The sequence below is a fragment of the Podarcis raffonei genome, chromosome 9, assembly GCF_027172205.1.
Source record: "Podarcis raffonei isolate rPodRaf1 chromosome 9, rPodRaf1.pri, whole genome shotgun sequence".
Lineage (NCBI taxonomy): Eukaryota > Metazoa > Chordata > Lepidosauria > Squamata > Lacertidae > Podarcis > Podarcis raffonei.
The window spans coordinates 33431307-33719664 of record NC_070610.1 but is presented as its reverse complement, the minus strand read 5'-3'; the positions used below and the strand labels follow the sequence as shown (position 1 = coordinate 33719664).

General features: G+C 40.9%; 1 protein-coding gene across 4 annotated transcripts; it reads right to left on the bottom strand.

Annotated features, from left to right (window-relative positions):
* Positions 1 to 110725: 110725 nt before the first annotated feature.
* On the bottom strand, positions 110726 to 282127 carry GPM6A (glycoprotein M6A). 4 transcript variants are annotated; one of them, XM_053402618.1, is made up of 8 exons: positions 282002 to 282110; positions 190386 to 190457; positions 143921 to 144113; positions 136315 to 136471; positions 120947 to 121100; positions 119097 to 119173; positions 116943 to 117008; positions 110726 to 112945 (listed from the first exon to the last, which is right to left on the bottom strand). In XM_053402618.1, exons 1-8 carry the CDS (start codon positions 282003 to 282005, stop codon positions 112793 to 112795), a joined length of 876 nt encoding a protein of 291 aa, XP_053258593.1. In that variant the 5' UTR covers positions 282006 to 282110; the 3' UTR covers positions 110726 to 112792. The 4 variants fall into 4 exon arrangements, with proteins under 4 accessions (XP_053258593.1, XP_053258592.1, XP_053258595.1 ...); XM_053402617.1 differs by lacking the exon at positions 282002 to 282110 and adding an exon at positions 221108 to 221592; XM_053402620.1 differs by lacking the exon at positions 190386 to 190457 and having other exon boundaries at positions 282002 to 282127.
* Between the last annotated feature and the right edge of the window lie 6231 nt (positions 282128 to 288358).

Genomic DNA, 288358 nt, shown 5'->3' with positions numbered 1-288358 from the left:
ATAATAAGCCCTGCAGGAATTAACATGGAAATTTAAAATATTGCTCCTGCATATATATATTTTTGGTATATTTCTCCAGGAGTAAACAATGCCCTGAAAAGCACCATCCACAAATCTGTTCTATGCATGTACATCAGATGGCATCTAATTAAATGTAATCTTTGCATTTTTGATCCCAAGGGCATTGTGAATAGCAGCAGTGGCTCAAACAGTTCCACCCACTCCAATTACGTTAGCCGAAAAACTCTACATACACAGTTCTTCCCCTCGCTATAATGATAAGCAGCCTAAAGGAACAGAGCCACAATGGTAGTGAACAAGAAACGCTTCAGAGTCTTCAGAGCTTGCATCCTGGCCAGGCCTGCATCTTTATCCCAATCCCCTGTCGATAAAGGAGGCATCTAGCTCCCAGTTTTCTTTGGCTGGGGTATGACTAGGGTGAGCCTGTGACCTGGATTCAGGAACTAAAGTATTAACCATCAATAAAGAATGGCCAGGCTGCCCAGGTAATGCAATCAGCGACCAGGTATCCTGGCAGACAGGATTTCTGCTGTAGACCGCCTCCTATGATGTATGTATGATGATTTTGGGGTTGTCCTTGGCTAAGGTGGTTGGGCAATATCAAAAATCTTTAAAGGTTCCTGCACACTTTTGTTCAGGGTCTCTCCCTCCTTAAAAGGAGGGGAGGGAACTCTATTAGAACAGAAAAATAAATACCTGCCTTGCTTTCCACTGGATCCAATCTCCACCCATTTTTCTCTGACTGATCATGGACTCAGGGGACTCAGAGACCCACTGGGGAGTTGGGCAGCAAAAGGCAAATCCCAATTTTCACATTGCTTATTTTTATTTTTGGACTGCTGTTTTGTGCAAGTGTGGTAGATCACAAAAGGTATATGTGCACATGTAAGCACCTATCCATGGATCTCAGCTTTCCTCGCTTGGAGCAGTGCACACACACACACACACACACACACACACACACACACACACCTGCTGTTTTGTGCAAATCTGGTAGATTGAGAAACTTGTAATTAAAAAAAATATATATTGATATTTGGGAGAGATCCTGCAAGCTCTTTCGGGGACACCAGTGCAGGCATTGCTTCTCCACAAGTGGTAAAGGTGACACAGCCGGTGGTACAGCTGCAGTGCCACCAGCAGGTGGCTCAGTGGTGATAAGTGTCCCACTGGTGGTGGTGGTGTGGTAGAGCAGGGTGGCACTTCAAGCGGCAAAATGGGACATACCACCCCTGACCTCAGGATTCCAGAACTAACAGCTGTCAGTTCGGAGGGAAAGAAGACAAGGACCCACAACTCAGGTGGGGCTTGCTAGCTTGGGGAGGAGTTGCCTGATTCCTTGGCTGGAGTAGGCTCAGGACAGGTGAGGCTCACATTCCTTGTCAACCCCAGAAGCTATAACAGGTCTGCATACTGGCCAGACCTGTGACTAAGACAGCCATTGCTTTACGCAACTTATATAAAAAATGTAGCTGTTTATTATATGTATTCAGATCTTTTCCTGTTTTGTAATCTACTTCAGCAACAGCTATGAAAAATCATATGTAAGCAGAACATTTCCTTCACTGTTGTCTTGACATTTATATAGTATAAATTGTCATTTGCATTTCCAGAGAAAGATATTCACTATTGGGGGAGATCAAGAAAGCTAGGCTGCTTGGGGTTTTTTCCAAAATGCTTTGTGGAAAGTCAAATCGCACCATTTAATAATGCTCAAGTACCATTTACTTAAAGTCAAGTATAGGTGGCAATTTGTGAGAGCAGTACTGGAGTTTCATGGATGTTTCCATGGCAATTACTGCCTTAGCAGTCCCATATGCCTAAAACAAACATTATGGATCTTAATAATAGGGACAATTGAGACCTCACTGTGAAATATAGAGGCAAGACACAAGGGCTGGGTGAATTGAGCCACATTTATATATGTATTTATTTAACCCAAACCAGATCTGTAAAAGGGAACCAACGGGTGTGATCTAACAAATAACCCCATTTGGGGCAAGTTCAAAATGTTCAACACTTTCAGGTGAGTAGAAAGGCATTCCTGCTCAAATCCCTCCTGGGGCAAGGAACTCCAGGCAGGTGTGATAGGTTGGCCCAAAATGTGCCTCCTAACCATGCCAGCGAGTCCCAAGGCCCTGGAGGTCTCAGGACAACATTTTTCATCTTTAAAGGTGCCTAAGGGTGCTCACCCTGTGGGAGGCAGTGGAAGACAGAAGTGCCTGGCGTGCTCTGGTCCATGGGGTCACAAAGAGTCGGACACGACTAAACGACTAAACAACAACAACAAGGGTGCTCACCAAACCTTAACCAGGGTATAACTTCCCATACCTACCTGCCAATGAAAATAGTTCTTTACACTATATAATTGAAACTGTTCTGTGTGGTACCTAGAAGCAGATGGTGCAGTGAAGCAGTGCTGCTCACCTGACCTCCAGTTGCTGCTTCTTACTGGGATGTGGAGGGGGAGGCACTGGTGGAACCAATCTGTTGCTCTTGCCAGTGCTTTTGCACCATGCTGATCTCACCACTTTGCTCTTCCCCCTCTACCTCTTGCTAAGCAGCAGCAACAGGGCCAAATGAAGCCTGCAGTCAAGTGCTATCTACTACTGGTAGTTGATGCTTGTACCTTAAGGAATTACTCTTCAGTGTGTGGTATTACAACAGATACATGTGTGGGTCAACCTTGAGGTTCACTGCTTTGTTTGATTTGCTATCCTTTTTCTTTTTCCTGATGACTCTCACAGAATAACTTTAAAAAGGAAAGGAAAGGAAATCTACCATAATGTATAAATTATACCTTACTAAGATGGGAAAATATTGTATGAACTGTAGGTCACAAATGGAAACCATGATTTTCTATCTTTGTTTCTCAGTTGGTTTTCCACAGTGTGGTGCTTAATTCCAGACATGCAGTGTAATGCATTGTGACTGATGCAAACTGATGGTACTCTTCACAACATGTTTCATAATGGATTATGTCATGAAGACATCCTTTTTTTCAGAAAGAGATAGCAAACAGAAACAAAGAGTTCCTCTGCTTTTGGCATAACAGAAAGACAATTTGGAGGAGCCTGGCCTTCTCCATTGGGCAACCCATATTAGGAAGCTTTCAGTATTTGCTTGGGAAGGAAGTCCAAAACTATAGACCAATATGATAAAAAAGGATAACCCATTGTCACCACACTGAATGAAATGTAATCTTTGACTTCAATCCACATTTATTTTAAATTTATTGAAAGTTTAGTTTGTTATTATGATTACCTCATTCCATTAACTTTAATGGAATTCAGCCATGATTAACTTTTTCTGGATTGGAACGTGTGTGTGTGTGTGTGTGCATTTGGACACCTCTTAAGATAACATGATCAAATATTGTGTGGTGGTTACTGAGATCAAGGAGCAGGGTTTTCCTCTGTGTTTGGATATCACTGGGTACCATTTTGAATCAAGATGGTGGAGCGAATCTTTCAAACCTGCACTCATTTCAGTGACTGATTTCCACAACACTGGGTACAAGGCTGCTAATAACCAATAATTCAGCCTTTAAAAGTGTCACAAGCCTCTCATTTTGCTGTTACAGATTAACATAGCTACTGCTGCGGAAGTTATAACATTTCATCAGAATCTCATTTTCTAAATAATGATCTTTCTTTCTTTCTTTCTTTCTTTCTTAGCAAAACACATTGAGTTTAATTCATCAGACACTACATGTGCTAAGGATCTTGTAAAAGTCAAGAGAGCAACACAGTGAACAAATGGTGCTTATGTTACACCTGCATTTAAAGAGAAATTATACGTTCCAACATACAAATATGAAGTGGAGGAAAGGAAAAGACTTAAGACAGGTAGTAGTACAATTCTCTTTTTTTTAAAATGATATTTATTAAAGTTTAACAATTACAGAAAAAAGAAAAGCAGACAATAATAATAAAAAAGGATTACAATACTTCAAAAAAAAAGAAAATACAATACTAAGAAGAAAAAAGAGAAAGAAAAAAAAACCCCAAAAACAGTACAGCTAAGCAATAAGAGTGGGGAAAAAAGAAAAGAAAACAAAAACATTTAAAAACACTAACATCCAGTATTTTCATATCTTTATCTTTCATTTACTTGTTTCCTTGACTTCCTCACGCCTCCCTTTTTGTATTCTAATTCAATTAGTTGTTTCAGCAAGTCCTTTCCCTCTTTCTCAGATTTTGTTCCATAATTTATCTTAACGCAATTTAACCTTAAAATTTACACTTTGACCCATTAACAATCCATTTTTACTTAATTCTTTATAACCTTTCTGCTAAAACCATGTAACTTCATTCCAGCGTCTTTCTAACATTCATTAATTTTACAATGTTTTTTTAAATATACTTTAAATTTTTTCCATTCTTCTTCCATCGACTCTTCTCCCTGGTCTCGGATTCTGCCAGTCATTTCCGCCATTTCCATGTAGTCCATCAGTTTCATCTGCCATTCTTCCCTGGTGGGTAGATCTTGCGTCTTCCAGTACTTTGCAATAAGTATTCTTGCTGCTGTTGTGGCATACATAAAAAAAGTTCTATCTTTCTTTGGCACCAATTGGCCAACCATGCCCAGAAGCAAGGCCTCTGGTTTCTTCAGAAAGGTATATTTAAATACCTTTTTCATTTCATTATAGATCATCTCCCAGAATGCCTTAATCTTTGGGCATGTCCACCAAAGGTGAAAGAAAGTACCTTCTGTCTCCTTACATTTCCAGCATTTATTATCAGGCAAATGGTAAATTTTTGCAAGCTTGACTGGTGTTATGTACCACCTATAGATCATTTTCATTAAATTCTCTTTTAAGGCATTGCATGCCGTAAATTTCATACCAGTGGTCCATAACTGTTCCTAGTCAGCCATCATAATATTGTGTCCAACATCTTGTGCCCATTTAATCATAGCAGATTTCACCGTTTCATCTTGAGTATTCCATTTCAACAGCAAGTTATACATTCTTGACAAAAAAGTAGTACAATTCTCAAAACAGCAAAAACATTTTCTTGAAATTCTCCCAGGTTATCAGCCAGCTACAAAATTCAGGCCTTTTTCTTTCTTTGGCCAGATTAGAACTCCAGTACTATATGCTTCAGTCTCACCCACCCAGGCAGGTGGACACAAATGTACATCAACTTGCCACCACATTCCAGTGGAGGATGGTCTTCTAACAACCTGCAGATCTGAAAAACTAAAAATTCAACTGGTAAACTTATACTGTTGCATAGGTCTTGGGAGACCATATAATTGCATGTTAACAGTGTGCTCTACTCTAACAGCAACCATTGTGTTCTGACAGTTACGGTTGTGGAATTCTGCAAACAAGTGCCAACAGAAAAGATCTTAGTTAATGGTTTCTTCAGTTGAAAGAGTGGAAGGCATGGCATGGTAGTATGTGCACTTTGCAGTCCTATCTTGATATGCGCATACATATCTGATGTCATAGGCTTCCTCTTATCTTCTTATCCTGCATCGCAGAAGGTATTAGTAGGGATACAATGCTTAGATGGTTTTGAGTGGAAAAGCTAACTGTAAATATTAACTTCAGGTAGGTAGCCGTGTTGGTTTGACACAGTCGAAATAAATAAAATATTTTTTAAAATGTCTAGTAGCACCTTAGAGACCAACTAAGTTTGTTCTGGGTATAAGCTTTCGTGTGCATGCACACTTCTTCAGATACACTGAAACAGAAGCCACCGGACCCTTATATATATAGTGGGAGGGTGGAGTGGGGGTTTTTTCTCAGAAGGGTCATAGGAGATGGGTGATTGACTCAATGGGTATGGTAAACCTGTTGACGACAGTTAACGACTGCAATTAGTCCTACAGGAAAAAGCAAGGGATAATAAGCAGATGACCAAAAATAGCTTTAGTATATGTAATGAGACAAGAATCCAATACCTCTATTCAGACCAGGTCTCTCCATAGTTTTCACTTTAGTAATAATTTAGCAACTTCTCTTTCAAGTCTAAATGTTAACCTTTGTCTACTGTTCCAAATGGAGATCTAAGTCCCAACAATCCATGGAGACCCATACTGAGAAAATGACACTGTAGGCACTGGAACTATTTGTCTCCTGTTTTTGGAAGGGAACTGGGATAGGAATGCCTTTAGCTTATTTCTGTGCAGTGATACAACATCCCTAAGCAGCCCTGATGTCTCTGCTCTGAATATGTTTGCAGGAGGAAGTTCTTATATGAACTGAGCTACTACAAGCCAGCAAGCACTTTGAATGTGGAGCAAGAAGTCCAAATTATGGCTCACAAAGTAGGACACAACAGAAAGGTTTACTTGTAAGGGAGAAGGATAGGGACCCATGTGAACTTACTGGCACCCTACCAGGTCTAGTTTCCATTCTCCTCCACTGTAACCAGGAGACAAATGCAATAGCAGATGGAACTCAGTGGCATATTGTCTCTGAACCTGGAGGCGGCATATCATCATTATAACTTTTAGCCATCAATAGACTTCTTCATGGATTTGTTTCATCCCCTTTAAAGCCACCCAACTTAGCAGCCCTATCAATTAATTATACTTGGTCCTTTCTTGAATCTCCAACCAATTAGTTTCATTGGTTGACCCCAAGTTCTAGTATTATTCTTCAGCACAGTAATAAAAAAATGTACATATATTTGATCCTGGGTAACACAAGACATTTTCTGCATTTGTGTCTCTTTGGTTGCACGGAGAGTAAAAAAGAGTGTAAGAGAGAGAGAGAGAGAGAGAGAGAGAGAGAGAGAGAGAATTTGTTCCAGATATGGAATAAGTTTTAATGTGATAGTTGTAGCTCCTGCTTCCTCTGAAACTTGTGGTTGATACCAAGGAAATGTTGCGTATCCCTGCTCTGGACTGTGATTGCCATAGAAACAAAGCATAAGCTCTACTGTTCTGAAAGGGAAAAGAGAAGGTGCAACATTTGTAAATGAAATACCTCTTCCATGGCATCAGTTGCAGCAAATTCATTTTGGGATTCTTTGTTTCAAATCACAATAACTCTAAAATCTTCTGCTAAAACAGTGTGATAAGCTGTCCAAGCTACAGTGTGCTTCTACAGGCACAAATGTCAAGGATTTGCATCAAACTCTAGTGGAATGGGTTATTTGAATCCAGCCCTGAATGTTCAATACTATAAAACTTGAGGAAGATACATTCAAAACAGGTATATCACATACTGATAAGATACCTGCATAAGTTTTCATATGGTCATTATCCCTACATTGTCTACTCAGAAGTCTTCTCCAGTTTACTAATTAGCATAATGTTTACAAGCAATGTAATTAATTAAATCTAAGCACATTTTGCTTGATGGGGTAATGAAAGGCCTGGTGGCTGCACTAGAAAAAATGTGCTTTCAGTCTAAATTCCAAATAGTTCCCTTTAAGTGGAATAATTACAGGAATTACCCTGTAACATCAGGATAGTGGTAATTAATCCTTTAAAATGTTACGCCACATGTTCTTTATTTACTTTCCAAACTTAAACCCAATTTCAAGGTTATTTATTTATTTATCTTTCTGAGTTTTAATTAAAATAGTAGCATTGGGGTCATGCAAACATTGCCCAGGACTGTATTCAAGCGTTTCAGCTAGCGCTAGCTATTTATTGATTCTCCACCGCCACACACATTGAGCTAACAATTAGGTCTCATGCTTTCAAATTGCTCTGTGTGGGTGGACTTCTGTGCTTCTGTACAGAGACACTGAAGTAATGAAATCCTGCGTGGGAGGGACAATGTTAGGATCTGGACGTGACTTCATTGTACATGCTTAAATCAGGATTCGGATCATTCAAGCATAATAACAGATTTTCTCCCTCGGGCAAATTACACTGACACGTTTTCTGTTTTAAACATAAATACAGTTATACCAGCACAGTCCAGAGATCCAAAGCCTATGAATCAGGGCATTTTTGCATACTGAAGAGCAAAAACTGACCCATTTGTTTTCCAAATGAAAAACAAACAGAGAGCTGTAGTTCATACGTTATAACCAATTTATATATTACGACCAGAAGCAAGCAAAGGAAGCCAAAAATTTGGTCTTCTGCCCTATCCTTGGATCATGTTGTTTTTATTTAAATTATCCCACTGTTTTCTTTTTACATTACTATGTGAGGGAGGGTGCCTGCAAAAAAAGGTGATACAAATGGCCCAAAACATTTTCCCGATTGAGACAAAGGACAAGAGGACACTCCAATTCCACACCCAGGCTAGACAGGCTGCTGGCTTTTATTTCAGTACTGGCAATAGAATGGTGTCTTCCACCATGCTTGTGAGTAACAGCTGCTGGGGAGCAGCCCCACAGTTGGAGGCAGCAATGCTGCTGAACATCAGTTCTGCCATAGGTTTCCCATAGGCATCTGGCTCACCACTGTGAGAACATGATGCTGGACTAGCTGGCCCATTGGCCTGAACCAACAGGTTATTCTTATGTTCTGTTCTCACAAGTGGGGGAGGTCCTGCTCTCAGGCTTCCCATAGGCAACTTGCTGGACACTGAGAACAGGATGTTGGACTAAGTGGATCTTTGGGCTGATCCAAGGCTCTTCTTATGTTATGGGTGTGATGGAAAGGTTGTGTGGCAGACACTACTTTGTCCTCCAATAGAAGGGTTCAAACCAGGGGACTCAGGAGGAGGAGCCAGAGACTGTTGGAGACAGTAGCCTCACACTTGTAGGGCCAGTCCTTAATGAAAATTTATGTTATAGCAATTCCCCCTCTTTTTACACATAATTTTTCCCACAATGTTCCTTTAAGCTATGACACTTTATAGCTTAAATATATATCTATTGAAAGCATCAGAGAATTCAGAACCTTTAAATTCATTTGCAATATATTTCTCCCATGTGCTTATTTACAGAAGTAACTTGTTTGCAAATTGTATTGCAGATGGTACTAATTAAAATCACTTAAAATAATTATAGGTCCAGATTAAATCAGATGTTTAGTCAAATACTGCAGTGCAACTGATTTAATTATAGTAGAAGTTTTAGCTTACTCCTAGGTGGAGGACAATAGAATAATGTTTAATCTCTGGCAGATTTATTGCAAGTTTAATGTCATTACAGCTTGTAACCTGTTAGCTTAATTTAATTCAGGTGCATCTTATCTGCATTACAGCCTCCATTTTGATAATGTAATTATAATGTCACTAACATAGCATAAAAGTTGTCTGGTATCAGGCTGTAGGAGGGCCAGTCCAATCTGCTTCATGTTTGCCACATAAATTCTTCATTTTTTATCATAAAGAGTCAATTTTTGGATTAAAGGTTGATTGGTCTAGAATAACAAGGAGAGACAAGGTTAAAGCGCATAAAAGTTTCAAAAACCATATTGTCAGAAAAGCACTGCTGAATGTCTGGGTTAAATATAAGGACTTGCTGGAAAATAAGACTCCAAGATGGTTATCACCAATGGAAGCTAAGGCAGTTAAAAAGCTAAATATGGAGTCGAAATGGCCAAGATATTGGGAAATCTTGGAAAAGGAAGGGGACAAACTGAGATTGCAGAGTTTTGAAAAATTAAAAGGGAAGGTGAGAGATTGGTTACATTATCACCAAATAAATGAAGTGTTTAAACTAGACAGAAAAATAGGCTTCCAGGTGGAAAAATCAAAATTAGAGACTGAACTGTTAGAATCCAGTACTAAGAATTTGTCAAAAATGTATGATCTGCTGCTGAAATGGAATACACAAGATGAAATGGTAAAATCAAGTATGATTAAATGGGCTCAGGACGTTGGTCATAACATCATGTTTGCTGATTGGGAAAAGTTGTGGACCACCGGGTTGAAGTTTACGGCGTGTAACGCCTTAAGAGAAAATATAATGAAAATGATTTATAGGTGGTACATAACCCCAGTCAAGCTTGCAAAGATCTATCACTTGCCTGATAATAAATGTTGGAAATGTAAAGAAAAGGAAGGTACATTCTTTCACCTCTGGTGGACGTGCCCGAAGATTAAGGCATTCTGGGAAATGATATATAACGAACTGAAAAAGGTATTTAAATATACTTTCCCCAAGAAACCAGAGGCCTTTCTCTTGGGTATTGTCGGCCAGGGGGTGTTAAAGACAGATACAACTTTTTTTATGTATGCTACAACAGCAGCTAGAATACTTATTGCAAAGTACTGGAAGACACAGGATCTACCCACACTGGAAGAATGGCAGATGAAGGTGATGGACTATATGAACTTGGCAGAGATGACGAGCAGAATCCGAGACCAGGGAAGAGAAGCGGCGGAAGAAGAATGGAAAAAGTTCAAGGACTACTTAAAGAAATATTATAAAATTGGAGACAATTAGAATGATGTTGGATTAAAACAAATGGTTACTATTAGTAATGGTTATGACAAAGAGAATAAGGGTGATTAGCATAAATTTATAATAAAATTAGGCAAGATTTCGCTGAATAACTGTAAGAATTTGGAATACAGAAACGGGAAGTAAGAGGAGGTCGAGGAAGTAAGGTTTAGAAATTGGGATACGAAATGGTACTTGTTTTATGTTTTATTATTGTTGAATGTTTGTTCATGTATGTTTTGTTTCTGTTATATAAAAAATTGTTCAATAAAAATATTATAAAAAAAAATAGAATAACAAGGAGGTAACCTGTAGTCCTTGAGAAAATGCCCTTAGACATAGAAAAAGGTAACACTTCATGAATATTACTCTTTCAAAGAAAGTTTACATCATAAAAAAAAACCCTCCTTCGATTGGATCCAGACTTAGGCATGCTTAAAGTAGACCCACTAAATTCAATTTGGCAAGTCCTGCTGATTTCATTGGGTCTGCTTTTATTATGACTCAGGCCCCAGCAGTATCATGCCATTTTAAACAGTCCTGGCTTTTCCCAAAGAAACCTGGAAACTATTTTTTTCCCTAATGCTGCTGAAAGATGTTAGGATATCCCTATTCCCCTCACAGAGTGAAAATTCCTCTGTTCTCTTCACAGAGCTGCAACGTTCAGAGTTCCCTGGGAAGAGGGATTGATTGATAAACTACTGTGAATCTGTAGCTCTGTGAGGGGAATAAGGGGCTCTTAACAGCTCTCAGCACCCTTAGCAAACTAGTTCTCAGGATTCTTTGGGGGAAGCAATGGTAGTTTAAAGTGGTATGATATTGCTGTTAATGTATAGGGTGGATGAGGTCTTAATTTGGATCTGACTCTCGGAGGTGCATGCTTGGGCTATGAGACTCTCCTCTCCTTTCCACCTCCAGCGGAGGTTCATATTCTAGATGTTCAGAAAAGATGCCCCCTCCCAGACATGTAGGAGTGGGGAGTGGAGGACTGACAGGTAAGGTTTCCACCACAATCACCTCCTCCATTCAGAAACAAAGCCTCCTGCTGCCACGTGTTTGAGACAGAAGGTGTACGGTACTTTCTTCTTTGACACTAACTGTGGGCACTCTATCTCCCAACCACAGGACACAAAGGAAGCAGCAATCACCAACAGACTGGTGAGTGAGCAGGAAGGTTTTTTTCAGGATTAGATCCACTGGTGTCCTAGAAGAAAGTGTTAATATAAAAAAACCAGCACATTCACAGTGCCTAGTTGAGGCCTGCTGTGAAATACAATAGTTTTTATGAATTAGATCAAGGCTAAATTAATCAACAGGACTTTGCCCAAACCTGTGTAATGTGTCTCTTACAAAATAAGATCATATCACATGGTTAAGTGAACAATTTTATGAATTAGAATAAATATATGGATGTTTATTTTGTTTCTTGTTTGCCCTCTCCATCACTTTGACAGAAAGATTAGAGTCCCCTTTCAGAAACAAGCTTTGCGCTATTCAGTGCATACTTATTTCTAATCTTCAGGTTGAGAGCCCTATTAGGAATATATTGCTAGAGTAGATAAAACCAGGAGCATTTTAGTTAACAACCATTTGATGAGAAATCTTTAAGGCTCATTAGTGTAGAAAATGTTTATAAGAATCAGGAAATGTACACTCATGAGTGGTTCCCAGAGGAGGATGCTTCATTACCCAGGCAGTGGATCATAACTACAAATTTTCATATCAAATGTTCATTTTAATTATGCAAGGGATTGGAAGCCTATCCATTGATGTACTGGTATGAGCTTTAATTGCACTTCACTGTATCTCTTAGTAGTTGAATGATTTATATTCATGTGTATTACACTAATTCACAACATAGATTTTCTTATTGCAGTGGTATATGCATGTTCTTTATTTTGTTAAAATAAAAGTATTTTTTATTAAGGTCCTGCATATGTTTCTCACTCTAAAGCTGTCCCAGTTTACCAATAACATTATCAAAAATGTACTGCCAATCCATACCTCAGGCTACAAATTCAGGGATGTACAGATGGGAATCATGCAACATTGGCACATTCATTCCCTTTATTTCCAATGTCCAGGCATGAGTACATTTGCTTGGGAGGATAAAATATTGCATGCACATGAGGCAGAATTCCATACCCTGCAACATTTCTTCAATGAAAATAGGGACATCCTAAAGAAAAGTGGGATATTCTGGGATCAGATCAGAAACTGGAATGGCTTCTGTAATCCGGGACTGTCCCTGGAAAAAAGGGGCACTTGGAGGGCCTGTAAACATTGTTTACCATTGTTGTTGTTTAGTCGTTTAGTTGTGTCCGACTCTTCATGACCCCATGGACCAGTGCACGCCAGGCACTTCTGTCTTCCACTGTCTCCCGCAGTTTGGTCAGACTCATGTTTGTAGCTTTGAGAACACTATCCAACCATCTCGTCCTCTGTTGTCCCCTTCTCCTTGTGCCCTCCATCTTTCCCAACATCAGGGTCTTTTCCAAGGAGTCTTCTCTTCTCATGAGGTGGCCAAAGTATTGGAGCCTCAGCTTCACGATCTGTCCTTCCAGTGAGCACTCAGGGCTAATTTCCTTAGGAATGGATGTGTTTGATCTTCTTGCAGTCCATGGGACTCTCAAGAGTCTACTCCAGCACCATAATTCAAAAGCATCAATTCTTCGGCGATCAGCCTTCTTTATGGTCCAGCTCTCACTTCCATACATCACTACTGGGAAAACCATGGCTTTGTCTATACGGACCTTTGTTGGCAAAGTGATGTCTCTGCTTTTTGCTTTTTTTGCTTTTTTTTGTTTGTTTACCATACATCCATGAAAAAATGCTTATGTAGGGAGAATGTGCTTAGCAAGAACATACCCTCCAACATTTCTCCAGTGAAGATAGGGACATCCTAAGGAAAAGTGGGACATTCAGGGATCAAATCAGAAACCAGAGTGGCTTCTCTAAATCAGGGACGTCCCTGGAAAATAGCAACACTTGAAGGGTCTGGAATGCTAGGTGGAATGAAACCAAAACTGTCTTAGCTTGATGGGGATGGAGGTTCCTCACTTGCAATAGAGCAAGTTCAGCAGACTGGATATGGCAGCAATAAAGATTAGGTTTCCTTTATCTTTTCACAAGCATGCTTAAAGTTTAATTGCATGGGAAGATTAGCTGTGACATGGCCATCTATCTTGATAGATGTTAAAATGCATGTTAACTTTTCAAAGTGATTAGCATCACCTTTCTAGGAACCTAGGAAGCTGACTTATACCAAATAAGACTATTGGTCCATCTAGTTCAGTATTGTCACACACTGACTGCAAAAGTAGATGCTTTGCTGCTGAGCTATGTTTCCCTAACCAAGAGAACAGAAAAGGTGCTGCAAAGTGCTGCTAAGCTTCTAACAGTGTTTAGCAGAAGTAGGATATTGTGTTTTTCTTTCTCATGTCACTGCTCTTTCACCAAAAATTGCTTCAATAAGGGCCAAAGCAGAGTTGATGGGCAAAGTGCTTCCATTTACAAGTGCACACTGTATGGCCGAATGCATTCACCACATGTAGCATTAGCACACCAGCAGAACAGCTGCCCATAAAAGCAATCATTTGCATACTAAGTGTACCTGTGAATGGGTTTTTAATTCCATGGTATCTTAAGCCAATCACTTTTAACGTATGTACGCTGCATGAGTTTTGTGGTTTTGACTTGCCCTGTATTCTACAGTTTAGCATACTTTGGACATTGGAAGTTATTCGCTCTATATTTTATTAATAATGCTCTTACAATCTGAACTCTGTGGCCCTTGCTTCCCACATGGTCATAGGCGCTTTCCTGTTACCAGGAAAATTGTGGAAGGTATGTGATTTTCACAGGCAAATTGTTCAGCATGGGTAAGTCAGTCTTTATACAATATGGGAGATTGTTTATTGAAATGTTAGAAGGAATTGTTAATGAAGAATTAGAATACTTTAGTTTTAGAAGGACATGATAACATATATGGCTGACACGTGTATTTGTGTTATGAAAAGGGATTTACAAACCATATAATTAGGAAAAATTTGTATAGAGTATGGGATAAATATAAAAATTTATTGGAGACCAAAATGCCACTATAACTTTCACCAGTAGAAGCTATAGCAGAGAAGAACATGATAGAAAACTGGATAACTTATAGAAATTAGTTAAAAGAAGAAGGTGGAGAACTTAAATTAAGAGTTTAAGGATTTATCAGGAATGTTAATGTGGACATAATATTATCATTTGAATGAAGTATTCAAAAAGGATAGGAAACGAGGGTTTAGGAAACAAGTATCTCAACTAAAGAGAGATTTGCTGAATAGTAATGTTAAAGTAATGTCTAAAATATATAAGATGTTATTGGAATGGGAGACAAAAGATGAACAAGTGAAATCTTCAGTGATACACGGGGCAATAGATATTGGTCATAACATAGAAATGGAGGCATGGGAAAGACTGTGGAACATGGACATAAAATTTGCAGCATGTTGTAGTTTAAGAGAAAACTATAAGAAAATGTTATACAGATGGTATGTAACACTAAGTAGATTTGCAAAAATGTATAAATCAAAATCGTGGATGTGTTGGAAATGCAAAAGGAAAGAGGGTACCTTTTTCCATATGTGGTGGTCATGTAACCAGGTTAAAGCTTACTGGGAAATGATATATAAGGAACTGAAAAAGATGTTTAAGACAACATTTGTACAACAAACAAACAAACAAACAAAACACCTGGAAACTATTCTTTTGGAAATTATGGGATCAGAGTGACCTAAACCATATAGAAATTTATTTATGTATGTAACTATTGCCACAAGAATGACATTCGCCCCAAAATGGAAATAAGTCCTGATGAAAGAAGAATGACTACAGAAATTAATGGACTATGCAGAAATGGCAAAACTACCAGAAAAATAAGAAATCAAGACAACAAACTTTTTTATTAAGGAATGGAAATTGTTTATTGAATATTTGCAAACAAATTAAGACATTAGCAGGATTATTGTAAAAATTTGGTGTTTCTAAGACATATTTGAAAGAGATGAGGAAAAGAATAAATATAGTTAATTGGTTTATGCAGAAGGTGGGGAAAGAGGGTAAATTCAGAGGGGAACCTCTGAAAGAGGGGAAGGGAATTCGAGGTTTGATATGTGAGAATTGATTAAATTTTTATTGCTGCAATGTTTGCTATAAATGAAAATTATAAATAAACTTATATAAAAAAAGAAGTGTTCGGAGTTAAGAGCATGTGTGGGAATGCAGGTGGCGGGAAGAAACTAATTCCATTGCAAGATCATCAGTGGCCATGTATAATAATCATTCTGCTACATCCTCCACCAACATGAAGAAACTGAAATTTATGTTTGACACACATGATTTGGACTCCTATTTTTGCCACCTTGACAATGCAGTTCTGCAAGTTTTCATCTTCACCTTAGAAGCTTTTGAACATGCCACAGTGTGTTATGTCATGTCTGTACCTTGTGCTGTTTTCTCAGGAGCCAAGACATTAATTATAGAGGAATATAAAAATATAAGTGCCTTAGAAAAATTCACAAACCATTAAACCACAAGCAGCTGGGTGATACAAAGTGACCGTCCTAGCACAAAGTAGGCTCCAGCACAATGTGTCTGTCATAAGCAAACACTGAGTATGAACTAAAAGCTAAACATTGTTTGTCAAATGGATTTGGCTAATACATTTTAGAGGTAAACATGACATTCAAAAGTTGTTTGCTCTTGTTTTAATGGATTCATATATGGGGAATTGTGTAAAAAAGAGAAAATCCTTGCCTTGAAATAGTAAAACAGCACTTTTATTGGGTTGTTTGATGTTAGATCTCTTTATTCACTTGAATTTGTTTCACAGAATTCCTTGTAATCCTGAATATAAAATATCAGTGTGTATAGCCATTGGCACCAGAAATATTCTATAATGATTTGCTGTCTCTGTTCACATATCTCTGTTCACAAATCTCTTTTCTAAAACTATCCAGAGAATGTTTAGTATGACCCCAGGCATATGAAGTATTCACATGAGTGGGCCCTCCCCACTGGCAAAAAGAGAGAGAGGGAATTTCCCTTTGATTTTACCATGATTTGTTGGGCCATCCCATTCCAGACACTCACCAAGCTACAATGACACAAGTCAAGAGCAGATGGAAAACAAACCAAGTTTTAGAGAAACAAGCCATGGCTTATTTGCTTGCCTGAGATGCACACATGGTTTGTTGAACAAACCATGGTTATTGTTGTGCGCTATATTAATTTAGGAAAATCCAAATGCTGCTAAATTATGAGCCTGATGATGACATGCATACTATGTCTCCCCCCTCATTTTTAATTTTTTTTTTTGTGCTTTCCTAAAAGTCAAGTGGTCTGCCCTAACAGGAACTTACATTTACCTTGGAATTTCACTCTATTTTTTTAAATGAAAACTTTATGTTAACTTTAACAGCATGTTTAAGTTACCCCTCAAACTGTATTTAAACAGCTTTAGAGAATTTTGTGTGGTAGACCAAAACCTAGCTCAGCTGGATCTGAGGTGAAAGCAGGACATTTGAAATTTCCCCTCAGAATGTGCATAGCTGGGGACCATAAAGCTCATCATTTGGACTCATGCTTCTGTACTTCAGCATTTAAATCCAATCATATATTCAGACATAAACCTAGTATAAAGTATTTAAAGCAAGTATGGGGGCTTCCAACATTGTGGAATGTTAAGGCTAATCTGGTCATACAGGAAATGTCAGGTTTCATTGGTCGCATTAACAAAAAGCCTAGGGTTGTAGGACACAGATGCATGCCATCTAGTACAAAAAAAAAGATAATTAGAAACAAAACAGGAAATCACAATGGGTCACTTACTATTCATCTAGATAGAGGAGCACATTTGCTAAGCTATTTTTGGCTCTCTTTGCCTCAGTTATGAGAATAATATAATTCAGCAATGGATAGTTAATTTCCAAAGGCCTACATGAGCTTGATAGACTCTGAAGTTCCACAATCCTTGGTGGCTGTTTTGAAGCACCCTCTGGACACATTGTGCTTCCAGGAGCTTGTATCACTTCTCACACATTGTCAACACCTGGGTCCACGGTGCCAGGATGGTTTTAAGTCTCTCTGATAACCAGGATATGACTCCCAGTCAGATGGCATCGAACCATAGTTCTCCAATTAGTGCTTATACATAGTGAGAACAGCTGCAAAGCAAGTCAAAACAATGCCCATCAGAAACATTGGTCTGGTTCATGTGTCACACTTACACAATGGCTTAGCTCTACTGCACAGGCCCACAGATAAGAGATCCTTTGCTCCTCCCCAGTCATTAAGCTGCTGTGCTGAGTGAAGCCATGGTTTGACTTAGTGTGTCATCCAAACCCAGGCTGATGGTTCTGGACAAACCATGAGTTGTAAACCATTACAGCTCATGTTACAACTTAGTTCACCTTGTTATATAAAGTGGAAGCTAGGTATGCAAGGTTTCTCAACAATCTCCCACTCTAGGTACTGAACAGAGGCAGTCCTTAAAAATAAACATGGGTGCGCCGTCTCCTCTCCCAAAAATAAAAGGAAAACAATAAGAGTCAATTTTGAGATAAGCCAAGAGGAGTTAGTGTTCTATGCATGGCTATCCTGAGCTGAAGGAATCAAGGCTAACCTAGATAGTGTCTGCCTATCTGTGGTGAGTGCAGATTTAATACTTGAAGGAGAGGAAGCTATCTGTTTCTTAGGGGCAGTGTCAGAAGAACCTTTGCTGCTGCTGCTGCTGCTAGGATTTTTATTTCTCCTGCTAAAATGGCTTAAGTTCATTCATAAGAAGCTGTGTCTGTGCTAGTGGAAGCCAGACAGCTCTCTATTACAATATCCATTTTACAACAAACCCAGAAAATACAGTGAGCTATTTGTGGAGGGAAGATTGGGCCAGGCATGACTGCTAAAGCATGAGATCTCTACAAAATTATGCAACCCAGTCTTGCACAGGGTGAATGTTCCAGCAGTAGCAGCTGTGTTCCAGGGAGATAGCAGACTTCTAATGAACTGATTTGGTGTACATGATGCAATGTTTGTGTGCTTCATCATACCAAACAATTTAAGTGACAGTCTGCAACCTTAAACCTATGTGGTAAACAGAGAATAAAATGAATACATAAAACCCAAGATTGCCACCATATTTTAGACACTATGTAGATGAATATACAGTACTGGGTGGATTTCAGTGTGCTATTACAAACATTCTGTTTGTGTGAGCACTGCAGCTTGCCCCATGGAATGATCACCCCTCTGAGGGCTCTCCTGACTCTCTCTCAAAGCCTATTTTGTGGGGACGGGGAGTATGGGGGGGGGAGAGGGAGGAAAGTCCCATTGCCGAAGTCATTGTGCAGGCCATGTTAAGTGAGTCCCACCCAGGGTCGTATATATAATTTGAATATTACTTCTAATCTTGGATAATATAAAGTCCTTTTTCATCACCATAGTCCTGCCTTTTGGAGGGTCTTAAATGGACATCCTCTGCACAAATTCACAATACTTGACATAGTTAGTAAAACATACGCCTGAATTTACAGACAGCTATTATTGCAAATAAAGTTGTATCTGGTGTTGTAAATGAGTTCATAATTGTTATTGCAGCTGCTGTAGCAATTATGCTGGTGATGCATCACAAGGAAATACTAAAGGTATGTTGAAAACTCACTTTGCCTACATGTTAAATCTGTTTTGCACTGCGAGTTAATGTTCTGTGAAGCTGAGTATAAATTTTATATATTCTAATTTACTACTCATAGCAACTGCCATATGGTCATTCTGTCCTTGACTGCAACTTTTACTACTGAAATACTACCATCTTCAGCCAAGCTATTTGATGAGTGACAGAAAAGGCACCAGGTGCTCTACCCTTCAGTTACTTTCCTCTTCCTTCAAACAGAATCTTAAGCATGTTTACCAAGTAGTCCCATGTCGTCCAGTTTTCTCCTGGAAAGCTGCATCAGAGGATCAGGGAATCCTCCTCAACAGTGTGGGATGGAGAAGAGGAGGCTGTTGGGGAAAGATATCATAAGAAAGTACATGGGAGAAAAAAATATTATCCAGTAGCAAACAGAAAATTGACAGATCCTTCCATCCCTACTCCCAGAGCTAAACATCATTGTGAAATCCTCAATTCCCAACCCTTGACTCTCCCCCAATTTTAGCCAAATCATCCACCCCCTTATTTCTAAAATCACTAGCTAAGGCTATCGCATAAAGATAAAGGGGAAAGGCTCCCTCTGAACCAGATCTAATTCAAGCACTTCATGTATATTGCAGCATGAATGGCCTTGTCCTTTAATGGGGCAATGCACTAAAGCAGTGGTTCTCAAATATTTTTCTTTGGGCCACATTTTCAGAATAAAAATTTGTTCACACCACACCTAATTTTTTTATTGATAAGAAATACATTGGGAGGAAAAACAACAACAAGCAGTGCTTGATTTATAATATAGAACACAACTACTTTATAATATGATCATGGGACATCTTATGCAACTACATAAGAACATGAATCATTCCCGAAATATCGTTATAAATGAGACTTCTCTGTTTGAATGGCGATTCTGGATCACAACGAGGATTGTCCTCAGTATCACTTGATGCTCCTGCTTTCATTTTGAAAAGGCATCTATCTATATTCTGCAGATTTAGAAAAGTTACTTTGATACTATACTATATTGAAATATTTAAATGTTTCTTTGATAGGCCTTAAATCTTCCTGCCATGCTTGCCATCCTCTCCTTCCACACCAGGGTGGCTCATAGCACCTTTTGACAATCACCGCATTAAAGCTTCCATCCAAAAGCCTGCCATTTAGTGATAATTTTGTGGGCAAGTAGAATAAAAACCTCTAAGTATCTCAGAGCTATTGAAGTTTTATGTCTAGCTTCACAGTGCCGCAGCTGAACTCTGCATCTTTTGAGATTTAACAATCCCTAATTTAAACCTACAAGAGTTTTCAAACCTCAAGAAATCATGACTTTGGGTTGTAGGTCACTCTTTGAGCCCCAGAGGTTTTCAAGAAAACCTGGCAGCCAAAGAGACTGAGGTGGTGTTGAAATCAAAGCTAGAGGCCAGACCGTGTATACATGCATAACACTGAATCATCTGAACTAACACACAGTTGGCAAGACAGGAGAGAAAACTACAGAGGAATAATAATAATGAAAAAGGAGCAGAAGTGAACTTGAGTTAGTATAAACCCAGTAGGGAAAAATAAATGTCAGAAGATACAGGATTCTACAAACAAGGATTAGAAAAAAGCTAGTATCTCATACTCTTGTTGAAAAAACATGACTTTCTACCAATAAAGCATTGTGACATAAAAGTGTGCAATTGGAATAATCTAGTGTGCATGTATATTGTAACATTATTAAGGTAGTGAATAGTATTCAGATATATTTAATCAATCATTTCCCCCCACCAATCTCTTCTGGAATTAAAGGTGGTGGGAACTTTAATGAGCACACAAACACCACAAACTCTAAGATCTACCACATGGGTGGAAGCTAACACTCAAAGACTTAGGAAAAATAGACTGTTAATTCGTGAAAGGAGGGAAAGTAAAACTATATTAGTTTCAAGATAATTTTACAGGACAATAATTTGAAAAGAGGGAAAGGATTTGCTGAAATGGATAATTGACCTAGAATACAAAAAAGGGAGGTGTGAGGAGGTCAGAGAAATAAGCCAATGAAAGATAAGCAATGGGAGGATTGATTTGTTTTTAATTGTTTTTATTTTTCAGTATTTTGTATTTTTTGTTTTATTTTTTTTCTTATTCTTGTAATTATTTGAAATTTCAATAAATATATTTTTTTTTTAAAAAAAGGAAGATAACACTCATCCTTTATTACCACATGCCAGTGTACTCATGTCATGAATGAAGGTGTGGTTTTCAGAATCATGGGCCTAGAGTCACAATCCATGACACACTATGGGAACTCTGCCTTGAATACCAGTTACAAGGGGGGAAATTACCAGAAGATCACAGAGCTGAAATTGGATGGAAATCAGAAGTATTGTTTATTACAAAACAGAAGGGTAGTTAATAAGTATAATACAGATGCAAAGATTGCACATCCTCTTACCTGGCTGGCTAGCTCTATGAAGGGACATAGTGAAAGGGCAGTAGGGAGTAGGCAGGGTGAGATGGAGGCCTAAGCACAGTGGGGCAACTTGGAACATAAATGACAACACCTTGGGCCACATAAGGATAGGAAACATAGTGAATCAGAAAAAATAGAAGTGAAAGATTCACTGAAGGGTTGAACAGCTAATAAGTACTGTTTCAAAGTAGGGAAAATGAGCAGGAGCTGCTTCTGGGTATTCACGGTGATTTGAGAGTCTAGAGTTAGGTACAAATTCCTGTGTGGTCAAATACCCTCAGGCTTCCAGACAAAGGGACACCTCTCATCATAGAGGCATCCAGGAAAAAAAGAGTATGATGGGGCAGTGGGGAACCAAAGTTACATAAGTTTTTGTAGGTTCCCATTGAGCCTTGCACAATGTAGGTCCCAAGGAAGCAACCTGGGTTCTTTTTGAGCCTTCCCAATCTGATAAAAGGGGGGGAAATGGCTTTAAGTGAGGGCAGAAGGTTTCCTATTTCCTAATTGTAACTGAAAATGAAGCAGAAATGAGGAAAGGGGGCCATGTAGAGGAAATGGAGGATGTGGGATAGCTAGGGAGAAATCTGTCCTAGGAGGGAATTCCATGAATAACTTGGTCTATACTCTAAATAAAAATAAATGCTGTTCACCTGTTTTGAAAGCCAAGCTTTTTGTGTAGCAGCTCCAGCACTCTGGAATCAACTAGCAGCGAAAATCAGAAAGATGACTATATTTAGGAATCGGCTGAAGACAATTTTGTTGAGGAAGGCTTTCCCTGAGGGGTAACCCAGTTATTTATGGAAGTTCAATTTTATATTTGAAGAAATTATTTTAATGTTTTTAGAGTTTGTATGAATAATCTATTTTTTTAATTTGTTGAATTTATTTTATTGTTCTTAATTGTGTCCTTGTATTTTAGCCTCTTTTTGCCCTATATACTGACTTTATGTTTTTTTTTAGCAGTTTATAAATTTGTTAAAGTAAATACATAGCAATAGGTGACTACATTGGTAACTCGGGTTACAGACGCTTCAAGTTACAGACGCTTCAGGTTACAAACTCCACTAACCCAGAAATAGTACCTTGGGTTAAGAACTTTGCTTCAGGATGAGAGCAGAAATCGCATGGTGGCAGTGCAGCGGCAGCAGGTGACCTCATTAGCTAAAGTGGTATCTCAGATTAAGAACAGTTTCAGGTTAAGAACGAACCTCCGGAACGAATTAAGCTCTTAACCTGAGGTACCACTGTATTCTCTATTTTGGTTCAGGACTGGGCTTGGAAAAAAATGAGATGTTTTTAAAATACATATTGGAAAATAGCCCAGTTAATTCCAAGTTGCATTTGGGTCCAGTCTGTTTTTCGGTGTCACAAAACAACGAACATTTTGACATAAAGAGTGAAACGGTGGCTGTTGCTGAGATTGAGAATAGATAATGTGGTCTGTACACAGCCCTGCCAAAGTTAAGCACCTTTAAGTCCCATTGATTTAAATGGGAGAGAGATTCACTTTTGTAAACAATTATGCTTGTTATTGCAAGCATAAGACTGGCAAAGAGCTGTGTCAATATAAGTACTATTTGTACTTCTGCAAGTGTTGAAAGCAATGTGGATTAAAAGTGAAAGCAAAATGAGTTCTCACCCATGCTGTAGAAGTGAAACAAATATCACTTTTCAAATCCACTAAGCCAGTTCAAGAGTTTATTTGCTCTGACAAATACTCAAATCACAGTTCACCCTCAAAATCTTTCCTCCAAAGAATTCTCTTTGGCATCCTCAACTTCACTTAATCTGCTTCAGCAACTTTTACTAAAGTAAAACAGACACATCAGCTGGCCCCTTGAAACTACTATTTCAGAGTAATCATCGATATGCAATACAGTGGTTTCCAAGTACTGTAAATTGTTTTTTGGATTTCCAGAGTAGGTGCATGGATTTATCTTGCCAGTGGCACTGGCAGTGGTTTGTGATTGGTAGCTGATAAAGTCACTTCCGGCCTGCCCAGGAGGTGGGGTTGCGGGCTTCACGCCCACCCCCACATGAGCGGGGGCTGGTTTCAGCCCCCGCGAGAGCAGGGGAATCCCGGCCGCATCTCCCCCCCCCCAGCCAGCCAATCGGCTGGCTGGGGGGTGGGGCCTGCCCTATTTAGGGGCGGTGCAGAGGGGGCTCCCCCTCTTTTCGCCGGCTTCGAAGCCTATGGAGGTGTGGGCCAAAGGCACGCCCCCGAGCGGTGACCCGGGGGAGCTCCTAGTTGATGTGCCTCAGCAGGAGACTCCCCCTCTATGGTGTTAACCCTTCCCGTGTCTCCAGCAAATGGGCTGGAGCCGGATAGTCGATAGGACCAATGCCTAAGCCAATGCCTCTCATTCCTGAATTCAATAAAGTTGTGGCCTAATTCGCCCATTTAACCCTAAATTATGGTGTCTTGTGTCTTTATTTATCCTGGTGGGGGGCGGGAACTCGCCACGCAACCAGCCATGGGTTACAAAATCCTCTACTATAGTTATAACAAGAAGAGGACTTTGCATAAGACAAAGGCACTAATGTAGTTTGTTTAACCCTGAGTGTTTTGCCAAAGGCAAGAAGGGTTCTTTGTTAAGGGGCTCTGAAGCAAACTCAAAACACAAATAGTGAAGGAGGTCTGGAATTTATTGAGCAGCTCATTTCTCATACACAAGGATACGTAATCCCTCTTTTACTCAAGAATAGACACAAGAATACCAGGCCCTGCTTTACACAAGGATACCAGGCAAACAACAAAGCCTCTTTTACACATGGATACAATGCCTCCTTTACACAAGGATATTAGGCAAACAAATGTATCATTTATGCAAAGATAGAACACTAACCAAATCCCACTGCTGCCACACTGCTGCCACGCGATTTCTGTTCTCATCCTGAAGCAAAGTTCTTAACCCGAGGTACTATTTCTGGGTTAGCAGCGTCTGTAACCTGAAGCGTCAGTAACCTGAAGAGTCTGTAACCTGAGGTACCACTGTATTCTTGTTGGTTTCTGCTGCCACATGCACGGCTGCACTACTGAAGACAGGAGAACACTATATCTACCCCCTGCCCTTTAATGTGAATATGACCTTTGAAAAGAACCCTTTTTCTGGCATCTTAAAAAAACAATAACCTGTTGCTGCTTATATAAATATGAAAAGCTTCTCTGTGAATTCTTCCTCTTTGTCTTCAAGAGCATCTCAGAGACACAAAATGAAAGATGTTAAGGACTCAGCTTTCAAGTGTTTGCTTTGCTCAAACTTCTTATACGAGGTTGGAGTATTATGTTGCTGAAACTTTCCTGCAGCCCTATGGGGAAATCTTCTAACAATGCATTTCAATTAGACAATCTAAATGAGGCCAAGTATCTTTCAGAAGTGTCCTCCCAAAGGAAAGGAAGTGAAATCCTACCGTCATTGCATTGTATTTTATTGTATGAGTATTAGCATGGGAAGGGCTGGGGGAGAACACAGTAGAGATGGTGTGTGTGCAAGAGAGAAAGAACTTGGTCGAGACTGTACATAAATGTGTTTGCATTGCATTGAGCTCAAGAAATGTCTAAGGCAGGTTTGGGGAGCCTGGTGCCCATCACATGTTTCAGCTCCTGTCATCCCTGACCACTGAACTTGCTGGCTGGAGCTGATGGGAGTTGCAGTCCACAGCATCTGGAGAGCTACGGATTTTTTACTCTGAGCTACAAAGGTCCGTATTGTTAAAGTTATGGTTTTCCCAGTAGTAATGTATGGAAGTGAGAGCTGGACCATAAAGAAGGCTGATCGCTGAAGAATTGATGCTTTTGAATTATGGTGCTGGAGGAGAATCTTGAGAGTCCCATGGACTGCAAGAAGATCAAACCTCTCCATTCCTAAGGAAATCAGCCCTGAGTGCTCACTGGAAGGACAGATCCTGAAGCTGAGGCTCCAATACTTTGGCCACATCATGAGAAGAGAAGACTCCCTGGAAAGGACCCTGATGCTGGGAAAGATTGAGGGCACAAGGAGAAGGGGACGACAGAGGACGAGATGGTTGGACAGTGTTCTCAAAGCTACCAGCATGAGTCTGACCAAACTGCGGGAGGCAGTGGAAGACAGGAGTGCCTGGCGTTCTCTGGTCCATGGGGTCACGAAGAGTCGGACATGACTAAACAACAACAACAACAATGGCATAATCACCCAGCCAAATTTAAAGCTTTTAAAGCTCCGGTTTCAGTGAGAGAGATTGTTTTAAGGTAGCCTATACAGTGATGCATGAAGAAAAAGCTTTGTATGAATTGTGTGGATAATATAGATTCTGAAGGTTTAAAGAGCCCTTCTGGGCCATTTTCACTCCATTTTAAAATGCATTATTGATTCAGATGCATCGTTCCTCTCACTCTTAGAAACATTTTTTAAAAAATAAAATAAAATAAAGCTGTCCATCGTTGAAATCATTAAAGCAGATTGTGGCTCATTCGAAACCTTTATATGGAAGTAACAGTCTTCCTTTTTGAAGAAGGTTTCAATAACATTCTGTAAAACTTAATATTGATCTGTTTTGTTCATTTTCTCATAGATTGCTTCTTTTGATCTCCCAGTGGAATTTTTATTTTTTACTCTTCCTAATTGAATATTGAGGAAAAGTTTTATTCTTCAGATTTCCTAGATTTTCCTCCGCCTCCCTGTTTTGGACATATCAACGTATTTATATTGCTTTAAAATAGCCGTGTGTGTGTTGAAACTTATGTGCTCCTATTTAACCAGATACATACAATTTTGTGGAGGGATATCCACCCCCCCAAAAAAAAATTACAGCGGTACCTCGGGTTAAGTACTTAATTCGTTCTGGAGGTCCGTTCTTAACCTGAAACTGTTCTTAACCTGAAGCACCACTTTAGCTAATGGGGCCTCCTGCTGCCACCGCACTGCCAGAGCACGATTTCCGTTCTTATCCTGAAGCAAAGTTCTTAACCTGAAGCACTATTTCTGGGTTAGCGGATCTGTAACCTGAAGCGTATGTAACCTGAAGCATCTGTAACCCAAGGTACCACTGTATTTGGTCAAATGACCAAAGCTACAACATCAGTTCATAGTGATGCTGGAAGATCTGCTCCTTCTGGAAGTCTACCAGTTCTGATTCCATATTAATTTGTAAATAAAACAAGTATTAAAAAAAGTATTGGGGGGGGTTGCATCAGGGGGAAACCCAGCCAGATGGGTGGGGTATATTATTATTGTTATTGTTATTGTTATTGTTATTGTTATTGTTATTGTTATTGTTATTGTTATTATTAATCTGCACCACAGCTGGAGGGGAAGAGTCCCCACCTATTGTGTTTCAAATGCTACTCACTTCCCTGAAGCTACTTACATGTTGATCAATTTCTAAAAGGCAAAAGCTAATACTCTTAACATGCCTACCTTTTCACACTCTAGAAAAATAAATAATAACAAGTATTCTGTGGCCAAATAGGTCGTGGCTTCTTCACTTGTAAGCATCATAAAAATGTGAACACTGTTGTATATTTTCCCCACTTCTTCTTAAGCATCCCACCACCTGATATACAAATACAAAGCCTGATACAAAGAATGTGTAAATCTAACCCAGAACTTATTAACATTCAGAAAAAGCTTTTTGATTCTACACTAATATATTAAGCTGCTTTGGTTCCTCTCATTTGAAAGACCAGACAGTTTAATTTAGTTGGAAATAGGGAAATAAAAAGCAGTATCTCATTTAATTTTGAAAACCAAAATCTTTGTTTGTTTTTCCTTTAGTTAAACTAATACTAATATGCTGTGTTTCTTTGGCATTAATGCAAAAGCATAACAAACAAGGATTTACAGTTATTTTCATGAATGTATCTATTTACAGTTTATCAGTTTAACCAGCAAAATGTAAATTATGTTGACAACATTTATTACATAGCTTTTCAACAATTGATGCTTGTAGGCAGCGTGCCGGGGCGGGGGGAGGCTCTGCACCAACTACTCCTAATATTATACAAACATTAGCCTGGTTCAGATCTTGTACAATATGAAGTCTCCATTTGTGGATCACATAACCACAGAAGGGATAGCTGTAGCTTGAGAAATTCTACTTATCACAACTTTTCCTGTAAAGTGTGCCAACTGCACACTCCTATTGCTGCAATTTTTCAAAAAAAGGAAGAAAACCTCCATACTATTGTTGCTCCATAATATTGTTGCCCCAGAAAGGAAGCAAATGAAATGAGGCAAAATTGATGGTGGATTGAGGAAGACTGAACACTTATTACACTCACTAGAGGGCAATGACTTGTTCTCTAATGCTGATTTTGTGTGTGTGTGTGTGTGTGTGTGTGTGTGTGTATAAAGTAGGAAATTGCCCAGAAATCTAACATAGTCACACATAATTTTGAAAGAAGGCACAGCTTTTTAAAAAAGAAAGGTGAGATATATCAAAAAGAAATTGAACAGGCATGTTATGAAGGCCAAATTTCCATGCATGGGTAGTATGGGATGTATCATACAGAATTCCAAAGAGCATAACTGGCCCTAAAAATTGAATTCTTTATTTATTTATGTAATTAAAAAGAATACATCTAAAGGTAAAGGTAAAGGGACCCCTGACTGTTAGGTCCAGTCGTGGACGACTCTGGGGTTGTGGTGCTCATCTCGTTTACTGGCTGAGGGAGCCGGCGTACAGCTTCCGGGTCATGTGGCCAGCATGACTAAGCCACTTCTGGTGAACTAGAGCAGTGCATGGAAACGCCGTTTACCTTCCCAACTGCTAGGTTGGCAGGAGCTGGGACCGAACAATGGGAGCTCACCCCGTCGCGGGGATTCAAACCACCAATCAAAAGTAGTCCCAAATTCAAGGTCCAGAAATGTGGCAAGCAAAGCTGAAGCCACCAGACCAATAACGCTGGGTAATCACCACCCTGACAACCAATAAGCAGGGGTGGGAAATCAGCTGAGTCAAAGTTCTCACCATATGTGGATAAAACAAAGCAGAGAAGGCAACACCACAAGATGTTATCCCATGCTCTGCTCCAGAAAAAAATCACCACCTCAACAATGGAGCCTCTTCTGTTCCAAGAAGGCTGAAGCAGAGTCCAAGTAAGCAGCACAAACTGGTGTGATGAGATAATGGGCCGTGGAGGGATCTATTTTTTATGATGCTGCTTTTCAAATGCATCAGTTGTCCTTAACCTTCTGCTGTAAAAGAAAGTGAGATACTCATGAATGCACTTTTCTGTGGAAATTGATTTTTTATATGCTGTTAGCAGTGTCCTTAACATTAGCCATGAGTCCTGGTTAATTTAGCACACATAAAAGACTGCAGTCCTTTCTTTCATATCTAGCCTTTTAAACCCGCAATTGAATTTGAAGATTATTTACAACTGGAAGGAAGTATCCCAGGAACACATTTCAGTTTTCCTAGCCTAATGAAAGCAACTTGCTTTGATTAATCAAACCACAGGTGAGCAAGCTGTGCCCCCCTGTCTCATTTTGTGCATGTGTTTCTCTATCCCTCCTGCCTTGTTCTTCTTTTCTACCAGAGTTCCTTCCTTCCTTCCTTCCTTCCTTCCTTCCTTCCTTCCTTCCTTCCTTTTCATTTCCTCTTCATTCTTCCTGCTGGCCTCGGCTCTTATGTTCTGATGGACTCAAAGTAGTAAAAACTGTTGCAGGGAGGTCCAGATCAGTTAATCCATAGCAACCTTGTCATCAGTCCTGGTTTCAACCACAGTCACCATATGCTGCCCTCTCAAAGGAATGCAGCCATCAACAGGTAAAAAAGGTTTATCACTCCTGCATTAGACCAATGAGAAAGCATGCTGCCTCCGTAACAATAGACAAATATCTGAAACCACTCAATCTATTCTAATTAGTTTCCAGTTCAGCGACCGTAATCCTGAAATTTGGACAGGTGGAAGTTTTGTATTTCAGAAAGTCAAATGCACATTGATTTTTCATGATGCACTTAGAGTCTCTCCTATGCATACAAAATAACAAGAAGCTCCTTTGAATTCAAAGAATGCATATTATAGTCGCTGGATTTCAGCTAGCAAATTTTCAGTTCCACTTAGCTCCTATATATTTTTCTACTATTATTCATTTTCATACAACGTGGTTCCAGTATAAATGAATTGCTGTAAAGTACCTCATTTCTCCAGGAACCTCTTGGATAACAGAGCACATCTTCCTCCTCGTTCCTTAATGCACTGCCATAACCTCTCTCGCCCTGACCTAGCCACTGTGATCCACGCGACGGTCACCTCCAGACTGGATTATTGTAACTTGCTCTACGTGGGGCTGCCCTTAAGACTGACTCAGAAACTCCAGCGGGTGCAGAATGCTGCAGCGAGACTCCTTACGGGGTCTTCGCTGCGAGATCACATTCATCCGGTGCTACATCAACTGCACTGGCTCCCGGTGGAGTACAGGATCAGGTTTAAGGTGCTGGTTTTAACCTTTAAAGCCCTATACGGCCTAGGACCCTCGTACCTACGGGACCGCCTCTCCTGGTATGCCCCACAGAGAAACTTACGGTCTTCAAATAAAAACATCTTGAAGGTCCCAGGCCACAGAGAAGTTAGGCTGGCCTCAACTAGAGCCAGGGCTTTTTCGGCTGTGGCTCCGACCTGGTGGAACACTCTGTCACAAGAGACTAGGGCCCTGCGGGACTTGACATCTTTCCGCAGGGCCTGCAAGACAGAGCTGTTCCGCCAGGCCTTTGGCCAGGGCACAGCCTGACTCCCTCCCTCGGCAATCTTCGCGGAGCTCTGGCCCAATGGTGGCCAGTGGCTTGAATTTAATTAATTTTATAATGAATGATTTTAGAGTGTTGTTTGTGTTGTACTTTTGTATTGTTTTATTGTTGTTAGCCGCCCTGAGCCCGGCTTCGGCTGGGGAGGGCGGGATATAAATAAAATAATTTTTTATTATTATTATTATTATTATTATTATTATTATTATTATTATTATTATAACATTAGTGAAAAGGAACTGAATTTGTTCCATTCCACCCTCTTATACATTTCCTAAATTTAATCCTTAAAAAGCCACAACCTAGAACTGCACTCTCCACTGTAATGCTTAAATCTCACACACTCTATATCATTTTTATTAGTATTAATTTCACATTGGTCACTTTTCTTTTAGAAAAGGTAACACAAATAGTGTAAAGATCTAAGTCTAAAACAAAAGCAGACTAAAAACCCAACAGTCATACATATCATTGAAAGGTCTGACACATCCCACCCACCGAAAGAAGCCACAAATTTCTAAAACCTTCCAAACTAAGACCAAAATCCTGAGCAAAGAGAAACATAGTGGATAGTAGATAGTGACGATGCCAAGTGTACCTACCTCCTTGAAAGGAGCATTGCATTATCAGGGAGCCATTACTAAAAAGGCCCCTTCTCATGCTGCCACCCACTAAACTTCCCTCGACGGAGTCACATGGAGAAGGACCTCGGATGCCAAACACAAGGTCCAGATGCAGGGAGAAACAGTCCTTGAGGCATTGGGGTCCTGACCTGCATAAGACTTGATAGGTCAAAACCAGTGCCTTGGAAACTACTGTATTTGCACGAATCTAATGCACCATCAAATCTAATGTGCACCTCAATTTTCAGAACCTTGAAACCAAAAAAGTATTTGCTAGGTCAGTGATGTTTTTCAAGTTTGCAGTTGAATCTTATGCACCATCAAATCTATTGCGTGTTGAGGTCCCCAAGACACCCCTACCCCAATAACTCACACATCACACAGAATTTTTGTTTAAGGTTTTTGGCATAATTTTTGGCCACAACTTTATTAACATACATGGGTGTGAGTGGTTGCTTAGTTATTGGTTAGGACTATCTGTTCCCCCGCCTTGGGGACAGAACTGACTTCTGGATTCCAGCGAAAGTCAGGGAGGGGAAACAATATTGAGGAGAACCGGAGCTGCGACACAGGCCCTCAGCTTCTCCCCGCATGCTCCCAGGGGCTTACGCGGCCCAAACCCAATTCCAGGGGTTTGGACGAAAGGATGGCAAGCCCCTGAATTCCTTTAACGGAATTCCCTTGCAGCAGCAGCATTGGAGGGGCAGGCCCAGCCAATCCTTACCCCTCCTCCAACCAATTTTATTCAATGCCTAACCGCAACCTTACAGGTTGTGACGATTTGCTATGCAGTAGGCAAAAACCAAATGACACCAGCCAATCAGCCAAATGGACAAAATTCCTACCAGGCCCCTGCCCCAATGGCAGACGACCCCATGACAGGCATAGCAAGGTCAACGCATAAGACCCAAATCAAGGGAGGGTGGGTGGGTGATCCGGTGCACACAGCGAAAGAGAAAGCAGATCGCTATGTGCACTGCTTAAAAAACCTCTGTTCCCACACCCAAATTGGCAACATCAAAATTACCCCAGCAACTCAGGCTATCAATCCCTGCCAGGGCCAACCATCCCAAACATGCCTAGCAACAGTGGGGTGTCTTGTCTGGCCCCCACCGCAACACATGCTCTCTTTTAATGAGAACACGCTATGTGCACCCTAAATTTCAGGACATAATTTGGCCAGAAAAGGTGTGCATTACATTCAAGTGAATACTGTAATTGGTAGTCAGTGCAGTCTTGCTAGAATTGGTTTTATATGCTTATACCATCTTTTCTTGGTAACAATCTGACCGCTGATTTCTAAACTGGCTGCAGTTTCTGAACTGTTTTCAGAGGCAGCCCCACTTACAACACATTGCAGTAATCTAGCCTGGTGGTAACCAGAGCATAGATGACAGGTGTCAGGCTGATCAGATGCCTCAAAACATGGATAAGTCAAGGGGTTTATCCTTCTCTGCAGCTGAGACCAGAAGTGTTCCCTTCATAACACTACCCATTATGCTGTCGTCTCCATCAATGCCTAACCATGGTTGCCTCCCTAGCAGATCTTCACTTGCAGTGCTTGAGTCCTGAAGATATACTTGTCCATAAGAGTGCTCACTCTTTCTCCTTGGATTCTCCCCCCCCCCACCGCCCAATTTGACGAATCCCTGCCGACTCTTCATTCTGTGATTCTATGACTCTAGCAGGGACTCATACAGAGAGGCAGCGTAGTGTTTTGTTTTTCTGGGGCACGATGGTCCAGAAGGTTGGTGATTTAAGCCCACCCAGGGATGGCTGTGGGCAGGATTCCTGCACTGCAGGGGGGTCAGACTAGATAATTCTCAGGGTCCCTTCCAACTCTATATTTCTATGATTCTAATACCTATACCTATGCAAAAGTTTGCTAGATGACTATTAACCTTTCTCCTGTATGAGAATCTTCATTTTGTCAAACGTCTTTGAACTCAAAACACAGTTTACAAAAACAAACCTAGAGCACCTGCATGCAGCTTGATTCTCAATAGCTTTCAACACTGGATGGATATAGGCAACAATTTCCTATGTGAGGTGCAGAACTGAGGGGCAAAAACTGCTGCCAATTTGTCCCTGGGCAGTGAGAAGCCCTGCTTTCAAAATAGCGCAAACCTATAGCTGCTTGTATGCATAGTTCTTCCCTGTATGGCTGTGTCCCTTCCTTGGAACCCGGCTCATTAATTTTTATTACCATTGTTAAGTGCAACTTTCTTTTTAGGCACAAACATCTACATTTGCTTTTATTGTAGCATCTTTGTATCTGCAGCAAGGCTGTGATTGCATGTCTGCGACTCGCTTTTTCGCTTTCTGCCAAACACGTTCTGACAGTCTGGTCCATCTTTCTTCATTAGATTTTTATTAGAAGCTTCAAAATATTCCTCCTACCAAGCCTTCCTTCTCCAGCTGATGAGAAGTGATGTCCTGCTCTTCTTTCTGTGAGTTCAGTGTTAAAAAGAGGGTTTTTATAATCTAAAAAAAAATAGAAATCAATCGCAGCTTTAACTCTCTTTAACATATTTTAATTGCGAAAAGAAAAGAAAAATCAAAGAAGAAATACATCAAATCAGTATGAGAGAAGCAAAGGCCAAGAAATGTACTTTACTGAGATTTGGGAGAAAGAACAGATGTGTATTCCTTTATTTATTTTTGATTTGTTGTCTACCCTTTATTTCTAAAGTACTAAGGGGAAGTTGGAGGAGAAAAATATAGTCTTGTTCTTAAAGGGCTCACAATCCAATTAATGGCAGAATGAAGGGTAAACAAAAAAAGTAATTTATATTATATTATTTATTTATATTCATCGCCTGATTTATGAACCACCTTTTACATGCATCTCAAGGTGATTTACAAACACTCCATAAAGAGCTACAGAAAGAGTTTTTAAAACTGTACAAAATAAGTACAAATTTTAAAGCAATAGAAAATGAACACCTAATGCAGAGACTTCTTCACCTGGAAAAGCTTCTTGAAGCAAAGATGTCTCCAGCTGTTTCCAGAAAGTACGGATTAGGAGATACCTGTCAGATCTCAATGGTAATGCTCTTGTTTCCACAAAACAGAAAAGCCACAGTGAAAGCTCTGCTCTGACTTACTATAGGGCAGGAGTCTAATGCTTTGGGGACTGTTCTGGTATTTTCGGGACCTGAGCAAGAAACCCCTCCAATATAGAAATATAGAAAGAAAACAGATCCATCTTTTAAAGGTAAAGGTACCCCTGCCCGTTCGGGCCAGTCTTGCCAGACTCTAGGGTTGTGCGCTCATCTCACTCAAGAGGCCGGGGGCCAGCGCTGTCCGCAGACACTTCCGGGTCACGTGGCCAGCGTGACAAGCTGCATCTGGCGAGCCAGCGCAGCACATGGAACGCCGTTTACCTTCCCGCTGGTAAGCGGTCCCTATTTATCTACTTGCACCCGGAGGTGCTTTCGAACTGCTAGGGTGGCAGGCGCTGGGACCGAACGACGGGAGCGCACCCCGCCGCGGGGATTCGAACCGCCGACCTTGCGATCGGCAAGTCCTAGGCGCTGAGGTTTTACCCACAGCGCCACCCGCGTCCATCTTTTAGCCACCTACATTTTATCCCTGCTTTTATTGTGAGGATGTGGAGGTATATGCAGAGGTGGTTTTCATTGGCCACCACTGAGATGCTGTGGGCTCTGGTTTGATCCAGTATGGCATGTTCTTCTTATGTTCATTTATTTCTTAAAAAAATAGACTTTGGGTTTTAAACATAAGTTAAGCCTCCAAAGTATAAAATCTCAAGAATTTAAAATCTAAAATAATAATAATAATGTTGATCTTCCAGTTTTCTTAATCCATTTCTCCAAGAATTGGTAATGCTATTGAAAATGCTTTCTTTTTTGCCTTTCAAATACGTCCAGAATTTGTTAATCTCAAATATATTTCATCAATCTATTTGATGAACGAACTTCAAGCAGTTGAAACTTTGGTTCAAGCCAATTATAGCTGTGCCATGCAAAGGAGTACAATCATTCAGCAGTTTTAAATCATTAGCAGTTCTGATTATGTTAAATAAACAGACACTGCGGGGAGAGAAAGTACTGCATTTTGAGATAAATGATAGATGTGAGTAGTGAGGGTTCATTATCTTTAATAAGATAAAGAAAATCTTCTCACCCACAGCCACCTTAGATCAGACACACACAAAAATATCATTTGTTGGAAAAGACCATTTCAGTCAGAGCTATTGAACTGACTTGAAAAACAGTCTAGATACCAATTAGTGTTCAATTCCTACATTAACAGTAGTGAGAATCACTCATTTCCCATTATCTGATAATTAGGCCTGTAAGGTAGCTATAACTAACTTGCTATAAAAGACATTACTGTGCAATGCCCTTGTTACAGAAAGCACTGTAAACTTCGCTAATGAGTCCCATGTTTTATCAGGTTAAGGATTGGAAGCAGGTAATTTACTGTATTTAATATTTGTACCCAGAAAGAAAAATGCAGGCCGTGTCTACTACTAACATTACCATTTCAAAATAATTTCAGAGCTTGCCGTCAAAAGACAACGAGAGAAAGAATTGAGATACTTTGTATAGCCATTAGTCTGCTATTAGCTACTACTTCAATGCTGTTGTATTGCAGGCCAGAGCCAATTTTTGGATCATGTCACAGTGCTGTTGTATGGCACTACGTCTAATTGTTGTAAACTGATCTGATTTTTTTAATGCATAACAGTATATAAATATTTTTATAAATAAACAAGATGCCAACATTTTACCACATCTCCTCTTGAAAACGCTTTTTTAAAAAAATCTATTTTTATTACTTGCTGACAGCTATGCCTAATTATTTGTTGTTGGTGCTGCTCATTTCTCTTGAGCAATATTTATGTGGTTGTTCTTTTAATATAATGGGTTTTCGAATGAAGTTGTTGGCTGCTTTGGGTGACTCTATTGTGGAGCTGAAATGAAAGACAGACATGTTTCTTTAAATTTATAAATTATAAATAAACACCATTAGCACTGGGTGCATTATTTAAAATGTGGTTTATTATTATGCAAAACTAATGTTCTTTTATTCAAAGACGCTTCTCATTTGTGTATTTTGTGGCTTACTTAAGCCACAGTTCTTCTGATCCTGGTAAATAAATGAAGACCCAGTTTTTAACACACAAACCCTCTCTCTGCATATGTTCTAGTCTTTCTTCTTCTCTGTTTCCCTCAGGAGATGCAATGGTGAGAAGCCTGCTCTTGGTCTTTCAGAGCTATGCCATCTACTACAAATTGTCAGTCAAATTGCAGGCTGGCTGAGCAAGAAGAATAACCCGTCACATGCCAGTTCTTGAGGCGCTTTTGCCAGTAGCTACCTCTTGAGGTAAATACGTTTCCGATTACTTTGCTCTCTGAAAATGCCCCCCAATTAGTAAACTCCAAAGTCAAAATGTATACCCTGACAGTTCATATCACTTCCTAGGCATTTATGAGCTGGTCAATACACCTTGGGTTTTCTTCACAAAGTTGTTCTTTTTGGCATTTTCAAATCTCCATAAACAACCATATTGTCAACAAAGCATACAATTTTTGAGAATTTACCTCTTCCATTCAAGTCCCTATGATTTGCAACCAGCTTGGGATCTGAATTTATTGCTGTACACAGAGTGATTTTCAGCAGAACCATAAAACATCTAGCTTAAAGCACAACAGGAAAACGGTCATTCATTTAAGGAATCAAATTGAGAAAGCATACTTGAAGACTTGTCACATGGCAGAGGACAAAGATTTGTTCTAATAGACTTAAGCTACGGGAAGGTTGAGTTTGGTTGAAGATTGTGGGGGAACGACACATTTTTTACCAATAAGAGCAGTTTGATAAGGGAACCAAGTACCTGAAGGAGTGGAGGCTGACCAGCCAGGGTTAGCAGCAGCTATGCCCAGCTAGGATTTTAAGGGCCTTTGGCTGTGGGCCTCCACTCAGCCATCAAACACACATAGCAATTTGTCTGATGGTTGCCCTGGGACTGGCACAAACCTTCTCATTCCCAAGCAAGGTGGGGAGTGGTCCCAGGCCTTAGCACAGTGGTAAAGTGCTTTCCTTGCATGCAGAAGGTACTAGGCTCACTCCCCAGCATCTCCAGATAGGGTTGGAAAAGACCACTGCCCCAAACTCCTGAGATATGCTGCCAAACAGTGAGGTCAGTTCTGAGGTAGATAGAATGAGTTGGGACACTGGTCCAAGGCAGCTTTCTTGTTCCTGTATTTCCGTTTATTCCTGTGTTCCTTTGAGACCATTGCCCACTACTACTACTACTACTACTACTACTACTACTTTATTATTTGTACCCCACCCATCTGGCTGGGTTTCCCCAGCCACTCTGGGCAACTTCCACAAAGACCAAAAATACACTAATATGTCATACATTAAAAACTTCCCTGAACAGGGCTGCCTTAAGATGTCTTCTGAATGTCAGGTAGTTGTTTATCTCTTTGACATCTGATGGGAGGGCGTTCCACAGGGAAGGCCACTACCGAGAAGGCCCTCTGCCTGGTTCCCTGTAGCTTTGCTTCTCGCAATGAGGGAACCGCCAGAAGGCCCTCTGCGCTGGACCTCAGCATCCGGGCAGAACGATGGGGGTGGAGACGCTCCTTCAGGTATACTGGGCCGAGGCCGTGTGGGTTTTAAAGGTCAACACCAGCACTTTGAATTGTGCTCGGAAACGTACTGGGAGCCAATGTAGGTCTTTCAAGGTGTTATGTGGCTTCAAGGCTTCAAGGTTTCGCATATTTACTGTGTCAGTACCTTCCAAGAAGAAGATGCGTCCAAAATTCAGGGTTGGGGGGGTGTTGGAGGAAGCCACCCCATTCTCCTTTCAGAACCAGATAGAAGGAAAGAGGTCCTAACAGGTAGCTCTCCCCTCCTCAGAAGTGGGCACCGCAGTCAGGACTAACCTGGGAAGTGCAGCTATCCTGCAAGGCTTGTGGCAAACCTTGCTTCAATTCCCTGAGAGGACAGGGCCGATGGCTATGGCTTGGCCTCAAAACCCCATACTTCCAGGTGTTGAGGTGGCAAGAAAATGACAGTTGTGGTCTAGTCACAATCATTCCCCTGCTCCCTGGGAAGTGGCCTTTGTGTCTACTGCACAATTTCTTGCCATAGGTTCCCTATACAAATTCAATAAATACTGTAGCAGTAGTAATAATAATAAGAATAACCAGGAAACCCTTAATCTTGGGATGACCAGGCTCTCACACTTCTAGTCTTTGTTACTTCCTTTCTTCCTAGTTGTAAACAAGAACCAGAATGGATAAAATAAAGACTTGGGGCAATATCTATACTCAAGAGTATAGTCTACTCTGAAAAAGCCAATGAACTTCTCAGATACATATACTGTATTAAATTCTGAAATGGAATTTTGCCCCTTATAGCAAAGTACAGTGAAATGTAGACAAAGGGCTAGGGCAAAATTCTCAGGACTTTATATGAAATATTCATGCATGCATGCATTTTTTATTTGCCTGAGTTATACAAATAGGACATATTTTGTATGTTGCATAGAGGAAACTATTGTACTAGCAGCATTGCTCGTAATCTTCTGTTGTAGGAATTGCAACAGTATTTAATGTGGTCGCTTCCAGCTGTGGCCATGAAAGCAGTGCAGTAAAACTATGGCAACCTCTAAAGCTGGTGTTACAGCAGCACATACACTGTCAAAATATAAGACATCTGATTGTTTGCATTTTCCTTCTCAAATGCATCCTGCTGGCAACCATCTTTTGAACAGATATTGCCAACGTCATCCTGGTGCTGCTGTTGTCAGCAGCTGATCCATCAGTAGAGAACCTGGAGTAGTGCCTTTAGTGGTGGGTGGTGGAGTGGATAATATAAGCCAAACTGAAGCAAAGTACTTTCATCCTGTTTCTCTACATGGTTCAAAGCTGCTAATTAGCAACAGATATGTTCCAGATGAAAGCAACCTAGAGGGCACTTGGATAACATGGCAATGATCACTTTTTAATTCCTAGGGACAGACAGCTGATCCACTGGTTCAAATTATGTATTCACATTTCCACTACATAGTCTCTTTTTCTGTAACAAAGTGAAAATCTCAGACTAAATTAAGGTTAGGAGTTATTGGGGGAGGGACCCTGTTCCGAGTCTACTTGAGGGATGTGAAACAGCCCTCAGAATTGGCAGTCGGGGTTTCTTTGGGGTGCCATTTGAGCAGATGTTGGAACCCCTCTTACAATCCTTCAAGTATGCTACTTTGCAGCCAGTTTTGCTAATGAGAAGAAAGCAGCAATGTGGTATTCTAGCAGTAGAATTTATATACCACATAATGCCAAAATAGGCTTCTAAGCCGTTTTATGCCTTGTTAAAACCAGTTACATGAACAATAAAAGATAAACAGCCATAACTAAAATGCACTAGAAAACAATCCCATTAAAACAGAATTGGGTCAAGCGAATGCCTGTATAAACAGATGTGTCATCAAAAGTTTGTGAACTACCAATACAGATGGTATCTGAAGATGGACTACCAATATGGATGGTATCTGGTATCTGAAGAAGTGTGCATGCACACGAGAGCTCATACCATGAACAAACTTTGTTGGTCTCTAAGGTGCTACTGGACAATTATATATATATATTTCTACTGCATCAGCCCAACACGGCTACCTACCTGAATCTAGTACCAATACAGATGAGCCTCTTCATGGATGAAGGAGGCATGACATACTAAAGATTGTGCTTCTTGATCCTTTCAGAGATCTAGTCTTATTGATAAATTCTATTTGTTGTTTTTGCTTGTATTGCTAACTCTGTTTCAAAATAGAATTGCACGAGAGGTATTCAGAGGAGTGGCATCAACTGATTAATGCCCTGAGAAGGTGAGAGCCCAAGGTGAGGTGCAGCATGGCAGAGGGAAGAGTATATGGACAAACTTAGAAGCTAGGAGGCCCACAGACTTATTCTGTTGTCCAGGGCTTCTAAGTTATTCCTTTCCAAGCATCCCCAGAGGCTTCACCCATGCACCATCCTTGTAGACTCCTCTCTGTGATATTTATTTTTAAAAATATTCTATATTATAATCTAGACACTAATGACACTCATTTGATGTCTTGGATCCAAATGCAAAGAACTCGCAAGAGAACAACTTTCACTGAAGGCTATCAGCCATTGACCCCTTACAGAAACAGGAGCATGAATACACTTGTCAGTGTTTCCACACTTGCATTCCTGTTCAGGAACAGTTTGCCAACTTCTACCACTGAAGTGAATGCAGAAATTTACATAAGGAACCTTTCGGATGGTATCAAATCCTGCCTGGGAATCTTCTGGAAAGATTGAGAGCACAATCCAGACAGAGCAAGAGTAATTTGATGCTCATGGTACTGGAGGGGAAAAGAAAGTGTGGGATTATCACAAGGGATGTGCCCACTGGCTTCCCCTTCCAGATATTGGCCAGTGGGCTGTGATCCACCTGTGTCTGAGGAGGGTTAGGAAGGAAAATAATTATTTGCCTTATCATAACCCAACCACTCCATGGGCATCCTTTGATTTTTATATTTATTAATTTCATGTGACCGAGTTTAAAAATAGAAAGACCATTTTTAATATTGTGTATTCTTTCTTCCTATAGGACCAAAAAATGTTTATTTTGTAAGACAAACCATAGTATAAAACTCTTTTGTATTAAAGTTACATCAGAGAATTATTTTACAAACTCAAATAAGAAGCATTGAGATAAAGTTGAAAAACCCTATAGTGTTAAAATGCATCTTTCCCTATTTAAGCTACATCAAAAGCAGTTAATAATTCTTTAACCTCTAAGCAAACTATCAAATCCTAAGTTCCTCCATCCCAAGATGCAAGTGTATTCTGTTCCTTATGGAAAGAGAAAGACCCAGCTTCTAATATCAATTCAGCTGTTACCAATTATGCTTAATTAGATAATAGACCTAAGGATTTTATGTTATAATCTTACCCTAGGGATACTTAGTACTAAAAGCAAGAGTGTTGCTATCTCATTTAAATGGGAATTATCAGGTGCTTTTCTATTTGATACTCAAAAGTATCTATTAGCATGGCATTTATTCTGTTGTTCTAGAAGCGCGGGGGGGGGGGAGTGAAGATCAAAACATGCATATTTAGGATGTTTCCCTTTTGACCACTTATTCATAGCAAGGTACCCCAGCAGAAATCTGTTTGGGCAGCTGCTTTGTTAGTGCAAACTGAAAAGGAACTCCCTCCAGCTAAACAGGAACAGATGTGGTTCACTCCAATTGGCTAAACACACACACACAAACAATTTTCTGTATTTCTTTTTAAAGATAGCTACAGTCGTTAAAGAGAGCGTTCCTGTAAAGAGGGAATGGACAGATTCCTTCTATTTTGCCTCACTGAAAGTCTAGTGCAAATGTTACACTCCCAGCAGAGAATCCTTTCTGTTCAGGAAGATTTCTGCAAAGTTGGGGCCACCACTGACTGGGCCAATTTTATTAGCCGCATTAGCGCATGTGCATGTTCCAAGCACAAAATGTTTTGAAGCCAGTTGTTGGGAATGCTGTTCCGCAGGATTATTCATTTATTTTAGGGCATCTGCTAGAGTGCTCAGTCAACAAAGTCCTCTGGGCAGTTCACATAGAGTTGGAGCAATATGCAATTTAAATACTAAAATATTAAAACATCAATGGAAATAACTTTAAATACGAATCGTTCAGTTTCCTGCCTGAAAGCCAGTGCAAGGAGCATAATAGCATTTAAAACACAGCATTGCTCTAGGGGCAAAAGCTATCATTCTAAGAAGCCTGGGAAAATGAACAGATCTTCATCTGATGCCAAAAGGCTTTTAATGTCCAGTTTGTTTGGGAGAGCATTCTATAGTCGGGGCACCACCACTAAAAAGATCCTCTCCTCACCTCTTTAAGAGACATTGTGAGGATCCCATCCCTCCTCCAGTACTATTTACTTACTTAGCCTTTCTGGAGGGGTGTCTTCCACTTTGTTGTATTCTTAAAGGATACTATATTTGTATTTTTACACATACAATAACCTCTTGCTCCCTTTTCAAGTCCTTTTGCCACACCAGCTCTGTACAGTGGAACCTCAGGTTGCAGACGTAATCCGTGACCGAGGCACATCCACAACCTGCAGTGTTCTCATCCTGAAGCGCCGCATCTGCACAGGTGGGATTCGGGGCTTTTGCGCATGCACAAAGTGTGATTTAGCGCTTCTGTGCATGCGCAAGCGGCGAAACCCGGAAGTTAACCTGTTCTGGTACTTCCGGGTTTCCTGCGGTCCATAACCCGAAAACACGTAACCTGAAGCATCCATAACATGAGGTATGACTGTATCTAAATACCAGGTCAATTTTATGCTTCAGTTTCCCTACAAGGAGGTATGGCTAACTGAGACAAAGCAGCACAGACTCAACTTCAAAGTGAAAAGCATAGTGAATTACATTTTATTTTACAGTACAGTCATACCTCGGGCTACAGACACTCCAGGTTATGTTTTTTCGGGTTACAGACTGCCGAAACACGGAATTACCAGGTCGCGCATGCACAGAAGCGCCAAATCGCAACCTGCATATGCGCAAACACACTGCTGCGGGTTGTAAATACTGCAGGCTGTGAATGTGCATCCCACACAGATCACATTCGCAACCTGAGCGACCACTGTATTATAAAACAGTGATGTTCACTTGTGTGGTTACTATATGTTGAACTTCACTTGGTTACTGTTTCTTTGGCTCAGAATGGTTACAGTTTCTTTAAGAAGACAGTTTCGAAGCATTCAGTTTATTCTCCTGTACATCTATAGCCATCTTCCCTAAGCTACTCCTACCCAGGTAACTCTCCTCCTGCTGACACACTAAGGTGTTGCGACACAGTGCTTGGAAAGTTCTGAGCTAGGGACTGAGGGCCACACTTGTATTCTTTTCTCAGTTATAGTCTGACCTCTTCCCTCTGGAAACTGCCAGGCTTCTATCAGGACCTCTGCTGCAACTTCTGCCCTGCTCCAGCAACCTCTGCTGTCTCAAGCACTCAGGAACCACACTTATTCCTGACTGCTAAACCCAAAGGTTCTTGTAGGCCTCCTCAGCTTCAGCCAGTGATTTCAGTTCTTCAGTGCCTCAATACCATCTGTTTGGCTCCAGCTGTTCCTTCAGCTGACTATTTCCTCCTCCTCCCATCCTCTTCTTCATTCACCGACCAATGCACTCTATTGCCTGTGGAGCCTCTATTTCAAACAATTACAGTGGTACCTCTGGTTGTGAATGGGATCTGTTCCAGAGGCCCATTCAAAACATGAGCGGAACGCAACCCACGTCTGCGCATGCGCGGGTCACGATTCACCACTTCTTCACATGCGCGTGATGTCATTTTGCGAGTCTACGCATGTGCGAGCAGTGAAACCCGGAAGTAACCCTTTCCAGTACTTCCGGGTCGCCGTGGGATGCAATCTGAAAACGCTCAACCTGAAGCAAACGCAACACGAGGTATGACTGTATGTATCTTGGAATGCTCTGGGCTGCTACAGAAGCTCCGTGCGGACCACAGTGGAATAATAAGGTAGCAAAACACATGGTCAGGTAGATAAGTCAGCTGTATAAACTCGAAAAAAGCACTGTGCTCATTCTGTAAGCCCTTACAGAATTGTGCCTTTCCCACTCTGTGCAGAAAAGTCAATGAAGGTGTGGGGGTCAGAAGTAAAGTCTACTGCAGTAATCCTGCCCAACCACGGTCTTTCCTGTTTCATTTGGTGAAAAGGGCAACCATCTCCAAAAGATGTAACATAATGCTCTTACAATGAGAAACAAGTTTGGTTTCTTTAGAAATAAGTATAGATATATTGTGTCTTTGGGGCGAAATAACCAGTTTTAAAATGCTGATTTTATATGCTTTTTGGGAAAGCATTTACCTTGAGGGTAGAAATTTCACTGTTCTAGTTAATGCTATAAAGTGATTAATTAACATTTTGCTCTGAGCAATTAGCAAAACCCAGAAAACATCATTATATAAACAAATTTAAACCATAATTGCGTGCTTGGAATTATTTTGGGGCTCATTATTTTCTTCAGTTGTCTACTCTTCGTCCTATGTTCTACCTCTCAAATAGTATTCCAGCATTGATCTGTCAGCCTGAGAAAGACTAATGCTCAGCTTCACATTACCCACAAAAATAGTTAAAGTTGACAGGTTTTGTGTTTGATCATCACATCCCAAGTTAGGAAAATGCAAAACAGCCATCAATTATAGTTTTCAGCTTGTGGCTAATGTACAGAAAACCTTATATATAGCGTATAATAACAGTATAAATTACTACCCTTAGAATACGTGAACAAATTCATTATTAAAGTCATCAAAAATCTTATGACCCAGAATTAGGTGTCCTGACAAAAAATTTTTTGCAAAAAGACAAATTCATGACATGTACGTAAGACATGAAGCGGGCCCCCAGACCAGAGAGGATGAGTAAGGCTATGATCCTCAGCTTACAGAGTTGGAAGAAAATCTTTTGAAATTGGTAGGAGTTGCTTCCAAAAGCATGTATTTAGAATCAGGCTGAGCATATTGGCATGACAGTTAATGCCATTGAAATTAATGGCCTTGGGTTTATTTCTCACAAAGAGCAGGTGCAGCCTTTGTATGAGCTGTGCCATATAAGATTGTCAGAGAGAGAGAGAGAGAGAGAGAGAGAGAGAGAGAGAGAGAGCGCACTGCAGAGACTGTCTTGGGAGCTGGAGGGGCTATCTTTTTCTAGATGTATTTAAACATAGGGATGAATGGTCATCTATCATGTTGCAGTTGCAAGATTTCTCCTGGGGTTTGTTTTTGTTCTCCATCAGTGAAGGAGAAGAGAAATTGTATTAGAAAATTATTAAAGGGGAGAGGATTTTTTGGTGAAGGGTTCTGTGGTTGCCAAGGAGTGTTTGTGAAAGCCCTTGGTTTCATTCTACAAATCATCTAACTAGCGATGTGAACGCAAATACACACATTCATATCTTTAATACAAATTAAAGGGTTAAATACTGAGATTCCAAGATCACAACAGTAGGTCATTCCACCCTTTTTTATAGCTAGTGGGTTAGCTCTCCAATCCTGCTCCCCACCCCCAAAAAACTACCTTGAGGAAGCCCTAATAAACTTCTGAAGAACCTATACTTGCCCAGGAAACCTTTTGAAAGCTGTTTGTATATCTTAATTGACAATGCTTAATATTTGTAGTATTTAATATCTGACAGTAATTAATAAATAACACCCAACAGTCTTTGGCATGTGACAAGTTTTTGATAGATAACATACAATGTTATTTAGTATTTTACAATAACCTTTTGAAAATTCGTATTTCAAGTTTTGATTCTGGTAATCTTTCCATGCAAGCATTCAAATTTCAGCTATTTTGAAATAAAACATTTGCATTCAAACTATGAATGTGAAACTTGTTCATAACTATGATCCAGGTTTTTTTGGTTGTTTGTTTCAAGTCTCACTTTAACTCCCCCCTGCCCAGCCTGCAATTCATATGCGTTAAACTGGACTATTACACGGACATCAGTCTAGCCCCCGGCAGGATACCTTTGCTGAGTCCTTAAGGTTTAATTTCACCAGTAACTTTCTATAAAGGTATCCCCCCCCCCACATTTTAAATCAGTAGAGTAGAAAATTGTAAGCGCTTAAACTTTTATGAGTAAAGATGTAGGGTCCCTATGGTTTCATAAAATATTCATGGCATGCAACATATTATTTTAAACTCTCCTTATAGTGCCCACTGTGCTTTGTTCAAGGACAGCAGAAGTACTTATTTTTGCACAGGAGAAAATACTTTATCATATATGTAACCATGCCATGCTTGCATAAGACACACACCCCTGTGAAAACCTGAATCAATTTCTGTGTTCAAAAGATAACTCCTTGGGAATGTCTAGGGAGTGTTGTCTTCCTCCTCTGTTCTCAACCCTAATTCTGTTACTGCCAGTTCTGAGATCTGAACTAGAAATTAGCATGAATTGCAAATTAGCTAAGTGAGAATAAGACTAGGTCTTTGATCTGGATATTGGAGCATCTTCACAGGATTCTGAAGAAGGCAAAGAAGGCCCATGACTTCAAATGGCTTTCTGGGTTATCTCAGAAGATGGAGGAGATTGAGGGAGGCAATAGGCTCCAGCCAAAGGCAGTTGGGTAGTTGTACCTAAGTGAGAGAGAGGAACAGTGGACATAACATAATAAGAGCTCTGCTGGAACAGGCCAAAGGCCCTTCTAATCCAGTCATCCATTTTGACAGTAGCCTACAAGCCGAACCTGAATGCAACTGTATTTTCCACATTTGTGACTCCTAGCAACCAGTATACAGTGACATACTGTCTTCAGCTGTGAAGATAGAACATAGCATCATATTTCCAGTCATATCCTTCACCAGTGGTGCAATAGGAGTGGGCCTTGGGGCAAATCCAGGGCTCCACACCTGAACCCTCCTGCCAATGACCACCCAGAGAATGGCAGATGAGGACAGTAATAAACAAGTCTCACATCAGCACCTGGACCAACATGGACATGTTAGGGCTTACTAGAAATGATGGTGTTGTCTTGAAACCTTCATCCAAATATTTTATAGTTAAGGTGGCAGCTGTCCAGGCATATACATGGTTACACCTGCTCATTTTATTGATTTCACTTTACAAACACATCATCTTTCCCCCCAACAAAATACTTATTTTAAAGTAAATGTGTTTAACATCAGGGCAACAGATGCAAACTCCTTTTTATTTGTATAGATATGATGGAGTTGAGATCATTTTAGTGATTTTAAAATGCGAAACTCCACATACATAAGTATTACTTTTTTAAAAATACTGGCGGCAAGCTGGTTTTGGTTTGCTGTTTTGCTCTGTGTTAGGAATTCAGAAGTTGTAAAACATGCATTTTACAATTGGGCAGGCAGGGAGAGAGAAAGAAGAGAGAAGAAATGCTGATTTTGTGTTTCACAACTGAGGCAAAACACATGACTATCTAAAGGGAGGCCCCTGTAAGACAATTAAGTCCAGGTTCTATAATTACTTAGCTGCATCAGTGGAGAGAAGGGGTTTTATTGCCTGTCATTTATCTGCTGAAACCATTAAAGCAAGGGACAGGGAGAGAAATCCTCAGTGGCAGGATAAAGATTGAAAGTGATGGGGAAGCCAGGCAGTTCCAGAGCTTTTGCTGGGCAACAACATAGGATGCATAGCTGTAAGGGTCAGCATCAAAGCCACTGGCTCCAAGCAACAAGGCAAGCAGAGGGTCTGCCTACGAATACTCCCAGAAAGTACACACAGCAGTTCAGAAAAAGAGGGGAACCAGGCACTCCTAGGCAGCAACATAGGTTCTGTTGGGCAGAACCAAGAGGATCGAGATGCCAAACAATCTTCAGGCTAGGTCCTTCAAAAGAGAGTTGTGAGCAATGTGGATGCCAGCAGGGTCAAACTTCAAAAAGCACTCTGCCTGAAGGCGCACTGATTTCAGGGGTCCAAAAGTAGTTGTTGTATTAGGAAACAAAAGCTAGGGTGGAAATGTTATGGCCAGCTTCTAAAAGAGGGGAAATAGTTGCTGAATTGGGGATTTTGTTTGTTTGCTTGCTTGCTTGCTGGCTTGGTGCAAAATCACAAAGGCGTTCAAGGCTGTTGATGCTGTCAATCAAAGAGTGGTAGATGGTGTCCCCATGACCATGCAGGGTTGCTAGGAAGTCATGGGGATATGGCCAATGAAGCTGCAAAAGTTTGGCCAGTTTTTCTGGTTTTCTCCCCAAAATCCTTCCTTGCAAAGGTACTTAAGCATTGCAATTGTACAAAGCACTTAAGTAAACTGAAAATGGTCTAACCCAGGGGTCAGCAAACTTTTTCAGCAGGGGGTCGGTCCACTGTCCCTCAGACCTTGTGGGAGGCTGGACTATATTTTGGGGGGGAAATATGAACAAACTCCTATGCCCCACAAAAATAACCCAGAGATGCATTTTGAATAAAAGCAGACACTCTACTCATGTAAAAACACGCTGAATCCCAGACCGTCCACAGGCCAGATTTAGAAGACGATTCAGGCAGATCCGGCCCCCGGGCCTTAGTTTGCCTACCTATGGTCTAACCTAAGGTTGCCAGATTTTTTTCAATGAATCCGGGGACACTTTTCAACTTCAGTGGACTTTGTATGAAGACTGATTTGTAAATCCGGGGACTGTCCCCAGGAAACGTGGATATCTGATAACCTTAGTCTAACCATTCAGAAGGCATCCTTGCAGCCTCAGCTGTTTCTCCGCTCAGATAAAAGTTGTGTGGCCTCCCCCTGTTCTGAGTCTTTCCCTATCCTCTCCCTTTGCAAAGAAACAGTGGACACCTTCAACACTGCAGGTGTCTAAATACTTAACACCTGACCTCAGCTGAGATTTGCTGTCACAACTTCTCGGGAGTGTTCCTGCCAAAGAAACTTTCACACACACATGATAAAATGTCAATATACAACATGTTAGAAATACTATTTTTAAATAGCTATTTTTTAAAAAAGGTGGAAGCAACAGAAACGCCGGCAAATTTTCATGCTATAACTATAACTATGCTAAGAAAATATTTAGGATAGTGAAACAGTATTACCTGTGCTAGAAGATTCACCATGGGGGCAGGGCAGAGGAGAAGACTAGGACTTCTTTGATATGTGTAAACATCTGCTACAGCAGCCTAATGAGGTAATTTAATATAAGTTGTATCTCAGCCCCTGAATTAAATGTGCTAATCATTTCATTGATTTTCACAGATTGCTGATAGAACTCTAGGTGAGATTTTGTAACATTATGCACACACCTGGAATGAAGGGTATTAATTCATCGTGGTAGCAAGGTCATTGCAGATCAGTGTCTTTTATCAATCAAATGTGTGGTTTTTGAAAGCAAGAATAAAAGGCTTTTTTGGTACACTGAAACATAAAAGGTATTTAAAAGCAAAAAACTTTCTCCTCTTGTTCCTTCATGGTGCAGAAAGTATCTTTTACATGCTAATTTAGTTCCACCCTCATAGGCAAATAAAATTTTGTGCTGCTCATTCTAACACATTTATCAGTGTAGGGAAGCAAAAATCCCACTACAGTAGTACCTCAGGTTACATACGCTTCAGGTTACATACGCTTCAGGTTACAGACTCCTCTACCCCAGAAATAGTACCTCGGGTTAAGAACTTTGCTTCAGGATGAGAACAGAAATCATGTTTCAGCGGTGCGGCGGCAGCAGGAGGCCCCATTAGCTAAAGGGGTGCTTCAGGTTAAGAACAGTTTCAGGTTAAGAACGGACCTCTGGAACGAATTAAGTACTTAACCCAAGGTACCACTGTATAACCAGTATTCAGCACGGTAACAAATGGGGTCCTTTGTAGGCCTTGGAAAGAAGATCAGATGGCTCAGGAGTGGACTGGTTCTTGGTGCTGCTGCCAGGGTGATCATGTTTCAGTCAAACTAGAAAGAGATGCTCATAGCTTGTTTGGTCTGAAAAAAAGTATTACTCATTGATAAGGTTATTTTCAGCTCTAAATCAGTTGCCACCCCAACCCATCACAGCAGATTTGACAGGGTGGGGAGAGCAGGAAAACTGGAGGTAGAGGACAAGACATAAAAGTAAATTCTGATCATATGAGCTGAACATAGTCCCATTCCAAAAGAAATGTTTGTGTCCAAGTGGGATTTATATTTCTGCTGTTGGGGGTTGCCTTCATGGTATTTGGTATTTTAACTCATGTAAGTTTGGACCCAAAGCCTTGTTTTCGGCCACTCTGACCTAAGGATTTTGGAAGGAGATTATCTGTGTGTGTGTGAGAGAGAGTCTACATAATAATGGAGAAAAGCTGGCAATCTTTTGCAGACTTGGTAAAGAATTTCATATATCATCCAGGCAAAGCCACTCTTCTGTTGTACTCCTGCATCCCAGAGTCTCATACCACAAATAACAACATATTGTCATCGATTAAGATTATCTTTTTATATAACAGTTATCTCATTGGTTTACATGCTATGTTAATTTATTTTATTTTTCAGTTGATGTATTTTCAAACTGCCTGGCCAACTAAACTAAGGTTACCAGATTTTTTTCAATGAATCCGGGGACACTTTTCACCTTCAATGGATTTTGTATAGGGACTGATTTGTAAATCCCGGGGACTGTCCCTGGGAAACGGGGACATCTGGTAACCTTAAACTAAACAGTCTTATTACTTGCATCTTATAGTGTGATTTGTTTTATTTTCTAAGTTTTGGAGCGGGCAGTGACTGTGCTCTGCATGTTCAAACTTCCTTTTAAAAATGTGGAGATGACCATAAATAGTTTTTGAACTATGTCTTGAAGTTTCATATCATATTTAAATGTTGCAGGGTATTTCCAACAAAAAGGATATTTCCTGCCAAACAGGTTGCTTCAACCAACAAGCTAGAAACTATAGCATTCTGGAGGAGCCATGGATTTCTATTGAATGCTCTGATCATTAATAATCTCTTTCCATTTCTTGATCAATTTGTGGTGTATTTATAACATTAAGCTGAACATACGAAATATCAGGAATTGTCATTGAGGAAATGGCAGCTCTTCATCAAAGAGGCATGTGGCAATATAGTTGGATATAAATACAACATTTGTTCTGGAACATTATATTCTTCTGTAACATTTCCCCAAAGAAACTATTTCCATATTCACCCAACACACATAGAAAGTATAAATACTACTGTTCATTTTCTCTCTTCATTATTGCAAAGCTTTCCAACGTTTATTTTATTAATTTCTTTATGACTAGCGGCTTGGTATAAATTTCTGCTTTTCCATCACCACTTTCTCTGCTATAACAATTTACAGTCATCATCCCTATTAATCCAAGGAATGTGAACTTTAGGCAGATTTTGTATTTCTTACTGCAGACTAGGGTCCTTGTTCCTTGACCTCCCAACCTCGTATTGGAAGAACATGCAAAGTTTTTTTCTTTTTTAAAAAAGAGTATCCAATTCTGGCACAGAGTTTGCTGAATTTCCAACTAAGTCTTGAATAGCAATGCTAAATGGTCTTATTCCTGTTAATGATGCTGTCAGTGCAGAAGCTGGGGGCAATGAATATTGCTGAGACAAGGACAATTGCGACACTTAGCAAATTATGTCAAACAGTGATCTGCCTTTCTGTTTCAGCTCTATGCTGAAACAGTGGTGCAGCGACTTGGTTGTTACATGCTGGATGATGATGATTATAATGGTGGTGGTGGTGGTGATAGAACACATGTATTTTTGCCAAGCACAACCTTACATCAGAATGGCTCTTCTACTGGCACACAGTGCACAGAGAGAGACCCATGAGGGAGAAATAAGAGTGGTTGAATGTGTGCTAAACATAGCCGCAACATTAATTGATTACAGATTGGGGTTTAGGCAAGGATCCATCCACTCTAGCCTGATATCTAGACCCAGCTGATCTACTGAGTAAGCTGAGTAAATTGTGAACAAGAAGCTCCCATGACAGTACAGGCTACTCTGGTGGGTTCTGCAGCAATCTGGGTATGAGGCATCTCATCCTCTGAGCTAAGACTTACCATGCTCAACCCAAGACATTTTATGAGGATCCACTCTAATGGATCTTGCTCAATGTCTTCCCTGGCAAAGAAAAAAAAGAAAAAAAGAACTGTCGTATAAATCCAGCCTTGCTATGAGGGAGGCAAAGATCTCATTATCCCAGGCTAGTTTGGACCATGAGTAAAATTCTTTTCTGGTCCGATTAACAAGCAACCATCACCCATCCACAGCAAAGGTGAAACTAAATCTTTGTCGGCTATTTTGCATGCCATTGGGGGTTGCAGTCATACCAAATAATACAAAAAGGCTAGCTACAATATTCCTTTTCCTAGACAAAATTCACCAGTTAACTTCCCCTCTTTCTCCCCAATTGATTCCTATAGAGGTTCACCAGTCTTAGTAGGTCTAAATAGCTTGTAAATCATCCACATCCCTGGGGATGCATGTGCTATTAATGTTCCACTGAGACTAAATCAAACTCAAGAGTCAGATAAACATCAGAGTGGGCAGTAATCAATGACTGAAAATATTCCACAGCAGTTCTTGATTTTCAGCATTAACTGCCAATATGAGAGACTAAACTTTATGAGACTGTGGGTTTTTGTTTTGTTTCGCATGGTTTTTTTGGTTTGTTTGTTTTTTTAAAAAAAATCTAAGTGTCATTAAATCGCTTTTACAAAACCCACATTAATTGAATTACTGTCACCTTTAAATGTCAGTCTTTATTAGCTGTAATTGGGCTTAGGTGGGGTTTTTTCAAGATGTTATCATTAAGTGGATTTCCTGATAAAGTGCTTTACCATTAAGTTGAACAGAGGGTACTTTAACATTCTCTCCACAAAAAGAAAAGAAACAAAACAAAAGAAAGCCTCATATTTCAGGCAGGAGGGAAAGTAGACCCAGTTCTGTTGCTCTTCCATCTTCTTCTGGGGTTATTTTGCCCTCCCACTCAAAACAATGAAGAAGGAAATAAACTACACCAGCACTGGGGCTCATATAGTCTCTTTCCCAATTTGGGGTGTATGGGTGTTGGCACTGGGAAAAGCATTGACTACACCGTTTACGTACCCCTAGCACACACACACACTCATATGACCATAATAGACACCTTTTTGGCTCTTCTGGCTTCGGTGCTCCATCATTGGTAGGGCAAGACTGCTGAAGTTTCCGTAGTAGGAAGGAAGAATCTGATATTTGATACCTGTCTCCAATCTGTTGCATCCTTTGGCCCCAGGCTGGGGATGTCAGAAGTCACCAGTTTTCATTCTGGCCCTTGTTTTTTGCATGCAGTGCTGTGTCCAGTCTGCTGCAGTTCATCCACTGCGGTGGAAGCTTACATAATAAATTAATTAGGTCATTATTACCTTATTCCACCTCCCTTATTTAATGCAAAGGTAACATAATGCAAACAGAAATTACTGAAAACCAAAGCAGTGAATACAGATTGCTGATGTCTGCTTATTCATTCCACGCCTAGAATGCAGTTTCCACACCCCTTTCCATTTCCACTGGAATTCTCCAGCAACTGAAGGTTTCGGATCGCAAAGTACATAAGGAAAATACTGGTGTCTGAATGCTCGTTTTCAAATGAATAATTTTAGGACATTATTGTGGCAGGAATTTAATCTCAGAAGGCAAATAAGAAGGGATTGAAAAGCAACATATACAAAGCACCAAAGGGAAATTCATCATTTCTAAACTGCCTTGGGGAAAATGTGCTTAATAATGCTAATATTTTCATGGGAGTCATTCAGCTATGAAAATTTGCCAATCCCCACAGTCCTCCTTAAATGACAAATGAATGTTTTATTAAATCTGCAAAGGCTGCTCCAGTTTTGGAAGGGATTAACTGATCTATCAGGTAAAACGATTTGCGCTTTTTTTGTTGTTGCTCGTGATCTAAGAATAAACAAACAACAAGCAGCTCCAGCTTATTAAAATCAAGAAAATCAGAACAGGTAAAAATAATCCTGGAGTTTTAGATTGCTGCCTTCTAATGCATTATTTGAAAAGTTAATCTAATGCTTTTATAAAGTAATAAGGAATTGGTTCTAGTTCAAGACATTGTGTGAATTATTTCTTTCAGGGCACCTTATTTGGTTGCCCATGGCAGTTTTAGCTTAAGAAATAGTTGTGATGAGCCAAAAAAAAAACAACTTTGCTGTTTTTATTTATTTATTATTTATATATTATTCATATAATGTGTTTTTCCCCCTTTTAAAGTGGTTTTTAGTATTTCCAATACAGTTTTTAATAGTTACTTATTTAATTGGTTTTAATATTTATATTGATAGTGTGTTTTAGCTTTGTTTGTCTTAATTCCTGCTGTGAGCCTCCTTGGGTCCTGACTTGGAGGAAGGCGGGATATAATATAAAATAATTAAATAAGCCAAGATATATAAATAAATAAGCCCTTTTTCTGTCATCTCCTTAGGTTGCTAAGCATGCTCTAGTAATATATGCAATAAACTAAACTTTCTATCTCCCTTGTTACTGTATATTCACATATACATATGTAAACACATATATAGATGGGGGGGAGAGAGAAGGAGAAAGATCACAGAGAGTTCATGCCATTCTCCCCCAGCTATTTCCTTCCTTGATGGCTGTCTAATACTAGCATCTCAGTCTTTTAGCACATTGGCGCGGGTGGCACTGTGGGTTAAACCACAGAGCCTAGAACTTGCCAATCAGAAGGTCGGCGGTTCGAATCCCCGTGATGGGGTGAGCTCCCGTTGTTCGGTCCCTGCTCCTGCCAACCTAGCAGTTCAAAGCACGTCAAAGTGCAAGTAGATAAATAGGTACCACTCCAGCGGGAAGGTAAACAGCGTTTCCGTGCGCTGCTCTGGTTCGCCAGAAGCGGCTTAGTCATGCTGGCCACATGACCCGGAAGCTGTACGCCGGCTCCCTCGGCCAATAAAGCGAGATGAGCGTCGCAACCCCAGAGTCTGCCACGACTGGACCTAATGGTCAGGGGTCCCTTTACCTTTCCCACAACAGCGCCCACCACTTCTCATATAAATAGGAAATTGCGTAGAAGCCTGACTGGGATTCCTTTGCGGAGCACCATCCTTACCTTGTGTGTCATCTGGAGCAATTACTCAGCTGGTGATCACAGCATCGTTTATATCCCTTTTGCAATTCATCATGGCCAAGTTAGCATGTAACTGTGGAATGGTAGATAGCAGTGAATGAAGGCAGAAGCTTAATCAAACAATAAAATAGACTGGAGGTCAACGAACCTTTCTGCATGTCTGCCTATAAATCACTGTGCTGTATTGGACTTGGATAAAGAGATAATTGATGTGGTTATTGTGCTGGTGTTAATTCACTGCTAGCTAACTTATGTATGCCACAGAAATTGCAAACAGGTTGCTGTGCTTTTTGTATCCCTTTCAACCCAGCAAACACGCTGGCAGCGCACACCCAGGGAGTCCAGATGGTGGCAAGTAGTACAATCCTATGCAACTCTACTCAGAAGTAAATCTAATTGAATGGCAGAGGTCTTAGGAAACCAGTGCAATTTACAGTGGGGTAAATTCCAAACTCCAAATGCACATTTAAAAACAGAGTTTGACTTACACCAACCTTTTTGTCAGTGTAACTTCTGCTGGGTTGCTAGAGCATGTGACGGAGAAGAACAAATTATGGAACAGGAGTCAGTCTCCCTCTGCCTCTTCCCACCCCTGCCATGACACACCATGCTCCTTTTTCAGAGATCTGACTATCCCAAACTCCACTCATCCCACAGATCATGGGTTTGGATTGCTCCTTAAGTGTGTGTAAGATGTGAGTCTAACTTCACAATGTTATGCATGTCTAATCAGAAGTAAGTCCCCCTAACTGAGTTCAACTGGCCTTAGGTAAAGGTAAAGGACCCCTGGACTGTTAAGTCCAGTCAAAGGCAACTATGGGGTTGCAGCACTCCTCTCGTTTTCAGACCAAGGGAGCCGGCAGGGGCGAACAAAGGTTAACCCACACCTGGGGCGGAGCAAACCGCTGGCCGTGCATGTGTGGCGCCACTGCGTACAATGCATGTGCGGCATCACTACATATTATGCATGTGCTGTATGCAGCGCCGCCGCACATGTGCCATACATAGCAGTTTGCTGCTGGCGCCGCTCGAGTGCCGTACGGACGGTGGCAGGATCCTCTGCTCACAGCTGCAGTGGTGGTGGAGGGATCCCACCACTGTCCATATGGCGCTTGAGTGGTGCCGGCGGCAAACCGCTATGTACAGTGCATGTGCGACATTGCTATGTACAGCGCACTTGTGTTGTACATAGCAGTTTGCCGCCCGCACCGCTCAAGCACCATATGGACAGTGGCGGGATCCTCTGCTTCCGGTTGCAGCCGTGAACGGAGGTTCCTCCACATGCGGCTGCAGCGGCGCAGTGGCTGCTCGTGCAGCCATGCCCAGGAGCAGCAGGACGAGTACTCCATGGGGTGCCTTCTTGCCACCACCCCCAGACATGGCACCCAGGGCACACACACCCCGCCCACCCCCTGTGATGCCACTGGGAGCCAGCATCTGTCCACAGACAGCTTTCCGGAACATGTGGCCAGCATGACTAAACCGCTTCTGGCGCAACAGGACACCATAATGGAAACCAGAGCGCACGGAAATGCTGTTTACCTTCCCACTGCAGCAGTACCTATTTATCTACTTGCACTGGCATGCTTTCGAACTGCTAAGTTGGCAGGAGCTGGGACGGAGCAATGGGAGCTCACCCCGTTGCGGGGATTCGAACCGCCAACCTTCTGATCGGCAAGACCAAGAGGTTCAGTGATTTAGACAACAGTGGCCTTACTCTCGTGTTGATGTGTATAGGAATTTCAGCCTTATTCCTACTGAATTGCTAAACACTTGTCAATGAAACCCAGCTGGTCAATATTTCTATTATGTTTGTATTAAAAAGAATGCTGTTGAGCACTTGGGAACAGATTAGTGTAAAATCAAACACTGGTTATGGAAGATGCAGCCCTATGATGAGCAAATCATAAAAAAGTGTCCCCAAACATCCTGATTCAAATCTTAAAGAGTATAGTGTTTTATCTTTAAAATAGCACTGAAGGCTAAATCCATACGATAGCTTTGATATATTTACTAGAATTTCATCAGGGATTAATTTAGCCTTATGGCTGTGTCTTCTTTTTCAGCTCACTGTAGGAAATGTGAAAATACAAATACATTTTGAAAAGCAAATAAGAGTTAAAAGAGAGGTTCCATTGTGCACCTTTTCAAGGTCTTATCAATTATGCTAAAAAGCGGGGGGTGGAAGGAGGGGGCTAATTAAACATTCTCCCATGAAGACTCTGGGATAGATAAATTTGTATGAAATGCAAATTATCAAATGAAGTGCTAAGTTAACAAGAAACCAAAATAGCCGACAGATTTTGATCGTTAAGATAAAATGTAACATGTTGCAGTCACAAACATCATGTAACTATTGACATTCCTTCCAGCAATTCTAATATGCCTTCCACATCTGGCTTTTTAAAAAACTTCGTGGAAGTTAAAGATGTTTAATAATTTAGAATACCAGTTCAAGCATTAGATGCCAGCAACAAATCTAATAGTAGTAGCCTAATCTCACAGGAAATAACATAAACTGGTGGAGAGATAGTAGTCTGCTGTTGCTGCAACTGTTCCATGGGATAACTGCCTAGCTGTTAGATTAGTATGCATAAGTATCCAGAGTTATACAAGTGACTGTAAGTGTTATCTGTGAGGATAAATACTTAACTATCTGCTGTGTGCATTCCTTTGGCTGGGAAACGCCCTTGACATTCGCATAGAAACAAGGCGATTTTTCAAAGAGGCTTTGAAGTCACTCTCCCTTAGAGTTGCATAATATTGATATTTGGGCTTCAGCCCACATTCAATGCAAATGAGTCTCTTGATCTGGGCTTGATATTTCCCCCTCAGATCTAAAGTCTTTGCTGGCTAGTTTAGATTATTACTGATTTTACCGAATTGCTTCAGGTCACTTTCAAACATTTCCCACAGTTTAGAATTACATATGGTTTGGTTGCTTATGGCTGAGACCCAAAAGAGCTGTTTTATTCATATATCTATCTGAACTTTAATATCCCGCCTTTCTAGGATAAAACCACATGGTGACTAACAAATAAAAATATAAATCATAATAAAACAGTTTTTAAAAGTAGGCAGGCCCAATAGCACAATCATGGAATTATATTTATCCTTTAAAAAATGAAATTCAGGACCTTTCGCCTGTATGAAAAAATGCTTTTGAAACTCCTCATTACATAAATCCCACTATGTTCAATAGGGCTTAGTCCCTAGTAACTTGGTTTAGAATGGCAGCAGAATCCTACACATGTCTACTGAGAAGTAAATCTCATTGAGTTGTATGCGGTACTGCAAGGCTGGGGAACCTTTCTTAGCCTGCAGTTAATGCTCCTCCTTAATTTTTAGCTGAAATAGTCATATAGGCCTAAGTGATCTGGTTATTAGACACACACACACACACACACACACCCCACAAACACACTGGAGTTGGGGGGGTTGCTTAAGTTGATATAGAAAATTCTCTCCTTTCAACCTGCCTGCAGTCCATTTATAGTCAATTGCTGCACAACGATCAATCAAGTTCCGTTTTTGAAGGAAGCCTGTTTGAACCAATTTTCTGCACAAGCATCAATTTGTGACAGCATGAAAGCTGTGGCAGCCTCCTTTTGTGATTGGTCTGTAACTCAGACGTCTGTCAAGATAAATCTTCCTGTGTCCTGGCAAGTGCCTTTAAATAATGGAGTAAAGAAACCATGGTGTGAAAAGTGCCAAAAAGGCCAACAATGCTTGAATGTAGTCATGACAAAACAACACTATTGCAAAATGATATTACACCTCAGAAATAGCAAATGAAGAGTGAGTCTCAGCTTCAGTTGCTCACAGATCTATAGAAGTTGTAGTGATGGTCATTCGCTTACACAGCTTTTAAAAGCCGGGATGGAGGAACCTATGGTCCCTCCAGATGCTGTTGAACTGGAATTCCCATCTTCCCTGGCTGAGGCTGGTGGAAGTTAAACCCCAGCAACATTTCAAGGGTCATTGGTTCCCCATCGCTGATTTAAAATACAAGTCTATGTGGAATAGAGTTGGAAGCGACCTCAAGGATCATCTGGTCCAACACCCTGCAAGGTCTATCTATGGTTATTTGGCATGATAATTAAATGGAACATCCATGTTTAAGAGTAGAATATCTCCAGGTACCAATGCTGAAGACATACAACAGAGTTGGGATGTTGCCTTCTTATTATGCTAAGAAGCCACCAGTGAAAACAAAGGCCAAAATCAAACCATACATATAAAGCACTATGATACCACTTTAAACAGTCCTAACGTCTCTGAAAGAACTTTGGGAACTGTTATTTGTGGGGAGGGCCCTATTCTCCTCATGGAGCAACAACTTCCAGAGTTCCCCAGGAGGAGAGATTGATTGTTAAACCCCTCCCAGAATTCCTAGGAGAAAGCCCTCTTTCAAGTGGTACCTTGGTGCTGCAAAGGTAGGTGTGAAGTGGCCAGAGTGTGGAAATAGTGGCACCCTTGGTTTGCTCTGATAGGAGTAGCGCTCCTTGTGTCTTGTTTTTCTTCAGGTAAAGCCATCAGTGTAAAGTACAATACTGATCCTCTACATGTCACATTTGCAACAGATATGGTTTGTGAGCAGGGGATAAGTAACAATGTGTGCATGTGTAATCTCGTTTTATTTTTCCACAGGAAAAAAATAATTTGAAAGAAAATAAAACAGCTATGCACATTTATATTACCCATTAATAAAACATTTTGACCTTTTCCTAAGACCACGGAGCAGAAACACACCATCTTGTTTTTCTTTAAAATCCCCAGTCTCAATACTTACTCACTCATCTTCATATGGAAGGGCTGTGTGTGGAGCACATGCATTGCATTCTAATGGTCCCAGGTTGAGTCTCTGGCATCTCCAGGTAGGTTGGAAAATATCCCCGTCCAGAAGCTTGCAGAGTTGCTGCCCAGCATAGACAAGCCTGAATTAGATGAACTCAACAGTCTGACTCAGAATGAAGTGGGTCTCTTTGCTCCAGTTTTCAGAATGCTAATGTGTTAAGTGATAAGAAGCTGTTTTCTAGTTAGAGTAGCTGGAAATGGTGCACCTAAGCACGTCAAAGGCTCAATTTCACTCAGAGGCAGTCAATGTTTGTTTATTGGCATCCATCCTGAAAACTGAAGACAATGCTGCTTGTGGATGAATGTACATGGACTTGGCTAATAATAATAATATTACTTATACCCCACCCATCTGGCTAGGTTTCCCCAGCCACTCTGGGCAGCTCCCAACAGAATATTAAAAACACAATAAAACATCAAACATTTAAAACATCCCTAAACAGGGCTGCCTTCAGATGTCTTCTAAAAGCAGATAGTTGTTTATTTCCTTGACGTCTGATGGGAAGGTGTTCCACAGTGTGGGTGCCACTACCAAGAAGGCCCTCTGCCTGGTTCCCTGTAGCTTCATGTGTCACAGTGAGGGAACTGCCCTCTGAGCTGGACCTCAGTGTCTGAGCTGAAAGATGGGAGTGGAGACACTCCTTCGGGTATACTGGGCTGAGGCCGCTTAGGGCTTTAAAGGCACATGCACAAACACTTCCTTGATTTCACTGAGAGTTTTGTCAGTGAAAGAATCAAAGCTATTAAACTGAGTGTGGACTGATTTTAGTAATTTCATAATGCATCTCCTTTTTGTTCAAACTACTTCAGCTGGGTTATTTCATAGGGTTCCTGAAGTTTTTAATGCTTTAACTGCAGGGGAAAACACACACACAAATGGATTCCATTAACCATAACAATAAATTTCTGCTATTTGTTGTGACTGCAGCATGCTGTGTTACACGGGAAAATGTGAAATTTGGAGCAAAACTCTACTCATAGCAGAAGCATACAGGAGCTCAAAACTATTTCTGTTTTCTTCCGCAAACAAATTACCCTTCTTTTCCTGGGTGAGATTACATGTCGCTGTTGCTTCTAAAGATGATTCTAATCTCCAGCATGGAAGTTTTGGCTCCCAGCACATTTCCACTTGACTATTTTTCTTACCGACAACATCTACAAAACACATTTCCTGGTTTCTATGCATAGGATTTGCTTGCATCTCTTTCTGATATTGCTATGCCTGTCCTAAGTAAAAAAAAAAAAATAGATGAAAGTGCCAAGGAGAGCAGTTTCCCTTAGCTTGAAATAAATAAACTATTTCTCCCCTAAAGCTTTTCGGCGATACAGTCTCTGGCCTAGTATAGATATCGATCAGGTACTCAAGAACGTCATTATCTCACTATATTTGTAGAGTTTGCAGCTGTCAGAATGGGAGCAGTTTGTTTCTAAAAATGGAAACAGGCGCTTTGGTCTACAGTAATTGCTACAACAACAAGAACAACAAATGGACAAAAGTCATTGCTATTGCTTTTTCTAAGCATTTTTAACATTCGCTCCATCTCATTTAGCTTTAGAGGTGGCCTTGGGGAGAGCTGCTGAGGAGGCAGCAGATTCGGCCTCAGAGGAGTGCGCCACAGCCTTCACTGCTATTGCAACAGCGGCGGCAGGCAACACATTCCTTGGAGGCGAGATTGATGCCCCTGTGGATCTTGCTGCCAGAAGTGGTTGCCTCAGCTTGCCTCATGAGTGGGCCATGCCTGGTCATTAAGAACTGAACATTACTTCACACATTTCAATGGGCTCTTCTTCTTTGTTTAAGTACTAAGCTTCTAGATCTCATGGTTGCAAGAAAAACAATATTTCAAATGTGTTCCATTTTTGGATGGTGGGATATTCTACTCTTGTGGTTTTTTATCCCACCTCAACAAGTTCCACAGTTTGGGCATCATATCCTTGTTAGGTTCTCAATTTTGTCATATGGATCACTTAACAGCAAGAAAAAAATTGTGCCAGATTTTTATATCAGGTCATTCTAAAGGATACTTGCTGAAGGGCAAAGCTTTCCATGGGTATGAGATAATTTCTGGCTTGACATCTATTAAAATTATGTTTTTGACAGAAATAAGGAAAGGAGCTATGTGCAGAATGGCTGGCTATGCCCTTGCAAATGTCACCCAATGCATTATCAAAGTGCTACTGAGGGTCAGAAGTAAAGCCATGAATTTCTGCTTTGCGATCAGAGAGTTTCTTTACTCCTTTCCATGAACTTGTTGTGGTGCTATGTGTGTTGTTGTTGTTGGCTGCATTTTTAAATCTATTTCAGAAATAAAATTCCATTCTGGGAAATACCATAATATCATTTTCTCTCAAACATCAAATGAAAGGATTGCTCATAGATCAAACATCAATGTAAATGTTGGTCTGGTGGACAAACCAGTATATTTAACGTCCAGCAATATCTATAGAGCCTGCTATGACCTAAAGCCTGTTTGTGGACAAATGCCGGCTCCCTCAGCCTCAAAGCAAGATGATTCCCACACCCCATAGTTGCCTTTGACTGGACATAAGCGTCCAGGGGTCCTTTACCTTACCTTTTTACCTTAAAGCTAGGCCAACAGGAAAGCCCTGTCCTGATTCATTCAGGTTTATTTTCTATAACATACAGGAAGAAACTATTAACCATAGTAATCCTAATTGTATTGGATTTTACTTGATTTGGCTATGCAGTTTTCAAATGCTCAACAAGGTATTTGCTCATCATTTTAGTGCTAAGCTGCATGCTTTAAAACAGGGATGGGGAACCTGACTCTCCGAATGTTTCTGGACTACAATTCCCATCATCCCTCACCATTGACCATGCTGGCTGGTACCGATGGGAGCTGGAGTCAACAACACTTCCTCCCACGATCGCCTTATGAACTATGTAGCAGAAGAAAGCAAACAAGAAGATGAATACTTCACTGTTGAAAATTCATCATCCTTAAGCTTGTAATTGTTTTTTTCTTGACATCTGTGGGCTGGTTCATAACATCCGTTATATCAGACATATTCCTGCAGAAGTTATTGATTGATAGCCCCTTCACACAACCAAGAACACCAGAATTTATTTCACATTTTTAGTGATAAACAGTGCCATTCTATACACGTCTGCTCAGAAGTAAGTTCCATTGAAGTGGGTATAAGATTGCAGGCTAACAGAAGTAAGTCTCACTGAACTCAATGGAATTTACTTCTGAGTAGACATGTCTAAAATTATGCTGTTAATCAGCTATTCCTAAGAGAAGAATCTTGACTTTTCACTGCCACCCTTGACTTGTCACTGCTAGCACAGATGTTCCTGTGCTCATTTTTCATCTGGTGGAATAGGGGAAACATGGTACATCTAAGATTAGGAAGAGAGCAGACAGGAACTTAAGAATGAAAGAGAAGGCAATAAAGCCCTTGTTGTCTTGATGAACTGCTTATGCTGTTCTTTTTTGAAAAAATATACTTCAAGACTTTGCTGTTAATGTACGTATGTTTCTCTCTTCAGTAGTTGCATTAAAGGTTCATCATCACAGAATCATAGAGTTGGAAGAGACCCTGAGGATCATCTACTCCAACCCCCTGCAATGCAGGAATATGCAGCTGTCCCATACGGGGATTGAACCTGCAACCTTGGCATAATCAGCACCACACACAAACTAATTGCTGTTTAAAAATGTTTGTTAGTTTGTTCTCATACTCTTGTTAATATTGTATGTCTCTATACAATACTCAGGGGCATAGGAGGGGGGGTGGTCTGCCCTGGGTGCCCTCACTGAGGGGCGTGACATTCAGCGCACTGCCTGCCCACGACTCCCAAGCCTACCCCAAGGCATCGGCGTAAGGGGGGAGCTGCACCACTTTGCTGGTGGTATTCCCACCCCCTTCCCCCTTTGTTTTGACAGCCTGGCAGAGCCTTGGAAGTCACGGGCGGGCAGCATGCCAAATGTCCACCATGGGTGGCTCGCTCCGCCCCTGTGGGTGTGTGTGCCTCTCCGAGCACCTGATTGGCTATCCCATGCCTGGGAGAGCACACTCCATGCCATGCCCCCCCCTTCAGGAGCGCACCTGTCCTGGGCAGTGTGGGCATATGCTCCGCCACTGATGATACTATATGGTTTTATGATTGTGCAGAATAGCGCTCTGGATATTTTTAGTAGAAGAGAACAGTATAAATTGTTTATGTATTCATCTATTACAGGTCTATCTTTTTTCCAGTCCAATTCCCGCTCCATCCATTGTAGGATGACCTCTGCTAGCCTTGCCAAAAAATAGGGATAGTTATGTTTGGTTTCTTAATTAGAGTTGATCCCAGTATTCACAAGAGCACATCGTGTGGTCCTTCATATGGTCATGTTGGTCAAAAACCCTTAATCTCAGGATTGTGGGTTCAAGCCCCACGTTGGGCAAAAGAGTCCTGCATTGCAGAGGGTAGGACCAGATGGACCTCATGGTCTCTTTCACCTCTACAACTCTATGATTCCATGAATCATATCTGTTGATCTGCTCACTTTTGCCTTTGGCCCTACCCACCACTCATATGTGGTTCCCTGGGAGGCTACCCATGAAGTCATGTGGTCCTCTAGCTAAAAAATTTCCCGTTCAATCGGTGTATACAATTGCAGCCTAAATTCGAACATTTTCAGGTTAAATATTTCATCAGCTGCAGTTTGTATGAATTAAGGGTAAAAGTTAAATTTTCATACCTTCCAACATTTCTCTGATGAAAATAGGGACGTCCTATTCTATTATTATTATTGTTGTTGTTGTTGTTGCGTGCTCATCTGACTGCATTCCCACAGCCACTCTAGGTGGCTTCCAACATATATAAAAGCATAATAAAACAATAAACATAGAAAATCTCCCTATACAAGACTGCTTTCAGATGGCTCAGGGGTCGAATAACTCCATACCCTCCAACATTTCTCCGATGAAAATAGGGACGTCCTACCATACCCTCCCCCAGTGGGACATTCTGGGGTCAAATCAGAAACTGGGATGGCTTCTGTAAATCTGTTACATTGTATACCCACCCCACAAAATTTGCATGAACAAGTCAGAATGAATGCTCAGAAAAAGGTCATCAAGAAGGGAATAGTATTTTCAAAATTATATTCTTTCAAGTAAGCCATTATTATCTATAAATCTTTTAGATATATTCAATCCACTTCTGTTAGTTCTTTTAGGAAAAGGACTTGGTGATAGTTTGCTATAGGTTCTCCATTGCCTTATGGGTCTTTCAAGAAAGAACTACTTGACATGATTGTCCCCAACAAATTGCTATGTAAGACAGACTGTCAGTATCATCAAACTTTACTTGAAGAAAGTGATCGATAGTAGACACTGGAGGGAAAATTCTCCTTATGCATGTGTTTACCTATAAATATAATGCAGAAAGCTGAGTGACTATACAGAAATTATTTTAATAGGGGGAAATGCTTATAAATTTAAAGTTTATATTTAGTTTCACATACCACTCTGTTGTGAAGTCTTAACATAAGAATATGCTATTGGTCAGAGTTCCAGCTGATACATGATCCTGTCAAAACATTCCCTGATAATGGCAATTCTAAACTATGATGTTCTGAACATTAGCCAGAAATGTTATAAATATGTATGACTCGAAGATCTAATACCATTTGAAATTTTGTTTACATATCTCTCAGAACCAGAGAGAGTAATTTAGCACTGCATACTTTATATATTATATGTCTGAGAGTCAAGACATTATAAACCACATGGGAAAGAAGATACAGAAAACACAGTGACAGGAAACTATTTTATTTAGTTGAAAGCGGCAGTTACATTCTTATCTTTTCACTCTTTGGAAGAGCAATTGTTAGAGAGTTGATTAAAATGGAAGAAAAATCTATTTCAAGGTAAGTAGGCTTTAAGTGGTGACTAGCTGAACTTCCAGTCAGCAAATAATTTTGCTAGTTTAAAATGACTTGTTTTCTTTCTCCTGCAAACATTACTCTCCAGTGAGATGTTAGTAGAAGAGAACTGCAAATTTGGTTTCTGAGTAGGTCTGAAGCTAACTGAATACTGCTTCAATATTAGATTTCAATTCCAGGAGGCAATTGTTCTGTTCAGCTCATTTAAAAGAAAACAGGTGGGTCCTGAAGGCAGAGACAGTCAGGTGTAGAGATGAGAAAATTGAGAAAGACAAAGAGGTAGAGTCAGAGGAAGGATGGAGAAGTAAGGAAACAGGATAACCAATTCTGCTCTGTCTCAAAATTGCCATGTCAAATCCATACAAGTCCATACAAAGGTACCATAAAGAAAAAGGAAGCAAGAATTGGTTGTGCAATATAGTTACTTTAATCTATGACTCTCAAGACAGCTAATTTTAGTTGACAGGTTTAGATAGAGTTGCAACAAATGTATTTAAGGAAGTGAACAATTTTTGAGAAGGACTTTCTGGACAGGGCAAAATTTTCACCTAGTTTCTTCCTCCTCGTGGTTCCCCCCCACACACCTCTTTGTTGCCTGTTTGTTTCTCTGAGCAATTATGTTTTTAAGAAGCAAAGCAATATAAAATTGTTGCTGAAATAAATGGTCCCAGCCAATCAGGATGCATGTTGTGAATGTTGCCATGTAGCCCTTCAGATTTGTCTTGCATCTGAGTAGAAAATCTAACCTAACCAATTTTCTCCCTTGATTGCAAATTTCAAAAAAAACAACAAACAAACTACTTGAAGGAAAACAAGATAACACTCCCATTTTCCCTCTTTCCTCATTTTTACCCCTCATAATGTTAGACACAAACAGTTGAAGATATCAAAGATTAGTATAACCCTGCTTATTCATAGCAGATACATGCTTGCCAATGACAAATGCCTAACCATTTGCATTTATTTCTCAATCATTCCTTTCATCCACATTTCTAATTACTTCTCAGAGTGAAAACTTCTCTATAGTACAGATATATTGCAACTGGGGTGAAAGTGTGGTGGGAATGTGGACTATGCAGCAGTGCTAAAGGCCTCCAAAATGAGATTGGGTCCCACTCGAGGATAAGTAGATCTCCTATATCAGCCTCGCAGTGCCTGTGTAAGATTGAGTTTCAGAATAATAATAAATAATGTGTCTAATATGCTGCCATATAGAGACTCTGAGATGTCAATGGTTAACTAAGAAAAGAACATAAAAGATATTTACAGATGGAATTCATTTCCTGTGTTTGTGTGAAATAATAGCAGGCTCTGCTAAAAATAGGGTAGTGGGTGGAAGGCTTATTATTGACTAGGATGTCTAACATAAGCCAGAAAATGAACACATGGACATTTCTCACCTTGAAAGGGCCTTTCAAAACTGGAGTGTATTATTTAAATGTTGCTCCCCCGATATGGTCTTTTGTTACCTCTACATTCATTTAAATTGCTCTTCTTAGGGAGTCAATCATTCCTCTCGTACAGCATGGCAGAGATGCATGCTATGAAACAACCATCTGAGGGGCTCACAAGTAATATGGACACTGATGTGTGCTACATATATCATTGACAGAAGCCTAGGGAAATGAGAGGAGAGAGAATGAGCTTATATTGGAATGATGACTTGCATAGGATGATATGGGAAATGTACAAGTTTCAAAGCTGACATTTAGTTCCAACCAAATCATAGTCTCAGCATGTGATGTAGAAGAAAGACATTTCGCAAGAAAGTGGAATTTTACCAGTGGTGGTGTTCTTTCAGGGAAGAAAACTTCACAGTCCCTGGAAAAGCACATTTACCGTATTTTTCGCTCTATAAGACGCACCAGACCACAAGACGCACCTAGTTTTTGGAGGAGGAAAACAAGAAAAAAAATATTCTGAATCTCAGAAGCCAGAACAGCAAGAGGGATCGCTGCACAGTGAAAGTAGCAATCCCTCTTGCTGTTCTGGCTTCTGTGATAGCTGCGCAGCCTGCATTTGCTCCACAACACACACAAACATTTCCCCTTACTTTTTAGGAGGGAAGAAGTGAGTCTTATAGAGCAAAAAATACGGTAATAATGGTAAGTGAGCAGCATCACAGCCCTGTTCTTGACACCATGTTGATGGTCTCATGCTCCTTACCCCAGAAGTGTTGGACCTATGACCAAGTTAAATACAGATCCTATGAGCCTCATTATATAAAAGACAGCTTCTTGACTTGGCAAAAGGCTGGCAATAGATGAAATTGAAAATGGCAATTGGAATGGTGGCAGTAGTGTATGATGATCATATGGAATGATGATTTCAGAAGTGCCTTTGGCATGTGGGAGAGAGCAGTCTTTGAGCAAGTTGGGCAGGTACAAAAGATTAAAAGTGCTGAAATCTACCAGTGGGAAACCTGCAAGCAGTACGTGAATGCAACAGAAGTCTCCCATCTTGCAGTTTGCAGCAACTGGTGTTCAGCAGTGTCTAGACAATGCAGCGTTGTTATGTTGACCACAATCCTTGCAGAAATGTATAATGCTAGTACAGGGAGGGAAGTTAAGTCTAAGGAGATGCATAAAAACAGAGCAAAATATGCCATGTTATTCTTATGCCCCATGGCGCTCATGAAAACTACTCAAGGTCTATCTATAGAAGAGAAATATGTTTGCTGTATATATTAGTGAAGAACAAAATAAAGGCCTCATGGTACCCAGCAATCCTCAAGCTATTTACCATTCCTAAAATATATATTTTAAAGTTTTCATCTAGGAAGTTCTGTTCCATTAAAACAAGTAAGCAAAACTACTTTTCTTCCCCAGCATTTCTCATGTTTACAGGCTACTGACGCAAACATAACCTCCTTTGCCCTTATCTCTAGCAACTGTATAACCTCTAGACCTGTTACAGGACGTGAACAAGGTTATAAAACCAGAACGCATGAAACGGTCCATCAATCTCTGTCTCGCTGCTTGCTCTGTACATGCCCCCTTTCCAATCCAAAATAACTATTGCTTACCTAAAAACAGTTGTCAGAATATAGAAATGGGAATTAGACAGATGCAAGTGATACTGAACAATGACAGAATGTGGATTAGCAGTAATGCATACCAGACATGTTTGAAGCCCATCTGCTTCAATGAAACTTAAGCTGCCTCTTTGAGACTGCAGCCTTAATACTACCTGCATTATTAAAAGTTAAGGGTGGAATTCACCCAACAAGCACCATCAGCCAAAACCTTGTGCTAGGACTTTCATTTGCACAATGTTGCTTTGCCCCCCTGTCCTTTTCCTGCATGCTCCCATGGCCCCCTTCATGGGGAAGGTCAGAGGAACCCCCAGAACAGTGCATAGGGGGATCATTGCATTTAGTGAGCTGAAATGCTTGCACAGATGGAGTGTTCATCATAGAGCAATGTTGAATTTCATTTTAAGTAGATTTGTGCTTCTGCCTTACCCTTATAGGTCAGCAGCTCATAGGCACAGGCATGTGATCAGCCCTGCCATGATAAACTTTGTCCACAAATCCCATTCACTGCAGTAGGGTTTGACTGGGAGATCATCCTGGTGGCTTGCGCCCATTGCTTATGTTCTTTGCTTGTGTCATAAGTGTGGGGAGGGAAGTGTATCATTGACAGGGAGGTACAATCCCTTGTTCTGTATGGCTTCATTAGGCTAATAGCAAAATGCACTTTCTCCAGGGTGATTGCAGCCATGGCTCAGCCAGTCGCTACCTTCTCATTATAGCTCAGACTAATAACAATTTGACTGATGCCTTTGGGTGATTATAAATGGGCTTGTTATCTCACAATTTCTTTTTCAAGGATGAAGACATCTGGGACATTTAATAATTCCCTGGGGTGGCTGTGGTTCAGGAGCTAGGTGGGGAAAGGAAATAGTCTGTATGTATTCAACTCAAGGGCCAAAACAGTGAATATGAAGAGTGTCTAGTCTGCAGGAGATTCTTTAGTAAGCTGCTAAAGCAGAACTAAATAAGAAAATACACTTGGCAAGGAGAATAAGGAAGCTCCTGTGACCAACTTTGCATTCTTAGGGATGGGGAAGAAATCCATTTTGATTCGCATTTTGATACAAGACTCCCTAAATCACATTTCTGGAACCAATGCCTATACTGAAATGTAGCTTTCCTTCAAAATTCATACTTATGTAAATTTTGTAATGCAGTCCTCCAACCAATTTTTTTAAACAAAAATGTGTATATTAGGGGAAAGTGTGCATTAAAATGCATATATTACTGAAAATAACAAACAAAAATACAGTATACCTACAAAATTGCATGGAAAAATTGTATAAGTATCAAACAAAGGCATACAAAATGTGCATATTAGAAGAAATTCATTCTGAAATGCTGATGAATTTTTGTGAGGACTTTTTTAAAAAAGCAATGCAAATTGATGTAGACATATAGGGAACTAAACTTAAAATTGCAGCTATGGGAAACAGAGAGAAACTGAAATTGCTGGGGGCCACCAGGTGGCGCATTGGAAGATGGCCGACAATAACATCTCTCCGACCCACACGAGGTAATTAAGAGGCTGCTATGGGAAGTATGCAGCCTTCCCGGGCCCCCCCCCAGGAGATGGGGGGGACTGCCTTGCCAGCGGTGTCCATAATTCACCCCCGGATTTGAAAGAAGGGGGTGCGGACACTTGGCACAAGCCCTCAGGTCTTCCTGACGCTGTCTCCAATCAGCGCACTGGTTCGCTTTAGCTCGAAATATATAATTAGAAATATATAACTGGAAAGAAGCTAAAGCACATACATCAAGCGAAGATCAGGAGTTAAGACTGCTGATTAATGGATCTCTGTGAGCGGAGCGACGGGCGGGACAAATAAATCAAGTGATGAATCACCATTAAAAGACTGGTATGTTTGGAGTGAAATGGAAAGGGGGTGGAGGAAAAAACTTTTCTTTTTTGCCTTATGTGAGTATTAATAACCCTCCACCCCAGAGAGAAGAATCGTTGCAATTTATTAATCGCAAGCAGGAATTCAAGAACTGTGTGGAGTGAATTATTGATCAAAGAGAGGATTGGTAAACATCGGAGAACGGAGGAAAGTTTTATGACGCAGTTTTAAATGGCGTCTCGCCAAGACAGGCTTGCCTAAGAAGGACGGGGGGGGAGGACCAGGGTCATCGGAATGTGAATGGTGATTGGAATGTGACCTAGACCTGGCAGAGCCCTCTGAGATATGCTTGGCAAGCCTTGGAAAATCAACGGACAGACTGAGGGAAAGTTCTTTACGGAGGTGTGAAATGGCGTCTGTCCTTGTGTGATATGATCTTTGGAGAGTGTAAAACCCACACAGAGGATGTTTGTTTTCAACCCGCTTGTGAAGATTATCAGAGATCGCAAAGAAAGGAATATATGATAACAACAAGAAGATGAGGAAAGTAACAAAGAGACTATCTGGACAGAACTGGATAGAACTGTCTAATTAAAGCAGCAATATAAGTGATGCTTGGACCCCTGTTCGGAGCTTGAAGTATGGGTATCCCCAACAAAAATTTAAAAATCTGGCTGTATAATTTGGAACTAATGTGATTTGGAAATAATGTGATTTGATTGGCCTGTTAATAAAAATTATATTAAAAAAAAAGAAACTGAAATTGCTGGATTTGTCTATCTCTAAGTACAATTAAGTTGTAATGCACAGAGACATACATCTGAGCCACAATTCACCTTCACTTTTATGCAGGTGAAAGTGCAAGCCATTTTTAGTTCTTCCAAAGACCCAGAATTAAATGAATTTGCCCAAAGCACGACCTTTCTCAACCTTGACCGATCCCTTATGAATAGAGAGACTTTGAAAAATAGATACAGAGGCTGATACATAGCATCTAACAAAAATGCCCTTAACAGATATTGCAAGAAATCTAGCTGCATGACAACAAACTCTATTGTGAATCAGGAATCTCAGCCTTCTATTCATCGGAGTTTTTCTTTCACTATGGTCAACAATCTCTATAGCTAAAAGAAAGAGGTTTCTGAAATTATACAAAGTTCTGCAGAATCATTTACCAGAGACAAAAGCGAATCAACATACCTGTAGCAATTCTTCTTCGAAATCAGCCTTGACTCTCTTGGTGCTGCAGGGGTGGGGAAGCTATTGTCTGACCACAGCTTAGTGCAGAATCTTAGGCCCAACCAGATGATGTATTCATGCCACAACCCTACACACTCTTACCACGGAATAACCCTCCATTGAAAATAATAAAACATACTTCTGAATTGACATAATAGGATCAGAAGCAGCCTGAGCTATTTCAAATCCTGACGTGAAATGCCGTGAGACAGCAAAGCTGGGTGGCAGAACACCTCCCCTCTCACTGACTTGATGTGTTCCTCAGTGCTTTGCCACCCATCCCTCTCTGTCCCTATGAGTGGAAGAGAAGCTGTGCAGTGGAACACTCTGCTGCTACTGCTGCCCCCCTTATTTAACTTGCTATGGCAGCAGGGGTGGGGCAGGCAGCTCACCCTTGGGGACACCACCTCTTTTGTTCCTGCTGCCTGAGGCAGCTGCTTCACCCTGCCTCATGGGGGTGCCAGATCTGGATAGGATTGTGCTGTGAATGCATAGAACATATCTCACGGATGCTACTTACAGTGGAATCTAACCACAGGTTGTATCCAACCCTGCTGTTCTGCTCACAGAGCATACTTCCACTTGTGCATCAATTCCCCTACCTCCCCTCCAGATGCCACCCCATGTGCCTCAAAATTTAATCCAGAGGACTGGTGGACCCTCTGAAGAAGGTTTTGGGGGCACATGATGATGGGGGAGAGGAAGGGGATGCAGCATTGGCTACGTGCCTTTCTCTACTCAGATATAAGTCCCGGAGAATTCAATGGGTCCCAGGTAAGTGGGGCTGGGAGTGCAACCTTATACAGCAGAATCGGGACAACAATGTATGGCTGAAACCTTTTCCATGTGCTGTAGTCCTGACAGAAACCTTCCCTTATATGGTATTTGCCCCAGGAAAGAAGCTAAAACTAGCACCAATTGCAGTCATCATTCCATTGGAAATAGCAGCTTTGAGGGGGGTTTTGGGGGGGAGGGGTTTGCCACATCCAGTACAGACATAAATCTCCCTCCCCAAGCAGTGTTCTGCAAGTTTTCTTCCCTTGTGCTGCATCCAGTACCCAAAGCATTTCCTTCAGCAGAAAAGGTTTATTTTGATGAAACTAGCAAAGACCATGTACATATTTTTATTTTCATTTCTTTAGTACATGTCTCTCCCACCTTTCCCCATCAGGGAACTCAACATGGCATACATGGTAGTTCCCAGTTGGTCTCCTATCTAACCACTGGCCAGACTCAGACCTCTTTTCAAATGTAACTCATGCGCTGAAGAAGTGAAATTTATTCATCCCCAGAACTGTGTGATCTGCTAGTGGTACAGTACATAGAGTTTTATTTCATGACCAATATGTTTCTTCTGTTGCATATTAATAGGCTTTTTAATGCAAGATATCAGCATTATTGATGCTGAGATCGTTTCTGTGTAACTGTGTCCTATTAACAATCCCATAGGAGACAATTAGCATTGTTATGGCACTGCATAATAAGCCAATAAAATTTACTGACGACGTAAGAAACCATCATTCACTTTTTTTTAATGCTCAGCTATTTAAGCAGTTGGTGCATATTTTTCTTGCTGTTAACTCATACTTCAAAGCATACCATGCTATCATGCTAGAGGTATATAGGATTTGCCGAAGAAACAGAACTGTGGAGTGCCTGTTTGCTAATGACCATACACACATCACAATTCCAGGATCAGGGGAAGTCTACGTGTGTTGAGGTCTATGCAGATGCCTTCAGATGCCTATGCTACTGTGAGGACAGTAGGGCTGGAGTGAGGACAGGGCGCTGAGCATCACTGAGGGGCCTGCAGCATCTTCCAACTCCACATTATCCATTCATGAAAGAAATGTATGAAAAGGGATTCACCAGGTTGTTGTAAAGACTGATTTGGGTGCTGAAGGAGAATCCTGAGATCCTTGGAGGTCTAAATGAAATAATTTATTTCTTTCTCTCTTTTTTTGTTGGCTGTTCAGTATCTAAAGATTCTGTCTCTATCTCTGTTTCTATTTTCCTCCAATTCAGTAGCAGTATGAAATACACAAGAAAACCCCTACAGACAAATGTTTGGTTCTGCTTCATGCCAATAATGAATTCTCATGAGAATACGCAAATGCTTACTGACAGTAGTTTGCAGGAGCTGCACACAAACAGTTCAGTTAAAAAATTCTCTCCAGTTTATATGGGATAAAAGAAAACCCACAGAGCCTTTACACCAATCTGCTGTGCACAAAGTCATAAAAGTATATTCCACCAATGCACTAGATGACCCTGGATGCTGTTAAAATATGCTTAATCCCAGCAAGAGATTTCCAGGTGCTTGAATATTCTGCACCTGCCAGCTCCAATGACAATGGGGTGCTGAGAGTTGGATCCTAAACTGGTCATGGATATACACAACTAGCTGGCAGGGAGCAAGAAGGATTTACATGTGATCCATGTCTCTCCCCCCCCCCAATAGATATTAGATATTCCATCACGTTCATATGAATGGGCCCTATATTTTGGAGAACATCAATCCCCCATCTAGCTTTATTAAAAATGGAGTTGTTCTTGACTGGCACACATTGGAATACATTTCTTATTGGAACCTGTCACTGAGTAGCACACAACAGTCTTTCAGCCTGATTCCCTATGCTACTAAATAATACTGTATGAGCAGGAACCTTCTTTTGAAACTTTAGGGCTCTGTATAAACCTGTGAATGGTGGCAGCCAGTGGCAGCTTTTCTCCCCATCATTCCTACATTAAAGTACACTTCTGTAACCTGCACCCACCCGTACAAATATCCAGTGTGCAGGCCAGGCTCCAGACAGTCAAGAACCCCCTCAAAATCAGGTACCCCCAAAGCACAGGCACATTGCAAGCCTGTGTTTCATTGTACAGAGAGCAGAGCCTACCATTGCCCATCATCTGCGTATTCATTTTTCATGTGGAAATGATCCCTAAGAGGTGAGGAGGCTTTATGCTTCTGCTTATAAAAAATGCCATCCTTGTGGCAACACACACACACCCTGTTAGAATTCCTGATCCATGATTGCAGTCATGGGACTTTTGTCTATCACATGACGCTAAATGTTTTGACTCCACAGAGTGGGAAGTGACAAAGACAGGATGTTTGCGTTACTGTGTTCTGTGAAGTGGGACTATTGTCCTTTGTTCTTTTTCTCTTTGCTGTCAGATGCTAGAGAGAGAGGGAGCTATGTTGCTGTGCTCCGTGTGTGTTTATATGTAAATAAAGTAGATTAGCCAAAATGCTGAGTTGCTGAGGTCTGTCACACGAGATGCAAAAACTCTGCGGATCCCTAAGTGTGCCAGTGCCAGTTGGCTTCAGTCGCTGTGATGTTCAGGCTGAAGAAAGCTTATGAAGCTCCTGAACGATCGACCAGGAGGGAGAGAACATGCCAGTCTGGCATGTGTCTCTTCCAGGGTCCTACTCGAGTGTAGGCTGAGCTCCTGGCACACCCCTCATCCTGGAATACCAATCACTTAGGTTTGTAGGAACTGGGAAAGTTATGTGCATGGGATGTGGGGCCAAGTAGTGTCATATGTGGTCAGGATTAGACCAGAGGAACAGCCAGACAACACCTTTGTACCCATACTGCCACTTTAGGCACTGGAGCAAATGCCCCAAGATCACTCAGTGAGCTCCCCAATTCCAATCCAATAGTCACCACTGCAGCACACCAAAAGAATATCTGAAAGCTCTCAGCAAATATATATCTGGAGGATAGCAACACCATGGCACTTATTGAGCACCTCAGCTCACATGCCCTGTGCTGCCAAAATGTTATGAGTCTGGCAGGCATTATAATTGGGATAATTTTTAAAGATTTTTTAAACTTTTTTTTTTAAAAAATAATGAATGGCAAGCTCAATCAATACAGCTGTGTGAAAGCCCTGATGAGAATTGCACTAATTTGATAAGCAGTCTTTCACTTAGTTCAAAATACTTGTTTCAAATCTTACTGTAGGCAAAATTTGTCTGCAGCTCTACCAAATGCCTTTCAGGCTATCAATAAAGGCCACCCTTCCAGGAAAAAATTGTTACAGCAATCACTAAAAAAAGTGGAAAAAATAACAATCCAATTGATTTTTCTCCCTTCAGCGTACCAAAAAAAGCCACATTATGATTCTCTTACCTACAATGATGGTCAAACACATTTAATTTAAATAATACTTATTTTCACTGAAGGTTCTGAAGATCAGTTGCCTCTCTTTGGGGAACCAAGAAAAACAAATAGTGGCTCCTAGCAACTAGAATTGATTGGCAGTTTCTTTTCTATCCTTTTTTTCAGTTTCTTCAAGAAGCATTTGTTCCTTGGTTTTAAAATGTTTCCCACAGACATAAACAAAAATAAATGTGTAAAACATGTATAGTATGCTTTAAAACTTCATGTATAAGGTATTAAAACACCAAAATAAACATGGATTCAGATTATTACACTTTAAAAAGCAGTGGAAATGAAACACTATCTGCATGATAATGGGAATATTATTCATTTATTGGCAATATGGCCACCATTTAGAAATTCTGACATATGTACACTGAAAGTATTCCCATGTTTAACAAAAGCCAGAGTTGATGAAAATGTTTCACAAGTCTTTGTACAACAATGCAAAGAAAGGTGGATTTTCAGTGTCTTTAATAATTGTGCCAGGGCTGTCAACCAACTAGGAGGAAACGGTCTATTTAGGCTGTTACAGAGAATTTGAAGAAAAGCACCAGTAGTGCCCAGGGTCATCATCAGGCAAAGTACTCTGATCACTTAGGAGTGCAGATCATCTGACGCTTCTGTTTTTGTTTAAAAATACAAAAATGAAAGATATCAAGCATACTGGGCACTACAACTGACAAGGAAGGACTGGTAGGTGGCTGCTGGATGCTCTCTGGTTGACACTGACCTATGACCTCCTACTTAAATATAACTCTTCCAAGCCATGCCTGTTTTCCCCCTCATATAAAGTAATGTTGAAAGAATAAGGTGATTGCTTTTTACCAGTATTATTTAATTAGTATTATTCTTATTATTTATCCATCTATGGTAATTTTCAGAGTTCTGTAAATAAATAATAGGTAAGAACTTAAAACACACAGGACTGCCAGTTGAACTAAATATGGAATTCTATAAAATTCTATATTAATATTTACTCAAATACGTAGAGGAAATTATTTCTGCATTCACAACGTATGGATGTTCCTTTCACTGCATCCTTGTCTGCTTTTAGCTGCAGAAGGTTTGAACAAGGCAGTTCCAATGTACGTTTTCCAGTATTATAAAAAACAAAAAACCAACAGCATATTTCTCCTGACAAATCTCCTACGGCAATATACACACTGATTACATGTTGTAGAAATCATTACTTTTGTTAGTTCTAAAAACTGTGGTCCTGTAATTTGCTTTAAAAGAATTGCTCAGAAAAGCCATCAGCCAAAGTAATGTAACCGATACCAGCAGGAGCCTCAACGAAGAACAAAGAAGTGGAACAAAGACTCCTGGCTTTAGAGAACCGCAAGTACAGCAGAACGTTTTGTATCTATTGGTGCACGTACAGAATCCCCTTTTGGGAGGGGCTGTGGCTCTGTGATAGGGCACATGGCTTCCATGCAAAAGGCCCCAGGTTCCAACACTGGCATCTCCAGGTAGTGATGGGAAAGGCTGGTGCCTGAAGCCTAGAGAAGCACTGCTAGTCAATGGCCAATCAAGGCCAGACCAAGACATTTGGCCACCTGATGCAATGGACAAGGTGGCACCCACACATCCTTAGTCCATAAGTCAACAACTGCCCATTTACTTATTCCTTTTGGTTATTTGTTTCATTTATGAGTCACTTGCCTCAGGAGACATTCCAAAACACTTGTTCATTTAAAAATCATAAGCAATAAAAGCCCATGTAAAAACCATCTCAAATTCAGATACATAGTAGGATAAGAATCTCCACTTACAAGGCCTATTGAAGAAAGAAGGTCCTCAGTAAGCACCAAAAAGACAATAGTTCAAACAGCACTGATTTGTAATGGGTGGAAGTTCCAAAGAGTATACACAGTCATGCTAAAGACCCAATACATGCCTCATAAGACCTCCTGTTGAGAAGGTGTCTGCAGGTAGCCCTCTCCAGAGGAGGATGGTAATTGGTTGAGTATATAATGGGTAAGGCTATTACCATTACCCCCCAATGAGCCTCTCCATGAATCATGGCCAGTTTTGCTTGCATTTTAGAGTTATGCAGAACACAAACTGCTGCTATATGTCATGATTTCTGACATCATTTGTACTTGAAGTCAGCAGCTCACCATGATTCATAATTTTTGCATGGCAAACATCTTCTAAAACATACCTTACAGCACGCTGTATGCCCACGATACCAGACTTGTTTCTGATATATTTTGGTGAGAGTCATTGCCTTGTAATGATATTTTGAAACCTGAGAGGGACGTGATGTTAATGCAGATATATGGCTCTAATCTGGGAAAGTGAGTAACTTCTAGTAATGAAAGTGACTAACTGGAAACCAGTGGTGTGGAATGTGTGAGATGAAAAAATATTTGCTAGTCATGTGAAGCTTTAGAAACCTTATCCTCATTGCTGTGAAGGTAGTGACATGATTACAAGTGCATGAACACTTCAGAGTCAATCAAATACGGCTTCTGCTTTTCCATTTTCTCCTACATTTTCCTGAGTGCTAAAGTCATTTTTGCAAGGTACAAAAATCAAAGAACCAGCACCTAAATGCATAAGGTGTAATAGTAAACAAAAAGTGAGTGGTTACAATCACTAGGCTGGCAGCAACATTCACAAAGACGAATGTAGAAAGCACTGCGCTCCTTGCAAATGTATTTGACAAATTATTTGTATTTGTTGATGCACTCAAGCTCTAGGGCATTAAGGCCTGGAATAAATAAGCAGAAGGCATAACAACAGCAGCAGTAGCAATAATAATTTTATTATTTATACCCCACCCATCTGGCCTGGCTTCCCCAGCCACTCTGGGCGGCTTACAACATAGCTAAAAACATAATACAGTGGTACCTCGGGTTAAGTACTTAATTTGTTCCGGAGGTCCATTCTTAACCTGAAACTGTTCTTAACCTGAAGCACCACTTTAGCTAATGGGGCCTCCTGCTGCCACTGCGCTGCCGGAGCCTGACTTTTGTTCTTATCCTGAAGCAAAGTTCTTAACCTGAAGCACTATTTCTGGGTTAGCGGAGTGTGTAGCCTGAAGCGTATGTAACCTGAAGCGTATGTAACCCGAGGTACCACTGTAAAAGCATCATTCCTTAAAAACTTCCCTAAACAGGGCTGCCTTCAGATGCCTTCTGAAAGTCAGATAGTTGTTTATTTCCTTGACATCTGAAGGGTCTGACATTTCACAGGGAGAAATCTGACATTTCACAGGGAGGGAGCTACTACCTAGAAGGCCCACTGCCTGGTTCCTGTAACTTCGCTTCTCACAGTGAGGGAACCAGCAGAATACCCTCGGAGGAGGACCTCAGTGTCCAGGCTGAGTGATGGGGGTGGAGATGCTCCTTCAGCTCCTTCAACTGGGCCAAGGCCGTTTAGGGCTTTAAAGGTCAGCACCAACACTTTGAATTGTGCTTGGAAACATACTGGCAATGGTGGGGGAAGGGGGGAAGGGGGGCAGTACACCCTGGGTGCCATCCCTGAGGTGGGGTGACATCATCATGCTGCCCCCCCAATGTTTGCCGCCACCCTGGACGCTTGCCATGCTGGCAGCTAGCAGCGCCCCCCCCCATTCTCGCCGCATGAACGGCAGATGGCTAGGGACACTCACCGCGCAGACAGCTAGGAGCGCCCCCACGCTAGGCCCCCCCATGCTAGCCCCGCCCTCACACCAGCCCCACCCCCATGCCGCTCCAGGTGCTGGAGCAGGTAGCTCTGCCTCTGCATACTGGGAGCCAATGTAGGTCTTTCAGGACTGATGTTATATGGTCTCAACAGCCACTCCTAGTCACCAGTCTAGCTGCCGCATTCTGGATTAGTTGCAGTTTCCAGGTCACCTTCAAATGTAGCCCCACGTAGAGTGCATTGCAGTAGTCCAAGCGGGAGATAACTAGAGCATGCACCACTCTGGCCAGACACTCCGCAGGCAGGTAGGATCTCAGCCTGCGTAACAGATATGGAGATAGTAAACAGCTGTCCTGGACACAGAATTGACCTGCTCCTCCATGGACAGCTGCGAGTGCAAAATGACTCCCAGGTTGCACACCTGGTCCTTCAGGGGTACAGTTACCCCATTCAGGACAAAGAATTCTCCCACTCCCACCTGCCCCCTGTCCCCAAAGAACAGTATTTATGTCTTGTCAGGATTCAACCTCAATCTGTTAGCCACCATCCATCCACCAACCGCCTCAAGACACTCACACTGGACCTTCACCACCCTCACTGGTTCTGATTTGAAGGAGAGGTAGAGATGGGTATCATCTGCATACTGGTGGACACCCAGCCGAATAAGCATGATCATTGATTGGTGGCAAGGATTTTGACCAAAAATTCATTTGTTATAAACTTCTCTACCCATGCGCAGAAACTCTTTCTTTTTCTTGTAAGCTGGAGAGCACTCACAGTGATAATTGCTCCCTTGCATTTGAGGTCAGCATTATGAAATGCCAAGATTCATATTTCTAAGTTGGGATATGCAAAGCTCAGTGACATCTTTAAATAGCATACTTCTCTCAAAGCAAAAAGGAGGTGAGAACTGGAAAGGAAGGAAGTTTTCTCCCTAACTTTCATGAACACCATGCTCCAGCTTCTGACAAAGAGACAAACCAATGTGTATCTAGCCAGCACATCAACATGAATTTCGAATTTGTGTTTGCTCCTTTTGTGAGATGTTTTGGGCTTCATTCATCTCTCTGATCTTGAACTTTGGTCTGGATATGTGAGATTGGGATTTTTGCTCCAATATGAATCACTTTACACTTTCTTACATTAAACTGCATTTGCCATTTGTGTGCCATTTGCATTAGAGTATTCGACCCAAAGCTGTTTGCTATCCCATTTTGGTTTTGCCAATCTAAATACCGTATTTTTCGCTCTATAAGACACACTTTTCCCCTCCTAAAAAGTAAGGGGAAATGTGTGTGCGTCTTATGGAGCGAATGCAGGCAGGAGGCTCTGCTCAGTGCTCCCTTTAAAGAGCCGCGTGGAGCGTGTGTGCGGCTCTTTAAAGGGAGTGCAGCTCTTAGGGGGAGCCTTAGCCGCGTGCAGCCTCTCCCGGGCAGGGGATGAAGGCTCCCCTTGCCCAGGAGAGGCTGTGCGCGGCTATCCCATAAGCCAGGACAGCCAGCGGGATCGCAGCGATCCCTTCTTCCTTAGCTGCGCAGCCATCCCATAAGCCAGGACAGCAAGCGGGATCGCTGCACAGTGATCCCGCTTGCTGTCCTGGCTTCTGGGATTCAGAAATTGCCAGATATATCTTTTTTTTTTCCTCTTCCAAAAACTAAGTGCATCTTATGGTCTGGTGCGTCTTATAGAACGAAAAATACGGTAAAATCCTGACATTTGATGTCAGGAAATCTGACCAGGTCATTGATCACCCCTATCAATCCTTCTTCACAGGAAACACTGAGAAGTGTAGCTCTTTGAGGAGAATAGATGTCCCCTAACAACTCTCAGCACTCCCAGGATTACTGGGGGGAAGCCATTACTGTTTATAGTGGTACTGCTTTAAATGTATAATGTGGATGTTGTTGTTGTTTATTTATACCCCAGCCACCCTGGGTGGCTTACAGCACATAAAAAATTGTAAAACATTAGACATTAAAAACTTCCCTAAACAGGGCTGCCTTCAGATGTCTTCTAAAAGTCAGATAGTTGTTTATTTCCTTGACATCTGATGGGAGGGCATTCCACAGGGTGAGCGCCAATACAAAGGAGGCCTTCTGCCTGGTTCCCTGTAACATCACCTCTTGCAGTGAAGGAACTGCCAAAAGGCCCTCAAAGCTGGACCTCAGTATCTAGGCTTAACGATGGCAGTGGAGACGCTCCTTTGGATGCAGCCAAAGACTGGCATGAGATCAGTGCTAGCTCCACAAGTCACAGAGCTCTATTCCTTTCTACACTTCCATCAGTCCCAGAGGAGTAATACCAACAGGAGTGCAGGAAGCTGTGAGAATGTTAGGAACCAAGTTACATTTTTCATATTAGCTGATTATAACTGTGGAGATTGAATAAGAAAGAAAGAATCACACTTGGAAAGATATTACCTTTTTGTACCTTATCTGTTAATATTTCTTGCCTTGTTTATATGTGGGCTGTTGAGGGGAAATGGCAAACTACGTTTCATTCACATAAAGAAAAATAATAATGTAAGAACTATTCCTATTGTCAAAAATAAATAAATATGGCACTCCGTTCCTATCAGCTAGTTTGAAATTGAAATTATTCTGGATACTTTTCAAAAAGAACTTTTCTGATTGCTGAACAATTGCTTTAAGTAAATATCACCATCTAGATATTTTCTTTGAATATGGAACGTGATGTGTGCCGAGAGGCTCAGCTCTAGCACGTAAGATTCATTCTTGGCTCTCTCCCTTGACCCAACTACACTATATAAATACTATTTTCTCATTATGGAATTTTAACTAAACACAGACTGGCACCTTGGTCCAAACATTTTAGTCAGTGGTGGATCCTGGAATGTTGGCATAATGGTCCTGAAACAGCTACTTAACATTATGATCCTAGGGCTGAAAGGTTTTAGTCATAAAAATCAGAAGAAGGAAAAGCACAAGGTGTTGAAAGAAATGTGCAGAAGAAAACAGGCTCTGCTCAGTGCTCAAAAATACCATTGGGACAGGTGAATCCATTTACACTGGATATGACACCATACACCTTGACTATGTGGGATCCCAGGATGTCACTTAATCCATTCCACACACTCTGTGTAAGCATACTACAGTAGTACCTCGGGTTACAAACACCTCGGGTTACAAACACTTCAGGTTACAGACTCCGCTAACATGGAAGCAGTACCTTGGGTTAAGAACTTTACCTCAGGATGAGAACAGAAATTGTGCAGTGGCGGTGTGGCGGCAGCGGGAGGCCCCATTAGCTAAAGTGGAACCTCAGGTTAAGAACAGTTTCAGGTTAAGAACGGACCTCCGGAATGGAGGTTCATAACCAGAGGTACCACTGTACTAAGTAGCCAACTGAAACAGTAGGTCTTATATACATGTATGCATACACAGTCATCCCAAAAACTATTTATCCTGTCCACTGAATATGATAACATTTGGATGGAAAATGCCTTCAGGTACCTTTATTCAACATGAACAAACATAAAGGAAAAACATCTCATTCATCAACACTGGTTGAGCAATAATAGTTGAAAAGCACATTCTTGTCAGGCAAAATGCTCAAGGAGGGCAGGGCACTCAGTGAAGTAGGACTTGAGAGGGACATGGCTGAAGAGAAACGAGGCCCCAAATGGCCGCTGGAAAGTGAGCCCACCCAGTCACCTGTGTGAGGAGGAGCCCGGCCAATGTCTCCCCCACCAGCTCTGCCTGCCCAGAAGTGTGACATAAGGATAGTCCCAAGGATAGAGGTCTGAAATAGCTGATAAATAAATATTTTCTGGTCATTCTCATAAATAACACAATAAAATAATACATAAAAATGTTTTCAACTGTCCTCCACCACCACAAAGAAAACTCTTAAGACAAGCAAATCAAATCAACGAAAAGTACAGGCAGGTGAAGAATTTATCTAATTCTTGGGCTTGTGATACAGCCACAGGCTATGGCTCTCCAGTAAAGGAAGGGAAGGAAATTACTCCCTCCTTGCTAGATGAGCCTTGGTTATGAACCCAACACACACACCAAGGCCCCAAATGCATTCAACCAAAATGTGCATGTCAGGCCTAAAGGGTATCCCTGCAAGTCCCACTGTGGTGCAGATCCCTAACGGGTGTCCTTAACCCAATAATGCCTCAGTAACTAAAGTTTCTCTCCTCAACTCCCTCACTTGCCTGGGCTCAATACCTCAAAGAGCAACTCAACCAATCCACTCAAAAATGCTAATCTAATTTATCCCAACAGTGTGAAGTAGGAAGGGCTTATACAGCCAATTAAGACCTCTCTCAAGAAACAGTCCTTCTAACAGGCAACTAGCAAGGAGGGGAGAGTACAGCAAAAAAGCACATGTAAGAAAGAAGAGCTCAGCAGAGGAGCAGGCTTACAAAGCCACACTCCAACACTCTTCCCATTAGCCATCAGGCCCCCACATCGTCATTCTCTCCACCTCTCCCTCTAAGATTTGAGCTCCTGAATCTTCTTACAGGAAATGTGCTCCTGCTACGAGAATAGGAACAATAGTATCTCTTCATTGTATTTATAATAATCTGTGATACAATGGATGACATGGTATTATTTATCTAATAATAATAATAATAATAATAATAATAATTTATTATTTGTACCCCGCCCATCTGGCTCGGTTTCAACAGCCACTCTGGGCAGCTTCCAACAAAGATTAAAAATACATTAAAATGTCACACATTAAAAACTTCCCTAAACAGGGCTGCCTTCAGATGTCTTCTAAATGTCAGGTAGTTGTTTATCTCTTTGACATCTGATGAGAGGGCATTCCACAGGGCGGGTGCCACTACCGAGAAGGCCCTTTGCCTGTTCCCTGTAGCTTTGCTTCTCGCAGTGAGAAAACCGCCAGAAGGCCCTCGGCATTGGACCTCAGTGTCTGGGCAGAACGATGGGGGTGGAGATGTTCCTTCAGGTATACTGGGCCAAGGCCGTTTAGGGCTTTAAAGGTCAGCACCAAGACTTTGAATTGTGCTCGGAAACGTACTGGGAGCTAATGTAGGTCTTTCAGGACTGGTGTTATATGGTCTTGACGGCTGCTCTCAGTCACCAGTCTAGCTGCTGCATTCTGGATTAGTTGTAGTTTCCAGGTCACCTTCAAAGGTAGCCCCACATAGAGCGCATTGCAATAGTCCAAGCGAGAGATAACTAGAGCATGCACCACTCTGGCGAAACAGTCCGCAGGCAGGTAGGGTCTCAGCCTGCAGACCAGATGGAGCTGGTACAGCCTGCAGACCTGGATACAGAACTGACCTGCGCCTCCATGGACAGATATGAGTCCAAAATGACTCCCAGGCTGTGCACCTGGTCCTTTGGGGCACAGTTACCCCATTCAGAACCAGGGAGTCCTCCACACCAGCCCGCCCCCTGTCCCCTAAGAACAGTACTTTTGTCTTGTCAGGATTCAGTCGCAATCCATTAGCCACCATCCATCCTCCAACCACCTCCAGGCACTCACAAAGGACCTTCACTGCCTTCACTGGTTCTGATTTAAAAGAGAGGTAGAGCTGGGTATCATCCGCATATTGATGGACACCCAGCCCAAACCCCCCAATGATCTCTCCCAGAGGTAGATGTTAAAAAGCATGGGGGAGAGGACGGAACCCTACAAGTGAGGGCCCAGGGGTCTGAATACTCATCCCCCACCACCACTTTCTGGACATGGCCCAGGAGGAAGGAGCGGAACCACTGTATAACAGTGCCCCCAGCTCCTCCAGACGGTCCAGAAGGATGTTATGATCAATTGCAGATGACATGTGTTCAGTAAATTGAGTAGCATTTCTAATTACCAAAATTATTTTGCTTTCTCCCCTCCCCCCACTATAAAATGAAAGTTTGTTTTATAATCTAGTGTTCTTTATTTGTTCCTTGAAATGCTAAAGCTTAACTTTGAATGTCATGTAATGTGCACCGTTGAGCTTAATGAATTGCCTTTATTGCACTCACACCCACACACTCACAAAAAGCCTCTGCTAAAAAACACATTAAATTTTATAGGAACATATGTTGGCTTCAAACGTTCTTTTCTTCTATTTGATTTGCTTTCAGTTTTCAGTCAACTCTTTATGGCATCCCAAGGATGCTGTTAAGCTGTAGTTACCAGTTGTATAATCATTCCTTTCAAACTCTGTAAAGTGACTTGAGTGAAATGAGGATCCTGTTCAAATCCAGGAATAAGTGTGTACATATCTTTTGATGGCTGAGGTATGTATATAATAGCACATGATGGACATGCATAAAAATATGTATTTCTGCATCAATGGATGGTGAAAGAGAAGAAAGACTTGTAAAAAAAAATAAAGCAATTGTAATGGAACAGAAAATACCAGGAATGAAATTGCAAATAAATGTCAGGATGGATTGAGGCCAGTTTGTCCATCATATAGTGTTAAACCATTCATGAAACTAACTCACAGCTATATCAGAAAAGTTGGTTCTAACTCATACATATGTTCTTTTGACCTACTGAAGCAATCTGCTGCAGTCTAGCCCTTTTGGCAAAAGTGCTGTGGAATTACAGATTGTGTTTGTTTTCTAAAGCCAGCAAGATATATGTAGGTAATGAATCCTTCATCTTGACATAGATGAATGTAAATCTTCATACTGAAGCTCCATGGATAGTTCAATGCTGCTCAATTTTTCTTTAGTGACAAGTACATTGTTTTGTGCGGAATGCATAATATTCTTGTCAAACACAATGTGGAACTGCACATACATTGTGCAAAAGCTTCCCCACTTTGAAAGTTAATGAGGAAGAAGGCAAAGGAAAGTCTGTGCTCTTTTACACTTCAGATAAGTAGCATATCAAAATGATATGCTGGTGCCATTATTGTTATGGCACATTGTCTATCATGTTCACAATTCATTACGCCATATAGAAGGAAATGTTTATGTTTATTTTCCTCATACAACACAATCTCTTCAAACTGGTAAAGTTGATGAAGAGAGATATTACTCAGTTTCTCAATGCAGCAGTTATGGTCCAAAAATAATGTGAACAAACAGACTCAGTTCAGGCAGCACCTCAGGCCACAGTTAACAAAGATTCACTATGGTTTAGTGTGGGGCCTCAACAAATATTGACATGAAATCAGTCAGCAAACCAGATCCAGGTGCACTGTATTGAAGCAGGGTTGTAAACCATGGTTTAGCATGATGTCTGAATTGACAAATGATCAAGTCCAGTGTTCAACTTACAGTGGCCACCACTCTTAGATACTGGAGTGGTGAGCAGAGGGGAAATTAACAAGCAGCTTTTAGCAATGGTTTGCTTGTATATTTGGAAATTCAAACCAAGGCTGGAGATATAAACTATGGAGAATTCAAACCACACCTTACAATTAGGTTAAACAACTGGTTGCTGTAGCTAGGTGGAGATGATGGGAGTTATAGTCAAATATCTGGAGACTCAAGACTGAAGAATCAATACTGGCACAATGACTGGCAGTGTATTTCCTGGGTTTCAGACAGTGGATGTTCTCAGCCTCACCAGCAGCTCATTGAACCTGAAACCTCTGCATCCGAAGCATGTGCTCTGTTCCTTCCTAATGCTGCACAATAGAGGAAGAAAGAGTAGACTTGTCCTCCAGGTTCCACCATGGTTCTATCCTCCTGGATACTGTTGATTCCTTCTAATCTGACCTGACTAGAAAGGTGAAGGCTTGGTCCTGGTAAAAAGTCATTTTTCAGCTTTGTGTAGTTTCCTAGTCTTCCTGTCTTCTTCATTCTGTCCCTTTCTGCCTGCCTACCTTCCAGCTTGCTACTTCCTTCATCCCTTTCCAGGCTACCTTGGCTTGGACCCTGACCTGTATGACTGTTTTTGAGCCACTGATCTACAGGATCTGTCCCAATGGTCCACCTCCATCTGAAATCCACTCCCAATCCTGCTGAGATGCATGCTTTGAGCTGTCCACCAACCAGTGCTGATGCTTGGTCAAAATACATTGATGTAAACTTCCCTAACATTTGGTAATGACCTTTTAAATTCAGATTACAACTGATAGGCAGAATAGCATTGTGGATTTCCCAAGCATGCAGTGCCCAGCATGATTACAACAAAAGGGATCCATAGGATGTGAGGTTTGGAATTGTAAACTGCCTGAAGCAAAGCCATTTGGACTGATAATGAGCCAACTAATATATGTGTTGTCTCCTCTCTGGCCAGGTAAATTGCAGCCTCTTTCAAACATTTCACTAGATGGCTCATTATTCTGCGAAGAGAAGCATATTGTATGCATTATTCATAAGAGATGGCAAATCTTCCATGTAACCACAGAGTATATACTATCAAGCTCTACTTAAAATTCTTTGCCTCCTTCCTCCATTTCTGCTAACTTCAGCTAAGGTTTAATCTCCATGTATAATGTAAAATCTCTGTCTAATCTCCGTCTAAATCAGGTATTGCTATGCAGAAGGAAAAAGACGTGATCTATCTTGCAACAACTGTGAAGAGATAAGTTTTTTTATTTCCATGTTTGCATTTTGAGTGCATGTCTGTGTCTTTTTGCCGAACATGTCACTGATATGCTTTGTTTTTGACAGGCACTTCTGATTTCTCAAATCTCTGGCTGTCTCCAATACTTATTTAAATGTATGTGTTTCATATCCCTAATTAGCTAGCGTGTGAAACTCCAGGAACATTTGAAAGTTTCCTTTGTTCCCTCTTTCTAATACAAATGCAGGTTGAGATCTCTTTACAAGATGACATGTATCATTTATATGCTCCCTTTCATCACAGGACTCCAGGGAAGGATACAGCAAGTAAAATGCATAACACATAAACTACTAGTTAAAAGTTAAAAACACAATGCACAGTTCAATAAAAACCATTCCATCTGGGCAATTTCCCCCAAAATATTCAAAAGGGCTAGGCAGAGCACTGAGTGGAGTGCTCCTTGTGAGCCATCTTTAATTATTCAACTCTGAAGACTAGGGGAATCCAACTAGCTGCCAGCCTTACTATTATCACCAGGATGATAAATCAATGGAATAAAAATGTTTCTCAAAGTCTTGACAAAGTTTTGCCTAGATACCACCTCTACCCAGCAATGACTTCTTAGTTTCCTCTATGACTCTGATATATGGATGAAGTTGCAGGTAGGGATGAGGTAGAAATTTGATTCAGTTTGCACTGAGGGGCAAACCTGTCAAATTCATTGAAACATTTTGTGAATTCATTGAAACATTTTGTGAACTAAAACACAGCTATCCTTCAAAATTCTCAATTCTTTCCATTTTGCAATGCAGTTCTCTAGTGATGTGTGCAAAAATGCATATACAGTATAAGCAAAATTATATTACATGTGGGGAAATTACATGTTCATCAGTCAAAATTACATACTGAAATGTTTATTGGGAGAAATTTGCACCAAAATGCTGACAATTTTTCATCAAGATGTTTTTTAATGTAAATAACTCAATCATCATAGAAAACTGAGACACTTAGAGAACCAAAATGGTCAAATTTGTACATTCCCTAGTCACAGGGAAGTTATCTGGAGTGCAGGTGGGAGCAATTGGGGCAAATCTTGTTGAGCAGAGCTTAGGACAGAGATTGAAAACCTGTGGCCCTCAAGATGTCGGTGGACTACAGCTCTCATCATCCTTGACCATTGGTCATGTTGACTAGAACGGATGAGATTGGAGCCCAACAACTGAAGGTTGCCCATCCCTGGCTGAGGGGAAGGGCATGTGTATTGCATGTAGAAATTCCCAGGTCCAATCCCTGCCGTCTCCAAATAGGGTTGGAAAAAATTCCTGTCAGAAACTCTGGAGTCAGTGGAGGTTATACGGATCTAGATACACCAATGGTTTGATTTGGTTTTCAAAATGTCATGGTTTGTTCAGTTGTAAAATTTGTGAGATTGCCAGTATAGAAGTTGTCACCAGAATTTCAGTCCCAAGAATTACTTGGGAAAATGATAGTCATACCAGCTTCGTGACTCATTAATACCAATAAAATGCACTGTGCAAGCCAATATTCAGTTCCTCGGTGAAAAGAAAATCCATATCCCAAGTAATTAAAAATATAATAATGCAGTATTCTAAAGTCATTCAAGTAAAACAAAAATATTGACTTGTCAAAGGCTTGAACAAAGTGCACTTAAACTAATGTCAGTTTTGTCTGTAGCTTACACAAAAAAGTCAAGAAACCCAGAGACATTATCAAATATGAAGCTATAGATCTGATGAAATTGATCTCAGTGGATCATAATAGGTCTCAATTCAGCTCAGTCTTCTTGCTAGCAGAAGCCAGTGCAGGGACTCATACTAGTATAAGGGGATTTCCCCCATCTTCTCTCCTTGCATGTCCACTATGCCTTCCCCAAATCCACTCTGGAGAGCAGAGGGAATGGCTGGAACAGTATGCAGGGGGCAGGGAGAGATAGTTTCACCTGGCAAGCAGAAATGCTGGTGAACGTGGAATGAGCATCATAGTGTGGACATTGAATTCCACCTTATAACTAATCAGGCCAGTGGTCCATCTTGCTCAATATGGTCTTCACTGATTGGCAGCAGTTCTCTGGGCTTGCAGACAGATGGCATTCCCAACTCTTCCTGCAGTTGCCAGGGATTGAACCCGGGACCTTCTGCATGCAAAGCAGATACCCTACCACTGAGCTATTGCCCTTCTCCATAGAACCCACTCCCGTCCATTGCACATTAGTCAGTAGTAGAAATATCAGAGTTAGCCAAAGACAAGTCTTGCTTAATGTCACTTTGTGAACTGGACACATTTGCTGCTCTCATTCAGCAGATACATATAGCAAGAAACTATTGTGAGCCTCTTTAGATCCCATTATAAAGTTAATTGTCTCAGAGATGAACCAGGCATTAAATCACTCTTCAAGTCCAGTTGTTGTTGTTTTTTTAAGAATAAATTAAAAACCCTGAATAAATTTGTCCATTCTACCCCTGGCCCATTCATGCCATCCTTACTATTGAAATCTTCCTCAAGAAATTGTTGCTGTTTTTCCCCACTTCCAGAGTTTGGGGCTTTATATTTATATAGTTAATGGGAGGGGTCTGTGGGAAAGTAGAGTTCAGAAACAAAATCCATGGGGTGGTGGAGGCAGGAGACAGAAACACAGGTGCAAAGGGCCTCCCACCTAGTCTCAAAAAGATAGCTGCCAACCTGCCCCCAACCTGGTGCCCACCACTGCCTGGGGATGATGGGAGGTTGTAGTCCAAAACATTTGGAGGTGGGAACTGCATTACAGTATATCATTTTTCCAGAACTCTGCATTTAAATATATTCATCCCTTACTTTTTGTTGAAATGTAGATCAGCGCATGAGACAGGATCAAGGGTGAAAACACACAATAAGGAAGGTGTCCAAGTGTATTGTGAATTTCAATCTCCTTGCAGGCCCCCTAACTTCACATGACATAAAAAGGCCACTCCTCAAATTGAGTTCTGTCAGCGTTCTGTCAGCATAAGACCTTTAGTACTATATCTAAGAAGAACAAGGCACAGTTCAGCATTTGTTCCAATCGGATCATGTTACATTCATTGCATTTCTACTATTTTTTTTTTGTGTGTGTGTGTCTTTGCATTCATTTTTTAAGATTACAGTGGTACCTCGGGTTAAGAACTTAATTCGTTCTGGAGATGCATAACCACACCTTCAAGCTCTCCTGAACAGGGCGTAGGAACTCCGAATTGGGTGGAGACAGAATCACATGTTTGCCTCCCTCTAAGAAAAGGATGAGATTGTGAATTCCACACAGCTGAGTAAACAGTGAATTTTCCCAAAGAAAGTGGTAGGATAAAACAGCAGCAGCAGCAGCACTGAGACACAGACCTCAAAAGCCCAGACCTGTGCCTGAAAGTGTGGATGTCTGGTTGAGCCCTTAAGAAGTTAGCTACCCTAGCAAAACCACTTCTTCACAATCCCTAAAACCAGAAAAGAACATTTTTCTTTTAAAAAACCAACTTTCCAAATTGACTACTCCAGCAGTTGCAAGGTGGATGGCTGAACTCTGAAGTACATTAAATAAATTTTATAGCCTTCTTGTTCTCAGAAAAGGGCATATGCATTTATAAAATGTCAAACCACTTACATATTAATTGTGCAAAATCAAAGGTAAGTCTGGGCTATTATCTGATAAATATTACATCTTGCTTAATACTAGATAAGAACACAGTAGATTCATGACAAAGGCAGTATTTTGTTATCCCCTTTTGTTTAAAAGTAAGTGGAAGCTGAAGCTGTAATAGCATACTTTTTCCAACCTGAACTACATCAGTGTGTGGATACCTTCAGATTGAATTTTCTAAGTGGCTATCTACAGTGAGCATAAGTCAGTTTTAGAAAGCTGTATTTTTTATTCATGCACAAATGCATACTGTCTCCTGAGCTGTTACGTTATGAGTGCAAAATGAATGAAGGTCTGCAGCAAATTTAATACATGTTCCGCTTTTGCCCTGTTCAATCCTATGGCGATGAGGTGCATTTGTATGGCTGTACACATGGTCTTATTTTAACTCAACAAGTATAAATAGTGATAAATTGCCATAATAGGCAACTCACAATCTAGAATCATCTTCAGTATCAATCACTGTGTGAAGATCCATCTATTTTATTTGCCACAATACCTGAATGTCATTGAGCTTAGAAATAAGGTAGACCAAATACAAGGAGGAAGATCCGGTCAGCTGTGGGGACAGAAGCCATACATGGAGGATTCCCATAGGCTCAACAGAGCCCTAGATACCCTTCACTCAGCTATACATAATTCACCAGAGGGACAAGCAACTAGTAGCCATTGGAGGTCTATGCATATTTCCTATGTCCCCATTTTCCCTTCTCTGTCACCCCAGTACAAACAGGCAGGACAGACGGACAACATGGTTCTATTCTAGATAGGGGAGTAAACACCACATGCACCCACCTCTCTACTGTTGTCTGATTGGTCATCCAGATTGGTTCATGTGATGCTAATCACCCTTCTATTGCGTCAAATGGATTCTATATACAGGGATGCGGGTGGTGCTGTCGTCTAAACCACTGAGCCTCTTGGGCTCGCCGATTGGAAGGTGGTTCGAATCCATGCGACAGGGTAAGCTCCTGTTGCTCTGTCCCAGCTTCTGCCAACCTAGCAGTTTGAAAGCACACCAGTGCAAGTAGATAACAGGTATCACTGCAGTGGGAAGGTAAACGACGTTTCCGTGCACTCTGGCTTCCATCACGGTGTTCCTTTGTGCCAGAAGTGGTTTACTCAAGCTGGCCACATGACCCAGAAAGCTGTCTGTAGACAAATGTCGGCTCCCTCGGCCTGAAAAGCAAAATGAGTGCTGCACCCCATAGTCACTTTTGACTGGACTTAATCATCCAGGGATCCCTGCACAATATACAGTAGTTGGGGCGGAGAGAGAAAGAGGTTGGTAGGTAAAGAATAAGGTACTCACATATACTCATATATTGATAAAAGTGTCATGAGTGCCAGAACAAAATGGCTGCCAGGGATCAGCAACAACTCTCCTCCTCCTCCTCATTCCTGCCCATAGCAGTGAGTACTGTCACACACAGAAAAGGCCCTGATAGTACAGGGAGAGAGAGAGAGAGAGCGCACAGAGGAAGGTGAATGATTAAAAGCTCACTGGGCAATGGAAAGGATTAAGCATCAGTATGGGCAAAATGATGGTGAAGTGAAAAGAAAATTAGATGAAAGCATTTAGATGAAATAACCTCCGCTGGAATATATTTATAACTTTAAGACTATACAGTGGTAGTTCCTAGCCCACCTACTGGCTGAACGTGTACAACTGTATGAATAGCTCTGCTCTGAGCTCTGGGGTAGATGTTCTTTCATTAATGGAAGTTTTGATGAAGAGCTTTTCATTGCTTAGTTAACTAGGGCTCTGAATAGAACCCCACACTGCAGCCGTTACAGTCAGAGGTAATGTTCCATAATTTTATAGCACAAGATTAAGCAGAATGTGGCAGAAAGTACAGACTTAATTAAGCCACACTTGACAAATAAGCAAACATGGTGATGTATAAATTATATACTCCTTGCATCTAACTGTTCATTAGTGTCTCAGAGAGTCTGAAAATTTGCAGAACAATATCTTTGATGGAGTTTCCTGCCAGAATGCTTTGCTTCCTAGACACTTTGCATGAGCGAACACTTAACTGTGCACAGAGATATATGCCACACTCAGCACTGGAGAAACTGCATCATAGTGCTAATCAGAAAAAAAAGAAATCATGTTATTGTTTTGCATAAACAGTACAAAAGAATGGGGCATGCTATGAGTTTATGTCAATTTTTTGTCAAATAATGGATATTGATCAGGTTAATGAATGCACTGCATAGAAACTTACTTGTGATGACATTTGGCCCAACAGCAGGACCTTCAACAAATATTTCAAAAGATCTATCACATTAATGTTTGACGAACAGCACAAAGCCAATACATTCATCAACCTTAACCAAGTCTCTCTTCTAATGGCTACTAGATATCACTGTTGTGCCTGCTGAAGGAGTCTTTGCACAACTTGTTTCCTAACTCTGAGGGCCAAACTAAATGTGACTTCATTTATTAAATTAGCAGTTTCATGGGGAGGGATTAGTTTTTAACTGTAAACCGAAGGGCCATGGCTTGTGATCTGAATCAGGACCCTGTGGAGGAGAGGGTTTTACCCTTCACCCTTCTTCTACAGTCGATATCAGTCTCAATCCTTGCAGCTCATATAAGCAGGTGCAGAGGCGTACTTTGGATTAGGACCACATTAAATGGTATAATCCACTTTTCCTGCCCTTACAGCTGTCCCAGTTCTGATCTGTTCTACATGCTTGCCATTCACACTTGTAAAACCATCCACACAATTGCTGGGTGAATGGTGTCACATCTACACTTGCCCTGATAAAGTTGGGAAGACAGCTTTGGTGGAATAATGAAAAATAAAAAAGGTGCCCAAACTGTTAACAGAGAAAATTCTTGGAGGATAAGGCTATCAATGACTACTAGCCACAATGACTACGTTGTATTCCCACTGTTGTATGCCACTGTCAGACTCACAAGTAGGGAGAGTGCTGTTGCCCTTCGATCCTGTTTGCAGGGTTCCCACAGGCATCTGGCTGGCCACTGGGAGACCTGCATGACAGACTAGAGAGGCTTTGGTCTGAACCAGCAGGACTCTATTTACATTCTTTGTGGAGAAGCATCACTCCTTAAAATGTGGAGCTTCTGTTTTCCAGTGCTGATTTGCCAGGTGTGTGGAGGGGTTCCTGTTTTACTTCCAATCCTACCATTGACTTAGGGACGCGGGTGACACTGTGGGTTAAACCACAGAGCCCAGAGCTTGCCGATCAGAAGGTTGGTGGTTTGAATCCTCGCGACGGGGTGAGCTCCTGTTTTTCAGTCACAGCTCCTGCCCACCTAGCAGTTCAAAAGCACGTCAAGTGCAAGTAGATAAATAGGTATCACTCCGGCGGGAAGGTAAATGGCATTTCTGTGTGCTGCTTTGGTTTTGCCAGAAGTGGCTTAGTCATGCTGGCCACATGACCCAGAAGCTGTCTGCGAACAAACGCCGGCTCCCTCAGCCTATAGAGCGAGATGAGTGCCACAACCCCAGAGTCATCCAGGCCCTGGACCTAACAGTCAGGGGTACCTTTACCTTTACCTTACCATTGACTCACATATGAAAACCTTCTAATCTCTGCCACCAAGTATCTACGCTTTGCTGTTTACTAATTTAGTGGCTGTTGTAGTACTTTAGACATGGCGCAAAAACAGCCAGACAAATATTATAAGTAATTAAAAATAACAGCATGTTCTTTATTATTAACTATAAAGGTAAAATGAGGTTAATATTATTCTTAAATTTGTTACTGTTTCATTAGGATTTATGCTTGCTTTTATAAGATTATTGGTTTTTTTATTTACTTATTTTCCTACCATATTTCTAGTTTTCCTTTCACCCAAATGTCACAGGGCAGAGATATATGCAATGAAAAGCAAAGTTGTACATGAATATTCAGACAGGCCCACAAAAATTCCATTCTGAGAGTTACCATCTTTCAGAATTGTCAAATGAAGCATTTATCAACAAATAATGGGGTGAGCTCCCATTGCTTGGTCCCTGCTCCTGCCAACCTAGCAGTTCGAAAGCATGTCAAAGTGCAAGTAGATAAATAGGTACCGCACCGGCGGGAAGGTAAACGGTGTTTCCGTGCGCTGCTCTGGTTCGCCAGAAGCGGCTTAGTCATGCTGGCCACATGACCCGCAAGCTGTACGCCGGCTCCCTCGGCCAATAAAGCGAGATGAGCGCCGCAACCCCAGAGTCAGCCGCGACTGGACCTAATGGTCAGGGGTCCCCTAAGTTATAAGATTATTGTTATTATAAATGGCAATTACTACCAAATACAGTAACTTAAATACATAACACTGTAAAGTGTAAAAAATAGTCCAGTAGCACCTTTTTAATTTTTTTTATTTCAACTGCGTCAGACCACCACGGCTACCTACCTGACTGTAAAGCATAGTTCATTTCCATATTTATATGCCAATTATTATTAGCCATTGCAGGGTAGCAGTGGAGGAAGAGGAGGAATGGGGTTTTGGGTGCCATTTTCTGTTTTGCCCTAGGTGGCAAAATGTCTTGGGCCAGCCTGCCCTTCATCCAATCAGATCTGAGTGGTATATAATTCTCCTCCATCGCTCTGCTTTCTCCATCCAATGAGTGACCAAGAATTGCTATCCAGCAACCCAACTGGAAGTGAAATTTTACACTCCTCTCACTTAGTATAAAAATAACCCAGTTTTTCCCAGACCAGTCTTATGCAACTAAGTAACAGCCAATTGCCAGCCAGCAAGGGATACTTAGTATTTTCAGCTTAACATTTTACATAACCCCACATACACAGTTAACTCTCATAAACTGTATACAAAGCAAACTTTTAAAAGCTGATTCCTCAGTATTCTTAGGGTGAGTGGAGCTGAAACAAAAGGATAAAGTAGAAGATACAGACCTAAATAAGACACAGCATAAGACTCCTGGAGAAGAGTTGTATCTGATTGGACAAAGCTACGGTATCCCTTGAGCTGGTCTCATTCAGTTCAAAAGGATTTGCTCAAGAGAACTTAGGTTTTCCCTTGCTTTCCTCATACAGGAGCTCAAAAAACAAGTACATTGCTTACATTGCCACTGTAAGACACACACAAACGCATAAACAAACAGTAGAATTTATTGCTGTTTCAGACACACGAAAGCTTTGCAATAAAGTAAAAAACAAACTAATAAGTAGTGATCGATTCACCATCTCACTGTGCCCAAGGCAAAAAGATACATCATCAACAACAGCTCCAAACTCATAATTTTTAGTTCAGGAGAGCATGGTATAAAATGTTTTATTAAAATCTCTTTTCTATTAGATCTTCTGAAGTTATATTTGGGTGTGTGTGGGTGTGGGTGTGATATTTAGGGAGAAAAATCTTCAAACATATTAGAAAAATAGTATATAATCATTACTGGATGTTATCTAACTAACATTTATAATGTGACTCTACAGCCACATACCCAGGAATAAGCTCTATTGAACTTAATGGGACTCACTTCTGAGTAGATATGTAATATTAGGTACTTCACTTTTCACACTGAATGAGGTCAAAAGATGATCCAGTCCAGCATTATGTTTTCAACACTGGAGGCAGATCCCCCTGAAAGCATGAAAGTCTTAGCTATGGTTCATTATATTTATTACCAACATCCTTTATGCCATTTCTAACTTTCCCTTCCTTTCAAATAAACAAGGCAATGCAATTAAAAATAAAACCAGTCCATCCATCTCTTTGCTATTTTATTGGAACCTCCCTTCTAGAACTGCGATAAAACATGCAAAAAAAAAACCCATTAAGAACATTTAAAAACAGCTGCATATCTTCACATCTAATAATTTTGAAGTTGCTGGGAACAGGATCTTTCAGTCATCAAATTCATATTGTGATTGCCAAAAGCTACCAGAGCAGCCCTCTCTTAGCATTAAACGTTCAAGGACCACCTCTCCCCATATGAACTGACCTAGACCCTGCAATCATTATCTGACACTCTTCTTTGTGTGCCTTCTCTGTGAGAGGGCAGTAACACAACAGTAGGCCTTTTCTGCAGTGACTCCCCGCTGCTGCAATGCTCTCCATAGGGAAGTTAAATATCTTATGGTGCCAGGTGAAAACATTCCTCTTCTCCCAGGCCTTTTAAACTGTGGGTGGGTTATTGATTTTGTTTGTTTCTATACTATGTACCGGTATTTTGGGGGTTTTTATATTGTAAACTGCCTTGTGAGCCTTGGATGAAGGGCAGTATAGAAATTCAATTCATAAAAATAATTAAAATTAAATTAAGATGTAAACAAAAGTTGGGGGTGGAGAGTAACACGCTAGCTCCATCCATGTCGCCATTTCCATGACCATCACATTCTTTTTAAAAAAATTATTTTTATTAAGTTTATTTTACAACACATACACAAACACTCATAAAACTAAACATAAAAGTAATAATACATAATCAACACTTTACAACACTGATTTTACAGGGTTCTCAAAGGCTCATCTAAGTAACTGAGGACTATACGTTTTGAGAGTTTAATGAAGAATGTGTGTAAAAACAGCTATTGAGCAATGTGGGAAATATGGACGTATAAAGAACATAACACAGAATTTTGAACACTGCCTACGGAACATGCATTAAAATAATAGAATCGTAGGAATTGTGGAGTTAGAAGGGATCACAGGCCTCATCTAGTCCAACCCCTGCAATGTGGGAATCTTTTGCCCAACTTGGGGCTTGAACCCACAACCTTGAGATTAAGAGTCTTGTGGCCTAGCAACTGAGCTATGAGCATTGTTTTCCTCAGATAGGGAATGTGCACAATTTCCTGGGATAAGTGGGATCTTTCATAGAAAGTGCCCATCCCTGCATCTTCTCTATTTGGACACTGCGTACATTCACGCATGTGTGAAATACACACATCCTCCACTATTGTTGAACTGTGGTCCTGCTGTTAATTTTCACAGTCTCCGCACCTCATGACGTCCCATTGGTGGTGGGCATTACAGTAATAGCGCCAATTTAAATCCCATTAAAATTGGATTACACAAATTCGTGGAAAGGGTATCAATGACTTCTAGTCACAATGTCTATGCACCGCCGTCAGAATTTGAGGCACCATGCCTCTGAATACCAGTCACAGCAGAAGGCTGGAAGAGGGCGATTTTCTTCATGTCCTGCTCATGGATGTGTCACACGCACCTGTTTAGTCACTGTGGTGAACAGGATATTGGACTAAATGGGCCTTTGGCTTGGCTCAACAGGGTCGTTCTTTATGCCGGTGCTTTTACACATTTTCTGTCCAACCCACATGAGCCACAACATATACATTATGACAAATCTATACTATGGATGAAATTTGTATTTTTTGCCATTAATCGCAGTCATACGGGAATTGCATCATACCTCACATAATAACATGTACGTTACAAATTCGCAGAGGCTCTTGCTCCTCACAGCAGGCTTATGATGACATCTTGTGGCCATTGTGCACTACACTGATCAGCCATGGCGAATTAAGTCTTGTTATGCAAGTTGTTTGTTTTAAAATTGAAATGGAGAAAATGATGCTTAGGGGAGAGGCTAACCCTTCCAGAGCCCCAACTCTTCAAAAATTGTTCATTGCCTCGACTCCAAAACCTAAACCAAATAGTCCTTATGATCATCACATTCTAAACTTTGTATAGCCACAAATCTCATTTTGTTGTAAACAAGAGTCTTGTGTACACAAGTACATAATTCATACTTTCCTTTTCTTCTTGATTGAAAGAGTTGGAGTCTTTTGGCACTTTAAACACGGACACATTGATTATGGCACAAACTTTCATAAGTCAGAGCCTATTCCAATAACATATTGGCAACTCCAGGTTTATGTCATAATAATTCTTTTTAGTCCTTAAAGTGTCCCAAGTCTCTTTTGTCTTTGCTGCAGTGGACTAAGGTAGGTATCAGTGCAAATTGCTCAATTGGGCATTTAAATGATCAGGCTCTGGCTTACACGGAATGTTACGTATATGGTGCGAGAGAGCATTGAAAGAAGGATTGTTTCTTTCTTTTGAAGGCTTGGCAAATTTGCAACAGCAACAAAATCACATGGCAACTCTCTCATGGACCTTTTATTGGGATGACACTGATGAATATAAATAATTATTCAGGGATATGTAGCTAAATAAAACAGTGCTTACCACAGGAGGGTGCTATGGCCCTCAAGATATTGCTGAACTATAAGTGCAGGAGAATGAGATATTGTAAGGCTTATTTAGATAACTGCTGAGCTCCACTGTGTTCCAGTCATTTCTTTATTCAGTTCTACACCTCCAGCATCCATTTTCCCTCTCAGGTCGCACTATTTCTCCACACTGCCCCTTTCAACCTTTGCTTGCACTGTCACTCAGCCAATACTATCCCAGAGCATTCTTCTTTCTTTTGCTCACCTCCTTCCCATCAGTAATGTATTTGCAATATCTTCCTGTTATATTGCAATAGTTTTTCACAGACCTAGAGATGGCGACCCTTTTTCAGTATGAGGGCCAAATAACCTTTATGGCAACTCTCCAAGAGCCAGTAGGGGACTAGACTGCAGTGGGTAGTGCAAAAAATAAAAATAAAACATACATTTTACCTTTTTACACTGCACTCGTTTCTACACACTCTGCTCTCCATCTAGGCAAGCAAGAGGCATTATCAGAGTTCAAGGATGCATCCCTGCCTAGCAAAAGTATTTGGGAAGATATGCAAGACTAGTGAGGGGTACAGCCTGGTGAGCATTCTGGGGGCCAGACAGAGAGACCTGGGGGACCACATTGAGTCCCCAGGCCTGAGTTATTTCCTCAACTTTTCAGGGTTTTGTTTATTTCCCCTTTTGATCTTATTCACCTTTATGTCTTTTCCTTCAGGCTCCTGCTTTTACTTCTGGTGACTCATCATAAACCGCCTGGCCCCTGAGCTCCTTCCTCGCTAATTTCCCATCATTTCCCAGCTCCTGACCTGGAGTGCAGTCAGAAAAGACATAAGGCCACCAACTTGCTGAAGTTAAACAGGCCTAGGTCTGCTCAAGGCCTGGATGGGTGATTGCCTGGAAACCACATGCATGACACCTTGGAGGAAAGGTGGGGCACAAATGTAAGAATATAAATAAATACACACATTTTAGAGCTGTGTCTCTCCTTAGCATCTCCCGTTCCAAAGCTTCTGTGAGGACTTTTCCCAGCCAAGAAAAATTTTGCTTCCTTTGCTGAAGCTGGGATTTGTCATTGAGAGCTTCAAAGGCCATAGCCAAAAGTAAACACTTCTTCGCACAGCACATAGTTAAACTATGGAATTTGATCCCAAAGGATATAGTGATTCAGATTACTTTAGAAGTGGGTTAGAGAAATTCATGGAGGATGGTCTATCAATAGCTATATATCGGTTTCTGGGAATCTCAAGTAGGGAGAGTGCTATTGTGCTGAGGTCCTGCTTGCAGGCTTCTCATTATTAATGTTCAAAGGAGTGTTTTTAAGGCCAAAATTAAACTAAAAGTCTCAGTTTGCTCACTAGTAAATTTTTTATATATAAAAAAACCAGTTATATAGAAGTAATGCCTTTGACTGGGCCATCAATAGTTTGATCCTAGATATGCTTACTTCAGAATGTCCCAGTGTGTGCAGTTCAAGTTATTAAAAATGTTTTACACATACAGTGCCCCCTCATCTGACACCACCATCTCTGATTTCTGGGGGGGGGGAGATTCTGTAGTCCATAAAACAGGTTGTAACATACTATAAGCAAGCATGATTGAACTTTACATCCTTTATTTTAGCTCAGCAAAAATAAAAGAAGCTGCCATTACATTCCTCTGCTGCTATGATTTGAACGAATCTGTTCTTCAGGGAAAAAAGACAGCAGGACAGCAAAGCACATTTTGCTAATTAGGTTATAATTAGGCTTTGCTCAAAGAACATAGGGTGAAGAAGTCAGATACAAAGCTGTGCATGGAAAATATTGACTGTGGAAACATCGCAACACACCAGCACGTCTCATCAAAGCTATGTAAGTCTTAGGACAGGCAAGACAAAATAGTTCAAATATTAGAAAAAGTGGAGACAGATTTTGGTGTCTTACTAGATACAGCGTCAATTCAGTTCAACCCAATTGATTACGTAATCCAGCAAGGTATTCCCTAAATCCATGCTTCAATTTGTGATCCACATTTGTGGTCACTAGATGTCAGTATTTTGCAAGTTTCAAAGAAGCATGTCCCTCCCAGTCTTCCTCTTCTGCTTCATTCTGTTGTTCAGCCATTTTCCCGTCTTCATTAAAATTCAGAAAATCAGGCTCTATGGAGACAGGAAGAGTGCATCCTTTCTTCAGTAGGTTTGAGATTCTTTCAGACTAAACGCCCTCTTTACTGATTAAGCACCACAGCTATCTAGCATTTTAGTAAAGCCTTTCTGCAGTGACTTTTATCCAGGAAGGCTTGGAAACACACACATTCACTTCTGCTAGCTTTTCTTCCCAAAAGAGAAAGCCAACACAGAATAAATTTGCAGGCAAAACATCTCCTGAATGATAATTAAAACCCAGACGAGCATCACTCACACAACAGGCTGAGGATCTCAGTTTATCAGACCCAATTGGTAATTTAATGCTGCAGAGGACACAATAGCATTTCTCCCCACTTAGGTAAGAGAAAAACACATTTGGTACATGGTATCTATAAACAACAATATGCTGTGGGCTGAAATGTTATTTTGGCTGCTATAAATACATTGACTCTAACGAGCATGTTCTTCAGTTGTAAACCGTTGCTGTGACAATAGAAAGAAATTGAATTCAAGCTCTGGGCCTGATCCTCATACAGGAGAAAGATGATCCACAAAAGTTAGGGATGTCTATTTCAGTGGATGACTTCAGCATTTGCTTAACTCTCACCCACTGAAAACCAATTTAATTGCTATGCATGATTGGTGGGGAGACAGTTTGTAGCATTAGCTTTAGAGAAAGGGAAAGGAAGGAGAATTCAAGAAGGGATTCAAGTTATTCCAGAATTCTACCACGGAGGAAATCCAAGGAGATGGAACAGAACCAAAAACACTGCAGTGCAGTTTGACCTCTTCAGAAATGTGCTCATTGAACCTTGCATGACCTGTGGATGGTTTAAACATCACCTGCTAGCTACACCAGAGGCTTGAGCATGAGAGAGGACCTTCTATGGATGGCCCGGGACATCCTTGAGCTGTGCTAGGACTCATGTGTTCCAACCCCAGCAATTCTGGCTAATATGCTGTGGCTGCATAAAAGCATGCCTTAGTTGTTTGAAGGCACCACCTTCAGTTTACACCAAATGCTATAATTCCAGGCACCAGGTGGCATTCCAAAACACCTCAGAGGTGCTTCTCCACTTCATGTGCTCTGAGCTGTGGAGGTTCCAAGAGACTGGAATGGATTTTGGAATCTGTTCCAGACTCTGCAACCCATTTCAGAATTTTTGTTGAAGTAAAAGATGGATCCATTTCATTCTCTGCCAAACCTTTGGTTTCACATATCCTTAGAAGGGGTTCAGTTCACTCACAGCAGGCTAAATGCTGCTGTGTTGGTCTTTCTTATAGTATAGAGGGTTTTGGAAGCAGGCATCCAGCTGTCTGGTTCCCTCGGAAAAATCTTTTTTCTAAGTAAGATATTAAAAGGTAATTAGTTTGGGTGGGGACAGGTACTAGTCTGGTCAGAAGAAACATGACTTCCTTGAGTACTTCTGCTGATTCATTTTGTCTTTGTTTCTTAGATTCAACTCTCCCACATGCAGGTGTACAATACTCTCACCCCCATTGCAGCGCTGGATAGAGAAGAGATGTTTCATCTCCACCCATCCAGCACCCACCCACCCATTCACAGCAGTAGGTTAGGTGAAGCTTAAACCCCTCCTCTCAGTCCAGTGCTGCCGTGGGATAGTTTACCCATCACAATCATGGGCTGCATGGAGGAGTTTGAACCTTTCCCATGCCAGAACTGCAGTAAGAAGGGCAACCACTGTGTCTACTCTTCAGAAAGTGGCTTCTGAAGAACAGAGGCAGCAATTTCCTCTCTATCACTGTGGTGGGCTGGAAAAGGAACCTCTGCTCAGCACCGTGATGGGTAGGAGAGGGGCTTATGGGCTACTTAAAATGGCTTGGTGGACCTGTTCCAGCCTGTGGGCTCATCATCCCCATTCTCAAACAAAGTGTGTTATTTTGAGGCTTTCCTAAGAGTGGCATTTCAAGTCCAGCATTTAATTTGGTGTCCTAACTCCCTACAGTCATAATGTGGACATGAGCATGGAGTAGTTACTTTCTTCTGCATTTTATTTTATTTTTGTGATTCCTTTGAAAGCGGAGAGGTGAGCGGATGGAAGCCATGTCCAACATCAGAATGCCTAGAATGGTTGCTCAAAATCACCCAATTTTAAGAAAAAACCATTATGAGTGTCAAGGCTGGGCAGGGTATTCCAGAACATTACAACTCCACAAAACAAAATAAAGACCTGTTTTTCTAGGATGGCGCAGGAGAGTGCATTTTATTCAGAACTTCTCTCAACAGAATGCATTGCTGCTATAGTTTCACCACAGCCCTACAGTGTTCTTGTGATATTTGGATATTAGAAGTTTTATGGCTTGTGGTGGGGGAGAGAGGAAGAGGTTGCTTCAAAAGGAATGTAAAGAGGATGGATAAATAAGTTCCTGAAAGACCTAAATGAGAATGAAAGTGTTTGCAAGCATTCATTGATGAAAAAATACTTCTCTGTTTAGATAAATGCTGCTTGACTTTTCTGCCTTGTAGAAACAGAAATCTCTATAGTAATTTGAAAAGAAACAATTTGAAAACAACATAAGAATGATGAATTAAACTGCGTTTAACTTTCTCCGTTTGTGGAATATTAAAATATATTTTTCTATATAGTAACAGCCTTAAAAAACAAAAAGTCCTCCCACTCTTCTGAAAGTTGCTTAAGGGTGGAAAATTACAAAAGTTTCGGTTGATCCTTAAGCACAGTTGGGGTCTGAACTGGTGGTGACTGATGAGGAATGAGATATTGGAGTCATAATAGACAGTTCAAAAAAGACATTGACCCAGTGCATGGAAGCTGTAAAAAAAAAGGCAATGATGGAATGCTAAGAAAGGAACTGGTAATCAAACTATCAACATCATAATGCCATTATACACATCTATTGTGTAACTGCATTATTTATTTATTTACTACCTGCCCCTCACCTAAGCCTCCGGAATTCTGTTTAAAGTTCTGGTTGCCTCACGTTAAAGAGAATATTGTACAGTTGGAAAAGTGTTGCTTCTTCTCTCGTAACATTCATGGACATTTAATGAAGCTGAATGTTGGAAGATTCCAGACAGATAAAAGAAAGTACTTTTTCACACAGCACAGACTATGGAACTCACTCTCACAGGAGGCAATGGTGACCACCAGCCTGGATGACTTTAAAAAGAGGATTTGACAAATTCATGGAGGAGACAGCAATCAACTTTCTGTACGGATGGTCCAGAGGCTGCAGCTACCGCAGAATGCCCTGGCCCGAGCATTGAGTACCACATAAGGGATCTCCATTGGCTGCCAATTAGCCACTGAGCCAGAGTTAGGGTCTTGTTATTTCCATATAAGGCCCTGAAAAACTCTGGACAAGCTTACCTGCAAAACCAACTTCCCCTCTGTTGCCCAGTAATGACATTAAGATCAATAAATGGAACCCAGTTAGTCTGACCGCAGCTTGTAGTGACCCATAAGTGGACTTTTTCCACTGATGCTACCAGTGTGGTGGAATGCACTCTCTGATGAAAGAGATCCCATGCGGACTGGCATCCCGTCAGCTTTTGTAGGTGCACCTGTTTACACCAGCTCTTCCCCTGATCTTTCAACTTGACTCTCCTGTCTTAATTGCTGTGTTGTTTTAATGAGATCGCTTTATTGCATATTTTAATTATGGACACCCATGTTTTAATGGCTTAATGGGATTGTCTCCTTGTATATTTCAATTATGGTGCATTTTTAATTATTGACTACAGGAACGTTGTTCTATAATTGCTTTCTATGTTTTGCAAACTGCTTAGGAGCCTTTTTCTTACTATAGTCTTTAATAGGCCTAGGCAAACTCAGCCATCCAGATGTTTTGGGACTACAGCTCCCACCATCCCTAACAGGACCAGTGGTCAGGAATGATGGGAGTTGTAGTCCCAAAATATCTGGAGGGCTGAGTTTGCCTATTCATGAGATACAGCAAGGGCCTTTTCAGTCATGATTCCCAAGATGTGGCTTATCTGGGCTAATTTAAGTGCCAGGCAATTTTTAAAATTTTCCACGAACTTTTAATCTGTTTTAGCTTTAATCTCTCTCTCTATAACTGATGCTGCTCCATGTCCGATTATGTGTGTGTGGCACACACACACAGAGAGAAAGAGAAATAGATTACACTTTAAATTGTTTTATTTCTTCTTATGTCCACCCCAAGGCTTTCTTATAGCATAGTCTATACTGTATAAATACTCTAAATAAGTTAATAAATTTACATGTGAATCTTGTGAATAACACTCACTAAGCATCCACTAAAATGAAATAAAAATGATTCCCTCCGGAGGCCTCTGAATGAAATGAACTGAACTCAGAAGTATTAGCTTTAAAACAATGATAATTAGCTACAATTACATTAACAAATAGAGTATTCATGTGGTCCTACATTGTGAACACGCTTGCCTATTTCCAGCACAGTATGGCAAAGCTTAACTACCATCGCTTTCCCAAGGACTGATTAATGAAATGCTTTCTCCCATTTTATATATAACGCATTTCCTGTATTCCATTTCCTTTTATATTATGCAAACTTAAATAACAAATGGACTTATTTTCTTGCAATGCTAATATAATTTCTTAGCTTCTGTCAAAATAAGCCTTTCCAAGTCAGGAAATCCTTTGCCATTACTAGTAAACATTCTCCTAGCTAGCTTTGACTAATGTGCAAAGCTAGGACATGCGCTATTAATCCTTGAATAGCTTTGACTGCACTCCCATTACTTCAAGCTGTCTGGGAGCTGGAAGGTAACAAGGCAAATACCTTTTAGAAGAGCTAATAAGTTTCTATACATGCCTTGCATCTTACTTAACTGTAGCTCATAGGTCATCAATGAAGCACTCATGGGTACACATGCACCCACAGCCTTCTCCCCCCCCCACTGTCCTCCAGCTGCAATTTAGCTTGAAAGACGTCTTCTATTCAACCCTAATTGTGACATGGGAAGAACAGTCAATGCGGGAAAGGGAAATGTTGTCCCTCTCATCTACAGCTGTGAACTCTAACAGCGCCTGACACTGTAATTAGGTTTCAAAAGAGTCTTCTACCGACTCCGGGACAAGGATTTGCAAGCTTAATTGTTGAGGAAGGGAGTGATCTTCCTGGAGATTGCAGTTAGAGAGGGAAGACCAAGCGTCCAGGATTCCATCCAACACTGTGGGTGCTCAGCATGTGTGTGTGACATCATGTGCAGCACATGCCACATGTCGCCACTGCAGTGGGAGGGCCCAACAGAGCACCCTGCTGCAGTGCTTTGGGTCGCTTGGCCAAGCAGCCACACAGAAAATTTTGTGGGTGCCCAACCATCCAGGGCCCCCTGGATTTGGTGTCTATGAGAAAAGCTGTTAGGCTTGGGGTGGGTTGGGAAAATCAAAAACACTTATTTCAAGCCTACTTGCTGGCTGAAGCTATGGGAGGAACAAGAGACACTATTGGGGTGTCTCTTACACCTAAACTTAGGTGTAAATATGTGTAATTAAATCATATTTCTTAAAGACCCTACAGTCTCCACCATGCCTCATTCCATAGCTGTCAACTTACAGATTTGAAAATAAGGGACCAGCAGCCTTGAAAATAAGGGACCAGCAGCCAAAATAATGGACCTGCAGCCTCACCTGTTCCAGGCACTCCAGTCTTCCTGTCCTCCTGCAGTCTGGTAAAACTCATGCTGTTAGCTTTGAGAACACTGTCCAACCAACTTTGTAACCAGAGGTTCAACTGAATAGAATCTGAATCACATGCACCACAAGGCCTATGCAGCCTCAACTTAAGATGGCTCCCCAGCCTGGCTTTGCACTGCAAAGTTTGCAGCAGCACGTGCAACAAAATGGCGTCCAGCATTCAAAAACCCCTTCAGCTTGCATTAACTAGCCACACACAAGGCATGCAAGCTCCACCCCCCAGTCTTTCTTAGACTTCTTATTGGGTGAGTAACACAGCCAAGCAACACAGTTGGAGCCTCCCTGGCTGGCAGGGAGGGAGGGAGAGGAGCTGCTTCCTTTAAAATTTAAGGGACATCATTTAAGGGACATCCATCAATAAGGGACAGCAGCAGGACATGGCGCTGGAATAAGGGACTGTCCCTTCAAATAAGGGACACTTGACAGCTATGCCTCATTCCAAAGGGACACAATCCCTGGTTAAGTGCCAAGACACCTGGAATCTTGCTCCTGTTCGGTGGAGATTGGGGTGGCCTGTAACAAAATTAATGAACAGTAGAGGCTGATGCATTGGGGCAGATGGGACATTGCCCCACCGAGCTTAGTCTGTCCTCAGCCAGCCCCACCTGCCTGCCTCCTTGCTTGCATCCAGTCCAGTGGGTGGCAGTGGCTGTCAGACGTCTCCTCCTTAATCTCAGGGTTGCCTTTGTAAAACTCAGCTGGGGCGAGGACAGACACAATAACAGAATTAGTTAGCTCTGTCCATCATTGCTTCTAGCTCCTTTCATTGGATCTGGCTGGTTCCACCTACTGTTGACCTCCCTGCCTTCTATCCTACCAATCCCAAGGAAAAAACCTCTCCAATTGTTAACAAATATTGTGGATTCAAGTCTCGTTTGATTCACCACCAAAGGACTGTTTACAAGAGAGAGACAGTGAGTAGAGCAAATGAAATCTTGTGTGTGTGACGTGACAGAAATGGCTTTTGCTGCCCAACTCCCCATATGACTCTGCCCATGATCTAAGTCCATGATCGGTCAGAGAAAAATGGATGGAGACCGGATCCAGTGAAAAGCAAGGCTGATTATTTATTTGTCTGTTTGGCAGCAAAAGCCAAACCCCAATTTTTATATAAGTTTTCAAAAGTAAGTCCCACTGAGTGAGGCTTACTCCCAGATAATCATGTAAAAAACTCAGATGAATAGTGGTCCAATCAACATGAACACACAGAATATATCAACAATATGGTGGTGGAAAAACTGTTGAAATAATGATACTCATTACTACCTTTCTTTAGGACTGAGGATACACAGTAGCCATAGATTGCTCATAAAAAATTAAGATAGCTTTGCAGTCATACATTCAGTATAAACTGTATTATCATATGTGCATAATCATCCAACTATATGAACACCCAAGGCTAAGAACTAATGAGACAATGTCATTCCAATTTCTTGATCTTTTCAGCAAAGAAGATACCCACTCCAAAATAATGTTTATTTATGGCATAAGAAATAGAATATCAATTATCTTTGATCTGATGTTATTCTGAACCAAGGTCTATTCTTCTATTGTGGGCTTCTGACACATAAGACAGCTTTTAGAGAATCCATGACAGATTCATAAAATAATAAATTGACTCCAAAGGCAAGATGCTGAAAAATGTTCCTTTAAAAAAAGAATCATTTTCAAATACTGCCTCTCACATTTTCTAGAAAACAACGCTCCTATTAGCCAATCACTGACAAACAGACGAAAGTGTAACATGATAGAAGTACATGTTGTAATTAGAATATGGATTTCTTCCTCAAGCACTTCTGTAGGTGCCCTGTATTTCTGATGTTTGAGCTGTGAGTGCTATTGCTTATGTAACCAAAATGATACTAGCCATGTGCAAAAGGCAGGTATCAAGAGGTTTGTGAGGTCCCCAAGGTTAACAGAAGTAACAAACATAATATTTTTGAAAAAATTGTAAGTGGAGAAAATGCCCACAACACCCCCAAAATCATTGAGAATACTCAGTGGTCAAAGATTGCTCAGTGCCTATTGGGGTGGGTGGTAGATGGAATGGAGTGTTCTGAACGAAGGCATGGCTGGCAGGCTGGGAGGCTGCCACAGTAAACAAGAGCACTGCATACTATGGCAACATTTTGTTGCAGGTCTACTTGTACACCCAATATCTGAACTTACTAAAACAATTTTAAGGTTCCTGCTGGAGTCTCAAAGATTCCATTCACTGCTCAGAGGAAGCTGATTACTCTGTCAGTGCACTAAAATAAATCATGAGATGGTTCGAAACTTGCACACACAGCCCATAAAATGCCGAGAGGGAAATATAACTGCCGAAGCTTTGATTTTAGCTTATTGAAAAGAGCCTGTTTGTATTCTCAGTATTCCCTGCTGAAACAAATATGAAGCATTCCAATGTGAGGAAGGGTAGAATTGGAGCTGACAGTTAGGATTTCTGTCATATGACAAAGCACTGAGAACCCAACCACAACCCATTGAAAAGGAAATACCTAAATACAAAAGAAGAGTCCTGATTGGTCAGGCTAAAAGCCCATCTAGTCCACCATCCTGTTTCTCAGTGACCTATGGAATGTGTAGGAAACCTGTGGTCTCCAGATGTTTCTGAACTACAACTCCCATCAGCCCCAACAAACATAGACAATGGCCAGGGATGATGGGAGCTGTAGTTCTGAAAGAACTAGAGGGCCAAAGGTCCCCCCCCCATAGGAAATCTGAAAGCAAGACCTGAATACAACAACACTCCCCCACTTGCAGTTCAAAGCAACTGGTTAAGAGGTATTTCAGCCAAAGGCAGATTCCTCTGAGGGACATGACATAGTTGCTTGGCATGGCTACAGGCTGGCACTACAAGCACAGCCATTAGGTGGGATGAGGCCACTGCCTCAGGGGAGCGGAAGCCTCCAAGGTGGCACCCTCACCTGCCCCACTGCCTCTGCCACAGGCAGAGAAATGTCACCAGCATCAATACTGATTTCCAATGAGATCTCACCAAAATCGTGTGAGATCTTGTGAAGCATGCAAAATTTCACCAGCTTCTCTGCAGCTGGCAGAGGTGGTGGCAGAGGCAGGGGAGCATGACCCGTTTTGCCTCAAATGGTGAAACAGGATGCTCTGCCCCGACTACAAGTGCCTGAGATAAGTAGGAAGGAAGAATGCAGGAACAACACAATCCCAACTCAAAGGTGATACTTTAGGATCCTAAATCCAATCCTAAATCCTGTGGAATCTCTCCTGAGGATGTACATGCAAAGTTGTCCCTGATATTAAAGTGAATGGTGGAAACCTGACCAGTACTGGAGCTCTGTTGAAGCTCCATTAAAACCTTAAAGCAAAGCCTTTAGATTTAATACACTCTTGACAGAACAATCAGGTTGGGAAATGTTCCATCTGAAAAACAAGAAAACAGTAACTTATCAAGAGCACGTTTAACAACCTTTCCCCTCTGAAATTTCCAATACACAAAATTTTATATCAAAAGGTGAAAAATGAAGCACGGACAACTAATAAGTACACAAAGTACACAAGTGTATTTATTACATTTTTGCAAGCACTTGGTTCTACATTTCAAAAACGCCACCATCAAGCTGTTGGCACATTTATGTACAAAACAGATTAATTGTAATGCCTGCTACAAAGCATTCTTTGTGAAAATACAAACTCTAATACCAGAGAAAAGCCAAAAGCATCAACATCATTACAGGAGTTTAAAAGACACTGTTTTAAAAATCATCACACTGTTTTAAGACACAAAACTGAAACACTACAATATAGAATCGAAAGAGGTTCATAATAGTTTCTGCAGAACTGTAAATACTGGTACTGCACGTATCAGAAAATGTTGACCCCGTAAGACAGTAAAGTGTAAAAAAAAAAAGTTAAAAAATTATAATTAAAAAAAATCGAAATTAACTAATACTACTTGATGCATAAACATGCCACAAGTAACTATAGTATTACCCTCTACTTACTACAAGAATTGTTAAAAATTACTGATGATGCATGACTAGTAATAGTACAAAGAAGAGTTTTACTCAAGAACTTTTATTAGAAATGCACTTACACTGAGAGAGAATTCACAATGGTCCAATAAGTGCACAAAACTAGCTAGGATTTTTTTTTAACGCTGACAAAAATGTCTTGTCAGGATACATCACTTTAAAAGACACTTTACAGCATTCTTGTAGCATTAGAAATAGGCAAAAGAAAAAAGAAAACTAAAAACACCAATTTTGGTCCAATAATACTGATGTCCCCCCTTTTTTTGTATGGTTTTTCTTTTTTTCTTTTTAATACAGGTACTTCTTTCAGATTAACATTACTGACTTTTCTCTTAATATTTTCTTACTCAAAATAAAGGTTCAAATATACTAATAACACTTCCAAACAATAGGTCCAGTAGCAGCCATTAACCTCACTTTAACATAAGACAGGTAAACCAGTATGTGTGTAGGAAAGCTACAAGCCAAGCTATTACATTTATGGAAGCCTCCTTTAAATATATCACATACAGTATATGTATAGTTCAGACAGGTGCAATCCACTTAAATTTTTAAAGCAGGTAAAAAGACTTCTGACTCTTTAAGAGGTTGCTGTATTATAGATATATCACTTTCATAAATGTAGCTAAGCAGTGATTGCTCACATCGGCACATGAACAGCTTCAATTCAGCATAACCATTGTGGGATTACAGCGATCATTCTGCAGAAACCTACGCATAGCTGGATGTAACATTGGTTCTATACACTGCGACTCTTGGAAGGTAACCGCGGAAGGTAATACGCTTTGAAAAAGACAAATGGCCATGCATTACAAGCACCACGGTCTGCATGCTCACAATATAAACATGAATAGCCACCAATGGAACTTCGATAAGAGAGAAGAATACTCTGATAAGTACATGAAGAAGAATCATACAATGTTAACAAAGATAAGAAGCACTTCTTTTTGTTTTGTTTTTTACCTACTCTTACAAATTTAGAAATTGCACCTTTGATTGTTTAAAATGTTCTCAGGACCCCTCTCTGTCAAGATGCCCACCGGTCCACCTGGCGAGATTTCCAAATCTGAAGGAATGTCAGCAGTGTGCCTCCTCTAGAAATTGTACGTGATGTACTGTGGTCCCTTTGAAGTATACCTGTAGTTAAAGTACTTACCAAAATCCAAACTAAAAAGTATAAAAAGCTTTTTTTTTTCCTTTTCAAAAACATATAAGAAACAATGCAAAAAGGTGTTATGCATAACACATACAAAGTGATTTAAAAAAAATCAAACACATCTCCGTATTTGACAGTAGTTAGTATTCTTGATCTAACAGAAAATAATCACTTTAGGATTCGGGAAAGGGCTGTTTCGGGAGCTTTGTAGTAGAGACTGATCACACAAGCTAGTAACTAATTAGGAAAACCAAGTGCTAGACAACCAAGAATTGTACAGGGGTGATGTAGATGTCACCCTAGCTATCTTTTGTGAGAAGCACTTTTCATTTTGTTTTGTTTTTTTAATGGATAGATGGATGGTCTTTAGTTAAACAACAAATCATTCAATGGTAGAAAGTAAGACAAGGTTTTTTCTTATGTGTATGCATTGAGTCGCTCTTTAGAGCGGGTAGAATGAATGTCGTGGAGCTCTTGCTCTTCCTTTGACTTAATATCCTCATATTTCTGCATTCTGCAAGCATCTTTCACATAGGCCCAGTTGGCGGACAGAACCATAAGGTAGTGAACCTGAGAGAGAGAGAAAGAGAGAGAGAGAGAGAGAGAGAGAGAGAGAGAGAGAGAGAGAGATGCCATGGAATTTCATCACATTTATTTCACATTTCATCACACCAAGTCAGATTCTATTGGACTCTGCCACATTCCAGCCCTTACCTAAAAAGAGAAGAATTGGCTAGAACAGCCTTTGCCAACTCGTTGCCTTCCTGATACCTACAAAACTTCTCTGGCTGGCTGGGGCTGATGAGAGTTGAAAGGTTGGGCTGGGACAATGATATTCGCTAAGCAAAATGGTATTCCAGACAGAAGAGAAATTGGAGCATTGACCATGCTTTATTATGTGCTTGTTTGCACAAGTCTCTGTTTTCTGTGACTTCTTGCAAATACATTCAGTCTGTTTCCATGTTGTTTACAAGTGTCCTTCTTTGCTTCCACTATGCTCACCCTCATTTGCACACCTTTCTTTGATTCAAATGGCTGTGGTTATCCAAACAATTTTGCTCATGATGTCACAGTGCTACAACAGACAATATCTGTTCATCTGTTCATTATAGCCAGTTGGACAAATAAGGTCAAGGAAGAGGAGGAAGAAGCTGCTGTAGGCACAATCAGATTTCAAAAAGCAGCAGAACAGCATTAATCTTTGGCAAGGTAATTTATTTTCAGCATGCTACTTTCAACTATTTCATGCAGCCCTAGTCATCGTCTTTCTGCTTCCCATAATTGTATCCCTTGCCATTTCTCCTCATTTCTTATCCCTGCTCTCATTGACGAGTCTGCCCTCCTGCTTGACAGAAGTTAAAACAATGCCAAGGCATTTTGAAAAGATGCTCATATGCTGAATGACATTGGTCTAGTTTCATTTGATCTAGTTTTCATTTGGTTTCATGAAGGAAGGTGATGCTCCACAAGCCAGGCACAAAGTCAAGGCAACTTTATCCTACTATGCAGACTTATTCTCATATCTACACTAATTAGTTCTGAAATGACTGTCAATTTCAGGATGATAGAAGCCCACGTGTAGAAGATTGAGCTCTCCTTTTCTTTCAAGCAGGTAGTTTGAGGTTTGTGGGGTTTTCTCTTCCATCTGTTAGCAATTCACTGGACAACACCGTCACTAAAAGGCTCCTGTGTAATTGAATTTTACACTTTTATGAGCAGCTTGCCCTAAAGCTTAAGTGTGTCATGTCAAGGCTTTCTGGATATATACAAGGCAAGGCACTTTTCCTTATTTTTAGACATTGTTGATGCCTGAGTTTTTTTTTTTGTATGAGAAACTGATTTAATCTTCTGGGCTACTAGAATTTGAGTCTAAGTCATTTCCCACAGCATTCTTTTCTCTACTTGCATGACTACAAGTGTTAAATGTCTGTAGAGTGTTTGTGCACAAAAACCTGCCATGTACCAGAAGGCAGGCTCTATCACTCAAACGAGGCATGTAGGACACAAATTAGAACTGAATTGGGTGGGTTTCAGTTTCCATGCTGAAATCTGCACGTTGGATTTTAATTTTTTCCATTCAATTTGTATGCGGCCCTATATCCGTATAGCTCAGGGCAGTTCATTGCATAAATCCAAAAGTTAAACAAACTGCAAAAAACCATCATAGGGTTTCATTGCTTTGTTGTCAAAGTCCAAATAAGTAACTCCTCCTAAGCTTTGGAAACCAGCAAGCTCTGCAGCTCTTGAGCCTTTCCAACAAAGTCCACAATGCTCTCCTACCTGACTGAGATAACACCTGTTGTGGAGTCACTGGGCATGTTGACTAAGGCTGATGGGAATTAGATCCCAACAACATCAGGACGACCAAAGGTACTCCATCCTTGTGATATAAACTCCCACACAGTGTGACAGGAGTTGTGTGACAGTGACAGTCTTGTCTTATCAGTGTCCCTGGCACTGCTTCTTTATATGGGGTGATAAGAAAGACTATATGAAAGGGACTCTGCTTATTTCTGGAGGATGAGGAAGCCACCTCAACCTTTGTTAGATAAGTTCAGGGCAGCTGCCTTCTGTGATGGCTTAGCTGCTTCTCTGAGTTGCGGCCTGTTGCTTAGTTCAAGGACTGCATAGCTCCTCAGACACGTTTATTAATTTAAATGGGTCTGCTCTGAGTAGGCATAACATTGGATACAAACCAAAATATTCATTTTTAATGCAGCCTTTGGAAATTACTTGCAATTGGCAAGTCTCTGTACTCACAGTCAGCTGAAAGATTTGGAGTATTTCTCTGTGCCAAAGTACTTGTTGAGAGAACATACTTTGATAAATTAAACAGTGAAAATGTTGTCTTATATTTCAGGGTTTATGGCGTATTGACCAGCTTTGCTTTTGGGAGAGCCAAGAGGAAATGAATTAAATATATCATATAATGGATAGAAGAATTTGCACAGCTTTGCACATTCAAAGGAGCCGCTTTGAAGTATTAATTAATCTTTGTTCTGGTCTGCAGAGGTAGCTAAATCAAGTATGGAGACTTGAGCAAGAAAGATTAATGTGTGTTGCAAAGCTCCAAGTTCTGTCCAACCAACCATGCTGCTGTCTATTTGCTGTCTAAACAATGACCGAGACACATTCAACAGCCACAGAACAGGAAGACAGCCATTTTTGACAAGAGGACACTGAAAAACCAATCTTATCACTATGGAAACTAAAGAAGTAGACAAGTTCAGATTTGTATAAAACATGCAAGAGCTTTATCACTATCTTTTGGAAAATTAAAGATAGTTCTGGTGCATTTGTTGCAGGGGCATAACGCAGCACCTCTTTGCTTCACAACAGTAAACTTGCAGACCCCACATTATTTCACTGTTAGAAGCAGCGATTTCAGAAATTAAACTGAATCCAGATATAATCTGTGTACAGTTGGCAGATGAACAATTGGAGATCGATATTAATGAATTAATTAATTAGAGCATTTGTATCCCCACTTCTCAGCCAAAAAGGCTCCCAGAGCAGCTTACATGAAATCAAAACAAGACACTCCCTATCCACAGGCTTGCATTCAAGCAAATAAACAAACAACACACAATGGAAAAGGGAAAAAGTGGGAAGACAAAAAACTCCCTCAAAACTCAGAGTTTTACAGCATGTGCGAACTTGGAGCCCTCCAGACATTTTGGACTACAATTCCCATCAGCCCCAAAGATCATATACTGCCTGGAACAGATGAGGGTTGTAGTCAAAGTGCCTGGAGTGAACCAGGTTGGGTATGGCTGACCTACAGGATACCATAACCACCTCATCACACATTAAGTTTAATAGAGCTAGCAGTGAGCTGAGGATCTCTGGTTCCACTAGGAACATGTCCTTACTATATTGCTTTTTCTTCTTATTCCAGACTTGTTATTTCAATACAACAAGGGCTGTACAAACTGCTGATAACCATTATGCTTCCCAGGTTGAAAAAAGTCAGAAGTCTTCTGGTTTCTGTTCCTACACCAAACAATAACCATACACTTCTGCAAAACTATAAGCATGCCTAACTTATTCTTTTTAATGGTTACATTTTGGCAGTATTAAAATGGTGTGAGGTACCAAAATGGAATTTGTTTGTCAGTCCTCAGAACAGATTTTTCATATTTTATTTTGTACATCTGTTACCCTTGTATTTTTGTTTGCTTGTTTGTTCAGAAAAATGCATTGCAAAAAGGTCCATATGCATACTGAAGAAGAGATACTACAGATGATCTCTGAATTCCAAAAAGCCATAGAAATTTAGCAGATCAGAGTGTCCTACTAGGACCAAAGTGACTTGGGTTCAAATCCCTACTTAGCCATGAAGCTTATTGGATCAAGTTGGGTCAGTCGTGCTTTCATCCTAAGCTACTTCACAGGTTGTTGTGAGGATAAAATGAGGTGGGATATGCTCTTCTCTTTCAAAAAAATACTTGGATGATAGGACTTAAAGCTCTTGCACATTGCATTTAATATTATTCGATTTAGAGAACAAGCATCCCTTATATTCATTGTGACTTTTACCACCAAGGGAAAGGTTTCTATATCTTACCATAGCGATGACTGCGGCTCCAGCCCCAGCAAGTGCCACAATAAACAAATGGAATGTCATGTTCAGCTGCAAATGGAACAAGGGAAACAAGTTGCAAATTGAGGATGCTAATAATAAAGCCCAGGTGCTGCTGCACTGCCATGCATGGATTAGGCAGCCCAATATTCATTCATTCATTTTATTTCTGTGCCGCTCCATAACCATTGCTCTAGGGGTGACGTTCAAATAATACCAATAGTAAGGTCACATTTTGCAAGTACCACTGTGCAAGTACCATCTCAGTATTTATTTATCTGTTAATTATCTTCCTGTGTCGCCCCATACCTGCTGTTCTCTGGTCAACTTTTAAAACAATATGAAACCACAAAGCTGAGAATGATACAATTAAATACCACAGTGCTAAAACATCAGGATAAAACAGAGGAGAGCTACAAGATCATAAAAGCAGTAAATAAAGGAGGAAAACCTTATGTAGAAGTTCCAGGAAGACCAGCCACATCAAGCCATTTAAAAGGATGTGAGGGTAAAAGGTATTTGCTTGGTGCTAGAAATGTATTAATGGAGGTGCTAGGCAGGCCTTGCTGGGGAGAGCATTTCTTAACTGAGAGGCCACTGCTGAGGTGGCTCTTTCTTGCTTGGTCAACCTGCTGTATCTCAGCTTGTGAGGGAACTTGGAAAAGAGCCTCTATTGATTACCTCAGGGCTCAGGTAAATATGGGAAGAGGTGGTCTTTCAGGTATTTATTTATTGTTGATATTTATAACCCACACTTCATCTTCTAGGATTCCCAGGGCAGTGAATGCACATAATAGGACAAGCAGTTTGATCATTGTAATCATATTAAACTTTTTTAAAAAATAAAAAAATCCACCCGGCAGCAGGGTCAAAAATGGCTATTCCCACTCATAGACCTTTTCCAAATGCCTGTTTCATCATTTTGAGCTGCCATTTTCTTCACAGGAAGGAAGCTCCAAGGTCATTCCAAATCATTGAAGAGCTTTAAGGGTCAAAAAAAGCTTTTTGAATTGGGCCTGGAAACAGACTGGGAGCCAATGAAGGTGATGAAGTATTGGCCTCCAATGCTGATAGCACTCAATGCCAGTTAGTCCTCCTGTAGCCAAATTCTGTATACAGACTACAGTTTCTTTTTTCTGAGGCAGCACCATGCATCACATGTTAAAGTAATGTAAATTATTTTCTTGATATTGGTATTCTGAAGAAATCAACTGGACTTCTATAAATTCACTACCAGTGTAAGTGAACATTTGCCAGTTGTTTGGTTGCATTGCCCCTAAACACTTGTACAAATTATGTTGCAATATAGAATTCTATTGCTCCCCATTTGGTTGGGGCCATTTTTGGAGATTGAACCAAACCTCTGAAATAGCAGCAAATTGTATTTTGGCATTAACTGATCAAGACATGGACATGCACAGTCCTTCTTCCCTTCATTTCTCCACCTGCTTTACATTCACCTCAAAGGGAAAACATAATTTATGTGAACTGGTCCAAACATATTTACACCTGAACTGGATGTCACACAACCACAGTTTGTCTGCAAACCAGAAATGCTAGCCAAGTTCAAAATATGTTTTGCTCCCAACCCAGAAGTAAGGGAGGGAATTGAAGCAGTTGACTAAGTGAAAGGGGAGGAAATGAGTTTGTAAGCACCAGGGCTCATTCCCAGTCTTCCACACCATGGAGTGGAGGTTTGGAAGAGTTCCTATGACTAAGCACACATACTCTTTCATGGAAGGTTCAGTTTAAATGGATCTTATGAGGAAATATATGTGTACCTGTATATGTATGAGTTAAGTATATGAATTAGAAAGGTTTGGAGAAGGAGGAGCACAGGGTAGACTGTGTCAACAGGACATTCCCTGCTCATACCCCATACAAATGGAGTCATTTATTCTTCACTGCTACTGTTAGAAATATATTATACAGTACTTTTATATTAAGAAAAGGAGTGGAAGATGGAGCAATGGTGGTATCTGTGAACCTTAAACTGCTATAAACTGCAAGGAAACTGGGAACATGACAAGAGAGCATTCCAGATTAAAGCATGAAATTATTCCCTTAAAGTGTGAAAGAAGTGGAAATGTGTGAGCTCCTTCTTTCCACAATGACCAAACTTTTCATACTTTCGCTTACCTCAGTAGATTCACACATCCTGAGGAAATTTTCAGACATGGTGCAAATCTTCTTTTCTTCTCCAATTGTTACAATTCCTGTAATGGATTAAAGACTCGGTGAGCTGTTGACACATATTTAATGCACTCAGACATGGGCTCAGGTTGTTTTTAAGACGAAAGGATAATAAACTATTTGGTAACATGGAAAAATGAGAACAATTCAGAGTCAGTTTGTTTCTGTGCCCTTAAATTGGGCGCCCTTGGCTCCGGCAAGCCTAAATACATTTTTTATGTATCATAGGCACACAATACGGGTTTGTAAACACATTTATTTACGGTATTTTAGGCCATTCTGTAATTGTTGTCAGAATGGCTCACAACAAGGATGCCTTTGTTTGGTATCATAATCACAGCAACCTAAGTACCAGACCAGCCTCTGTCTTGCACAGATCCCACAGGTGGACTACTCTTGCTAAAAAGGCTCTGCATCCCAAAGCCACCTAGCACACCTTGCTTTGCGAAGATCTTATGGTCCCAGTCATGAAACATATAAGCACACAGGTCAAAACCAGAACCTCAAACTGGACCTGGAAATAGGCTAAGAGCCAGTGAGGATGGTGAGGCAGCAGCATTATATGCTCATATAACACCACTGCCTTTAAGAGTCTCTCAGACATAATAAAAACTTACTTGATCTTTGGGGGCTGTTTTCAAAGGCAGTGCCATGTACAAACCATTACAGTAGTCTGGACATGAGATTACCCTGGCAAAGATAACTGAGGCAAGCTCTCTCCAGATAGGGTCATAGCTGGTGCCCCAGCCTATGCTAATAAAAGTGCTAAACAATTAACCAGCAATATAAAATAATGCATTAATATCTAAAATATTATGAAACATTATATGAGCTTAGCTTAACTCTGACCACTAAAAGTCACCCCAGCCAGGCTGAGATTTTGATGCTTCATTAGCGGGAAGCAAGTATAATAGTTGGGAGGAAGACATCGTGCATGTCTCTCCACATACTAATCAAACTCACCATGTGCTCTCACTTTCTCTAAAAGATGCACTTGAAATTAAGGAAGAACGTGGACTATATGTATGGCTCAAGCCATTTGGGACTTGGCAAATGAAAAACAGCATTATCAGGAATTATGTCCAGAAGACACCAAGCCAGTACCAAGATGTGAATGAGAAGGTGAAGAAGTGGGTATCATCAGTGGCGGCCAAACCACCACTACCAATCTGGGACCACCCAGCTTCTTGTCCTTCATGAATGATGCTCTAACAACCTCAGCTAATAAAGGGCTCAGCCATAATTGTCTGGCACTCAATAGTTAGAAAGACTGTGGCCCAGTTTGGCTGTAAGACTAAACCATGACTTAGCGTTATGTGTACAGGCAAGAACGAGCCTTGGATTCATGTATTCCTTCCCTCCTGCCTCTCCACTGCTGTGACCATGGGCAAGATTTTAGAAGTTTTAAAACTCTCATTAAACTATGGTTTGTTTGGATGTAAAAATAAGCTGTAGTTCATTTAAAATTGCAATAAAGTTTAAGTTTATCCTTGCACAGTAAGAGAAGATAGGGAGCATGCAAGCTCAAGGCTCATTGCTACTAATGCACATAGTGCTACAATTTGGCTTAGCATGAAATCTGAAAAGCGACTATGGGTACAATTTACAAGCTGTCATCATCATGTCCACAAATACTATCTCCTGCACATGCAAGCAAGGCTGACTAAAATGTGTTCATTTTATTCACTGACATTTGTTGACTAGATGTTTGATCTAGTATTTCTAAAAGTGACACAAGCATTTTAATGAGGTTTTAAAAAAAATTGATAAAACTGATCAACAAGTCATTCACTTACCAAATTGACGGAGGTCCAAGCAGAGGTTTGCCCCTTCCACTAGGGTGGTGTTTTTGCAAATAGTCCACATGTTGAAGTACATGTAAACAGGCAGAGAGGTGAACGCTGTAACGCCCAACCAGGCCAGCATGAAGATATATGTCAGCATGATAAACTGTAACAAATAAGAAAAGAGTGAGACAGAAACCTGAAGAATATTTTAGACTATTTTCTTTCCCCAAAAATCCTGCCAGTCATAGAACAAGGAAGAAATTTTATAATTTATTTGTTTGTTTTAATCCCACATGTTTGTTTGTTTGTTTGTTTGTTTGTAAGTAAAAACTTTCCAATACTGTATTGAATTTATCTGATTATAATTCAGGTAAGCAAGCTTTTATGGTTCACAATAAAAGGATCTGCACAAATTACTTCAATATAAATGGATCAGGTGGAATCAAGCTCATAAGGTTTTATAAAAGAAAGACATGACCTGAAGCCAGATGTATCCACAATATAACCTACACTGGCAGAATGGCAGATAAGCCATGGCCAACACATATATCCTGGCAGAACACCACAGATATACTGGCAAAGGGGCTGAAATGGGGTAGAGTAATGGGAAGGATGTGGGCAGCAAAGTGGAGGACAGGGTCACTGACCTGCCTCCCACAATGAGGGGGCTCAAGGTCACATGATACGTCTCACCCCTGCCTGGTGCGTGAGCACTCTCCCAGCGGTGGCAGGACATGGTGGCCCCCTCAGTATTGGGGGTGCTTGGCTCTCTGTCCACACATATTGAGGGGGCCAAAGCCCCTTCCACCTCCTATAGTTGACACCCCGGTGGAGGAACACATCCTATGCTCCTTCAATCCACAGAGATACCTTCCACTGATGGCACCAAGAATTTACCTCCCAATAATTTCAATGAGAGAAGGGGAAAAATAGCACTGGTGCTAACTCTGCCATGATGGAGCAGATGAAATGGTGGAACTCAGCACCCAATCACAGCACACCACAGCCATTATTCACAGAGGGACTATAACAGAGGTTACAGGTTCTCGCTTACCTTGGAAGAGCCACTGCTAGTCAGTGTTGACAAAACTGGGTTAAATGGCCCAATGGTCTCACTCAGTACAAGGAAGTTTCCTATGTTCATCATTTGTGCTCAGTCCTCCCCCTGCCTGCCAAATTGTGTTTAGCTTCCTCCTCTTCTCTTGGACCTCCACCACCTCCTTCCTACCCCTTGCAGTTGCTCCCTTCCTTTACCTTCTTCCCATCATCCCACCCATTGACTCCACCACCAATCACTGTTAACCTTTATTCTGCCTCTTCTCCTTACTGTGGCTCCAGCCACAGTGGGCAAAAGGACCCAGGCAGCAGTCATTGCCTTAGATTGGGTGTGGAGAACCTTTGGCTCTTTGGATGTTGCTGAAGTACGACTCCCATCAGCCCAAGCAAGCATGGCAAATGGCTAGGGGTGATGAGAGTTGTTGTTCAGCAACATCTGGAGGGCCAAAGTTCCCCACACCCACTGTAGGCCATAGGACAGCTACCCTGTAGGCATTCCTGTTGCCCAATGGCTCCCTTCACAGTTTAAAGACTCCTGGCAGAGGGGAAGGGGAGGGCTGAGGTCAGAGCAAGCACATATTTTCAAATAACAGTTGGCTTCCCATCTGAACTCCCTCTCTGCCTCAGGTTCCAGCTGAAAGAAAGTGGTTTATTCATTATAAAGTTATTCCACAAATTAGGAAAGGATACATCAGAAAAGGAGATGAGATGGCAATTGAGACATGAATAATTTCTTCATTTTTATTGTCTGAAATTTGAACATGTGGGATCCATGCAGAAGTTGGTTTTCTAATGGATCTACCACAACATGAAATATAATGTGTATGTGTATGCATGCACACGTGTGCCTAATATTTATTGAAGTATAAAATATCACAATAAACAAACAATACACACACTCATTTCAAGTCTACAAGTTTTACAACAATAAATAAATGGCAGCATTAATGTTATATGGTCCAGTCAGGAACACCAACTGCAAACTCATTTTGCACTAGCAAATCATTGCAAAGGGATATTTGAGATGCCGCGGTATGTGTTACATCCTTATGCTGCTTAACATATGTAATGAAAGGAAAGCATGTCTCAGAAAATATATCCTCCCGAGTTTCACCACTAGCTGTGGAAAAGCCCTCCTTCGCCTCAGCTTGTTTTGAGTGCTTTTTTCCTACACCTATTTGCTAATAGTCTGGAGTTTTCCCTTCCATACTCATATAAGTGTTGTTTAGAGTATAAAATGTTGATCATTGTTTTGTTGATTTCTAGGGAGTCTAGTTCTCTCCTTTTTTGTTCTATAAGTTTAAGTAGTTTTATAGATCCTGTTTGTTGCCTGTGAGGCAATGTGAGGGCCGTGATGTCTTGTTCTATTTTGCTAACTTTTGAGGAGGTTTGTTTTTTCCATATGGGCTGCTACTAGTAGCATTACAGAAGGGTTTGTATGAATTATGTTCTTATTAAATCCCTTGCAAAGAGTGAGTAGAGCTAACACTGAGGGTTGTGCTGGTTGCTGAGGAACATCACAATATGCACAGAGCACATATTAGGCAGGAAGAATTAATTCTGTTTTCTGAAAGGCTGGTAATGCTGGATTTCATTCTACATATTAAGCATTTCAGGGCACTCTGATTCCATGTAGACCCCGCTGTGTTTTAATTGACAACCACAGGATTGGAAAATAACAGTTGCTTAAAATAACCCTGAATTCCTCAACTTTCTTCATCTTAATTTGTTATGTAGTACAAGATTACCATCATTTGGATTAAGAAAACAAGTATGGCAGCAATCTTATGCACCATTACTTGGAAGTGAGTCTCACTGAAATCGGTGGGGCTTACTTTTGAGTAGGTATGCATAGCATTGTGCAGCATGAGAAATATATTGGTGGGTAGGATCTTTTAACAAATAAAAGCAAACCCACTTTTTAAAAAAACAAAAAACAAAACCCTATTACCTTTTACGTCTTGTCATTTCCTCCCCTTTCTGTTTTATAGCTCTGTGCCTCACCAATATTATTTAAGCAGATGAGACATCTCTGCCAACCCCAGGCACTCTAACTGAAGAAATTACTTGGAAGCACAGAGTCATTTAAGAATATCAAATTGTAGGCTAAAAATAAAAGGTTGGTCTTCAATTCCTCTCCGACTAAATGTTTTTGTTTCTGCAACCATTTAAACTAATTCTGGGTGCAATGAAAAGATCCCCAAAGTATAGTTAATTATATATTACTTTGCAATTTGTAAAGACTAAAAACACTCCCATTATGGTGATGCTGTAGGCTTCCATGGTTTGATTCAGAAGACTGAAAACAACATGTTTTTACCATGTGATGCCTGTAACATGAGGAAGCAGACGGGTGGTAACATAGGGTTTAATCACATAATGAGAAGCTACCTTCCCATGTCATCCCAGGCACAACACCATAAGTCTTTATGCTCCTTGTATCCTGCTCTACTATTCTAAACCATGAACTGAAAAATCAGCAGCCCTTTAAGGCTCCATTAAAAGCTGCCTAATATTAGAATAAGGTAAGGTATGCCAAAGCAGTAATGGCTTAGTGGCTATTCATGTTGCATCTTCCATTCATCTTGATCAGCAATAGACTTTGGGCTCTTACTGATGAACTGTTTGTTCAGCATTCATCCTGTTTCAGATTATGTCCATTTTTTATTGAGTATGGATTCATCCTGATTTGCTTGCAGGGTGTTTATAGGTCTTCCTGTTAATCATTTGTTCATCCCTCACTTTTAAATGCCTTTCCCTGTTGCTTTCCAAAATGAAAAAATTGGATTTGTTGTGTTAGGGTGACAGAGCACTTTCAATTTCAAAAACCCAAAGTTCTGGTATCTACTTGAATCATTCCTGCAAAATACTGACAGTCTGGAGGCACCCTTTTTTGAACGCCACAGATAATTACAAAGCAAAACAGCAGTTTTGAGCTGCCAACCAGGGATACTCAAAGGATCATATGGGCTACATTGCCAGCAGCTGAACCCAGGCAGTTGAACGTAAGGATTTGTATTCAGACATGGATGTTCAACACATAACTTTCATCTGAGCAGAGGGACCAGCAGCACAGTGCAAGTATCTAGCAGAATGGGCCCTCACATCCTGAGACCTACTTTGAAGAATGATGTAAAAACCAGCAAGTTAATTGGATCAGGGCCCTGCTGATGCTTTAGGAAAGGGTGGGGCAGCTATAAGAATGATGAGTTGGTGCCAAGCTAATGCTGATACAAAATGTCACTCTGCTCAGCACCCAGTTCTGTGGCATTTCTTGGTTGGACAGCTCATGCCTTGACTCTGCTGGACAGCTCCCCGGCCTTGCTGGTAAGATAGAAAGTAGCAGTGGAAATGGGGCAGACATGTGGGATAGAGCAAGTGGGGAGTGGATGCAAGGGAAGCAACCATGTCACTCCTCTAACATAAAAACTGGCCCCTAGGGTCCTATGTGGGACTAGCAATCTAGACTCTGTTTGAGGAAAGGGTTAATTCCATTAGGTATGTTTCAACCTTGATGCCATTTCAATGCCAGGTAAAGACCACTTTATACTCTCAGGCATGTTTTATCTCCTGTCTGGTGTTCTGCTGCCTTCTTATCTGCTGCTGTTCCTATTGTCCCAGTTGTTTTATGCTGCTTTAGATTACGACTGTTGCATACTTGCACCTGTACATTTATACTGTAAGCCATCTGAGGAAAGTTTTGTGATGAGTACAGCATAAATGGGTTAAATCAATAAACAGAGGTTTTTTTCATATGCTGGTTACCTAGCGTATATACAGTGGTACCTCAGGTTAAGGACTTAATTCGTTCCAGAGGTCTGTTCTTAACCTGAAACTGTTCTTAACCTGAGGTACCACTTTAGCTAATGGGGCCTCCCGCCGTCACTGTGCCGCCGGAGTACGATTTCTGTTCTCATCCTGAAGCAAAGTTCTTAACCTGAGGTACTATTTCTGGGTTATCAGAGTCTATGACCTGAAGCGTCTGTAACCTGAAGCGTCTGTAACCCGAGATACCACTGTAGTGCAATCCCATACTTACCATAAAGCTGGCTGAGGGGTCTTGAGAGCAGTGTAAGTGATACTTCATGACAGAGACAGATATACTGGTGGGATAACACTTATATTACCCAAAGTCCCTATGTACACTGGCACAGTTGTTCTGTTGATGATTTGCTGCCAGCGAAGAAGAGTGTATGTCAGGGAGGGCATGCATATGGTGCATTCAAAGCCAACTCACTTCCCTGACATGCCCTAGAATCTGGTGCAAGAGTACCCCCATCCTAATTCCGGCATAGGTAATTCCCTTTCCTTCCCACTTCAGTCAATGGGAGGGGAAAGGAAGAAGCTTCCTCCTAGCCTGCCAACAGCGAAATGGATCTGGATGTTGCTTTGCTAGTGGATTTCCCCACCCCACCTCATAATCAATGAATGCTGCATACCACAATGCACTGCATTTTATGCAACAGTCCTCCCATAATTAGGACTATCCTGCCAGTGTCCACCCTCCTGATCTGCCATCTAGATTAGCAGGGATCAATCACAGAGATTGGCAAAATCATAGCAAGGCTTTCAGGTATGCTGAACTGGTGTGCATGAAATCTCCCACCTGAAAAAGTTGCGGAAAAAATAGAGAACTTATACTGCAGGGTTTTAAAGTGAGGTTTTTTAAAAAGAAAATATGATTGGATGCTAACTGCTTAGGATGAGGTGAAAGTTGCAGAACTGCTTACTTACATAAAAGGGGAAAAACAACAATGGGTTTTGGATATGCCTCAGAGCTGAGTACAAGTGGAATTTGATTTATCTCAGTCAGTATCCTAAATTAAGAAGACTTGAAGAATTATGTCTGCAGACTAAATTAATTTGTGATTGTTGAATGAATGAATGAACTTTATTGCGGTCACAGACCAGGATAAAAGACAAAAGGCTTCTCGGCCTTTTGGCTAAGATCAAGTGTGATTGTTTATTTCTTCAGAGTTAAAGCAATCTTATACACACATATCTGGCAGTTCAGTTCACTGAACTTAAAATGACTTACTTCTGAGTAGACATGACTAGAACTGCACAGATAATGTAAGTCTCATTTTATTTCTAATTTTAGTTTCATGCTTGCTCTGGTTTTGAGTAAAAAAAAATCCCTCTTCTACATGATGAAAATTATTATTAGGTCATTATTATTAGAATACCAACTAATACTGTCATGTAAAACATAGTTATAATGAAATATGTGAAATTACAGCAATTTCTTCTATTGAATTCACCAAGGCTAAATTTGTTCAATACCGTGTTGAAAGGGAAAGAAAGCTGAAGAAATTTACCAGATTGTATGTCAGAAGATCTACATAGCCACTGTTTTGGCCAAGCAACAATTTGCCTAGTAATATAAGTCTTATGCACTGTAAAGTTCATTATAGTCAACCTAATTATGGACAGACACCTCTTGGAGGAGATTCATGAAGGAACTGATATTCAGAAGCTTAAGGCTTGCAACAGTGGAGGCAGAACCTAGCAATCATGGCTATTAGCCACTAACAATCCTATCCTCCAAGTCCAAGTGTCTTCTGAGTAGACATTCACAGGATTCTACTGTCAGCCAACCTGTAGTTTTTGGGAAAGGATTTTGTTATGTCTCCTGGGGGCAGTAGTTTGACTTAGGGGTCCTACACAGCTTTGTCCTCCAACACCTCATTACCTTTTTCCTCCACCCAAAGCACCTGCCACCTGAGGAGGTTGCCTCTCTCTGCCTAATGGTAGGGCTGGCCCTGCAGACGAGTTTGTGCCTATACAGATGCACATTTCAATCTTCAATTAAACCATTATAAATTACAGCAAGATCTAACTACCACCACCACAACCTGAACAGCATTCCAATTTTACAAGGTATCTCCTTGTGGGTTGTTATTGTTTTAGAAAGACAATTTCATTTTATTTCTTGTTACACTAAGTATTAAGAACCTGATATACATTTTGGGGAGGAGGCTGGGTATACACCCAGTGTGCTGGCCTGCTGCCATCCACATTGTTTCCCTTCTTCATTCCCAATTGTCTCTTCCCTGTTGGTGACAATGTCAACAGCAGAACTAGCAAAACAGCTAGAACAGGCATATTGGTCAGAATAATATTCACTCAGGGTTCTTCCACTGGTACTTCTATTCTCCACCTCTTTTTAACTTTAGACCAGAGGTCCTCCGGATGTAAGATGCCAACTCCAGCAAACCTGGCCAATGGTCAGGTTTGATGAGAGTTACAATCCAACAGCACCTCAAAGGCCACAGGTTCCTCATCCCTGCTTTAGGATTCATTTCCCTTACGCGTTTTCTGTTTGCAAAGATGAAGCATATACAGCAGGGGGTGTAAAGCACCCTGAGTCACAGCTTCTAAATTAGGTCCTTCCTTCTTCTTGAAATGCTCATATATTCCCTTCTGCATTATTAATTGATGTCAATGTGATTGATTCTTCCAGGTTTACTTTCCTGCCTCCAACTGTTTTTCATGAGGAAAAAAATGAGAACGATGTGTGGAATGCTCTATTAATAATGAATCAATACGTAGTAATTTATCATACTTCAGTAATATTTGTAATTAAATCTATACAGTGAAGCCTATGCAAACATGATGTGAAAAAAATAATGTTATGGGAAGAAAAATATATCTGAGACAGTTCAAGTGCCTGCTGCACATCAATTACTAACTTCTGACAGCATAAGGTTATTGAAAGTTGGGCTTCTGTTCTCTTGAATTAGCTATTTAGAACTTGTTAAACTCCAGCCCAAGCATTTGTGTGGGTAGGTCTGCCTACAATGCCACTGCAATGCTGTTTTGTTTTGCGACAAGAGCCTAATTATTAGCACATCCCACAATAAGCATGCATATATTTGACTTAGGGCTCAATCCCAACCCCCTTTGTCCGGGGCTGGGTTGACAGTAGAATGCCTCAGTCTAGCTCTGCCAGCCTCCACTTGCAGAGTGACACCAAATGCAAGGACATGACACAGCCCACGTCTGCTAAATGCACCCAGAACTCTATTTCAAAACGCTGGTGAATAGTCCTTAACGGAGATGTGCAAGGTTGCCACAGCAACAAGAAAAATGGTTACCATGCTCACATGAGAGATGTTGCATGCCACAAAAGAGGCATACGAACTCTCTATCTTGTAATCTCTCGGTCCTGTTAAGGTAGAGAAATGCAGACCCAGTCCTAGGATTCAGTCACAGGTAAATGAAGTATTGCTTATGGGTAAATTCTCAGCTGAAAAGGAATGAAAGAATCAGACACGGCAGTCAACAATTTAATTATCATGATGAACCAGAGGGAAGAATGGAATATTTGGTAATTGAATTAGATCCCTTTAGAAAGGACGTAAATGGAATGGCAAAGAGAGTGCCTACTACGTAGTTGCAATTACTATATACAAGCAGCTGGGCCTGCGATAGTGCAGTCTACTTATTATAAAGCTAAGTAGCAATCAAGGTGATGAATAGCCCACTACTGGCATAAAAATAAACCTGCCAGCTGTGAGTGAATGTGTAGAATTATACATTCATCTTATGAACAATGGAGATTCTACTCAAACTGCTAGCAGTGGAGAATTTAGAAGGAAATGTCTGACAGTTGACATCAGAGTCAGCATAACTATGAAAAGGTGAATCCAAATAAAGCATAATTCTCTTTGGAAAGTATTCATATTGCATTCTAATTGTTAATGAAAGAAGCCTGGGCAGTCTTGGTGTTGGCTGCAAGTTTTGGAGGGCCCTGGGAGAAGACACATTCCATGAGCTCCCTTACTTGAAATTACTATATTGCAGAGGGTTGGACTAGATGGCCCTTGGGGTTCCTTACAGCTCTACAATTCTTTGATTCTGTGCTTAGAGAGTCTACCTCCTCACTACCATTATCACCTGCTACTCTTCTTCATCGTCACTTCTATCACCTCCTTGCTTGCCAAGCAGAAAACCAATGAACAAGCTACCAGTGGCTTCTACTGGGACTGCCAGGTTTTATGAAAATAAATCACTTATTCTTCATTTTCCTCTGACCCCCTTGGAATATCTAGTTCTACTTATTCCTTTCATGACATCATTATGATGCATCTTCCCAATCTCCCACCTGTACTACAAATCACTGTGCCATGTAGGGATAACTAAATGGCACCAGGGCAGAGAATAAGTTGAACCAGAAGCTATGGACTGGAGTGGGTAGTGATTTTTGACAGCAGTCCTGTTTTTTATAGTTCTGCCATTATTCAGTAGGCAACATGCAGTGCTTAGACATATGCTCATTTGTAGCAAGCTATGGTGCTTGTTTCAATCCACACATGCAAACACATTACATAAACATTCCATATAAACAAGATGGATGCATTCAAAGCATGTCCCTTTTTCTTCTGGGAAGAAAAATCTCTTCCAAGAACCATTAAAAACGATTAAGTGAGAATGTGAAAGAGTACATAAGCAGAACTATGGAAAACCAGAACATTATGTAATTGTGTTTACAACCCAGCCTGCATATGCAAATAATAATGCTGAGGCATATATCACTAGGATAATGACACGGTTTTTCCATCCAACTTAGCTGATTACAAAGTCCCTCAAATTCTGGCAGTCAATATCCATTATCGCCCATATAAAGTTAAGCTAATATGAGCACAACTACGTTAAATATTAAATACATTTCATTCTGTACTCCTAATTTATCTCATATTAAATTTATTGGGCTAGATTGTACCTGAAGAAAGGATGTTAATTTTGTTCTAGACAAATGAACCTGAACCCAAACTCTGTGTCCACAGATATGCCTCTAAACTTTTAGAGAAACAGCACTGAAAAACATGTTTGCGCTAGGGTAAGACTTAGCTGGGCTATTTTTCCATCTTTGCTTCCAACACAAATGGCTTTCTTTCTTTCTTTTCTTTTCTTTTCTTTTCTTTTCTTTTCTTTTCTTTTCTTTTCTTTTCTTTTCTTTTCTTTTCTTTGTATGTCATTTCAGTATAAGAGTGATTGGCATAGGAATGTAAGCCTTCTGTGTATCATTCTTACACAGCAGTCTGACTGACCTTGTAGGTAGTGGGTTCATTTAAATCACCTGGGATATGGGAAGGGCAATGTAAACATAAATGGCAATAGAGATGCCCAAGTGAGTTGTTGGATCAGCAGATTAACTTGGAGCTGCTTCTTCCAGAGGGCAAGAAAGAGAACTATCAAAGGAGATGGAAGCTGATCAATTATGTGATGAGTAGTAATGCATGACTGTATTAGAAGCCTGTGAAGGCATGCAGTGGTCAGAAAAAGAACCACAATAGATAATAAATGTTGTGGTCCCTTGGAGTGCATACAAAAGTAGACTTAAATCTAGATTCACTATGTTGTTTTTCTCCTGCAGCATGAGAGTGGCTTACTCCCATCTTCACAATGTACTGGCGAACAAATTGACTGCTGATTCAGCAGTCTGGCTTGCCCCTGCCCCATGCTTCAGGCATATTGTGCTGAATGTACATTCCCCCCCCCCCAGTTAAATGTACATTTGCCCTCCTAAAAGCAGGGGGGGAGGACCACTGAAAAGCTACCTTAGGGGAGAGGTAAAATACAATAAAGGACACAAAATGCATAATATAAGGAAAAGCAAAAACAAACCAATCACCCACAAACACATTTCAAAGAACATAGAATGTTAATCAGCCAAAGTCCTGGCTTCCCATTCTGAGCACATGTAAGGTCTTTTTTCTTCAATGTGCATTCTTTTATGTTTAATAAGTTTGAACTTAGAAGTAAAGACCTTGTCACAGTCTGAGCATTTTTATGTACCCAGGAAAGGCATCAGGCATAACTCTCTGGCTATTCTTGGTGGAGTACAAATTTCCCTACTATAAAATGCAGTGCATTGCATTTGTCCGCAACACAGAAGCCATTGAAAATATTAGTGCTTGTGAACAAAAGACACTTCTGCGAGTGCAAAGCTTGTTGTTGTTGTTGTTGTTGTTGTTAAAACTGCCTTTCACCATGCATAATTTTGGGGTGCATACATAATATTTAAAAATAAATACAGTAACATATGACTACCATGCAACAATACATCAAATCATCTTTGTAGTTATTTCCATCTTTGTTTTCATTTCCTGTTCATAGTTGTTCTGTCTTTTCGCATCTTCTCATTCTGAGAATGTTATGTATATTATCAACAATTACTCAACAGATACAGTTATTGAAGAGTTTAATTCCATTGTAGAAGTAGGTGTTCCAAATATTTTGTCCAAGCAATATTCAAATACAGGTCCAAGACCTCTCTTAAAATGGGATTACTTCTCATTGTTGTACTGAATCCAAAAGGAAAATCATCCAGTATTGAAATACCATTTCTGCTTCTATTCATCAAACTGTTGGTTAATATCCCTTAAGCACCACAAAAATAGTACTAAAAGATACCAGCTTATCATGTTAAATTGATGTGAATACCTCAAAGGAAGATTTATGTGGCTGATAGAAAGCTATTCTACAGACAGAGATTGAAATCTTATTAATGATTAAGAATTTCTGCAAGCATATGTGCAAAAAGATAATAAATAACTTAGCAGTAATGGCAAAGCAACTGTGAGAGTGAGAATGTTACACAGCCATTGTCATTTTGGGAACATCAATCACAAGAAGATGGTCAGTTACCAGCAGAGAAATCCAAAGTGTTTCTTTTGCAAGCTGTTCCTGGACTAATCACAATGAGTTATGTACTGTGAAAAGTATGCTAGTAAACAACAGCAGAATCCTGAACTCCTTGAAAAAGTGCTGATAAAAATATTTATTTGTTTTATAGTTCTTAATTTATGAGATTTATATCCCATAGTTCATGAGATGACCTCTGGGTGTGTAGCAATATATAAACCTAAAGCATAAAACACCATATACAATTCAATCTAGAATTTCAATCAAACAAGCCATCTGTCAAAATAAATAATACACAGGCAAATATCTCAAAATTCAAAAGGAAGAAGAAGGGTTTCAGCTGGCACTAAAAGATGGAAAGTGTTGGCACCAGTCAAACTTCAGTGGGGAGGTTATTCCATTGCCAAGAAGGCCTCCCTGTAAGCCACAGATCATGAACCTCTCTCTTTAATGGTTTTATCGGCAGTGCCTCTGGCTGATCCTAGATTCCAGACAGGCCATATACTTTCAAGCATCTTTTTGTGCCCTTGGGCCTCAGCAACTAAAGCAGATCCGAACCTAGTCTAGATGGTGCTGTAGATACACCCACCAGATCTGTAATAACTGTGATGTCAAGGTTGGCCTTCAAGAGACTTTGCCTTCAAAGTGACTTACAAACTTGACACAGCAGTTGGATTCTAGGTTACTTCCCTTTATAGGAAGATCCCACAAAGTTGTGATTGTGTGCTTGGTCACTTACGTTATATAAGCACACCTCATTTTATTGTGCTTGCTTCAATGCACTTCTCAGATATTACATAAAAAAATGAAGGTCTGGAGGAGCTTCTGCTGCTGCGTTGGGAGATGAAGCTACAGGAGCAGCAACTCCTGCTGCTCCTTATCAGAATACAGGTGTAGCCACAGGCAGCCCACCTGCTTCCAGGGGAAGGAAGCCCCCACAGCCCCTCTTCTGGCCATGGGATTGGAGATGGCTAGGGCTGAAGCCAGGGTTTTCCACTCCCACCCCTGCAGCCAGGGAGGCTAAGCATGCTTTCTCAGGGTGGACCATTGAGCTTCCCTCCGCCTTTTCTGTGGGAGTTTGAGGTAGGCCATTTTGTGAGAGTCATCGGGGAAGGAAGCAAAAGCCAGAGCTGGCAAAGGGAACTGGATTGGCCGCTGCTTCTCCTCTGCTCCTTCCTCCCCACCATCTCTCTTCCTCTTCTTAGGCCTCCCTATTCCCTGAGACACAACAATATTGATATTGTTTAATAACCCTACAATGGCCTCTAAGTGTTGAAGTGAAAGGAAGAGTCAATGCAAGACCATTCATCAGCCCAAAGATTATGACTCGCTGAAGGCTCAGTTGAAGGTTAGCATTTTTACAAAGTTTTTTTCAACTGAATAATGTACATTGTGTTTTAAAACATTATGCTGTTGCATACTTAAAAAACTACAATATAATATAAGCATAACTTTTATATGCACTGAAGGGGGGGATTCGCTTTATTGCAGTAGTCTGGAACCGAACCCATAATATTTCTGATATATGCCTGCACTTGTACTCCATTTGCTTTAGCTGTCATCCAGCCTTTTTTAATCTACTGGAGTTCTCCCAGATACCATCTGAAATCCACTGTGCATATTGCCATTCCACAATAAGACTAGTGCCTCAGCAGGGCTGCCAGCCATTCTAACTGGACACACACCTAAAGCTTTCAGGTGTCCATTGGATGCCATAACTCTCAGAGGGTGAACTATCTTAATTAGTCATTTATCCCTTCAAGGGGCAACTGCTACCATCCATCCATGACAACTGGATAATCTTAACTTAACCCATCAAAACATCATTTAGTCGCCCAGTCAAAACTAATATATTAAGGGTATGAACAGCCTAATGTCCAGAGAAAACCTAAGAATTTGGTTTTGTAATCAGACTTGCCTTTAAATTTGTCAGTTAGGCAAAATGCTTTATACACCAACTAAATTAACTTTATGTTCATACCCAGTTAAAAACAAACTATTTTTTGTAGGGATTACAAATGGGTGGATTGGAACTTAATTTATCCACAATTTACACATTTCTCAAAAGTTTGCAAATGAGTAAAAGAAATCACAATACAATTAAAATGCATATTGTGGGAGAAAATACAAGTTAAAATAAATGCACATTTTCTGCAAATAATAATAATATAAATAATGCAGGTGAATGCAGAAACAGAAAAGGACGGAACTTTACGTGGACACGTGAAAGTGGCGTGGGATAGAACAGGCTTCATACATTATTATCAATGCACTGAGAGCATAGCTTAATTCTCACTTGGCATCCAAGAAAGCTTGAGTGTGGTTACAACCTAATATCCTGTCTGAAGCACATCTACTTGGAAGAATGTTTCACCAAAATCAATTGAATTTATTTCCAAATAAATGCATTTGGATCAGAAAGTATGAAACTGAAATGGAGAAAGGCAAACATTGTGTGATGCACCATCTTTCTCGAGGATAGACTGTTCTTCATTTCTACACTTAAATTTGTGAGTCCCAGTCTTATTTCTTTACATAAACTTGGATGTTCATGTCTTGGTATCATTCTCACTTATAATCAATAGTGCCATTGTTTCATTAACAGTCTTTATTTTATCTCACTGTATTTACTTTCCTATGTGATGCACAGCCTTTCAAACTGTTGCACTTCAGATTACCAATTGTTACCCAGCTATGAAATTCATCTGCATTAAGCTACCAGGGAACTCAGGAGTATATCAACTTACTTCCTACAAAAGTCAGTTTAATATTATGCATTAGCATCTGTGTTTAATAACCACATTTCTTTTCACATACAGAAAGATGTGTGCATTAGACAGATTAATTGAGATACTTATTTTCTCAGATAGCACAAGAAACACTTCTCTGAATATAACTACTCTTTCATTCTAGCTTCTTTTATTTAACCACATTGCCCCCTCTGAAGTTTAATATTCTGATGCTTTGAATTCCTATTAACTAGAACTATTTTATTTTTATAATAGCACAAGTGAATGGGGGTGATGGGAATCTCATGTGTGCACTGGGCTTATTTTCTCTCTGCATGATTCAGTTTTCCATGGAGGTGAGCTTTGAACATTTCAAGATGTGCATGCTTGGTCAAATGCAACTGCAAGACAGACTGTGAATCATTCCTTTGGGAGCTCCCCTTCTGACATCACCGTTGAAGAACAAAAACTGGAAGGCTTCTTATAATGTCCAAAGGCAATTTCACAGAAAGGGGCATATCGAAGGCAGATGTACCATAATTAGTTTTAGAAGCACAACTCTGCACACCCTTGATCAACCGAAAGGGCCTATTGTGTCTTGATACAATAATACGACATGCAAGTAATTGCCTCTGTAAGACACTGTAACTCCTGAAGTACATTTACAGCTCTGATTTTTAAAACATCTATGAGAATTTGTTCTCTGTCACAGAGGGCTTTAAATCACTCTCCTGGTGGAAAACTTTTATCATATTTAAGAATATTAAGCTTGAGTTTTGGGTGGAATCCTTAAATATAAGAAGATGATGTGTTCTGCTCCACATACATACCTAGAGACACACTTTCTAGTCCACTGAGTTTGCTAACTTAGTATAGATTAATTAAAATACTCTGATGCAACTGAAATTAGCATGAGTAATCAAGGCTGTCATATTAACATACCCAAGCACTGACACATCTGCCGCAGGTGGTGATTTTGAAATCCCCATAGAGATCCTTGATGGCACCAGTTGTAAAAAATCCTTCCACCATCAGCAAAATGCCATAGACAAAGAAGGCAGCTGCTACCCCGTAGATCACATATTTGAAGATGTCAATCCTGTAATTAAAAGGTACCTGTGTTAGTTAATGTTTTAATGATTATTCTTTTTAAGAAAGAAAGATTCCTTTTTCTCCACATGCAGTATACCTGTACAATAATAATCCCTGCATTGTTTCTATATTTTGACATCAATCTTAGGACCAGCGATATGTTAAGGCAAGAACTACAGATTCCTTTCATTGAAAATAAACTGAACATTTCACACCGATGGATGGAATTCTGCTCTGCAAAAGCAAAGGACTCCCAATGCCCACAATGACATTCACAAGATGGGAAACACCTTCCATTGCTAAAATATCTACGCCTAGCAGAAGCACAATGCATGTGACACATTCACACAGCTGAGCACAGGGTTGTCACAGTCAGAGTGACATGGAGGAGTGGGTAGGCAGATTATCAGTTCTTGTGAAAGTGTTAGGATTGTGCAGCCAAGGCCATTTCCAAATCAATTATTTGCTGTTAGCGATTATACAGTATAATTGTTACAGAATTCCTATTTCTCTCTCTTTCCACTCTCATTGGTAGTCTTCACCCTCAATTTTTTAAAAAAATACTTTGGAAACTGCAAGTCAATGCAACGTGTATAGATGGGTGGGGTATAAATAAATTATTATTATTATTCTAAATACGATGCTTACATTGATATTAGGAGGTATTTATCAATAGCCCAGATGAAGGTTGCAGACAAAGGTTCCTCAAAAAGCTTTTTTTATCATATTATCTTAACTAATTAAAGGAATGTCAATTCATTATTCATAAAATGGCAGTATCCCATACCTTCTACTACAGTCAATGAAGTTTTGCCAGATTATCAAGAATGTATGTTGTCTGCCTGCTTTCTTGCCATTTAAGAATGCATGAAAGTTTAGCCATAGCTGCAAACTCCCACACCTTGTCAATCTATTATTTTAATGTTTGGTGTCATTAATATCTGTTTCTTTTGGAAGGGTATTCTAGCAGTCTGGGGACACATAGTGAATATGTGCATGGAAATCAGGGTACATGCATACCACCCCACATCTCTCACATTATGGCAATCAGGGACATGCTGCTAATCCTTCGCTTCGTATACAGTGTTACAGTATACAGTACTCCAAAGAAGCCTGAAAGCTTCTATAATTAAAGCTGAATTTCATGCAGCTGTCATTAATCCTGAACTGATGCAATAAAAGTCTGTTCTCAATTTTGTTCATATATATGTGGTCTTAAATATGAATCAAGAGGTCAGGTAACTGTAGGCAATAACTTCAAAATCACATGGTTTGGAAATGTCACTGCCATCTGGCTGCAGCCATTTCATCAGGCTGCAGAAGAGGAAGGAATAAAAGGGATGTGGGGCTGCTTTCTCTTTTCTCAAGTTTAAACATTTAAGGCAGCTGAGGAATCTTAGAGGAAGTGTATGGTCACATCAGTGCTCAGCCACTTCCAGTTTTGCTATGTCAGATGAAAGGGTGAAGGAATCCTGAATCTACTGTATGGTGTAGACTTACATTGTTGTACTTTATGGGTGTTGAAAAATTAAAAATCAGACAGCATGAAATTAGAAAGTTTCCTAAGAAAGCTGCATTATGGAGATTGAGAACATACCGTATTCTAAACAGAGAAACAGATGGTTTGTGTAAGAAAATGCATACAACCTTACCCAGCCACCCATTACAAAATTCTAATTGTTAAGAGGAAACAATAACACTCCTGAAGTGTCATAGGCTCCCACACTGCAATGTGCAAGAAAGAGATGGCAAATATTGAACAAGAGAGGTACTAAACAAAGCTCTCACTGAAGTGATAAATCTGTCAATGGGTTCCACCACTTCGGATTGCAGGCGGGGGTCTGCGTGACTGAACATTCCTCCATAAATAAATTTTAAAAATCCTTGCACACACAAAACTAGGTGTCATGGAGAATGCTAAAACTATAGCCCTTCTCACAAATAAATAGTAGAGGAAATTTTGGGAGGCATGTAGGAACATTCAGTTAGTGAAAGTGCAACGTATCATAATGATCCCGAGACACCCACAAAGTCGCTTTACCTCACATGGCAATGTTTCTCAAATATTATCTTATTGTTATTATTTATTAAATTTATATAAATGATGGGTGCTGGGTGAATCCTCCTGTACACACTTGCTTATAGCATGAAGTCACTCTGATAGAACTTCTTACAGAGACACTATCACAAAGTTACATAATACCATTGGATGAGCCCGACTGGATCAGACCAAGGGCCCATCTAGTCCAGCATCCTGTTCTCACAGAGGCCATCCGGATTGCTGAACAACTAAGGAAGTCCCTGTTACACAGTGAATTGCCAATCTGGCCAGTTACTGGGAGTGGCACTAAACTATTAGCGAGGCAGACTTTCTGACTGGGAAGCTCCAGAACTTGAATAGATGTCACTGAACATACTCAGAGCCATTATCTCTTGCCAGAAATGCTTAGAGAAACCAATATGGCTTGTGAGCTGAGAAGTGGATGGCTTACACATCCCTGGCCATTTGAATCTTCTACCCAAACCATGATAAATCTTTCATGTAAAGATTGAACTTCAGGTTCTATTGAGATAAATGTGCCAATAAATGCTAGAGAAGCCATAAGCATGATTAAATATAATTTACCACAATTAGTTCCAAAATCAGTTTTGTAATCCTGGCAGGAGGTGTGTGTGTGTTAGACAAGGATGATAAAGACATTTTATGTGACCCTGATTTGTTGTTTTATTGGATTGATTCACACATCTTGGTAAACTATAATGAATGGTTTACTATCACTTTCACCTGTTTATAATAAGAATAATAATTCTATTATTTATACCCCGCCCATCTTGCTGGGTTTCAGTATATCTAAAAACATAAAGCATCAAATGTTTAAAACCTCCCGATACAGAGCTGCCTTCTGATGTCTTCTACAAGTTGTGTAATTCCTTATTTCCTTGACATCTGAAGAGAGGGCATTCCACAGGGAGGAAGCCACTACCGAGAAGGCCCTCTGCCTGGTTCCCTGTAACTTCACTTCTTGCAGTGAGGGAACCAGCAGAAGGCCCTTGGAGGAGGACCTCAGTGTCCAGGCTGAGTGATGGGGGTAGAGAGGCTCTTGCAGGTATACTGGGCCAAGGCCACTTAGGGCTTGAAATGTACTGGGAGCCAGTGAAGATTCTTTAGGACTGGTGTTATATGGTCCCAGCGGTCACTCCCAGTCACCAATCTAGCTGCCACATTCTGGATTAGTTGTAGTTTTCCGGTCACCTTCAAAAGTAGCCCCACGTAGAGCACATTGCAGTAGTCCAAGTGGGAAATAATCAGGGCATGCACCACTCTGGTGAGACAGTCTGCGGGCAGGTAGGGTCTCAGCCTGCATACCAGATGGAACTGGTAGACAGCTGCCCTAGACACAGAATTGGCCTGCGCCTCCATAGACAGCTGTGAGTCCAAAATGACTCCAAGGCACACCTGGTCTTCCAGGGCACAGTTACCCCATTCAGAACCAGGGAGTCCTCCACACACACCCCACCTCTTGTCCCCCCAAAACAGTACTTCTGTCTTGTCGGGATTCAACCTCAATCTGTTAACCGCCATCCATCCTCCAACCGCCTCCCGATACCCACACAGGATCTTCACCATCTTCACTGGTTCTGATTTGAAGGAGAAGTAGAACTGGGTATCATCTGCATACTGGTAGACACCCAGTCCCAACCCCCTGATGATCTCTCACAGCAGCTTCATGTAGATCAGGCATAGGCAAACTCCAGCCCTCCAGATGTTTGGGACTACAATTCCCACCATCCCTGACTACTGGCCCTGTTAGCTAGGGATGATGGGAATTGTAGTCCCAAACATCTGGAGGGTCGGAGTTTGCCTATGCCTGATGTAGATGTTAAAAAGCATGGGGCAGAGGACCAAGCCCTGAGGCACTACACAAGTGAGAGCCCAGAGGGCTGAACACTCATCCCCTAACACCACTTTCTGGCATTGCTTCTTGTTACTAGTATTACTCCTAGTATTTACTCATTGCTTAGTATTATGTTCAAAAGGGATTGCTTTTTGTGAAAGAATGGCTGCTTCTTGAGAACACAGACATTTTGGATTTAGAAGGTTTCAATAACGTTTTTGGGTGGCATGCATATTTGTGGTATGATAAGGTCAAAGCACATAAAGCATTTAAAAACCATATTGTCAGGAAAGCATTGTTCAATGTCTGGATAAGATATAAAGACTTACTTGAAAATAAAACCCCAAGGTGGTTATCACCGATAGAAGCGAAGGCTCAGAAAAAGCTCAATATGGAGGCCAAATGGCCGAAATATTGGGAGATTTTGGAACAAGAAGGAGATAAATTGAAATTGCAGAGTTTTGAGAAATTAAAAGACAAAGTGCGAGATTGGCTTCATTATTATCAAATAAGGGAGGCCTATAATTTAGACAAGAAAATTGGCTTCCAGGTGGAAAAATCAAAATTGGAAACAGAACTGTTAGATCCCAAAACTAAGACACTATCAAGAACGTATAACTTGCTGTTGAAATGGAATACTCAGGATGAAACGGTGAAATCTGCTATGATAAAATGGGCACAAGATGTTGGACATAACATTATGTTGGCTGACTGGGAACAGTTATGGACCACAGGTATGAAATTTACGGCACGTAATGCCTTAAGAGAGAATATTATGAAAATGATATACAGGTGGTACATGACACCAGTTAAGCTTGCAAAAATTTACCATTTGCCCGATAATAAATGTTGGAAATGTAAAGAAAATGAAGGTACATTCTTTCACCTTTGGTGGACATGCCCAAGGATTAAGGCTTTCTGGGAGATGATATATAATGAAATGAAAAGGGTATTGAAATATACCTTCCTGAAGAAACCAGAGGCCTTTCTCCTGGGCATGGTCGGCCAATTGGTGTTAAAGAAGGACAGAACTTTTTTTATGTATGCTACAACAGCAGCAAGAATACTTATTGCAAAGTATTGGAACACACAAGATTTACCCACCCTGGAAGAATGGCAGATGAAGGTCATGGACTATATGGAACTGGCGGAAATGACTGGCAGAATCCGAGACCAGGGAAAAGAGTTGGTGGAAGAAGATTGGAAGAAATTTAAAGACTACTTAGACAAGTACTGCAAAATTAAGGAATGTTAGATTGATGTCAGAATGAAGTTAAGTGGTTTTGGCAGTAATGTTATAAAAGAGTATGTAAAAATGGATTGTTATTAGGCGAGAAGGTAAAGTTACAATACATTAAGGTAAAGGATTAAGATAAAAACAAAGAGGGAAAGGATTTGATGAATTAACTAATTGAACTGGAATACAAAAAAGGGAGGCGTGAGGAGGTCAGGGAAACAAGTAAATGAAATATAAGATATGAAAAGATTGATTTGTTTTTAACTGTTTTCTTTTTTTGTATTTTGTATTTTTTCTTTGTATTTTTGTACTTTTTATTTTTCTTTTTTCTTCTTTTTTACTTTGTAACCTCTTTCTTTTTGTAAAACTTTAATAAATATCTTTTTTTTTTAAAAAAGGGGGGGGATTGCTTTTTGTTTCACTTAAATAAGCCATGATCAGACATAAATCTAAGCCAAAATGTCTGGCTTGTTTCTTCTGCATGATAGTGGAGAGGAATAGAGAAGTCAGATCACCAAATATCATAGATGACAATGAATTTAAACCTTGGTCTCCCCTGTCCTAATCTAACACTCTAACCACTACAACACATTGTCACTATATGTGTATATCTCTCTCTTGCTATTTACAATGAGACAAAAGTGTATGTATTGCAGGGGAAATACAGAATTCCCAAGGAATGGAAGAAATCTTCAGGCATCAATTGTATTTTAAAAATGAACAAATTAATTGATAAATACTTTATCATTGTCTCTGAATTCTTTGTATATAACTATGTCTCTTGACTGATGTTTCATGTACAGCTCTGACATAGCAGACCTGGATAATTTGTGAAAAGCTTAATGCATTGATTTACTATGTTTCTGCAATAACAGCTACCCAGAGACTCATTAAGTTAAAGTCTAGAAAAACGGGTTAGCTTTCATTCAGTAATAAACCAGAGACTGAACTGTGGAGCGAGCTTTGGAAACATTATTCTAAATGCAATTCTAAAAATATAACCAAATTTAAGAAGAGCAATATAAGCAATATTAATGAGCACCAATCATAAAGCAATCAAGCGAAAATATGTGAATTCTCCATTACCAGCACGACACACACACACACACACACACACACACACAGAGTATTTCCTATTCATGGGAAGTGAAGTATATCCTTTGGGACTTTCTCAACTCCTCCCTTCAGTCCCCCTGTAAAAAAAGGTAAAGGTACCCCTGCCCGTACGGGCCAGTCGTGTCCGACTCTAGGGTTGTGCGCCCATCTCACTTAAGAGGCCGGGGGCCAGCGCTGTCCGCAGACACTTCCGGGTCACGTGGCCAGAGTGACAAGCTGCATCTGGCGAGCCAGCGCAGCACACGGAAACGCTGTTTACCTTCCCGCTGGTAAGCGGTCCCTATTTATCTACTTGCACCCGGGGGTGCTTTCGAACTGCTAGGTTGGCAGGCGCTGGGACTGAGCAACGGGAGTGCACCCCGCCACGGGGATTTGAACCGCCGACCTGACGATCGGCAAGTCCTAGGCGCTGAGGTTTTACCCACAGCGCCACCCGCGTCCCTGCCTGTATATCCTGTATGTCCCCATAATCTGCTCTGGAGGTTCCAACACTCCCTGCATGGGGGATTGGGGGGAATTGCATGGGAATGAGGAGAAGATCCAAGTTCTGTTGTGTGAGTGGAAGTTCATTCCACTTGCACACAAGCAGTGTTGAAAACAACCCTCTCTTCCTACTAGGTGGTCATGTTCTCCTTGCCACCGCTCGACCTGCTAACACTTAACAAGTCCTGCCAGTGGAAGCCTTGTGCAAGGATTTGCAATTGTGCAATGGGGCTTTCCCCCCTCTCCTTCTCCTGTGTCCCTCTCCCAAACAGCTCTGGTCAGGTGAACCCCCCAGAACATTAAATAGGAGGATGGAGGGGAAATGCATGCATGGTCAGAACACTTGTAACAGCCTGACACTTAATTCCACCAAGTGTCCATTTCTGCACCCACTAAAGCACCCACCTACCTTCACATTTCCTTAGAAACCAGCATGGATAGTCCACACAGACTGAATGCAGCCCACAGCTAGATTTCATCCAACCCTAGATTTCATTTTTTTATGATATTGAAATGTACACTCATTTTGCAGGATGAAAAACTATCAATAGAAATATTTATATAGTGAGAAATATTTTATATCCGTATGCTATGAAATAGATTTAGAAGAAATTCAAGCAAATGTTTTCTGTTCACTTGGCTGCATAATGCCTGACATAGGGAGGGTTAGTAATTACATCTTGTATTGCAGTGATATAAATGCAAAGGTTAAGCTGAGACTTACATGGTAAAGACATCAATAGTGTCCCCAGGAGCTCTTGCCATCTCAAAGTAGGTCTGAAGAATGTTGACAGTTCCCGAGAGTGCTTCATGACCACAGCCACAGAAGAGGGCAACCCCAGCATACAGCAGGATGGTGGCAATCAAGGAGGCATAGGGAATGCCCCCCAAGCACTTGATGCAGCATTCAAAGCACCCTGGACAAAACAGAAGAGAAGACTATTCTTAACATATTTTAATTTTCCTCTGCCTCAAAGCCAACCCACGTTTTCTTTTTCTTTTTTCAGGGCAGTATTTGCAGTCATGTGTTGCCTATACACTCTGCTAGGAGTCTGAGTATGCAAATACCCTCAGGGTAGATTCTAAAATAAAATTTCTAAGAGACACCAGTGTTCTCTTTTCTTTCTAGTATCAAAGCACCCTGAAAAAAAATAGTGATGCAGCTAGGTGATCTGAAAGACCCAGACCTTGCTGTCGGACAGGAAATAGGCCCTTGAACATAAAGGAGGCAACCCATTTATTTCTTCTAACAGTGTGGGGAGTGTGGCTAGCCACAAATTAGGAAAGTAGAGAAAAGGAGTTAAAATGGAAGCCTGCAGATCCAATATGCAGGGTAAACCTCCTGATTTTGAGTCTTGGTCAGAGAGAAGACTCATGCACATGGGATGCCTTTCACTTATCACTGTCAGCTGAGGACCACACTTCGCACACCTGATAATGTGGACATTAGTCCATGACAGCTTACGCCACAATACATTTCATGGTGTTTAAGGTGCTACGTGATTCTTTGTTTACATCAAGCAAAAACAACAAATACATTACTTTTCTGGGAACTATCCAAAACATCCTACCTGTGGCTGAAGGTCCCTGACATTATAAATTATTTTACATGTCTGAATAACAGCAAACACTCACACACAAGCATTATGGATTAACATAGATTTATGGTTTCAGATTCTTCAAAGAGGAAGTTATGAAGTGCTTAGGGAGGGAATAATATCAAGAGAAAGACAGTGAAGTCTTATCTACACTAGTGACTTGAAGAAATCCAGTCGTGGTACATATTCAACATTATATGTATACACGCAAGGAATGTGGTATAAGCACAAGACCATTTTCATTTTCACATCCTTTGCTTTTTATTGGCTCCTGCAGCCCCCTCATTCCTCATGCTTCACTTCTCCTTGGACCAGCGACTTCCCTTGCATAATGATGGCTCAAGTCTGCCTGGACTAGAATTTATGTGGTTGTTCAAATCAACTGCAATAGTTCAAAAGTCCTTTTGCACTCAACTTTAAGCACTTTAATCCCAAGATCTATGTGGTTTTAATGCCCATATCTTCCCAGAGGCTGTAATTATTATTGATGATTTTAATACAGATGATTGCTCCAGTGGGGAGAGTGAAGATGCCAAGAATGAGTCACATTGTTTTTGTCACATTGTCACTATTTTTAGCTGAACCAGCAGTGTATTTGTAAACCTCCATACCATTCTAGCATGCAAGGGCAAAGGCTTCCATGCTTTGATTAACCTAGCAGAGGTTGGGATAAAACTATATCCAGAGATGAGAACATGGTTCTCCTGTACTACCAAACAGCACTGCCAGTGCAGATAATAACCTGCCTTAACAAAGGAAGAACATATTCCAGATGTCCCCTTCTCTCCCATTTCTTATATGGAATTAGTCTACTGGTCCATTTTGGTCCAAAGACACCAAACATTGTCTACTCTGTGATATGAATCTGGGACCTTATGTATGCAAACCTTGTATTATACCACTGAACTATGGTCTCTCCACATAGGTACAGAGCAAGGGTTGTAAATCTGTTTCCTTCCAGATGTTGAACTCCAACTTAAATCAGCCCCAGCAAGAATGAGTAAGAGTTAGGGGCGAGAAGAGTTGTAGTCCAGCAACAGTCAGAGGGCTACATCTTCCCCAGAAGTTAGTTGATTCCAATTCTCTTCAACTTTAGTCCAACTGTGGTCCAGAACATCTGGAATGCCACAGGTTCCCCAACTCTGATCTCTCTCCATAACAAACTACAAACTGGGAAACTACAGCACTACTATTTCATGCCAGAAATCACAGATCTCTAGACCATAGTTTCCCCTGGCACTGCTATACTGTTCTTGAAACAAAGATATCCCCCTTCCATTTTGCTATGCTTTTGTGTCATGCCTCTAAGACTGCAGCAAGAGCTTCCCATCTATATGTACAACACTAGTTTTTATTAAGTGCACTAGACTCCTATGTACAACTCAGCAAGGTGAAGGAAAGTTCATTACTGTTCTCCTTGCACACTCTCACACAAAATCTCTGGTGCCTAATCTGACTAACTTTAGCTTTTTCTTCACATGATCTGACAGTAATTTTTCTCTTCTCTGGAGAATAACTGCCAACTGGACTGTCTATTTAATCTGTGTGGATCTTTCCTTTTTCTTCTTTGCTTCAAAGCACAGGGAATGTAGAAATATGTTTTTAACTCAAGGAAGAAAATAAGTGTTCCAACACTTTTGGGGGTCATTCAATCTGGGGTACGTATGTGTTACCTGTTGAAGGGTTATGTCTCAATTGCACTTGGTGAAATTTAGGTTGCAACATAAATTTAATATCAAAATAATTTCCTTCTAAAAAAAAGATGTTCTATTAGTATTTTGACTTATTAGTCACATACTATGGGAAAGTACCGGTATCTAAGCAACTTACAAAAAGGTTTAAAACCAACAAAGTCTAATATTTTAACAATACATTTTATGGCATAATAATAATATCATATTCCTCCATGGGGAGTGTTAATGTGTCATTAATTTACCCAGTTCAAGGCAAGACCCATTCATATTTAATCACAAGGCTCAAATAATAATACATGAGTTTATGCATTTCAGTGAGCATATCTCAGAATGTTATATATTGGAAATGCATTTCCATACCAAAATCATAAAATGAAAAGACTTGAGGACATGTGACATATGTAAAATGGAAATAGTTCTACTTTGCTTTTTGTTTTAAAGTAAATGTGCTTGGTTCTGCAAGGATTTTGCATCAAAAAAGAGCCATTCTTTAAGGTCATCCTCTTTCTACATGTTTAATTCTCTCAATAAAATCAATTTCCATACAGAATATGGCTACCTGGGCAGTTGAAAGGACAAATTCTAATCATTTCTGCTTTCCTGGGTGAACAGTGCCAATGAGTGAACTATGTTCATAAAGTAGATTATATGTAGTTATCCACTTATATCTGGGTATCATTTCAGTTTTCAGTGAGGGGGAGGTGGTCAGTAAGGTGTGAAAGAGAAAGAGAGAGCAGTTTTGAATCTGAATAGAATGAGGCAGAGAATATTTCAGAGTTGTAAACTAGCTGTAGAGGAAGCACCCTGAGGAGCAAAGATTAAGACTCTCTCTAGGGATTTGTTGCCTGCTGAAAGAATGCCTATTTGCTTGCAGGATGCTCTGCTTGCACATTTGCAATCCAAAAGAAACCCAACTTGGTAACATTGCCCCTAGCATGTTCCACTGCTCAGGAAGTTGGGAGGGGGCACCTAATGATATGACTCATGTTAAATTACAGCTTCAAAGGAAAAGAATGGTTTTCTTTGATGTCGGTTGAAAATACGGAACTTCATCGTAAATGCATTTTTAAAATGCAGGATATATCTTCAGTTGAAATAGTGCATGTCCTTATGTTACTAGAATCCTTTTTAAAACAATCAGTACATTCCTCCCACTGCCTTTATAAAAAGGATGAGGTGGGTTGGGCATGATCAAAATAATTCTGCCTCTGGGCTTCCATTTGAAAGCTCAGGAATGAAAAACCCAGCCTCCTTTCACACTTCTCATGTACAGCAAAACTCATCCTATACAAGATGAAAGTGCTGGGCATGCACAAACAAATGTACTCATGGCAATAAGAGAGATCACTTACTTTAAACATTAGCCCGGTAGCAATAGGAGATTGGAAATTCCATGCATGAGAGGGATGGAGCAGGAAGAATAGGGTGCTCTTTCCCTCCTCTGTCAATCACTGAAAGGGGAGGGATGCCCCTTCCTCTGCATTCAGCATAGAAATGCATCTCTCTATACCTTGCCAGCCCATAGCAAGTTTATTTTTAAAAATGCAATCTAGTAAATTTGGGGGCATACTTACAAGGCTATTTTAGGTATAGGTGTTTGTTCCTAAAAATGCACACAGCAAAAGTGCTAAGCTGACATTTGTATGTGTATGTGTGAGTTTCTTGAACAGTTTTGCATCCACCAAAATTCAGTATGTCTAAGAGGGCATGTGAATGATGTAATAATGGTCACAGGGGGGAGAGCGGGGATGTGTGAGCCCATTGCCAAGGCAACTGTGCTGCATGACTTGTTGCTCTGCACTGACTTGACGATGAACTGCCAGTACAATGTGGCAAGATTTGGCCCTGTTGCCTTGGCACTGATTCAAGGTGCATCTTTTTCCAAGTGCTGTGGATATTAGAGAAAAAATAGATTGATACTGTGATCCCAGAAGTCTCTTCTCTAGTGCTCAGTGCATTATTTCACTTGGTAAGAAATGAACCTGTAAATTCTCACTGCTTAAACCGCTTGCTTAATTATTCTTTGGCAAATTATTCGACAATCTCTCATAGAAATATTGAGGGGGAAATGAAAATATGAGTAACGCTAGAAACTTACTATACCTTTAAACTCTTAGCTCAGTGTTTTGGAACCAGTATCTGCCAAACAAAAGTATCTCATCCTGTGGGGCAGAGTCACAGCAAGAGCCTCCCATGAGTGGAGTCATTGCCACTTACTTGCGAGGGGCAAGATGGCAGCCAAGTGAGGTCTGCATGAACAACTGGTAGAAATGCTAGATTAGTTCTGCCAATGTACTGAAAGGGCATAAGAGGAAGGAACTCTTCCTTGACTTTGCACAAGGCAACCTCCACCTGACTTCTCATCTTCTCCATTGGGACAGCTCAGATATATTATCTCTGCAGCATTTGTAATGAAAGGCTATCTCAGTTGACTAGAATTCTTAGTAAGCATTTGAAATTTGAACTGTGTTTTTTGATAGATAGATAGATAGATAGATAGATAGACAGATAGATGATAGATAGATAGACAGACAGATAGATGATAGATAGATAGACAGACAGACAGATAGATGATAGATAGATAGATAGATAGATGATAGATACACACACACACACACACACACACACACACAGTTATCTAAATAACTTAGTTGTGGGGATGAAACTCTCCTAAGAGAGGCAGAAATGTTCAGTGTTCTGAAACAAACCTTTTAATGCAGATCTGTATCCCAGCTGCATCTCTACTAAAACTATTTTCTTTTGTTTTTATTTGTGGAATTATTTTTAAATGCTTTGCAATTATTTTATGGATGGATGGAGCTGTTTCATTTGTTTTATAATTGTATATATTATTGTTGTAACCTGCCCTGTGGCCCTGTAGTCAAGGGCAGGTGAGAAATCTAAGAAAATAAATAAATATAAACAAAAAGCTCAGTTGATAGAGTGTGGTGCTGATAATGCCAAGGTTGCAAGTTTGATCCTCATATGAGACAGCTGCTTATCCCTGCATTGCAGGGGGTTAGACCAGAAGGTCCTCCGGGTCCCTTCCAATTCTTCAATTCTATGATTCTGTGAAATAAATAAACAGTAGGCCAACCCATTGGAATTTAGACACTGGCATTTCCAGTTAAAATAGGTCTCCATCCTCGGACAAATTCAAGTCAATCTAATGGTGGACATGAAGAAGTGCAGTCCCCAGCCTACACCAAAAGAACAAGGCTTGGGGAAGTACCACCTTCTAGCTCAACAATTAAGCCCCATTCATTTTTAGTAGAAGCTCTTCTCCCAGCAGATGACACTGTCAGTGCCCTTGCCTACATTACACTTCTAAATGTACTAGCTCAACCTTGGGAGAGGAAGAAGGGGAAACTATATGGAATCTAGTTGGAGCAGGAGGAAAGTAGTCGAGCAGACAAAACCATGTGCAGATCAAGTCTGGAGGAGCCACTGATTCACTGGCGGCTGCATGACATACATGTCAGCCTGGAAAGTACAGGGATGCACCCTCTGATATTCAAGGAGGAAGACATGGACTTAGTATCAAGACTTCTGTTTCTCATTCTCCACACACACACCCAACCATGTACTTTTGAAACTGCCTTAATCAGTTGCCAAAGTCTAAACACTCATGAAAGCAACTCTACATGCCCAGCAAGGATTTTACTTAGGTTTGTTCAAACATTGCAACACACAGCAGATTATTTCTGAAACATAGGAACTCTTGAGGGTTGAGGGTTGGGGCTTTCTCAGTGAAGCAAAGCTCGGCTGACTGGACGGGTATACAAAAGCAAAAGGAGCTCTCTGGATTATGGCCAACATGTATATTTTTAGCCCATTTGAGACTTAATCTATGCCCAAACTGATACAGACTCAGTAGTTTCTAAAGTAGTGGAAGTTGTTTCTATAAAGACATCTCAGTGTGCCTATTTATGGTTTTTAAAGCATACAATATGCCCAAAGCACACAAAGACTGGAAATAAATTAATCAATATATCCAACAACTTAATTGCACTTCATATATTTCATTAAACTGAGAACTCTCATTTATGGGACATTAATGGTTATGAAAATACAGAGGAAAATTGTGTTGTGATTAGCTTTTATGTGTTTTCAGTACATTAAGTTTATTGCAATATAAATGAGTTATCCTACTCCCACAGCTAATAAACATGTAAGATATGGACATTTAGCAGTGCCTGCATGTAAGGTAAATTAGTCAGGCACATTGCAAACAGACCCTCTCATCCAAAAACTTACCAAATGTGTTGGTCCACTTTGTCCATCTCCCTTACTTAACATAATCACAAAGTTGTAAAATAAAAAGGGCACAACTGCATCTATCTTCCCATTCTACAACAAAGGTGGTGGTCTTGGCAAATCGGCTAATAATTTTATTATCATTGGTTTGGCTCCTAACTTTTCTTCTGTGAATGGGATTTATGGAAAGGGACCTCCCCTTCCCATTGTAGGCTACTGCGCCTTCTGAAAATCTCTTCCTGGAGGTTGAGGGACTCTTGGGAATAGTGTCATGGGTTCAAAACCCACGATGGGCAAAATATTGCAAGGAGTTGGATTAGGTGACCCTCATGGTCCCGTCCAACTCTATGATTCTATTATTGTTCCAAAAATATTTTGCACAACTTTGATTGGTCACTGCAGTGTCCACTACTTGGCAACTAATTTGTGGACACACCCTTATAGAACCTCACCCCACAGGCTTGTATTGAACATAAAGTAAATTTGTCCACGTGAAACATTGTTTTTTCTTTATTACTTGAAACATAAAAATGGGATTCCTGTGCCTTTATGAATAAAAATTAAATTCATTTTATGCATGAGAACTAGAATGAAACATTAAATTTTCAAAATGGTATTCCATAGATGCTCATGGGAGAATTCCCACAATGTATTTTTCCTTAGGTTTGCATTGTTATGGACAAGATAATTCGGTTTCCATGGGCTAAGGCAGCTGGGGAAAGTGCCACTGCAATCATAGGAATTGTTACCAGCCATATCCCACGACTGCTCATTTCACACATTCTGTTTGCCCATCTGGACATGCATCAGCTCATATGTCATGAAAATTGTATAACCAAATAAAACTCTCTGTTGCTGGGATTGCTGCAGAGGTCATTATCTATGGTGCCTAACAGTAATCTAACAGTTGTCTACCTGTATCTGTTTTCTCATAGTAGCAACATATAAACTGCAGTGTACACACACACAGTTCTACACAAACTCTTGGCCTAGCTGGATATAAGGTCAGTAAGAGTAACAGCATACCATGCCAGAGGCAACAGAGAGCACTGATCTTGGTCCTAACTTAAGTATGGGATCTGACATTTTTGCAACGATGTAGCATATTGTGAGCAAGATATTGTGCAACTAGATATCTGCTATGATATGGTAACCTAAATGGCTGTAAGGAATGTCTCCTTCACAGTTAGTATTTAAAGCTGGGAAGGTGGGAACTTCTCCCATGAAAGTTACGTTTGGCCTGATCAGTACCACTGCATCCCTGGCTCAATTAAGACAGAAGAATACGAATTTTCCACTATGAAATGTATTGTTGTTATAATTATTAATTTGAATTTGTATTACACTCTTTAACTCAAAGGTTGCCAGGGCAGTAAAGAAATCTATCTGGCACTATTTCCTCTTACTGATACAGGCCTGTCCCATGATGCATCAAGTGTTATCAGCAGCAGTTATTGCCAGCCAAATGCATGCATGTGTGTGTGCACACGCACACATGTGTGCCGCCGCCGCCCCCCCATTTTCTTTTCTTACATTTCTAAGCAGGCAACAACAAAAAAACCCCAAAATATTAATCAAGCCATTGAGCCACCACACAGAAATGTTAAGCTCAGTTAAACATGGTGGGTCACAAATGGTTCTGGCCCCAATATAAGCTCTCAAGAGAGTCATAAAAAGAAGCAAAAAATACAAACAGCATGGAAATCCCAGGACAGCCCTGGTGTTACCACTCTATGGAGAGTAGGGAGGAAACCTCAGTTATCCAAACTTGTGACGATCGGTCAAAGATAGTAAGTAAAAGTTAGGAAATTTCTCAATATTCTGCCTCTTAAAGCAGAGGTTTTCAACCTTTTTGAATCCACGGCTCCCTTGACCAACTACAATCTTTCTGCAGCACCCCTGTGGGGCTCAGGAGCACTGTTACTATGTCACCCCTTGCCTGCAGAACTTGCAGCCTCTCACCCTTTTTCGAACACCGTCCCTTGTGGAGTGTTCCCTCAGCCTCCTCTCCTCCCCCTCTCCTTGGGAGTCCTCCAGGCAGCCGCTGCTGCCACCCCTGGTCTTTGAGCTGCTCCCTGCCCCAAAAAGAGGTGCCTCCTCACACTGCCCCACAGGGATCTGGGCAGAGGATGCCCCCAGCCTTAGTGGCCCAACAGAGACTGGCCAAAGGTGAACATGAGGCCAACACCTTACCTAGGGAGGCAGCAGTGGCGGCAGCAGGGCTGCAGCAACAAACAGCTGTGGAAGCCTTTAGAAGGCAGAGATGCACGAGGGCATTAGAGGAGGGTGGGAAGGAAAGGAGGACAGAGGCCAGTGTTGCCTGTGGCACCCCTGGCCATCATTCAAGGCACCCCAGGGTGGCATTGCACACTGGTTGAAAACCTCTGTCTTAAAGAGTTCTTTTATGATTCCTGTTTATGAACTGCATAATTTAGGTTACAATCCTGTGCACAGTTATCTTTGTTTAATGTTTATATATATATATATATATATATATATATATATATATATATATGTATATATATATGCTGGAAGCTGCCCAGAGCAGCTGGGGCAATCCCAGTCAGATGAGCAAGGTACAAATATTATTATTTGTAATAACTATCTGGGAGTAAACCCTGCTGATCACATGGGAATTACAGGCTTGTGATATAAGTTTATGTTTTACGGATAATTTTCTGAGGGAAAATGATTTTTAAAAATAAAAAAAAAATTGTTTTCTGATTCAGCTATGGAAATATAATTCCAAGGTCTCTGATAAGAAGGGAAGAGGATAATGCCTTTCATTGCACCAGGGGCCCCTTTATGTGTAAGCAGACATCAGGACCTCCCCACAAAACACTGTGCATTGAATGTGCCAGCCGCCTCCCTTCCTCTGCTGCAAGGAGTGGAACCTGTGGACCACCAGAGGCTGTTGGACTTTGGCTCTCATCAGCACCAGCCAGAACACACAATGAGATGATGAGAATTGGAATCCAGCACCCTATGGAGGGCCATAGACTCCACAGGTTTCTTCTGCCGCCTCCTCTCTGCATGCAATCAGTGACAAACAATGGTGTACATAGTTTATCTGTGTCAGTCTATACCTGTATCTGTACTGAACCTGAAATTGTTTCACATCAGCTTTTATTGTTGATTTTTTTTTAAAAAAATGTGAATCACTTTTGGATGTTTTATGGGAAAGAATAGTGATGTGCCAATGACAGCAATTCCCCCTGCAGCTGCACACCTGCAGCTCCATAGCTGTCAGTAAAGCATATTGAAAGCCATTTGTTACAACCCCTTGCCCCCTATTTTATTCATTTATTTGAAATAGCCCTATGCTGCCCTTCCTCCTATTTAGGATTTCAAGGTTGTCTGTAGCCAGCTGTACCCTACACTTCTGGCTCTGAAGCATGAGCGAAAAGACCACAATGGAAATACAGAGCTTCAACTAACATTGAAACAAGCTACAGGGAAAAAAATGTAAAGTCAAGTGATTGTGGTCAGTTTTTAAATGGAATTTTCCCTTCTTCATTTCATGATAATGGCAGCCGCCTATGTGGGTATTCAAAGCCTTACACAACTGATAGGATTCAGCTGTGCAACAAAAGGAAGGAAGCATTAGGGAAGCCTCACAGTTCTGTGGCCAAGGTCCTCTGTAAATGAATAAAGAAGCTACAGATACTAGGGCAACCCATGCCCTGCTGTTAACACTGGGAATGGCAGAAGCAAATTATACATCACATCAAGCTATCTTTTTATCTGGGCCTGCTTTTTAAGCATCCTCAGTTTGCACTAATTTTCTATGTGAAAGATTTTAAGTAGGTGCTGAAGATACATACAGAGGGACAGAATCGTCAGGAATCTGGACTATTTTATTCCCCCACCTTGAAGAAGATGGAATGGTATATTGCTTTCTGATATTGGAACACACAGAACACATAAGACACATAAAGACATTACCTTGGGGAGAGAATGATTCTCGATGCAAATAAATGAAGATGAGCTCGTTTATATTAGGAAGAGATCTGCGGCACTCTTTGTTTCACCCACCCACACAGCATACATTTATTTCTCTTTTTCCCCCTGTGACTGCTGTGAGATATATGCTTGGAACAGGGCAGACCCAATGGAATAGGAAGAGAACATCAGCAGTTCTCTTCATTCTCTAAGATGCAGTAAAAGCCCAAAACTTTTTTCTGGCTGAGATAAAGCAGCAAATGATGCCCACTTCTCAATACCAAACAATTTGCAGTAGTACCTAAGGCTAGTCAGTCTATTTTGGCACCTGAACCAGAAAATCTCAAACGTGCCTCTTCCCCTCCCTTGGTGTGTGTGTGTGTGTGTACATACACACAACAATAATAATAAATAGCTAACTAGTTCCTTGAATGCCACTTAAAATCAGCTACCTAATATGGCCACCTCACTCTACCAAATAGTAAGACCGGCCTTGATAAGATGGTTCTTCCATAAACCCAGTAAAACATTTTTCATTTTTTAAAGAATACAGCTGAGCAATTTTCATAACTTAGGCTGCACTCCTGTAGCCATTTATCTGGAATAAAGCTCCACTGAATTCATTAGGACTTAATTCTGAGTAGTATAGAGGTGCACTGTGCCCACAAGCAGGATAAGTTTCAAAAAGGGAAGAATCAGGGATAAGGGTTGGTGCGTTAAGCCAGTATGAGCTGGGTCTAAACTTCAGGAGGCTTTGGGGCTCAATTTATGATGGGTTTTCTGACCTGGAGGGAGTTCATTTCTGATTACACCCCATTTCCATTCAGAATCTGAGTGCCCTTGCCATGAGTACCAGGTAACCTCAGTGATTGTTACTGATTTCCAAGGAAATAATTCTGGATTCCAAGGTTTCCTCTCTCACTGTCAGTCAAGCAAGGAATCAGAGCATGAATTTAGAACTTTTTCTTTTCTTTTCTTTTCTTTTCTTTTGTTTTAGAAGAGGAATGAGTCTCTATGAAGATCATGGAAACTAATGCAAGTCCATGCAAAATCCATCTGTACAACAGATGTTGTTTTTATATAGGAGCACAAAAGAGTAACAATGCATTGCAACTGCATTTTTAATGATATGATCAACAATGTACTAAAAGGCCCATTTTCTTGCAGCACAGACATGCCCCCAAGGCTGTCTTTTGCTAAGTACTTCAGAGAGGTCCTGCTGACATGGTACCACTAATGTAAAGAAACACTGTCACTTCCAGAGAATGCATGTACTTCAACAGTTCTAAAAGTTTCTATCAAATCACAAGCATCACATGCTGAAGTCAACTTGACCTGATCTTTCCAGTGGATTTGCATTAACTGAAGCAGTATACCAGACAGATGAGTTAGAGCAGACCCAAATATATAAATGAAATATACATGCATATAAACACAAACATATATGAAGGGTGTAAAGACTTGTAACAGCATGTAGGAAAATGCCCCATACAGAGCCAGGAAGGTGCACTCAGAATTTAATAACTAATTCCTGGGCCATTTTGATGCCTTTGTCACAGGGAATTATTCAGTCGTTTAAATAGAGCAGCTCTTCTAGCAGTGGAATGCTAGAAAGAGCTGCAATTTCATGTCTATCTAAACTGCTGAATATTTTCCCCTGATGAAGATATGAGACACAGAGGGAGCTATTTATTAAATCACAACTGGATCTCAATTGGCTTTCCCTGCTGCATTTTCCCCTTTATTAGAAGTGCCCTTTATTTTTGCTTGTTACAAATACTATGGAAATTTGTGTATACAGTACAGTACATATATTGTACAGACAACTAACCTTTGTTTCCCCCTTTATGCCCTACAAGAAGAAAATAGTAGCAGAGGCAAAACGGCAAATGGAATAAGGACAGGAATAAACTATACCCGATACAGTAAAAGACAGTTATGTCATGCCAATGGCAAGAAAGTAAATTTAGTGAGGGGAATGGACAACAAAAACAACCAACCCTGATATTTGCCAAATATAGCTGCACACTGATTTCTGTGGTTATCAGCATAACAAAGAAAACAGATTAGCATATAATGGCTTTTCCATAACTTTCAATAGTTTATAGTTTGCTAAAAGCTGGGTGAACCTTAAGGGTGCTACGTTAACTTGGAACGTCAACTCAGCAAAGTAGGCACCAGAAAACTTTCCAGTAAAGTCCGTCTAACTTCCAAAGAAAAGGAAATCTGGAGAATGACCACAGTAGAGTGGACCACTATTTTTAGACATCTATGCCAACAATACTCCAACTTCAATCCCTAACTGTTCCTTAGGCTTTGGGCTCTGTAAAAGTCCAATGTGACTTGTTTAGGCTATTTTATAGCACTTAGGCTGTGTTTTCATGTAGTACTAAACCATAAATTAATGTTACATGCATGCATCTCAGGCTCCTGGACTCACCCTCCTTTCTCCTCTTCAAGTATCACCACAAGGAGATTGGAAGTATTTCTTTCCACCTTCAACTAACCAAGGTTTGTAGTTATATATCTGAACCTGCATAAGCTGTGGTTCACTTTAATTATGACATGGCCAAGTAAACCAAATTCAAACTGCAGTTAATTACCCTAGCATGCTTGGCTAAACCATCGTTAATGCTAACTGAAATTCCCAGTTTGGGCATGACAACAATCTTCAGCTAACTGAAAATGGAAGTAGATGCTTCTGATCTCCTCACAGCCATGCTGGAGATAAAACAGAAGCACACAGGACTAGGGTTCATGCACATGATAAGCCAGAACCTCAAGAGCAATCAGAACAGCTTTCGTTTTCTGAAAATAGTTTACAAGATTCAGCTAAATGTTTACAAGTACGGAATAATATATGCTGAAGACAATTACAACACTGGCCCAATATTCCAAATATTTTTTTAAAGGGTTTTACTTAGGCAAAAATGGTTTGCACTATTTGTAACACTGGAAGCTTGAGCTCTTATAACATGACTGAGGGCAAGAGAAAAGGCTTAAATCCAATTTCATAAAGACCACTTTATGTTTGAACTGATAATGTTTTTTTATTAGTCCCCAATGCAGAGAGTTGCCCTCAAAAGCAGCCAGTAGCAAGCTCCTTCAATTGTCTGATCCGAGTTTTCCCTCCAAAGCTGCTTCACAAGGAATAATGCTCACTTCTGGGACTCTCACAATACTCTCAGCTTCATCACTGCCACAACAGAGGCAAACAAATTCAACACCAGATTCAGTGTGTTAAGAGAACAGACCCTTAGAAAATTAGCTATATGAATACCATTACAGGACATCCAGGGAATACCTGCAATGTAGTTGCCTTGCAGCAGATGATCTGTGGACAAAAAGAGCTGACATCATATCCCATTGCTATCTGCATGCTAAAATCAAAATACACAGAGAAATCCCTCATGTGGGAAAAGAGATCAAGCAAATAAACTAAGGAAATATTAGCATACTTTGGCCTTTATTTGAAAAGACTCCCTTATAATGTTGCCTATCCCCAATCCATGCAAAAAAATAGCTACATGCAAAACTAATAAAACAATAATAGCTCCGTGAAATAAATATGATAGATCAAATCAGTATGTTACTGAAGGCAATTGGTACTGGAAGTGGACTGGAGATTTTAAATAGCCAAATAAAGATTTCCATGTCAAAGGGTGAACCACAAGAGCTATAAAGCTCAAATAAGAGTCATTTAATCACTTCTGGACAAAATAATAATAATAATTGTAAGATAAAGGTAAAGGGACCCCTGACCGTTAGGTCCAGTCGTGGCCGACTCTGGGGTTGCGGCGCTCATCTCACTTTTTTGGCCGAGGGAGCCGGTGTACAGCTTCTGGGTCATGTGGCCAGCATGACTAAGCATGGCGAACCAGAGCAGCGCATGGAAACACCGTTTACCTTCCCGCCGGTGCGGTACCTATTTATCTACTTGCACTTTGACATGCTTTTGAACTGTAAATCCTTTAAGTGCATAGACAGCTGTCAGTTAAGAGGGGTTTATCAGGTTACGCTCCATACTCAGGCATAGATACAGGCATGCAATATACATAAATAGCAGTTCTACAGGGAAAGGGATGTATTCGTGTAACAACAGCTACAATGCGAAATTTTAATAATGGCATTTCAACAGTTGTTTGCTCTTGATTATATTATCATGATTCATTACATGAGGCATCCTGCTCTGGGATCAACGATGATGAAATGATAGATAGAAATAAAGAAATAAGAATCAGATGAAGGTCAAGCCTCCAGTCTCATGTATTTTAAGGAAAACCAAGCTACTTCTACATGCATAAACTTGCCCCAGCTGATGTATTACATGTATGTTTTGCAGTCATAAACCGACTCAAATGTGAAGTTTGTCTGTCTACATCTTAGGTGGCCATTGCCTTTAAAAATTCCATATACAGAAACCATGTGGGGGAAATGTCTCCTAGATTGCTGTTTAGGCTTGTTGTCAGTTTTTCAATTGCCCTTTTGTGGTCACCTTTTCTATTGCCAGTCAACAGCAATAGAAAATGTGTCCATTCTTCCTTAGCAGGGGATGGTTAGGGTCATGAGTTTCACGTAACATTTAGTAAAGCCGCACACTAGGGTGAATTCCTAAAGCATTAAAGGGTAGACTCAATCCAACACAGAGCTGATACTGTGTGCTAGAAAAGTTAGATACAACTGCACCATAAATGGAAGCAATTTCTCTCTTACTCATAAAAACCAAAGAGTCTTGTGGCACCTGAAAGACTAACAAATTTATAAGCTCCAATAGATGAAAGCTCACTTCATCAGATGTATGAAGTGTCATCGTAAATTTGCAGGCTTATATACACACATTGAGGAGTGAGGATGGAGAGGAATAAGGTAAGAAGAAAATGCAATGCTAAAAGGACAGAGGTGATTAGCAAATAATGTAGCAAAATGGCTACAGTGACAATTAACAGAGCAGAGTTGATATATGTTGCTTAAATCTGTAAAGCAACCTATAGAGTTTTGAGTTTTGATTCTTTAATGCAAGGTCAGGAATAATAATGCGTGCATATCTCAGTGACTGCTATAAAGTTCTGGATTCTAAAATAATACAAATTTAAGAAGTGAAAAATAAGATAATTCCTATTGCCTTTGTAGATTTGTCCCCATTAGGGCGTGCCTCATTTTAATAAATCACACATTACAATGCCCTCTCTTCTTTTGCCTCCATGTAGGATTTCCCTAGGGTTGTTTACAAATCCATTTTTTTTGAAAAGAACTAAATAAGCATCTATTGGAGTGTTCTGGAGTAGGAAAGGCAAATCTGTCAAATTCAATTTCTCTTGGTTGCTCATCAGTTCTCCACATTTCCACATCAGTTTGTGATTAAAAAAAACAACTCATGAAAATTAACCAGAATCTTAGTGCTGTCTCTTAGTATGCACATTGGTGTGCAATTTTGCCAAATATACTCATTTTTACAAAGCAATGTTCCCAAATAATATGCATATTTGTATAATATTTTCACTAATACATGCATTTCGTCGGGGGTTTTTTTTTCAGCTGGATCTCACTGGAACTCAGTTCCAGCACCTCTCAGGTGGGCACCATTGTCATTATAAAAGAACATTGGAGGCATTGCTGGTGAGTTCCTGCACCTCTTTTCTTGAAAAAATAGCATTGTATTTCATGGACACTTTACCCTTGTGCATACATTTCCCTATACATTACTAGGCTGGACAAGTGCCCTGCAAAATTCAAAGAAGTATAAAGAAGAGCAGTGGAAAGGACTGCTGGACCTAAGAGACTTTTTCTTTCATTTAAGGGGACATATAATACATATAACAGGGGAGTGCCTGCTTCTTGGGAGAAAAGCAATGACAAAACCTAGACAGCATCTTAAAAAGCAGAGACATCACCTTGCCAACAAAGGTCCGTATAGTAAAAGCCATGGTTTTCCCAGTAGTGATGTATGGAAGTGAGAGCTGGACCATAAAGAAGGCTGATCGCCGAAGAATTGATACTTTTGAATTATGGTGCTGGAGGAGACTCTTGAGAGGCCCATGGACTGCAAGAAGATCAAACCTATCCATTCTTAAGGAAATCAGCCCTGAGTGCTCACTGGAAGGACAGATCCTAAAGCTGAGGCTCCAATACTTTGGCTACCTCTTGAGGAGAGAAGACTCCCTGGAAAAGACCCTGATATTGAGAAAGATTGGGAGCATAAGGAGAGGGGGACAACAGAGGACAAGGTGGTTGGACAGTGTTCTCGAAGCTACAAATATGAGTTTGACCAAACTGCGGAAGGCAGTGGAAGACAGGAGGGCCTGGCGTGCTCTGGTCCATGGGGTCACGAAGAGTCAGACATGACTAAATGAAACAACAACGTAACAGAGGAGCAGGTTGTCAGACAGGGAAAGTAGATGGAATTATGGCAAACACAGATAATTTCCTTACTATTATGCTGGCAATCTCGCTCATCTTCCCACAAACAAATCCTTCTTGTGGCCCCACAATCCTTAGGGCCACCCCTTTGCTTTAAATACCACCCCCTCAGGCAAGTTCTTGAATCATTACACTTTGCCAAGAGTAAGACCTTGAAATTTATTTTATTTATTCACTATATAAATATGTCATACAGATTTCTTTCTGAAACAAGGACTGAGAAGTCAAGTCAGATTACTTTTGTGGCACAGTTACATAATCCATTATACTTTCATTGCTCCTGGCTCCACTGCATTTAAAGCATTCCTGCTTCTAAAGCTTCTCCTTTAGGCCAAAGTAATGAAAGCTACTGAATTACCTATGTTTAATAACCCTCTCAGAGGAAACAGAGATTAGCATCATCAAAATAAATGGAAATGCATTTTACCACACTAGCAGGTAACTTATAAAACAGTTACTACTCTCCAGTGTGCAATCATAATAACAGCACAGTCTGGCCAACATTTGCTTTATTCAACAATCTTTTTTATTATTATTAAAAAAAGGCATGCTCAGTGCTCACATGTTCGCTAGCCAAGAAACAAACTATAGTGGAAGTCCTAACCACCTAAATTATATTTTAAAAATAAAATAAATGAAATGACTTATACAAAGACTTGTAAAGCACACGTTTCCCAACAACTGCTACCTTCTTATGCTACAAAGGCATGGGGGAAATATATTACTGTATATGCTGTCTCCAGGCACTATTAGATGAAACCGATTACAGTGGTACCTCAGGTTACAAATGATTCAGGTTACAAACACCTCAGGTTACAAACTCCGCTAACCTGCAAGTAGTACCTAGGGTTGAGAACTTTGGTCCAGATGGGAATGGAAATTGCGTGCCGGCAGCGCAGCGGCAGTGGGTGGCCCCATTAGTGTAAGCGCACCTCAGCTTAAGAATGGTTTTGGGTTAAGAACGGACCTCTGGAATGAATTAAGTTTGTAACCTGAGGTACCACTATATCTGGATCCATGCAAATCTGACACGAGGCCTGGGTTCAACATCAAAACTGCCTTGGCTGGGTTGTCTTGGTGGATATCTCATGTAATCCTGCTAATTATTCTGAACACTTCAGCTTTGGTGTCATTGATCATAGAAACTACTGAATGTGATTCTTGGAGGTTGGGCATTATGCTTCAATAGTTCCTGGATGCTTGATTCTAGGAGATTGTCCTGAAAGTCTACTGTACTATCTATTTACATTAGATAGGATTCTATCTTGTATTCCATGCTATACAACTTCCACATCACACTGAGTGAGGTCATCCAGGGATTTGGGAGTGGAAGCACAGAAATGGTGCTTTGGATCAGTAAAGGACTTGATGAGGACAAATAAAATGAAGCTCAATCTGAAAACAGCAATATTGCTAATGGGGTGGTTTGTCTAATCTGGGTGGAGGTTTTCATTCTATACTGGATGGGTAGACACCCATCTTAAAGCAGGGGTAGCCAACGTGATGCCCTCCAGATGTCTTGGCCAGGGATGATGGACATTATAGTGCAACAAATCTAGAGGGCACCATGTTGGCCACCTCTGTCCTAAAGTGCCAGGCTCACAGTCTGCACATGCTAATAGACCTCTGGTTACCCAGATCAATCTAAGTGTCACCCATGAAACCTTTCACCAGATACAGCTGTTATACCAGCTGTGGCCTCTCCAGAGCAGAGATAACCTCTATAGGTGATCCTTGCCCTGATAACCACTAGGCTAGACTACTGCAGTGCATGTGAAGTTTAGGAACACAGCAAATTGCAATTGGTCCATGTAGTTCAGTATGGCCAACACTGACTAGCAGTGGTTCTCCAGAGTTTCAGAAAAGATATTTTCCCTGATCCTCCTGGAGATGAGGATTGAATTTAAGACCTGCTATACTCATAAGCTCTACTAAACTACAGCCCTTCCCTTCTTGGAAACTTCAACTGGTTCTCAACACAGCTGCTGGGACCAGCTTGCTCTCAAAATAACAACACTGGTTACCAGCCTGCTTCCAGGTAAATTCAATGTGCTGATACCTTAAGGCCCTAAATGTTTTGGGACCTGGGTGTCTAAGGAACTACCACTGCTCATATGAACCTGCTAAATGTTATTATGCTTTATCTGACTCCCTGTCTTCCTGAAGTTAGGTGGATAATGACTACAGAAAAGCTTTTCCACTGCAGTACCCTAAATACGGTACTTGCTAGGTGCAGAACCTGATGTCTTTTTTGCACAAGGTACAGATCTTTTAATTTGGTGATAAACAGCATGTTACCTAGGTGTTTTAACAAACACTTTGTGTGTCTTTTATTGGTCCTGCTGCTCGTTTTATTTTTATCCTGGTTTTCTCCTTGTTTGTTCTTATGGACTGGTGTTTAGAAGCCCTGGGACCTTTTCTTAAACTAAAGGAAAACATCCAAATATTAATTAATTGTGTTTGAAGTCAAGAGGCATTTGAGCCTTTAAAATTTGTTGAATTCTGAGTTAAATATCTATCCAGAGGGATATTTACAAATGGGTTCCATTTGTTCTCAAAACTGTCCATTTCGAGAATTGCTTTTCTTAGTTTTATGGCTGAAGAACATTTTCAGATCTAAAACTTTTCTCAGTCATGTCCACATTGTTGGAACTTTGATCATTTTCAATGCTAGAATTCAAAATTCAATGCAAATATTCATTTCATGTGATTATTATTTTTTCTAAGCAGAAGAGTAAAACTGTAGTTCATTTGAGTTCTTCCTTGTTTTAGTCTTGCCTGTAGCCTTTAAAGATAATGTCATAAGGTATAAACACCTGCTTCCTCGGGGAGCAAGGTTATGGTAGCAGTAATGTGCAAGAAAGTACTGGAGTGGTCCTAAAACCTGGTCAGTGGAGCAAATTGGAATGGCAGAACACATCCCAAATCCTGACACTCCTATTAGCCAGGTGGGAAGGTGGTTCTTTGAGAAGGGCTTTCTTCAGCTGCATCAGCTCCAGGTAGCTTCCCACCCTGCTGTGTATAGAAGGGGCCTCTGTAGCAATGGAAGCCTGCCGACTGGCAGAGCTTGATGGAGTCCAGTGAAGGCTCCCCTTTTCAGCACAGATTCAGGGTTTAGGATTGCACTCCCACTTTATAGCAAGCATAAATACCTTGGATGTCTTCATTCCATCCAATTCAGAAATAATTTGGACAAACTTATGCAGACATCCACATTAAGTTTGAATTTTGGACTTTTAAAATAAGAGGCAGTGACATAATTGACATTCATCAGGACCCCGTGTGTAATTCCGCTGCAACACTCATGCTACTAATAGGGAAAATTGCATTGTTCCCCTCCTCCTCAGTTTATATTACTTAATGAGAGTTCAAAGAGATTGTAAGTAAGTCACAATTCATGGCATGGTGATCTCAAGCATCATGGAGGCAACTGATGTCTCCCTGCATGTGCAGGAGACTATGGCTTTTACACCATGAAGTGACTCTTCCTGCCCGTCAGTTCCAACTTCACTAAGCAACATGAAGAATGTATGTGTGTTGGTATGCGTGCATGCATGCACATATACATTTGTGGAAACTATAACTGTCCTGTTTGTGGGTGTGGAGGATGTAGCCATCCTGGTGAACTTCTGGTGATTTGAACTACAGCTCCCATCAGTCTCAGCCAGGATGGCCAATGATCAGGAATGATGAGAGCCATATTTCTACTACTGCCCAGGGGCCTAATCCGGTCCTGTTTTGGACCAGATGTCGAACATGGAAATTCAGAATCTGATGCATATAGCTCCAAATCCACTGATTTCTAGTTTATTCTTTCCACACAGTCAATTTTTTAGTTGTATGTGTTTTCAAAGCATTTCATTTCAGATATTAAAAAACAAACAAACACCCAACCCTGGGTGCAAGAGCACAAAAAAGGTGGATGCATTGATCTATCAATCTGATGTACATCTCCAGTCTCTGAATTTTAGCCAAATTATATGCACATTAGGTCTTGGAAAAATGGAAGAGGGGGTGATTTTCCCTTCTCTGTGGCAACTATCATGAATAAATGATTCTTCTATTTATATTTAAAACATATTTTTGACAATCTCAGTGAGTAGTCAGCCAGTAACTCTGTAGTTTAATGACACACGTCTCCTGTATTTTTAGTAATACAACAATTTTACTTTGGGATTTCAGATTATCTTAAACCATTACACAATATAAGATTTCAGCTAACATATATCTTTATGTGAACTTCATTCAAGATACACACAAACAATTTGCATCATATGTAATTGATAAAAATAAATTTTTCCACACACTATATTTAAAAACCAATTCAAGCATCATGAACATATTTTTGATATAAAATAGGGAATGACTTTGAGCTTCTGATGAGCAAATGTGCCAGAGGTTTTTAAACAAAGAGAAACAAGCACAAGACCACAGTCTCTACCTTCATTGAAATTCTTAAGGTGTTTCCAACACAGCAGGCCTGAAATAATCAGGTAAAATTACTGAAATTCTATCCTATATATTACAAGGTCACCTTTGTGGAGAGATTCATTCTGGGACTCAACAACTGAACCAAAGGAAGTAGACAGATAGGTGAATTATATTGGAAGGACTCAAACAGCAGGAAATCATATTGAATCTGTTTCTGAGTTAAGTGAGGAGCTTGGTCTTATACAATAACAACTATGTGACTGGACCTACGGTTGCACCAATTTTTTATTGGAGCTGGAGTTTAGTCGGAGCTGGAGTTTTAGAAAACCCAAAGACTATAGCTGTATTCACCTTGCATTTTAAACTCTTTTCTGCTCTCCTATTAGAAACATATTGTGGCCTAAAATATGCAGTACATAATATTTTATGAGTGTCTGAATAATGGATGGGGCAACAATTCAAAGTAGGAATGCTCAACCATGTAAATTCTAGTGAGCAGTATCAAGGTGGGCATAATTTGCATTTGGGTCAGGACTCCATTATTTTCAATGGGGTGAGAAATTGGATCCATGAGAAACCCCAGTGAATCCACTGTTGGTCAAAACTGCAAGTATGTAGCTCAGGCCTGGATCAGAGAATGTCTCAACCAAGATTAGTCACAAACAAAACAGACTCTCTTTTTTGGCTTGGAAAACTCAGCAGCTTGGTCCAACTGCTTTCTAAAAGAAGAGGGCTGCTTACTTTACTTTCAGCAAAATATGAAATAGTGGTCTTAATGTCTCAGTGCAGTAGTTTGAGTCAAGGCAAAGGGACTAGACAAAGATCCCTTTATACGGCTAATGTAATCAAATGGCCAACAAAGCATCTTACACAACAGCCATTTACTATGTGACTATGGCCAGTATGTTTAGGTGTATCTCTGACTCTGGTTCAGCCAAAGCTATACATATTGGAAACCCACTGGGAAAGTTCTTTTAAAAAGTGCTTACATCTTTCCCATTTAAAGGAATGGAAAACTTAATATTAACTGGATCCTATTTCTAGACACCAGCTCACCAGTAGAAGATATTACTGAAGCAAAGTGAATATGCATTTCTGCATCATCATCATGTTTTAACAACTCTCAAACTATATATGAGGTGGTTACTGATAATGCATTATTGCATAACTGGTTGATTTATTGTTCATGTGTTTTTCCTTTTCATTCATAGGGGTCTGGGGCATCTCATTTACTGCTAAAAATCCTCTACAGATTGGTACTAATCTTTAGTACAGATTTATACTAAGTTCTTCTAGGAATCATAATAATAAAACAAATTTTCATTACATGCTGTTTAAGCAAGTAATAATAATAATAATAATAATAATTTATTATTTGTACCCCGCCCATCTGGCTGGGTTTCCCCAGCCACTCTGGGCGGCTTCCATAGAAACCAAAAATACACTAAAATATCACAGATTAAAAACTTCCCTGAACAGGGCTGCCTTAAGATGCCTTCTGAATGTCAGGTAGTTATTTATCGCTTTGACATCTGATGGGAGGGCGTTCCACAGGGCAGGCGCCACTACCGAGAAGGCCCTCTGCCTGGTTCCCTGTAGCTTTGCTTCTCGCAATGAGGGAACCGCCAGAAGGCCCTCGGCGCTGGACCTCAGCATCCGGGCAGAACGATGGGGGTGGAGACGCTCCTTCAGGTATACTGGGCCGAGGCCGTTTAGGGCTTTAAAGGTCAACACCAGCACTTTGAATTGTGCTCGGAAACGTACTGGGAGCCAATGTAGGTCTTTCAAGACCGGTGTTATATGGTCTCGGCGGCCGCCCCCAGTCACCAGTCTAGCTGCCGCATTCTGGATTAGTTGTAGTTTCCGAGTCACCTTCAAAGGTAGCCCCACGTAGAGCGCATTGCAGTAGTCCAAGCGGGAGATAACCAGAGCATGCACCACTCTGGCGAGACAGTCCGCGGGCAGGTAGGGTCTCAGCCTGCGTACCAGGTGGAGTTGGTAGACAGCTGCCCTGGACACAGAATTGACCTGCGCCTCCATGGACAGCTGTGAGTCCAAAATGACTCCCAGGCTGCGCACCTGGTCCTTCAGGGGCACAGTTACCCCATTCAGGACCAGGGAGTCCTCCACACCAGCCCGCCCCCTGTCCCCCAAAAACAGTACTACTGTCTTGTCAGGATTCAACCTCAATCCATTAGCCGCCATCCATCCTCCAACTGCCTCCAGGCACTCACACAGGACCTTCACCGCCTTCACTGGTTCTGATTTGAAAGAGAGGTAGAGCTGGGTATCATCTGCATATTGATGGACACCCAGTCCAAACCCCCTGATGATCTCTCCCAGTGGCTTCATATAGATGTTAAAAAGCATGGGGGAGAGGACGGAACCTTGAGGCACCCCGCAAGTGAGGGCCCAGGGGTCTGAACACTCATCCCCCACCACCACTTTCTGAACACGGCCCAGGAGGAAGGAGCGAAACCACTGCATAACAGTGCCCCCAGCTCCCAGCCCCTCTAGACGGTCCAGAAGGATGTTATGGTCGATTGTATCAAAGGCCGCTGAGAGATCCAGCAGAACCAGGAAACAACTCTCACCTTTGTCCCTAGCTCGCCGGAGATCATCAACCAGCGCGACCAAGGCAGTTTCAGTCCCATGATGAGGCCTGAATCCTGATTGGAAGGGATCCAAATGGTCCGCATCCTCCAGGCGTGCCTGGAGTTGTTCAGCAACCACGCGCTCAATCACCTTGCCCAAGAATGGCAGATTTGAGACTGGGCGATAGTTGGCCATACTGGCCGGGTCTAAAGATGGTTTTTTAAGAAGCGGTTTAATGACCGCTTCTTTCAGCGGATCTGGGAATGTTCCCTCACAGAGGGAAGCATTCACCACCCCGCAGAGCCCATCGCCCAGCCCTTCCCGGCTTGCTTTTATTAGCCAGGATGGGCAAGGATCAAGGAGACAGGTGGTTGGTTTCACGCGTCCAAGCAGCCTGTCCACATCCTCGGGGGTAACGGATTGAAATTGATTCCATGCAACTTGACCAGACAGAGCTCTAGCACTCTCCCGCCCCAGCCCTGCTCCCACGGTGGTGTCTAGCTCCTTCCGAATATGAGTGATTTTATCTGCAAAAAACTTTGCAAAATCGTTGCAGGAGATCTTGGGGTCTTTACAAGGCCCCGGTGGTAAAGGTGGTTCCGTTAAATTGCGAACCACCTGAAAGAGTCTCCTGCTACTATTTTCTGCAGATGCAATAGAGGCGGTGAAGAAAGTCTTCTTCGCCGTCGCTATCGCCACTTGGTAGGCTCGAAGTTGAGCTCTAACCTGTGTCCGGTCAGATTCGGAGTGAGTTTTTTGCCACCGACGCTCTAGCCGTCTCAGCGATTGTTTCATCGCCCTCAGCTCCGAAGAAAACCACGGGGCTGTCCGGGCTCCATGCAATCGGAGAGGGCGCTTCGGAGCCAGACAGTCGATAGCCCTGGTTAACTCCGCATTCCAGCGGGCCACCAGGGAATCAGCTGAAAGGCCATCAACATGGGATAAAGCATCCCCTACCACTCTCTGGAAACCATCTGGATCCATTAAGTGGCGGGGGCGGACCATCCGAATTGGTCCCACCTCCCTGCAGAGGGGAAGGGTCGCGGAGAAGTCTTTTCTTGTGGCCTTTCTCTCAGAGCTGGCTGACGGTGCTTATGTGCCAAGCCTTGAATTTGATGCACTGATTTAATTAGCATTTAAGGGAACAAGAAATCAACAACATTAAGATCTTAATTTTGGTACTGTTTTCTACATTGACCCACAGCGTTGCATGGGAGTGTTTAATCCTAAACATAATTAAATGGGAAAATAATGATTTAGATAAATTAATGGGATTAATGCCCAAATTATCATGTTAGGTATTGGTGGGGAAATAATGTACAGTGCATAATCTGAGCCACTCATGGCCAGATAGTGAGCCCGTTATTGAGACAAACATGTACCTGTTGTCTCTCCTCAGAGATTCTATCTCAGGGGTAGGCAACCTAAGGCCTGGGGGCTGGATCCAGCCCATTCACTTTAGCAATCCAGCCCACAGACAGTCCAGGAATCAGCATGTTTTTACATGAGTAGAATGTGTCCTTTTATTTAAAATGCATCTCTGGGTTATTTGTGGGGCATAGGAATTCGTTCATTCCCCCCCCAAAAAAAAAATATAGTCCAGCCCCTCACAAGGTCTGAGGGACGGTGGACCAGCCTACAGCTGAAAAGGGTTGCTGACCCCTGTTCTATCTTGTGTGGGTCAAGGAGTTTCTTTGTAATGATATCCTAATATATTCAGACCAGAAATCAACAGTGGAGTCCATCATGTGTGCATGCATGTGAGTTGCAGTAGAGGAAGGAAGGCAGACAAAACATTGCTCCTACTTTATGTAGAGTTGAGCCAATGCAAACAAGTCACTGTGGTGTAATTATGTAATATTGCATTGTTTGTTAGGTGGAGTCCAAAGGATATGTTTATAAACATGTGAAATATGGCCCAAAAAAGTGGGATATAACTGCATTACAGGCCAATTCCTTCCTTAAAAGTTAAATACTCCTGCTGTCTCCAACCATCATATTACCAGCAATATGGGGCTTCCAAATAGAGAAGCACACACACACCCCTTCTGCAATGATTTATTTGATGCTGAACCAGATTGCAGGTTTTGGTGATCTCAGCTACTGATTTGCTCTAGAGCAATAACTTGAATTCTATGAAGGATAATGGACTGGCTGTGCTGTTGTTGCAGCTAAAGAAAACTAACATCCTCCCACCAGACTAGTACCGGAGCTCAAAGTGGAAGTCAGTGGCTTTCTGTGCAACTGTCATGCGTGGTGAGCTACTGAACAGTAGTGCATTGCTTTTCAGTCCTTGCTTCTGGCTTGCTCCTTCTTGATGCTACTTCCTGATTTATCCTTTGGTCCTGGTTTTGCTCCTTGGTACTCACTACTGACTTCACCCAATAATTTATGCCTCAGCCCTGACAGCTACAAAAGCCCCAGCAGGGATATATGATTAGACTGTTTCTCTGCTCCCTACCAATATGCACAGTCTTGGCACACTCTAATGCATCTCCTTCAAATGTGGGATTCAGAACTAGGTAACATTGCAAAGGGCCAATGAATCTTAACATGATGTCCCTATCAAACAAAAATATTGAAGGGGGTGAGGGAAGACACTAGAAAGGTTGCTGTATTGAGTCATGAAGCCAAAATAATGCTTTCAACATTACCAGAAGCAATTCTGTAATTGCTTGAAAATCTTGACATTGTGGCTGCTTGGGTTTCACTCAATCGATAAAAAGCTGGGGGTTATTCTACCAATTAATTAAATGAAATAATAAAAATGGATCATAAATATGACATTAAATATTAACATTTCTGATGCTTTTGCAGAAGCCATTAAAAAGAATCCCTGGATGATTAAGTTAAAAAAACCACATTTATTTATTTCTAGGAAATGCCAAGTTCATAATCATGAAACTATGTTCAGACCTTACAGGACCAGGGAGAGTTCCCAAAGGAAGCAGGCATTAACTTAAAAGACTCCACAGTGTAATGAAAAAACAGCCACTGTTAATGTGAATCTTAATTGTATTTTTATAAATATATAATTTTTAAAAGCAAATGAGGGGCAATTAGATGTGATGTGTGCATCCATTATCATTTCCGGTGATGAGGAGAGAAATTTAAACTTCCCCAACCAGAAAGGTCTGAGCAGAAAACTACATGTCACAAACAAGCATAAAAAAAAAAAACAGCCCACTGTGTCATATCTTGTTTGACTCACTCTTTATCCTGGCATTGCTCCTGTCAGCAAATCATCTCATATCAATTGGAGGTTCAAAAATACTAGTGCTGTGCAGCAGCTCTATGTGGGGGCCAAATAACGAATCAAATCATCCCAGGTTCAAGCAATAGCATATCCAGGCAGGGTTGGGAAGGTCTCCCGAGTAAAATCCTGGAGAACCAATTCTAGTCATTGTAGGCAGTACTGAGCTAAATGGACCAATGGCCTGATTAGGAATAAGGCAGCTTCCTACGTCACTAAGGGAGTTGACACAGAGCTGCTGATTTTTGGCAGTAGCCCCATGTTGGTTTTAGATTTGGCTCCCACTCTGAAATGCTTCTCCCAAGTTTGCAGTTTGTTAACTTTTCTTCCTCATAATTGTTTTCAATGAGTTGCTCCTTGACCTCAGGTCTGGTAGACTCACTGGCTAGATATCCTCTGGGGCAGGTGATTCTGGCTTGGAGTCAGAAGTGTCAGAGAGATCCAGGACCTACTATCCGAACAGTCATATACTTGGAGAACCACACACAGTTACTCGAACAATCACACCATCTCCTGCATATTTACAATCACACATAAACACTACTCTTTGGCATACACAAAGTAACATATGCATCTACAAATTACTCACAAACCCACAAGCTTGCAAGGATTCTAAAATATTGTGGCAGTCAAGATGATGATGAAAGGACAGAGGTAAGCAAGCTGTCATTTTCAACAAAATAAAAAGAGCCAGCCCTATACTTACTGGTTATGTGAAACCGTCCTTATCCCCATTTGAAGAGAACACAACTTGATTACTCTTTGACCAGGAAAGGGGGCAAGCACCTGATTAAGGATCAATCTCAAGATTACTCCGACACTTTTGAGTCGTTATTATGCTCATATTTCTTCCCTATTAATAGACCCACTTACACTGTTCCCTTGGTACATCTTTGAAAGCCCTTGTCATTTTCCTTTAACTCTTTTACTACCATTCATTCTGCTTCTCTCTCTCCTAATTTAACCTGATATTCCCATGATCATTAGCAGCTGTCCACCCCCTGCCTCTCTACTCGTATGTAAGCTGACAGACTAAACCCTATTAAATGATCTTGGCATTTCAAAGTTTCAGTGTATTCTGTGAAGACTGTGAAAAAACCTTCATGCTAGACTTTTATGTTGTTCTACTTTCCTGCTGGTTTACACAGTAAGCACTTCCTTTGAAATCCTTTAATTACTCTCAACTACTTCTTACTTTAAGGAAAAAAAACTCCCAGTATAATTCCCATGCTCTCAAAATATTGCAGTTGAGAGAGTAATCAAATGCAAATAAAAGTAAGACCATGTACATTCTAAAAAAATAAAATAAAAATATCACACACAGCTTATAAATATGCCAAGATTCTAATAAGAAAATAGATGAGAAACACGGGTTTGATTCTGAGCCAAACCATGAAACCCCTTCTCAAGCAACAATGCTGACAGCTTTAGTAAAAACTTTTGCTAGAGGAGGAATTAATGTTAAACATTAGTAAAACGAAGGATTATTTTCAGCTGGAAAAAAATAAATGCACACCCAGGGGAACAGAGAAGGTGAGCATGCACTGTAGATACCCAACAGGAGGTCAGTATGTGGTTCAATTGTCTCCCCTCTTGTCTCTGCAGCAGATGACAATGTATACATGACTGGACTGCTTGAACAGCTGTGATCTGTTCATGAAGTTCATGCCTTACTCCCCCCTCATAGAAAAATATGACTACCAACAGTAAGCATGGATTTTGAGACTCTCCCAGGACAATGTATCATTGTTGGGGTTGGGGAAGCATGCAACATCAGAACATGGTCAGTAGTGCAATCCTGTTCTCCTTCATGGATGGAGCCCTCTACATGTGGATAACATGAAGGGGGCTTTTGTGAGCAGCTTTACATACTACAGATATAATTCTCATGTAACTTGCATATCTCTTGCAAGGAGAGGTACATGAGCTGGCTGAACATTGATAGCAAGCATCCACATGCGTGAATGGAGAAGACGTGCAAATTTCAGGAGTGGGTAAAAGAGAAAGAAAACACAACTGCACTTCCCAGTTGTGACACTTCCCAGTTCCATGCAAAGCTGTCCCAAAACTCAACAGAAGAGTCAAATTCCTACCATTATATTCTACCACTGGACGAAACAGCATGGAATTGATTTCCAGTATAACGCATGAATGGAAGGAAAGAGGTGACAGCAGCCCAGGTTGGCACAAGAAACAAGGTGGAGGAAAAGATTTAGGATGGACAGATTATGTCTTAAGTTGATGTTGGTATTAGCATGAGAAGCATAAGGCCATGTGTATTTTTCAGCAGGGGTGCTTCTGGTATATGTGCTTATCTTATTTGACTCAACATGAACTGCATACACTGTATAAGCTGTGTGCTCATTTTAGCTATAGGTAGGAGTATTTGGCAGGTGCATTTCACTAACCCCAAAGGTACCTAGTGAACCTTGTTAATACATAAAACTTTTGTTTCACTATCAATATGAACTCAGTGATATGAAGCTATTTGTTTGGATCTCGAGAATGCAAGCTGTGCATGGTTGAACAAGTGAAAGAATGTTAAACCATCTCTAAAACTAGGAACATAAATATAGACCATCAAATACAATGGAGTTTCAGAACTATATTCTCTCTATCAACAAGTTTAGTCAGAGCTGCCCTGCTCTGCTGCCAATGCCACACCACCACACCTGCCCTCACAGTGTCCACTTTTAGGACAGACAGACCAGGCAAGGAAGTAGAGCACGTGACTCCTGTACTGACATCTCACATCAGCACTGTGACATAATAACCTTAAGGGGGCAACATGTCAGGAAGCAATGGAGGTGGGAGCTATTTTTCACTTATTGAATGCTTTGGCTAGAGGTTTTGGTGACCTTCATACAGTTCTTTTCTTAACTTCTCAAAGAGGCACACACTGAATTAATGCCAGGCTTTGTACAGCTTTTGAAACAGGTAGCACCTGTGTAACAAATGTGGTAAAAATCTTTCTCACATAGGAAAAGATGAAAAACCTTTGCGCTGTGCATCTGTTAGCCAGACACCTCCTCATGCACAATTGAGTTCAAGGGCTTTATTCAATGTTTTACTATAAGATGTGTAGATACATATTCCAGATCAAGGAACTTGGACTATCACAATGAAAAACTACAAGCGGTAAAGGTTAAGGATCATATTCTGGCCAAAGGCTTCCCAGGATAGAGATTAGCATGTCTTGAAAAACAGATCACTGCTGCTCTCAGCATGTGGCTCAGCATGGTAGACAGCATGTATCTTTAGTTTTCCAGATCATAATGAAATATAACATCTCTTTCCCCATTCTGCATTTATTTTCATCTCCCTCATTTAAAGGCAACTTGTGTTATCTCTTGCACTCAAAAAAGAGAATAAAAATTAATACTGGTTACAGTGCTGCACGTTAACAGCAGAATATGGAGGAAAATATTAATACCACATTTAGGTATGAGCACCAAATATATAATTTTAAAATGCTGACCATTCTAAAATGCAGTATTCTAATTGTAGAAATACTGCTGCTGCGGAAGCTCCGTTTCAATTATTGCTAATTTTTGAAGCATCAATAAAGGGATGAAAGAGTTGTATTAAATATTGTTTCAATGTGGGGATAACTAATATGTGCTTTCCAGATGTTGCTAAACTACAACTTTCATCAGACCCAGCCAGCATGGCTAGTGGTGAGGGACAGTGTCAACTGCAGTCTCTACGACATCTGGAGGGTGCCACCTTGGCTACACTTGAAATACCTCCCTTTTCTGAGGAGTCCAAATTCTCAGCCATTCGACAAGACATCAAAAGAAGACACATCATACATATGCTTTGCTGGCAAAGCAAATTGCAATTGTGCTTAATTTCTTTGGTGCAGGCAAGTGTTTGTACATCTGCTTTATTGCTGTGGGAATCATTACCTAATCAAATGCAACAAGAAACATTGACTGAATCTTCAGAACATTTCCAAATGAGCCTAGTTTGGGAAATCATTCAAAAACAATGAAGTCATAAACAAGGACCGGGGCCAGGTGGTCCTCATCCTTCCTATCCCACTCCCTGGTTTGTTAACAGACTTTAAGCTAGAGCTCTCAAATTCCACTGTAACAGCCAACTCTGGCTTCACACAAGCCAGGATCTATGTGCCAACCCGACATACAGTGGGAGGAGAGAAGAGGAAAGGCAATGGAGAAGTGCTTGTCCCCAAAGCTTATTCCTCACTTCATAAACATGGTTTATGAATCCTCATATGAACTGGGCCACTGAGTCACAAGCCACCAGCATTCGTTCAGACTCAGTTCACACATTGCCTTTCTAACATGGAAGTGCATGGGCTGGATTAGTCCTCTTGTCTTGTTCTGATGAAAGGCAGAGGCAGCTTAGAACCAGCAGTGCCACCCAGACACACATTTAAAGTCCTGCCACACGACTTCCTTCCAGATATGTTGCTAGGGCACCATAAAGGTAGACTGGGCTGCCAGTTGCCAGATAAATCACACACAAGCAGAATTCAACCCACATTCTTACCACCCCATAATCATTACATAAGGCTGATTCACATGACCATCTGTGCACATGGGAGCTGTGAGGAAATGTTGGCTGCTGATAGATTATTTCAAAAATTACTTTTTGAGAAATTATGATGGCATGCAAAAAGCTGGATCCAGCATGTAGCAATTGATGCACACAGCCAATTCACTATAATCTGTAAACCAACATGGGCAGGCTTTTCAAAGGTTCTTGCCACTGACCCAATGGTGGTTTGAATTAGGCTTTAATCATTCTTAAATGTTGTCAAACCTGTAATATTCATAACCTGCACCATTTAATAAAACAGATTAAAATTGTTTCACAATATACATTTCTGATCATCAACCTTCTGTGTACATATAAAAACTGTATATAATCCACAGTGCTTAAAAAAAATCTAAAAACATAATAAAACAAAGCTAACACTAATACAGAATGGATGTACTCTCACCCATAAATAATGATCATTCACAGAGAGGGAGCTGTACTCTTCCAACAACAACCTCTACTGTCTGAGCTTATTTTCTGAATGACTTTTACTTGCCAAAACTGGAAATGAACCCACCCTTATATAATCCCCTTCACAAAGGGCTTTGGGCTGCATATAGAGGCAGCTCTACATAAAGGCAACTGCTAATCTTCTCCTGAATGAAAAGAATTAGATTTGCAAAACATAATTCATCAGTTGGTATTTCTGTGGAGTCCCTAGAGAGTTATTTTTAGACTTTTTTAGACATATTTTTTTAAAAAATGTTCCCTGCAGCAGTGGAATCACTTCTCCAAACCTTCCACTGGTTTAATTGAATTACATCCCCACAAAGTAGATAACCAACCCTCAACTTTAGTAGGCACCACATAAGTGTGTAAGAATTATTAATTATTATTATTATTATTATTATTACTACTACTACTACTACTACTATTTTCAGGGGGTACTCAAGGGTACACAGAACTGGCACCTTTTTTGCTATTGTTTAAAAGTGCTGCACTTACTGTAACAATTTCATGGTGAGTACCAGCACCTATTTTTCTATTTAAAAAGCACTAATTATTATTGTTGTTGTAATTGTGATTGTTTTGTTGTTGTTGTTACAATTTATTAATCACCTTCTAAACAATCATCTCAAATATATGTACCTAATAAGCGATAAGAAATTTCATAGGAAATTATCAAAAGAGGACACCAGCATCACCCACTAGCCTCATATTATGTATTATTTATTCATATTCATAAGCCATCCAATACCCAAGGCTTAGGGTAGGTAGGATTTTTCTAAAAGTAGGTTGATCTTAAACGTATCAAAAGCGATAAGAAGCCAGTTTAGACAAATTACCTGAATGCTCATTAAACAACAGAGATATAAAAGTTTCAGTGGCTGAGCTAGTCTCCTATCCTCAAACAGGATATCCATTATCTAAAACATCTCTGACAGGTACCTACCAGTTATAATCATTGCCTTCAGTACATAGATGTCATGTCACGTTCTGCATCTGTCAACAATCCTTCAGTGACAAACTCACAAAGTATGACACAATCAAATTATGAAGGCATAGGAGTATTTCTCATTGAGGCTATAAACCTGTTTACAGCCTTACATGATGTACTGTTTCATCATGAAAAAAGATTATTTCAGAGATAACTGCCATTGCAGGGGGACACATATGCTAAAATCCTTCTCCCTGGGAACATTTTGTGGATGAATATTCAACTACGTCACCAAGATTTACCATTTCCATGATAACTAGTCTAGAAACAAGACAGCAAGTTCCCTTGCTTTCAGGGATGGAGAACCTCCAGCCCATGGACCAATCTTGGCCTGTAATGCCATTTTCCCCAAACAACACCCATTTGTCAATCAACTGATGTCACCGGATGATGTCAACTAGGGAACTCACTGCAGGCAATGCACTGCTGAAGCAAACCACTGCAAAGAGGAGGACTGAATCCTCTCCTCACCAGCTGGTGAGTGGAAAATTGAATCCTTCTGGGTACTGTTTGCCAGAGTGTTCCCCACAGGGAATGTCAGATGATGTCAGATGAATGACAGATGTGTAGCTGTTTGTTCATGTGGTGGGGAAATAAAGTTCCCTTGCTCGGTTATTTACTTCCAAGGAGTCCTACAATCTTTTCATGCCATGAATAGTGCTAATCTCTACAGGAACAAATCACAAAGAACTCTTACCTTTGCCTCTATGTTAAATAATCCCCTTTTCTAAAGGACAGTGTTTTTAAAAGGGTTTTGCAGGGGTGCTTGTGAAATTCAGCTTCTGTGACTTCCCCCACCTCTCATACAGCCCCAACTAAAATAATGCTCCAGAGAGATGGAGGATTCCCTGGAGCAGATTTTGGTGGTATACATGGAGAAGACCAAAATCTAAATGCATTTTAAAAGAAAAGAATAAAATGTGTAAATAGAGATAAAGTTGTCTATAAATACCATTTTGTTTTAATGAAATACTATTTAAATGTGAACTTTTGTGCATATTTTTTCTCAAATGCAAACAAAAATGGAAATGGGGCAAAACTATTTTATTTATTTTTATTTATTAACTTTGTTAATAAATATTGACATCCTGGGCATCAGTGAACTAAAATGGATGGGAATGGGCAAATTCAGTTCGGATGACCATCACATCTACTACTGTGGGCAAGAAACCCGTAAAAGAAATGGAGTGGCCCTCATAGTCAACAAAAGAGTGGTGAAAGCTGTACTGGGATGCAATCTCAAAAATGATAGAATGATCTCGATACGAATCCAAGGCAGACCTTTTAACATCACAGTAATCCAAGTTTATGCACCAACTACTGGTGCTGAAGAAACTGAAATTGACCAATTCTATGAAGACTTACAACACCTTATAGAAGTGACACCAAAGAAGGACGTTCTTCTCATTATAGGGGATTGGAATGCTAAAGTAGGGAGGCAGGAGATAAAAGGAACAACTGGCAAGTTTGGCCTTGGAGATCAAAACGAAGCAGGGCAAAGGCTAATAGAGTTCTGTCAAGAGAACAAGCTGGTCATCACAAACACGCTTTTCCAACAACACAAGAGACGACTCTACACATGGACATCACCAGATGGGCAGTATCGAAATCAGATTGATTATATTCTCTGCAGCCAAAGATGGAGAAGCTCTATACAGTCAGCAAAAACAAGACCTGGAGCTGACTGTGGCTCAGATCATCAGCTTCTTATAGCAAAATTCAAGCTTAAACTGAAGAAAGTAGGAAAAACCACTGGGCCGGTAAGATACAATCTAAGTCAAATCCCTTATGAATACACAGTGGAAGTGACGAACAGGTTTAAGGATTTAGATTTGTTGGACAGAGTCCCTGAAGAACTATGGATGGAGGCTCGTAACATTGTACAGGAGGCAGCAACGAAAACCATCCCAATGAAAAGGAAATGCAAGAAAGCAAAGTGGCTGTCCAACGAGGCCTTACAAATAGCGGAGGAGAGAAGGCAAGCAAAATGTGAGGGAGATAGTGAAAGATACAGGAAATTGAATGCAGATTTCCAAAGAATAGCAAGGAGAGACAAGAAGGCCTTCTTAAACGAGCAATGCAAACAAATAGAGGAAAACAACAGAATGGGAAGAACCAGAGATCTGTTCAAGAAAATTGGAGATATGAAAGGAACATTTCGTACAAAGATTACCATAATAAAGGACAAAAGTGGTAAGGACCTAACAGAAGCAGAAGACATCAAGAAGAGGTGGCAAGAATACACAGAGGAATTATACCAGAAAGATATGGATGTCTCGTACACCCCCGGTAGTGGGGTTGCTGACCTTGAGCCAGACATCCTGGAAAGTGAAGTCAAATGGGCCTTAGAAAGCACTGCAAATAACAAGGCCAGTGGAAGTGATGGTATTCCAGCTGAACTATTCAAAATTTTAAAAGATGATGCTGTTAAGGTGCTACACTCAATATGCCAGCAAATTTGGAAAACTCAGCAGTGGCCAGAAGATTGGAGAAGATCAGTCTACATCCCAATCCCAAAGAAGGGCAGTGCCAAAGAATGCTCCAACTACCGCACAATTGCACTCATTTCACACACTAGCAAGGTTATGCTTAAAATTCTACAAGGAAGGCTCAAGCAGTATGTGGACCGAGAACTCCCAGAAGTGCAAGCTGGATTTAGAAGAGGCAGAGGAACCAGAGACCAAATTGCAAACATGCGCTGGATTATGGAGAAAGCTAGAGAGTTCCAGAAAGACATCTACTTCTGCTTCATTGACTATGCAAAAGACTATGCAAAAGCTTCATTGACCACAGCAAACTATGGCAAGTTCTTAAAGAAATGGGAGTGCCTGGTCACCTCATCTGTCTCCTGAGAAATCTCTATGTGGGACAAGAAGCTACAGTTAGAACTGGATATGGAACAACTGATTGGTTCAAAATTGGGAAAGGAGTACGACAAGGCTGTATTCTATCTCCCTGCTTATTTAATTTATATGCAGAATACATCATGCGAAAGGCTGGGCTGGATGAATCCCAAGCTGGAATTAAGATTGCCGGAAGAAATATCAACAACCTCAGATATGCAGATGACACAACCTTGATGGCAGAAAGTGAGAAGGAATTAAAGAACCTTTTAATGAGGGTGAAAGAGGAGAGCGCAAAATATGGTCTGAGGCTCAACATCAAAAAAACGACGATCATGGCCACTGGTCCCATCACCCCCTGGCAAATAGAAGGGGAAGAAATGGAGGCAGTGAGAGATTTTACTTTCTTGGGCTCCATGATCACTGCAGATGGTGACAGCAGCCACGAAATTAAAAGACGCCTGCTTCTTGGGAGAAGGGCAATGACAGGCCTAGACAGCATCTTGAGAAGTAGAGACGTCACCTTGCCAACAAAGGTCCGTATAGTTAAAGCCATGGTTTTCCCAGTAGTGATGTATGGAAGTGAGAGCTGGACCATAAAGAAGGCTGATCGCCGAAGAATTGATGCTTTTGAATTATGGTGCTGGAGAAGACTCTTGAGAGTCCCATGGACTGCAAGAAGATCAAACACATCCATTCTTAATGAAATCAGCCCTGAGTGCTCACTGGAAGGACAGATCGTGAAGCTGAGGCTCCAGTACTTTGGCCACCTCATGAGAAGAGAAGACTCCCTGGAGAAGACACTGATGCTGGGAAAGATGGAGGGCACAAGGAGAAGGGGGCGACAGAGGACGAGATGGTTGGATAGTGTTTTCGAGGTTACCAGCATGAGTTTGACCAAACTGTGGGTGGTAGTGGAAGACAGAGGTGCCTGGCGTGCTCTGGTCCATGGGGTCACGAAGTGTCGGACATGACTAAACGACTAAACAACAACAATTAACTTTGTATCCTGCCCTTCTTCACAAAGGAGCCCAGGGAAGCAAACATCAAAATTATGAATGTGAAATGTGAAATTGACAGAAACTGGAAATAGGTTGGTCTAAACATCCCTTTATAAACATTGGCTTCTACTTCTTCTGTTGCAGTATCTGAAAAGCAGATCACATATTTTACTTGTGAGTAGGGCTCATGAACTCAAAACATTCAGCTGATGTTCACGGATCTCACCATGAATAAGATTCACAAGCCCCACTTCATGTATTATGTGCAGAATCCCCCCACACTGGATAGCTCAGTTGGTTAGAGTGTGGTGCTGATAATGCCAAGGTTGCAGGTTCAATCCCCGTATGGGACAACTGCATATTTCTGCATTGCAAGGTCTTGGATTAGATGATTCTCAGTGTACCTTCCAACTCAGCAATTCCATGATTCTGCTGCCTGGTGTTTAAAGTGGTTCTTAGAAGAGCTTCAAAACAATTTGCAGTGCAGGTTGGGTGGGTCATTGGCTTACAGCTGCCACCTTTTGACCAGGCAAATTATAGGCAATTCAGGGGGGCAAGGAAGGTGCATAATATTATATTATATGATCACAATATAACCATGGGTATCTAATCACATAATTTTAATTAGCTTACTTAGTAAGTACTGTGCTGCCACAGTAATAAGTACTGCCCAATTGTGTTATCATGCCTAGCAATTCTAGAATTTTCAGAATGAATATGATCCAAACAAAAATATGAGTATGTGCTGCCAATTGGATTTTCAAAAAAACTTTCCCTTATAATATCTTTAAATTCTACTTGCTACAGCTCTTTGTAATCCATGCCCCCACCTGAAGAAACACACATTTCTGAAAGCAAAGACAAGACAAATGTCTGCCTTAACAAAGGTAAAGGACCCCTGACAGTTAAGTCCAGTCGCAAACGACTCTGGGGTTGCGGCGCTCATCTCGCTTTACTGGCTGAGGGAGCCAACATTTGTCCGCAAACAGTTTTTACAGGTCATGTGGCCAGCATGACTAAGCCGCTTCTGGCGAAACCAGAGCAGCGCACGGAAATGCCGTTTACCTTCCTGCCAGAGCGGTACCTATTTATCTACTTGCACTTTGTCGTGCTTTCGAACTGCTAGGTTGGCAAGAGATGAGACCTCACCCCGTCGCAGGGATTCGAACCACCGACCTTCTGATTGGCAAGCCCTAGGCTCAGTGGTTTAGACCACAGCGCCACCTGGGTCCCATTGCCTTAACAAAATGTATGGACAAATTCTGTGGTGCTGGTGGTGTGTGTGTGAATGATTTCCACTTACGGTGGGTAGATCCTTGAAATATGAGCAATCTCCTTTTAAAATTATTAATGGGTAGCATTCCTTTAAAACTGCTGGCCCTCCCTTCATCAAGTAGCCATTAAGTCAAAATGAACCATGAAGATCAAGCATTTTGTCCTGACCTGGCCATATATTTAACTTCATTTATATTACACTAGATTGTATTTGTGTGTAACTACCAACAACAGGAAGCTGTAGCCCTAAGCCCCAGGGAAGAGACTTTTTGCTTGCTATTATGCTTTTTACAAGCAGCAGTGGGCAATTCCATTTTGTACCTATGTCTTTTAGAGAGCTCTGTATTTCTACAAATCACATGGGTTCTTTGTATACCACAGTACAGGCATTGCACCTGTGAGACATTCATATATAATCCCTCTCATAATGCATACCAGAATTATTTTTAAAATGAGGAAGATTAGAGCAAAGTATAAGGTACACAATTAATATTATTGTCTAACGCTGTGGTCTGAATTTAGAACAGTGTAAGATTGGGATGCTAGCAGGACATGGTTTCTATAGCAACTGAACCAGAGATAGAGAGGTGCTATTAACTGGGTGCATGTAAGCAAAGCTGAGTTCATCTTTAGCTGATAAAAACAAAAAAAAACAGTGTTTTCCAAGTATCGGTAAGGTTTTGGAAATATGTACATTTTAAAGGACAGACAAAAAGGTTTATGCTTAAAGGTTGCTTTTTTAAAAAGCTTACTTCAGGATTGTGGCTCAAATGGTTATACCTAGGATGCTTTGGCCAAGGTAAGAAGAAACCAAAGGAGAAACCTTGCCCAAATATCCCTGTCTAGCAACTGTGATCCTCAAATGGGGCACAACTAAGAAAACCACAGGTCCAAGAAGTGCTCTTAGTATGCATAAGAATCCAGGGTTTTAGTGTTTTAGTGTTTAGTGAATGGTGGTAGAAATGGTATTATGATGGTAAAAAGGTAAAGGTAAAGGTACCCCTGCCCGTACGGGCCAGTCGTGTCCGACTCTAGGGTTGTGCGCTCATCTCACTTAAGAGGCCGGGAGCCGGCGCTGTCCGCAGACACTTCCGGGTCACGTGGCCAGCGTGACGAAGCTGCTCTGGCGAGTCAGCACCAGAGCAGCACACGGAAATGCCGTTTACCTTCCCGCTATAAAGCAGTACCTATTTATCTACTTGCACTTAGGGGTGCTTTCGAACTGCTAGGTGGGCAGGAGCTGGGACCGAAAGATGGGAGCTCACCCTGCCGCGGGGATTTGAACCGCCGACCATACGATCGGCAAGTCCTAGGCACTGAGGTTTTACCCACAGCGCCACCCGCGTCCCTTCAGATGGTCCCTTATGATGGTAGTCTGATGATTTTTTGCAGGCATACATCGGAGATACTGCAGGTTCAGTTCCAGACCACCACAATAAAGCGAATATTGCAATGAAGAGAGTCACGTGATCTATTTATTTTTGTTTGTTTCCCAGTCCATTAAAAAGTTATGTTTGCTGTAGTAACATGCTATAGTATGTTAAGCCCTGGCTGCAGGGGTGGGAGAGGGAAAATCCAACTGCAGGAAAAAACCCTGTGTTTATGCAAAACATAAAATCAACAAGACATTCTATTTTTAGTTTTGCTTACTAAAATATGTTAATTCAATTCCCAGTAAATTTAGGGCAAAATATCAGAAAGCCCACATTGCTGACTGCAGTAGCTTATTTCTGCTAGTGATGGGATTATATATTTCTGACATCCCGCAGTGCAAAAAATTAGTCTTTAGGTTAATGCAAATCAAGAAATTAAGGGTAGTGGCTTCTATATATGCCACTCTATAATATGTAAGCTATCCTCCACTCATATTTCTCTGCCCAATTCCACAGTAAAATTATTTATATTTGTAATTTCTCTCCCTACCACCCTTTGTTTTGAACTGGGCTTGGTTTTCTGCAAAGGAGTTCCACAGTCACACATTTGTTTTTTTTACAAACAGATGGCATCCTCCATTCTGTATCCATAGTACAGCCACCTGCTGCTCTGCCCTTAATCATTGCTGTGCCTCCAATGATGGCATCTTCCTCTATGTGTGCAATTACCAAACAAAATCACAGTGTTTTAAGACCAACACAACAGTGGAACAGAAATTGGCCAAATCTTAGTTGCAACTGAAGCATACTAGCTAGGGCTGTGATTTATAATTTATTTAACAGCAATAACTAGAAGAGTGCTGTAAAGATTGTTGAAAGGCACTGTCACAAAATTATAGCACATTTTCATGAGTCCTAAGTCAGTGCATCTCACACCCAGCATGGACCCCTCCATGTGAAAGAAAGACAGACAGACAGACAGACAGACAGACAGACAGACAGACTCTCGTGGAGGTTTAGTTAAAGCCTGGCCAGCTTTAATCGAAGGGCTTCATTGAGGAGGAACATAATTAATTGTTTTCCACGTTTCTAGCTTATATCTTGGTTTGAAGTACATACAACAGCTTCAAATTTACAAGCATAAACTCCCAGGAAAGAAAAGATTCATAGCAATGATTAGCAAACTGATTAGCACACTCTTCTTGCTCAAGAAGCATATGCATCACGTGTTGACAAAATAATATTTAAATGAAAATATTGTTCAAAAGCAGTGTTAGAAACTGAGATATGAAAGCTAGGAGCTAAATGGCACCTTAAACCTAGGTTATGGGCACCCCAACGGAGTGTCTAGGCACGCTTTTTTTAATAACAAGAATAGAAAGCTGAAAATGAATGAACTACAGCTAAAATCTTATGTTCATTTTTCACATGGTCTAGTCCTCATCTGAAGACTGCAAAAAACAAATCCATACTTCCCCTGCCTTCCTCCCTAATATTCTTTTGAGGGTCCCTTCTCCAGTCATCAGAGAGTGGCTGGAAGTGGGGAGGCAGAAAAGGTCCTCCTTTCCTTCCAGCAGTGGCAGTTTTAATCTGAAATCTTAGGTGCAGTACTGCACCCAGAGCTCAGAAACTGCTCACACTGATGAAACTCCCTGTCACAAAATGCACCTAGAGCAATGGGAGTTTTGAATGCTGTTCAAAAGTTGAGAGTTCTGAATTGCTCCTATTAGGAGCAGCGACCTCTGGGTTCAGTTATTTTCCAGGAAGCATCCCAGTTTCTCAACCAGTTATTTCACTATGAATAGCCAAGGCAAATCATGTCAGTGTTCCTTGGAAGGCACAGGACTACTATGTTTATTCCTCTGCGCTCCTCTTCCTGTTATCTAACTCTTCCAGAAGTCAAACTCCCACTCTTTTGCAGTGTTTCTCACCTGTGGTTGATGTACAGAGTCTCTATCCCATGGATTGTAGCCAATTATGTTAAATGAGCAGCTAAAATGAGCGTAGCAATATGAAGTTGTAAGGCCAATGGTTCAGTTGCTACAGCTGATGCACATTCAGGGTCAGTTTATGTTCCAACCTCAATCCTTTTTATGTAATAATTTTTTTCAGCTGAACGGTTAAAGGTGGTAGTCAATGAAAGTTTCCTGTCTGGAACCCTGGAGAGCTACTGTCAGTCAATTTAGACAATAATGGGCTAGATAGACCAATGGTCTGACTTGGTATAACACAGATTCCTATGTTCCGATCCATGATCTACTATGGTGACACCCAGCAGTTGTCCTTTGCAGAAGTCTTTCCCTGCCCTGCAACCTGAGCTCCCTTTTTAACTGAGGGTGCCAGGAATTGATCTTGAGACCCTTCAAGTGCAAAGCATGGATCTCTGATTGAGCTATGCTCCCATTCCCACAATATGTGGCAAAAGTTTATAAATCTAGATCCACACTCCACAACCGTCAAATAACGTTTCGTTCCTTCAATTAGCTATCCGGTAAATGTCTCTATGACACTACACTAAAGAACACTTTTCAGTCACTGAAAAAGTTGTGTGCTAAATGTAGTGCAGTGTGTCCTCAGCGTGCCCTTTTAATACTATGATATGATTAAACAAATATCTAAAGACATCTTTGCGTCCACGGGAGAGAAAGCTGGGCTAAGTTTTCTTCTATTAAGAAAAGAGAACACTTGATAAGGTACAGCCCTCCAGCAAGTTTGTAGAACAATGGTGGCTGAGTAAGAAGAACAATGGCCATTTACCACCATGAGGCAGAATGAGGCATCCAACTTAGGGGGCAAATGCTGAGGGTAGAAAGTGGAATCACTGCTAACATGCTGCCCTTAAGGTACAATGGCAGATTCTGCCCCAAACTGCCCAGTCTGGCCAGCTTTTGAACATGGAATAAAGGGTGGTGGCATCTTGTATTTTGCTTAAGGCCACAAAATATATTGGGCTTGCGCTGGTTATTGGACACAGTCTACTGGAAAATATAGCACATCAAAATTAACAGGAACAGTGCAGCAGGAACACAGGCTTTCACAATTCCCTTTCATTTCAGTGGGACATGCAGGGGGGAACTTCTCAGTATTCTTGTTGTTGTAGTAGTTGTTGTTAAAAGTTGTATACCACCCTTCATCTGCATTTCTCAGGGGGGTTCACAGCATAACAATACAAGATAAAAAGACAAAAGACCTAATAAAAAGAAGAAGAAAATGAAACAATAATAACCCCTTCCACCCTCTCCCATGAAACATTTAAAATGATATAGGATGTCATTGGTTTAAGAGGAACACTTTCACCTAGCGCTTAAAGCTGCATATTGAGGCACCAAAGGATCTCCTACATCATGGGTAGACAAACAAAGGCCCGGGGGCCAAACGCCTTCTAAATCCGGCCCATGGACAGTCTGGGAATCAGCGTGTTTTTACGTGAGTAGAATGTGTCCTTTTATTTAAAATGCATCTCTGGGTTATTTGTGGGGCCTGCTTGGTGTTTTTAAATAAGTAGAATGTGTGCTTTTATTTAAAATGCATCTCTGGGTTATTTGTGGGGCATAGGGATTCGTTCATTTTTTTTCTTTTTCAAAATATAGTCCTGCCCCCTACAAGGTCTGAGGGACAGTGGACCGGCCCCCTGCTGAAAAAGTTTGCTGACTCCTGTACCTGCATGCTAAAAATTCAAAGACTCAAACAGTTTCATGATAGAATAGTATACTGCTAACTGCCTAATTTTCACTCCATTTTGTATGGCTGTGCAAGTTCCCATCTTATCCTTACAGTAACTAGAAAGGAGAATGAAACCTGATACAACAGCCTACTGCAAATGATGGGTAAAGGGCTTTTTAAATGGTCTATTGGGGGCTACCAAATGATTTAAGGGTGCATTTGCTTCCTTCATTTTGTCCTTAAGACTGTGCCATTACCAAACTTTCTGCAAAAAGTAGGGTTAGACATGGGGCCAGTCACTGTGGCAATACAGGGGATGGCCAGGATGGGGGTGGGGTCACAGTCAGCCCTGCTAAGCAACAGTGTAAAGCAACCTGATTCAGGCAATGCATGGAATAGATGGAGACATGAATTAGTGGCTCAATGGCGTGTTTGCTCCATTTGGACTCTGCTTTAGAAAAATATAGGTAGGTAGGTAGGTAGGTAGGTAGGTAGGTAGGTAGGTAGGTAGCTGTGTTGGTCTGCTGTGGTCAAAACAAAATACGTAAAAAAATTCCTTCCAGTAGCACCTTAGAGACCAACTAAGTTTGTTATTGGTATGAGCTTTCGTGTTTAAAAAAATATATTAGACTGGCACTGACATTCATAATTGGCTTTATATATAACCAACAAATCTTCATTGTTTAGGTGTCTGAGAGAAAGCCAGGGGGGAAGGGAGAGAGAGAGAGAGAGAGAGAGAGAGAGAGAGGTGTACTGGTCACAAAATTGGAAGTATATACAGAAAACATGCATATGCAGGAGCGAGATCTTGGCAGCAAGTCCCATACCCATCCATATGTATTTACTGTACAGTTTGTATGTGTGTATGAAATGTACACACAGGCAAGTGGGGTTTTTCGGAGCAGTTGGGAACCTAATTTCTGCATGGCTTTCACCTACCCATAAAGCAAGTGCATGAATAAGGACTGTACAGGTGATACAGCCAACATGCAAAGGTCACCACAATCCCACACCTTCCTTCATGTTTGTTTTATTCAGTTGCATGAATAGGACTATAGAAAGTGTGGGTGTGTGATTGAGAGCCTGTGTATTTCAGAGATCACTATGCAATTATAGGACTAAAGCACATATAGTTGTGTACTGCGTCATTGGATAGTTTCAGATGTTTCAGCAGAAAAATCTGTGCAATCGCAAAGGTTCAAGATGCAAAACCCACCTGAAAAGCATATTGTCAATGGCATATATGAAAAAGGAGGTGGGAAGAACACTGTCAACAAAGGTTGAATTTAAGCAAATGCAGTAACAACTTGGACTCGTGAGAATAAGGACTAATTCCAAAGATTTCATAAAGGAGAAACGTTTTAAACTAAAAAGATTGTGAAGTCACTGTTCTACACTTCAGACAGTTTTATTTCTTGCTTAATGTAAATATTAAATTGCAGTTGTAAGTTTTCTTTTACTATACTTTTAAAAATTGTTCACGTTTGAGTTTATAATACTAGTGCTTAAAGACGTGTGTATATGCCCCATGTATGTGTACATGCACACACGCGCATAAAAATATTATCCCAGAGCTAAGAGATCTTAGCCAACATTACAACAACTCCAATTGCATGCAAATACATTCTAACAACATCTTGCAGAAAATACATGTCCCTTTCCCTCCTTCTCGAAGTATGAGTGATTAACACACACAGCATCTAAGGGGACACACATAGCACTAGGCATAGTAGCCAACTCCTAGGGGCCAAGGTCCCTTCAACCTCCCTAATAAAATATTTGAGGGGGCTGGGGGTCCCCAAAGTTGACGAACATTGCCACTCAAATGATGTGCATGTGCAAACATCTTGTGATTGATTAAGCGAAGTGGGGCTTACCGTGACACCCCTGGTACTAAGACCAAACAGAATGAATTCTTTTCTCAAGGGCAGATTAGCTCTTCCATATTATACAGGGACAGAGATAACCAGGCTAGCAAGTCACTCATCCTTGGGTATTCTTTCTGCAATGGTAGTGAAGAAACAGCAGATATACCTAGAGCAGAAATGGGAAACCTCACGCCTTTCTAACTGGTCTTCAGGAATTCCCCTAGGCCATACCCCAGGTCACACCCCTCACCAGCCCCACTGAACTTCTTTGTCGAGTGCTTACGTAATTGTGACAAAGCCTCTTGCTTGCCTGGGTGCAGTGGTTGATGTGTGCATGTCTAAAAATCTCTTGCCTCTGCATCGCTAGAATGTACTCTACTGCACAAAGGCGAAAGCAGCATTCATTGCTCCCCCCACTTTTTCTTCAAGACTTGCTTATGCAGCCCCCAGAAGGTTGACCATAAGGGAATGTGGCCCTTGGACTAAAAAGGGTTCCACCCTTGGCCTAGAGACTGGGAGAAGCCAGGTATAATCATGCCTCTTGTGCATATGTTGCAGACCAGTAAGTGCATAGCTTACTTATTACTTATTCAAACCTTTATTAGGCATTATACAAATAAAACAATAAAAGAGAAAGAAACATATAAAAGCCTTGAGATATAAACAGAAAGGCAGCAGTTGGCTACATACATATATATATATATACATATAAAATCAGTGGTTTTCCTTGTTAACCTGCTCCTTGGAGGACTGCTACCAAAAACTCGGCATAGCATATTCAGTGCCCAACAGTTCCATATCAGAAACAGTTCCATATACAAAGCAATGTAAGTTTATACTCGCTTCTGATAACCTGCTTGCTTTTTCCACATCATCCTAGGTCCAGTCTTTACTCTGTAGTGCTGTCCAAGAGGGAATCCTTGTGGAGTGGGCCAATTTTTGAGGAAGAACTAAAATAGCAAATGTACAGCTTACCTAAACGATGACAAGTGAGGTGCATGTTAACCAAGCAGATTTCTTCCTCTCTCCCTGTCCTACTGCCCATATCTGAAAGGTGTAAACACCAAGTAGGCAGAAAAAAAATTAAGTATATGACTAATGCAGTCAAATGAAATAAACATGGGAAATGTATGGTTTGATATGGGAGCAGTTTCCTGAATCTGTGGAACATTCTTCTCTCTTAGCAGTTGAGTGTAAGGACCATCATTGGGGCAGAGAGCAATGCAGTCTGCTATTCACAGTGTGGGGGGGGGGACTTGAAAGGCAATTATTTTTAGCTACTGCATTGTGTCTCAAAATCACATAAACAGTGAATGTCCTGCCAGCCTCAGCCGTGTTTCATCTAAATGCACTACTGTGGACAAACACAGCATAGTAAGTTGAAATTTCCTCTTGATCACTGGCCTAGTGCCCTGCAGGCATTTTGGACTACAATTCTGGCCATCCTTGATCATTAGTCATGATGACCAGAGCTGATGGGAGATGTAGTTCAGAACAATCCTCCAGGTAACAGAGGATTCTCTCTGCTAACACAAATAAGGATGAATTTAGGGCTGATTTGGACTTTACATATACAAAGAAGAGCTGTGTGATGCTGATTTTCCTTCACCTCTCTGTTATTGCCCTCCACAGGTTCAGGAACACTTTAAAAATAACACATGACACCAACATCAAGACATTTATGACACGGTTTAGATGCAATCGTAAGTGAGTGGGAATCGAGCCATGAGAAAACTTGTTAAATTATAGTGTGATCTGGAAAGCTGCAACCTGCAGCAAACATGCACATTGTAATTCATGCAGTTTGTATAAACAGGCCAAAGGCAAAACCAAAGTTGATACAACAACTATGACATATGTACTCCAGTTAGTTAATTTGACATCAAGCAGATCAAAAATAATGAAAAAGACTCAGTAAAATATAATGACTTGGATCCTTAGATGCATAAGGAGAAGGACGTTCACATTTTAAAAAAAAGTTTGCTCTCCGCTTGTCCCCTCTGCAGCTGCTAGTAACCCTGAAAGGCATTTCTGGAGGAACAGGGACCCTTCTGAACAATATGGAATAAGGAAGGGGCATTTAGGAGGGGTGAACAGCCCCAAATAGGCAGGTGTCAATCACCACCTCCAACTGCAGCATCCTCTACCTCATCCTACATGATTCAGGAGGGCGTCTCAACCCTCAGAGGGTGTATGTAGGCAGCTGTGGGAAAGAAAAAGAACGGCAAACTTCCATGCGGCAAATTTCCTCCCGTTCATTTGTCTTACAATTCAAGCCAATGATTCAAAAACTCACTTAGTATGTTCTCTGCTTTGACATATAGAGCAAATATATTTTTAACATTAACATTTCTACAACCATGGGCACTTTTCAGAAACAAACAAAAAAAGCTATTACAATGTGATTCTCATATTCTCAACATGGTAACTCCAGTGTAATGTCAGTGGGCACCAGAGCACTCTCAGCCACACATACCCTTGACCCTCAGACCTCCTACCACCGCCATTAAGCTTTTAAAATTGATAGGTTTGGGGAACTTTTTGAGTTGAATGATTGACAGGTTGACTATTTAGGAGGGTTCCTACTTATTTGTTTGTGTTTCATTTTGCGGAGGGGGGGGTTCTGAGAATTGGGCATTTTTGTGGTACCTATGGTAGTTTATTAGATTTCTAAATGGGCTTCCAGGCCCAAAATGTTGGGGACCCCAGGTCTGAACTATGCAAAAAGTGCTGGGAGGGATGTTCAGGTTTTGCAATTTTAAATGTGCAACTTCAGTTCAGAAGCTCCTTCCAAATGAGGCAGCTCTGATAAACACACAGAAGTTCCTGCAGTGGCTTTCTCTGCCAAGATCATCCCCTAGTGACGTATCTAACTGACAGAACAAAACAAAAATGTCTGCTTGCTTCTAATGCAACCAAATCAGCCTTTTCTTCATAGTTTATACACACTTTGCTGATTGCAAGCGGGTCCTTTTCGTACTGGTTAAGGCAAAATGTGTTACCAGATATTAAATGTCTGAGCTTTAAGGGATTCTATTCCTCCTGTGCGTACATTATCCAAAACAAGTAGAGGGACGAGGGAGAGACAAGACTGGACACAGCTGCTTACAAACAACTACTGAAGCCTGCTGAAAAACAACAATAAATAAATAAAAGATGGAGCAATCCATATACAGAAACGGCAAGAGATAAGATAAAGTGTGCAGTTATATCTTTCCGTGCTTTTTATTATAACTATCACCATTGTAAAACTATTTTTCTAAGTGTACAAAAAGAAAAAAGAGGAAGAACTACATTGCAACATGAAAATGAAGTAAACATGGACAGCTGCCAGATTTTCATGCCCACATCACGCACATTTCTTCACAGCCATGCAAAACTAACTCCAGTTTTTCTCCACGAAACAACCCTCTCCTTTTTTATAGTTTGTTGTAGGTATGTATGCTAATATCTAATAAAGGAAGTGGTTTTGGAAAATATAATGGAATGAATAAGCAGTTCTTGTCTTTTATAGGTATGTTGCTCTTCCACAGATATCAAATTGCCTTATAAAAATTCATGAACCAAACACCACACCAACACAGCAAATGCAGCACCATCATAATTCTTTTGTTTTCTGTACATAGTGAGTCAACCAAAAAGGTACTGACAGGGCTGAGAATGCTATCATCATCTGTGGATGCATAATCTGTGGAAATGCTGCAGAAGCCTACATTTTCTTCTGACCATAATTCTAAGCCTTAAATCTTGAACAAGATAAGAAGACCCAAGTGAATGGGCCAGGGTTGAATGGACAGTGTAAGGCCTTATTGGCCTTTCCCTTTGGTTCCAGAAATACTGCTTACTAAGGTGGTCCATTTGGATGACACCCAACATCACACCAACAGACATTCTCCTGGCCTCCTACAGCTCCCCAACGCCCTTAGCATAAGCAGGACACTCCAATTGGATATCAGTTATTAGATTTGCCACACAAATACTTCTTGAGTGTCAAGGCCATAATGTTTTTATTTAGTCCAGACAATTACTTGATCTCACAGTGTGTATAGAGAAATATACAAATTATCTTCTCCTATGAATTTCTTTTCTTAGTTGCATATCCTTGTTCCTCCCCAGCCTCTTTTAAGTTCACACTGAGGGCCACATAAGTTTACAACACTTTAAAATAACCAGACTAACTCAGTAACTTTTCATTTAAATCAAAAGCAAGATTTGAGCCTGATGTCAGATATGCAAAATGTTCTTTCCTAATAATATTTAATAAAAATATGTCTGAAACTATATTCTGGTAAAACTCCATTCAAAGCTGCAATCTAATGGTAAACACCACTGGAATACTAAGTAGTCTGGTTTCAAGTCAACCCCTTTATGCTACTGCATGGAAATTATAATATAAGAGAACATCAAAATGGTAGAACCGTATAGGCACAAACATATTGATATAGCATTTCTTCTTCTTGCTCACTGATACTCTTTGCTAACTGAAAAAGCAACACATGGAAGATAAATGAACAGTGCTGTGTTTTGAAGCATTTGTAAAATGACCTCTTAAATTACAAAGCAAATCTCAAGAGTACTTCTAAGCAAACTAGATCCTGTGGATGCAGTGCATATATAAAATAGGTTCAAATTACTGTTGCTATTTAAATGAGATTTCTGCAAGACCATTTTGTGTTTCCTCAATATATTGGGAAACATTCTTTATTTTAAGCATTATTTGCAGTTTACTGCAAAATTCTGCAGGGGATACAATACATAATAATCCCCACAATGTAACAAATTTTTGAGTCTGGTCTGAATTACACCACTTCATGTCAATATAGAAGTCAGCTCAGATTACTTGAGTTACTAACAATTCATACCAAGGAATGACCTCAGGGTGTACATGTAACCACCAGCATATGGCCAAATTTCCTTATCCGCGCACACTATTCAAAGCAGAAGAGGTCACATTTAACAATTTAATTAACTGCAGTATCTTATACTCACATTGTGTTGCTTGTTTGTTTTGGAGTAGGGGAAAGACTGGCACAGAGATCTTCTGCCTGTTCACAGATTTCCATTTTATTCTACATAAAAACTTTCATCTGCACTCATATTGGTTTATGTTGTTGCAAACTATGCAGATAAGTAGCAGTCCCATGAGCTAGTCTTGCATCTTTACTCTGCTACACTATCAGTTGCTGAACCAAAACAGGCACCAAATCACTGTATACAAGGTGCAACGTGCTACATTTATTATATTATCTTACAATGTTAACAACAGAGGTAAATAGCTAATCTGGAAAGAGCCAGTTCTCTCATTAACCACATGGTTTCTTTTTATTAAAGACCCATAATAGCAATTTAACTCATTTGTTAGCACTGTTGTCTGCTTTCATCAGTGTGAGCCAATCCACAGGCAGATATATTAAACTATGACATCATGATGCTTGAATGAGAGATACAAAACCATTTGTTATTTCTCCTCTGTATACTTATTGCAAAAACCCAAGTACATTTACATTTTTAAATAACTAAGGAAATGATAGACCTGTTTTCATACATGACCAGTGAAGAAAGAAACCTAACATACTAGAAATTTGTTTTAGTTAGTTGTTATTACATTTTCCTCAAATGAGCTCAAGGTGGCATAAATGGTTTTCCCCTTTGTCATGTTATCACCCACTGAACTTCATGGCCAATGGGGATGTGAACACTGGTATCCCAGGTCCCAGTACAGCTCTCTAAGCGAAGGTTACCAGATTTTTTTCAATGAATCCGGGAACACTTTTCAACTTCCTACTAAATAGATGGATTTTGTCAGGGGATTTATTTGTAAATCCGGGGACTGTCCCCAGGAAACGGGGACATCTGGTAACCTTACTCTAAGCACTACACCACATTAGCACCCATGATTCTAGTCAGGGTTGTCCCAAAACCGTGGGGCTGCCCCAACCAGTTGTGTTAAGGAATCCAAGGTGTGTCCCATTACCACTAGATACGTTGCAGAGGCAAGGTATGCTTGGCATCTTCTCTGACACCGCAAAGGATTCTAATATGCATCTCTGACTGCATGTTTTACTGATGCCCCTTAAAATGTGGCTATCCCAAGCAAGATATCAAGTTGCTTGTGCCTGTCCCTGAGTCTTGTCTGATACAATGCCTACCTCTGAAAAACAGAGTGCTCTTTTTCATAACACACGGGGTGTTTGTGTGTAGAACACTAAAGGCCCCCAATTCCGTATTGCACAAAACAGAAATCATGAGAAGAGGCCCACACCTTCCCAGAGATTGACTGGGTACATAAGGGGTGAAACAATCTTTCGGGTATCCTGGTCCCAAACTGCATGCACCAAAAACAGCCCCTTAGCCTGGTAGCTAACTGGCAGCCAACACAATTATTTCAACAGGGAGGTGAAGTGTTAGCAATATACTTCCCCAGGAAGCAGCTGAGCTGCTACATTTTGCACCTGCTGCAGCTTCCAAACCAACCTCAAGGACATAGAGTGCATTGCAGTCATTCATCCTTCAGGCTACCTGTGCATGGATGACAGTGGTCAGGTGATCCAGGTCCATAAATGCCTGTAATTCTCATACCAGCCTAAGCTGATAGAAGACACTCCAAGTTGCTGAAGTCACCTGATATTCCAGAGACAAAGATGGGTCAAGGAACACCCCCGGACTACAAACCTGCTCTTTCAGAGGGGGTACAGCCCCATCCAAAGCAGGCAATTGACCAATTATCAAGACTCAGGAACCATCTAATCCACAGAATCGCCATCTTGTCAGGATTCAGAGTCAGTTTATTGGCCCTCTTCCAGCCCACCACCAACTTCAGGTCCAAGTCTAGCGCCTACATGGCCTATCCCAATTCAGATGCTACAGAGAAGTAGAGCTGGGCATCATCAGTGTATTGATGACCTCACCCCAAATCTCTTAATGACTGTTCTCAATGGCTTCGTGTAGATGTCAAATGGCATTGGGGACAAGATGGTACTCTAAGGCACCCCACTGATAAGGAGACAATCACCCAATTCTATTCTCTGGAACCTAACCTGGAAATAGGATCAGAACCACTGGGAAACAATGCCTTCACCAATACCCATCCTAAAAAGCTGTTGAGATATCATGTAAGAATAACAGGATCATATTCACCCTGGCCTTCTCCTGATAGCCTCTTAAATCACTTTCCCTAAAGGGGGAGGGTTAATTGTGACCAGGTGGTAGTGAGTGGGAGTGACTGGATCACCGCCCACAAAGATGCATTGATCCTAGACCCACTTGGGGAGATACATAGCTGGCCATGTTGTCACAAGGACCCTGCCTATGACATCAGGCCGCCTCAGGCAAAACTGATCCAAAGAAGTTGCAGCAAATGCCACACTGGACACCTCACTGGACACTGCAGTAAGTGTAGATGTGGTATTGAAACTGCTACGAAGGCAATATTACCTTTGAAGTGCATTGCAAACAATTCACATCGGTGTAAACATACTGACCCAATGACATCTACATGCAGTAGAGTTGATCTGCATGGAGATTGGTCATTTCTGTTTGTTTCATAACTTGGTTTTGAACTGCACTCAGCAGAGCATAAGAAATTTTCTTTCCCCTGCAGACATTGACTTTGTCAAATGATTTTAATTTTCTTTTTGCGACAATTCATTATTCATTGGGGGGTGCTTTAAGTTTCAGATTCAATGAAACATTGTCAGGCTTTAATTGTCTTTCTGTCTCGTTTCAGTTTGCACAATCTCCCCCCCCCGTCCCTTTTTTTTTTTTTAACAAACAACAGATGCCACTGGAATTCTCTGCCTATGTATTCTTTAAAGGAACATTCTTTAACATTTCTACCCTCTCTTTTGCAGTATCTGAGAACCACAGGCTGCTGACTCCTCTCTGCGCATGTTTAATCGACCACTATGGTTGTCATGCCAACCAGCAAAGAGAATTCTAAGCCTACACTTGGTATTTCAATGCAGTGACCCAATTACTGTCTGTCAACAAATTCACTGGGACAATAGCAAGTGTAACACATTATTGAGATTAAATCCCAGAGACTGAACTATAAAATGTCTGGAACCAAAATCTTAAATCAGTTTCACAAGGCAAAACACTATAAACAGAGTTAGCGGTAATGCCTTCTAATCCTTCAAATGTAATAGTTGCTCTTAAACAGCTTTTTAAAAAAATAATCAAATGATGATCTCTGCCCTGTGTGCTTTTTTGGTAGCGCTCAAAAAACCCATCCCACAACTCAAATTTTGTAGTATTTATGTGGCCATTATGGCTTGAAATTTGGAAATATTTAATATATTTTAATATACATTTGAACAAAAGGAAATATCTAATCGACACAAATTTTCCTCCATGAAAACAGTAGTTGAAGATACACATTGAATGTTTCAGTTTTGCACAATGTAGCTGTGAGGATGAGCACTGCAGAAATGAAATCACAGACACTGTGTCTTCATGCCTGGTAAGAAAAAACTAAATGAGCACTATGGATAATTATAACAACTGTTTTCTACAGTGTTCTGAAACAAATAAGAGCAAAGGAGATTTTTCAAGCTGAAGCACTCTCTACTTTTCATTTAACAACCTCTTCAGCATCAATGTGCTTTCCTACACTTCCATTGTTAACATCTGCAGATGGATTGTTCTGATATAAATAATTCAGCTGAAAAACATCATAGTGGAACATGAACTCGACACTGGCATAAAGCCAATCCCACAATCATATGAATAAAATATATTAACATATCACTGTTTTGACGCACAGCCATATCATCAGAAACCCTGGCGATACCTCCTACCAATCCAGAAAGATATATTTCACACATTATATGCAATTATACACAGAGCAGTCAGTGTGGTATAGTGGTTAAGAGTATGAGCTTAGAATCACCAGTCCAATTCCAACCTCAGCTGTGAACTCAGTGGGTTGCTGTAGGCAAAGCACTATCTCTCAGCTGCAAGATAGGTCAGGATTATCAACCCTTACCAAAGTGTGATAAGGATAACTGTCTTAATGCATATGAAGTTCACAAACTCAGTCTGTGGCACCTCTGGTCAAAAAGGCTCCAATAATAGGTGATGGGAAAGACCTGTCTCTGCCAGAGTCCCTGAAAAGCAAGATGAACAAATAGTCTGACCAGGCATTCCTATGCTATATAAAAGGTTATTAGTAACTATCACTGATATTCCCAATCTCTGTGAATTATTAGGTGGCAAAAGCTGAACTCTTACAAATACGAAAAGAGATGGTAGAAAAGAAAGTTATTTTATTTTATTTTTGTCCAATCATTCTTTTCAATGAACATAGTTCTTACTGCAGGATCACTCAACCAGGAAATCAACCAATTAAAATTCTAAGGAACTTGTGGTAGCAAAATGAATTAAGTAGCACTCTGCCTCATCATCACTTTCTCCTGGTAGGTGGGGAAAAAAATAGACATTAAATTACTTTGATTAAAACCCAGGTGGAAAAGGTGTGTCATGCCCAGGAAAATGTAGCATACAGGTCGAAGAACATAGCCACTGGCAGAAATCAATTAAAGTGCAAAGCATTAACATGTGAGATGAATCTCTCACTTGTCTGTAATGTATTTGTTGGTGGACAATGAAGGAAACTGAGCAATATGTAAAACTAAATATAAAAGTGAATTCCAATATGAATATTCCCAAAATTGGAAACAATTAGCATGAGTGTTGTTAAATCAGCACAAGAGGCTAGGTAATATGTTTTAAAGATGCACCCATGTGGAAGGTGCAGCATTATTTGCTTTTATTTATTTTAAAAACAGATAAATCACCCATAATCCAAAACAGATTTCAGGGCAAATAATGCAAATAAATTTTAGATTACAAAAACACTATCACACAAACCAACAACACAATCAGATTATAGGATTTTTGTTTTACTTAGCAAATCCAAATAAAGCAGCTCAATGAACAACAATAAAAGTGATGCAAGCGGAACACAAGCAGACGTCTGGTGGCTCTCCACATGTGTCTGCTAGGTAGAATTCCTGGAAGTGTGCACAATACAATGAGTTCCTGGGGGAACATGTTCTGAGAGGACAAGTTCACTTCTCTGATGGCAATCTAGTTGTCCTGCAGATTCTGAGAGAGTCAGAGAGGTTGGGGGATCAGGCCTTCATGGACATGTTAGCATCATCACACTCCTAGGGTGAAAGCTCCTCTGTTTTCATAGAGAAGGAGGGAAATGGGCAAAGAGGGTGTCACTCTCTGAAAAGAGGAAGAAGCAAATGATCAATTAGAAAGGACTCCGTCCTTGGAGAAAGGGGCAAAGAGATGTTCTCTCATGCTGAGGATAATCCCAGGGGATTTCCTGGTAGTAGTTGATTTGATAATAAGGGACATAGCTAGATTTGTGATGGGCATGGCGACTGCTTGTGTGGAAGTTGTGGGTCATCATGCATCATCTAGATAGCCTAATAGATTAATCTGGGCAGGAGTCAGGGGTTGTGGTGCATGTTGGCACCAAAGACATGAAGAGATGTAGTCTTGCAGTCCTGGAAGCAAACTTTAGATTGCGAAGTAGAAGGTTTAAAGACAGGTGATTTATGGTTAGCTCTCTCTCTCTGTTTTGCTGTTGTTGTTCTTATATTCATTACCCGCCCTGTACCAGCAGGTTCCAGGGCAGGCTACAAAAATTCTGTATTAAAAACAGACAAAACAGATGACTACAGTTCAATACTCTAGACAGGTAGGCAAAGCTGAGGAGCCCTAGTACTTGGCTGGGAGAGTGCTGTTGGGAGGAAGAGCTTCAGAACAAACTGAGCCTGGACAAAAGGGTCAGACTCCACTTGAACCAGAGTAGAATTAGATTGCGGGTGCTTAAAATCAAGAAGGTAGCAGAACAGCAGTTAAAGTGATCCCTGGAAGAAAGCCAACAAGAGCTGAGGAGCATTCAGTTCAGGATGAATCATCCCAAAGGGATGAGAGTGAAAATTATCAACATCATTATTTACTACTACTACTACTACATCACCCTCCCTCCAGAGATTGCAGGGCAGTATAAAAATACAATAAAAATCTAAACATCTGAAAAATTGAAATCTGTTATATTCTGTTAACTATCAGCACACTCAGTTTCAAAGTACCAAACCATTGGCAGCACGACTACCAAAGCCTCCCGTATTGATTTCAGGGCCTGGGAAGGGGCATACTAAACAAGACACTCCATCAGGTTTCTCAAGCTAGGGGTAAACTGTAAGGAGGCCAACTTTGCTGCTGACACAAAATTCCTTGGGATGGCAAAAACAAACCAGGATTGTGAGAAGGCCCAAAATGATTTCCAAAATGGCTGAAAGTGAATTAAAATGACAAACGCAGTTCATTGTAATCAAGAGTGCACATTGAGGCCAAATAAAATACTGTTATGAGTTTGGGGGTGCCAGGCTCCCTTAAATTCCTAGATCTGGTAAGTGCTAGAATTTAAACAAGCCTCCTGAGCCCCTGGATCCAGCAAGGGTTAAAATATGAGCTCAGCCAGTTTCCTGATGAGGCAATCGCCTGTGAGATGAGCCATTAAGAAAACAAAGGAAAGGTAATAACCTATTGAGAAAGCCAAGGAGAGGGGGCTCTGTGCCTGATGGCAAAGGGGTGGGGTCCTTCCTCCAGCTCAGAGTTTGTTAAGAAGGGGTTGGATGTGATGTGATTTAAAGGGGGAAAGGTTGCAGGTTGGTAAAGGCAGCAAACTGGACAGAGAGGCAGAGCACGTTGTATTATTTTTATTTAAACCCCAGGTTGCAGCTATGGGAGAAACAAGATCCTCTTGGGGTGCTTGCCCCCCCTCCATTGTAGGCTCAGGTTGAACATATGTGTAAATAAACCATATATCATAGACATCACAGTCTTCGCTGTGCCTCATTTCCTAAAGGAAACATGGGTAAGTACCTGGAACCCCTGGAATCTCACACCGCTTGGAGACTGGGGTGGCATTAAACAATACTAACTTGTATTTGAACTGATGCTTGACCGACCAAGAAAGCCACAACAGCTGTGACTTTGCTCTCATTCCTATTGTCCTTCTTCCTTGTTTTGCTTCTCCTTTCTCCACTGATAAATCTGTACAGATGTACTACCTGTTATCAAGCTATTATGTTACTAATCATTTATTGAGCACTCTTAATGTGGAATGTGCTCTACCGGCTTGAGTTTGTTTCCATAGCAACTCAGTAAGTTTTACTGCTATACATATTTCACAGGCAGGAAATAGAAAAAGCAAAGGTGTACCCAAAGCCACCAGATCCAATTCATGGCCAAGCAGGGATCTGAATTCAGGTTCAAGTTGAACCGTTTTCCCCCTTGGTTACTGGTCCATCTGCCTGCCTCACTTGCACCTAGCTGAAGCCACGTTCCCTTGGTCAACAACATATTGTTAACACTAAGCAACTAATTACATGTTTCATTAATAACATGATAAACAATCATATCGGTACTGTATTTATTTATTTTTACAATTGCAGTATCAGGCATAGTGGGAAAGCAATTGTTATTAGAAAAATTTGATGACCTAAAGAAATGCAATTAAAATGAATGAAAATGTGAAATATAGATGGCTATGCAATTGTTCCCAGCCTAATCTATGATTTAGTTTTACTAAACAAAGCTAGGTTTTAACATATTTAATCCTAATAATTTCAAATACAGACAGAAAGAGACTTAAACCCAGCTACTTTGGTTTAACAAATTTTCTATTTGGGTTATTTCTGTTATTGCGCATTTAGCAAAATAAACAGTGCATTGTTTTTCAGCTCACTTTAACTTGACTCCTGTTGGAAAGCTGTCTTGCTATCTGACTCCAACTACAGTTCGAGATAAATCTGCAAGAAAGCATCTAAAAAGCATTGCCGGGGGCTAGTTGTGTTCACAGAGAGGGTTCAAAGGTTGCAGAGGCTTAGTACATGAGGATTAAAATATATGCCATCCCCAGTTCTCTTTTAATATTTATGAAGCCTTAGTAGAACAGAAATGCAACCTAATTGCTTAATTCTTAGTGACAACAGTCATTCAGGCAGCCTGATCAGTTGCAGGCTCAAAGACTACAGAGATCTGCCAAAGAATGGTCACAGCTCCAGCAGATGGCTCTGCTATAAACTGCTTGTTCTTCTCCCACACATGAAGTGGGGTGGGGGAGGGATGGGGCATGCTCTGTGATATCAGCATGTCAGTCAATTTGCTTAGCCCAAGTTTGAACTTAACCTCATGAATAGTGGAATTAGGGCATTTGTGCTCTGTTGCCCAAACGACAGGCAGCCAAAGTAACTCTTTACAACCTGGGGTCTCAAATAGCTTTAGCACACTCATGTTTGTGTACAAATCAACAAATAGTACTTTTTAAAAGCCTTTTTTTGTCATCCGCCACAGGATAACAATGGAGGAGCAGAGGATTAGATTAGGGAAATGTGCTTTTTTAGATTATCCATTTTTAGAGAATGCTACAACATGTAGCTTTTTCCCCCGCTTGAGAATTCTATCCAGGCCTGGTTGGTTGTGATATAAGCATTTGTAGCCGTTACTGTCTAATATTTCTTTGTGGTGGAGAGCTTAAAGTTTAAACACTAGTTGTTGCACTGGTCCTATACATGCTCCCTAACATGTCACATCTTAATGTGACGTATGGGGAAGATCCAATGACTGCTTTTACAACTGCTGACAAGTGCCAGATTTTATTCACAGTCAAGAGCCTTATTCAGACATTCAAAGAATACATGGCATTGTGGGGCGCTCCCCATATACAACAGGGTTAGCACTGCCTGTCCTATGACCTTTCTGAAACTCACAAACCACCACTGCTATAGTCCAGTTTTTGCCTGTCCTCCAAATTCGTATTCAATATAACACCTCTAATTTAGAGACTCCACACCATCTCCAGAACTGACCAATCATCTCTGGACAGCACAGCCAATCACATTAATCAGGGTGAAATCATATTTTAAATAGAAAATTGAAAAATCCTTCCAGTAAATATTGCATGGCTTGGGGCTGGACAGCTTTGCGCCTCCTCTTTCTGTGTGTGTGTTCTCCTTTCCCTCCTTGATTATACCTTTTCCTATTGGGGGGTCCCTCAGGAATGCACTGAAAGGGCTATAAAGTTTGGGCAGAATCATGTGCAACCCCTTTAGCCATTCAGGTGCATGGTTATTCCCAGTGGCACAGCCTTTCCTTCAGCCAGCCAGCTGTAAGTGTGCATAGGATTGCAGCCTTACACTGCAGTCTTCATCATGTCTACTGACATTCTTTGAATGTGTGACTAGAGCTAAAGAAGGAGCGGGTTTCAAACAAAGTAGCTCTTGTGCAATTCCAGATATAGTATTTAAAAGCTAGATGACCATGGGCAGTGGGGAGAGAGATTGGAAGCTTTTTTATGTGATTCCTTTACAAAGATGCTTTTTTTATGTGATTCCTTTACAAAGATGCTACCTAAAATGCGCTCATACACACACAACAATGTGCGCATTTAATAAGCCTCAAGAGAGAAACAATAGCTTGCTTCTGTGTTTATGGAGAGGTGGTTCCATTATATTAGCTGCATGTAAGTGTGTCTTGTCCCATTTGCTGGGTTAATTTATTATTGAATTTATGACTCTCCAATTTCAGGAAGCTTTATTGCACTAGTCCGAAGAACCAAGTTATTAGTTTTCACTCTATTTTAAGATAAACTTTAATGTGCTAAACTGAATTACCTAAAAGTTACTGATCTGACCCCCCCCCGCCCCCGCAAAAAAAAAACTAGTCGTCTAAGATGTTAAGAATCTTTTCTGTCATTTATATTAATGACTGGGATACTTCTCTTTCTTGTTACATCCGGGCCATTGCACAATTCATTGTCCCAGAAGGACCAGAAAACAGGCTTGTAAAATTATCTCTTTGGCAGTAAAGCCAAGCAATCTTGGTCTACAGCAGCACCTTATTCCTTTGCCCCCTTGCCAAGGTATGAAAGACCAATAATGGCAAGATTGTGATCTTTTTGAGTTGCAATGCCTACAGATAATATGAGGAAATAAATATGCCCTGTTTAACAACTACAGGCAGGGTTGGGCCAGGGAATTTTGCTGCATGAGGTGAAGGGCAAGATGGTGCACAAATCCATTCCTTGTACAAACGTCTCTTAGATTAGCACTTGAGTCGTACTTCAACGCTGGTGACGAAACAGCTCCTGCTACACTTCAGAGCAGCAGGCTAGCTTTGGGGGTGTGGGCCATATCAATGTGGTACATACAGTGCTGCCTGAGTTGGCTGTCTAAATATAGCATTAGTGGCCAGCAGGGCAGTGTGGATGAGACTCCCCACTACTTTGCCCCTCCTCTTCTCAATAACTGGTAGTGATGCACACCACTGGGGATGCAGGTGAGCAATACCATGCTGCTATAGTGGCTGCTATTGAAAGGTAGGACTGTCCTGGCAAGAGATAAGGCCATGCCGTAATGATGAAATATTATGAGGGCAGGAACACAGAGGGTAAATAAACCAAAAGCAAGGTGTACAACTCAGAAAGAGAGATGCTGTTAAATCAAATACTAAAGTTATATCTCACCTCTGTGTGGCTAACACACAAGCCACATTAAAATCCTGGGCAAGGTCCTCTCCCCTACCCACAGGCTATGCAGCCTCACACAGTCCTCATGCGATGACTCACTGATACATTATTCATTGATTGGTGGGGCTTCTAGGGAAAAGGCCGTGATGAGTTAAATGCATCCTGCATTCATATGTTGCCCACCGTCATCAGTGTCCTGCAGGAGTGCCAGCTTGGCCCCACAACCGTGGGTGCCCAGCCCTTTCATGGGGAATTTTGTGGGTGCTCAGCCACCCAGGGCCCCAGGGAGTTGGCACCTATGGTGTCCTGTCCACACTGTCCTGTCTCTCTTGCAATGTCCATGTGGGATTTGGGGAAGACCCACCTCATACATTTAAAGCACATCCGATGCACATTTAAAGCATGTAACTTCCCCCATAGAATTCTGGGGACTGTGGTTTGTTAAGGGTGCTGGGACTTGCAGATCTGTGAGAGGGGAAACTACACTCCCCAATATTCTTAGGGTGAGTCATGTGCTTTAAATGTGTGTTAGATGTACCGTATTTTAAATATACGGTGTGGATCTGATTGGTTAGAGATTCTTGATGGTTAAGCAGAGGTAGATTTTACATTATATATGTGTGTGTGTTTTTACAGATTTGATGCACACGCATTAGTAATGTGTAAATAAGGCAGATTTCTTTGTTAGTATAAGCCTGAAAGCAATGATGCAGACAATGGTTACAATTATACGAGATTTGAGAAAGGGGGAGGATGTGCGGCAATAATGGAAGGTGATATGTTGGAAACACAGGCAATGCAGATGGCAGATAGTAGTGCACAGCTGTTTAACAGAGGGTGGGGGGAACACCCTGCATCCAAACAAGTAAAAAGGTCTGGGAAATAATACTCCAAATGTCCACAGCAGCTTCTCTGGTGCCTTTATTTTTTAATGACTGGGATGGGAGAGAAAGATCTATCCTGATTGACCTAATAATAATAATAATAATAATAATAATAATAATAATAATAATAAATTAAAAAATGCAGCTGACCTAAAGGGCTTGCTTGCTATTCAGTTCTAATCATATAACTACTGACTAGCAAAACAGTTCCATAAACTCAACACAGATTATGGAAGAAATGAGCATTCTTTTGTTTTAAAAATATTACAAAAACTAGTGAAAGGAGGAACAATAATATCCATATTTAGATCTCCATATAATAGGTAATGCAAGATATGTTATGCAAGATAGTTCATATCCCTATTTTAGAAGAAGAAGAAGAAGAAGAAGAAGAAGAAGAAGAAGAAGAAGAAGCAGCAGCAGCAGCAGCAGCAGCAGCAGCAGCAGCTACCATAGAGGCTAGGTTAGACAGTAACAGTGGGATAACACAGTGCTTTGGTCCATGGGGTCACGAAGAGTCGGACACGACTAAACAACAAAATAACAACAACAACCAACACAGATTTAGGATTCTGGGTATCTCTAATTGAAGGATCAAACCAGTAAAGGTGCTTAAGTCCTTCTTTAAGAGGTTTTTAAGGAGAGAGGGGGATAGTTACCAAACAGGGTGAATTCCTTGCACTGCCAAGGGGTTGGACTACACGATCTCAGAGGTGCCTTCCAGAGCCTAGGACTTGCCAATCAGAAGGTCGGTGGTTCGAATCCCCGCGACAGGGTGAGCTCCCATTGCTCAGTCCCTGCTCCTGCCAACCTAGCAGTTCAAAAGCACGTCAAAGTGCAAGTGGATAAATAGGTACCGCTCCGGCGGGAAGGCAAATGATGTTTCCGTGCGCTGCTCTGGTTCGCCAGAAATGGCTGAGTCATGCTGGTCATACGACCCAGAAGCTGTACGCTGACTCCTTCGGCCAGAAAAGCGAGATGAGCGCCGCAACCCCAGAGTTGTTCGCGACTGGACCTAACAGTCAGGGGTCCCTTTACCTTTATTTAAGCCAGTAAAAAATAGGGATGTTTAAATCCAATTTATGGATCATTTAACCCTTCATATATGAACAGTGTTAAGAGCAAGCAGCTAATGAGCGCTTCTTTAAATTAGCGCTATTTGCAATAGTTGTAATATTTTGCAGGGTCCTTCTCCCATACCTTAGTAGGTTTGGGGTCTGTAGTAGCCCGGCATCAAATCTGGTTACTGGCAGTCTAATTATAAAAACATTTCAGCCCTAGTCTTCATTCATTTGATCCACTAGCTTCTCAGGCATCTAGAGATGGTATTGAAATTCTTTATTTGTTTGCATGCAAAATGTACCATTCTGCAAAAGGCTATAAAACAAAGTAATGTTCCAAATTTTATATGCAATCTTCAAAATTTCACAGCATTTTACAAATAGATTCTTGTTTGTCCATATCTCAACAAAGCATGGAGAGTTTAGGAACAAGTGATTAATGAGCCTATTTACTTCTATGAACTGAGCTGTGATAGAGTCATATCATTCAATACCAGATGACAGCTTATCAAATGGAATAACTTTAATGTGAAATTGGGCATCAGGAGTATCTACTTCCCTATTGGAAAAAGACACCACCTCTCTCTCTAAATTCTAAGCACAGAATCATTGGGGCAGAGTGTTGTTAATGGAATGGAGACATTATTTTGTACAAGTCTGTGTTGCAGAATTCTAAGAATGAAAACCATGTGTTGATGATTTCTTCTACTCAAAGAAAAAATGTTCTAATCTGATTGTAAGGTAGATCAGGTGAGGGACACAGAGGAACAATACACAGAGAGAAATGAAGGCTGGTTCATGCATGGTGCCAGCATCCAGGTAACATATGCCCTGCCCACATGGTCTATCTGCTGCAAAAAAGGGGGGGGTGAATGGGAGTGGGTCCTTCTGACATGGATGTTTTAATACAGGCACCCTGGATTGTACTGTTGGCTCTGCATGGAGGTGCTGGAAGGCCCATGAACCTGGAACCCCCTCCTCAGCCCAACCATGTGTTACACATACACATTTAAAACAACATCCAATATGAGGTGGATACAAGGTAAAATAAGTTTTCTGCAAGACATTACAATTATGCAACATTTGTTGTTGTTGTTGGAGCATATGAAGTGCACACAGAAACATCTCAGTTCATTTCTGTGGGGATTGCATGAATGTAATACGTTGAGTTCAATTATTGACAACCCATTAACTTTTGTGTTTCATAACCATTCAAGTTCTCTCTCATCTGTATGGCAATGGAACTTTTAGGTAGAGGCATTTGAACAGAGAACTGTTGCTTCCACAGAGTACCATTGTGGTATATGACAGTACAGTGGTACCTCGAGTTACAAACACTTCAGGTTACAAACTCCACTAACCTGGAAGAGTTACCTTGAGTTGAGAACTTTGCCCTAGGAATAGAACGGAAATCCTGCGCCGGTGGCACAGCGGCAGCAAGAGGCCCCATTAGCGAAAGCCCGCCTCTAGTTAAGAACAGTTTCATGTTAAGAACGGACCTCCAGAACGAATTAAGTTCATAACTAGAGGTACCACTGTATCTAGCATTTTGTTAGCTGGAAAACCAACAATGGAAATTTCACAATGGGGCCTACAAATAGCCACAGAGGAAACAAAACTTGGGAAGTGAAGATTCTGTAAGGCTTCCCCATCCCCTGTCTCTGCTGGCCCTCTGCTTCCAGAGTGAGAAAAGGAGACAAAAGAGTAGAATCTGTCAGCCATCAAAGGGTGAGGGGGCATCATTGCAGCAATGACAACAGAGATAAGGAAGAGGCTGGGTTTGCATAGGTCTAGGGACCGTGGTGGTTTAGGAAGGAAAGGGGTGTGAACATGCAGAAGCCAATATATTTGCTGGGGACATTTGGGATGACATGCAATTAAGGGATTTGTGGTTACCTAGAAGGGAATGTAAGTGTTTGTGGTGCAAAAGCAGAAACTGGCTGGTTGTGCCATGTGCCTTGGTATTAGCACTGACCTTACAGCTAAACACATGAACTTGTATGAAATGCATAGGAATATTTCACCCACATAATATGGTTAGAATAATTCCATTTGTTGCACCATGATGTTAATAAGAACAGAATTTATACCATTCTGTTGCCAAGAAAATGGCAGCTTTTTCATGCCTAATGGGGAAAATGCTAAATATGTTTAAAAGGGGAAAATGAAACAAGTGATATTGTCTAAACAAAATAACAATGCTTTCATACTCCCATAAACTGAATACACAATGGGGGCAAAAATCTATACCCATTCATGTGGAAAATGGAGACAAATGAGGGGAAGTGTGGTCCCCTATGAAAAATTAATCTGGTCAGGGTAATCATGAAGTTACTGAGTGTTTTCCCACCTGCTACTCTAATGCATAAACAAGTAGATATAAAAGCAATGCTGTATTCTCATCCTACTGCCTTGATTTCAGAACACTGAAATCAAGAACGGTATCTGGATAAATATAAAATTGTTTAATTCTGAACCTGTAAGCTATTAAAAGTGATCCCAGTTTATTCAAACCACATTTTTGTAGATAACTAGTTTTGTAGTTCCTGTCATTAAGCATTTCCCATATAATGACAGAAGTGATTATGTTACCACCTACAACTTTGAAATTATGCTTTATCTAAGGAATGGGCTTTCTAACTACAGACAATGGATATGCCTTTGCCTACAACAGTTTACAGCAGAGTAATATTGACCAATGGCAGCCTTCTGGAGACCATGTGCCAAAGTAGGTGTAACTGAAGTGCAAAAGTGGGTGTGGTTGAAACAGAGAAGCGGATCATAGCAAAACCCAAAATTTCTTGCCATTATCCATTATCTTTATTTCCATCCCTTTGCCCTTCCTAATTAATTCCTCTTATCCTCACTAACTTCCATCCTCAGCCCTGATATTATTAATTTCTACCCTTTCCTTCCTAATATATATGGCTTTTTGCCCCAACCACCATGGACATTTCAGTCTCTCCATGCTACTCCACAAAGTCTTGTAGAGAATTCATTTTTTAAAAATTCAAATTCAAAAGAAATCATAGAAATGATAGTATTTACTAGTCTAAGATTGCAGTCCAATCTACAAACACTTATCTAACAGCATGCCCATCTGAGCATGGCAGGAATTATTCCTGAATGGGCATGGAAAAAAGGAAGCACTTTAAGTGCATAAATATTTCTATTTCAAGCAGAAGACTTACAATATGCCTGTAGTTTTTATTCATTACAGTTTGCAAGGCTGCTTGAGCAAATGTGATAGAAAGACAGAAAGTCACAGAACCATTACACTTATAATTTTCGAGATGTCAGCCAATGTAGCCTCAAATTAAGTTTTATTTTCACATGGTGCAAAATATTAAGAATTGAAATTAAATTTTGTGCTGGGTTTTGTCCTCCATTGTAACTTGAGGTACAGTTAACTTTATCTCCCTGGGATTGTTTTATGAATCTCATACTTGGTCCCGCTGACATTTTTGGCATGGCATACCTGGCTGTTATCATGAGGCTCTTTTAAGTACAGTGGTACCTCGGGTTAAGTACTTAATTTGTTCCGGAGGTCCGTACTTAACCTGAAACTGTTTTTAACCTGAAGCAGCACTTTAGCTAATGGGGCCTCCTGCTGCCGCCACACCGCCGGAGCACGATTTCTGTTCTCATCCTGAAGCAAAGTTCTTAACCTGAAGCACTATTTCTGGGTTAGCGGAGTCTGTAACCTGAAGCATCTGTAACCTGAAGCATATGTAACCCGAGGTAACACTGTATTTACAAAGGCTTGGTCTTGTGCACTGAGGGGTTCTATTAACACCTTTTTGTTTTCTTTGAACACCAAACACGCCAACTGCAATTGCTTCTTTGACAATTAGATGGAGGTTTCAGTTAACACTTTAATGTTATAAAGTACTATATTATCCAGCAATGTCCTTCCCAATGGCCAAGATCCTTCAGCCAAAGTCCTCCAGGACATAAAGTTCATAGCTTGCCATTTTTGCCATTTTAGCACCTCATGTTGGTTCCTGCTGGAAAATAGTGATGAAATTAATTTCAATTGCTGGTTTCTTTTCATTCTCTCCCTGCCCCCCCTTTATTTGATTTCATTATATAAAAAAGAAAAAATAGTAATGACAAGTATTCTGTAATTAAAGCCTCTGAAGCATTTCAATAGAAACAAAAATTTATAGAAGACAATTCAGAATGATAAAGGACTCCTAGACTGTTAAGTCCAGTCAAAGGCGACCATGGGGTGCAGCACTCATCTCGCTTTCAGGCCAAGAGAGCCGGTGTTTGTCTACAGCTTTCCGGGTCATGTGGCCAGCATAACTAAACCACTTCTGGCACAACAGGACACCATGACGGAAGCCAGAGTGCACAGAAATGCTGTTTACCTTCCCGCTGCAATGGTACCTATTTATCTACTTGCACTGGTGTGCTTTTGAACTGCTAGTTCCAGCAGGAGCTGGGACAGAGCACTGGGAGCTCACTTTCTATCGGCAACCCCAAAAGGCTCAGTGGTTTAGACCACAGCACCACCTGCTTCCTTATTCAGAATGGTCATTCAAGGGACAAGTTATCACTAATCCTGCTGCCCATATCAATAGGAAACAATAAAATGGGTGGAACCTGTAATGAGTGTTTCCTTTTAAGAGCACTGGTTCCCTGAAAAACCCCAATAACTCTTTGTCTGTCAGCACTGGACAGGAAAGTGCAGCAATTGTGTTTTATTATAAATACGTAACTACAAATCAGGTCTGAGAAAACACGGAAGAAGAACTCAGAAAATACTGGCCTGCAACGGCTTGATGACGTCATGTAAATTGAATAGGAATTCCAAAGAAAAGGGCAGCTGCCCATATCAAATTTCTTTTGAAACGCAACTTACGTAAGTTTCAAATGTCACTTTCCATGTAACAATGGAGTTGCTATTAAGTACAAAGTCCCCACGTGAATGCAGAGCTAGCTGTGCAGTCCTTTGGATCTTTGCCTCTATCCAGGATTCTATGAACCTATTTATGTGGAGATTCCTCTGTCTCAAAACACAGAAGATTGGACAAGATGGCCTGCAGGTATCTTGCTGTTTTACACTTCTATTAATAGAGTTTGCATCATCTGGTATCCTGTTTGGAGCCTGTGCCAAACTGATAACTCTCTTAATAATTGTCAACGGAATTCCATTTCCACCCACTCTAGCTCAATCAACACTGAATAACTTAAGCAGCAAATCGGGAGCCGTTCCACTTGATCTTTACACACAAAAATAATAGTTGGTGAATGTGTCATTGATGGGACAAACTGCAAATCATTCAGGAATAATGCATGCACATTTTTCTCGCTGTAAAAGAAACAGAAAATTATGGACCAGTAATACTCAATAAATTCCATAAGGAATATATAGGAATATAGTAAGTTGCCTTCTTTGAAGCTTGATCTATCTACATTAAGACTGTCTACACGGACTGACAGCAGCTCTCCAGGTTCTTTGACAGGAGTCTATTCCCAGTCTTACTTGCACATGCCAGCTATTGAAACATGGGACATAATACTATATGCTACATATATAGCTTTAAACTGGCATATATTATTTAGGTAAAAGAACGACACATATTTTAAATAATTAAATTTGCTTCTCCACTGAATGCTGTTTTGCCTTTCTCTTTATCCAAAATGGCATTAGGCAGATAACTAGTTGAGGTATTTCATCAGCTGCTAAAACATCACTTCATTGAATGTTTAATTTTTACTACAGCAGAATAGATAATTGATCTGGCAGGGAACCTCTCTGCCCTCAAGCAGTGCATTAAACTAACAAGAACTATCCTTGTGCTGTTTAATGTTGAACTCAAACAATGCTGTTGTGCCCAAGTCCAAACCTAGCCAAGTGATGAAAAAGAACCTCATTAAATTCATTCATTATTTGGTAATGAAACAGAGGGTTGTATCCAGAGAAGCTTCCTCTGATGGAGTAAGCTTTTCGGCTGGATGAAGAGTCTTCTTCTACTGGGAGGAAGCTTCTCTGGAGCCAAACCAGAATGTAGTCTGTAGAAGAGTATATATGAACTGAGCATGAATCTAAAATTAAGGTTTCTGAGGACCACATGACATGTATATTTCCACCAATTTTATTTTTCTTTTAAAGATGAGCAACCATGGAAATGGGATTAAGCAGACCTCAGCACCACCAGAAATATGCACAAACACACGGCATTGCACAGTTGCTTTTTCTTAAAAAAGCAAGAACCAAGTTAGAGGGAAGTGACATGCAACTGAGTTCAACATCTAGCTCAGCCCTCAAATAACACAAAACTGGTCTAATTCCAATGCTCCAAAAGACCAGACAGAACAGTTAAATACTTAAAATGAAGGGGAAATGTGTGTGCGTCCTATGGGGCGAATGCAGGCTTTTGCTGAAAGCCTCTCGCTCTTCAGGCTTCAGGAGAGCCCCAGCGCCAGCCCCACAAGCTCGGGGGACAGCGGGGAGATGGAACGCCGTCATCCCGCTGTCTCCCGATGTGGTTTGAAGGCTGACAGTGGGGAGACGCCTGCTTCTCCCTGCCGCCAGCCCCGCAAGCTCGGGGGACAGCGGGGAGGCACAGCGCGCCATCCCGCTGTCTCCCGATGTGGTTTGGAGGCTGACGGCAGGGAGACGTGTGCTTCTCCCTGCCGCTAGCCCCGCAAGCTCGGGGGACAGCAGGGAGGCGCAGCGCGCCATCTCGCTGTCTCCCGATGTGGTTTGGAGGCTGATGGCGGGGAGACACGTGCTTCTCCCTGCCGCCAGCCCCGCAAGCTCGGGGGACAGCAGGGAGGTGCAGCGCGCCTTCCCGCTGTCCCCGGATCTGGTCTGAAGGCTGGCAGCGGGGAGAAGAGCGCTTCTCCCCGCTGCCGGCCCCACAAGCGCCTGGGGGGGAAATAAAAAAAATTTCTTTATTCCCCCCCAAAAAAACTAGGTGCGTCCTATGGGACGGTGCATCCTATGGGGTGAAAAATACGGTAATTGCCATTCCACACATCATGAAAGGCGAATCTGGGCTTGCCAACAACTGTATGCTCAACAGGGAGCTCTCGAGTGTTCTGTCATGAGACATTTGTCACTAAACATGTGATGGTCACATTCACACTTATAGCAGGTGTGTAAGTGTACACTTAAAATAAAATAACACATAAAAAGATAATACCCACAAAGTCCCCTGAATTAATGAATATAAACTATTTCATCATTGTTGCATAATACACACCTCCCATTGGAAGCAACAGAAGCAATTGGAAGCAATGGGAAAGAAAGAAGGGAAAGTATACACAAGTAGCCAACAGTTGCAGGGAAGTCAGGCAGGACAAAGCTCAGGCTTGCAAGAGAGGTTAAAATTAATAAAAGAGGTTTCTTCGGCTATGTTCAAAGCAAGAGGCAAAACAAGCAAGTAGTAGGTCCTCTGGGTGGAGAAGACAAAGAAATTCTAATGGGTGATAGAGTGGATGTGGAACTGCTCAACACCTTCTTTTCCTCCATCTTCACCCAAAAGGAAAGCAGTGCCAACCAGGGAATAACAGAATAAACAACATAAGGAGGGACCTGCAGCCCAGGATAGGAAAAGAGATTGTACAGGAATTAAATGAATTCAAATATGCAGGACTCTACGAGCTGCACTCAAGGGTACTAAAGAACATTGGAGATGTAATCTCAGAGCCTTTTGTCTATAATCTTTGAGACTTCTTAGAGAACAGGTGAGGGTCCTGCAGACTGGAGGCAGGCAAATGTTGCCCCCACCTCCAACAAAAAGGGGGGAACCCAGGTAACTACTGTCAGCTTAACATCAATACCAAGGTCCTAGAAGAGATAATTAAACAGTTGGTCTGCAAGTCTTTAGGAAATGATGCTGTGATTACTGACCCATAATGGGTTCCTTAGAAACAAGACTCTCCAGCCAAATCTCATTCTTTTTTTGAGAGAGTTTTGTTTTCTCCTGCACTGGTGGGTATGACCCAAACTAATGGCTTCAAGTTACAAGAATGGAGATTCCAACCAAACACCAGTAAGAACTTTCTGGGAGTAAGAACTGTTTGACAGTGAAACAGATTCCCTCGAAAGGTAGTGGACTCTTCTTCCTTGGAGGTTTCTAAGCAGACGTTGGAACAGAGGCAGCATGCCTCTGAATACCAATTGCTATTAAACACTGGGAGAGGGATATTCCCTTCCTGCCCTGCTTGTGGATTCCCATAGGCACCTAACTGGCCACTGTAGGAAACAGAATGCTGGCGAAGGCAAGGCTTTATCCATAATATTTTCTCTTATGGTCTTCTGTTTGCCTCTGCTTTCAGAGTTGGAAGGGTCATCTAGTGCAACCCTCTGCTATGCAGGAATGTGCAGCTGGGATTGAACCTGCAACCTTGGCATTATCAACACCATGTTTTAGCCAGCTGAGTTTAGGATAGCTCAGGCTTTCAGTTCTGAAAAACCTACCACCATCCCAGAATTTCCCGAAGAGGCCAAAAAATATCATCCAATATTCCCTTTTGCTAAGAAAATTGCTGCTAGCAATAAGAAAACTTGCATAATTTTACATACTTTGAGTTTAGCAGCCTGTTTTTATTACTATGCTTGTTACCCCTTGCAAAATTTCAATTACTGGGCTTTTTCCAACTCTCTCTTTTGCTTACAGGATTTTTCAGGCTCCCCTAAACTTGGTCTCCTAATAGGCCAGAGATAGACATAAGATAAAGAATGATTTCAAAGTATAATTCTAGCATTTGGATCCCACTTTTCAACCTGAACTCAGCAAATCAAATGGTGGCAGAAGCCTTTCAATCTTGCCTTCTTCTCTTCAAACTGGAAAAGCATCCCACAGCTAGAGAAGGAATCAGAAATGGGGAGGATGCAGTGGCAGCAACAGCAAGTGGCAGAGCCAGGAGGGAACAGCAAGCAAAACTCATGGGGCTTCAGCCAGAATTTAATTTGCTGGTATCTCTGACACTTTGGCTTTGAAGTCTGGCTTGGAGCAATGTGAATAGGCTCTGAGCTCACTTTTTAGCTTGTGCCTGACTCAGTGTCCAGCTCCTGAACATTCTGCTAGTGATACATTAAGCATATACATGCTTCTCTGCTACAATTCAATGTGTCTTTTTCACTCTTGGCTCTCATCCTCTATTTCCTCCTCACCTTACTGCAAAGCCCTATACAATGTGTTACCAGCCAGAACTAACACAACCCACCAGGAGCTCAGTAAGCCTCCTATTTTTATTTTTCATTTTTTAAAAAATAAATAAATCATTTGAGACTGAAAAACAGGATGCTTCTACTTGAAACTGCATTTGATGTTTGCTTTAAGCTAACACAAGGAAGTCACCAGAGAGGAAGACTCTGGGGATGCCACCTTCATGTCCCAAGAGTTTCTGGCACCCAGGTAGGGGTGGCTCAAGATATTTTGCTGCTTGAAACAACAGATAAAATAACACCCCTCTGACATACACACACATCATACATGCAGAAACTAACCAGACTGACAGCTGCATCTTGCTTCAACACTGATTGCAGGATAGCATCCTCCACCATGTCTGAGGACAGCAAGCTGACTTAAAGCGTCCATGGCAGGCTGTGTAGCATACACAACTTTGGTGTCTAGCACCTCACTGGCACCGCCCTCCCCCAGCAACAGCTGCCTAAGGCAGGTGTCTCTCTCTGCCTAAGAGTAGAGCTGACTGTGCACTCTGGATATTCTTGATTCCCTGGACCCTCTGGACAATAAGAAGCATACTGGCTTCCCTGTGCTTTGGAAAGGATCCTGTAGCACTAGATCCCCATTTAGCCCTCTGGTTCCGCCCCTCCTTCACCACTCCTAAAGAGAGGAGGGCTTTGAGGAAAAACATCCTCCAACCCAATTCATATGCACACATACACCTGTTGGCAGCAAAAGAATGAGCAGCCCTTTGGCACCCACCTGAGATCCAAAGTAGACAACGCAATAAATGCATGACCACATTTGCATTATGTTTAAATCTTCAAAAGCAAACACAGCAGTTGCATGCAAGAGGATTCTGACTGGGACTGCAGTGTTGAAGGCAGGGTGTCATGTTAACCCTTTTGCCCTTGCCATCTTCCTGATGAAAATTGACACCACCTAAAGCTGCTTGATTGTCCTGGAAGGGAAGCTGCTATTTTCACCCATAGTAGCTTCCCTCCCCTGTGTTGGGAGTTCTGCAAATGGATCAGAAGCCTCTGTAGCTGCAATATAGATAAGTTAAATAAATAAATTAAGATTACCAGATGCAGCCATGCATTTGATGTACCATTTACTTTGACCCAGAGTCTTGGAAAATGTGTTCCACTTGATACAATCTGAACCCTAGTATGAATAATGGCAAAAAATATTTATCTCACTTCATCCTCACTCCATCAATGTCCCCTCCAAAATTTCATTCATGCTTGAGCCAATATTCTTAATGAGCTTGCAAGTGAACTGGGAGCTGCAGCCAGAATTCTACCTAGTGGCTTCTTCTCTGCTGTGGCTTAGGAGAAAGAGGGAGAAATGCGGCCCAGAAAGAAAAGTGTTTTCCCCTAATTTGAGTACTGAAGAGACCGATGTTTATTCAGGTGGCTTGGAGAAGATCCAAAACAGCTGGATAATCAGTCAGCTAGATTATAACATTATTTATGTATGGCTTCATGGACACAGGGCTTGACAGAAAGGTCTACAAACTTAGATAATCAAGAATTTCATAGAAGTGGGAAATGGAGGCCAACTGTAAACGCTGCCAGAGGTAGCACTTACACAACAATCTTTCTTTTTGGCATTCATACACACTGTGCTAGAATTTGCTGAATGAATGTTCAATGAATAGCATCCTGCAAAGCAGATTTGAACTATTTCCATTTTTCAAGTACAAAAAAAAGCCAGGATTCAAACAAGAGTTTCTAATTTAAAGCCCTGTGTTATTGGCTTAATCCAGTGCTACTTGCTCCACTTGAAGTTCAAAAAGTCACAGCAACTAACATTGAATTCTAGCAGAACACTAAAATAATAATAATAATAATAATAATAATAATAATAATAATAATAATAATAAAAATATTATTTATGTAGCATCTCCAAGTGTTGAAAGCACTTCACATGTATTATCTAGTTGCATTTGTTACAACAACCCTGGAAAGCAGGCATTAAACAACAGTTGTGTCCTCCAGATGTTGTGAGACTACAACTCCCATCACCCATCCACTAGCCATGCTGGCTAGGACTGATGACAGCTGGTGTCCAACAACAATTTTGAGGGAAGCATACTGGCTACTCCTTCCATAAGGTAAGTTTTATTATCTCCCAGTTTTGAGGGCACCGGATCTGAGTGACATCATAGGCAAGACCTGAACTGGGGATTTGGAGCCTCTTGCCCACTACTGTGGAGTAGATTCTTACATTTCTGCCATTAGTTACAAACAGTATTTTCAATAGGAGGGCTACATATGCAAGCAATGGTCCCAAACTGAATTTAGAAATAGCACTGTCTATCTCACTAAGTTCCAAATCTTCTACAGTACTTTTGTATGGGTGGTGATGTACCAATAAAATGATTGTTGAATAAATAAAATGCTATCTACTGCAACTATTCGCATTGTATCTGCAAAATACATCAGCATGAAACTATGCATTTCCATCATGGCTGCTAGCAACTTGCAGTGCTGTGTGCTATGCTATGCTGTGAAGAAGAGGCTCAAAGCATTCAGCTGGTGTGAAGAATGGAGGACTTTGTAGGCAGTGACACAATGTATGCTTCAATCGATTTTCGGGAAAGAGGAAGAGGGACAGTGAAGAAACAAACAATTCCAGTCAAGATGGCAGCATTTATATATATATATATATATATATATATATATATATATATATATATATATATATATAAAAAGACACTTGTGTGATTCCATCACAATTAACATCATGGAGCACTTTCTTAGGAAAAGCAACATATAACTCACTAGTCAAACCACAAGAGGTATATCATGCAAGATCAGGAATGTAGAAACGAACATGCACATACTGCTGTACAAAAACAGCTATTGAGCAAGGGTACAATGCTATTGCCTCTTTCAAGGCAAAGGAATAGCCCTTAAATGATATGTAGAGACCAGAGGAATGAAGCCTATATTTGACTGCCATATAAACATCTTCCCAATTCAGACCACAATTTTCATCTCAGGATTCTGACTGCTGGTCAAGCAAAAAATTATAAGGACTGGACAAAGAGTTCCCCTGCCTTGCTCCCCAAACAACAGCCAGAGTAATGACCATCTTATTCTGCCTTCCAGATAGAATGAAATGAAATGTAACCTGTCAGTGTTTGTGATCACAGCTGAGCTCCACTAGAGAGAAAAGGCTTCTCTCACACATGACATATTGTGCATGGAAAACATGTTAGATGTGACAATCACACTATTAATTACAGCATTTTGAGTGCCCACTGGCTATTTCAAATGGCTGTCATTGGAATAAAGACACAGCCTTGTCTATGCCAACCTGTTAAAAGAATCCATTAACCGATACATATCTTGTTAATTATAAACATCTTCAGGTGTTGTTATGTTTTATGGAGATGTTCCCAGTTCTGGTTTATACTGCTTGCCTGGGCTTTCCATAAGTTTAGGTGGAACCTTTTTCACTGATTTTCTCTCTCTCAAGAACAATAACCATATGCTATTTCACCACTTACATGAAAAATACTTTCCATAGGAGGACTTCATATGCAAGCAATGACCACAAAACAATTGCCTCAGAAAATGGCATTTATTGTGCCCACGCATGCACACACAAATGTTAATACGTTTTTTCATGCTGTGCTTCTGATTTTTCATTAACATACTTCATATGCAGATGATTACATTGCTTAAGCTTAAAGAGTAAGCAACCACGTATGCATCTACATTTAGCATCTGTAGTAGCTTTCAAAAGCATACTGTGATTTGGAAAAACATATGAATTCATACGAGATATTACTGATAGAAATAAGCGTCTTTGCACACACATCCATTGCAATTAACTGTCTGGAGAGTTAGTAAACACTGGAAGGCTGTACACAGTCTAAGTGGGTCAGTTCTAATGAGAAAAGCATGACATCTACATGTAGCAAGGCAGATGGAACACAGACCAGAGAACTGGAACATGGAAACAACTGAGATATTATTTGTTTGCATGGAATTCGTAAACAAATAACAAAACAAAACAAAAAACCATTGTAATCAGCCCCCAGAACCATCTTCAGCTATGGAAAAACTATTTTAAGATCTGTTATGCCTGTAAAGTACAGTGGGATTAGATGTGTTTGCATTATTATTCCACTGGTTATAACAAGTATCCTCTGATGTGCCTAAGTAATTCCAGAATGCTCAGAGCAACATAAAAAACACTGATGTAACAGCACAGGACTAAGGATGAGATGGTGGGGAAAAGAGGCTCTAAACAGTGGGAAAATGCGGAACTATCACCTGGCAATAAGAATAGTGTGTCCATTTAGAAAGGTGGCACATACTGAAGTCTGCAACAACATGCAATGTGCACAAGAGATTATACAGAAAATAAGACAAATACACAGCTCTGTTTTATTCAGAAACAAAAGAAGATGCACTATACATAATCAGAAATAAAAGAAACGTCAACCTGCAATCTTTCACATTAACAACCATTTTTCTCACTATACATCACAAAACAGAGGTCTTCCAACAGATAGCAAAAGAAAAGGGAGGGAAATATAGGCAGCACTATCCAAAATTTACAAAATATACGCAGAGTCTTTGTTCAGACTAGAAACCCATTCAAAGGTGTAAATAATGGTCACTTTGTTAGATTTCTAAATACAACTAGCTACAAATGTGTGTGAGTGGCTCTCTCATCGTTCACACTGGGCTCCCTTGACCCAGCTAGACAACCGTGAAAACACGAAATAAATGAAGGTTAACAAAGACTGGTCTGGGAAGCAGTTAACATTAAATGCTGGCAGTGTTAGTATTTTACATATAGGGCTGCACTGTGCATTCCTTACGCGTGAAATATCTGTGAATTATTTGGAAAAATCTTTACCACCTATCTTGTCGCAACAACAAAAATGGCTTTTAAAAATGGAAGGGGGGATCTTTCCAACCATCTACACAAGAATTTTAATTACCATGCAGAGATAGAGAGAACAGAAAGACAACATCCCACTCATACACACACAAACACCCAAGCAACTAGTTTATCACAATACCTTTTTGTGTCTGTCCCTCTTCCATATTTTCTTCCATGGCTACCTTTCTTCACTAGATACTGCTGCACAGGTTTAATCAAAAGCCCCCCTCAAATGTAGGGAAAACTGTAGATTTATTTTTCCCGGGAAGCTCCAACAGCACTGGCTTATGCAGGTCTTCGGAGCTTAGCTAAGGCTCCCCTCACTCTCCTTCCTTGCTTGGAGACAGGCTGTCAAGTGTAATTTCATTCAAATTACTCTCCCGTGAAGATTATCAATTTTTCTTCTCAAAGCTGTCCATTGTATACCACTGTAAGCAGGTATTCAAATGAAAAGCCTGTGAATTTGGGGGGGAATTTTGGTTGGGGTCCCAGTAGCCGTGTCACTGTGATTCGTAAGGCTCACTTTGCATATAAAACAGGGGGGAGAGAAATTGATGTTTGCATTGAAATCTGTGCTTTAAATTGGAAACAGGCTGCACTGCGAACAGATGGAGGGGTGTCTTCCTAACATGAAGCAGACCACGAACCTATAATTCCCCCTATTTGCTACCAAAGTGGGAAAGCCCAGATGCCTGTAGCTGTGGATGCTGCAATACTGCGATACTTACTTCTCCCTCACATACACTACCATGTATTTGGCTTAAAAGGATTTCTAAACACATAATCACAATTCAGTTCAGAAACAGTGATAGGAATCTTGCAGTTTTGTGTGTGCGTGCACATATACACACATATACAAGAGAACACAAAGGTATCTATGAAATCTAACATTTCAGTTTTCACCAAATCTGCTCTCTGAATATATTACAAATTTACAAGCTGGGTAAAAAAAGGACCAAAATGTGAAAAGACGAATACAGTTTTTGGAATTAAAATGGTACTTGTGGATTATTTCAATGCAAAGCTAACACATAAAAACATTAAAAATATTTAAATCCTTCAAATCTCTTATCCAATACGCAGAGACATAATATTAGCTGTATGTTACACCACCTCATGCAACAACAACAAAAAAAAGGATGCTGAAAGGGGGAAACAAATCTGTTGTGTTGTGGACTGGTTAGGGAATGCAGAGGTTAAGTACATCATGAAGACACCTGCTTGTTTGGGGAGATCTGCAATCTGATTTTGAATACCAGCTTGATTGAATACTGCAGTCTAGAGGTGAAATTGCATTCCTGTGCCTTACATCATTGGGTGGCACAGAATAAATTTGGAGTTCCAACACTCTGCATGGGTGTCAAAGGAAAAACCTCTAAATCCGTATTTTATGAAACCTTCCTGTTTCTGTTTCTCCAATTCTATCATCAGAGAGCAATAATGTTTCGTTATGAAGAACATTTAACAAATATACATAAGGTATTAAATCTGACACAGAGAACAGGCAGCATCTTACTCTATTGGCTTATGTACTCTGTCCTAGGGAAAATTGATTATAGCTTCAGTGGACTGCCATAGTAGTACAGCAAGAAGCATCCACCTACCTAGGTGCTTTAGCGAATATAAGCCATGGGTGTCCACAGGAGGAGGGGCAGTACTCCCCCCTTGGATGAACAGTGGGTTCATATCCATAGCTTTTCTTTTTCTTTTTTTTAAAGTAAGTTTCTAGTTTTTTAAAACCTGAGTTAAGAAGCAAAATCTGCATGTACTAATTGTGTGGTGATAAACTAACCAGCTTACCATTTCAGTGTTCAACATTCCTCCCTTCCTCCAGAAATAAATAAATAAATTGTGTGGATGCCCACCACAATATCAACATTAAATTTAATACTAAACAAGTAACTGATTTTAGCTTTTTATAAACTAATGTATCTAGCATTGCCATCTGCCTCCAAATCACTGTTAACCTGCAGAATGGCAGAACCAACGATTATTCATGATGCAGCAGAACCCTTTGCACTATAAATAGCTGAAGAAGCCACCCCAAAAGGCACAATCATGCGCCACCATGGGGCCACAGCAAGGGAAATATGTGTCATGAATGTCTCTGCCTTGCTTATCATGTAAAAAATGTTTCCTAACCATGCTGTCCTATTAACGTTCACTCCGAAGTAAGTTCCATTGTATTGAATGGGGTTCACCCTTTTGTTAACACCTTTAGAATTTCAACCCAAGTCAATAAAGTGACTTATGCTCAAAGTGAACTCACTGAAATAAATGACCACCAGTAACTTGTCCATTGCTTGCAATGGGTCTACACTGAATATGACTTAGTTGGATGGCATCCTGTGAGTTCACATATCATGTGGAAACCAAACAGAACCAATCATCCGATGAGTTTCTAAATGTATTCTGCATGAGCTGGAATCTGTTGCAAATAAAAAGCCCTGCAAACAGAAAGCACACAGACAAACTACTCTGTGAAGTAAAGGAATGGTCTTTACATGTTCCATTCCTATTCTGTCTGAATCTCCTGAACAGTCGCTATGAGCTATTGAGCCATCTAGAACCTGTATTCTGCACATAATACTCCAAAGTTTGGACTCCTGGTCCCCTAATTTAGGGCAAGTAGGCCATCTAGTTTACTTAGTCTTAACACCAGCCATGGACACCACTAACCCAGGATACAGGCAGCCCCCCCCCCATTTGAAACCCATTGGAAAAGCCTGTGAACACCCAATTCTGCCCCCGTTCCACCCCACCCCACCCCACTCCAGCCCCACTGTACCCTTTCAGTGACATTTCAGTGGTGTCTTTGTGATGTTTCTGGGTCACTTCCAGGTTCAGTGTGATGCATATATACGCAGTTATGCATACTGAACAGGTGTAAATGGGGGGCTGCCTGTACAATCGTTAGCTGTATAAAAAGGTAAAGGTAAAGGACCCCTGACAGTTAAGTCCAGTCACAGACAACTCTGGGGTTGCGGCGCTCATCTCACTTTACTGGCCGAGGGAGCTGACGTTTGTCCGCAGACAATTTTTCTGGGTCATGTGGCCAGTATGACTAAGCCGCTTCTGGCAAAACCAGAGCAGCGCACAGAAACGCCATTTACCTTCCCACCAGAGCAGTACCTATTTATCTACTTGCACTTTGACATGCTTTTGAACTGCTAGGTTGGCAGGAGGTGGGACTGAGCAACGGGAACTCACCCCGTCGAAGAGATTTGAACTGCCGACCTTCTGATTGGCAAGCCCTAGGCTCAGTGGTTTAGACCACAGTGCCACCCGCGTCCCGATTAGCTGTATAAAATACTTCAAAAGATATGTGGGATGATTCTGAAATTCTCTTCTGCTTTACTTCTGCTTTGGCAGTGAAGAAACCATGGAATCTATGAGCATACAACCGTACACCTGCTTTTCGTAGGCATAACGGGCTCAAGAGTAAACCAACATGCACTATGGTTCATTAGTGGCTATTACTCAAGAGAAACAGATATGCAGCTACATACGTATCAGTTTTCCCTGGGTAATAGTCATTAAATGAACCATGAAGATGACTCACTCTCATAACCCACTTATAGGACTGAGCTTTTTAATTCTTCACTAATCGTTCGAAAATCCACATGAGTGTGTAAGTATTTTTTACTTTTGATATTTCTTTTAATCTTAAAAACATTTTAAGGTTTAAATAAAGAATCTGCTTGCTCATTTCACCAAATATTTGAGCAAGCGAGCTACACAGTCCAGCTAGCAATCTTGATGTGCATAGTAAAAAGGTCCCAATACAGGTTCTAGCATTGCTCAACTGATAAAGAGTTGCGCACTGAGCTAGGAGACCTAAGTTGAAGTCCGAGTGGAGGCGGAGAGCTGAAAATAGTGCCAATATATTACACATCTGGCAATCAATGTGCCCCTTTGATTTCAGATAGTACATGGTTAAAGGTAAAAGGGACCCCTGACCATAAGGTCCAGTCGTGGCCGACTCTGGGGTTGCGGTGCTCATCTCGCTTTATTGGCCGAAGGAGCCGGTGTACAGCTTCCGGGTCATGTGGCCAGCATGACTAAGCCGCTTCTGGCAAACCACAGCAGTGCACAGAAACACCGTTTACTGCCAGAGTGGTACCTATTTATCTACCTGCACTTTGAGGTGCTTTCGAACTGCTAGGTTGGCAGGAGCAGGGACTGAGCAACGGGAGCTCACCCCATCGCGGGGATTAGAACTGCTGGCCTTCTGATCGGCAAGCCCTAGGCTCTGTGGTTTAGAGCACAGCACCACCCATGTCCCTTATACATGGGTACATGGCTAGGTGAGTCTAAAAAGCCCTATGAGGGAGGCTTAGTTTGGTTGGAATCAAGGATACACTTCCAGAGTTATTGCTAAATACATTACTCCTGGTAAATGATCCACCATAGCCACTAGAGAGCTGTGAAAATTTGTGACCTGGGCTTTTTAGACTCATCTACCCAAGTACTATCTGAAACCAAAGGGGCGCATTGCTTGCCAGGTGGGATTCCCCCCCCCCCGCCCCAGCTTTTCTACCCCACTATCCTACTTCATGTGGTCTTGGACTATCACTGCCTTTAATAACTGTGTTTATTAACCATTATTATGTTAATTATTAATTAAACTCAATGCGAAGTGCTTTATGTTTTTTTTAAAGTAAACAGTCATATGCAGTGTAAATTGATGAGGAGTGGGAGGCAAGAGCAGCAGATAGTTTTTCATCTGCATATTTTCATGTGGACTTACAGAAAATGACAGTGTTGCTGGTGAACCACTAAAAAGACCAAAAAGAAGAAGCAATAGCCGGTGTGTGAGAATGTGGTTTGGAGAGATGTTAACCTGTCTGTCATGTTTACTGTCAGTGCTGCAACTTACAACAAATCAAATGATTTCTCTTTCCAGTTCAAATGCTACTCTGAGCAGCCTAAGGTTTGCAAGGGCAATTTCAAAGTCTTTCAGAACTACCAACTTTACACCACCTGTCAATCCCGCCAAGGTCTGAAATTACACAACCACATTTCAAGTGTATTACAGCAGTGCGCATGATCTGAAGAGGCTGCCCAGCTCTGGAAACTGCCCAGCACTAGATAAAAGAAGAATGCTGAACTGGAAGTATGGAAACTGTAGTGCTACAAAAGAACTTGGGATAATTCAAGTGAGTGCATGCGTCTTCCTGTTTGGTAAAATCACAGTGCTGTGGCTTCCAGTACTAAGAAATGATGCACCACTGCAGGTGCTGACACAAGTGATTTGGCAACTAAAATACAGTATATCCAGGCAGAGACTCGTAAAACAATATTGTCAGGGTGCAGCACAGGATGTGAAGGAGCCTGGTTGCTCCTGACTTCCTGTTTCTGCCCATTTAACAGTTAGGACCGAAGAAAGAAAAATATTGTTGTTCTCTACTCACTGCAACACCCATTGGAAATTATGGTTTTAAAAAGGAGACATGAGGGTGGGGGAGAGAGACTGTTCCATGTCCCTTTCCTATCAAGTCTTTCATATTTATGAAGTATGAAAGGATGGGGAGGGGGTTTCCCAACCATATGTGTTGGGAGTCTATGTATCAATTACATTATGCATCAGGTGAGACAAGACATCTGGAAACTATTAACTCCACATATATTAGACCTGGGGTGCCAACTTGAATAAAATATTGGGGGCCCAGGTAAGCCCTGCCCCACATAATCAATCACATGGCATGGCACACACATACACCATTTGAATGACAACACCCATCAACTGGGGAGGGCAGCCCCTTCAAATATTTTAGGGGTGGCGAAGGAACCTCAGCCCCCAGGAGTTGACTCCTATCTACGTATTAGACTGCTGCATAGCTGTAAATGAAAGGCAACATCCTTTGGGTAGTGGGTGTTTAACCTCAATTCAGATACATCTGAAATATATCGCCTAAGAAAATCTCAGTGCTCTGGCTAAGCTGATAAGAGTAACAAAAGTTAGACAGGCTCCTATTTAGAGACAAGAGGGGGATGGAGATGCCGAAAAACTTGGCCCATTCAGTGTTCAATTATTTAGTTCACTGAACTTTCCAATATAGCCTAATTCTTTTCTGAACTGAGCTGCAACCATTTCATCTTTATCCAAGCACTGATCCCAGCCAGATAGTGTGCAGAGCAATCAGCCATGTTAGCAGGCTTGATGAAACAGTGTCACGGAATTGACACACTGACACAGTAATCTGCAATCAGAGTGGAAAGAACTTGCTATCATATGCTAATTCTGTTTGTACATACTAACATTCTGACTTAAGTTTGTGTAACAAGTCAAACTAGTTTTCCCTTCTTTGTCATGAAGGGGGAGTTCATGATCCTTTCATTACTTTTTATTGAATAAAATAAAATATAAAATAAAAACATTCCTTCCAGCAGCACCTTAGAGATCAACTAAGTTAGTTATTGGTATAAGCTTTTGTGTGCATGCACACTTCTTCAGATACTTTTACTTTTTACTTTTACTTTTTACTTTTTATTACTTCACCATAAGTAAACCTTCAAAGACATATATACATCTATGCTCCCATTTAAATCTGATGGCATTATTTTCATTTTGGCATACCAAGAAACAAAAGGAGCCAAAGCTCATTTCCAGGAGTCCCTGCAAGTGTTGTTGGATTGTTAGAACGACAAAAAAAGTTATCACTTACTAAGCCTAGTAGAACTGCCCATCTCCTCTCTCCATGGTCACCATAATACCATGTCCAAAATTGCTGCCGTTTACTAAAGCTCCACAATCAACTGACTTCTCGTGTGAAATGACTTGCTTTCTCCTTCCTCTATTCAACCATTTTGCTCTACTATACCCACAAGGTGTTTTCAAATAATAAAACAACACAAAATCTAAAAAACAGTTCAAATAAAAAAGCCGATGCCACATACAGCTTTTTAAAAAAGTAACAGATTAAGACTCTGTTACTTCTCCATTGCTGAATTTTGTTGTGGTTTAGTCGTTTAGTCGTGTCCAATTCTTCATGACCCCATGGACCAGAGCACGCCAGGCACTTCTGCCTTCCACTGCCTCCCGCAGTTTGGTCAAACTCATGTTAGTAGCTTCGAGAACACTGTCCAACCATCTCGTCTTCTGCCGTCCCCTTCTCCTTGTGCCCTCCATCTTTCCCAACATCAGGGTCTTTTCCAGGGAGTCTTCTCTTCTCATGAGGTGGCCAAAGTATTGGAGCCTCAGCTTCAGGATCTGTCCTTCCAGTGAGCACTCAGGGCTGATTTCCTTAAGAATGGATAGGTTTGATCTTCTTGCAGTCCATGGGACTCTCAAGAGTCTCCTCCAGCACCATAATTCAAAAGCATCAATTCTTCGGTGATCAGCCTTCTTTATGGTCCAGCTCTCACTTCCATACATCACTACTGGGAAAACCATAGCTTTAACTATACGGACCTTTGTTGGCAAGGTGATGTCTTTGCTTTTTAAATGCTGTCTAGGTTTGTCATCGCTTTTCTCCCAAGAAGCAGGCATCTTTTAATTTCGTGACTGCTGTCACCATCTGCAGTGATCATGGAGCCCAAGAAAGGAAAATCTCTCACTGCCTCCATTTCTTCCCTTTCTATTAGCCAGGAGGTGATGGGACCAGTGGCCATGATCTTCGTTTTTTTGATGCTGAGCTTCAGACCATATTTTGCGCTCTCCTCTTTCACCCTCATTAAGAGGTTCTTTAATTCCTCCTCACTTTCTGCCATCAAAGTTGTGAATATCTGAGGTTGCTGATATTTCTTACAGCAATCTTAATTCCTTTGCTGCACAAAGTAAAGCTACTCTCACTAGAAAAGGGGCAGCTTGCCTGCTTCTTGAAGACCAACCAAGCAGTGTGAACTTCATAGAGAAAAGCATTTAACAGCTGAGGAGCTAATCCAGTCAATCCAGAGCCAGTGCATTTAGACTGGTCTTTAGGTTCAGAAAACCATACTAAGATCTGGGTTTCCCTAAGAAGTACCTTTGCTGTAGGAAGCAGTAAAATTTTTATATTTCTAATTAAAGCACTGGTATTCCCAGAATAAATGCAGAATCATTTACAAATTATGTGCAAGAAATCACAGAGGGAAACTGTTCAATACATTTATATGCTGCACTCATTTTCTGCTCTACTGGAGGCAATAAGGATCCACCCTATTAAACTGTCCACTACAGACTGCAAGGTCTGTAGTGTTTTGTGTTTTGTCTCCCAAAAGGTTCAGGGGCAGCACAGATTTCTCTCCTCTTTGGGTCTGAGTCTAGAAACCACATCAGTTGCACTGTGAATATAATTCTTTATTGGCCTTACCCTTCCTTGTTGGCTCATCCATCCAAATGGAATTCATCCCATCTTTTCACCAGGGGACAAGAAAACATTTTAAGATGAGCACAAAAGAGGAAGCTAAAGGCAACAGGGTATAAAGATCACTGCACAAAAGGCTTCTGCCTGAGCTGCTCCCAGGAGGGCTAAGAAGATTTACAAACCAACACAGTCCATAAATGTTAAACAATTTTGAAAGTCAGCATTAGCTGATTGTGATTACAAATCCTTAGTTGTAGAGAAGTTGTAAAAATCAAGCTGTATTCATAGCAATTTACCACCAGTTATTTTATACATTCTGGTACTGCTGAAAGGACAGTTTATCTCTGTCTGTGAACTGGTCTGCTAATGACAAATGAAAGATGCACGGAAATGCAGTACTGGCTCTATTCTCTCAGAATGTAAATTAATTCACATTGAAAAGGAGGGGTGTGCATATTATTGAGGTCTGCATCCTAGCCTATCACTTCGCACTTCAGCTGAAATTGTACATAATAAAGCTAGATATCCAAATTTGATGAAAATGTCAACTGTTCATTATTAGGAGATTTAACCTTACAAAGCATTCCACTAAAACGAAAACCAAAAAGGTTTTAAGATCTGTGAATGAAATGGAGCCTCAGATGAACTGAGTTAAGGAAAAATCACACTGATCAGATCTGCACATCATGGTAAGCCAACGCTCGCCTTGCATATGCCAACTGCACCCACTTTGGGCTAGTGCGTGAAATAAATAAGTCATGAAACCTATCTAAATGATACATCCGAACCGAGGTTCATGCTTTGTTTCACTCAAACAAGCCATGAGTGGGTAATCCAGGAACAGACATTGACTTGTCATTATGATTTGTTTCTCCCCCTATTAGTGCATTTGCAGAAAAGCATCGCCTATGATTTACCAGGCCAGCAAAACTGGGCAACTAAATGCAGCATGGGAATGTACAAAACTCTCTTCTTCATCTAAAGTTTGGAAAGAGGGAGATCTGAAAGCTGTAATTCAAAGTGACCACATTATCAGAGAATACAAAAGAACAGTTTATAAATATAATTCATACGAAACTGTAACTTTTTTTTTTAAAGTGTTTGTTCCTTAGTATCTTTGAATGAAGCAAAATGGTTTACAATAACCTAACAGCAACATCATTCATAAGTTTGGAGGCACTGACTGTGAAAAGAGGCCAAGAATTACCATAGTACATTTTGGGAGGTATCCAAGCTCTGTTCCCTTTATAAACTCAAATTAGAAATCTCTTAGTACAATGTGATTAGAAGATCGTCTTAATCTGCAAAACCAAATCACATAAATGGATTTCAGAACAGTTTTCAAATGGCAAAATCTCCTAGTTCCTAGTACACGTGGAGACCTACAACCACGGAAAACAGCTGGTTAAAAATGGCATATCCTTGCAACTTGGGCTATCTAAACTGTTGACTTCAGTATAATACCAATTCCATGATAAACTGTAGCATTTTAGATTTTAAAATAGTAACATCTTTCCTTCTTCCTAGCCACCAGCAGTTTACATTAAATTTCATCTGAAACACTGCAGCCCAAATATAGAACTTCCCTTAATCCTTGGATAAACTAATAATGTTAAAAGCCTACGTTTGCTCAGATTTATAATAAAGCTTTCTTAGACACACTAAATAAATGTAGAAAGCAATACAAGCCTGCATTCAAAAGGCATGGTACTTACTGGCCACTATTAAATAAATCAAATTTGGTATCTACAATCCAAGAAGGATTTGTGGTAACAACACCTGTGTGACTAGTTTAGGGACATGGGATGGGCCATTCAAGATAAGCCAACATAGCTACAAAATCCTCTTCTAGAGGTCAATGTAAGGTGAACCCTCCCCTCCCCACACAATTTAGCCAACCAGTTGTGAAAATGAAGGATAAAAGCTCTCCTTTGTTCCTACTGAAGTCAAGATGCACCAAGTATTAAAACATTTCACCATCCCCTCTTTGCAGGTGTTATTTCCCCAGGAAGCACTCAAAGGAGTATTAAAGTTTTCACAGAGAAGAGAGGATTCATCTCCGTTGCCTTAGCAACTGAGCTGACACTCCCTGTTTTGCTATGCTAGGCAAAAAGGAAGCATCACCCTGCCACTTCTTGGAAGGGCATCAGAATGTAGATCTGAATGTGGATTTTGTAATGGAATCCCTGGCTGGCTGCGTTCACATAGTAAAAAAGAAACAAGATTCCCCCCCCCCTTTTTTTAAGCAAAGCAGCAGATCGTTAGTAAGAAAGAAAAAAGTGCCACTTGAAAGCACACTCAAAAGTGTTCTCGGCAAAAGAATAATGGTACAACTCTAGTTAATGCTTATCACTTACCAGAGGTTTACATAAATATATATCAGTATTATATGCATGTACATATGGATACATAACAAAAGTATGCTTAACATACAATTCTAACAGAAAGGCCTCTTGAACATGATTGCTGCCAAGTCTGAGGCTGTAGAACTTGCATGGCTTCCTGGTACTCTAGAAAGCTGCAGGTGATGAATCAATAAGGCTGGAGCAGAAGATACATAAATCTCAAGGTAAATCCAACTGAACATAGGTGAAAGCAGATTACTGCACCTATGACATGGCAGTGACTCCAGTGAATAAGAACTACTCTTTGCTTCTGTTGCACCATCTAGTAGCCATCCAGCAGAGCATTTCCAGGTGACAAAGAGGCTTCTGAAATTTGGCTAGGAGGAGGAATGATGAACCTACTGGAGACAAGTTTGCCAGGCACTTAGATGATAAAGTTTCTCATATCTGCACTAAATTAGATACCCTCAGGGCTAGTCCTGTAGAAGAGTCCAGAGCACCATTGGGTCCCTTATTATTGCATCCTCAGGATTCAGACTAGTTGTTTCAAGGAGTTTAGCCCTTTATATGCATTATCAGTCCTTGCCCCTTGTGTGCCCCATGGGCAAGATCTCCTTCTCCCATGCTCCTGGTTCTTAATGATTCCCAACAGGCAGACCGCAAGGTAAATATGACATGTACCCACCTGGTGCCTAAACTCATCTTGGAAGGCCATGGACTCATCATATGTTCTAAGATAAACAGAACACTCTCGCTCTTCAAGGAGCTAAGAGCACAGGGAGAGCAGGCCAAATGTCCAGGATCCTGTGTTTACAGTGTCCAACCAAATGCTTGTTGCCAGAGGCAGCCTCCTGCCCCCACCACCACGATGCCCCACCCTCCACTTTCACCCACACCCATTTCTGCTACCAGAACTCCCGGGCTTTTGATGAACCCTGCGAGAGCTGGGCCATTTCTCTTAGCATTGCCACTTGGCTTCTCCACCTCGGGGTGGGAGATGAGTGGACACCACTGTGCAGTAGAATGCCTCCCTTTCACCGCCAGCGGTAGAAGTGGTGGGGTGGCCCAAGCATGGCCTCTTGCACTTTTACCACCAGAGGCAGGCACTTCACCCCACTTCATGGGCCTATGGCAAGCCCACAAGCAGAACCTGAATGTAACAGCACTCTCTGCACCTGCAATACTCAGCAATGGGTATTCAGAGGCATACTGCCTCCAAACAGGGGAGTCAGAACATAGCCATTGTGGCTGGCAGCCATTGATAACTTTATTCTCCATGAATTTGTCTAATCTTTTTAAACCATCCATGTTAGAAGCCATCACTGCATCTTGGGGGAGCAAAATCCACAGTAGGTGCTGTCCGAAGAAATGCTTTTTTTTCCTTTTCTATTTTACATCCTTCAACATTCAGCTTCATTGGATTACAAGTTCTTGCATGGACAGACAGAGAAAAAGTTTCTCCACCCACCTTCTCTACACCATGAGTAATTTTATACAGTTCTATCATGCCCCCTTTGCTATTTATCTAGAGTAAAAAGCCCCAGATGTTGCAGCTTTTTCCTCATAGGGAAGTAGCTCCAACCACTTGGTCCTTTTTGGTATGGTGTCAGCAGGCAAGGAAAAGCTGGGATCTTGTCCGCCAACTGCTAGGACATAACAACAGCTAGCAGAGTTTAGGAACCAGACCAAACACTACATTCTCTTGTAACATGCTGGAAGCTGTATGCCAATGGTTGGTAGAACCAAATCCAAATGGGTTGGGGCCAATGCTCAATATGGGTGTTGCAAAGGCCACACATTCCTTGTGTTCACACACATCCACAGATTTTTCATCTGTTGATGAGAGGTAGAGGTGGGTCAGATGGGGAGGGCTGGTAAGCTGGATTCAGCTCAGAAGCCAGAGGGTCCCCACCCTTGATCTAGAGCATAAAGCAAGCAAGGGCCTTGGCAGCATCTGACTAGAAAGTGAAAACCCGGGCCAATATAAAAAGAAATATCAATCAGTCAAGCCTTTTATTTGTATGCCACCTTTCCAAAGTTAAAACTATGCTCAAGGCAGCTTACAATGTATAAAAAAATACATAACTACAAACCTAAAAGCAGTTATAAATAAACAAAATTTCAAAAAGTACACAACCAATTTGAACAAATTCCACATAAATCCAAAATAAAGATACAAAAAATTAGCACCAGCAGCAACAATACCCTTCCAACAAAAGCCCCTCATAATGCCCCAACCCAAGACGAATAAATGAGCTGTTAGCATGCATCTGCTTGCATGCATATTTGAAAGCACCTCAAAATACACATTCCGTACTAAACAGTGTGGTGCTGATAGATGGAGTCCTTATTCAGAGGTGCATTTATGTCCACAGTTTGCCATCCTAGTAATGCATGCATACAAGATGCAGATCTCCTTCACGGGATCAGGGCGACTGAATGCAGATGTTGCTGAACATCTAGAACTCCCACCAGCCCCAGCAAGCATGGCCAAAAGCCAGGCATGATGCGAGATGTGGCTCCACAACATCTGGTGGGTCAATGTTTCCCCATGCACAAGAACTGCTTCAAGCAGCTTTTCGGAACCTATCATAAGCTGACAATGGTGCTCTCTTCCCTGTTGTTCCTTATCTCTATGTAACCCTGTCTTTCTGCAAAGAAAACATCTTGCTTTCTGGGTTAAGTCCCCCAACCCCCAGCCAGTATGAACAGTGGTCTGGGATGAAGAGAGGGAGCCCAATAAGCATCTGAAGGGCTACACGATCTCCATCACCAATGAGGTGCACAACATAATTTACATTCGACGCCTGGGTCTTTATTTCCAAATATGCAGAATATTTGGGACTATTATTCAAAATGCATCATTGGTGACGTATACTAAAGTGACTGTGAAAAATTTGAGAAAGACAAAATGGGGGGAATTAATTAAAACAAAGGAAAAGTTGGGGTGGTGAGGTTAAAAGAGTAGCTGCTGCTGTTCTAACCATTCATTTTCTTCCCTTTCACATTCAAAGCTGGCCACAAAATCAATACAATATTGAACAGACCTCTTTAAAATCTATCCCCTGAATCTCATCCATCTATATACCACCCAACTGTCAGTAACTGTGCTGATAGTCAGATTAAGTACTCCCTCTGGGTGAAGGTAGTTAATTCGCGGACTGATGAAATCTTCATGCTTAGGTTTGCAGAAAACTAGATTTGGGGCAAAATAATACGAATTCAGAGTGGGGGGAGAACTTTAAAACATTCAGACTCTCCAGAACTAATGGCACCAGCATGTACCTTCCAATCATCACATGCCCCTGTTGATGAACAAGCAGAGGGGGCTATGTTTATCATCTCACGATTGCACCAGACTGGGTGAAGTTTAGATCTTAAAAGGTTCGTGAATATCTGGAAACTGGGATTGAAAAGTGGGGGGTTTAAAATTAGTTATTCAGTATATTTCCATAATGATTTCCCTCCTCCTGGAGATATTCTCACATTGATTCACATATTTCTTTTAATAGCTTGCAAGACACCATGTAACCATATAATAGCAAGAGATTATTGTTGTAATAAATAATGTTGTCCTGTGTCTTATTTCTTGCCGCTAGAGACCATGAAGTTTATGCCAACATGGGCTAGAATTTGTTCCTAAGGGCATTATCCACAGCTGTTGAAACAAACGTCATATGACCCTTGTCTGCCCTGATAAGCATCACACTCAGTGTTATTTCTACAGCTTTAAGTGATAAATCTTTAGCTAAACCTAGACAATAAGAACCAATGCAAGGAAATTTCACAGAGATTACCTATCTTTGTAGTTTCTTTCCCTGTTGTACGGAAACCCATAAAATGCAAGGTTTCATCCAGTATGCTTTTTCACAGATAAGAAGGCTGCTTCCCCTGTTATATAATTTGTACATACAGATTCATACCCTGTATAGGGAAATATTTATTTCGTAATGTCCAAATGACAGCACTGATGTATTTTTTCTATTCTTGGCTTGAAGCATGCTTTTTTAAAAAAATAAATAAATGCAACAATACTCAGACAACAGAATACATACAACATCATTCAGGGGTATGGATCAGTAAGTCCAAAAAATAATAATAAAGAAAATCTTCTCAGCACTGTAAATGCAACTGCCAGTAAAAGGTGAAAACAATGGTGGTGCAGAAATACCTGTGGGCAATCAAAAGTGAAACCAAGCAGCCTAGCTTCTGCAATAATTAGCATTATAGGCATAATAATAATTAGCATTATAGACTAGGGACATCTGGCAGTGATAACCCAGGTTTACAATCTTGCCATGTTGCTGAGTGCACCACCAAGCCTGGATCTCCATAAGGCAGTGGCAGCCAAAAATGCTCATCATAAATAGCTGAGAAATCAATGTGAAGGCCTTCGGATTTGCAGTCTGCTTTATCTCTAGAATAGAGTAAATCAATGGAGTGCATGTTGAGTTGCCTTTTAAGACTAAGGTTCCAGCTGCTGCACAATGAAGCACAAAACCTCCTGACTGAAGTGAGTTTCTGAGGTCACACTACAATCTAAATGCTCTTCCCCAAATGATCAAGTTCCAAATGTTGAATTGGTATGGATATTTCTTAAGCTGCATTTATATGTAGATATTTTGCAGATTTTATCTGCAATCATACTGTGCCACGTTGCTAGATACTTGACCTGAGCCAAAGGAACGTGCAAGGTGCTATTTATAAGCACATAATTTATTTTTATTTATTTTAAAGTCCAAGCAGTTTATTTAAAATAGATTACTCATAAAACAGTGATAAAACAAACAAACATTCAAAACAACCCTACATCCTAGGCTTACTGAAACAAAACAAAAAAATGTTTCTAGCAAATGTCAAAAACAATACAGTACAATGAAGTTGCCTTCCTGATGTAAATAGGCAGATAGTTTTATGGGAACGGCTTTAGCTCCGTAGTATACAGAGTTGCTCAAGTTCACAGAATGAGTTTCTGGTAGAAATGGAGCATTTAAACCCAGGTCTCCAAAGTCCAACACTTTATGCAATTACACAGTTGAATGGAGTGACTACAGCCATTTTCATTATTGCCAGTTTGGTGTCTTTTATACCATGTGACAAATACAACAGCTCAGTACACAAAAGCACTGTTAAGATGTTGGCCTGTATGTGGTGGGGAAGGGGAAACAGAATTACACTGGATGACAAAACACTTACACACACTTGCTGTAACTTCTGAAAGAGCGTGTGCAAAGAGTTTCCTGGTCTCGTGGAGGGGGCCTGTTCACATGCAGGTTATGAGTGAGTAGGCTCTTTCACACATTATGCCAGATGCACATGGGGCAAAGCCAATGGCCACAAGCATGCAGAGTCCTATTTCCACGTTATATGCATTCTGATGACCATTTAAACAGAGCTTAAATTTTGTGCATCTAAAGAAGAAAAGGAAAGAATTTTACTTTCCAAATTTGCATCTACTGAAACACTGCAGTCATGTGTTGGAAATACAGTGGTGCCCCGAGTTACAAACACCTCAGGTTACAAATGCTTCAGGTTACAAACTCTGCTAACCTGGAAGAGTTACCTCGAGTTGAGAACTTTGCCCCAGGATGAGAATGGAAATTTTGTGCCAGTGGTACAGCGGCAGCAAGAGGCCCCATTAGCGAAAGCACACATCTAGTTAAGAACAGTTTCAGGGTAAGAATGGACTTCCGGAATAAATTAAGTTCATAAGTAGAGGTACCTCGGGTTACAGATGCTTCAGGTTACAGACTCCGCTAACCCAGAAATAGTACCTCAGGTTAAGAACTTTGCTTCAGGATGAGAACAGAAATCGTGCCGTGGCAGCAGGAGGCCCCATTAGCTAAAGTGGTACCTCAGGTTAAGAACAGTTTCAGGTTAAGAACGGACCTCTAGAATGAATTAAGTTTTTTACCCAAGGTACCACTGTACTTGATCACCACCCATTAATCATATACTGTGATTCTGTATGTAATATGTTTAAATCTATAAAACAGAGTGTTGTGAGTTGTTGTTTTTTGTTTTTTGTTTTTTTACAAAACAGCAAGGTCCTGCATAATGAAACATTAAGTGGGTTTAAAAATGAAACACCTGCATGGATGTTCCCAATCAATGTGCCTCTTCAGTCAGGATGGGATTTTCAATTGTAACTGTTTTGGCTTGAATTTAAAAGTTTGATTTTTTAAAAAAGACATGTCCATAAAATTAGATCTGTTTTTCTTTATCCTAGGGTAAACATTGTCAAATTATGTTCCTGACAAATTAAGATCTAATATGTATTTCCCCAGCCCAGCCCCACTCCAATTTTTTTAAGAAACCACCATCAAATCCTAATGGACATCAAATAGAAACAAATAAAAGCTAAAATGAAGAATTCCTATTCTCCTTGAAGTGCAATGATGCTGTCTAAAGTGAACTTACAATGAGAGCCTATAAAAGGCTTATATAAAAAGCAAAGCACAGCAGATCAACCTACTTGAAAATCTCCATTGCCATGGCAACAGAAGCACAGCATTAAAGGGCCAGTGAACCTTTACAAAACCTGTTTGTGAAAATGTAGCATCTGCTGTTTTAAGGCATTTTTATATTAAAAGAGGACTTCTTATGACATATTATTTTGTTAGATCATTGAACAAAAAGAGCACACGACCCATAGCCTTTTAAAACATTTTTTTTAAAAAATCTAGCACATATACAGCAACGCAATTCATGTGGTGAACTGAGAAGAAACAGAGTTCTACCTACGAACTGGTTAATACACTTAATGTGTGAGGGGGGAAATGAGGACTTGAACATGAGTTATTTTTAAAGCTGTATACCTAAAGACAAAAAACAATATCTGTATACTATTTGTTGCTACTTAATTTACTGAAACATATACGTAAGTAATTATTTATTTTAATACAGGTACATTACCTATTGTAACATATACATGCTTACATACTGTAAGTAGCTAGCTAGAAAACTAGATTATACATACAACACACACTAGTTAATGTGTGTGAGAAAGAAAACTTGCAATCCACTTACATGTGAAATATTAAACAATTTCCCCAACTGTTCTGTTTTGGTGAATTCATCACCTGTTCTCACTGTTTCTGGTGCCATATGCATTGCTTGGTTTCTGTTGCAAGTTCAATTGCAAGTGTGCAATTTTATATTGGATCAATTTTATATTGGTTGAATTTAGCATCCTGAGAATCACAGCTTTTTAGCACTTATGGATACAAAAAGAAACACAAATTATATATTATCCACACTGCTTCCCCAAACCTATTTAGTAAGCCTTTGCAGGTGAATAAGAAGCAAAGCGAGAAGTTGTCCAAGGCCACAGAATATATCCCTTGGGCCTTGAACCCAAGTCTCCCATATCACAGTGTAACTCATTAACCAACAGGCCACAATGACTCTTCTATTGTAACAGAAATCATTTTGCTTGGATTTGTTTCTATGACCAGGGGACACAGAAGCAAACTAAAATGAGGTACCGTAATTTAATCCCCAAATAACCAGGACATTTTCCCTGTTGACATCTCAGGATAACACAAGATGCCTCTGTACAGTGGTACCTCGGGTTAAGAACTTAATTCGTTCTGGAGGTCTGTTCTTAACCTGAAACTGTTCTTAATCTGAAGCACCACTTTAACTAATGGGGCCTCCTGCTGCCGCTGTGCCGCCGCTGCATGATTTCTGTTCTCATCCTGAAGCAAAGTTCTTAACCCGAGGTACTATTTCTGGGTTAGAAGAGTCTGTAACCTGAAGCGTATGTAACCCGAGGTACCACTGTACATCAAAGCAGGATAACTACATTTACCATTATACTCACTTAGAACATTAATTTCAGCTCTCCCTGGCATGGTTTTGGTAGATAGGCCACCTCACAACTGTGAAACCCCCCACTCCCACTGCCATAGCACAAAAGCTGAGGTAGGGAAGAAATCTGAGATAAGTCATAGGATCCATGTAGACAGCACCACAGGAACGACAGCTTCGAAAAATTTATCCCAGCTGCTCCTTGGCAGGATTCAGTTCACAGATTCAGCTAAGTAGGATCCAGCTAATCGAGTAGAGGGCCATCACACCTTCCAGAGACAGGAGGACACCATTGCTACAGTGATCTGGGCTGGAGGAGAAATGCACACGTCTCCCCTCCATTCTGCCATGATGAACAGTTACCGGTATGAAATGAAGGGTCTTGATGCCTGGACAGAAGCATTCATAGATGCCACTACAGAATACACTATACCCAGATGGGAGTATTTTGGCAAGTCATCCCAAAAAGCCAGAATATCTCATCATGTCATCTATATTAGCAAACACACGCACAAAGAGCTCAGAGCTGGGGCAGAGGGAAGCGCTCTGAAATCTGCCCACTCTAATACACAGGGAGAAAGAGACACTTCAGAGCTTTCCTTTCCAGGGAGTTCCACTTTGCCCTTTTCCTACTGGTCTTCTGCCATGGTGTTATAACTTTTCTGTTTAGAAAAGCCTTTAGACAGCCTATTACTACCTAGCATTCATTGCTCTGTGGGGGGATAGTGTTTCTTCAGTTCTTTATCGCTCTTGCTTTAACTCTTTAATCTCTGGGGCGCCTGCTCTGTTTGGCAATTTTTGTTACTTTATTTTATTATATTTCTATTTATTACTTTAATATGTTGCATTTTTTATTTTTATTACATTATGGTTGTATTGCACGCTTCAAGCTTATATAAGGAAAGGGGATATAAATATTTTGAATGAATGAATAGCTGAACTTGTTATATTAATACAGTGGTACCTTGGGTTACATACGCTTCAGGTTACAGACGCTTCAGGTTACAGACTCCGCTAACCCAGAGATAGTATCTCGGGTTAAGAACTTCAGGATGAGAACAGAAATCGTGCTCCGGTGGCGCGGCAGCAGCAGGAGGCCCCATTAGCTAAAGTGGTGCTTCAGGTTAAGAACAGTTTCAGGTTAAGAACGGACCTCTGGAACGAATTAAGTACTTAACCCAAGGTACCACTGTAGGCCTAAAGAACATGTTACCTCTTATCTTCCTATCTTCCTCAACTCAGCTAGTGTGAAGGATGACATTCATACAAGAAGAAGGGGGGGGGGGTAATTTGCTTATTTGTGTGAGGTACTCTTCCTAGCAGGGTACACTGCTGGCGGGAAGGAAATGGGATTATGTACACTTAGACCTCCATTCCCTCTATAATACAGAATCGTTTATTATTTTCACCCTATCATTTATCCTGCTTTTCTGTTATTACAGGAGTAATCAAAATAGCATAAAATAATAGTGAAGAAACAACTGAATTTAATGTCCAGTTCAAAAGTTTCAGAAGAAGCCTACATGAATACAGGGCATTATTTTATTCAGTGAACCAGCATATTTAGCAGAAAATCCTATCCATTTATCCTATCCAAGGAGATGGAACACATACTTTCTTTCTTCCTTTTATCCTCACAGCAACCCTGAAAGCTAGGTAAGCTAAGAGTGTGGCTGGTGGCCAAAGGTCACACAAGGAACTTCATGAGTTAGTGAAGCTTTAAACCTGGACCTCCTTAGTCCTAGGTGGACAACGCTGTAATCACTACATCACACTGGCCCTTTTAAAAGGAAGACATATTCCAAAAGTTATCTATATTAGCTTAGGACATGGACCACGGTTTTTACTTTGGAGGCTACTTCAATTATTTATTTCATTTAGTCTAATTCTGTCCGTGAATCCTGTAATTACTATTTAAATCATGGAATTTATGTGTATCATTTTATACTGCAACTTGTGGGCACCATCCATCCTAAAACTGCAGTTATATAGCAATTGTATAGAAACCCACTTGTGGTTTAGTAAATAAAATTCACTTCTCCCATGTATCCTATCTGGATCTCTAGGTATCACGTTATTTTTTCCTAAATGTTTTCAGGAGAGATGGTTTCAGTTTACGGTCACAGACCCGGATTTCAGGAAAGATGGGAATGCCATGTTTACTATTACAGACTTGAGAGGTGGGAGAGTGGTGGTAATCAGAGGGCAACATAGGAAGCAGATGGAACCTCTAATTTGAGATATACCACCGGGGGTGGGGGGAGTACAAGCCTGGCAGGATAAAAGATGGGGAACACATACTTCCCAATTGCAAAAACACTAATTATTAAGTGTCAGGAGGTAGGTACCACTGAATGCCAGACTGATATCCCCCCACACCCCAGCTTTTAAACACCCTGCTTTGCACCATATGAGTTGCAATTGCCAAGTGAAAATTACTTTTCTAATTTCTGACTAGCAAGTATTTTTCAATTTGACACTCAGCTGCATTTTCCCATTAATTAGATGCTTGTCTGCATTATTAACAGTGGATGTTTTGAAATCCCAAAACATCAGCATTGATAATAAGCTGGCTAATTAAAATAAGACCTTTTATGCCAGAATAGTATGCTATATTTTTCAGATGAAAGTCACCTGTTGTTTTTTTTTAAAAATGGGCTTTCTGAATTAACTTTTAAAAAACAACCCAATAGGCTTCTTGGATTAAAGCTTTTAAAAAATTATTAATAATAATATTACCATCAATTAACCCTGTTGAATGTCTTCCTCTGTCAATTTTCAGCATGAGTTGTGAGCTTTTGGGAAGTAGGGTCATACATTGCTTCAAGAAGGACTGCTTCTGAGGTTTTCCTTTTTACAACCCTGTTTACAGCAATTGCTCCCCTTAATCTGCTGCTTCAGTGCCATTCCAACCCATGCCCACCCTTATTCTTCCTCCTGCCCAGTCAATCTGGGACCATGTAACATGATGATGCCATGGTGTTACGTAGTTGGTTAGATCTGACTACATGACTGAGAATATGTGAAACTCATTGAGAGTGAATATCATACTTACTCCACTAGTCACTAATAGGAACAATGTTTGCCCTCACTTCTGAAAGGGCAAAACACTTTTTCTCTTTCATCTCAGCTCATGGAAACAAACACCAAGAAGTGCACCACCACCCTATTTAGCTCACAGAGACAGAGAAAATGAAATACAATACAAATCCATTCACATGATCACACAACAGCCGATAGGTTTGCTTCTCAATGCCAGATAACTGTGATGAGAAAGGGCCCATTCATAATAACTAATTGACAATAGTTTTTCATGCAACCAAGGTAGCAGACAATGGATGCAGTTGCTATGTGAGAAACATGGGCATGCAGATCCACTGACAAGGTGAGATCACTAACATATGAAACACTTACTCCTAAGTTGGAATCAGGTTTAGTCATACGTTGAGGAGGCCCATTAAAATCAATGACTAACTTATGTCCCTTTGAGTTCAATGAATCTGTTTGAATAATGATTAAGAATGGAGCTAATTCTTCGTTTTCTTCATTTTTGATTGGTTGCCTTTATTTGAAGTTTAGAGTGATTCACGGCCTGATACTATGGCAGATTCCTGGGTGATAATGGCATGTGAACTTGCATCATTCATTGGCTCACAAGTTAGTTGAAATAGTTTTCTTCCGGGACTAAAAAATTAAGGGCAGAATTTAGCCACCAAAGAAACATCTGTTATTATTTTCAGTGAGAGATATTTATGGTGTAAGCTAAAACTTGTTTACTCAGAAATGTTATTGAATTCAATTTTTACTCCCAGATTAATGGAGTTAGGATTGGAGCCTTAAGCACACTGCGCTAAAAACAAATTAACAGAAGTTTTGTTCGGATTCATTTTTAAGGGCAAACAGGATGAAGGCTATTTCTTTCTAATTTACCGATTATATTTATGACCCATTCCAATAATATTTTGTTCTTATTACAGTCATACCTCCACAAACGTCTGCCCCCTCGATCATCCATTTCGGTGGACATCCGTGGCAAACCTGGAAGTACCAGAACAGGTTGCTTCCGGGTTTGCCGCTTCGCGCATGCATAGAAGCACAAAGCCGCTCCACGCGCACGCGCAGAGTGATGCTCTGTATAGCGTGTCTTTCATCAAGCATCAAGGATCAAGAACGGATCCTGGACGCTCGATGAGGTACCACTGTATAGGACAATGATGAATAACCTGTGCCTCTCCAGATGTAGTTGGAATATAGCTCTCATCATCCCATATCATTGGTCATATTAGCCAGGGCTGGAGTCCAGAAGCATTTGGAAGGCCACAGGTTAGCTACCTATGTATGAGAGCACAAGGAACAATAGTTGCAGATCTTGCAGCTTATTTCTACCATTACAAACACAATCTGTGAATTTTTGTGGCATCATTGAAATGGAAGCCCACAGAGGCATGTTGAATATACAAAAGGGATATTTCTCAAAAGGCAAAATGGATGTTTCATGGAATCCGAGAGTAACCCAAGACATCAAAAAGCCATCTGAAAATAAATCCATGTGTTGCTTTTCACAACGGTGCAAAATAAGATGAAACTGCAACAGCTTATGCTGATGCCGAAATATATATCCTTTGTTTCATTTGACATGCTTCCATTTCACATCAGCTTGAGATAGTGCTCACCTATGAATTTTGTTTCCATATATAATGCACCTAGTCTAATTTAAAGCAGACTACAGAAATGAAATAAATTATATTCCCTAAAACCCTTCAAAACTCAAGAATGGTTCACAACTAAAGCAATAGTCTAGTCAATGTTTCCCTATATAAATATTGATGACTAGATAAATGTGGCTGAATTTGCCATGGGGGGGGGGAGCCTGTGACTACCATAGAGATGTCTTCCTGATATTCAGATGCTCTAGACAGGTCCTAGTCCACCTGCTGTGATCTTTACTCTTGTATGAAATGTATCCCAAAATGTACACTATGGTGACAACCCAAGCCATGTCTTCTCAATGATAATATGTACTGCCATTGATTTCAACAAGACATGGTTGCACTGAATGACTCAATTAAGCTATTACAAGAACAAGAACAAAATCATTTAAAAGATCTTTGAACAAACTTGGAAAATAAACGTGTCAAAAGGTTAATGCAAATGATGCAGTGAAAAAGGTGCAGACAGATGTTGTAATGTTCCTGTGATAACTCAGGTTCTAAAATTGACACTATTACGAGGCAGTAGTTTCAGTACTCTGTTGCCTTGTTTGTAATGTTATTTATTGACTAAACCTTAAAAATTATTTCTATAATGAAAATGAATAACGACGTAGTATTGAACAACACATTCCTTGACTAAGATTTCCCACCCATCCACCCAATCCTTGTATTCCTTTGACAAAGAAGTTTAGAATCAGTGTTCTTTTCCAGTGGAAATGAAATGAAATATAGGTACCAGTCTCCTCTTGTGTACACTAACAGCAGATCTCAGAACACTTGAACTTATAAACTTATAAAACACGCATGCCAAGAAATACAAATAAGTAAATAAATCAGATTTTAATCTATTTAGCTATATTTTGTTTTTATTGCAACTCATCAAGCATATTAAGAACCTTATTATCCAAAACCTGCTTGTTAAGCCAAGTGCACAATGCTCTTTTTCTAGGTACTTGATGACCATCACCAACCTACTAAGAGTAGAAAGTAAGACACCAAATATAGATATAAGACTGAAGCATGAGTATTATGCTTAAGCTCCACAGTACACTGCCGCCACCGCTACAGTCATGGTCCAGTTTCTCCCTGAGAAGGCGAGATGTCCTGCCTAAGGTAGTTAGTTATGAAGGAGAAGGCATTTTTGATGGGATATAATGCCCCTCTCCTGGACAGACTCTCCCAGCAACCACGCAATTGTCCTTTTGACACCAGCTGTCCTTTCTATTTTAATGGTAGCGGGGTGCAAAATTTTGAGGAACTTTTAATGTTTTAAGTTTTATATGGTTTACTGGTGGTGGGTTTGTCTCTTCTGTTTTTTATTAGGATTATTTATTTTTGCTTGTTTTGTTTGTTAAAAATATGACTTCTAAACAGAATTGTTTACCACCCTCAAACCATTAGTTGGCAGTATAAAAATGTTGTTTGTAATAGATGAATATACAGCAGTCTTTATAGAGGTTTTTTTTTAAAAAAAATGTTACATAGAATATTTTTCTGCCTTCAGAAATGTATCTTTAGCCATATATATATATATATATATATATATATATATATAACACTTTACGCCATTCTAATATTAAGATTTTCAATACACAAGTTGCTGTTGTTTAAAGTGTTATGAATATGAGATGTTTTTTCCATTATAGGGAAATCAATGTCAGCTATCCCCACACAAATCAAAGAAATACTAAGAATGTAAATATCTTGTCTGTTCTAATTTCTTTTTCAATTGGGAGAAACAGCTGGCATGGATTAGTGTTTTCATTCATTCTGTGGCTTATTTTAAGAGGCACATGCATTTAGTAAGCAGGCAGAGCTATACATTATTACTTTAGGTGCAATTCACCAAGAACTGCTGCTGCATTAGCTCCTGGGTACGACCCATTAACATTTATGGAACTTGGGAAGCAGTAGAGCCTGGTGCATTGTCCTGAGTCTATCATTGTCCTCCAGCTGTCATGTGGATGCCATTTCCCCCCCTCTCTCCATATCCGCGATCCAGGGATTGAATCTGGAGGTTTGGGGTGTACAGCATGCACTTCATTGCTGAACTGTGGCCATGGATGAGTTGCCCCTAAGTGGAATGCATTCTATAATCACCCATCAATCAGGCAGGACCTATCCATATTTAAAATGGCAATACATTTTGGATTTGGAGGAGCTTCATCTTGGCTATCCACTACCACATTTCCAAAAGCCACAAAAGAGAGTCTAAATAGAGGGTTTTATGTCACTTCCAGACAAATGATCCCCCCAGGAGGGCAGATATGCAGCAGGATAAATGCTTCCTTTCATTTTCCACTTTGTTGCAATGCTGTTGGTTTTGCTTTATTGTGCTGCATTGCCGCTCTATTGGACTTTAATTGTTTTGACCTGTCCTGGGAGCCAAATTCTAGTTGAAAAGCAGGATTCCACCCCCCCCCAAGTAAATTCCTTTCTTGTGTGCTTGCAGACTGTTTCCAGAACATCTCTTCAAAATGCCCTAGCCTTCTTTTTTAATAATAAAAATAAAAAGCAAAGTTTATGGATTCCTATCAGTGTGAAGACCACACCACTTTAGCTAATGGGACCTCCCGCTGCTGCTGCACCGCCGGAGCACGATTTCTCTGAAGCAAAGTTCTTAACCCAAGGTACTATTTCTGGGTTAGTGGAGTCTGTAACCTGAAGCATATGTAACCTGAAGCGTCTGTAACCCGAGGTACCACTGTATTGTCAAACTTAGTCCATGGGGTTGATAACAATCTGGCCTGCTAGCAAAATCCAGTTCCCACCCCTGATCTACACTTTGGAGGTAAATCATTTTCCAACTGCTTCTATGTATGTGTGGATGAAGAGACAGGTAGATAATATACAGTACAGCACTCAATCACGTTGAGTCTCTACCTATAAACTAAAGTGATACAAATCAGATTTAGGTCTACCCTCTGAAGATCTCAGGGCATTTTACACCATAAAAATACAGAATAAGACCACAAAGCACAAAATAATAATAATAATAATAATAATAATAATAGTAATAATAATTATAATAATAATACAGTGGTACCTCAGGTTAAGAACTTAATTCGTTCTATAGGTCCGTTCTTAACCTGAGGTACCACTTTAGCTAATGGGGCCTCCCGCTGCCGCCGCATGATTTCTGTTCTCTTCCTGAAGCAAAGTTCTTAACCCAAGGTACTATTTCTGGGTTAACGGAGTCTGTAACCTGAAGCGTCTGTAACCTGAAGTGTCTGTAACCCGAGGTATCATTATAATACCAAACCAATAACACCCCCACCCCCACACACAAACACATTTAGAAGGACATAGACTATTAATTAGCCCAAGGCCGCTTTGAAGAACTAGGCTCTCACTGTGGTATGTTGTATCACCACACCAAGCTTTACTGCTTTGTTTTCCTTTCAAAACAGCTGCAGACATTCTGCATGTTTGTTTTCAGGCTTTTTAAGCATGGGCCCAATTTATTTGTTTTAAGAATTACAATGAATTTATAGAGAAAGAAGGGGGGACAACATACAATGAACTCTTGAAATGTGTAATATAAATGTTAAGTGTTATTACTGTTGGTGTAAAAAACCCAGATTTCCTCTGCTCATGATTCCATGCAAACACATTCAATTAATACTGCCCTAAAGGCCAAATTAACTGGTGCACCCAGCTGATAAGTAAAAGTTATGCATGCCAAATCCCAGACTATGAAGTCCCAGATATACCAACATTAATAAGGTTGCTCTAAAAATGGATAAATTTTTGATAAGCATTGGAGTTTAATATTCATCCTGATATAAATTAATTAGTGTCTGTGTCCGGTTTAATTTGTGACAGAGGCAATTTCAATTCATTATTCTACATTCTTGGGAACACTCACTTTTAAGTACTGAAGTACGTTGAAATATCTTGTTTCTGAAACATCTTGAATGCTTTATTTGCTGAATTTATCTATCAGAAATATAATATGTTTACCAAATAATTAGATTGTCAACTCCATAACAATTATTTTCATTACCTTTACAAATGGCAATCATTTAAACAAAATTTTACAATGCATCATTGATTGAATTTCAAATTCTATCACAAAACTTCCATTTCTTGATTGCTAGTATTGAACCAAGATTACCAGTCCTGTTTCTTTGTCCTGTTTGGAACATTGGATGACATGAGGTAAGGGAAGAAGACTCACACTGCTCAGAGTAGCTGTACCATTGTATGATTCTTACATGAATCATTGTCTTATTTTAAGCATTTTCCCTACCTAATTCATAAATGCCTACATTTCATCTTACCTATTGTAGATTATGAACATCTGGAACTTAGAAAGGCCTTTTCAGCAAGCTGGTCTAGATCAGATCCAGGTCATCACTTTTAGTAGTTTATCATATAACCAGGTTAACTGTGTATTGTAAATTTAAACATAACCTGAACTGAACTTATGTTTAACTAGTAGTCTCATCATTTAAACTGCAAGCTTGCACCTATCACTTATCACTAAATTAACAGAAGGAAGTTGCATGTATAGATGGCTATTGTGAACATGTTTGCCCCAGTTTGTCCTCTTCAGTTCATGGTAAGAATTTTACACATACAGGAAAAACTGCACATGCACAGATACCTATAAGATACCACAGTGCATAAACAGCAAAAGCATACTCAATATGCTGCTCTATAATTCTCTTAAGTGAACCTGCAGCATATTCACAGAATGGCTCTGCCAGATTCATAAGATGTACAGTAAGTATTGCAAATGTCCTCCCAGAACTATCTGTATGAGGTGAGAGTATGTATCTGTATTAAAGTACCATATGTGGTACTTATCATGCACTTTGCCTTCTGCATACAGAAAACTGGATCAAGTCCAGAACTTTAAACCAGACATTTTTTAATAATATCCTGTGGAAGACGCCTAAAAATATGGAGAAGAAATGATCAAGAAATCTAACACTTTAAGAATTTTTAAGAAAACACATCACCAATAATGTCATCCTGACAAAAATCTAATAGTTCTAAATGGAATATTATGCTTATGTGAATCCACCAAATATTTCTAAAATTATTTAGGAAATAATGCATTATAATCATGACTTTCTGGAAACCTTGGCGATATAAGTTGACTGTGCAACCTGTCAGCAAAAGATGTTATCCATCTAGGAGTGTGACATAAAGAATATAGCTGGAATTGTACGGAAGGTATTATTAGGGTTGCCATATTTCAGAGTGCTGCCTTTCTCAAATTCTCCCCGGATGTCAATTCTGCCTTTGAAATCCCACTAATGTCTGGGAAAACCGGATGTATGGCAGCCCTAGTATTATATGCCCAGAATAAGAATCCAGACTAAAGATAATCTGAATATACTTATATTTATTAACCCTTTTGTGTCTCACGGCATAACAGTTACTACATTATGTATGATGAAAGCATCACAAATCAATGTCAGTAGCAAATGATCTCAAGAACAACTAGCCATAGGAAAAAGTAATCTCTATGTCATGGGTTTCTGGCTAGACACTATATGTGGCAATCAAAACAATGTGTAATCTGCAGGGCACTCTGAATAACTCTGAATAAGTGCCAATGAACAGCTCTGTCCCACTAAGTGGTTTCCTTAACTGGCAGCTAGTAAAAATGTCTGCCAAGCTATCATTTAAATTTAAAGATAGCCTAGAGGACCAAATAGATGAAATAAGGGATGATCAAAAGGCAGGAAGTGCAGAAGAAGCAGTAATTAGACACAGACTACAAACTGCAATGTCATTCGAAAAATAGGAGGCAGCACCCAAATCCAATACAAACAGGAACTTTTTCAGGCTCGGCAGCTTAGGTCCAGCCCCTTTTCAAATTATCGAACCAGTCTCTATAGGCTGGGAAGCATATTAAATGAAGTATTCTCCCTTAAGGACTGGCCCACAGCAGTAATAAACCAAGTTTCATCAGATGGCAAATCAGTTAAACAGAAAGAGAAACAAAGTGTTTAGGTTTCCAATAACAAGTTTAGGTCTTCTCTGATCAACATGAATGTCAACCAGTTATTTCAGGGTTCTGGTTGTTTACAAGAGGCAACTGAATAACAAATTCCAGAGGACTATTCTGTTACAGAAAACACACTCCATTGCTGACCTGAAAGTCTCTGTTCTTCATTCAAGAACTTCAAAGGGATTCTCCAGAATGAAACTCTAGAATAAGAATTTATCAGCAAATTTGCTTAAATTTGTTTAGGATTCAGCCAAGACTAAGGTTTTCTCTCCCATCACAGGCAAGCATAGCAAAGTTGGGAAGACAGTTTAATTACCTTTTTTTTAAAAAAAACCCCATAATATATTTTTAAGGTTATATAGACTTCTACAAAATACAACTTTATCAAAAGGCTCTGATGACAATCTACATAATTCATATATATATTTATAGATCACTATTGTGTAATTACCAATTGTTAGTGTAATCCCTGAGTTGCACATTGTAAAAACTGTAAAAATGTGAGTTTTCACATTGTGAAAAGTTATTTACATAAACATGTTCTCATTCCATAGCTTCTTAATTTCTCCATCTGGTTTTCCATGCTGCTAAACCTATTTTAAATGGTAGCAGTAGGTGCAAATGGGGGGGGGGCCTACCGAATTTGCCTAGTTTAAAAATGGATGTACTTTGCAATGCCTGTCATTCTCATACAGAGTTTCTGAGGCCACAATGCACCAAAGTAGGGGTGAATTTGTTTGCTGGGTTGACATCCTAGATTGAGGTAGATGAAATTGACTATAAATCTGCCTTGTCATGATATTGCCATGATATATACGGTCCATGTTCTGATGTTTGTAACTGCAAACTGAAAAGGACATCACAGCTGAAGATTTCCACGCAAAGTGAAACAAGACCAATTGTGATAATTAATTAATTTGGCAGCACTGTATTGTAAATAGTTCTTCAGCTGAGGGAGGGAAATTGCCTTATGCTGGGAAATAGGGCAGTACCCTTATTCTGTTTAAAGAATATTTGCAAGTACTTTTTAATATTCTCATTCGCAAGCTGCCATCTGTCTCATCCTAATCCAGCAATGCAGCTACATAAGGCAGCTAGTGTATGATGACCCTGTTCCTGGAAAGGGTAAGGCCTTTAGGCTCAGTAGCCCAGCTGCTAGAACTCCAGTCATGTGAGAAAGCGTTAGTTTGCCATATGCCAAGACAGCTTTGTCTGAAGGGAGCGGGGGCAAGAGCAGGAAAGTGTTCTTCTGAGCTTTGCAACCTATGCAATTTTAAGAGTCTGCACTGATTAGGTTAACATCGAGTAATAAAGGCATTTTATTAAACTTGCTGTTTGGGGAGTGTGGTTACAGAACTAAGATTTAATGAAGACACATATACCCCAGCAGGGAAGTATGAGAAATCGCGTAAAAGAATGAAATAAATTCCCAGGAGGCTGAATGTAATTTTGTTGCACGGAGTACAAGCCACTGAAGGCTCAAAGCATTATTTCATACTATAGAAACCAAAACATCTATAGCACAGAATAAAGTGGAAGATGGACTCTTTCCACCATTTTATTCATCAGAAGACAACTTTCTACAGTTATCAAGCAATGAAAAACTAGACAAGGTTTTATGGCTTTCTAAATGGTTCAGGTTGCACTTTTTAAGGATCACTGAGACATCCTAAAGCATTGGGGGGGAAATGCTTCAGCACATTAGAAAAAAAATAAAAGCATTTATAAAATCCCATTTTGAAAAGCCTGTTATTCTTTGAATGATTCAGACACATGTAGAGTTGCAGCCAGTGATGAAGTCCTCTTTCCAATGGAAACTAACAATAGAATCCATAGAACACAATGAATTTCAAATCTGATGGTAATGTTGGAAGCATTTTTTTAGGTACAGCAAGTATCCATGCAAAACACCAAAGATCGATGCCATAAGCTACAAATCACTTTGAGACCTTTTTGGTACGACACGACTAAGGTGGAACCTACACACGTTAAAAACGTTATGAAAATGCTTTTTTTAAATCGTTTTGAAAAATACATTGAATTTGCTATAGCTCACAGTCCCCATCTAGTGTCACAACTGTATATTGCTCTTTACAACACATTCAAAATGCTTTATTTGCAGCTGTATAGCTGAGTCCATAGAAATGTAATAATATAATGAAGAAGAAGCCTATATCCACCTATCTGGGAATAAATAAACTCCACTGAACTCAATGAGAGTTTCCCCCTGCTACCCCATCTGGAAATAAAAACTTGCTAGCAATACTAGATCATTTAAAAGATGGAATAATCCTAAATTAAAACAAAAACAAAAAACCCAAAAAGTTTATGCTGAGAAATAAATAGACCATTCTTTAATAGTCACTGGTGAAATAGAATGTAAACATACAGATACTTTTCAGTGGCATTAGCCCCAACTTAGGGAGCCTAGAATAAAACTGGAGAGTTTATGCCTTCTCTGTCTCGGTGCTGGCAATGAGTTTTCTGAACATGCTATGTTAAGCACAGTTTTAAATAATAATAATAGAAAACCTCACAGCAAAATCCCTCTCTCTCTTTGGTTACAAAAGCACCCTTGCATTTAGCCATCCTGCAAATTGTATAATTTACTGCCTAAATTCTGTTTTCCACCATCCAAGGACCCTGTGCATTTTGCCTAAAGTTGGAGACAGACCTCAGTTTTCAATGGGGAAATCAGCCATGTTTATGCTTCTTGTTCCCAGCAGGCCTTGGTATAACCTGATGCATGCATAGTACCTAAACAGCCACATTTGAGTGTCTTCTACCTTCTCCCCCCATCCTGTCTTAAGACTGTGACCAGTTGCAGACTTCCTGGCTTCAACAGCAGTAACAACAACAACAAAAACTTATTCCTCCATCCCAGCTGTTGTTCTGGAAAATGCTGGAAAATGTGGCTGCTTGCATGCTACTTTGTGATATTTGTTACCTAATAAGGAGATGTTGTCCTAATATGGACTTTGGAATTCTCTAAACATTAACATGTTCAGAAATTTAAAATGCACAAAACACTAAAAAGACTGAAATCAGGCAGTCAGTACAGAAGCTCCAGTGTTAAGTGTGAACTAAAGTCAGTACACACCAGCAACTGGCACATACTGAGATAAAGATAGGAAACACTGCCTTCCAAATACTGTACTATTAATTAAAGTTGGAGCGCCTGTACCATGCATTTGGGGGTGGGAAGGTAACAGATACATAAAAATGGTTGTGATATACACTTGGTGGCCATTTCAGCCAGAAAAATTATCTGGCGAAAGATTTTTTTTATTTTTATTTTTAAGTCTCCAAGCAATTGAAGAAAAAGCAGAGAAGTTTATGTGGTCTCCTTCACAAATGTGTTCAAAACAGTTAGCAGACTTTTAATGAGATTACTGCTCCCAATATGAGACTAAAAATCCCTCTGAAGCGCTAGGGGATCAACTGAACAAGGCCTTTCCAATTTACACCTCTGAAAGCCAGAATGGCTAGATTGCAAGTGATATAAATTCATGTGAATGTTTTATCCTTGAAGCATTATTATAATTTTCTGCCTCATCTGTGTCTTCCAAAAATGATCCTGAGCAGCTCACAGGAATAAGCAAAAGCAAACACAGTATCAAAATAGCAATCAATGTTACAATATAAGCAGGAAAAAAATGAGGTCTAATAATATACAAAAGCAGCATTGGCAATAATAATACAAGTCATACAATCACAATTAAAAGTAGGCACAGCACCACTGCACAGAATGCTGAGGCAAATGATGGCAGCCTATGACTGTTGACTCTTGTGGGTGGAGAGGATTTCACCTGGGGAAAAGTCCCAGTAATGTGCCTTCCCCTTAAGGATTGTATATTAAGCTGTTTTCGACTAGTTTATGGAGCCATCAACATCTTCCTGACGTTATCAGCTATTGTACTGATCCTCACACTCATCTCAAATCTATCTGCATGTCTACCAATTGACACTTTATAATAAGGGGCAAAGAGTACTCTGTTTAATAACTCTGGAAGCAAAGGGCCAAGTATGAACTTGGGTAGACAAAGGCTGTATTCAGACATGGGGTTTAACTGTGTTAGTTGAACTGGTCACAATGCTTATGCTTCTGTGTCCGTTTCCATCACTCCTTTTACACTTCCGTATCTGTTGTGTTATGGAACTGTACCTTTTTGATCAATATATTGCCACGTCACACTAAATTTTAAACAGGGGGAAAGAACTGTATGCCAGGATAAGCCCAATTTGATCATATGCCATTTCAGTGCAAAATGCCTGCGATTTTTTTCTGGAAACAATTAACACAAGTGCTGAACTCTTCTAGATTCCACTAGATTCCCAGAAGTGGCTTTTAATGCCGCATGAAATATCACATAAAATGCAGAAATTAACAGGTAAGGAAACATTGGGGAGAGAGAATAAAGTGCCGTCTGAATGTAGTGGAAGATAATAGCCAGCACAGCTAATCCATATACCAGGAATGGTAAACATGGTTCCCTCCAGATGTTGTTCAACTCCAATTCCCATCATCCCTGAACATTGGCCTTGGGCTAAAGGGAAATGGAACTGGGAAGGAACCATTCTGGCTCCCTCTGCCACATAGGTAAAGGTAAAGGGACCCCTGACCATTAGGTCCAGTCATGACCGACTCTGGAGTTGCGGCGCTCATCTCGCTTTATTGGCCGAGGGAGCCGGCGTACAGCTTCTGGGTCATGTGGCCAGCATGACTAAGCCGCTTCTGGCGAACCAGAGCAGCGCACGGAAACGCCGTTTACCTTCCCGCCGGAGTGGTACCTATTTATCTACTTGCACTTTGACGTGCTTTCGAACTGCTAGGTTGGCAGGAGCAGGAACCAAGCAACAGGAGCTCACCCAGTCGCGGGGATTCGAACCCCTGACCTTCTGATCAGCAAGTCCTAGGCTCTGTGGTTTAACCCACAGCGCCACCCGCGTCCCTTCCCTCTGCCACATACTTTCATGCTATTTCTCTAGTTTATAATTATCTGAACCTTTGTAAATAGATTTCATTCCTTTATAGCAGTTTCACAAGTATTTGTCATAATCCAAAGTACCACATCCAAATCTTTTATGTGTACACAAGGATCTTTAGGTCTCCACTGCCTGAGAAGGTCACAAGCTGTAAAAAATAGTGCAAAGGAAAACCACCATAAAGAACTAGTCATCCCCCAATGTGTGCAAGGCTCTCTGAATCCCAACAATTACTGGCAACTCTACTTGGAAAAGCAAGAATGGGAATCCCGGCTCATTCTTCTTCAGAGGTTTATTTTTTAATGTTAAGATAAACCATGGAAGCCATAACTGCTTAGAAGTACTGTAGCACTGTACAGTGGTACCTCAGGTTACAGACACTTCAGGTTACAGACTTCACTAACCCAGAAATAGTACCTCGGGTTAAAAACTTTGCTTCAGGATGAGAACACCAATCGCGCGGCAGGTTAATAACAGTTTCAGGTTAAGAACGGACCTCCAGAACAAATTAAGTTCTTAATCCGAGGTACCACTGTATTTACTTTTATTCAGAAAAGTAGGTCTTATAGTGAAAGGGATGTCAATGTTTACAGTCCAACTGTAATTCTGAAGAAATTTTGACTGAAAAGCAGGCAAACATTCGGTTAAAAAAAATCCTGCTTTTGTTCCAGTGTTACAATAATTAATAAAACAGGCTACACTTGTGCTGACCATAAAAACAAATTGCTCCTTCATAAATCTCCACATTTATAGAGCCTGAGGGTGAGGAAAAATATTGTTTGTAAAAAGAGAAAGAGAAAGAGAGAGGCTGGTGCATGAAAAGATATAAAATAGACTGTGCAAAAAGAATAACTCTGCACTTTTAGTCAATGGCAGCTTTTGTGTCCACTGAACCTTGGCAGGGTGAGTACTTTGAATCTACAGTACTATTTAAGTGACAAGAATAATAAGCTTCAACACTTCCGCTGGAAGAATAAAGTGTTTGTCAGGACTGTTATAACTTTCCTGGGATCCTTTTTAAAATAAAAAATAAAAAAGCATTAAAAATAGCTCAGAAAACCTACATCAAAGGCTATGCCAGTAAACGAATGTTGATATCTCTTTTCCATATGAACCACAATGCAGGAAAGCCTTCTACAAAGATATTTCACTGCAAAAGAATAAAATGCCCCTAGTGTAGAATTTTTATACTAAGAACTGTGCACCCATTGCATTTTAAAATTGTTTTAAATCACTAATGCGTGAACATTTAAGGATAATACAATAATTTCTTACGATATTATATTTCTTATGAGATGCTTTTTATTCTAAGATCAATATGCAAGTTGGCCTTGCTTGGTGCACTTTTAATTCAAATAATGGAATTACAACCACTGAACAACTTTAACTCCAGCTACACACAACTTAAAATGTGCTGGGGAGGTAGTTTCAATAAAAATGTGAAATGGCAAAATATACAGCAACTACATAAACAAAAGGATATCCTGGGAAACCAGATCAACTTTCCAGACCAGAGTTCCTAAATGGTGGTGCAGTGTTCTTTTACAATGTAAACAGGAGAAATGAAGTACAGTGGTACCTCGGGTTAAGTACTTAATTCGTTCCGGAGGTCCGTTCTTAACCTGAAATTGTTCTTAACCTGAAGCACCACTTTAGCTAATGGGGCCTCCTGCTGCTGCCACACCGCTGGAGCACAATTTCTCTTCTCATCCTGAAGCAAAGTTCTTAACCCAAGGTACTATTTCTGGGTTAGTGGAGTTTGTAACCTGAAGCGTATGTAACCTGAAGTGTATGTAACCTGAGGTACCACTGTAAAGCTGTAAGGTTAGCGAAGACTAATACTTTAAAACTTACCCTAGTTTGCAGTTTTCTTCCTCCCCTGTTTGACTCAACTAAATCAAGGACTGTTATAACATTATGGTGTCACATATCCAATTATAATGGGTACCCCATGGGTAAATTGCATTTCCTGCCATATTAAAAGGTGCTGCAGGGAAATGAAGTTCACCATCACCACTGCCAAGAGAACTGAACTGATTCTCCCTGTCTCTCCACTGCAGCCATTTCATTGCCCACGCTTGATGTGTGTCAAGGCCCAGTGTGTCAAGACCGGCTTGGCAATGTGGCCACAGTTGCTTCCTACTCCCGTTCAACGTAAAGGTTGCTCTGCACACAAAAAGCAAGCCTTTTCATACTCTTTGTTGCATGCCACCCCCCACAAAAAAAATAATAATTACTGAATGGGTGACACTTTTCTCAGAAGATTAAAGTTCTCGTGAAAAATGCCCTACTATTTGTTTCTACAATAATCACAAGGCTATGACTTAGAATAAAAGAAATGGAAGATATCCTGAGGATCATGTAGTCTAAACCCCTGCAATGCAGGGATATTGTCCCATATGGGGGATGAACCTGCAATCTTGGCATTATCAGCACCATGCTCTAACCAAGTGAGCTAGCCACTTGGACTTGTGGCTATGATCATTTTAGGATTTTGACAGTTCAGTCAAACGTACTACATTAGGGGTCGCCAATCTTTTTTGAGGTTGTGGGCACATTTGCAAACAGGGGTGCCTGTTGTTGGCACCACATATGCCCCACAACCCCCCCCCTTTTATTGGCTACAATATACCCTGTATTTTTGCTCTATAAGACGCACCAGACCACAAGACGCACCTAGTTTTTGGAGGAGGAGAACAAGAAAAAAAATATTCTGAATCCCAGAAGCCAGAACAGCAAGAGGGACCGCTGCACAGTGAAAACAGCGATCCCTCTTGCTGTTCTGGCTTCTGGGATAGCTGCGCAGTCTGCATTCACTCCATAAGACGCACACACATTTACCCTTACTTTTTAGGAGGGAAAAAGTGAGTCTTATAGAGCAAAAAATACAGTAATGCTTCTTTTGAGCTTAATTTCAGAAGGGGAACAGGACCCTGTTAGTGCCAGGGAAAGCTTCTGTGGGCAGATGTATGTCCATGACAACCCCTGCACCAAACACAGAAACTTGCAGTGTATAAACTGTTTGTTTGTTACTTTGCTTGTTTGTTGCTTTTCATTGTGATGCAGAACTGGGTACCAGTCAAAGAGTACATCTTAAGGAAGCAGAAGTCACCTAAAACATTGACAAGATTTTGAATTAAACACAATGAAAGGCCTTAATGTCATTAAAATATGTTTTCTGTGCTTCATAATGGGACAGTCCCCTTTAAAAAGTAGGGAGAGAGAAGGAAAGGAAGCTATACAGATAGTGCACAGGCACACACAGGGGTGTGACAAAATGTAAGAAAACGTCAGCTTCAGTGTGGGAAAATGCTAACACAGAAGTTGTACCCTAAAGAATGTCTGTCCTCCCTGTATTGCAATAAACATTGTTTTCCTCCAGGAAATAAATCACCTTTATACCACTCAAATGTACCCCACCCTAATTAGATGACTGCATCTAGTTATTCAAACAGTCCTTTGAACAAGAAAGGAAATCTTTCATGAATGGAACCCACAGACACTTTAATTGAAATGTTACTAGCAGCAAAATCATGCCAAGTTTCTACTACTGTTTTAGCATTACTAACATGCTACTTGAGAATAGCCCCGTGAACAGCTGCCAGTTGCCATTATCATGTAGGCAACACCTTATTATAAACAGAATCTAAACAAAGGCATATGAGGATACAAGAGGATACAGTTTCTATAAATGGTTAGAAAGAATGACATACAAAATCACAATACCATACCTGATCCAGAACCAGCTGGGCCCAGAAATCAAAACATGCTAATTCAACTGCAGCTGCAAGATGACAACCTGGTCCATATTTTAGTAAAAAGATTCAGTTATGTAGACTGCTCATACAGAAGGGAATCAGGATTTGGGTACTGATGGTGGTTCTCTTCTTTGAACTGTTTGTATATAAAGTTAGCAGCATGAAATATTCACCTCTAGAGATGAGTCTTTTAAAAGAGGTCCCGTGGAACATGTGTACAGTGGTACCTCGGGTTACAGATGCTTCAGGTTACTGACTTCGCTAACCCAGAAATAGTACCTCAGGTTAAGAACTTTGCTTCAGGAGGAGAACAGAAATCGCATGGTGGTGGCGCAGCGGCAGCAGGAGGCCCCCATTGGCTAAAGTGCTACCTCAGGTTAAGAACAGTTTCAGGTTAAGAACGGACCTCCAGAACAAATTAAGTTCTTAACCGAGGTACCACTGCACTCTGTATCCACGGGGCCTCTTTTAAAGGATTCACCCTGTATTAAGCATTACAAACTATAACTCCATTAAATATATGACTCCCAACGAAAGAAGACAAGATAGCTGCCAATTTGGCTGATGGTCAAATATTTATTTCAAGAATCACAATTCATTCTCTGGACTGGTTCATGCGCAACCCTAAATGAATGAGCAAGCATGTGGGTACGCAGAATGAAAACTGTGGCCACTTCACATCTCCCCATGGCCTGCTGCACTACCCAGGGCTAAGCCATGGTTTGTCTTAGCATTGTGTGCAAACATAGACTTATGGTTTGTCTTACTCCAAACAAACCAGAGCTGTAGCCAAGGTTTGCTCCTGACCCACTGCTCACAGTTTGATGGAAGAAAGAAATCATGAGCCCAGCTTGGAGAGATTCGTTTTCAGGTACCATGACAACGCCACCACCTGATGAGGAGCAGTCGCATGTCCCATATCAGGCCAGACGCAGGTGGGCAAGGATCCACAGCAAGGTTCACAAGCAGTCCAGGAACTAGACACACAGCTAGCAGTTCAGACAAGGGCACAGGCAAAGCCAAGAGGCAGCTGAAGGTACTGGTCACAAAGAAGGTTCAGGTAAGGTACACAATGACATTGTTCCAGTAGCTCTCGCAACCTCACATACAGGATTTTAAGACAGAGCCTCACCCAGGGCCAAGTTGAAGCCCTGTAAAGGTTTCCACAGAGGCAGTTCATGGTCTGATCACATGACGGCAGTAGTGCAAGCAAGGGAAATTGGCATGCTCATACAGAAGCAGTGGTTAGGGCAACCTACAAGACATTGTTCAGGCAACTCTCCCAGGTTTACATTAAGGCTTTTAAGCCACAGCTACCAGACCCTCCCCATCCCGTAAAGCCTTAAGAGGTTTCTGCAGAGAGTCTTCTTTGTGAGGACAGCTCCACTCATGAGCAGCCTTTACTCAAGAGCAACCAGCCACTTCTCCTCACAGCGACGATCTCAATCTGCCTCTGCTTTGGAGGCCAAGCCCCTTTCTGCAAGAGTCTTCAGTCCTCCTCAACTATTGTTCTGGGCTGTTCCTGAGTGCTTACAATTTCTGGGGGCTCCAGATCATCCTTGGCTAAATCCTCCTTGGTAAAGGAGTCTTCAAGCATGGGCATGACACCATATTTTTTGTTGTGTACCCCATGCTTCCTTATTCACACCACCATGATTTGGCTTAGCACTACATGCTAACTGGGCCTTTCTATGGGTGACTGAGCAGGGAACAAAAACTTCAGATAGAAAAAAAAGGTTATTCATATTCTTGCACTCACCAATATTGAGAGAAATAGATAAATATTGGAAAGTTTTTAGCATGATATCTGAATTATAGAAATATTGTTTAAAGGGCCCATATACATTAGAAAAGTTTTCAGTAAAAAGGAGTGGTGATATTATTTTCAATGTTTTGTTGTACCTATTATCTGTTCGAGACTTGTGGTAGAATTTGTTGCAATCCTGAATATTTTTCAGCCTACTAATGCTGAAGGGGTTGGGTATTTCATCTCCTCTACAAGGACATGGAGACTTCCTTTCATTCTGACATCCTTGCCTAAACTAGCTATGCACTAGAAGAAACTGAGTTAAGATATAAAATACAATCTCACAATTTAGTGGGAATATTGAACTGACTTCAGACATGCTGAAGAGGCTGCATTTTAACCGGTGGATTGATCTGCATGATTACATGGATACAGCTTCTATGAGAAAATACTGTTAATTATTTATTTATTTTAAAGAAAAATAGTTCCCCATTAAAATTACAAAATGCAACCCAAGCAAAAAAGCATCTGCAAAGCACAGTCATTATGCTGAAGCCTCTGGGTTAGCAAAAAAAAAAATTCTTCTTGGATCAGTGTCAAAATATTCCATTAACAGTCAAAAATGCAAATTTCACATTTTAATTAGGCATTCTATTATCAGCTAATAAACCATAGTATGAATCCCTCTTGCTATGTTCATTATAGTTTACAATTTGAATCCTGATTTTAAAACAAGGAAATATTTTTAAGATCTAGCATGATTTATTGAAACAATACATTATCTGCATTTCCTAGACATACCTATATTTTATTTCAGTTCCAAGTTACAATATAGAACAGAGGTCAGCAACTTTTTTCAGCCATGGGCAGGTCCACCTTCTCTCAGACCATGTGGTGGGCCAGACTATTTTTTGGGGAGGGGGTAATGAATGAATTCCTATGCCCCACAAATAACCGAGAGATGCATTTTAAATAAAAGCACACATTCTACTCATGTAAAAACACACTGATTCCCGGACTGTCCGCAGGCCGGATTGAGAAGGCGATAGGGCCACATCCAGCCCCAAGGCCTTAGGCTGCCTACCCCTGTCATAGAATGAAACTTTGTATGCGGTATCTCAACCAATGGTTTCTGACCTTCCTACCTCTGTGCCATGTCCATGTTTAATTCTTGGAATGTTTTAGTCATCATTGTTCCTTGGCTAAATCCAAATTATTATTTATTCACCAACTGGCATCATATTGATATAATATATGTGGCTTAGGTATTCTCATTTTACTTGCCAACATCAGGCTTCATATTCTGTAATATTCATATTTTGAAGGACAATAATGCAAACAAAATGCACATCGTCCTGCCCTTTAAAAAGAAGACATTTAGGTTGCAATTCTGTACTCTTCTACCTGGGAGTAAACTAAAGGGGACTTAAGTTCTGAACAGGCATGTATAGGATTGCATTGTGAAGGCAACTCCCTCTCCCAGAACCTATAAAGATTCACAATACGGCACTAGCATCCCCAGTACCTTCAAGTAGGAACAGGACTGTGTCAGAATCAAATAAGTATTGACTGCTGCTAGTTCAAATATGTACAATCAGCATGGGTAGCATAGAGATGACAAAACCAAGTAACCCACTTTAGTGCCAAACACTTGTTCTAGGATTTCAGGTACTCCAACTTCCTGGGTTATGCTTGTTGCATAAAGCACTATTTTGAAATGTCTTGTAGTAAAATATAATCAATAATTAAACCAAAATGGAGACACCTGCCTCCCAACCACTAAATCCACTAACTCTATGCTTCTTTTATACCCAAAAATCCCAGTGTGGTACTCCACTACTGTAAGAAGGGGAAATAATAAAGGCAATGATTTACCATATTTTTCCATGTACAGTGGTATCTCGGGTTACGAACTTAATTCGTTCCAGAGGTCCGTTCTTATCTGAAACTGTTCTTAACCTGAGGTACCACTTTAGCTAATGGGGCTTCCCGCTGCCACCGTGCCGCCACCACACAATTTCTGTTTTCTTCCTGAAGTAAAGTTCTTAACCCGAGGTACTATTTCTGGGTTAGAGGAGTCTGTAACCTGAAGCGTCTGTAACCTGAGGTACCATTGTATAAGACAATCTTTTTTGTGAATTTTTTGTGATAAATTGAGGGTTGTCTTATACACGGGTTAATATGCTGAGTAAGCAAGGGCTGGTGCTGTGGTGGTAGCAGGGAAATGTTGAAGAGGAGGCTGTTTACCCGCTGTTCCCAGTTTAGGAAGAGCATTTGGTGAATGCCAGTATGTGGTGTATTACGGCACCAGTTCCGTCAGCCAGAGTGGGGGATTGTCGAAAAGCTGCTCAACAGCTTTTGAACTTACAAAAGAAGCTCAACAACTGTTGAGGGCTCCCCAAAATAGGGGCCGTCTTATACATGAGGTTGTGTTATGCACAGAACAGAAAAATACGGTATGTTGTCATGGCTACTCTTCACTTTTCTTTTCTTTTTTACTTTAGTGCGGACTCAGGATATTGAGATAAGTAGGCAGTGACTCTCATTTAGAAGACTGCATGAGAAGACCTTATACAACTAAAAAAATATAAAGTGGCTTTAATGCAATGCTCTTGAACAAACATGGCTTCCCAGAAGGAAATTTCCCATAATAAGAGCTTTTAAAAAGCAATACATCTCACAGACTAATTTTATTTTCACTAAACCTTTCAGATTAAATGGGATGTGCTAATACATTACTTCAGGATCCATGGTAATAAAATGCCAAAGAACAAGCTACAAGCTGTTTGTGACTTAAGATACTCAAAGAATTAATTTTATGCTGGCATATAGTGTACCGTAATTAGAAATGGCTCTCTGCATTGTGATTAAGCTAGTAACTATGGTAACCAAAGCAGAAGAGAACGAGTAAAAGGAAGACTAGCTGAATAAGCTAATGAAATCCCTGTATTAATCTGTTTATTTAAATGTAAACAGAGATAGAATTGGAGCTTCATAAAATGGTGAACACAACTGAAATGAAAACTCACGTTATATGATTTATGTTATGTGGCACTGTTCCTGCAAGATGTGCATTAAGGTAACTGCTTCCATTTTTATATCAGAACATGTCAACCCACACAATCTTAAATGCTTTAAAAATACACTGCACTGCATTTTTAAATTAATTATGTAGGATCTGGTGGCACACGCAGCTCTTTATCTTACTCTGGGACTATGCATACAGACATTATGCTGAAGTACCTTTTCCAATCTGACACATAGAGCGTGATGATTCCCTGTAGCAATGGCACTGCATGCAGAGGCGTTGCTAGGCTTGCACACAGGGAACCCAAACCCTGAATTCACCTGCTCCAAGTATCATCCAGCTGCCACCACTTGGCATATACCTTGAGCCCACACTTTGCATTTTAAAAGTATCTACTACCAACCCACTGCTACTGCCCACTGTAATATACCAGCACAAGGGCTCTTTAAACTGTTGCTGCTTCTCCTGAGAGATACTTGGTGGTGCCATTTTCAAAGTGCACAGGCCTGTGTTCCAAGCATGCTTTGAAGCCCAATGGCTTTGTTTTAAAGCGAAAACTGGATTTTAAAGCCCTCATGCCACTTCATATACAGTACAGTGGTACCTCAGATTACATACGCTTCAGGTTACAGACTCCGCTAACCCAGAAATAGTACCTTGGGTTAAGAACTTTACTTCAGGATGAGAACAGAAATTGCGTGGTGGCGGCAGCAAGAGACCCCATTAGCTAAAGTGGTACCTCAGGTTAAGAACAGTTTCAGGTTAAGAACGGACCACCAGAAAGAATTAAGTACGTAACCAGAGGTACCACTGTACTACTGAATAGCAACAGCCTAATCCTATACATGTCTACTCAGACAGAAGCCACACTGAGTTCAGTAGGATTTATTCCCACAAGAGCATAGGATGGCAACTGAAGCAAAGTGCAGACCTGAGCTTTGAGTGACTAAAAAGATAGAGAAGCAAGGAATGAGAAATGGGGGTGTGCACTGGGGGTTGCCCAGCCTGGTCTGAGAGTGGGAAATGACAGCAACAAGGAAAGTGAGCTTTGTCGGCATCAGCATATATTCCAGTTGGCTCCTTCTCTTGGTCGTTGGCCACTGGAGCTAGGCAGGGGTACATTGGAGAAGCTCATCCCTTAGAGGGGATAAGACATACTCCCCCCCAAAAAGAGGGGAATAAGTGTAGTAACATGCTGTCCTGCTAGTGACACACATTTTCCCCAAGTGATCTTGTTCTGTCTCTCTTTCTCTCCCACAACTGTATGTGCCATAATCGGAGAGAAACACAATGTACGAAACCCTGTATTTAACTGGAATAAGCATCTCTCACTTCCATGTAAACCCCTAAAAGTTCCCTTAGAACACACTTTCCCAACCCCTTAGATTCCCATAGAACAGCGATTCCCTCACCCTAGCAGCCATTCAGCAAGGCCTCCTAGAACAAGCATTTCATGGCTCCACATAGGTTGAGAATGACTGTAATTCATGGCACTTAATGAGCACTTTAGGGACACAGGTAGCGCTGTGGGTTAAACCACAGAGCCTAGGGCTTGCCGTTCAGAAGGTCAGTGGTTCGAATCCCCGCAATGGGGTGAGCGCCCGTTGCTCAGTCCCTGCTCCTGCCAACCTAGCAGTTCAAAAGCACGTCAAAGTGCAAGTAGATAAATAGGTACCGCTCCGCCGGGAAGGTAAACAGTGTTTCTGTGCGCTGCTCTGGTTCATCAGAAGTGGCTTAGTCATGCTGGCCACATGACCCGGAAGTTGTATGCTGGCTCCCTCGGCCAATAAAGCAAGATGAGCGCCGCAACCCCAGAGTCGGTCATGGCTGGACCTAATGGTCAGGGGTCCCTTTAGCTTTTAATGAACACTTTGGCTGCTTTTGCAACAATCAGTAGTGGGGATCTTCAGACCACTGTTTCATATTTCATTGTATTTATCCCATCCTTTCTCTGAGGAGCTTAGGGTATCATACATGGGTGTCGTCATTTGATTCTCCAACCACCCTGTGAAGTAGGCTGAAAACAAGACAGAATTTTTTGTAGGCCTACCCAGTTAAACTTTGTGGCTAAACAGGGTTTTGAAGTCAGGTGTTCCTAATGCAAAGGTAAATATTTTGTCCACCATGCCACAACTACTTAACGTGCAACGGATTTACTGCACAGCCAGTCAGGGTCTGTGCAAATCAGCCCTGCCTTTTCCCATCTGTTGACAGCATTACTTTAAGGGTCTGTCGGCTCTTTTCACCGAGTAGGTGAAAATAGTTTTATTTTCAAGCACATGTCGTTACTGAGACACATTTTGCAAATCTGAATGATAACCTGCTGCTTTTCCAGATCTTCAATTTAGCTATACAGTAGAAAAAGTTAAACAACAAATGCTATACATTGGTAAAATTAACTCAGTACATTTCCGAGCACAATTCAAAGTGTTGGTGCTGACCTTTAAAGCCCTAAACGGCCTCGGTCCAGTATACCTGAAGGAGCGACTCCACCCCCATCATTCTGCCCGGACGCTGAGGTCCAGCGCCGAGGGCCTTCTGGCGGTTCCCTCATTGCGAGAAGCAAAGCTGCAGGGAACCAGGCAGAGGGCCTTCTCGGTAGTGGCGCCCGCCCTGTGGAACGCCCTTCCAGCAGATGTCAAAGCGATAAACAACTACCTGACATTCAGAAGACATCTTAAGGCAGCCCTGTTTAGGGAAGTTTTTAACGTGTGATATTTTACTGTATTTTTGGTTTTTATGGAAGCCGCCCAGAGTGGCTGGGGAGGCCCAGCCAGATGGGCGGGGTATAAATAATAAATTATTATTATTATTACTATTATTACTATTATTACTATTATTACTATTATTATTATTATTATTATTATTATTATTATTATTATTATTATCTTAACATTGCTGATGCATGACAATACTTAAAAAGTAGGTCTGGAAACAATGTACAGTATAGCCATCTTTGTTCTATCTCAAAAGTTGAAAAGATCAATTTAGTGAATCACAGCAAATTTTATTCACTCTGGGGGGACTTGTTGACATCCGTCTGTCTCAAGAGACAATGGCATGCACTTCTGGGGGTGAAGTCAAACCACTGTGTTAGCAACACCAAAGTGCCCTCCCTGCTGCTCAAGTCTGGGCAATGTGTATGGAGGTCCAGGACCATCACTGATGTGGTCCAAATGAAAGCAGAGCAATGTTTATAAAGTTCCTGGTGCAGATTTCCAGAAACACATTAGTGTGATGCAAGCTATTCAGTTCAAACCGCATCACCTCTGTATTTCAAGAGTAAGGGTGTGCAGTTTCAGCTATTTCTTGGTCTGAGTGAGAATGTTTACTCTGCTGGTGGTGGTGCAACCGCTCCTAAAGAAAACCAGCCCTAGATCCCTTGAATTGGAATAACTTTCAACCAGTCACAAATACCTGCTTTTTGAAAGTTGTGGTGGGGCAGCTTCAAGTATTCTTGGATCACATTGATTCTTTCTATCCATTTTGATTTGTGTTCATGTCTGGCCATGGAAATGAGTTGCCCTTGGTCTCCCTGATGAATGGCCCTTACAAAGTTTGGATAGTCATTGGATTGTCCAGAACACTTTGTTGCTCAGCACATGAATTTTTCTGATTCGTGGTCACTGTGGACATGGAAGTTAACCTACTAACAGCTTCAAAAAAATAGAAATAAATTTTAAAAATTACCCAACTGAAAAATTCAGAAACACAATCTTTCAGTTTTGGGCTCGTAAACTCACCGAAGAATTGATGCTTTTGAATTATTGTGCTGGAGGAGACTCTTGAGAGTCCCATGGACTGCAAGAAGATCAAACCTCTCCATTCTTAAGGAAATCAGCCCTGAGTGCTCACTGGAAGGACAGATCCTCAAGTTGAGGCTCCAGTACTTTGGCCACCTCATGAAGACTCCCTGGAAAAGACCCTGATGCTGGGAAAGATGGAGGGCACAAGGAGAAGGGGACGACAGAGGACGAGATGGTTGGATGGTGTTCTCGAAGCTACCAGCATGAGATTGACCAAACTGCAGGAGGCAGTGGAGGACAGGAGTGCCTGGCGTGCTCTGGTCCATGGGGTCACGAAGAGTCGGACACGACTAAACGACTAAACAACAACAAACTCTAGCAGGTCTCAGAAATTGGAAGCTGGTAAATATCTCTCCCCTATTTGCACTTAGATGGCCTTTTTATATGCAGCAGTTGGACCTACCACTCTCGCTGATGGCCTCCATTGGTACCTACCTACAATTTCATTTTCAGTCATATATATATTATTTTAACTCTCAGAAGGAAAATATACTATGCTGATCATGGAGAGATTTCAGTAACTTAAAAATAAAAGATCAGTCATATCATAGCAGCCCTAGTCATCTCATCTTTGCTAGCCAAGGCCGGCCGATAGAAGGGCCTAGAATAATGTATCCTGACATTGTTCAAAACAACATTCTATTTGCTATTGCGTTTGGCTGCCAAATGTGGGTTTGCAGTGCAGATGAAAAAGATGCTGTAAGTCTTCTTTATAATATGATAATATGGGTCTGATTCACCTATAGACACCAGAACTGTCTATTTCACAGTTCATCCTACATAGTCCTGTTCCTAAATGGGCTACAAGCAGAGAACAAATGTTCTCTAGAAAGGTGCTTACACAGCAAAATAGCTTGGGATGACTTCTGCAGTGAACCATGCCACATGCTGAGAGAGACTGCTTAAAGGTTAAGCCTTAACCCTTAACCCTCCAAGTCTCTCTTTTCTTTTCTTTTTCTTTTTTTGCAGCTTAAAATCACTCTTCCCAAGCTGCTTCTTCACCCATGGGAAGAAAGATTAGCTTAACATATAGTTTGAGCCTGGTAAAGACTTTCAGACAACATGGGAATCCAGTACGCATGATATTCAGAAATTAATTTACACTTAATTACACTCATTTAATTTTTGCTGTCTCTGAAAATTCATTATGATCTTCAGGGGATTAAAAAAAAGAAGCTTCAACATTGCTCATAGTCAATGGATATACATAAATCCATTAAGATTGTAAAAAAGAAACATATTTTGTTAAAATGTCAGAAGAATATAAAGCTGCATTATCGGCTAGTCAAGTCTATCTAGGCCAGTATCTTTTATAGCTGCAATCTCAGGCAGCCGCTTCTGCAAGAAAGGCACTAACTGAACAGAACATTTCCCTCGTAATCTTTGTACACCACCATTTGTTCTCAAGGTAGACATCCTTAAAATGAGTATGTAATTAGCATATGCAATCCCCACAGGAAGTGTAGCATTCATAAATTGCTCATGACATGGAGAGCCCTGGAACTGTCCCTATTCTTGCACAAACTATCACACTCACATGCAGACACCCCACAGAAAAGGCAGCCACCCCAACTCCAGCATGGCAAATGGCAGGTTGGTAGGCAAGCAAGCAAGCAGCATGGGTGGCAAGTGGCCTAGACATGCTGTTTAACGGAGGGGAAGCACATCATTAAATGTGACTGCAGAGATGTTTGACAGAGGCAGGAAGACACTTCACATACCAAGCCGCCATTACTGGCAGCAGTTTCTAATCAAGCTTGGGTACCCATGAAACCAAATCTATGAAAATCTCCTAACACCAACAATTCCTTCAGGAAGAGCTTCAAAAGGAAGTGTGGTGTGCATTTTTCCCATCTTGGTCAACACTTGCTTTTCCCACATTGCCCCCACCCCTCACCGGAGATGTGTAAGCTAAAACTACATTGGGAGTGTGTGTATATCTCCATTCAGGGCTAGTCCTACTGTTAAGCAGAGTGAGGGGATCACCTCAGGCAGCTGATTTTGAGTTCATGAAAGGGCAGCAAAAGTCCTATTTCAGATGAGATTGAGAGGTAGAGAACAAGAAAGCATGAGGGAAATGTCAAGGGTCAAGCAGTAGAAACTGATTGTGTAGACTGAGTGAGTTGATGGAGCCTGTGATTCCCTTTTGTGAAATTTCTAAGACTATAAAAATTGACAGATAGATATGCAAGAGACCATAGTCCCAAGCCGCTATACCAATCAGGCAAAAAATTATGAAAAGCTTCATTTTCAGTGGATTAAGACAGAAACCTACCATGGTTTTAAAGTATAGTAATGTCTACAAGTTATTTTTACTATGTCTGCTTTTTTTTCTTCTTCAAAAAAGGGAAGAACAAAATAACAATCAATTTCACACGTAGCTCCAGTTTGCAATATGAAACTAGTACATAAAGGTATATTGCCCTCTGCTGGTTGGAATGAATTGTGATACATTGTTTATTTATTTTTACTGCTGGTTTCCTGCAACAGAAAGGGACTGAATAATAGTATCAAAATAAAAAAACACACACAACTCTTGTCCATTTTTTTAAGGTAAACCATCTAGGTTCATTCTAGGTAACAAAAAAGAAGGCAGGAAGAGCAAATCATCACATTATTTCCTTCCACTCCAAGCTGCCACAGTCATTATCAACCCTTGTTAGTGCCTAGTTTGATTAAAATCCATCGCTGTCACTGTCATGCTCAAAGTTGCTAACAAAATTACCACTGTGCAGAATAGTTACAACAATGCAAAATAAGAGCAGCTTAAGGATCAACATAAGGAACATGTTGATAGAAACCTGGGGTGCTAAATTTGGCCACTTTTTCTGCTGCTGTCATGAAAAAGTCCTGCAGAGGCAGCAAGAGTCGGGCCCATGCAGTGGGGCAGCTGGGTACACTTGCCAGTAGTCTGTTTTTTACAGAGTACTTCAAAGTATTTTACCACTTTGAACAACAGGTTCACATATTTGTACAAATTAACGTGCAGATGGATTCTTTTCCACTGCTTTTTTTTTAATTGTCAAACATTTTCCTCACAATGCAGCATTGAACTCCTGCAAGTTACTGCACTGTGTACTACTCAATACTACTTCTATAGCAATGACAACTACAAACAGGTGTAACTTAAGCACATTAAAAGCAAATCTTTTTTAAAATTGAAACCAGCTTTCTGCATGCAAGATCCGTCCTACATATCATGTAAATTAACTCCTATTTTTCAGCTGGCTGCTATATTGCTTTTGTGTAATTTGTTTTTACTTAATGGCAAGAGTTTTGTTTCACAAAAGGTTTTCAGAGTGGAAGGAAACCAAAGGCTGAAGGGTATATTTTGCCTGTTGTGAAAGACATTTTGAGCAGTGGTTCTCAGCCAGGGGATCATTTCCATGCATTAGTTGGAGAAAATTAGCTATAAAGACAAAGGACTGGAGCTAAACGGTATGAATCAAAACTAATTGAGTAAAATATATTTGAAAACATGTGTATGTAATGATGAAAACAGGAAGCAAAAATGCAAAGTTTTGAAAAGTTACACTGCACAGATTCTCCATGCCCTCTCAGTTTCAAATGGAAACTCTTCAGAGCAAGATTTCATGATAGCAAATGCATGCAGCTAGTTGCTTAAGGAATGCATTTTATTACTGGACATGAATTTCACATGGCAGCCCAAACTTCTGGCTACTTATAGTCATGTTACATTATAACTAAATTGAATGTGAGAAAACTGGAGGATTTGTTTGCATTTCTGAATGAATTAAAAGCTCCATTCTACTCAAGCACAGAGGTTTTTTCTATTCATGTCAAATGCGATAGGCAGCTTAGTTTTATTGATGCTGGGATAACCTTTGCCATGATTTTCAAACTGTGACATGTAAAACTTTATTTTATCATCACTGGTGATCCACACACTGATAATCTCAAGACTGGACTAACGTAATGTGTTCTTTGTGGGACTGCCCTTGAACTTCGTTCAGAATCTTGAGTTAGTTCAGAATGTAGTGGCAAGGTTTCTTTCTTGGGTGCCTTACTGCAAACATTTAACAGCACATCTAAAAACAGCTACACTGGCTGCCTGTGGTTGCCTGCTTCTAGCTATTTGCATTGACGTACAAAACCCTTTAATACCTGAGATACCTGGATACCTGAGAGAACACCTTCTGCTGTACAGACCAAAAATATATTTAAAAAATTGGCTGAGGGAGGCTCTCTTAGCTGAGACCTGCTAAATATTTAGCAATATGCAGGAGAGCCTTCTCGGTGGTGGCACTCCAGGTTTTGAACACCCTTCCCTTGAGATATGGCTAGTGCCTACTCTTTTAAACTTTCAATGCCAGGCTTTCTGTGGACTTTAGCACCAACGGCTGTTAGCTGTAAATACCTTTATGTTCTTTTATGACATAGCCAGATTTGTTTTAATTTGTGACCCACTTTGGAATTGCATTTATTTTATTCATTTATATACTGCTTATATTAAAAAAAAATGTAATGAATAACATGTGAGATGTGTTTTAAGTAAGAAAGAAAAAACAAAATAAAAAATCCTTCCAGTAGCACCTTAGAGACAACTAAGTTTGTTATTGGTATGAGCTTTTGTGTGCATGCACACTGTAAAGCCTAACTTGCAGTTTTGGTTAAAAAGAAAAACCTGTCTTTTTTGCATATTCCACTACAAGAAAGAGATAAATTCAGTAATCTGCATTTATCTTCTCTAATAGCCTAGGAAGGCAGCTCAAAATGCAGAAGACAGAGGCTCTGCTGAAGAAAGTACTGCTATTTCAAAGCACTTTTCAGAATCAATCCTTTCTTATTATTTTTAACAAAGGTGGGGGGGACTTCACAGGACAAACACATATGCAGTGAAATAAGTTCTTTTTGAACTTGGCACACCAGCAAGGTTTCAAAAGCTTTCTAACAAAGGACTGCAAATTGCTCTAAGGGGATTTGATAAGTTAAACACAAAGGAGTCGTGCTTTATCGGTAATGGCATAACTTGTATTTCCTATACTCTTGAGCTCCAGATTCATTTCCAACCAAGGCAACAGCAACATATATTAATTCTGCCAAGGGTGAAGATCTTGCAGCACTTAGTACTCAGGAGCAGGCACCAGTTAATATGTTAATTTTCTTCCATGAAGATTTAAATACCAAGCTATGCATAGGCATTACTGTTTGTACATAACTTTTAGTCCTGACAGAACATATTTTAATACCCACCAGAGACTTTGCTGAGTTGCAATTGTAAACATATGTCTGTCAGTTTCCAATTGGTGAAAAAAGGCATGAGTAATATCTCAGAGGAGGGAGCTTTGGATATTGTTGCAACAAGAATTCACTGTGCAAGAGTAAACACAAAGTTAAAGGGGACAATTGAAATGCTGCTGTTTAACTTGTCATTTGTAGCGATCTGCATGACAAAGTATAATAAAAGTAACAATAATGAACACTAGTTCTTTCAAAATTTTCAAAACAATTTACATATATTTTCTTGCTATAATACTTACAGATCAGCAAGGTAGTCTATAATTATATTTTTAATACATAAAGGAAACAATGAAATAACAGTACAGTGGTACCTCAGGTTACATATGCTTCAGGTTACATACGCTTCAGGTTACAGACTCCGATAACTCAGAAATATTACCTCGGGTTAAAAACTTTGCTTCAGGATGAGAACAGAAATCGTGATCCAGCAGCGTGGCAGCAGCAGGAGGCCCCATTAGCTAAAGTGGTGCTTCAGGTTAAGAACAGTTTCAGGTTAAGAACGGACCTCCGGAACGAATTAAGTACTTAACCCGAGGTACCACTGTAATGGACACAGATTTGCTGAGCTACTCACAATATTACTGCTGGTTACATATGTCTGCCCACCCAAACCAATTGCATAGACAACCCACATACAGCAGAAAGGGGGCCAAAGACTGGGGGGGGGGGTGCCCTGCCTAAGACCTATAAGCTAGTTCACTGCAAGGCCCAGATTCAAAGTGGGGTTGGCCAAATTTGTAACTCATTCTTTTAGGGACTGTACCACACAACTTATCAGCAAAAGCAATAGTGTGTGCATATTTAACTCTAGTAAAATCCCAACATTTCAGTCTTTTAATATGAATAAAATGTGTGCTTCTTTTGTAAACAAGTTTGTGGTTTTCTTTGTTTTTTAAAAAAAACTTAACTAGAGATCTGCCAACAAACAAAACCCCTTGCATGCACACATACTACATGCTATCGTTATAAGAGCTTAGAGTGGTTCAAGAAGAAAAACACAGGAGAGGCAGAAAAGCATGATTTACACACCACGAAGAGATTGCATTGAATATGCAATCATGTTTAGATCTGAAAATTAATTCACATAAGAAGCTACTGAGGTTTCAAAGTTAGTACGTCTGGCATCAAAAGCAAACACTGTCTGGATAACACCAGTAATGGTACAATTGATATAGTAAAACACAGCAAGTTCTACGTTGTCAGTTCTTGATTATGTGTTATCTGCACTTTTGTCATTGGAACAATGAAAATACTACACTTCAGTTGCAATGTTATGCCCAAACAGACACAGAATTAAGAGCTTATGTATGGGTCCCCCTGTCCTATACACAAACCACCCCAATGTATGCTTATCCAACTTTAAAATAAAATTGAAACTCCAAGGAAGAATATTATTTTCCTTTCCAAGGTAATTTATTACATTGCTAAACTGATCCCGAAGCTATGATTTTTCTCTCTTTCTCTCTTGATGTTTACATTACATCTCCTTTCTATAATCTAAACTCATCACTTCTTTTCCCAGGCTAGTAGACAAGACTAAACAACCAGTTGTCTCCTTTTTCAAATATATAGTAACTTTGTAACTTTCTTCTCTGCATTTTTTCCCTCTTCCCAGCCTACATGATCCTTTGTTTTTTTAAAAATAATATTTATTAAAAAAAAATTTAAAATTATAAAAAAGACAAAACAGAAAAATAGAAAGAAAAAATACATCCATCATTCTCAAATTTCTAACTTTCATTACCTTCTTTCTTTGACCTCCTCCTCCTCCCCTTTCTTGTATCCTGGTTAATAATTATCACAGCAAATCCTTTCCATAGTTCATAATATTTTGTCCTTACATTATCTTAATCTATTTTCATCTTGTCTTATAGCAAACCTTAAAACTTAAATCTTATTTTTACCAACTTCTCATAACCATATCATTAACCTAATTCTTTAAACATTTTTGCTAGAACCAAGTAGTTCCATTTCAACATTTTTCTAACATTCATCAATTATTTAAAACAGTCCTAATGATAAAAAAAAGAAAAGTAAAACAATCCAATCTTCATCCAGCGTCCCTTCCTCCTGGTCCCGGATTTTGTCAGTCCTTTTTGTCCCATTAATCTAGCGCATTAACCTGGTATCCTTATATCCGAGGCCCTCAAGTCTCTTCCATGTCCCTTCTGCGACTCTTCTTCATATTTTCCTTTCACTCGTGGGAACTCCAGCTTAGTAGTATTTTTGACGCTTTTCAGCATATCGGCCCCATTTCCATAGTCCAGACTAAACTCCATGTGATATTTAAACACCTGTTTCAGATTCCCTCCAAAATTAAAAGCCCCCACAGCTCCAAACATCTGACGGCCCATTACCAGACTCAGAGAGTCCAAACATCCCTGCATGGGAGGGTCAGTCCAACCCCCCATTTCCAAACCAAACCAGACTTTATCTTTCCAAATCTGGTTTTTTCCAAATTCATTTATCAAATCCAAAGGCTCATGATCCTGCAGGGCCGCCCCTCCCTCCATTTCTGGCACCCAGGATTCAGCAGTATCCTCTTCACTCATCTGTACTGTCATAGCACACTCCTGTTTTAGTTCCTGGGTAGGCTCCATGTAGTTTCCTACTGCCTGTTCAAAATTTCTGGTCGCATTAGTCATCAAATCCGTCTTCTGGCTTAGCTGATCCAATAGGGCATTTATTTTACAGAAAGCACCCAACAGAGCTTCTGAAAACATTGTCCTTCAAGGTCACAAGTCCTTTCCCACGATTGTAATCTGTAACAGCTGCAAGCTCCTGAAGTTGGTTACAATTTCACAGTCTCCCTCTAGGGGGAAAACTTCTGTTTATTCTTTCTTTTAAGAACAATAGCAACAAAGTTTCTTTTTTAAGGTATTCCGTCAATATTTGTTCCTTTAAAATGTGAAAGGAAACAATGGAGTCACTATGTTACTTTTCTTTTAGCTGTCTGTCAAAAACATTTGTCTCTGGTCAATGAGCTTCAAACGTCAGTCCTGACACTCCGCTCCAGGATCAGGACGGTGGAAAGTTACTTTACTTTAAACTCACTTCTGCAGGTTTAAACAGTCCAAAAAGAAAAAAGAAGATCCCCCTTCTTCTCCTGCTACCGAAGGGGGGTTCCACATTTTAAATGATGAAAGCCAATCCTTTAAAAGTGATTTTCTAAGCTCTAGTTACATTGTCTTTGCTTTATTCTGACTACAAAGAAACGGAAGGCTGACTTCCTGTTTAGACCTTCCCGTTTCAGTACCAAATTGAAATAAATTTTAAGTCCAATTCCTCTCTCCTGGCCAGTCCTTATTTAAAGTCCAATTGTTCGAGTTTTAAGTACTCACGGGTGATTCTTTAGATCCAAATTGTCCCAGGAAAAAGGCAGCACTCTCCGGCAATGGCTATGCGGCTTCGCTCCACGGAAAAAGCAGTAGACTCACAGCACCGCGCCACTTCCCCCTCTTCGCTTCGGAGCCCCTTAATGGGTTCCTTTGCGGGTTGGGGGGGCGCTAAAGGTGCCCGCCGAGTCCCATGGTCACAGGCTTCCGCCTGTGATTTTTTAAAGGGTCACCGCTTCGCCGTAGCGGAAAAGACCCGTTTCGCGCGGAGCTGGTCCCTCCGGTTCAGAGGGAGTCTGCCATTGCCGATGGCGCCACCCCGAAAGTCTCCCTACATGATCCTTTGAGAGCTCTTCCAATTCCTTTGCCAGATTGTCTAAACTTCTCCTGAATCACATGGTGCCGAAATGAATGCTTCTTTAAAGCACACACAGCCCGCCATGAAGAACTAAACAGGTATAAATTTCATGCATTTTTTTTCTACTTTCACTGCATCAGATGTAATCAGCCTTTGGGTTGCTTCTGTTTAAGCCATGGTAACAGACCAGTTAATCATGATTAAATCAAATTATTTAAATGGGTCTACTCTAAGTATGACTTACTCAGAGGCAACACTTTAATTGGAGGCTACATGCTTTAACCATAATAAAATGTATGGCAGGGGGGAATTTAAATGGATGCTTGTTACCGGTATATGCCACTAGATTCTACACATGTTTATTCACTAAGATCTGCAACATTTACAACACAGTCCTATACTCTGAAGCAAGTCCTATTGAGTTCATTGGGGTTTATTCCCAAGTAAGTGGGGTTGGGATTGCAGTTTTAGACGATCAATTGGACAGGACAGTAATTCTGTAGCAGAGCATCTGTCTTGCATATGGAAGGTCCCAAGTTCAATCCTCAGCATCTTCAGGTACAGCTGGCAGAATCCCCTGCCTTGAGCCCTGGAAAGCCACTGCCAGCCTGTGTAGACAATATTGAGCTAGATGGAACAACAGTCTGACCTGGCACAATGCAACTTCCTATGTTATCTAACTTAATAGGAAAATAATCTATTGAAAACCTTAATGAGTGTAAAAAGTACTCAAAACCAGAAAGCAGATTTAAATTTACTCTTAATGTGAGTACATACAAAATACATTGACAGCATTTTTCCACACAAGACAGTCGCTGATGAAACACGAGTAAAAATTATTTTAAAGCATTTCCCCCCTCCATGCCTGTTTCTATGCGAATGCATGAATATTTAATCCAATAATGGATTAAAAGCTATATCAAGTGTGTGTGTGTGTGTGTGTGTGTGTGTGTGTGTGTGTTACAGTCCTTTTCCAAGGTAAATGCCCGTAGGATTGTGGTTTTAGGACCACACTATTCATGAGGCAGGACATATGTGATCAAATATCACAAGGCTTTTATTTACTTTGAAGCACTTGTGAAAGGGGGTACTGGTAATTCAAGTCAATGAACTGTGACTGGGGAAACAGGTTAACCCTTTCCCCCTGTGATACTCCCTTATCAAAATCACCCCACAAGTTGCTAATAACCACCATCAGGAGAACAGACATAGTGCCTGTATTTACACCTTTCCCCACCTGCAGCCAGCTAACAAACTTTGAGAAGGAGGGTTTCTGTAACTTCCCCACATTACTTTAGCACACACCCCCTCACCTGGCCAGGGGCTTTGGAGCAAAGGAAAATATGTCAAAAGATCATGTCATGTATCTCCCATGCCAGGCATAAATTCTCCCATAGGCCTTTTTTTTTAGAGAGAGAGAAAGACACATTTAGGAACTATTGTTCTAGGAAATTCATATATTATCTAGGCAGAATAGTTTTGGCCCAGGAAAAGCTATCTTCAGAAAATGTATCCTGGCAACATCTAAGCCACTAGAGCAGGAAGACTTTACAATACTTAGTGATTTACTGTCAGTCAAAATTTACATGCATGCTGGCATCAAGTACTGGAGACACAGAGGAATAAAAAGAGGCAAGAATCATTACGAACAAATTGCAGCTGACTTTGTTACCCCTCTCCTTGTCCTTTTTCTTTATAACTAATACTCTAGATTCCACAGTTTATGGGCACTGTTGCATGAAAAAGTATAATCTGATTTTCTCCTCCAGCAGTACTTGTTGTATCTTGGAACTACATTCAGACCCAAGACATTCTTTGGAAGCAGTGAACTGTTGCCTTGCTTCCAGAGATGGGATGTTTCCTAGTAGAGGAAAAACAAATCAAAGCAGGCCGAATGGGGGAAGCAATGGAGAAGAGCCATGCAAGTCATCTCCATTAAAATTAGTTTTATTAACTTAAGGTTTTCCTACTGCAATGGTCATTAGTGCATTAAATTCATATAAGCATAGGACCTAAGAAGTAGGAAAACTCAGATATCTAGTCCTTGACTATTCATGGACTATCAGCTAATCCATGGCTATTCTGGTTTTAGCTTTTGTAGCCTAAACCCTAGTTAATCATAGTGGACAACAAATCATAGAACTGTATGGTTGGAAGAGATCCCAAGGGTCATCTAGTTCACCCCCCTAAAATGCAGGAATCACACCTAAAGAATCCCTGACAGATGGCTACCTGACCTATGCTTAAAAACCTCCAGTGAAGGAGAGTCTACCACCTTCCAGAGAGTCCATTCTACTATCAGGAAGTTCTTCCTAATGTTTAGTCGGCACATAAACACTGCACATAATACTGCACATAAACACACCCACACAAGTTGAAGGGGTTTGTTTCTACAAGGTCCATATTCTGAAAGCAGAAATGTAATACATGGCTGAACCTCAAAAAAAATTCCACATCCATCCCCAACAGGGGTGCCAACCTGAATAAAATATGGGGGGCAGGTAAGCCCCACCCAGCATAATCAATCACACACACCATTTGAATGGCAATGTCCATCAACTTGGGTGGGTGGCCCCCTCAAATATTTTATTGGGGGGGAGGGACCTCAGCCCCTAGGAGTTGGGTCCTATGCTTCCCAAGACTGCTTGTTCCATTGGCAGAATGCTCTTAATGTAGCATTAATAAAAGAAGATGCCTCTAGTCTAAGTGTTATATATCACTTTTATTGTTCCAATGAGACCTGCTGCTGGAGGGAAGGTGGTTCATTATTCAAGGGAAGGAAACTGAGTTATGTTTATGAAAGAAAAGGGTTGACATTACTAAGCGCACGGCGGGGGAGAACAGAGAATATCAGAAACTGGTATTCTGAACCTTTTCCCAGCATGTGGCTACAGCGATTAGTAAAACTTTGCCTACCAACCATGGGTGTGTATTGCACATGATATAACTAACTGCAAATTTCCATATGTTTACAACCACTGACTATGTGTACAGAATGCAGCAACCCAAAAAGGAAAATGGAGTAGTATTGTTTTAAAAAGAAACCCACCCCAAATGTTCCCATTATGCAGAATCCCTGCCAAGAGGGGAAAGTTGCCAATCCTACTACAAAACCCTGGCAAACCATTCATTAGACAATTCTGGCACATTTGTTCACATTCATCACTGAACTATATAACTTCATAGCGTCAGGAGAATTCTGGCAAAATGCCCTTTTATCAATGGTGGAAACCTAGCCTGTACCAACAGACAGCAAAGTTTAAAAAGCTACTTAGATACAACAACCCCTAATGGTCTGAGCCTACACCCTCAAACCCATTCAGAAAAGTCCTACTGATTGCCTGCACAACTACAGTAAATACATTTAGTAAACGGAAGATTTTGGGCTCCTCTCCAAACTTTTGGCACATGTCTCACATGACACATCTTAAGTCCAAAGCTTGCCTCACACCTTCTGAGTGAATACCTCAAGTATCCAGGGGTTGTTATGCTGTTCTGCAGTAAACTGTTCTGCAACCTTCTGACAAATGGCAAGATATACATGGCTTACTAAGGGCCCCTCCTTCTTAGTGCACATTCATGATTATTGTCCTTTGAAATGTATATTTATTATTATTTGCGCTCATGATGCTCCTGTGGGTTGGTGAGGGGCCACCTTAAGGGTAGGTGAACTCAGTGGCTGCGTGTTTTAAAAAATATATACTTTCTGCAGTGATCTAGGGAGGCAAAAAGTGAGTGTCTGCTGAGCTGAAGGATGGGCCAAGTTGAGCAAGCAAGCCATACATACATACGGTACATCTTCCACATACAACTTAGTAGCACCGTGAAACTGTAGAGCTAACAAACCTGGACATGGGGCAATTGGGACAATTTGTTCCAGGCCTGCCACTAATGATTACTGAATGCCACCTAAGATTTTCAGGCGAGGTGCCACCAGAGAGAGATTTTCTGTGGTAGTTATCATAGGACAACGTGTAGGAGTGGTGTGAGGCCATTCCTTAAGACAGGAAGTCTTCCTGAGTGAGTAGTGGTGAAGGCTAGCAGCAGGCCACAACATGGAGACCTGTGAGACTGAGCCCCAGGAAGTCAAAGGAAGTTCTGCCAGATGGGGGTTGGAATCTGGAATAGGCAGTACAACCTATCCTAGGGCCATACCAAGACATTTTGACACCTGAGGTGAACCACAAAATGGCAACGTTGTCATAGTTCCTGGCACCACCAGTGAAGAAATGCACCAAGAATAAAGCTGGAAAATCAAATCATCCCTACCCAGCAGATGAACTGGCAATCAAAGGCCAGTGTGGGGCAGGGGGGGTCCACTTTGAATCATGCCAGGCAGGTGCATAGCCCAGTAGACCCCAGAGCGCAGCCCTTGCCAGTTCCTCCCTAGGGGTGGGAAGAGACCAGCAGCACCTTCTAGTCATCAGATGCCCTGCAGAGGCAGCACTGGAGGAGCTGCAAGGAGGCGGCAGATATGGCCTCCAAGGAGCATGACGCAGCCGTGAATACCACATAGGCAGGGAATGTGTTCATTGGAAGCCGGATCTGCTGCCTCTGGGGATCTTGCCACCTGAGGCAGTCTCTTCACTTTGCCTAGTGGATGTGTCAGTTCTGCTAGCATCCTGCATACTGTTTACACATGGGGAAACTTTGGGGTGGTCACCCTACTTATTTCCAATCAGTGCATATCCAGCAACTTCCTGCAGGCAGTGGCGTAGCGTGGGGGGTGCAGGGGGGCCGGCAGCACCGGGCGCAACATGTGGGGGTTAGGGTTAGGGTGCGCAAATCCACGGGTTAGGGGGCGCAAATCCACGGGTTAGGGGGCGCAAATTACTTGCCTTGCCCCGGGTGCTGACAACCCACGCTACGCCACTGGCTGCAGGAATCCTTTAACTTTTTTAAATGTCCTGCTTAGTTTTCCTCCGGTTTTTGTTGTAAAGCAATGGTGTGGTGGAATCGGGGAAGCCTTGCAGAACCAACTAAAGTGTAAGAAAGCCACTTTTATTGTGCCAGGGGCTATTTTCCCGAATATAGCAAAAGACCACTCTGAGCTAGTAAACAAGTAAACCCAAGGAAACAAAACAAGCAGAAGGCAGGGCTGTGGTAGCACGAGCAGCTGTAGAGCGGGGCAGGAAAGAATTGCTGGTTATTGTTTTGCCAGGAGAGCTTCTTGGGTCTCTGAAGCGGAGCGAGCTGCTCCTGCCCAAACACTCTCTTTTTCTTCTACTTCTACAACTTCGAGGGACGTGACTGACCCCCGTCCTCCATTTCACGGCGGGTCTCCGTAAATGCAACCGCGACGAGCGCCTTCTTTCGAGTCTTTTAACCTCGCAGCCCATAGACAACCAGTTACAGAAATAACGTCCCCTGACAAAAACCACCTTCCCACCCTCACGCCTCCCCCCTGCCCCGGTCGTGGGGGGGGGGAGGCGGGGCGGGGGTCGCTGCAGCCGCCTCTGACCCGGGATAGTCCCGCTTCGAGCGAGGCGCCAGGCAGCAACGCCGCTGCTCCGAGGGCGGGAAGTTGCCCAGTCTATGCCAACTCCCGTCGAAGTTTCCCCGGAGCCCCAACTTCGCGCGTCTCTCCGCCACGAGGGCTCCTCCTTCCTCCCCTCGGGACTAACTCACCCATGTCGCCTCTCTCGGCTCCACGCGGATCCCCCTGCAGCGCAGCAGCAGCAGCAGCTCCCTCAGCGACCCTCCGGCGCTCTCCCCGAGAGGAGCCGCGCCTCGCCAGCTGCCCCCACCCCCAGTCCCTCGCCCCGGCGGCGTCAGCGGAGCGGAGGCGGGTCCCCAAGCCCCTCCCCCACGCCCACCTGCCTCGTCCCGCGGCCGCAGGGAGGGTCGCCAAGGCGGAGCCCCCGCCTCAGTTTGGGGAACTGCCGCCCAACTTCTCTCGGTTGGGCGGGAGAGCAGCGGGACAGCGGACGCGCTGCTGAGGCGCTTCTTCGTCTTTGTCGCCCGGGCGGGAGTAGCCAGCGCAGCCAGGCTGCTTTCTGGGTCCCCACACAGCCAAGGTCGAGCTGTGCAAGGAGTTGAGGAAGTATGGGGGGGGCATGTGGAGCGCGGCCCCTTTTATCTGCTGCTGCTGCTGCTGCTGCTAGTAAGGAGACGTGGTGGAACAGCGGGAGCAAACTTTCCTTGCTTCCCACGCTCGGCAGCAGAACCTGGAAAAAGAAGTAGAGACAGGAGGACTCTCCAACCAGGAATCCCCCTGGGAGAAACGCTGAGACACCCTGCGGCATTTCACCCGCTGAGCCAACGTTCCCCAGCCTGGTGCCCACCAGGTGCGTTGGACTACAACTCCTAGCAGCCACAGCTGTCGTGGCCAATGATGGGGGAGGGTTGGAGATGCAGTTCGACACATCTGGAGGGCACCAGGTTGGGGGAGGCTGTTCTAAGCTTGGGGGTCTGTAATCAAGCAAGAAAGGGGGGTGACTGCTGCTCCTAACTCCTCTCTCTTGCTCTCTCTAGGCACCCAGGGGGCAAGGACTGTACCCAAGTTGCAACCACCTCTGCTTGCTTGCTTTCTCTCTCTCTCTCTCTCTCTCTCTCTCTCTGAGAGGTACTGTATATAAGGTTGATGCTAGACCTAGAAGGTCACCTCACCACCTGCATTCAGCCTACTGAACCACACCTGGCCTGCCCTCCAGAGGCAATGTGTGAGGGAGAGAAGGCAGTGGGTTCATTGGACCCAATCCCCATTCCCATGCCACCTACAAGGAGGGTGCAGGTAAACAAATGAGTGCTTTAATCGGCAGCTCCTTCCATGACTAGCCCACTGCACACTGCGTCATCAAGGCAGAAGGGGCTGTTCACAATACTGTATCTCTCCAGCCAGCCCCATGGGCCCAATCTTTCCTGCTGTGGTACCCAACAGGGGTGCGCAATAGTGGAGGTAGGATCACTGGCCTACCTGAAGGAGATTTAATGATGGGATCTCCCACTTTTACCACCTCAGTGAAAATTCAAAAGTGTGGAGAGATGGCTGAGCAAGTGAAGAGGTAGAGTTTAGATGATGATGATGATTTTAGACTTTTAGAAAAGTCATAGACTGCTCCTAATTCTGAATCAAAACTACAACTAGCGTGGATTCAAATGATGAGGGTTTTCTCACTGCATAGTGCTTTCTGTGTTTCGTAGTATAATCTGGAAGAATGTTGCCCAGCTCAGGAAGTCTGTGTTCTTCTCACTTTCAGCAGGATGTAAAAATCTAGCTTTATGAAAATGTAGAAGACTCAGATTCAATGGGAAGTTGGACCTGTTTAGAAAACATATGAATGGGGAATCCCCCTTTAAAGGTGCACATAAGGCGGGTGGAAACTATTACTATATCTCCTGTAAATCTGGGCAATAAGTGACAGCATTATTAGTAAGAGTAATATAATTAGTAAGAGCTTTCTCAAGTACTCAAAATTGGTTACATTTTTTAAAAAATGACTAAATTAAATTTCAGTACATATCATTCCATTTTTATTTCCTCTCCTCTAGGAGATCGCAACTTTCTGGTCACAACTTTTGCCTAGCATATCCCTGTCTATACCTCTCCCTGCTTATTACAATATATATCCTAAACTAAAGCAAAGTACAGTCGTACCTTGGTTTACGAACAGCTTAGTTCTCTAAAGTTTTGGCTCCTAAACGCCGCAAACCCAGAAGTGACTGTTCTGGTTTGCAAACTGTTTTTGGAAGCTGAACATCCGGTGAGGCTTCCACGGCTTCCGATTGGCTGCAGGAGCTTCCTGCAGCCAATCAGAAGCAGCACTTTGGTTTCCAAATGTTTTGGAAGTCGAACAGACTTCTGGAATGGATTCTGTTTGACATCCAAGGTACGACTGCATAAATAAGAGCAGGGAACTATGTGTCTCCAAATATTGTTGGACAGCAACTCCCATTAGCCCCAGCCAGCATGGCCAATCAGGGCTGTCTTTAACAGATGTGGCGCCGGGGTGCAAATATCTGCCCAGCGCCCCCAAATTACCATGAATGGGGGGGGGGGTGAAGCTACGCACTGCCAGGCATTGGGGGGGGCGCAACTCTCCCCCATGTCGCTGCAGGAGAGCAATCCCCGCAGAGGCTTGGGAGGGAAGCTGCACACCTGCCACCCATATGGTTGATGGGGCACAGTTGGTGGGTGTGCAGGGAAAGGGGAGGCTGCTGGCAAAGCCACACAGCTCCCCCACTCACTGGGGCGCCCCTGAGAGGCCAGCGCTCTGGTGCAATGCACCACTAAGCCCTATGGGAAAGATGGCTCTGTGGCCAGTAGTAAGGGATGATGGGAGATGGAGTTCAGCAACATCTAGAACACCACCAATTCCCCATCCTGTCTATATATTTATATAATATCAAAAGCTTTTCTAAAATGTTAGCACTGTTGCCATTCTTATTGCTGCAACACAGGGCTGAGAGGAATGATGCAGGCTTCAATTCCCAGATGGTACTAGATAAACAAGAACTGGCCCTAGAGATTTTGTACCTGCAAGTTTTGCTAATTAAAGCAAAGACTAGCTTTGATGGCATAGAACTAGGGGAAAGGGTTAAATCCCATACTTCACAGGTTTGGTTTAGGTCCCTTGAAGCTGCTTTTTGTAAGGAAAAGGATGTCAAGAGTTCCATTCACAGAACTTCCATGTCACATCTAATTTGACTATAATGTCTGTTATGCTACCCAGGAGACAGTAACAACTGAAAAACAAAGATTTGTTTAACTACATCTGAATACTATGAATCCCAACCCTACCCAACACACACATACACACACACACACAGAGAGAGAGAGAGAGAGAGACAGAGACAGAGACAGAGACGACAGAGAGAGAGAGAGATTACTTAAGCTATTATGCTTTTGTATTGGCTGATTTTCTAAAGTCAAAAATAATTTTGGCTGCTTTTTGTACACTGAACATAAAATCATGGCTCTTTATTAACTGAATATAGAAAGCCCAAGAAGCAGTAGTACGGTAAGTATAAAATAGGGTTGCCAACTAAACAAAACCCAGTAAGTAAAAGCCAGACCTGTTCTTGATCCTTTCATAGCAGCCTGAAGATTTTCACAGCATGGAGATTGCAACTTTAGAGAGTGCTCTAAACATCGAGAACTCTACTCAAAAAGTCGCCAAACAGTGGCTTTATAGATCTGTCTCTTAGCTTAGACCTTTTGATGTAAATACATTAAGTCTTCAAAAAGCAAATATCTATTTACTATGCATTGTCCAAAGCCTGACTTTCTGTAAATTAGTCTCCATGAGGTTACATCACATAATACTTTTGTTGTTGATTTATACTACTGTTGCAAGGTTATTCACACTGCAAAAACTTCCATTTTATAACATTATTCTGATATGATCCCACCTACCTGAAACTATATGTGTGCATATAAATTCAGACAATGTGTCCATGTCGGTGGGAAAAGAAAGAAAGCGACCTCTGCTGACCAAGTAGTGCTGCTGATTATATTTCTTCCTCCTGCTTTCATTTAAGTAAGCTGTCCAGGAAAAAAAAGCCAAAACTATCTAGGAAATGCTATTGCACACTACTACTGAGTTCAGAACAGGAAATGGCAGCATATAGATTAGGAGCACCATAAAGATAGAACTGCATGGATAATGTAACCCCCCTCCCATGGGGAGATAATCCTGCATGCCACTGCTAGAAGCAACTCACAAGGTGAGGTATATGAAAATTATGGAGGGGTGGGTGAGAAGTAATATCACATTTTTTTAACATGGCTGCAATCCTGAACATTAAATAGTGGCATCTAAGCACAGGGTTGCATTAAAAGTATTATTTCTATAGTCAAATAATTATTATTATGTATAGATTATACATACAATGTAAATTCCTCTTCAACTTTTGTAACATAAAAATTCTGTCCAAGTAGGCCTTCCTGCAAATCTAGTAGAGATCATGGCGGTAGAATCCAAACATACTCGCTCAGAATGCACAATGTTAAACTCTTGCTTCTTCTGAAAAGCACTGCTTTGCTCAATTAAAAGTAGTTATGTTCCAGAGAAGCAGGATATATTCTAAGCTCTTCAGTGTGCTGAAAGTAGTAAAATGAAAGCAAAACACACTGTTTCTGTTAATGTAGTTGCTGTTTGAGTCCTGAGTATTCACACTGGAATCTTCTAGTTCAAATCTCTGTTTAGATGTCAACTCACCAGCTAGCCTTTGGCACAAGTCATTGTGTCTTCTTAGCTCATCCTCCATCTTTGACACATAATGCTGCTGGTCTACTTTACAGGAGTGTTGTAAGGACTACTAAAAAAAACTGTATGAAGTAAAAAAAATACCACATGATAGTCATCATGGCTAAAATATATGTGTTAGAAGTTTTTTTTGGGGGGGGTCAAGAATCCCCTAAACTCATGGTTGCTAGATCCTCCCCATAATTCCTGGATTTAATAAAAGTTAGAATTAACCAATGCTTAGAGCGTTAAACTGAACGTTAGACTTTAAAGAGCTGGGTTCAGCTTTCCCTGTCCAGGAAACAACCTGGGAGAGGAACCATCAAGGCGATCAAAGCTAATAATGGCCGAGTCATCAAGAACACCATTAGGAAGGTGAAGATTATGCCAGAGAAAGAGGGGTGGGGGTCTTTCTCCAGCTGTGGGTTAGTGGGCAGAAGCAAAAGGCTTTAAAGCAGGGGTCTGCAAGGTTTACCTCGGCTGGGCTGGGTCACTCCAGCAGAGTGGGCCAGATTGCGCACCCACAATTTCTGGCATCTGCGTCTGCACAGATGCAATTTTAGGCATCTGCATCTGTGTAGACGTGATTTTCGGCACGGCAGAAGCGAGTCCGCGCGTCATGCCACATCGGTTTAGCGCAGCGCGCAGGGACTCGCCGAGTGGATGGCTCAGCTCGGGGGCCAGTTAAACAACCCCAGTGGGCCACTTGTGGCCCATGGGCCTTAGGTTGCCGACCCCTGGTTTGAAGGGTGTAGGATTTTAGTTTGGGTGGTGTGAGCAAACAGGAAAGAAGTTTCCTTTTTGCAAGCTGGGTGGGAGGCATTCCAGGACCTAAGGCTGTATGTCTGTTTTATTCTGCACAGGGTCAGATGCAATGTTTTGGGAATCTCTTGGAAGCTGAGGCTTTAACAATAAAAGGAAGAGGACCCTCTTGGGATGTGAATGCTCTGAACTCTCCCCATCTAGCCTCAGATTGTATATATGTGTAAATTAACCATATTTCATAAATACACCACAGTCTCCACTGTTCCTCATTGTGCAAAAGGAAGCACAGACCCTAGTAAGTGCACCTGCATGGCACCCCTGGAATCTCGCACCACTCAGAGGTTGGGGTGTAATATATTTTTCCTCATTGAATTATTTTGGGACTTGCTTCTGATCATTGTTTATTTTCTTAAATTTATCATCATCATTTCCCCTCCATTTGTATGCCGTCTTGTAAACTCAAGGCAGTTTACAAGCTGAAGAAACAAAAAATGTACATCTTGTAACAATCTAATGCAATACAAAAATGTGATAATAAAACATAACTTTAAAATAAGCAACCTACATAAAAAAGAAACATTCAACAATCATTAGAATAGCATAAAATAATAACATCAGCATATACAAGTTAAACAGAGATTCACTCTTAACAGTTACAATAAATAATTTCTAAACTACAATAAAAAAATGGCAAGCCACAGTACATCAAATAATACAATACAAATTGAGAAGCAGAGACTAGAGGGTGGAACAAGGCAGCTGGAGGAAGGCCTTGCCTGATGAAGTCTCTCCCCTCAGCTCATTTTTATACCTCATCTTCCTTCCCTCGTGAAATCCAAGGCACACAATGTATATTGAAAATTCCCTGCAAATCAGCACACAGCAGGGGAGAAGGCCAGGCAAAAATGTTATTCCTTGATGGGCTTTTCTTCCTTTTTGACTTGCAAGCAGGTTTAACATTTTTGTTTTGCTTTATGGGAAGCATTCAGAAATAGACTTTCACCTGCAGTCTGAAGATGTGCTGTCCAGAAAA

What these genes read in the sequence shown, in the direction of transcription:
- GPM6A (XM_053402617.1), bottom strand. Translation starts at nt 221,144, where the DNA reads ATGGAAGAAAATATGGAAGAGGGACAGACACAAAAAG. An exon ending in AGAGGGACAGACACAAAAAG is followed by an intron (nt 190,458 to 221,107) that starts GTATTGTGATAA and finishes TACACCTTTCAG; the next exon opens with ATATGGGCAGTAGGACAGGG. An exon ending in GGATGTGTGAATCTACTGAG is followed by an intron (nt 117,009 to 119,096) that starts GTAAGCGAAAGT and finishes TTCCATTTGCAG; the next exon opens with CTGAACATGACATTCCATTT.